This window comes from Cotesia typhae, unplaced genomic scaffold (genome assembly GCF_013202065.1).
Source record: "Cotesia typhae breed Kobodo isofemale line unplaced genomic scaffold, CoteBio_Ctyphae contig_50, whole genome shotgun sequence".
Taxonomy (NCBI): Eukaryota; Metazoa; Arthropoda; class Insecta; order Hymenoptera; family Braconidae; genus Cotesia; species Cotesia typhae.
In genome coordinates this window covers 1,870,406-2,114,198 of record NW_027423758.1, presented here as the reverse complement: position 1 = coordinate 2,114,198, position 243,793 = coordinate 1,870,406, and the positions used below count along the sequence as shown (strand labels likewise).

Below are 243,793 nucleotides of genomic sequence, written 5' to 3'. Positions count from 1 at the left end.
TACATTTCATCTCCATTTTAATATTAAGAATTTCAATGTTAGGACTAAAATTCAAATTTGCGCGCCTTTTCAGATTTACATATATTTTTATGCTTAAGATATATTTGACCAATCACGTTATGAATAGCTTGCTTACATGATATATTTTCATATTTTTCATCTAAATTATAAAAATGGATTCATTTCTATTTTAATATTGGGATTTGATTAAAATCTTGGCAAAATTGTTCAAGTGAAGAAATGAAGAAAAAAAGATGAAAATACACTTTATATTTTTAAATACGAATTCAAGTAATTTTTTCTATATATTTATTAAAATCTTCAAGAATAATCATTTGAATTGTACAATTTAATAAAAAAAACTTATTAATTAACCTAGAAATTCACTGCGCATGCGTCAGAAATTCTTTTATTAAAAGACTAACTTCAAGTGATTAAATAGCCAATACAGTCTTTCTAATTTTAAAGTTAACCAATGAGGAATCAGGATCTGTTTCTAGTGACTTTAGGCTAACTTTAATTGTGCCGTATATTCTTCACTAATAAAGGAACAAAATTTTTGTTTTGATAGGTAAATATAATCAAGTATTTACAGATTTATATTAAAATAATTTATTTTATCGTTAATGATATATAATATACTCATCAACATCGCTGTTATATAATTTTATCATGGAAAACAAATTTATATTATATCATGTTTACAATAATATTTAAACTAAAATTAATACATTTAATTATCAATAATTAATGGTTGAAAAGTTGAAAGCAAATCAATAATATTCTAAAAAAAAAAAACAATTAAATTATAACTTGGAATTTATTAATTTAAATAAACTTATCAATATAGTCTTAATTTAATTAACTAACACACATCTCTCATACACATTAATTATTTGTTATTAATAGACAAATATTAAATATAATTAGCTTAATATTTATATAAATGTATGTATTAATATATCTGTATCTGTTACGAGTTATTACTGTACATTTATATGCAATTAAAATAATAGATTAATTTAATTTTAGAATTTAAATCGACTTTGCTAGTATATTTATTTAACAAACAGTCAATAGTTTATCACGTAAAAAATTATTTATTCAATTAAAGCAAGAGACCCAATTATTGACACTTGCAATTTTTTTTTAATTAAAAATTACTGATGCCATAAGGGAACCATAAGGACGTATAATAAAAATTCTATTTTTTTTTCGAAGTCCAAAAAAAATTTTTAGTTTGAAAAAAAAATTTTTTTTTTGCATTTCTTCACGTTTTATAAGAAATTTTATTTTTTTTTTAATTCGAGGTGGGTCCCGGGAGCCATAAGGGCGTATAAAATTTTTTTTTGCATTATAAAATTTTAAAATAATTAGTTTTTTTTTAATATTTTATTTTTTTTAATTAGAATAAAATTGCAAGTCAATAACTGGGTCTTTTACCTTTCCTATTCAATAAAGTTATAATTTAAAATAAAATTAAAGTATGGCAACATGTTAGTGTTAATTAAATTTACATTAATTAATAATTACTCGTGCTTTTCTTTAATTTATTATTAAGCAGCCTGAGTAGATATCGATTGTTTTTGTAAAATCTAATAATTTTAAAAATAAATTAATTATCGATGATTCTTTACAAAATAATATTTCGTTTTTGCGTTAAAAATAGCACCTGCATTTTATAAAATTTACATTTATATTTCTTCAAGTTAATTAATAAAATGACTGCACAGAATTAAAATTCAATTTTAAAATAACTGGCCTCTATTTTTTTTAACTAAATTATTTCATTCATTTTTATAGATTTCTAATACTAGTAATTATCTATCAATACACAACTTATGAAGATAAACGTATACTCAAACAAACTATATCAGTTCAGGATCTTTTTAATAAGATCTGGAGATTGACCAAAAATATTAGATTAAAAAAGGCTTCTTAAGATTTATAAATCTCGTAGTCTTAATTCAGAAAATAATTTTTTTTTTAAATTCAATTATCGAATTAATTAAATATGAGTTTCAATATATATTATTTTAAACGCCTAACAAGAATTTTATTTGTCACGCATCGTTTGTCATTGTTGTAAAATCATCCTCGGGCGTAATCGATCCAGGAGTTTGTTGTTCCAAGGCGAATTGTTTTACTTTGGCCTCCCAAATGTCTTTTCTGACGAGTACTCTGTAATAAATAAACATTTTTAATTAATTAAAAAAATTAATATAAAAATAAATTCAAAAAATCTTGTTCTGTTATATTTATTTGAAGAAATAAATGAAAAAATCCCTTAACCAAAGAAGTAAGTTTTCACCAAAGCAGCGCTGCTGTCTTAGAATCTCTAGTCCGGTTCTGATTGGTCGGTAATAAAAGCGGGAATTTTTAAATTCTTAATTTTTTAATATCTAATATTTCAATTAAATAATTTTGAATTAGCGCAAATATTTTATGCAAATTTTTCAGTAAATTATTAATATTGACCAAGTAATTTTTCTGATTATACCGCCCCAGATTACACTGGTTATAATCCGAAAAAATATTCCGTATAATTTGAATTATACTTAGTAGAATCTTGGATTATATAATTTCTTCAAAAATTCTGATATTCAATTTTTTCTTTTTTAATTTATAAATATTTAAAAAAATTTTTTAAATATGTGAAAATTGTGGTAATCAATTTTTTTTTTGATTTTGCATTTATTTTTTAAATATATCAATAAAATCAAATAGAAATTTCGTTCAAAAAAATAATATATATTTTTTATCCATGCATTGCATTGTATTTTTTGAAAAATACACAAAAAAATGAACAATTTAAAAAAAAAATTAATCATCACAATTTTCTGAAATTTTAAAAAATAATTTACTAAAAAAGAAAAAAGTTGAATATCACAATTTTTGAAAAATTGAATTTAACCCTTAAACTTTACAAAAATTTAAATTATATATCGTTTAACAGAAATTCATTTTACAAGAAATTAAAATTGCTGAGAGATATAACTTTGTCTGTAAAAAGAATAAAATATATATATTATAAAAAAAAAAAAATTAATACGTATCGTACACGATACTTAAAAATAATATTGACATTAAATTACCGTGATAATTTTCTAGATTTACTTCACAGATTTATGTTGAATAAAAATTTATCGTAATAATTATAATAATATAAAGTAAGAATACCTTCTTGTATTATCGCTAACAACACTGTCGGGTGCTCCATAAACAGGAGGATTTTCATAAGGATTATAACCGAGCTTTGAAAGCATTGGAGCGATGTCTGGCATGTCCCTGACAACGTCGGTAGGAATTTGTCCAACCCACTTAGTCAAAGCCTCGAGATTCACGGGTTTTATAACTTGATCAGAAGAACGTTCAACTCTGTTACATAATAATAATAATAATAATAATATTAGTTAAAGATTCTTAGTGAATAAACAAGGAAATAATTAGATTAATTTTAAGGCGATTAAATTACTTAGATAGTGGAACGCCGCCGGGCTTGTTGATGAATTCCTCATGATGGAGGACGGACTCGTTCCAGGGCACATCGAGCCAATTAAGGATTTTCTTCATCCAATCACGTGGGTGGAGGACTAGTTGTTCATAAGGAACCATCAGGCATCGACTGGGACCCACTTCTTTGCATTGATCGTACATCAATGATATTGCGTGATTCCATCGCGTGAGACACTGTCTATACGACGATAAATCGAATCCAGTTATCGTTACCTATGGACAAAAATTTTCGGTTAAGCTAGTTCACTTGCGGCATGTATTATCTTATTTTTTATTTGCTAGGGTTACCATTTTCACGGACTATTTTTTATTTGCTTTTATTAATTGTTATTTTTGTTTATTTATTCTGGTAACAAATTAATTTGATTTTAAGGGTCATTCTGGTTTTTAGTTTAAAAAAAAAATTTTTTTTTTTACTTTCTTTGAAAGTATACAAAAAAAAATGTTCTTTAATTAAGTATATAATATTGAAAAGTTTAATATTTTTGATTTGAGTAGAAAAATTCTTGATTTAAGGACATTTTTCTTAATTTTTACTCGATTCAAGAATTTTTCGTCTTGATTCAAGACATTTATCCTCTTCAAAATTATATTCTTGGTTCAAGAATTATTTTCTTGAATCAAGTTAATTTTTTTTTCTGTGTATAATATCAAAGTATTTTATTAAATTTTCTAAGTAAAGAATTATTGTAACGGGTTCTTTTTCACGATTTCAAATTTTTGACCAAATAATTTCTTTTCCATATTAAATTTCACTCGGGACTTGGACAAATTTCCATTCTTTTAATTTCTTTTATGATTATTTTCTTTTGCTCGATAAACTCGCTTGGCTTCAAAATAATTTCTCACACTCATAAAAATTCTAAATTAATCAAACCTTCAATAACAATAATATTATAATATTATCTAAATAATACAATAGTGAAAATTAATAAATAATCGTCATAATAATTATTTCTATCAAATTTTAAGTGATTAATAAAAATAACAATAACTTATAATACCGCAATTAAACAGCCCACGTCACAATATCTATAAAAAATAATAAGTAGAAATACTTTCGTTATGCATCTTAAAATTAATTTTTAAATTAATCAATAACATTTTTGAGGAAATTTCTGAAAAATTTACTCATTAAATAATTATTAACATTTAATAGATTAATAAAAAATTTAACACTCTGAATTACCGGTATACACTTTACAACCGGTATATTTTTTACAAGTTTTAAAAATGTAACTTAAACATTAAGTTTTATGAGAAAATAGAGTTTTTATTTTATTTTACTTTACAAAAAGTGACGTTCAGATTTCAATAAAAATTTAGGTGATAAAAAAAAATAAAAAAATTGAACACTTTTCGTAATTAAAAGCACAGATTCAGAGCACATGACAGTAATAATTAATAAAAAAATCTTTCACAAATTATCTCTGTCTCTCTTTCTCTAATTGATTCAAAAATATTATTTTCAAAATTATTTTAAAAAATTTGTTCTTGGTTCAAGTGAATTTTACTTAATACAATGATTTTTCTACTTGAAACAAAATAATCAAATAATTTTTCTGCTAAAAAGTCATATAAATAATAAAATGCCTGTTAATTTCAGATTTATTAAATTAAAGTTTTTAAATGATCTAAAAGTATCAATTTGACCATTATTGACCGCCATCGCACGGTTGTTAATTTTAATTATTACAAATTACGCTTGATGGCGCTTTATTTGAAGAAATAAAAGAAGTGAAATTTATCCAAGTTTTTAATTAACTAACTTGGAAATAATTATTTCTGATCAAGGCTTGTAATTGCAACAAATAATAAATAATAAACAATAAAAAAACGAACCTTTCTGGAAATAATGGAATGAACGGTAGCACGGCCATCTCGAACCATAAATAAAAATTTAGCATTCGGAAATAATTCAAGTATATAAGAGCCCATTTTTAGCGTCAGGGGATCTTTATTGCACAGTCGGGGTGCTGGTTCACCGTGTCTTGCAATAACTTCTAAAGAAAATGCAGCAATAGCACTATCCAAAACCTGATGAAGAAAAAAATATTAATGAAAAAAAAAAAAAAAAAAAAAAAAAAAAAAAAAAAGATTTATTAATTAACAGGAGTAACCACGCGTTAATTATACGAATACACAAAGTTTTAACGAGTTTACTGAACTTATTGAAGTAATTAATTAATAAACTTGCCTCTTTAGATATACCGGCTTCTGATAAACGGACGTTTTCACGTTCTGATCTCAGCCAGTGAGACCGCATCTGGAGTATCCGGGGGATTACTCTTGTCTCCTGTCCACATCTGTAATAATTCATCAGTGTTATCATTTTAATTTATTGAGCGCTAAGTTTTAACGATAAACTGCTTATCACTCATTTCATAATGATCTAATTATTTTTTTCAAGAAAAATTATTTTTTATACCTCACGTCTGGATGAGCGTCTAACATTGCCCTCATTAAGGTCGTCCCTGATCGTGGAACACCACCGATAAATATTAATGGCATGTTGCGATCATAAGTATAAGTTTTTTTGTCTAATTCTCCTATGACGAATTTCTGTAACAAAAAGTTTATGATAAATTTCAGTGTAAAATTTATTCAAATAAAATTATCAAACAAGTTTACAATTTTATAGAGTTTTATTGAAGAAAGAAGAAAATTTACTCCAAGAAATACGGAAGTGTCTCGCACCAAGTTTACATTCATTCGCTTCGAAATAGATTTTTTTTTTTTTGCATTCATGACTGTATTGGTAATAAGCTGTTCTATATTTTATAACTATTTGTGGCTTACTGAAGAATATTTCTTCGTATTTAGCGATTTCTTTCTTAATAATATATAAGTAGAAAACGAAGGAAGAAATAAGCGCCACATGTTAAGTTTTAATTACGTAATTTCTTTATCACTAGAATTCAAATTTGAGCGCGTAAGGGCGCGCCTTGACTATAGAATTTGCATATATTTTTATGCTTATGATATATTCAACCAATCACATCACAAATAAATTGGTTTCACATACATTACATCTCTATTTTAATATTAGGTCTAAAATTCAAATTTGCGCGCGCAAGCGCGCGCTTGAATTTAGAGTTTGCATATATTTTCATGCTTATGATATGTTTGACCAATCGCATTATGAATAGTTTGCTTACATGATATATTTTCATATTTTTTATCTAAATTATAAGGTTGGAATTTGTGTTTGAATTCAGAGTTAGAATAAAAAAATGTGTTAAAATAAAAACATAGATGTTACTTTTCGAAAATAGCCATAGTGACGCTTTAGATGACGTCATAGAAGTCGTCAGTAAATTAACGTTGCAACAGATCAAAATAACAATGACTACTTGATCGTTCTCACAATTTTTAGTGCAGATTCACTTTGTCGTGGTACGAGATTAAGGGGGAACACCACTGTTTTCGGGAATTTTTTTGACAGGGAAAATAAAGGAATTTGGGGATCGGATTTTTTTTATTTTATTAAGGATACATTAAAGATTATTACCTTAAATTTTTATTAAAAAATATTTAATTATTACAAAGTTATTAACAATCTCGTAGAGCACTAGAAAAAATTTCCTCCTTTATAATCGGTTCGATAACTCAAAAACGGATCATCTGAAAATAAAAATCCAAATTGCTTTTCAATTAATAAGGATGTAGTTATCGTCGCACGTATGGAATTTTGAAAATTTTCATTTTAAAAAAAATGGCGACTGATTGAAAATTTTCTCACTATTTTTACTGTTTTTTATTTTTTTTCAAACCCGGCTAAAAAAATCTTTGAAATACAAATTTTTTAAATTCCGTATGTGCGACGATAACTACATCCTTACTAATTAAAAAGCAATTTAGGTTTTTATTTTCAGAGGATCCGTTTTTGAGTAATTGAATCGATTGTAGAGGAGGAAATTTTTTCTAGTGCTCTTACGAAATTATTAATAACTTTGTAATAATTAAATATTTTTTAATAAAAATTTAGGGTAATAATCTTTAATGTACCCTTAATAAAATAAAAAAAAATCCGATCCTCAAATTCCTTTATTTTCCCTGTAAAAAAATTCCTGAAAATCACCTCTTTTTTTCAATCTTCACAGAAGTGTTTCCCCTTAATTAAAAAGGTAAACATTTTTTTAAGGAGATTCAAGCGTAACTTATAAGTCAAAATAATGTTTACATTTTTTTTACTTTCAGTTTTTCCAATATTCGTCAAAATTCTTCATTTTAATTAAAAATAATTTGAACAATTTAATAATTGATAATTTTTACTTATTTAATAAAATAAAGTAAAAGAATGACAATGGTATTTATTACTTGCCGGATTAAATAAACAGATTTGGCAATAGCGCGTTTGATTATACCCATTACAGAGACGTACATGAGTGTATGAGTTAAATATTTCTCTCTCTGTAGCTGTATTTCTATCCTTTTCTTTTTTCTCAGCTATTGACACGACGTTGCCAAATCTTTATTCGAATAAATAGCTGACGATAAACGAGTTAAAAACATAAAATTAAACTTTAAATATTTCAAAAATTACATCGATAATGTATTATTATTAAATTTTTTTTATATTTTACAATAATCCAAGTTTTTTGTGTACAGTTTTTTATTCGTTAAAGTTGGGAGGTTAATATTTAAAAAAATAATTAAAGTATCGACTAAAGTTTGTCTGTTATAAGAGCCCGTGTATAAGGAGATAAAAACTGTGATTTTTGAAATTTAATATCTAAGTAACTAAATGATGAATCTTTTTAAAATTTTGGGATAAGATAAATGACGTATTTATTTATACGTCTACTTAATTTCAAAGCTCAAAATTGGAAATTATTTTTCACATTAGATTCGCTCGAATCTTGTTAAGTTTAATTAAGATAAAATCAGCCGAAAATAATTTAATTGAAATTTAACAAAATTAAATAAATAAAAATCTAATTACCGCTCGAAAAATTCAAGAAAGAAAGAATTAAGTGAATAGTTCGTTGACAAATGGAGACTGTATCTTATCAAGGATCAAATCAAGCTAATGACCCGCAAAGTACGTAATAACTGGTACTATTATAATATCAGTTTAATTACCGACACGTAGAGTTCTTGAGGCGGTAATTTACGGCGACTCAAGTCGATTTTATTACCGAATTACCCTGGTACGCGCTTTGTTCTCAAGTCGACGACGCAATTTGTACGTCATTTACCTTTCCCTTCTCGACGTCAATTTTATGCCAAATGCATATGTAGAGCACATAAGTGCTTGTAAATTTCCGTCAAGCATTTCCTCAATATGAGTAATATACACACTAACTACTGGCTTGTTATTGCGAACTACAGCGTGTCATGTGACTCTAACTAGAATGACATTTTGCATCTTTACGACTCTTCTCTTCTCGAATTATAGAGACGAGTTATTTTGCGCTAAGTATTAATTTATAATTCAAATCCACGATGAACATTTATGTCACTTTTGTAATATCTTTTAAATTTAAATTTTATTTTTTACATATAAATTGGTTACTTTAAATTCTTATTAGAGTATTTGTCATAAAATATTGCGGAAATTTTGTTTCTTATAATTTTTTTTAAGATAAAGGTCGCATTTTTATTAGTTCGATAAAAAAATAATAATGAAGTTGATATTGGGGTAGTTTGAGGGAAAAAATGTTAACTTTGCTTCAATTTGCCGATAGTAAGTTTAAAGTTCAGACGAATTCATTCATAAAAATTGTAATTAGTAAAATAAGTACGAAATAAGTTTGTAAAAAGTTTACATACAAATTATTAAAAAATCAAAATTCAATATTTATAAAAAAAATAGTAATAATTGATAAGAATAATGAATGAATTTTTATCATGTAACTTATACATGTAAAGGCCCTTATATAAACGGTCGCTAATCATATCAATTGCGCTAATTAAGCGCAATTTTTCTGATATATTTCTGATATATGTGTAAAAATATATACACAAAAAAAAATTCTTGACTTGAATTATTTTCTTAGTTCGAGAAATTTTTTTTTTCTGCACTGATAGAAAATTTATGTTGACTCAAGAGATATTTTCTTGATCTAAGAATTTATTTTGGAAGACAAATGATTATTTTGCTTTAAGAATTTCTTGTTTTGATTTAGATTTTCTTGGCTTGAGAGCTATATTATCTTCAATCGATATATTTAGTTTTTCAACCAAAATAACATTATCGTTTAAAAAACTTAAAATAATTCATCAAAGTATATTTCAAAAACTAAATAGTCTTTAATTGTTATAACGAAAAAAAATTATTCCTTGGAAATAAGTAAATTAATGACTCAAAAAAAAGCCATTCTTAACACAAGTCGGTAACATCTTGAATCAATGTTATCGCCTATCTTGAACCAAGAGACAAAAATTCTTGAAAGAAATATATCTATATCTAGTTTCAAGAATTCAAATTTTGAAGAAAAAAAGTTTCTTGAATCAAGATTGTTTTTCTATTAGTGTGTGTATGTACAACGAGATAAGAACTTAAAAAGTCAGACTATAAATCATTTAAAACACTTTTGTTTACATAAAAATGTCAATTGATTCAATATGATTAATGTTTTGCAGAGTTTAAGGAATCAATTTATTTTTAATATTTATTACTTTAAATATTACTTCTTGTTAGTTATAAAATTAGTTCTTGCATTAAAAAATTAGCATATATTCAGAATAAAAAATAAGAGTCGAGACAAAATGTACTTATATAGAGTAAAGTGAAATGAATTATGGATGTTTTGAAATGGCAAAAACGTAGTACTAGTTTTTTACTTCTAAAGTGGAGTACAAGACATCTGACGGAGGCTGAGGAGACAGAAAAAGATTCAACTGTGACCTGAGGTATGACAAATTTCAGTGCCGCGGGTATAAACGTGCAATATAATCCTAGACTTGTTACAACTCATACATCACTTAATTTTTTTATTTTATTTTACTCTCGCTCATCCTCCGCTTCTTTTCCTTTTAGTCACCCGCGTTTGGTTCCTTTTTTTCCAGTAACTATTTCTGTCTCGCTTTTCAATTCTTTTTTTTAAAATACCCGGCAACAAAGTTACGAGGAAATGAGTGCAAAATGCCAAAGTAGAAAACTTTTATTCGACAAATCAAATGTTCTAGTTTTTATATATTATTATTATTTTTCCGCTATAAAACTCTCCGTTTTAATGTTTGTTTTCTCAGCCGTAGTTTAATTAATTACTTTTTCTCGTATTGTTTCCCATTTTTCGTTTTTTAGAAAGAATTAATTATAGGTCGATTTTTTGGTATAATTCTACAAAATTCTAGAAAAATTCCATCGCTTAATCTATTGAAAGTAAGTTTTAAAGCAAATTCAGAACATAATCCATTAAAGGTTCATGCTATCGTAAAAAATAACTTTGAAAAAAATTATTGTTAAAATCATTTTCAATTTTTGTAACAAAAACTTTAAACTTAAAACTGAGGTTCAAACACTTCCGCACTGATAAAAGGATTTATTAACTATTAATAATTTAATTTATTCGAAGGCAATTATTTAATTTTTTAAAGTTTAACAAATATTTTTAACATTCAATAAATATTTATTTGGAAGGAAAATACATTTATTAACAGTTAATAAGAATTTTTTAATAGTTAACAAATATTTATTAACAGTTAATAAATATTTTGTTGAGTGAATTTGTTTCGCTTGCAATTTCATATGATATGAAGATTGTTTATAAATAAAAATCATCTTTATAAATTATTTGCATTAATTATATTACATTATAATAACGTTTATTGTAAAATATCAAATTCTATCACAGCTCATAATTATTTTTTATATTTTTAAATATTAAAAACGTTAATTGATTTAGTGAATAGAATTATTATCATGTATTTCAGCTATAGGGTTATAAAAAGTGTCAAAAGAAAATTGCTATTTTTGCTTTTTATTTTAAATAAATATTTGTTAACAGTTAACAAACATTCATTAACCATTAATAAATATTTGTTAACTGTTAACAAATATTTATTAACTTTTAATAAATCGTATTTAATAAATAATTTATTAACTGTTAATAAATATTTATTAACAGTTAATCCACTCTTATAATTTAGATGAAAAATATGAAAATATATCATGTAAGCAAACTATTCGTAACGTGATTGGTCAAATATATCAAAACATAAAAATATATGCAAATTCTAAATTTATGCGCGTGTTTGCGTGCGCAAATTTGAATTTTAGTTTAAAAAAAAAAAAGAAAAAATTTCACATGTAGAAAATTTTAAAAATTACACATCTAATTTTTTGTCATAATTTAGTTATTAAAAAATCCACTTTTATAATTAAGATGAAAAATATGAAAATATATCATGTAAGCAAACTATTCCTAACTTGATTGGTCAAATATATCAAAGCATAAAAATACATGCAAATCCTAAATTCATGCGCGTGTTTGCGCGCGCAAATTTGAATTCTAGTAAAGCTTATTAAATATAAACAAATCCTTCTATCAGTGCGCAGCCATTTTTTCTTTGTTTCATTGCAAAGACGCTCTGTCAGGCGTGCTACAGGTACTTTTTAAAAAGGCGGGAATCCCAAAAATTTGAAATGTTAAAAAATATAATTCCGATTAATAACAGCAAAATTTTCCGTTTATTTCGATTGACAATTCATTAAAATGACGCATAATTGAAAAAATTATTCAATTTGTCAATTAAAAGATAAAATCTCGGCATAATTCATATTCTTATCTTATCTCATACTTGATAAATTCCATTTTATCGTGTACGTGTCTGCTTATATATTCAAGCTTTATACATACAAACGATAAGATTACGGTTTGAACGTTAATCATCCGGGAAATCGATTCTGTAGCGAATAAAATTGGGAATTTCGACTTTATAAGTCCTTAGATTTGAGATAATTTCAAATATTTATCACCTATATTTTTTCTTCATCAGCTTACTTCCTCCTAAACATGAAATATAAAGAAAATTTCAAAACCTTTTTCGCTATTGTTGATTCTGAAGCTTAAAAAAATCCCGCATAACAATTTATAATTTTTTGGACGACTAAGCTGCTAATAATAATATTTCATCATTAACATTTGTCACTGTTACATTTTACTGTGTAATTTGTACCGTTAAATTATCACACACAGGCTCCTTTTTTTCTTGGTTAAAATTTTTTTCTCTCCACCTGTCTAAGGGTAAACCGCGTTGAAAATGAAATGAGCGATTTATCTCGTTGAGTAGAGAGATTTACTCTCAAGTTTGTTCCTCTCGTATTTTTCATTTTTTTTTCTTTTTTTCAATAAACCACAAGAATGTTTATATTATTTTTTCTCTTTTTTAACATTTACTAAATTTTGCCGACACGACAAATATTTACATTTTATTTTTCGACGATAATTAAATTAGTCTAGTGGAAAAAAATATTGATAAATGAAAATTGAAGTAATAGGAGACCGTTGCAGTCGCAGTAAAAGGTGTCAAAGCAACTGCGTTTGGAATTTCATCGTGTATAAAGCTTTCCTTTTAAACAGTATTACTTTGACAGTCTGATCGCGCATATATATGTATTTTCGCCTCTCCTGTTGCTCCTTTGTTAGCACTAAAAAATTGTTCACTGTTTTCCATTTACTTTTATTATCCCTTTTATACGTATATTCCCTTGGCTTTAAAAATTCACTGTTGCTAAATAAAAAACAAATTCCTTCTCATGTAACTTTTCTTTTGTGCAAACAAAATTTTTTTGTTTACTATAATTCATGTTTTTTATCCTTTTGCAATGATTAGACTACTTGTTTTACTTAAATGGGTTATTTTTGGTGGAGAATTGTAAAATTTAGTATTTTTTATAATTTTTACTTTCATTACGCATTTTAGTATGAGGATGTTTTGAGAAAAGGCAATGAAACAATGAATACGTCCACAAAAAAAAATAAAAAAAAAAATTTTAATGCAGCTTACTGCAAACATCGAATCAAATTCTTATTGGACAAATTTTTGTCAACCTTTTAAAATTAAAATTTTGAGTTCCGCTTTTAACAGCAGCTGTATTAAGGAATTTTCTGAGATATTTCGGGGTGAGAGGATTTATTTGATTTTCATAGAATTTTTAATAAGAAATTCAATTGGGCACTTCCGTACAAATTTTGAATTTTCAGCGAAAGTGCCCAAACTAAGCTTCTGTTAAAAAATTAATATTATAATCAATATTTTGTGATTGAACTTACACTTTATAATAATTCAATTAAAGCAGAATCGATTTTGTGATGGCAATAAATGTTATAATAGTGCATCAGACAATATAATGTAACTTTGTTTGAATTAATGAGTAGTCTCTGATCGATAATGTTAAATTATTTTATTGGAATAACTTTATACTTTATACAAGTTTAATTACTCTAGTCTCTATGAATTAAAAGCGCCCAGCTAAATTGAGGTGGCTAAAAAATTTTTGCTAAATTCGCCACTGAAACTGTAAACTTTGGAAATTAAGTTTTTTTTTTATCATTTTTGGGTAGAGAATTAAGTTCTGTAGCGAGTAATTGACGTGAAAATAACCGCTGATGTCAAAGTAACTTAGCGACAAAATCACCACAACAAAATCCGCCGACTGTTAGCCAGAATAGAAAAAAAGATAATTACGTTAAATAATATTCCTTTGAGAATTTTCAAGCTGATTCATATTCATGGTTTATTAATATAATTATAATTTGATAATAATACGCTGACGGTGCGAAATATCAACTGATTTAATTATTTAAAAATTATCAAATTTATCTGAAAAATATTTCTTCTCAAGTTTTATTTTAAATTATTTTTTTTTAATAGAATTCAGTAATAAAAAGTGATATTCGGCAGCCGAAATGGAAGTAGATTTCTTTCCTGTATACAAAATAGTAATGAAAATTCTAATGATCAATTAACAAATTATTAACTTACACTCAATTTTTTTCTATTCAATGATGAAAATTCACGACGTGAACAGTTATTTAATAAATTTAATTTTAGAAGGTCCTGGTTATGAATGTTCTTCTCGTTGTCGGTAATGGTTCAAATCATCCGTTAAATTTTTCAAAATTAGTGATATAAAACATTGTGATGTATAGTGAATACATTTAATTTGTAAAGTAATTATTAAATCTACAATAGGATTTCTTTACTCTAGTTGTGAAGGGGAAATTAAAAATAGAAAAATCCCATCTCTGTCTATGTAATGTCTACTAAAAATTTCATCAAACTATAACCTAAGATATATGATTTCTGGCTAAATTATAAAAGTGATCTATGCAAATCAAAGCTTATTAAAAAAGCTTTAAGATGAAGTTGACAGATTGTTTATAAATTTTTTTAATCAAAAATTTTATAAGAAATAATAAGTAAAAGTTTGAATTTTCATCATTTTCGCTTTATTCGCTTCGTATCATCAATACGTCAAGCTGAATTGAAAATCATGGCTTAGTTGTGTTTAGTTTAATCGTATTTGAAGAATCTTGATTAGTATTTTCATCAAATTTCTATCAATACGAAGTGGGTTTTTTTAAAGCAAAGAAATATAAAAAAAAAATGTGAAAATTGAATATTTTGATTTTTTTTAAAAGTTAATTTTTTTTTTCTTTTTAAATTGTTGACGGAAAACATTTCTAAGATTGACAAGAAACATTAAATTTTTTAGAAAATTTTTAATGAAAAATGTCAGTGATGAAAGTAGAGCCACCATTTTTCAGAAAAAGTTAATCTTATCAAAAAGTTCTCAACAGAAAACTAGTAAAGAAAAGCAGATTAAAGCAAAGAAAGTTGGTTATAATTGATCAGAACGATAATTGACGCCAGCGGGGGTTTATAAAACACCTGAGGGATTTTTCGTAGCTCAAAAAGTTTAAGGTGAGGCTAATTAAGTCTCATCCCGGTAATTTTATCGTGAAGTTTTTTTAGCACAGAGGATTCAAGTAGCCGGTATTTTTTTTCTTCAACGTGTAATAATTTTTTAGTGCTCTCTTTTTGCTATTAATATCGTCGCTCTCTTGACTTCACGTTTAACCCTCTCAGTGGGAATAGAGAACTTTACAGCAGGGTGAGCCGGTTAATAGTCTATCTTTCTTTCCCGACAAAGAGACGCGTACTAGTACCTACTTGTTCTAAGACTCAAAGTGCCACTCATATATGCTCCACCTCGAGTTTTTATTTTTTACTATTTTCATGTATAATTCAGCTCGGGTTACAATTCATTTAAAGCTTGGTAACTGCAAAATATTTTACACAAAAAAAAAAAAAATACATTTAGGCCAAAAAAAAATTTTACAAATTTTGACGCCGTTGGGACGCGAACCCTGTTCCTCCGATCATGTCTAATGTAAGTTTCACTCTTCGCCAACGTAATAAGAGTATTCTATAAAATTTGAAGAATTTAAGGAGGTTCGAGCGTAACTTATGAGTCAAAATAATGTTTACATTTTTTTACTTTCAGTTTTCTCAATATTCGTCAAAATTCTTTATTTAAACTTAAAATAATTTGAACAATTTAATAATTGATGATTTTTACTTATTTAATAAAATAAAGTAAAAGAATGACAATGGTATTTATTACTTGCCGGATTAAATAAACAGATTTGGCAACAGCGCGTTTGATTATACCCAATACAGAGACGTACATGAGTGTATGAGTTAAATATTTCTCTCTCTGTAACTGTATTTCTATCCTTTTCTTTTTTCTCAGCTATTGACACGACGTTGCCAAATCTTTATTCGAATAAATAGCTGACGATAAACGAGTTAAAAACATAAAATTAAACTTTAAATATTTCAAAAATTACATCGATAATGTATTATTATTAAATTTTTTGTATATTTTACAATAATCCAAGTTTTTTGTGTACAGTTTTTTATTCGTTAAAGTTGGGAAGTTAATATTAAAAAAAATAATTAAAGTATCGACTAAAGTTTGTCTGTTATAAGAGCCCGTGTATAAGGAGATAAAAACTGAGATTTTTGAAATTTAATATCTAAGTAACTAAATGGTGAATCTTTTTAAAATTTTGGGATAAGATAAATGACGTATTTATTTATACGTCTACTTAATTTCAAAGCTCAAAGTTGGAAATTATTTTTCACATAAGATTCGCTCGAACCTTCTTAAGTTTATTTAAGACAAAATCAGCCGAAAATAATTTAATTGAAATTTAACAAAATTAAATAAATAAAAATCTAATTACCACTCGAAAAATTCAAGAAAAATAGTGACATTTGAACAAGCTCCTGGTCCTTTTTTTGTCGGTATTCAAATCAGGCAAATATTGATTTTAATTTGAATAAAATGAAAACAAAAAGAGAATTACGCAGAACCGATGAGGTATTTTATATTTCAGAGTAGTAAAAATAGAGTTTAGGTCAGACCAACAGATAAACTGAGGGAAATATCGGAAATATGTATACCAGACGGTAGTAAAGTATACTTTATATTTAAATGGAAAGTCGATCGATTGGAATTACTGTTGACCTTACAAGGCTAAAAGGTAAGAGATGACAATTCTTCGGAAAACTACCCCATTTGGAAACCTTTGCAGGTCGATGGATAAAAATCTCGAGTACTATGCCAATGTTAAAAGTCTTGTATGTCATCGCCAATTTTATTGCAGACCTACTGTTGTTGTCAAGATTTGTTTATTGCCGCGTTTTCTTATCAAATCGTAGGACAAAAATTTTATAAATGCTTCTATTTCACGGTGGATTTACGATGTCTATTCTATGAGTCGTAAAAGTCAACAAATTGAATAAAAATTTCGGTATTATCAATTTTTTTTATTTTTCAACGTTTGTTTAATTTTTTTTTATCGGAAATTTGAGTTTTTTGAAAAATTTTTTTGCTTGAAAATAGTTGTGAATATTATTTATATAGATTAAAACATTGCAGAATCCATTTCTATTAATATCATTTTTTTTACTTAAAATTTATCAGTAAAAAAGGGGAAGGAACACAACCAGTGTGACAGCCTAAAAAAAAAAGGCGATTTTTGGGAATTAAAATAAAAAAACTCCTGTATGAATTGTTTTAAAATTTTAAGGTTATAATGATACATATTTTAAGAATATATAGTAAAATTTTTGAAGAAAAAAATTGAATATTTTCCGAGTTGCAATGACTCTCGGTCGATAAAAAATATCAAAAATTGACAAAACGGCGGCGTTTTAAAGAAAAAAAAAAGTTGAATTTTACCCAAAATTTTGGTCGTTTTTGGCTTGCCAAAATTCGATTTTTGATCAGATCAAAAAACTGGTGGGTCATTGAATGGAGAACTATATACAGAACATGCAGAAAAAAATTTGGTAGTGATCGGATCATTTGTCTCCGAGTAATCACTGTAGCAAATTAAAAAAAGGCTGTTTCGAGAAAAATAACATTAAAGTTAGCCGCCCCTTTTAATTTTTTAATTATTTTTCTTTTATTAAATTAGAACTAAAAAATATTTTTAAAAAATTGAATTTATAATTTTTAAAGTTTTTTACAAATGAAAATTTTTTTTTATTTTTTTGCAATAATTTTATCAATAAAAAAAATTTTTAGAGGTCAGCTAACTTAATTTTCATTCGAGAAAAACGCATTTAAGGATAAAATGATCCAATTCTAACTGCAGGCGGCTACTGTTTAAATGGCTGTAACTCAAAAACTATTTGAGATATCGATTTGAAATTTTAGTATGTTATTTTTAAAGCTAAAATCGATTTTTTGAAAATTTCACAGTTGTGCTCCTTAATAAAGATGAATAAAATTATAAATGTAAATAAAAAAAAAAAAAACTCACCTCTTTTGGTACCATCATAGAAGTAAGTTGATCTTTATTACTACCGCATATAATCCCAAGCTCGTAGAGCGCAAATAAAAATAAAAGAACACAAAAACAGAGAATAGAAGCCTTGCGGCCTCCTCGAGTTAGTAGTAGTGACATATCGGTCTATATTAATCTAACCACACCTTCAAATGGTTTTCATGCCACGAATTAATCCTGGATTGATTCAATCTATCGGTAACTCTGAGTCATCTCACCTGAAACAATTATTTTCATTACATTATTCATCGCTTTGTTTAATAATTATTCTATAATTTAACATTTATTATTCAATTGATTTTTAGTTATAAATTGCAACGGAAAAATATGAAGTTTTCTCAATTTAATACATATTCGGTTAGTTTTCATCAGCGAGGTAAAAGTTTGTTCGGATTTAAAGGGTGGCTTAGGATTTCCGCAGCGCAGAGTCGGAAAAAAACAAAAAGTCGATAATTATTGTTTATTCATCACAAAAAGGATACATCTTTTAACAGATCAGATATAAGCAACACGAAATCCCCACATGAGTTCTCTCAGTGATTCAAATCTCATGCAAATTTTAACTCCCGGGAACTCGTAGCTCGTTTGAAAATAACTGCCGGTGTACTATCAACCGTGACACGGTACATATATTCTCAGCAACGGTGTTATAATATCAACTGCGAGCATGAGCTTTACGGTTTTACGACTGCTAACACCATAAATTTAAGATTATTGTCACAGCAAAGTCGTTAAAGAAAAAGTATGCTTGTATGTACGGCAGTTTATAGAGAACATTTGTTCTTTGTAGATAAATTAAGAATTAAGAATGTAGAAGACTTTGTCTTGCCTAAAAAAAAAATTTTTTTAAAGATAGTATCTTGGTTTAGAAATTTATCGTTTAGAATTTGATATAAGGTACCGGCGGGTAGTAAGGCCTAGCTAAGGGAGATTTTGAAAAAAATCAAAAATATTGCATTTAATTATTGCAATGTATCATTAATTTTTAAATTAATACATTAGCCATAAAATATAATGGAGTAATGGTAATTTTCACCATAAACAAACACAAAATTAAATTTTTTCAAAAACCTTGCGAATAGGCCTTATTTTACTACGGTAGGGTAATAAGGCCCAAGGGTTATCCATACTGGAAATAGTTATACTATACTTGATAAAATTGGTATTAGAGATCAATCATCACTTAAATTGAGCAACAATACTTTTTAAGATGCTGATAAAAATTAGAACAATGATTTTAAATTATTAAATATAAAATTATAAAAAATGTTTACCATTTACTCAAATTGTTTTTTAGAAATTCTTCTGCGCTACTTTAGCATATTTAGGATGATGAAATATAGACGACAAGGAACGTTGTATCGGTACTCTATAAACTTGTAGCGACATTTCTATGCTAGACGCTTCTACTAGAGAAGTCTTTAGCGGAAACGGTTATTTTAAATAGCATTTCTATCACTTAGGCCTTATTATACGCGGGTACCTTATTAGTAAGATAGGAATCCTACACTAAAAAAAAAAAATGAACTTGAATTAAGAAAAAAATTCAAGACCAAAAATTCTCGAATCAAGTAAAATTTACTTAAACGAAGAAAAATTTCTTAATTTAACAATTTTTTAACTCAAACCGAAAAGATAAAATTATCCAATTGATTCACGTAAACTTTTATTTCTGTGTAATAAATTTTTGAAAAGCTCAAGAGAACCAGTAAAAAATATTGAGCTTCTACTAGAGAAATCTTTAGCGGATGCGGTTATTTTAAATAGTATTTCTATCACTTAGGCCTTATTATCCGCGGGTACCTTATTAGTAAGATAGGAATCCTACACTGAAAAAAAATGAACTTGAATTAAGAAAAAAATTCAAGACCAAAAATTCTCAAATCAAGTAAAATTTAGTTAAACGAAGAAAAATTTTTTTAATTACCAATTTTTTAACTCAAACCAAAAAGATAAAATTTTTTTAAATTATTTAATTGATTCATGTTCACTTTCATTTCTGTGTAATAAATTCTTAAAAAGCTCAAGAGAACCAGTAAAAAATATTGAGCTTTTAAAATTTTACGGGTATACATTAAGTTTTATGGGAAATTACAGTTTTTATTTTATTTTACCAAAAGTAACGTTCAGATTTCAATAAGAATTTAGGTGATAATAAGAAATGAAAAATTGAACACCTGGCATAATTAAAAGTACAGATTCAGAGCATGCGACAGTAATAACTAATAAAAAAACCTTCAAAAATTTGCTATAAAGAGCTATCGGTTATGAAGCTACAGTTCGATTTTCATATAGGAATCTTTATAATTCTCGAAGTAATTAATTTTTAAAATTTCAAAAAACTGCTTTTTCAAAATATGAAAAGATAATCTTTTGAAAATTAGCTTCTCAATTATAAGTACTACTTCAAAAATGAAGAAAAAAATTTTTTATTGAATTTTTTAATCTATTTTGAATCAAACTAAAATAAATTTACTGTAAAATCGATTTTGTTTTTTGCTGTGAGTATAAATCAAAAATAGTTATTTCCTATCGGTTAACTGAATTATATGACGGAAATATATATTATTAATTTTTTTGTATTTGCCGTTAGTCTGTGTGAGCTATTTATCATGTCACTGGTGCAATGGACGACAGATGAAACGGGAAGGGGTGGAGAGGCGTGAACCCTCGAGTTTTGTATCTATTTTCCAGTGTAAGCTTTCAGCGGCAGTTTTCATCCGGATTCTACAGTTACTCTTGGAACATCCTCTAGAGCAGCGAACCCACTCCTCATTTTCGTAACCCACGAGCGCCATACACGATGAAAGATGAGGACAATCACCACATATTGCCACTACCCCTCGAGGAACGTGTGTGTAGCCTTCTATGCTTTTGCTTTGGATTTTCATCATCTTTGTGTTGGCTTTGTTGGACCTCTTCACCATCCTCTTCCATCCACTTCCTATACTTTTCTGGTTTTCCATCTCTTCATATCTTGTTTTTCTTTTGTCTCTTCAAAGTATTTTGTTCGTTTCGTTAGCTCCCGTTTTGACGCCTTTTCAACTTTAGTATGTTTCTTTCAATCTTTTTACTTACCCGAGGATTTATACGTTTTATTTCATCATAAATGTGTACTTTGCTGATGATCATTTTTACTATTAAGACTGATGACAGAAAATCAATCGCAAGAGATAAATTCACAATGATTGTATCGATTTTTTTATTTTTACCAGTTAATGCTCTTCCAAACTAATAGAAAAATTTGTTAGGGAGAAATAAATTGATTTGTTAAAATTTTTTTAAGCGGCTTTTTTGAGAATTAAAAATATTTCTGATTGTGTAAAGTGAAATTATAATAATAGTATAAGTTATTGCTTTATGTTGAATAAATATTTCATATGCTTAAAAAGCTTTATTATAATTGAGAAAAATATCTGTTATCACCAAGGCAATTTAATTGGAAGTTAAATTTTACAGAATATCTCAATCTTTGAATTAAAAGAATTTTTCTCGCTGTTTTTTGAATTTTTTTTTGTTAAATTGTAATTTATGTGATATCAAAATGGAAAAATGAAAGCATTGCTGGTATGTATACACTAAAAAAAAATTAACTTGAATTAAGAGTAAAATTCTTGAATCAAAAAAATAATTTTGAAGAAGCTCATTGTCTTGAATCAAGAAAAAAAATTCTTAAATCAAATAAAATGTACTTAAATCAAGTGAAATTTCTTAGTCAGAATTTTTCAACTCAAATCGTGAAGATTAAATTCTTCAAAATTATTTACTATAATAAATTGCTATTAAATATTAACAAATGATTCATTAATTTCAAAAAAATAATTTCTCAAATAATAAAAAATACTTGTTTAATACAAAAAAATAATATTTAAAAAAGGTTTTTTAAATAATAATCATCAAAAAAATCATTTGTTAAAGATTAAAAAGTCGTCTTTAAATACTAAGAAATTTTTTTCTATTAGTGCAATCTCTAATAGTTTAGTTGACCATGTTAATCGTGTTTAAAACTTAAAAATTTGCTGTAAAGAAACTTTTTGATTCAATGAAAAATATTTCACTCTTTCTTCGAGATAATTCATTTTTTTTTTTAATTCGAGAAATTAATTTGCGAATCAATGAATTACTACTCTGGGATGAAGAGAAAATAATCTAGTTCATAATTTAACTGTAGATAAGCATTTTACTGTTTTCAAACAAGATTCACACATACTTTGTTCAAGAATTTATTTCTCCCGGATTGCGTTGTTTTAAGAGTGAAAATAGAACTAAAAATGTCCGTAATTCTGCGTTTTTTCTCCTTACAAAAAGTATCAAATATTGTTCAAAATATATCATAGTACAAATTTTTTTGGTGTTTCGATCGAGAAACTAGTTTAGAATTGAAAACAAAGTTTTTATGTGAAATTGAAATTATTGTTAGTTTTGGAGGGTTTCTCTTGGATGAAAAATTTTCTGTATCGACTGAAGATGATGTTGTTTTGAATCAAGTGTTAATTTTTTACCGACTGAAGATATTGGTTTTTAACCCAAAGATGATGAAATTCAAGGCAAGAACGAATTTTTGAAGCCTAACAACCGATTTTCTTCAAAACAATTGTCTTTACTTAAGATAGTTCAGCTGTCAGTATTGAAACGGACTAGTAATAAAAGCAAAGATGATGAATGATGAGTATGAAAGTATGAATACACTTGAAGAAAGTCCTAGACGCGTAATTTAGACCAGTTTCAGTTTTTCAGAACATCGATAAACCGACAAGAATCTTAATTACAAGAGTATGAGCTGTAAATTTACAAAAGTATGGAATATTGGAAGTGTCCTCGATAAATTGCGGACGATAGATCAGATTATAGGGAAAGGGCGGAGTGTTCTCTGCTCCTATAACACTTGACACCTAGAACACTTTGGCAGTGATAAACTGCTATTGCGATTGCTTTTAACTTTGATTTAGTACTCGCTAGTTTAATAACTTGCTTTACTCGTATTGAGATACTTTAGCTTATAAATCAAGTGAGTTTATAAAAACATAGGAAAGATAAGTAACGTAGCATTTTGAATGTTAAAAGTTTCATTTAAAAGCATTCCTGCGTTCAAAGCTACAATTAGCACGGAATTATTGAATATTTTGACAGTCAATATTTGATATTTGATAATATTACAAATACCAATAACGCGATTCCTGGAATAGTAATTGTAATTACCCAAATCTATTACATATTTTCATTTTGCATGCAACAGAACCAATGCAAATTGACCTTAATTATAATAATAATATTAATTTTCAGTCGGTATTTTCGACCCAGTGCGTGATTCTCTGTAAATTCGAGCTTTCTGTATTCCCCGGTGTATATTGCCTGTTATCCACAACATTCCGAGCTCGGGGATTGAAGAGCCTTTATAAAAGCTCACAGCGAGTTATACCGAAAAGTGAGTCACCAGAGTGTGATTTTGTGGCTATCGAAACCAATGGTGAGACAGTATACTCTAAATCAGAAACCTCATCCACGTTTATTTAACGTAATTAATTAATTCAACTAATTAAATTGAATAACAGTCATCTCTGTTATAAGTATTTACTTGGACAAAAAATAAACTATTCTATTTAACTCATCAGTGACAAAATACACGGTAAAAATTATTGTGGAAAATCAATACAAATTTTGTGTTAAGTACGGTTGAAACAAAATTTGTCCTGAAATTTGACGTCAAATTAATACACTTAATCTTATTTTAACACAAAAAATTTTCAAGTATTCAACACAAATGTTTTTTACTGTAAACAATATTTTTTACTGAGTAAAATACGATGAAAAAAGAGTATTTTGATAATAAAAATACAAAGTATAATAAAATGAGTATGTTTATTATCAAAATAAGTATTGTGATCAACAAAATATCAGGTAGTTTGATAATCAAAATGCTACGTATATCCATGGATTTATTTTTTGACACAGAAAAAAGAAAACTTGTAAAATTACATTAAAAATAGTAATAAATGTCCCGTCGTATTCAAAACTAGAAAAATTACAATTCGAAATAATATTTTTATAATTCAAACGTTGAATGTTAATTTTTAAGTTTTTAATGTAAATATTAGATTTTACAATGCAATTCTTATAAAATCTGTAATACTTACAATCTGAAACTGTAATTTTTCTATTTTTCTTTTTTCCGTGTACCAAGAACTTATTTTACTTATTTTATCCAAGTTAATTTAACATCAAAAGAGATAATTAACCTTTTTTTGATAGATACAAATTTATATAAAAAACTTATTAGTTATTAGTCAGTTTATTTGATTTATGCATTTGTGAAAATAAAATTTAACCATTATTTTTTATGTTAACTTGAAAAAAATTTATGTGTGTATGATGAAATGCAGTTGGTAGCGTTCGTAAGGGTTCTTTTTCTATTAAATTTCAGATCAATTTGAATCAATTTGGCTGGGTAGATTTTGAGAAACCTCAAAAATAAAATTTCAAAATAAGTGTTTTTTTGAGATAACTTTTAAACTAATATGTCGATCAATTCCAAAAACTGATCAGCTTTTAACTTCGGACAACGACATTGATTGCCGCAAACCATATCAAAATCAGTCGATTCGTTCGTTGAATTGGAAAAAATCGTTTTTCTTCCGTAACTTTAAAATTTATTCTCGGATCGTTTAGCGAGTGAAAAATAATTTTTTTGTGCTTGAAAAAATTCGTCAAAAGAAAAGAAATAGACCAAATTGGCTCCTAAACGTTTAAATGGCTATTAAAAATTGGCATGAAACAAATAACTTCTCAACTTAAAAAAAATTTTAATTTTCTTCACTGAAAATTAAAAAAAAACAAAACCTCTATAGAAACTGTATAAAAAGATTTTATTATATTAATAAATCCAAGATAAAACTTTCTGTATATTTACTCTATATATCAATCTTAAGTATTCAGTAGTTCTGAGAAGATAGAGTAAAGTGATGATCGTTCTTTTATGAAGTTAGAGATTAATTAAAAGTTCATTTTATTAGTAGTTTTAAAGACAGCTACTTGAAATTGATATTGACTCTTTTGCAAATTAAAATAGTCTAGTTTCATAAAATTTCTTTTATTGAGTTAAAAGCTCTCAAAAGTTCATCAATTCTTTGAAAGTTTAATGAAAGAAGTCGAGTTTGAGGATTCAGCTCGAACTACTTTTGATATAAGAATTCTTAATTGCTAATTATAATGACAATGATAGGGACAATGGTAAAAGAGAATAATGAATACTCATATTGATTACTATTCTTACAGATGTGAAATGTATTTCTGGAGTTTAATTAAAGATCAGTATCTGAAAATTATGAGAAAACACTTTCTTTTTTTTTTTTTTTTTCATATTTTTTAATGCACATGAAAAAGAATTTAAAATTGTAGACATTCATTATTGATAAGAAAAATAATAAACAAGTTTTTAACATCCAGCGATGTCAGTTGGAAAATGAAGGGTATCACTAGCAGGTTTTTGTGAACAAAGCACTGCACAAGGAACAAAAAAAGCTTAACAACACAAAACTTTTGCTCTGCTATAAAGAGCTGTTTATTTTGTTGGAGTTGATTGGGTCGCCTGAAGACTTTTAATCTCTACAAGTTGTACCGAAAATGAAATAAAAAAAAATCAAACAAACGAGACAGAAAAATGATTAACAAATAATAGAGTTTATTTTATTATCTCTTGACGTAAACTTTATTTCCGTTACAGAAATTGTTTTCCTTTGTTTATCGATAAAAAAAAAAAAAAAAAAAAATGAAGAAAACTTCAAAAGTAATCCATGCCAGAACAAATCTGGTAATCGAATTCGGATCTCTTCTGTATATTAGCAGACACTTTACACATGTATATTATACATAGATGATTGGTAAAAGCACGTTAACTATTTGACTCTAATGAACAATAATTATGGGTACCGAAAGCCAACAATTTGATTGCACAATATGACAAAGACACTTTTGCATTAATAGCCAAACACTAATGTAAGCAAATCCGAGGATTAATTGAATTGAGTACTAAACCCGTAGAACATAAAGGAACATCGTTTGACGATTAAATTCACCCTCATTCCTCATTCTGTATACAAGCATAAACCACCCGTTTCCTGCAGCTAGATGCCGGCTACGTAATTACCACTCGACAGATTTACCTCACTTTTTTTCGTTTTAATGGTCATATAATTAGATTACTATAAACAATGCTATTGTTATTATTATTAAGTGCATTCAAAAGATTCATTAAGCCAAATTTAGTATTATTGGAGCTGCGATTAATAATTAAGGTACCCGCGGGTAATAAGGCCTAAGTGATAGAAATGCTATTTAAAATAACCGCTTCCGCTAAAGATTTCTCTAGTAGAAGCGTCTAGCATAGAAATGTCGCTACAAGTTTATAGAGTCCCGATACAACGTTCCTTGTCGTCTATATTTCATCATCCTAAATATGCTAAAGTAGCGCAGAAGAATTCCTAAAAAACGATTTGAGTAAATGGTAAACATTTTTTATAATTTTATATTTAATAATTTAAAATCATTGTTCTAATTTTTATCAACATCTTAAAAAGTATTGTTGCTCAATTTAAGTGATGATTGATCTCTAATACCAATTTTATCAAGTATAGTATAACTATTTCCAATATGTGTAACCCGCAGACCTTATTACCCTACCGTAGTAAAATAAAGCCTATTCGCAAGGTTTTTGAAAAAATTTAATTTTGTGTTTGTTTATGGTGAAAATTACCATTACTCCATTATATTTTATGGCTAATGTATTAATTTAAAAATTAATGATACATTGCAATAATTAAATGCAATATTTTTTATTTTTTTCAAAATCTCCTTTAGCTAGCCCTTATTACCCGCCGGTGTCTTAGTTTGTATAGAGTCATACTTTTACTTAATTTTTTACTCTGTCAAAATCTTAAACATTGTGAAAATTAAGTAACTCTGTTATTGGCCTTTTGGGCTGTTGGGTTTATGTAACGGCAAACAAATAAATAAATAACTTAGCGAAGTTTCTGTTGAGAAAAGTTTAAGGTATTTCAGCACTCTTTTAAAAATTTTCAAATTTGCCGCCTTTTTTCATAAAAATAGTAGGGGCGCCAAGTGCATAATTGACAGAAATTAAGCATAAAAATGGCTGCTCAATCACTTGTTTTTGCTAATCGATTCGAAATTTTAAAGAGCTGTAATTAGAAAACAGAGAAAAATAAAAAATTTATTTAAGGCAAGAATTTACTTTGTAATGGTATAAAGTTGAAAAGACCATTGATTTTTATATTATTCGTCGAGTCTTGACAAAGATCATACGATGTTAATGTTACGGCCGATGTCATCTTTAGTTTTACTACTTTTAGAATCGAGATATTTTTTTTTTTCATCATGAACTATTTTCTAATACGAGTAGAGCGAAGGAAATCGATGGTCTCATTTGCAACCATAATAAGTCTATTTATAATTTTATGTAAAAATAATTTATTTGATTTTCTGTACTTGTGTGACAATCTTTTTTAACAACAGTTCAATGCTGAGATTAAATTTCGACCAAACATTTCGCTTGCTAAATAAATAATAAGTAGTTTTGACATAACGTCATAAATATTTATCTGAAGTAAATATTAACAATATTAATTAATAACACAAGCTTGCAATGTAAATTCGATAATTTAGAGAGAGCACAGCTCGATAATGGTTTAATTCAATTATAATTATACCAAGTGTTTCAGTGATGCATGCTGAAAGTTACTAGTACGTAACTGGTGCAAAAACAAACTCTTAATTAACCAAATATCCAACGGCTACTTACAATTGCTGTTCATTCATTCGAATATCAAGCAAAAAGTGCCGCAATTTTCATTATTACTATCAAATCATAGAAGAAAATTCATTGCAAGACTCAACAAGATACAAATTACGTGTCTGGATACTTTGTAAATTCTGTTTCACTGAGTGGAAATTGAATTGTCGAAGTGAAATAATGTTTTACAATAATTACATTGAATAACGATGACTTCCTGAGTAGTGCAAAAAATTGAGTATTTTTCGTTTTTTTACTCTTCTCTAGAAATATGTCAATTGATTATGTTTTTACACGCTTTTTATTAGCTTCACTAGTATATTTGTATGTTTGTAACCGACTTCTTTGGGCACGATTTTGACGCACTTTAAACGGCCAGATTTTGTTCAAACTTTGTAGATTTATCGAGGACCGATGACAATACACTAATTTGATAAAATTATTCCATTTTTCAATTTGCAAAATAAGATTTTTGTTAATTTATATAATTTTTATCTATATTCGATAAGGCAGAAATTTTATTTTTACAACCATTATCTTTAGACGATTTATCTAATATTAACAAAGTGCATGCTGGTAAGTTAATTGCCAAATAATAGTTTAAAATTAAAAAAACAAGCTATTATAAATAAACCAAACTAAAAAGTAGAAAATAAATAATAGTTTAAAAAAACTAAAAAACACACTTTTTATAAAAAACCGAACTGAAAAAATAGAAAATAAGTTTTAATAAATTTAAATTAAGAATAGTGTTGAAAATTTTAATAAATGTAATTAATAATAGTGTAAATAAAAAAAAATGTATTTTATTTAAAAAAAAGCGTGGGGTGCTTTTTAAGATATTCTAAAAATGATAATCACTCTACTCATATCTGTCGATAGAATATTTATATCTATTGACCCATGCACCCCACGCTTTTTTTAAAATAAAATACATTTTTCTTTATTTACACTATCATTAATTACATTTATTGAAATTTTTAACACTGTTCTTAATTTAAATTTATTAAAACTTATTTTATATTTTTTTAGTTCGGTTTTTTATAAAAAGCGTGTTTTTTAGTTTTTTAAAACTATTATTTATTGTCATATCAATCGCCAAAGTTAAATTTTCCAGTAACATGCAGAGAGCGCAAACAGTATAATTTCTGGTAATCTATAGTTTAGTTAACTTACTTTGCAGTAGTATCGAAATATAACTTTTCTCACTCTATCTGTCTTTACTTTCCTACACAATTACTAAAATACGCTATAGACGAGTTGAATTATCTTTTAAACTTGTGTTGACATTCAATTTATGCACAGAAAAAAAAATTAATTTGAATCAAGAGAAAAATTCTTAAACCAAGAAAATAATTTTGAAGAGTTTCATTGTCTTGAATCAAGTAAAATTTATTTAAACCAATAAAAATTTCTTAGTTTAAGAATTTTTCTACTCAAATGCAAGAAGATGAAATTCTTCAAAATTATTTACTTGATTCAAGTTCATTTTTTTTTTCTGTGTAGAGACTCGCTATAGACACGACCAATGAAGTGTTAATGGTTTGAAAAATAATAAAAAATTACATGAAATTAAAAAAAAAATTTTATTATTCGGATACCGAATGGCTTTTTTTTAATTCTTTTATTCCAAGATTCGAGTGACGGGAGTAAAAATTCATTTTAAATTAACTTTTAATTTTTACATTCTATAATTTATTTAATTTTTATTATTTTATTAAGTTTTGTATACATCGGTGTAAATTCAATTTAACATCGAGCAGTATAAAGTCGAGTACATTTTTAATACTGCTTTTTTTTTTGTATAAAAATCAGTTAAGTATTTAATATTCGTTGAATTATTTTGCACGAAAATAATTCTTCTGTATAATATGAATTTTTTCGAATAAAACATAAATTGTTCTACGCAAAAATGTGGAAAATACCTTTTTCTAACAGGATAATGCTCTCAATTAAATTACTCACCAAAAAAAAAAAAAAAAAAATTCTTCATTTCATAGATTTAAAAAGTTAAAAGCAAAGTAATTTGTTTCTATTACAAAAATTTAATTAACAAAATTCTACCTCTATAAATTGAATATTTGATGTTTGTGTAAAATAACGTACGCAGCGAAAATCCTAACTGAAAACTCGGCTATGATGTAGTCATGACATGGAACACTGAATTATCCGGGGAGAGTTAATTAAGATAAATGAATAAAATGAACTCATTTCTCTAATTATGCATTATACCTGCCATGACTTGTCATCTTTTAGCAGGGATGTGTCTCGGCTTAGATTAAACAATAGTGTTTCAAATCATTTAAATTTTTGCGTTAGGAAAGCATGTTGTATTTAATATTTAAGAGTTCGGATTTTAATCAACTCCAATTATGAAATATAACGAGGATAAAAGCGGCGTGAAATGGTTTTTTTCCGCAGTATTATAATTAAGTAACTGCGATGATCAGTTGATGAAAAAAAAATTTTTTTTTTTTACCATAAAAAAGAAAAAAGTGAGCGGGGATTTTAATGGATCGATTGTATGAGCATCTCAATGGGTTCATTACTTTTTTGCACTGCATACTCTATTTTGCAATCTGAAACTCCCTCGAGCGCGTGACTGACATACTTTTTGGTTTTGATCACTGGTGAACAACCAAGATAATAAAAGAGCGTCAAGAAAAATTATTACTTTTTTTGTTTGAGTTTTTGCTGTTTCTTGTCTATGTCATCAGGTAAATTAAAAGTTGTGCCACCTTGAGCACGTTATCAAGTTGAATGGAACCTTGATTATATTGAAGTATTTCTATTGAAATTTTTTCAGGGTTTTTTTTTTTTTTTTTTTCATTAAGATGCTGAATATAGACTGGACCAAAAAAATCAACTGATTTTTTTCTCTAGATTCACCGTCAATATTAGAGAAGATGACTAAATAAAAAAAGTTCTGTGAAAATTAGAGTGGTAAAGAACTGTTCGGAAGCTAATTTTTTTAAAAATAATTTTCACACATTTTTTCAACAGTTTTCTAACAAAAGCTTCCAACCTTTGTGATTTATGTTTCAATTAGCCTCTCAACAGCTTGTGGGTCAATTTTTTATGTATTTTTCCACATTTTTTCTCTAGAAAGTATTTCCAAAGATAAAATAATTTTTTTTTAATATTAAAAAATAAATAAAATCGAAAAATTAGATTTAAAAAAAAAAACTCGAATACCATTTGAAAAAAAGCTATGAAAATTTTGCAGAATTATTTTTATTTGATACTAAATTACTTAAATACCGGTTGTACTCGGAAAGAACAAAATTACACTGCATATCCTTCTATATTATACTCAGTATAATCTGTAGAGAAAAAAAAATTTCAAATATAATCCAGATTATACTAAATTATTTTTGTATTATACTCAGTGTAATCTCTGATTTGACCAAGTAATATTTTTGGTTATACCGCCCCCGATTACACTGGATGTAATCCGAAAAAATATCCTGTATAATTTGAATTATACTCAGTAGAATCTTCGATTATATCATATTTTCAAAAATCGTAATATTCAACTTTTTTTTTTAATTTCTAAATTTTTTTGAAAATTTGTTAAATTTGTGATGATTAATCTTTTTTTTAAATTGTTCATTTTTTTATGTATTTTTCAGAAATACAATGCAATGCATGGATAGAAAATATTTAAAGATCATTTAAGCACAATTTTTCCGAAAATTTGGGGTTGAAAAATTTTTGGTAAATATTTACTAGTGGGGTCACCATTTTAATTTTTATTTTTTTGAACGAAATTTCTATTTGATTTTATTAATATATTTAAAAAAAATGCACAATTGAAAAAAAAAATTGATTACCACAATTTTCACAAATTTTACAAATTTTCAAAAAAATTTGTAAATTAAAATAGAAAAAAGTTGAATATCACAATTTTTGAAAAAATTATATAATCCAAGATTCTACTGAGTATAATTCAAATTATACGGGATATTTTTTCGGATTATATCCAATGTAATTTGTGGGAGTATAACCAGAAAAATTACTTGATCAAATCGGAGATTACACTGAATATAATACAGAAATAATTTAGTATAATCTGGATTATATTTGATATTATCTGAAATTTTTTTTACTACAGATTACACTGAGTACAATATAGGAGGATATGCAGTGCAATGTTGTCCTTTCTTTCCGTGTAAGAAGAAATTGAAACCATTATTAGTTCCAAAAATTTTTTTTGACTGAAGAATTTTTGTATCGATTGTCGATAAAATCCTCTTGAATCAAGTGATAATAGTTACCGAGCGTAGATATTGTTTTTCTAACTCAAGATTCCGATGTTCAAGGTAAAAAATATTTCAATTGCGATAACCGACTGTCTTGAAAATAATTTTTTTATAAAGAATATTCCAGTTACTTTAAAATGTTTTCCTATAAATCTGATTAATATTTAATTCAAGCAGGTCAATCTTTACAAAACAAGCATAGTACAAGGATGATATTCCTATTGAAGCTTAAAAGCAAAGTAAATTGAGATTCCACTACAAAAGGATTTAAGAGAGACACATTACGGCGTAGTGAGTACTCAGGATTTGGCATTCGATAGTCCTATATGTAATTAATACTGCTCATATGTAGTTATATTATATGGTTCCACGTTTCGACTATCAAACCCTGATCCTTCTATATCCCTTTTGTATCCTCGAGCACATACGTGCTCATACTCGAGTGTGTGGTCAGTTTACAGAGATCGAGAGCTATCCACATCCCGGGTAGAGGACGAATCATGTGAGGCGAGGATTAGAATTAATAGACTACTAAACTTTCATAGCCACCTCACGATTCGCTAGGATTCGGTTTAATATTATTGCTGTTTCGCTTCGATTGTTTTTACTATTGTTCATACCGCCATCCATGCTAAAGTACTTTTAAATACAGATAAAAAACAGCTTGGCTTAAAAGCTAGAGCCTTTTATTTTTAATTCTATATGGAAATTCTATGAATAGGCACATAAAAATTTCAAAAATTTCTAAAATGTTTTTAAGACCATTTTTGGTCACTTGATATTTTAGTTAATTTGTAAAATATTTAACTATTCAAGTAGAATTTTTATACAATTTATGGATTAGTACATTTATACGAATTGAATTCTTCAAGTCTTGGGCTTATAGAAATATTGATAGAATAATTTGAAAATAAAGTGGCCAAAAACGGTACTTATACCCTACACGTTTATTCTCAGCTTGAATTTTTGCCTTTCACTTGTTAAGATTAGAATTTAAATCGTTGTGGTTTATTTAATCTGAAATTAAACTTTCAAAACCCCGCTATCGATACGGGATGAAAAATTTACTTTGTTGAGCCGTCAATCAATACGATACTATGTTAAGCGTTTAAAGTACAATGAAAAATAAAAATAGAAATTTTGCCTATTTTTGTACATAGTAATTGCTATTTATTATATTCAGATAAAGATCATTATATGAATAAAAAAACTGTACACAGAAAAAAAAAATTTCTTGAACCAAGAAAATTGTAAGGAAGACCGAAGTTATTTTAGAGCAAGAATAAATTTTCTTCGCTTAACAAAATTTAACTTCGTTCAAGAAATTTTAACTTCACAGTAAAAAATTTTGCGTCATTGCGTTAAAAATTTTTGTCAAATATTTAACACTTTTTTGTGTTGATTTAACAGAATAAGTGTTAAATTTACACATAAAAGTGTTAAATATTTAACACAAAAATTTTTAACACTAATTTCTTTGACGCAATGACGCAAAATTTTTTACTGTGTTCATTCAAGAAATTTTCAATCTTCCTTAAGATTTTCTTGATTTAAGAAAATTTACGCTTGACTCAAGACTTTCTTTCTTTCTGTGTATTGATTTAAAAAAACTATTCTTTCTAAGAAACTTATTTTTAAGACAACTGGTTGTAGCACTTGAAAAATTTGTTTTTATCTTGAATTTTGTAATTTTGGCTTAAGAGACCGATATTTAGAAATTCAATGAATTTAAAAATTCCAAAATTACAACAAAAAGAAACACTAAGAATATAAATTTTTAAAATTTCTAAATCGCTGTCGTTTCTCAACAAACCAATCGAGTTGGTTCATTCATAAACTTGACTTAGTTAATTATTCAGAGAGTATGTGAGTCTCGTATAAGTTTGCTCAAAAGTTTCGTAAGTAAGACAAATGTAATAGTTAAATTTTAATGAAATGTTCTATATTAAATAACTTCAATTTTTGTATTTTTGTAATGATTTAAATTCCAAACATTATAATTATTTCTGGGTGAATTAAAGAAAAAAAATTTTCAATCCGATAAAGCTTCTAACCATATCGTTTAGTTACAATGAACAATCCTAACAACATATGGTATGACAAGTAATGTGGTTCTCTCAACAAATGCGGACAATTTTAAACTAAAAATAAAGTTCATGTTCTTCTTCCGCTTATTAAATCCTTGTCCAAATCCTACGTACTCATTTATTTTCACTCAAGCAAACTTTTAGAACAATTGGAATAGAATCACAACTTTTTCTGTGTCAAGAATCATAATTATAGTTCCAATTGCGACATGAAAAATTTATGTTTCCTCCATTTCCCGAGCTCTTTACATACTTGAGAAAAATACTGAGAATCGGCCATGTTATTATTGTATATATAATCTTAGAACAGGTAGCGGCAGTAAAAACTGCTGTGACCGAGAAAAATTGCTAAGCTACACGAGTAAATTCAACGACAAAGAACCCCACGACCTTCGCATTTGCATCCCCTGACCTCTTTTACCAGCAAAAAAGAATTCCTTGGTAGCTACTTTTTGTTTGGCCTTTTTTTCTTTGTTTCTATTCCATCGGAACAATAGAGCTTTAAAAAAAAAAATTTTTACTCAACACTCAGCTCTTACAGTATTTCTTTTTACTCAATTTTTGTTATACTATTTTATCTAACATATAATAATAACAAAAAATGGATTTTTTTCGTATAGAAAAAAGTATACCTTATTCTTTATGCTGTGTTTTAGAGTAAGCATACTAAGCTATACTGAAAATAATAACAAAATAACGCGAATAATAATTGAGAATCAAGATCTCGTTAGCGATCTCATTAAAAATAAAAAATATTATGTACACAAGATCATCAATGAATAAAAATAAAATAGAAAATTGTGGGTTGTAAATTTGATGCTAAAGAACTTCAAATTAATTTTAGTAACTCGAGCTTTAAGATAATGAGTATTTAGTTCAATCAACAAGTCCTTAATCATAAGATTTTTTTTATTATGAAACACATTGTCTACTTTAACAGGTTTCATCATTCATTCACGATTACAATAATATTAATATAATTATATATTGTTCTATCACTCTATTATCTTCAAAAGGAATATTAATATATGGATTCGATATCTCTCGAGTTTGTAATCCGGTTTATCAATTTTAAGTAGGATTATAGAATTAAACGTATTTACTAACCCTTATTTGTTGCCGAACAAGTACTATTGCACCGAAATTGAGATCGATATTTATAATGATAACAATAACGTTTATAATCTGTGTGTTTCATTTTTTCATTTTTGTGACCCAAAGTAGCGCGTATTTAGAGACTTGAAAAATTACAATTAATAAAAAGTTTTTGAATTTCTGTTGAAATTCGAATTTTTTTAAATTTTATACAAATAAAAAAATTTTTTTCTGGAAGTTTTTTTTGTTTTTAATTGTAAATTTTAAAAAAATTTTGATTTTGTCCATTTTTTATTCTTTTTTATTTTATTTATTTCACGAATATATAAAAAAGTAATTTTATATATTTATTGCATGCCTCATAATCGAAGCGGATGAAATTGTGCTCTACACTCGCTTCACAAATCTGGAACTAAAATTGTCTGTATTTGTTTTCTATCGCACTTGTAGAACAATATTCACATATCAATATCATGGAAAAATACTAGTTTCAATACCTATGATATTTTTAAAAAATATTTTGTTTATTAAATAAATAAAAAAAATTTTTTAAATAATTTTGTGGACGTCCGGCTGTCAAATGTATGTATGAAAATTGGCGTGATCACGATAACTGCCGAAAAACTTAACTAATCAAGTCCATTTTTTTTTTTAATACGCTCCAGTATGATCTAAAACTAAGTCTTTTGGAAGATCACGGTCTAATTCAATGTAGTTTATTTATAATTAGCAATAAACTAAAAATCCACCAGTCGTTTGTATGTCTATATCTATGTAAATAAGGTTCGTTTATAATACATGCGCAGTTTGCAACACATATTTTTCATCTTAATTTTATTTTAGGATTTCAATAAAGTCAGGTTAATTTTTTTTTGTATAAAAAATAATTTTTATGTTAAAATTGAAATTAGATTATAACATCAGAATTTTTTTACATTGCAAATAGGGTAGAACTTGATATTTCGATATTTTAGTTAATTTGTAAAATATTTAACTATTCAAGTAGAATTTTTATAGAAAAATATGTGTAAATTTAACACAAAAATTTTTTACTGTGCATGTAGAAAAATATATCTACGGAAAAATTTAAACGAGTTTAGAAATTGAATTGTCAATAAAATTAATTTCATGTAATTTACTTATAATTAAAATTACAATAATCGATGTTTGATAAAAAATTGAAAATAGTATCAAGTTTATTTGCTTTGTGTTGTCTTTGAAAATTTGTCAATTTATTTCTTTAGGCTAGCCCAAATTTATATTTTAGTTTTTTCTACATCTAATCGAAAATTTCATCTTAAATTAAAATATTAATAAGTCTTAAGTTCGAGCTTTCCAGATTTAAAAAAAAATTCCTAAGATTTTTCATTGAAAATATAATAAAAGAACGATAAAAATCTTTATATATTATTTCAATGGATATTTTTATTATTCGATAGATTATTAGAAACGTGTTGCGTTTACATAAGACTTATAAAAGACCTTCAGAACTCGGTGATACAAGTTTAAATTCGGTATACCGAATCAAATTGACCATCTTGCGAGCTTCAAGATCGAAAGAAAATAGGGGAAAATAAATAAAATAAAAGGTAGTAACAGGTTTGAATAGTTTTTCATTCTAGCATTCTTGAGAACTCAAGTGGAAATCGAGAAAAAGTTTCTCATTTCAGCGTACGAGTTTTCCTGGTTTTATCAATATACTGCTATCACAACACTCAAATGTCTGTCTATTTCTATTTATAGATTGGTACGAGATCAAATTCGACCAATTCATGATTACTTCGTGTTGAAAATTGAAAAAGATATTAATTTTCTCTACATACCATTTTTTCCTTATTGAAATATTTACCCGAAATACACAACAGCTATTTAATTAAATAATTATAAATTTCAATTATCGAATAATATTTTTACTTTGTATTTTAGTCGCTAATTGGTTATTCAGAATATTTTAATTAATTAACAAACTTCGCCAACTGGAGACTGAATTTTAATGTACATAATGATCGATTGTAAATACTCATGGGTATCTAATTAAAGTTTGTTTAATTAACTTTGTAAGTAGAAAATAAATTAACAAATTTATGCTTGTGTCGGAAATTTCTCTCTAAAGTTAACAATCTTTTGTTATTTTTAAAATTTTCTATTACAATAAATTTACAAGAAAAACTTTAAAATTTTCGATCCTGCAAGAGATTCCTGAAACTATCCGCTTTTCTTTCACGATTCAAAGTAGTAGGTTGCGTTAATTTTTTTTTTATATTAAAATTTCGCAGTTTTCAAAGTAAGGTGAAAAAAGGTACCATTTGGCAATCGAAACGAAAGTAGACTTCCTACTCAAATAAAATCACAACACTAAGAATACAAATACTTCAATCACATTGATGGAATCCCTTTTCCCTAAGTTGAAACGAACGCGATAGTAAAATTTCATTAACTATCCCGACGAATAGGTTATTTTTATTCTGGGATAATAAAAAGACATGAAAATTGAAGCTCGTTTGATGGGCTTTAAAATGCAATTTACAAAAATTCGATAAGTTATTTTATTGAAAAGTTATCCGTAAAAGAAACTGATAAAACATGAATTTTTACGATTTTGAAAGTTTTAAAACTCTGTAATTTCTAAATTATTTGACCAATTAAGCTCATCTTTGAACTTGACCGTGATATTCGTCTAAAAATTAAGTATGTTAAGTTTGAAGAAGATCCATTATGAATTAGAGACGCTATCGTCGAGCTTGACGAAAGTTTGATGAACTGAGTCAAAAAATAGCAAAATTTTTTGAAAGTTTCGCCATGAGGACAAATGCAATAGTTAGATTTTCATGAAATCTACTAAAAATAGTAGAGTTTTGACGATTATTCAAAAACAAAATTTCAATCATGGAATGGAAAGTATGATAACTCGATTTTCTGAAATCGGATCCAAATTGATAATATATATATAAAATTCCCAAGTTCCCAAAACGGCAATAAAAATTTTAAATAAGGTACCGGCGGGTAATAAGGCCTAGCTAAGGTAGATTTTGAAAAAAATCAAAAATATTGCATTTAATTATTGCAATGTATCATTAATTTTTAAATTAATACATTAGCCATAAAATATAATGGAGTAATGGTAATTTTCACCATAAACAAACACAAAATTAAATTTTTTCAAAAACTTTGCGAATAGGCCTTGTTTTACTACGGTAGGGTAATAAGGCCTGCAGGTTAAACATACTGGAAATAGTTATACTATACTTGATAAAATTGGTATTAGAGATCAATCATCACTTAAATTGAGCAACAATACTTTTTAAGATGTTGATAAAAATTAGAACAATGATTTTAAATTATTAAATATAAAATTATAAAAAATGTTTACCATTTACTCAAATTGTTTTTTAGAAATTCTTCTGCGCTACTTTAGCATATTTAGGATGATGAAATATAGAAGACAAGGAACGTTGTATCGGGACTCTATAAACTTGTAGCGACATTTCTATGCTAGACGCTTCTATTAGAGAAGTCTTTAGCGGAAGCGGTTATTTTAAATAGCATTTCTATCACTTAGGCCTTATTATCCGCGGGTGCCTTATTAGTAAGATAGGAATCCTACACTGAAAAAAAATGAACTTGAATTAAGAAAAAAATTCAAGACCAAAAATTCTCAAATCAAGTAAAATTTACTTAAACGAAGAATAATTTCTTAATTTAACAATTTTTTAACTCAAACCAAAAAGATAAAATTATCCAATTGATTCAAGTTAACTTTTATTTCTGTGTCATAAATTTTTGAAAAGCTCAAGAGAACCAGTAAAAAATATTGAGCTTCTACTAGAGAAGTCTTTAGCGGAAGCGGTTATTTTAAATAGCATTTCTATTACTTAGGCCTTATTATCCACGGTTACCTTACATTTCCTACGGAAAAATAAAACTTTTGATTGAAACATAAGTGAAAGTCTTTAACGTAAACTTTTTGAATTATACGTGGTACTCTCGAAATTGTCAACATTCCCTTTTTGAAATACACAACTTGGCCGTTTGAAAAGTGAACTAAACTAAAAGGTATAGAATTTTTATATACTATTGTTAAGTTCACCTCTCTGGCGTGTTTTTTTCTCTATTCTTTTCTACCCTTTTTATTTTTTTTTTTTTGTATATAATTCTAAAGAATGTTGGAAAGATGGCATGAAGTACATACATATAAATATTGAGAAGAGAAAAATAACTTTTATTCTCTAAAGCTAGTCGGAAAGCGCATGCTGCAGCTACTTTACTTTTTTTTAAAAAAAGTGTGTTACTTCCATAATATATTCATGCATATATTCAATCATACGTATTTATAAATATAAACCTTGCATTTTAGCGGTTGAAATGTACTCCGAGGTATAATTTTATTTAATCTCCGTTTCTTACTTCCGACGTTGGTAGCTTTTAAATCACTTCGCGCCTCTTTTCAGCTTTTTCTACCAACATTTCAAACTTTTTTACAATTTTTATCCCTAAGTCTATTCATTGTCTAAATTAATCTTATTAATTGTGTTTTTAATCTATTACAAACTTTTAAGAATTTTATTTAAAATCAATTTATAAAATACTTTTCAATTTCTTAATAAACTTTTCCAATTACTTTATTCAATATTATTTTTTGTCTATTGGTAAAAAAGTTTTTATCTATAGGTTGAAATAAATAAAAAAAAAAAAAGTGATTTTTCCAACAACTTTCACAGATGGGATTTGTAACTCTCGGAAAATATTATTGGAAATGAAAACTGATGAGGGAACAAAGTTTTTGCGATTAACAGTGAAAAAGTACTTAAATATTTATTCAGCCTTAGATATAATAATTTATTTAACTTAAAACTTTATATTTGTGTACTTCATTTGAAACTATTTGTTTTTTTTTTTTTCGATTTTGTTATACGCTTCACCGCGTCAATGAAATTTTTTGCAGATTATTAATAGGTCATTTTCAAATCTTTAATTTACTCTATTAATTAAAAGTTAAATCACAATTTTTGCTATTGAAAAATATAATGATTTCCTTGATTGCTGAGGAATAATTTTTTTTCTTGGAAAAATAATCTCTTGGATAAAAATACTTGAACATAAAAAATATTTTTAAAGCAGGTAAAACATATATTATTTTTAATTTTCTTATTAATTAGATTTTAGTTTAGAGAAATCTTTAATCAGACTACCTGAGGATTAATTTTTAAGTTCTATACTAATTGAGACATTTTAATATCGTGAAAAATGATTTTTTCAAAAGTTATCGTATTTGCCTCTTTATAAAGACTTAAAAAATTCACACCATGAGCCATTGAAATGGTTTTTTTAATGTAAAAATAGAATTTGATCGATTTAAATAAAATGCTAATATTCAACGTTCATTATTGTTTCTAAAAGTATCCTTTTTGTATTATTTAAGTGTACACTGAAAAAAAAAAAAAAAAAAAAAAAAAAAAAAAGTATTTTTCTACTAAGAATGTTTTTTTTGATAATCAAAAAATTTGGTATTGTGTTACTCAGAAAACGTGATATTTTAATGATCATAATAAGTTTACTGCACTGAAAAAAAAAAATTCTTGACTGGAGAGTAAATTTTCTTGGCTCAAAAAAATATCAAGGAAGATTAAAAATTTCTTGAATGAATTCAAAGTTTCTTGAGACAAGATAAATTTCTTGAGCCAAGAAAATTTCTTCTTGCTCCAAAATAACTTTTGTTTTCCTGAAAATTTTTTTGACACAAGAAATTTGTTTTTTGTGTGTGATTATCACTAAACTTTAACTTACTATAGTCAGATGAATGAACAGAAAATTAATTGTTTATAACTTCACTTTACTGACGTGAATCAATTTACTTATAAAACTAACAGAACAAATAAAAATTAAAATTAAAAGTGTAACAATAAATTTTTTTCAAGCTAATGTCAAGAATAATAGTTGAATTTTATTTTTATCAATGTGTAAATCAAATGAACTGACTATTAAAATTATAATTACAAAAGACTAACAATATTAAAACCGCGACGGCCGTGATAACACTATACAAATTTTCAAATTTTTTTTTTTTTGATTCTGCTTGTTTTTACGGTGCACTTATGATAAAAAATGCCATGAAAGAAAAAATAAAGATTTCAATAGCTTTTTTTGCCTTCGAAAGGTGAAAAAAATGTTGGCTCTTATGTTTTTGAATAAACTTTATATTTTATCTTTTTTTGATGTTTTTGATATATTTTGTTTGAAAATTAAAAAAAAAACGAACAATTTAAAAAAAAAGTTGAATATCACAATTTTCTAAAAAATTTATAAATTTTTTTTGAAATTTGTTAAAATTGGGATAATCAATTTTTTTTATAGTTGTTCATTTTTTTTTGTATTTAATATATATATATATATATATATATATATATATATATATATATATATATATATATATATATATATATCAATAAAATCAAATAGAAATTTCGTTCAAAAAGATGAAAATTAAAATAGTGACCCCACTTTTAAATATTTACCTATTTTTTTTTTTTAGTGTACATTTTTACTGTCACGTATGATTCATGTGACAAAACATTAAAATCTTGATTATCAAACGATAATAGAGCATTCCCTGTAGGCATGCAATATCAAAAGAACTAACGGAAAAAAGAAAAAAATTTTTTATTTAAAAAAAGTAATAACCGTAAAATAAAACTAAAACTTTATTTAAATTATTATTCAGCTTCAAAAATTACGAGATTATCCGTGGCCTTTGTAAATTTAATGTTTTTCTCCAAACAAAGTCATAGTTATATTTAATAGTGAAAATGCTTTTACGATCAAAAGAGAGGTGATATACATTATAACCGAAACCGATGTGTTGAAGCCAAAGTATATAGAAGCACAGGCATGAGTTAACGTTAATGCACACTGATCGACGAATATTAAATTATGCTTGACCGAACAGAACCCAGTGGTTGGAAACAAGCCAGCCCGGCTAAAGTTTGTTTGCCTCAGCAGTTGAGTGTCGAACAAACTCCGAAGCCCCTCGTCTTCCGTCCTCCTTAATTTCGGATTGTATCGCACTTAGATATTAATTGATATTCCTCTCATCTACTTCACTAGCTCTCCATCGAAATTTCATCGAAAACGACAAATTTTCCCAGCGACCTTTTAAATGTTAATTTAATTCATAATAATAATCATAATTTATAATCATATCATTTAAATTATAATTTCCCCTTCATTAAACATTATTGATGAAAATGAAAACAAAGACAGCTCAATAAAATTCATCAATACCGCCTCTATTTTATAGAGTCTTTTATCTGATGTTTCAATCACGCTCAGTTTATTACGCTTCATTCTGTTATGTCTGACTACTCCGGATCTTTATCACTCGCTTTAGAATTTTTCATATCTCATTCATGAATAGAAATGGTTCGCCGTGTTTCAAATTTTTTAGATGTCAAATGAAATCTAACGATTTATTTCACTAAAGTCTGGTTAGTTTATTTGATGATAAAAAATAATATGTATGTTAAAATTGTAATCGGATTATAGAATCAGAAGTTTTTACCCTGCAAACACACATTTATTTTCAGCTTGAAATTTTGCCTTCCACTTGTCAAGATTAGGATTTAAATCGTTGAGGTAGATTTAATCTGAAATTAAACTTTCAAAACCTAGCTGTCGATACGGGATGAAAAATACTCTCTATTGCATCATCAATCAATGCGATACTACTTTCGGCGTTCAAACCACATTAAAAAAAAGAAAATGTAAATTTTTGCTATTTGTGGACACAGTAATTATTTTTTATTATTTTAAGATAGAGATTATTGTATTAATAAAAAAGAACTACATCGATTTATTTGTTAAATAAAGTATAGCATCATTTTTTGGTTCAATGTCGGCCGAGCATTGTCCACACAGAAAAAAAAGATTCACTTGAGCCAAGAAAATATTTTTCTTTCTAATTATTTTTTTGAGCGAAAAAAAAATTTTTTTTTGACACAAGAAATTTCACTTATTCCAACACTGATAAAAAAATTGACGATTCAAGAGCCAAAATCTTGAACCAAGAATCTCATTTTGAAGAAAATGATTTTCTTGAGTTAAGAAGTTAAATTCTTGAGCTAAGAAATTATTCTTGATCTAAGAAAATTTTCTTGTTTCAAGAATTTATTCTCTTGACTCAAGAAAATCATTTTCTTCAAAATGGAATTCTTGGTTCAAGAGTTTGACTGTTGAGTCAAGTCAATTTTTTCATCAGTGAACAAAATTAATTCTCTTGCTTTAAGAAATGCATATCTCGATCCAAGAAAATTTATTTAAGTCAAGAAAATCATCTTGTTTTGAGAAAATTTCTCTCTTGCTCGAAAAAATTAAATATTTCGATAGAAGTAAATTTTCATTAATATTTTTATTGATTAACATGTCAAATGGGAAGATCAAATAATATTGAATCATTTTTTTTCATTCAATATGTATAATTGCACGCTAAAATAATATAAAATGGGTATCAAATATTCAAGAGAAAAATTTTCTCAGGATAAGAAAATTTTTTTCTCAGCTGAAGTAGGTGGCGCTGCTTCCCTAAAGTATCTAAAAATCTTGATCGAATATAAAAATTTATTGTGTCAAGTATTTATGATAATTTGAATTAAGAAAAAATTATTTCTACCAAGAATAGAATTTCAAGAAAAATTTTTACTTCGACCGACACAACTTCGGTCTTCCTTCAGGCACTAGAAAATTTTCTTGAGCCAAGAATTTTGTTCTCTAATCAAGAAATTTTTCTTTTTATGTACATTTATTTTACAGTAGATAATTATTTTTTTTTTATTGACGTTTGACATAAAGTAGAAAAAATTTTTAAATAATATTAAGGTTATTAGAAAATACTTTTTTTACAGAAAAATATAAAAATTTTCATAAACAAAATATAATGATAAATATATAAAAATTTATTATATTAAGTATTTATAATAATTTGAATTAAGAAAAAATGACTTCCACGAAAATTTTCTTGAGCCAAGAATTTTGTTCTCCAGTCAAGAAATTTTTCTTTCTGTGCGTGTATACTATTGAAGTACGATAAATAAAATACAATAACCGCGAGAATATTAAATTGATATCAATATAACGTGAAAATATGAAAATTCAGTGCTATGATATCTCAGTTGCATTTGAGTCAGTTTATTCAAAGTAAAGGAACAGCTTGGAAATGGGCTATTAGTAACTGATGCTAGGGTTAGTCAAAAGTTTGTTTGTGTCCATGCAAATGACGGCTGTGAATAATTCATTAATTGTTAGCGGTTTGAAACCACTATTCAAATATATATACGTTTAGAATGAGTGGTAAAGTTTCGGTAGAAATTGTCGGTTTTTGTGAACGACCAACAGGCTTCAATTAATTTAACAATACCTGGCTCTCGATGATAATTGATACTACAGTTGACATGTAAAAAATATATTCAAGTATTTGCGAAGTATCGAATAAAAAATTCAATTACGATCGTCTAGACAATATATTTTTGTTTTTAATTATAATTCATATAATCCGAGTTAAATTTATTATTTTTCTACTTTTCGCCTGAGTGGCGAAGAAGTAGAGGAAAAATCGCTTTTATTTTTATCTTGTATTTATGAATATAGAAAAAGGCAGTATAAAAAAGAAGAAAATGTATATAAAGTTCTTTGATGAACAAAATTACATTTATGTTATAATGTATAGTCTCGACGTCAACTTTTCATTAAATCTTCAAAGTTTATAACTTATAGCTATAACAATGTAATAAAAATAAAAATTAGGTAGGTATAATTTTAGTACCGAATAAAAATTCTGTCTGGAATAAGAATCAAATATATAGCTCGTTTATTTTTAAGTAGATTTCATAGAAATCAAATCTCAACAGGAAACAGAGAACTATTAAAAATAATCTGGATAGTTAATGTTCTATAAAAAAATTATCAAATAAAAAAGAATTCAAAAAGTGAAATAAGAAATGTGGCTTCTCGATATTTTTAATGGTCTCGTAATAATTATTTCGAGAATTTATGATGGTAAAGAGTGAGTGCGAGCGAGACGGCGGAGCAGCAAAATTGATTTTCTATGTATTATTATTATCTTTATTATTATCATTATTATTACTATTATTATTATTATCATTATTAATACCGGAGTGTATTTAATATACTAAAGATGTTTTTGTTGTTTCTTTTGTATTTTGTTTAAAAATAATTATTATTTATTATACAAATTTAATTGTTGTGTGCATCAATTGGAGGTGAATCGATATCTCAATTGGTAGTTATTACACATCATTTACAGTGACGACTTAACTTTTGAGTAATATTTATATCAATCAAATATGCTTGCAGTTATTGTGTTTTATTTATCGTATTTAATTTGAGTTAATATTTTACACGCAGAGGAATAAACGAAATTATTTTTTAGTGTCTTGTAGATATTGATTGCTGCTCTAATTATTGTCTTGTATGGGCCTCTATGACTAGTGGACAATGCTCGGCCAACAGTGAACCAAAAAAAAATGTTATGCTTTACTTAACAGATAAACAACAAGTATATAAATATTTGATGAAATTAAAAAATTATTAAATAATTTCTTATTTTACAAATTCGCGTTTTCGTGCTGGGTCGTGCTAGGCTGTAGAGTAAGTGTCAATAAATTTATTTCTAATGATTGTTACATACCAATCGAATTGCTTTCGCATCCCCTACAAGGTTATTTAGGTTAAACAGTAGATTAGTTTATTATTTTTTTAGACATTTAGAATTTCTTATTTTACATATTCACGTTTTCGTTGATTAAAATTAATTATTCTAGTGTTTCAAAGATGAAAATTGCTATCCTGATAATTGTAGTAAAGATCCTGGAGCGGATTTTGGTACCTGCATTCCGCACCCGACGAAGGCTGCGTCTGTAAAAAACTCTTGTTTCAAATTCGGGGACATTGTAAGTTATTTAATAAATTAGGAACCTTTAAAAATTGTAATTTTGAGTTCCACTTTTAATAGGGGCTGCGTTTGGGCGTTTTCTGAGATATTTTGGGGTGAGACGATAAATTTGATTTTCATAGAATTTTTTAACAGAAACTTCTCTGTTTTCTATTTCGCATGTCCTCGTTTGATTGATTAATTGATAATAATTCTATGAAAATCAAATAAATTCTCTCACTCTGAAATATCTCAGGAAATGCCTAAACACAGCTGCTGTTAAAAGCGCAACTCAAAATTTTAATTTTAAAAGGTTCCTCACAGAAGTTATATTTTGACACACCCTAATAGAACAGGTTTGGCAAATAATAATAAAATTTTTGTTATTTTTAGTGCTATTCAACTGATGACTGCTGCTCTAGAAGTTGTCGAATTGCTCAATCATATTTTGCGACTGTAAAGTTTTATACTTGCCAAAAATGATGTCATTAAACCCTTTTTAAAGTCGTCTATTTTTCAATAATTTGTCATGTAATTTCAAAGTAAATAAATAAAGTATTTCTTTAAAGTGGAAAAATAGTTTGTTTAAAGATATTAAGGTCGTTATCATGGTACATTATTGTCAAAAAATTAAAGATATTACGCGCCGCAAAAGTACATGCGCTTGTGGCTAAGTAATCTATAATTTTTACGCATACAATTATTTCTGTCCGACTCCATAGATATATACTTTTTCACAAATTGTTGAAATTTAATCCTTCCCCTTTCCCTTCCCAAAGAATCTCAATTGACCGAATGACATCCCTACTATCTAATTACGCTTGCCCTAATGTTCACAAGTCTATCACCGCGATTCTACGTGATCACACTGCGTTATACAATTTCGTATTCTATATATATATGTAATGTTGGTTCCTGTTCACACTTTGTGAATGTTATCCACGTAGTCAGGAAAACCTCACCAATGAACTTTATAAAAGCTTGGTGTTTACGAAAAATCCAATTCCACAATCAGCGAACCGGAACAAAAATAAATACAAAGGTCAGAAATAAAATAAAACTTGAAACACGATTCATCCGAAAAGACATTTCTATAACTTATCACTGTTTTCGAGCGCTTGAAAAAATTAATTATCAAATTTAATATCTTCAATCGGTACACAGAAAGAAAGAAAGTCTTGAGTCAAGGGTAAATTTTCTTAAATCAAGAAAATTTTAAGGGAGATTGAAAATTTCTTGAATGAAGTTAAATTTTTTTAAGCCTAGAAAAATTTTTTCTTGCTCCAAAATAACTTCAGTCTTCCTTACAATTTTCTTGGTTCAAGAAATTTTTTTTCTGTGTAGATCTTCAAAAATGTAGTTTTTTAAAAAAAACTAATTTACTTAAATTGATAATTTATTGATCACATGATCAAATTATGATCATGTGAAGTATAATGTAAAAGTGCTTACAAGTATATGCTGAAGAGTAATTGTTAATTAATTCAGAACTTAGACAAACGATGCTCCCAAGATCAAGACAAGAGATAATTACATTATCCCTATTATGCTGGGATTGAGTAATTTAAGAGCAAATATTTAAACTGTAATTAAATTTTTTACAAAGAAACTCAATATAACTTAATATTAATTGTTTACTTTTAATCTTTATAATTAATAGAAAAAAAAAATTTGTCTACGGTGTATTTATACAACAAAATGAATTGTTTTAGTACATACACAGAAATAAAAGTATACACCATTAAAGAAAATTGCACAAATAGAAGGATTTATTAACTATCAATAATTTAATTTGTTTGAAGACAATTAATTTATTAAATTTTAATAAAGATTTTTTAGAATTCTATCAAATATCTTGATTCTAGTTTTGAGATCTTGAGATGAAATATTTTTTAAAGCAACGTTTATTGCTCACTCCTGATAAATACCGTGTGAACAAAGTGAATTTTAAGTCTGAAATATCAGTCTTAAAATAATAAAAAATCATTTCGTCTTTGACCATCGATGCCTCAGCAATCAATGATTACACAGAAAATTGAATGGAATTGCTACGACTTGATATAATCTAACAGTTAATTGGAATCAAAAAGACTAGGAATTCAAATTGTGTGCATACGCGCGCGCTCTAATCATCAATTTTAATTTATAGAATAAATCAAAAATTGGTGGGAAAAAAATAATTCTACAAACTCCAAAAATTAATTGTAAAAAATTATTTTAATCGTAATAAATTCATTTACAATTCAATTGTAAAGCGCGTTTAAATTTTTTTACTGGTAGTATATTTTTCATATGAATTAAACGTTTTTTATCGTCCCGATAAGTGAATCATAAAAAAAAACCAATCAAAGAATATATTATTAGCGGTCAGCCGACGAAACACTTGAATATAATACCAGCTGTCTCTAAAGTATATTTAAAAATAAATGTTTGTATATGCCTACTTAAAAAACACACTCAAAAAAAAAAAAATTAACTTGAATCAAGAGTAAAATTCTTGAACCAAGAAAATAATTTTGAAGAGTTGCAGTGTCTTGAATCAAGATAAAAAATTCTTGAATTAAGTAAAATTTACTTAAACCAAGAAAAATTTCTTAGCTTAAGAATTTTTTCTACTCAAATCAAGAAGATTAAATTCTTCAAAATTATTTATTTGATTCAAGTAAATTTTTTTTTCTGTGTGGCTTTTTGAAAAATCAAGTGCTTAATTTAAAATATCGATTAAACCGTAAACGTTTAGTGTGCCTTTTACAGTTCAATATACCCACAAAAACCCAATACACAGAGTATCAATTTAATCTATCGAGTCGTTTTTTTGTTTTATTCGATTGAGTTAAAAAAAAAAATTTGGTACTGTCAAAAAGTTTGTTAGCTGAATTTTTACTTTTTCACGATTTTATAAATTTTTTTTGGTGATAGTCAATTTTTAACGTTAAATTATAATTATTGAAGTAGTTTTTAATAGTTGGTTATTTCTACAAATTTATTTCGTGACATTTGTCCATTAAATTTTTAGAAATTGTTTTTTTGATAGAAAAATATTTTTGAAATTTATTTTGAAAGTACTCAAGGTCTGAATATTTTAATTGTCGATATCGAAAAATCACAAAGCCAAATTTTTTTAATTCACAAATTGTAATTCATGGTAATCACTTAATACTGAGTGCAGGTAGTTAGTTAGTTAGTTATTATTATAGCAATTACACTAATCATACATAAAAACTGAAAAAGATTTGAATAGAGAATAAATTATATTTTTCTATGTAGAGCCAAAATCAAGTGAGTTTAAAATTTTCATTACTCATCCGGAGGAAATGGAATGAAAAGAGATGTGGTGAAGAAATTTTACTCGAAAGGGAAAACCGAAAAAAGGTATGAGTAAAAAATAAAAAGTACACAAAGAAAGGGGCGCAAAGTATAAAACGTTAGCCGACCAGACTCGTAAAGTTTCGTTAATGGCAAATGTTGTAAAAGGTACTGGGGAATTTTCCAGCTATTTTACACTTCTGGTTTCGATCTGGAATGACGATACGCTCCACTGGATAATGAGAATATACTTAGCTATTTTGTGCTTTTTCAGTTTTAATTAAAGGTGAGAAAACAAGTATTCATGGCAGTTTGATAACTGTTTAGACTTTTGATGTTGGTTGAGTTACTTTTAAACTGTGGACGTGAAAAGTTGGAAGCGTGAATTGCTCATAAAAAGTTGGTTGGGATCGAGTTATTGTGAGGTTTAACAAAAATTTGCTTAAAAGGAATGAAAATATTGACTTTGACAAACGTTTAACAATAAAATATATCTGTAGTATTTGTTCGAATACTTTTGAAAAAGTTAGAGTGACATTTTAAACTTTTTGGTGTAAAAAACTTGGGGCCTGGTTAAAATTTAATAATGTTCAGGAATATAAATAATTTGAAAAACCTAAATTATTGTAATTGTTAAAATGTGATATTATATTGTACTTATTACTTGGTACTCAAATAATTTATTATATTTGATATACTGTAATTATGTTTAAATATGTATTCCTTCTGGTTCTATGTATAGGTGTATACCACCTTTATAGAATCGTTACCAGAAGTAAAATGATAAATAAATAAATAAATATTTTGTTTATGAAAATTTTTATATTTTTCTGTAAAAAAAAGTCTTTTTTAATAACCTTAATAATATTTGAAAATTTGTTTTACTTTGTGTCAAACGTCAATAAAAAAAAATAATTATCTACTGTAAAATAAATGTACATAAAAAGAAAAATTTCTTGACCAGAGAAGAAAATTCTTGGCTCAAGAAAATTTTCTAGTGCCTGAAAGAAGACCGAAGTTGTGTTGGCCGAAGTAAAAATTTCTCTTGAAATTCTATTCTTGGTAGAAATAATTTTTTCTTAATTCAAATTATAATAAAATACTTGACACAATAAATTTTTATATTTGATCAAGATTTTTAGATACTTTAGGGAAGCAGCGCCACCTACTTCAGCTGAGAAAAAAATTTTCTCACCCTGAGAAAATTTTTCTCTTGAATATTTGATACCCATTTTATATTATTTTAGCGTGCAATTATACATATTGAATAAAAAAAAATGATTCAATATTATTTGATCTTCCCATTTGACATGTTAATCAATAAAAATATTAATGAAAATTTACTTCTATCGAAATATTTAATTTTTTGGAGCAAGAGAGAAATTTTCTCAAGACAAGAAGATTTTCTTGACTTAAATAAATTTTCTTGGATTAATATACGTGCTTCTTAAAGCAAGAGAATTAATTTTGTTGGAATAAGTGAAATTTCTTGTGTCAAAAAAAATTTTTTTTTCGCTCAAAAAAATAATTAGGAAGAAAAATATTTTCTTGGCTCAAGTAAACCTTTTTTTCTGTGTAATATTATTTAAAATTTTTTATCTACTTTATGTCAAACGTCAAAAAAAAAAAAAATCATCTACTGTATACTACTAAAAAAATGGAGAAAATAATTTCAATAATAAGTTAAACGAATTACAATAAAATAATTTGATTCATAATTCAATTTTGAATATAATATATAATTTTAGGTTTTTTGTTCAAAAAATTTAAAGAGTTAGATTGCTGTTAAATTTGAGAAATTTTATTGTTCATCACAAATTCATAAGATCTTTAAAAAAAATCTTCACGAACCTGAACTGATAAATAAATTAACCTGATTCAAGAGAAAAAATTTTAAATTCAATAAAATTTTATTTGCACCAATGAATTTTCCTTTTTTCAAAAAATTTCAGTTCTTTTGAAGACAATAAAATGCTGCGAAATGATTTTCTTAGTTAAACTTTTTTTTTTTCTATAAAAAAGGATTGAATGACTTTATTCTTGGCAAGCGTAAACTGTTAAAGTCGTAAAATATGTTCGAGCAACTTTACAATTTCCAGAGCAGCAGTCATCACTTGATAAGCACTAAAAGTAACAAATATTTTATTATTATTTGCCAAATCTGTTCCATAAGCTATGAAAATGCCGTATCAATTTGTCGAATAACATAAAGAGTGCGTGAATTCCAAACAAAAGTATTTTTTTACAGACGCAGACTCTCTCGCGTTCGGAATGCAGGTACCAAACTCCTGTCCACTAATTTTATAACAATTATCAGAACAGCAATCTTTATCTTTGGAACACTAGAATAATTTATCATAATCAATAAATTGTTTATTAATTTTATCAATTTCATCAAATATTTACATACTTCATAAGTATTCATTAAGCAAGCTATGACATCATTTTTTGGTTCAATATCGGCCGAGCATCGTCCAGTAGTCATAGGAGCCCATACAAGACAATAATCAGAACAACAATCAGTATCTACAAGACACTAAAAATAATTTCGTTTATTTTTTGGTGTGTCAAATATTAACTCAAATTATGTACTTACAACAGAATTTTCTGACAAGCATTTTTGTTCAACATACATTCCGTCTATACTACCGAAATACGATAAATAAAACACAATAGCTGCAAGCATATTCGATTAATATCAATATAACTTAAAAGTTAAATTGTCACTGTAAACTTTGTAGTGTAATAACTAACAGTTGAGGTATCAATACACCTTCGAAATTAACGTAACGCAATTAAAGCCTCGTGATAATAGTATTTCGGGACTATCAAATATTGATAAGTCTTTATGACATTTTTAGTTTGGGATTTTTTTTCTTTTTGTTTTTTTGTTATGTAAAATATTAATTGCCCGGATCATTTTTCAAGTGGTAATTCTGGTTTAAAGAAAAAAGCGTATAGGGTATTAAGGCCTATCGGGTAATAAGGCCTAAGTGATAGAAATGCTATTTAAAATAACCGCTTCCGCTAAAGATTTCTCTAATAGAAGCGTCTAGCATAGAAATGTCGCTACAAGTTTATAGAGTCCCGATACAACGTTCCTTGTCTTCTATATTTCATCATCCTAAATATGCTAAAGTAGCGCAGAAGAATTTCTAAAAAACAATTTGAGTAAATGGTAAACATTTTTTATAATTTTATATTTAATAATTTAAAATCATTGTTCTAATTTTTATCAACATCTTAAAAAGTATTGTTGCTCAATTTAAGCGATGATTGATCTCTAATACCAATTTTATCAAGTATAGTATAACTATTTCCAGTATGTACAATCCGCAGGCCTTATTACCCTACCGTAGTAAAATAAGGCCTATTAGCAAGGTTTTTGAAAAAATTTAATTTTGTGTTTGTTTATGGTGAAAATTACCATTACTCCATTATATTTTATGGCTAATGTATTAATTTAAAAATTAATGATACATTGCAATAATTAAATGCAATATTTTCGATTTTTTTCAAAATCTCCCTTAGCTAGGCCTTATTACCCGCCGGTACCTTAATTGTAGTAAAAACATTTTTATTCTAATTTTTAACATTAAAAATATTAAAAATAATTATTTACTTTTTCATTTTTCATGTTTATTATTTTTTACTAATACATTGAAAATTCATCGTTCTTTTTTATATTTTCTTGCATCGTATTTATAAATAACGATTAAAATAATTGTGATTAGAATATTAGGAATTGCGGAATGTCCTACAATTATTATCATTTTTAATGGGAATTTTAAAAGATAAATTATTATCATGTGTTTTTGAACTGCAATACACTTTTAATTAAATAAATTTGATTAGATGTGGACGAGAATCTACAATTGATAATGACGTACCTGATAATTCAGCAGTTTAAGCTCTGAAAATGTCGCGTTCAAAAGATATTACAGTTTTTAAGTTTTAAACAAAAGATTTTTTGATAAAATTTCAAAAATTTTCAGCTCAATAAATCAATCGGTACATTTTTGAGTTCGAAAAAAACGAAAAATTCTATGGATGTTTTACAGGGTCAATTTTTTTTCTAGCGTAGATATTATCAAAAATTTTATAATTATATTTTAAAAATTAATAGCAAAATTTTTAAATTATTCTTCTGGAATTTTTCAATTCAAATTAATATTAAAATTTATCCATTCTTGCTCTATCTCATTTTCTAACTGTGGAATTATAATATGAAAAATGAATAAAAGATTCCGCGTACTTTTTATATTACGTAATATAAAAAGTAACACGACTTATTAATTTTAGTAGTGAAATAAAAGCAAAGTTAAAAAAAAAAAAAAAAAAAAAAAAAAACGTAAAAAGGGAGTCAAATTATAATTGCTAGTGTCTATTCGAGAGAAAATAATGAAGCTCTTAATTATATTATGCAAAATTAATTTGGCGCTTCAACGCTCTCTCGATGGATACTAAAAGAATAAAGATGATATTTTCTGGTAAAAATTCACAAGGCTATTATCAACCTTTTTTGCAATTATGATCCTCGTTAAGATTTTTTTGGCATGCATTCAAAATTAAATTTTAAAAAATCAATTTATTTTTAAAAATAATTAATGTTTTTAATTGTACATTTTATCTTTGAATTACTGGAAATTGAAAAGAATACTTCATTCGTGAAAAATTGAATTTATTAAACTCTCTCGTTCTATTCATCAGAATTAATTTTATTCCTTTTATGTATGTTATAATTCATAAAATAAAATGCACACATGGTTGAAAATAAAAAAAAAAAATAAAATCACAACGTTTTGACATTCGATTCAATACAGAAATTTTAAAATAAAAGCAACTATTTATAAATGATAAAAGGTACAAAAACTCGCGTTGAATTATGCAACGGATGGAGTAACGCGAATAGCGATTAAACAGACAAAAAATTGCTTAATCGTTTTATTATCGAACAAAAAATACGGAATTATCTATTTCATATGAAGCTCCAATATTAATTAACGATATTCATTAGTTCAATTGCTATGAAACAACTGCTATTATTTTTATTATTTTGTTAAAATATTGTGACTTACCATCATTAAATTACATTCAATTTTTGGTCAATCTGAAACAAAAAAAAAATTTTTTTATTAAAATTTTTATTTTATATATTTTTTTGTATATCAATAATAATCAGTTAAATAAATAAAAAACAAATAAAATTTGGTAAATTCAAATGTACCAGTTTTTAGCGTACATGTCATACGTAAATTAATGAAAGTTTAAAAATATTACAAGATCTAATGACCTTAAAAATATTTTCAATTTTTTTATAATTTAAGGTAGTTCTTTCTCAACCTATAGTTGATGCTATTGCTGTCTTATTACACGTTTTTTATTAGCTTCACTTGTATGTATTTTTGTATGTTTGTATGTTTGTAACCGACTTCTTTGGGCGCGATTTTGACCCACTTTAAACGGCCAGATTTCGTTCAAACTTTGTAGATTTATCGAGGACCAATGACAATACACTAATTTGATAAAATTATTCCATTTTTCAATTTGCAAAATAAGATTTTTGTTCATTTATATAATTTTTATCTATAGTCGATAAGGCAAGAATTTTAATTTTTTAATCATTTTTTTCTGTAGTCGATAAAGCAAAAATTTTTATTTCCAACCATTATTTTTAGTCGCTTTATCTAATGTTAACAAATTTTCGAACACTAAAGAGAATTTTTAATTGAACAAAACAAATAATAGTTTAAAAAGACTAAAAAATCACGCTTTTATAAATAAACCAAACTAAAAAATAGAAAATAAATTTAAATTAAGAATAGTGTTAAAAATTCCAATAAATATAAATTAAAAATAGTGTGAATAAAAAAAAATTATTTCATTTTAAAAAAAGGGTGGAGTGCTTTTTAAGATATTATCAAATTGATAATCATTTTACTCATATCTGTCAATAAAATATTTATAACTATTGACACCACGCACCCCACGCTTTTTTTTTAAAATGAAATAATTTTTTTTTATTCACACTATTTTTAATTTATATTTATTGAAATTTTTAACACTATTCTTAATTTAAATTTATTTTCTATTTTTTAGTTTGGTTTTTTATAAAAAGCGTGTTTTTTAGTTTTTTAAAACTATTATTTATTCATTCGCTAGTGTCGCTTCTCTTACGGATTATTGCTTACTTACTTCCACGTATGACTTTATTTGATTACTTTACTAGTTTATCAATGAGTTCTTAAAAAATATGCGGTAGGGAATTCCAGAATTTTTTTAAGTAATTATATATATAAAGTTTCTTTAATACAAAAATAATAAAACTTCGCGGTTTTCTCTCTCTTTTCCCATCTTCTATCAAGATATTTAATTTTTTGGAGCAAGAGAAAAATTTTCTTGACTTAAATAAATTTTCTTGGATCACGATACGTATTTCTTAAAGCAAAAGAATTAATTTTGTTGGAATAAGTGAAATTTTTTTTGCTCAAAAAAATAATTAGGAAGAAAAATATTTTCTTGGTTCTGTGCATGTATGTTCTTGCAAACGATTCTATAAATTATTTGTTAGTATAAATATTGGTTTTTTAATAACTTATCTCTTTAAAACCTCATAAAGCTCTGCGGCGCATAAAAATAAATAACTATCATGTATATACTTGTAACGACGTATTTATTCAGAGCGAATCTAAAATGTCAATATAAAGTTATACGGTAATTTTTTTCTGTTCCAGTGGAATGTTTTTAAAATAAAGATCCTTTCATTACTTTCGGTAGTTGATTGAGCTTTTTTCTCCAGATGATTTGTACTAAAACTTTTAATGATTAATTTATTAACCAAAAAAAATGATCGTAAACTTGAGAAGAATTTTGACGCCGCAGTTGGACGAATGGCTAAATAAAAATAAAATTTTTCCAATTTTCGTCTTGACAGTAAAATTTTATTGCGAATCGATACGCGGAGTTGAGCAGGTGCTAAAATAAAGTATGGGATAAAAAATAACCATCCAGCGGGGAAATCGTGTAATAAAATAAAATTAAGGTACGTGGCAATGTTACGGCTGAATGATCTTCATAAGACTTGCTACAACGTTTTTATATTCTTCCCTTTTCTCTTTTTTATTTCCGCATCCTACACTAGTGGTTGCTATAAAATTAATTATTATAAAAACTATTAGAAGTAAAACTGAAGTCACGGATTTTTTGATGTCTGATCAAAGAGATGTTTAACTTCTAAAGGAAATTGTTGTCTTGTTTTCTTATTTTTTTTTTTTAATTGTTTGTTGTGGTTTACTTGAATTTTTTTCGCACCCCCACAGTTGTACCCTGTTGGCAGTGAATATACAGAAAAAATGTTTGTACTTGTAACGTTCTTAGGTTTTATTCAGTGAATAGACAGACGGAGTTGAAGCACTCTCTGGACCTCGATGAATATGAAGAGTTGAAAGAGCAAACAGAAAGTCACGAGATTCTTGATGTGTGTTGAAGGAAACTCCACTTACTTTTACATAATTTATGTTCCCCATGTTACATATGTATGCATAATTTATTTGTATACCAACAGGAAAAAATAACAAGATTATTATTATTATTATATCTATTTTTATTTTTATGATATCACGTAACAGATGCTATAAGGGCGTATAATTATTGTACGTACTTATAGCTCTCGCAATAGTTACCAAGACTCATAAGAACATGTAAAAAAATTTTTTTTTCAAAATTAAAATTTTTATATATTTAGTGACAGCAAAATTTTGATTAAAATTTGAATTTTTTGTCAGTTTCATTCTTATTGTAAATAATAACATTATCAATTACAAAAAAAAAATTTTATACGCCCTCACAACTCCTGAGGTGGAAACTGGGTGCCATACGAGCGTATTATAAAAATAATAATAATAATATTTCAATTTGTGAAAAAAATTTTTTTCTTGTTACTATTATACTTTTAAAACATGATTACGTCAATTTTCAAATAAAAATTTTTGTGCACATCCATATGCCTTTTAATATTTTCTCGATATACGATTTTACAATATCTGCACTGATAGAAGGATTTGTTTATAGTTAAAAATATTTGTTAATATTTAATAAATCATTTATTAGAGACCACTTTTCAGTATTAAATAAATATTTCTTAATATTTAAAATGATTTATTTGTATTTAATAAATCTGATATTCATTTATTAACTAAAAATAGTTTAAGTAACTATAAGTCAGGGTTCAATATAGTAAATAATTTTAGATTAATAACTTTAGATAAGAAATTCAATTAAATAGTGGTAATAATATTTTACTAGATTTTCCTAGTTAAGAGAGCCAGATTTTTATCTCAGCGTATGATATGATTAATATTCTCTATTTACCTTGCAAATAACATAGACACACTAAAAAAAAAAAAAAATTAAATTGAATCAAGACGAAAAATTCTTGGCTTAAATAAAATTTACTAAAACTCATAAAAATTTCTTAGTTTAAGAATTTTTCTACCGGAATTAAGAAGATAAAGTTTTTTTAGAATCAATTTCTTGATTCAAATAAATTTTTTTTCTGTGTAGGTTGTATTCAATAACAACTACTACGCAAATTTTAAACTTTTTTAAAAATATTAAATAACACTGATAGGTGGCACTTGGATGCATACTTCTAAAAAAATAAAATTTACAGTGGGATAAATCTCAGGCACCAATTTTTTATTTAGACGAGATGCACTTGAGAAAAAAAAACTAACGCTGAAGGTGAGGATGCACAAGGTGAACGAACGAAATTGCATAGAAGCCGCAAATATTTCCCATGAGATGCGTGACTCGTTAGAAATTCAGCTCATGGGAAATATGCAATTGAATATTTAATACCGGACACGCGGCTATGCGCGGATGAGGCTACTTGTTATTGAAAACTAATAAACATAATTGACTAAATGAACTAGGGTAAAATAATCAAATAGCTTACAGTTGAGTTTTTTAAACTGTTTAAACTGTTTTTAAAATTTTCCAAAAGTTCTACCATGAGGACAAATGCAAAAGTTAGATTTATATGCAATCTACTAAAAATTATACTATAAATAGGATGAAAAATTTATCATCTTTTTTTTTAGAAACATACTTTTTTCTTTTGCTTTTCAAAAATTTTCTAAAAAATGAAATTAATCACAAGACTTTGATGTAAAAAAAAATGTGTGATCGCAAAGTATTGATTTTTTGCAATTACCAATAGAAAACTTACTAATTACCTTTAAAAACGTCTCATAAAACACATTAAGACACATGAGCGAGTGAATCTTAATAAAACATGTAATTAATTATCTATTTGACACTTGAGATTCAAGGGGAATTAATATGAACGTCGCAGCGAATTGAAAAGAACGATAATGAGCAAGACTCGGGCGTAACACTGTAGTGTAAATTACTTCGAAGTTGTAGTTCAGTGCCAGCGAAAGGACGTGATATCTACACATTATTGACGTTTTCTTGTTAATTAACATATCAACTGTACCAGAATATGACAGTCAGCTTATTATCGCACACGTATCGTATACATATGTGCGAAACAATACTTCATTAGTGTTATTCACTTTACTAATGTCAGTCGCCCGACTTGATTTCATTTTGTTGTTACATTAGATATATTTTGTGATCCAGTTGTTTGCAAAATAAATTCTTGTTTTTTCGGAAAATACCTTGGATAATAAGGGACTGGATATTTTGCGACAGCCGAGTGGTAATTAAATTCAACAAATCCACTTAAGCCGTTTGAACAATTGCTGCAAATACATTAGCGTCCATTCGTTCATTCTTTTGTTCTGTGATGTGCATCCGAGGGAAAACCACCAAGAGTATCTACTGCGTTTACTAAAACATTCCTTTGTTGAATTCCACGCGGTTTCATCGAAATTCTACGAGATTTATTGATTAACGTATATTCATACCGCGAATTTATTTGGTAAGAAAAGTTTATTATTATAATAATTATCATAATGCATACATGCTTTGGAAACTTGGGTTACCATTAATTAAATCTTTAGGTTATTAATTTTGGGCGCCATTTGAATAAGGCTTGTTATGGTTGACTGCCTCATTCTAAATTTCTCTTTCTAAATTAACATCTAATTTGTCGAAATAAAACAGCGGATTTAATTCTATTAGAAGGATATTAATCCTAAAAATAATATGTCGAACTTGCTATAAAAACATTTTTACGAGGAAAAAAGTAAGCTGTAATAAATAACAGTTGATTTATAATAAGTAATGATCAACTGCTAAAAATTACCACTTCAAACAGTAAAATCATGATTTTACTATTCACATTGTAATATTTACAATTTAAACCTTACAATTTAATCTTTACATGGAAAAAAATACTATTTCAAACAGTAATATTTGCCATGTAAATGTCTAAAATGTTAAAGTATAATAATTAAGAATTCAGACTTTAATATTTATCATTTCGTACCTAAAAAATGATGTTATGATATGTAAAAAGTATAGAATAAAGTTAATAAATTTCTAATACAAGCAACGTCAATATCTACAAAGTAAAATTATTGACTTGCTTAGACTGGTAAAATGTATATTTTAAAAGTATAATTTTTTACTATTTGAAATATTAAATTCTCCCAGAGTGAGACCCCCTTCTCTTTCATCTGAGTTTCCCTTCTCTTCATAATATGGACTATATATTGAAATGGCAATTTTTACTGTTTGAAACTGTAATTTTTAAAGATAAAAGAGTCGTTATTTACTATAGTGACAACTACTAATTACTTATTTTGGATATTAAATTATAAATTGTGGCTTTTATACTTTCTACATTAAGTTCTGTAATATTTACATTTTTGCCACCCCGATGTCCGCTTTACTGTTTGAAACTATAAAAACTAACCGGAATCCGAGTGAATATTACAGTTTACATTTTTCCGTGTACCTAACTTAATTTTTATTCATTAAATGTAAAAATTTGCAATTAGTATTTTCAAATTTTCAATATATTTATCCAAGAGGTTACTTTTGCTTTAAAGAAAATTCTTTCTCAAGAGTTGAGCAAGTAAAATACTTGATTCAAGTATTTTTTTTCTTTAATTAACTTGAATAACATTGTTTATTTTTCAGGATACAGAAAAAAAAATTAATGTATCTAAATTGAAAAAATATCTTAAGCTAAAATATGAAATAAAGATAAAGAAGACTTGTCAGTAGTGCGTCATTATTTTCGCATTTGCGTCACTCGGATGTAAATGTACGGAATAGAACGGGTTCGTCTATATTTCCACTTATATCACTACGTATATTACTGTGAGTGATATAGAGAGAATGTATAGAGATATACACCCACAAACGAGGCAGGGGCGGGAAAGCGAGTAAGGATTTAAAAACCGCCAACGGCGCCGGTGTTTCATTTCCGAGATGAGAATGACAGAGTCATGAAAAGCAAGACATAAGAAGGACAACATAGAGAAGAGATACATATATATATATTTAGAAACGCGTGATGTGAGAGGATGATGGAAACAATGCTGAGGATGTTGGTTGTCACTCAGTTGTTGGCTTCTTCCTTTATCTATCACTCTCTAATCCTCTCCTCTATATACTTGTTTCTATTTGCCTGGTTCTCTAGATCTCTGTGGGCTCATCACTGACTGTCATATGCAACAACCGAGAAGCTTTTACGTGAAATAATATTCCGGCAATTTTGGGTCAATACACTAGATTTGTCTTTTTATCATTATTTATGATATTAAAGACATATAATGCCATGTATTCAAAAGTGCTTTGATGGAAACATTTTTTTTGTCTGCTCCTTAACTATTTTTATTATTACATCCTTGTTTGTTTTCGAAACCGAGACAGTTTGCTTATTATTAAACAGATAATTTAATCAAGATTAAGTCTTTAATTTTCAAAAATTTATTTGATGTAATAGAAATTAACAAAAACACCGAAATAGTCTAGAAAACCGGAGGCTGCACGCAAAATTTGTTTATTAAGTCAATTTTTTTTTATTTAAGATCGTTTTTTTATTTTAAGATCGTTTTTTGAGAAAATTGGGATTGTAAATGGCGATCTAGCTGTTGCTTAATTATTTATATAACTAGAAAATCAAACGCGCTTTGCGCGCTTCGGTCAGAAAGTTTATTATTAACAATTTAACTAATCAATATTTTTAAAAATTTTATTTATTAATATTTAACAGTTGCCGTGGTAACCGTTGCTGTGGCAACTGTTGTCATGGTAACCTTTACCATTGTAACCATTTCCATAGTAACCGTTGCTACGGAAATCGTTGCTATGGTTACCGTTGTCATAGTAACCGTTGCTATGGTAAAAGTTTCCATAGTAACCGTTGCTATGGTAACCGCTGATATGGTAACCGTTGTAATACTGATCACCATAGCAACAAAAAGCGACAATAATGAAAACGTCACATCAAATTTTTAATAAAAAATTAAGAAAACGAAGAAAATTTAATCTTTCATGTATTTATATAATAAAATGGATTTTTTTTAGTTAAATTTAGTAACATTGAAACGGTCGATTGGAATTTGTGCCTTTTCAAAGTTTCATATGTTTTTCTGCGGTAAACTAAATATAGACAATTTATTTTGATAAGTATGTGAAGTACATCCAAAAAGATTAGAATTTAATAAAGAACATTTGTTTACAAAACAAAATTTTTTCATTTGTTTACTTTGTTTTGAATAAGCGAATGCCCTAATATAGGTCAAATATCCATATAATTAAACAGAGAATAAAGGAAATTTTATGACGGGCTAATGATTATCACAAATAAGTCCGAATGATGGGATTAAATGCGGAGTAAAATTTACTCCCGATTTTTTACAGGGTCATAATAAATTTTAAAGTAAAATTAGTGTTTTAAATTCTGACGTTACAACCATAAAATATTTACGACAATGAAAAATGTATTCATTAAAAAATGAATATTCCGACGGTTTAGGTGAAGTACTTTGTTCTTCTGTCATGTTATAAAATTATTGAAATATTATTTTGGTTATGTTGTGAATATTAAATATATTTGCACAGATGAAATTACCAGTGGAAGAGTTTATAAAAGCTCCATCGAGCTTACTGTATAAAACTTCCCTACCGGAGTCAAGTAGAAATAAAATGAATTCATATCGCATTGATTCCGCGATGCAATAACGCTTCGATGAGCATGGGTGATAATTATTCAAATGTATATTTGCATGTTACGATACAACTATATCAACTTCACATTTTTCGAGCTATAAACGATAAACAGACAAAAGAGCGCTCTTTTTTGAGGTGTAGTCAGCTTTGTTTAATTCGATGCTTTTTAGTAGATTTCATAGAAATCTAACTATTGCATTTGTCCTCATGACGCAACTTTTGCAAAATTTTGCTATTTTCTGACTCAGTTCGTCAAGCTGATTCAGAAAATGCTATTAGTTCAAAAGTTTATATATATATATATATATATATATATATATATATATATATATATATATATATATATATATATATATATATATATTGTAACAGTTTTACCTGCTCAGGTTGGCCCCTAATCAATTTTATAAATAAATAAACAAAACTAAACAATAATACAATTATTAGGGCGCCACCAGGATTTTTAATCACGGTTCCTGGAACCGGTCCAGAGCTGAGAAAACTTAATCTTAAGGTAGAGAGAGTGGAGGATGGTGCTGTTGAGTAATGAATAATTAATTAACAAGGTTGATCAACATTTATTAACAATAATAAAAAAACTTAACAAGGTTTGTCTTAAAACTAGTTAACAAAATACATTCACTCACACACTAACCACACTTAACAATATCTTATTCTCGACGAGCCCCTTTCGGCGGCTACCCGTCGATTACTAACTTATTCTCGACGAGCCCCTTTCGGCGTCTACCCGTCGATTTCTAATACGTGCCCCTTTCGGCGTCTACACGTGACGGGCCCCTTTCGGCGTCTACCCGATTTCTAAACCTACAACCACCCGCACAGAGACGAATCATATACCGGGGTCGTTAACTCGGCTCACAGGAGTAACAGCCCAGCGACGAAACATAGACCTAGATACTCCTGCAGCTTATACACACTTTACTACAGAACAACAGCCCAGCGACGAAACATAGACCTAATCACTCTGCAACTCACACATAACCCACACTTGTCTCACACTCACACTACTAACTTGACTCTAATTGATTTTTACTTTATAAATTTTAATAAATCGAACGTAATTAAATTTTAGTTAAAATATTTAAATTAAATTATTCAATCATTAGTAAATTAATAAAACGACAAACAATATTCAATTTACAACCAATTTCCAAATAACTATTACAATTATCTCTCAAACAAAGTTCTCAAATTCCAATTGTTAATTTCAATTCTATTAAAACATTAGACGGATTAAAATTCCTCAGTAACCTATGGTCATAGTCTTAACAATATAACAATAACCATTTAAAACAAAAGGTCTTAATATCCTGAATTAACTTTTGATAATTAAATCAATCACAATATAACTTTTTCAATCACATTCAAAATTATTAACATAAGTTAATTAATTAATTCTGACTAAATTTTTACTGTGACAATTTTTGACTCGATTAACTAATTCCTAGGACTTAATGTCCACGCCGATAATTATCAAGTTTCAGTAATTTTAATTTAACTACTTCACGGACTTAATCCCCAAAATTACTAAATTTACACTTGACGAAATAATTTTATAATATAATATTCTCAATAAAAATTCCTAATATAATATACTTAATAATTTTCCAATCTATATTATCCTCAATAATTAACTCTTAATATAAAATTCTTAATAATTTTCTTAATATAAAATATTCTTAATAATTAATTCTTAATAAAATATTATTAATAGTTTTCTTCTAGTTTTATCGATTATGAAAAATTTGACACAATTCGAAATATTCAAATTTCAATTGCTAGAACATTCGCTAGCTGTTTTTGCTTGACCTTGGGTATTGGAATTTACTGCGACACAAAACTGACGCTTGACCAAAATTCCACGAATAAAAATTTGTCGATTTTTTTTCCAATGACAAAAATTAATCAATTTTACTAAGTTAATTGTTATAAAAATTACAACAATAAAATTAACGAAATTTTCGGATGTTAATTTATTAATTGATTATTTCTAGTTATTAAAATTTCCCCGCAAGGTCGATTGAGTGATCCTCGGGTATAAACCCCCATGAAAATCACTAAATCCAAAACTAGCAAATGTTTCACTATTAATCTATTAATAATCGTCGATTAAACGATCCATAATAATTAAATAGGAGAAGTAACTGGGTATTCGGTAAACCGCGGTCCACTTCTTTCCCACAGAGTAATAATTGATACCTTGACGAACAAAACGATGATCTAACTCACTCGTCGAGGATGAAGTTCTAGTTGTAGTTGGCTTCCTTCATCTCGAATTCATTAAATAGTATTGATAAAATTGTATTTTTGTGACTTTCATAATTTTCTGTTACTACTAGCTATTATTCTGTACAAAATATCTCAGAAACCTCTTTGTCGAAGAACCCCCTGACATCAGAAGATCAGAGAGAATAGCAGCCAAATATAGCAATACTTTCAAAATTCCAAAATTCAACAGCATAATCTATGAACACTCTTTTGTGGTATCCAAAGACAGCAATTTCCTAAATTACATAAATTGATTGATTTCAATGCTACTTTATTTATCTACCGAGATTTCATTTACAAAGAATTGTTGATTAGCTTACTTATTTAATATTTTACTTTCTTATTCTATTTTATTTTCATTTTTCTTTTTAAATTTTTCCAATATAAATCCTCGCACAGAAAAATGTTCAAAAAATTTTTAAAATGAAAATACAAAATAACCTTTGAAACTTCTTTTACTGAATTGCGTGTACTCTAATGTAAATAAAATGTATAATTTTGCCATTTGGCTACTGCCTTGGCATTAAAATCAACAAATAAATAAAAATAAAGTAAACAAAAAAAATTAATTTAAAATGCAATCTTGTTAAGTTAAAATCTAATTTTTCCATAATATAAAACCAATGAAATTTGTTATAATAATGTTCTATCGATAACAATATTTCCACCAATAATTGTATTCCACGTGTGCGGTGAGCTGCATTAATTTTTTTTTTTTAATTTTCTTCTTTAAATTTCAAAAAGTACCGCTATTACTAATAAATGGTAAAGCAGCGCCTTGTCTCTCGATTACATTACAGTTCGGTAATTCTTTCATGAATTTTACAGTGAATTCAAATAAAAAAAGTGCTGGTTCTACACGGAAAAAAGTAAGCTGTAATAAATAACAGTTGATTTATAATAAGTAATGATCAACTGCTAAAAATTACCACTTCAAACAGTAAAATCATGATTTTACTATTCACATTGTAATATTTACAATTTAAACCTTACAATTTAATCTTTACATGGAAAAAAATACTATTTCAAACAGTAATATTTGCCATGTAAATGTCTAAAATGTTAAAGTATAATAATTAAGAATTCAGACTTTAATATTTATCATTTCGTACCTAAAAATGATGTTATGATATGTAAAAGTATAGAATAAAGTTAATAAATTTCTAATACAAGCAACGTCAATATCTACAAAGTAAAATTATTGACTTGCTTAGACTGGTAAAATGTATATTTTAAAAGTATAATTTTTTACTGTTTGAAATATTAAATTCTCCCAGAGTGAGACCCCTTCTCTTTCATCTGAGTTTCCCTTCTCTTCATAATATGGACTATATATTGAAATGGCAATTTTTACTGTTTGAAACTGTAATTTTTAAAGATAAAAGAGTCGTTATTTACTATAGTGACAACTACTAATTACTTATTTTGGATATTAAATTATAAATTGTGGCTTTTATACTTTCTACATTAAGTTCTGTAATATTTACATTTTTGCCACCCCGATGTCCGCTTTACTGTTTGAAACTATAAAAACTAACCGGAATCCGAGTGAATATTACAGTTTACTTTTTTCCGTATAAGGAATTAACTTTTTCTTTATTATTATTATTATCATCAATAGGATTTTAATGATATTGTGACGTCACGTAGTGACTAATATTCAATTTAATTTTAATATTAGTGTCACCATCTGATTTGCGCATTAAATAATAATGTTTTAAATATAAATTAAATAATTTAAAAATATACACCATCGATCGTGTATATGAGATAAAAATATTAAAAGTTCTTTTATTAAAAGAAAGAGGTTTTTAAATAAATAAATAAAAAAATATACAGAAATGAAATAATCAATATATTGAGTTGTAACTTAATATCAATGTTAATACGGACTATAGGCCGTAAGAAAAGAATTTATATATATAAATATAATTAAAGAAATAATTATTGATTGGTTATTGTCCAATCACAATTAAATAATTATTAATTGGAGGGGAAGTTACTTGGTAACAGTTTTACGATTTTAAAATAGTCAGTTTTTAAAAGGTACTTAATCAGTCTAGATCAATGAATAAAATATAATAAAAGATTAATAATACAAATTGAAAATAATTATAATTGAATTATTAAATTAATATAATCAAAGAATTAATTGAATTAAATAAATTATTATTGAGATTTAATAAAATTAATTACTAATTTTTAATCATGAATTATTATCATCATAACTTAATAAATTCATAACTTAATAAGAATTTTTATATTTACAATGAGTGAAAAATTAAAATAAATAATTATTATAATATATTAATATTCTTCGAGTTCAAATGAGAAATTAGAAATTCTTCTAAGAATTCAACTAAATTTAACAAAGTAATTTCTAAATTATTAATTATTTAAGTATTAATTTCAAATTAATAACTTGTAAAATTATGGAACTCGAATTCATAATTAGATGAGATTGTTAGTATTAAATTTATAAGGAAATGTTAAATTTGTAAATTATTTCTTTTCATTGTTAAATAAATTTGGCTTTACTTAAAATAGTTGTTTATACATATATTTCATAATCGAAAAATTTCATTAATTAACTTGAAATTAAATAAAATATTATATTTAACAGTCACTCTTATAGCTCCATCCCAGTTATTTCACTAGGTGAAGGTTAAAAGGGAGCAAGGTAATTATACAATTTAAGTACTATGTTTTGACGTAACAATATGTTGTAACAAAGACTTATTTCCGTAGAAATAATGGTGTGAAGCCTTGAATTCTTCTTATTTAAAATTTATTTTCTTCATTTACCATCTACTTAAATGAAGGTAAAGAGCACAAGAAAGGAAACTTGTTTGCTTTTTTCTTATAAGGATTTTGAAGCCTCATTGAAAATTCTTTGTGTATGTAAGTAGACTGAGTAGAAGCTTATCCGTCTGGTGCTTTAAGAGCACGTTGTGCTTCCGACGAAATTAGAAATTCTTCCCCGGATTAGGATACTTTAAATACTACAGAATTAAGACTGCTTCCTTACAATTTTTCATTTTTTATTATTCCGTACTTAATAAATTTGAAAATTTTAAATATTTGCGAAATAAAAAATTGAAAAATTTTTTTCCATGTAATTAAATTTTACGATCAATAAAAAAGTAATTTCCATCGAAATAACATTTTAAAAATAGAAGTGTAAAATACAATTTTCCAGTTATAGAATAATTGTATTTCGATAATTTATGGGAGAAAATAAAAAAAAAAACTAGCTGGCATAAATGAATACTTTAAAATTTTTTCGATATAATCTCCGATATGACGAATTTATTTTACAGTAGAATTTCGGATTGAAATAAAATAATTAAAATAAATTTAATACTCTACATTTCTGATACTGAATTCACAGATACGAGAACAAGATTAAAGTGGTTCGAAATGAAATAAAAAAAAATAAAAATAGAGCGAGGGAATGAAATGTAGAATAAAAAAGTGCTAGGAAAATCCACAAATACAAGTGTGGGTTTAATTAACGAACGACAGGGAATAGCACAAGCTCTAATAGAGAAACTAAAGTTCCGAGTCACATAGGAGCTAATACTGATAGTAAATTAGTTGGTAAATAAATTATTTTCAATTTTTTTATTAAATCTAATTAATTTTAAATTAACTTTTGAAAGCCAGTTGCTTTTTTCTGAGGATCCTTTTAATATTTCACGTCAAAAATTGAGTTCTGAATTTCAAGTCAAAATTTAGAATCAATTATTATTAAGCTTACAAATAAATTATATTATGCGCAGTATCAAAAGTTCAAAATTAAACAAAGAAATTATGTTATTTCCGACTATTTATGTAATTTTCATTTCAAATATTTCGCGGTAGCTTTACTCATTAAGCTGAGCGTCAGCTGGCATTATAACGCACATGTATGTGTAAAAAAACCCCATTTTGGGCCATAACTAAGTGAAAAATTAAGGTTTAAAATTTTTTTTTATTCGGCTTGTTTTTACGGCGCATTTATGATAAAATATGTCGTGAAAAAAAAATTAAGATTTCGATAGCTTTTTTGCCTTTAAAAATTGGAAAAATTTTTGACTCATATTTTTGGATAAAATTTCTATTTTATCTTTTTTTGAAACGTACATAGAAAAAAAAATTTTAAAAAAGGTTGAATATCACAATTTTTTAAAAAATCTATGAATTTTTTTGAAAATTTGTAAAATTTATTAAAATTGTGATAATCAATTTTTTTTTTAATTGTTCATTTTTTTTATGTATTTTTCAAAAAAAAAAAAAAATACATCAATAAAGTCAAATATTAATTTCGTTCAAAAAAATGAAAATTAAAATGGTTGACTCCACTTATAAATATTTATCCAAATTTTTCGTTAGTTTTCATTGCATCGAATAAATTTTTGAAGATTCAAAAATTTATCTTGATTAAAATACCTGTTGTACTGTTATATTATCTGATATCTATTCGACATTAATTAATGGATTGGTCCAATGAATTTTGAATTTAAAAACTCAACTAAGCCATGAAGTATTGAAAAAATTTCTTAAAGAAACGCGGAAAAAAGTATAATGATGAGAATCCGCGGTCTGGAGATCTGATAAAGGAAAAAGTTATAGTTTGAGTTGAAGTTAAAGTTAAGTAATATGAAGAAATAAAGTTGAGTTGTTTCCTTGATCGCAAAGGTATGGACAAAACTACCTACCTACCGAGTTTATTTTCTTTTCGTGACCTGAGATACTCATTCATATATAGATAAAGCCGCGGCAAAGAAAAAGCGAAGGATTTTAAGAGTTTTAAAAACAGTTCGCGAAGAGCTGCACAAGGTTTCAGATAGTCAAGAGTAAGCAAAGTTAACTAAAAGGGTAAAATAAAGTAAAAATATATATTAAAAAGGGCAGGAATTCCGACCAGACGAGACGAGAGACAGCCTTTATTTTTAGTGAATAAATACACAAAAATAAGAGTGAAATTATTGTAAGCAAAGGTAAAAACAAGTTGGCTTATTTGTTTGTGTATTTTAGAACTTATCCACTTGCCAGATTATTTAATAGTTCATTTTTAGATTTTTAGCTTTGATAGATTTTTAATTTCAATCTTTAAGTTTTTTTGTTGGATTCATTTTTATTTTTGAATAATTAAGAAAATTTAATTTTTTTTCAAGTATTCATCGACACTTTTTATTGCGCAAATTTTTACTCAACACAAAAAAAATTCGATTTTTTAATTTTTATTACAAAAATATTGGAAAAATAAAAAATTTTTTTGCAAATAAAAAAAAAATTTCTCAACATGAAAATCCAATTAATCTTTGAAAATTGAAAAAAAAAAATTTCCAACTATAACACTTGAAACTCACTATAATCTATCTATATAAATAAAAATAAAATGCCGCATGTATGTCCACGCATCACTTGAGAACGGCTGAACCAATTGAGCTAAATTTTTTTTGTTGTTTTTAGAATTTTTAGGAGAAGGTTTGTATATAAAAAAATTTTTTAAAAATCCTCCCTCAAAGTGGATTGCGGGGGCGTTAACAATGAATAATTCCCGTTTGTAAACTATAGCTCCTATAGCTCCCAAATTTGGTAGAAATCTTCCGTAAGAGATATATAAATAATCAATGAACGAATTTTACGATAGCTCGCTCTACAGGGGGGTAGCGGGGGTGGATATTAACAATGAAAATTTTTAACTTTCAAATTGTAGATCCTACAAACGGCAAATTTAGGTGGAGTCTTCTATATGTGATGCGGAAATGATCTAAGAGCGGATTTTACAACAATCCACCCCCAATAAGGATTGCGGGGATGGGTGTTAGAATATTAAATTTCCATTTCCACACTGTAACTTCTACTACAAATTTGAAATTTGGTAGGAATCTTTTATTTGACGATGAATAATGCAAAATTTATTACTTATGATTTTATTAATTTTAGTTATTGCTCTAGATTAATTATTATTGTATTGAACTTATTGTTTGAACTTAAAAATTAATTGATCATTATAATAAAATAAAAAATTATAAAAAAAACTTTAGTCATTTTGACTGAGGCTCAGCGAAGCGGACCGGGTCGCTAGTTAAAAAAAAAAAATTGTTTTTCGAAAATCTCCAGAGACAGGGAATAAAAACTAAAATAATAATCCGAAATGTTTGTTTCAACAAATTTAATCCTCCGATTTACTATCGCCGGCGTGGTAACATTTTCTGTTAATTGGATCCATAATTCATGTCGACTTCAGCACCGCTCGGTCGTGTTCTATAAATTAGAACGACAGTCTATTAAGTCGTACTTCCGGGATACCTACGGAAATTTCGCCAACACGAACTAATTTTCTATAAACTGCTCTTTTTTTTCTTATACGTTACCAAAAACAATTTCTGTAAAACCACCACCACTTATTAATTAGCACTTAATAAAAAAACATAATTTTTCATTTAAAAATCATTCATTTATTACAATTAAAAAAAAATCAAAATTTATCAATAAAACCTTTTGCTATCAAAGGTTGTCAAAAAATTTACACAAATATTTGTCAACCAACGTGAATGGTGCATCAACGATTGACCTCCTGTAAGCCCAGATGCGGTAGCTCTGCTTCATTACAGTTCATGTATCTATCCAACATCGGCGTGAAAAGCCAAGGTTGAAAATCTTCTCTATTAATGAAACTCAGCCAGTCTAGCGTCTTCGACGAAGGTAGGCGAAAGATTGGATTGATTATTAACATCTCGTCGATCATTGTAACGATCTTCTCATCATTAATTTCAGACTTGAGTCGTGTTGAGAGTTGTCTCCTGCAGTCCATAGGCAAAATGGTTTTGTCAAAAAACGGATAACTTTCCACATCCGGCCAAGATTCTAACTGTACAGATCCACATAGCTCAAAAATCTGGACCAATTGTTCAATTCTGTTGCTGCCCTTCATGATCGGCTTCTTCGTCCACATTTCGGGAATAATGCATCCCAGCCGCCATGTATCTGCTGCAATTCCGTGATATCCTCTTCCAAGAAGTTCCTCAGGAGGAGCGTACCACATAGCAGGCGAGGGTAAGTTCCAATTGTGGTCCACCGGAGGTATACTCAGTAAATACGGTAAATCTAGATAAGTAGCTAACCCAAAGTCAGAAAGCTTGACAGCCCCTGTTTTAGTCATCAAAATGTTAGACGGTCGAAGATCTCCGTGGACGAGTCCTTTTTCGTGAAGGTAATCCAGCCCCAATATTAACTGCCACACAATGCTTTTTATCTCCAGTTCTTCAAAATGGAATTCCGGGTTAACAATCAATTTTGAGAGGCTGAACGGACAGAATTCAGTGATTGATAAAGCAGATGACGATTCGCGATTTAGAAGTAATGATTTTTCAGGATAGCTACTGTAATCTATAAGCTTGATGACGTTCCAATGTTCCAATGTCCTCAGGATCTTCGCTTCTCTGACCACAATTGGGTCGTTTAATACTTCAATGTCACTTTGTATGGATATTTTCATAGTGAATAATTTGTTGGTAGTCCTGTTTTTGACGATGAAAACTTCAGCGAAGGCGCCTTGTCCAATTTTAACCAACCGTTCATACTTATCAATTTCGTCATCTGAAGACATTTTGGAAGAAAACTTTGCACAATGTTTTTGTGTGATTTTTAACGAACAAGTACTGGTTCACAAATGAGCACTGATTAATAGTCCAAACGTTTGGATACCGAACTAATGACAGAAAATGCTAACTATAGTGGGGAGAATTAGTCATCGTTTCGTTAATATTATATTTCGGTGTAGAATAATCAGATTATACTCAAGGTTGGAATGCTTAAAATTTCATGAAAGAGATTTTTTTTATATAGCTGAATTCTAACATACATTGAATATTGAAGATTTGGCATTCGAAGAAAATTCTAAAGAAACAAGACTCATTGTGTTTTGCTAGAACCAATTATACTTTTCACGACCTTGGTATTGATTGTAATAAGTGATGATTTAATTTATGGTATTATGATTTGTTGAAAATCCAAAGAAAATTCGATTGAAGAAATAAAATCAATAACTATCGACAATTTGGTCAGATTTTTAGACTTTATTTTGATTTTGTATTTTTGACTTTGATTTTTAGTATTTTATTACACGCCTCATAACGCAAATGTTTTTCAAATTAATATCATTTCCTCATGAAACTTATAAGATAAAATGAGGCGTACAGTAGCCTATTGGATCTGGCCCTTGCCTACCAAAGCATTGGACCAGGTTCGAGTCCGGCGTACACCAATGAATATTTTCAATATTTAAGTGTATTATTCTGCTCAGTCCAAAAATAAAACGAGTTCCAATCTCAAAAGTTTACTCCCTACCGTAGTCGCTCATGACCTTAGTAGTTTATGTGACTTTAAACAATTGAAGGAAAAAAAAAAAAAAAGACACATTATGAAAATACTTTAAATAATCAATTTTACATTTTATCAAAAATCATTTTATTTTGCTGCTTTGAAAAAAAAATTGATAAAAATTTATGTAGAGGTCAGAATGTATGTTGCTATTTTTTGTTTGTATGTAATCATGATAACTCTCGAAAAAAGTGACGTATCGAGATTAGGTTTTTTTTATTAGCTTCAGAATTCCAGCAACTGAGTTCGTATTGTTGGAGGCGGTTTAATTTGATGTCGTTTAATTGTAAATGACAAAAACTAAAATCGACTGGCCGTAAGTATCTTTTATCTTCTTAACGTAACTTAATGAGTTTAAGTATTGAAACATTTATGTTCATGGAAATTTTGACATTTTAACTAATTAAAATATTCCGCCAAACAATAAAAAATTGAATTCCAATTCGAGTTCTCCATGTTTAGTTTTCGGAAAATTTTCCAATATTTTACTCATCTTTCTATTGATTGTTCAAGAAAAAAACTTCCTAGTGAACTTAAGGTTTATTTACTCCATTTGAAATTTAATACAAAAAAAACTCAGTTATCAATAAACGAACCTCGTCTTTATTAATTTCCGTTAATGTTTTGCAAATAAAATATTCCATTTGAAATAACGGTAAAAACAATAAAAAATAATGGCTCGAATGTAAAGAATTTTCCCCAACAAAATTTTCACTCGATGGAAAATCAATGCACAAAAATAAAATTTTTCCACCAAGTACTGTCATGATTTTTTTATTCTCTCATTACTCTCAGGACCTTTTCGAGCAATTCGACTCTGCCGCTCTTTATTCTTCTATCTAATTTTTTCTTTATTCATTTGTTTTTCTCTAATTTTTTTATTTCTTTTATTTTATTCTGGCTCTGGCTCTTGAGGTCGACTTTGTTCGATTTACTCTGGCCTTGCCGTCTGTTTCTTTCAGTGGAGTTTTTATAGCTTTTTTTAACTTGGAATCGATGCATTCCTCAGTCTCGGAGGAAAAGAGGAAAAATAGACCCTCTTTCACTTGACCAGCCAATAGAATATCCTTCCGGCAAAACGGCTTTCTTTCCGTTAGAATTCAAACGACGTACTTGAAACAGATCTTATTATTGATTTCATTCCTTTTTTATGTTTCCGCATCACATTTTCTTTTTTGGATCCATCATAATTCGTATGAAGTTTCTTGTTTTATCAAAATTTTGTTCTTTCTTTTATTTACAACACTTAGTTCAACAAATTTTTACTTTTTTATCAAACAATTTGCGGAATTTCGTATTACCACTTCGAAGAATTTTTAAATCCAAACTATAGTTTTTTCTATTTTTTCAATCCCAAAAAGCAATGACAAAAGTGATCTACAATAATGTATCCTCCGACGGTACTTAACTGCTCCCTAATGATTACGGGCAATACTAAATCGATGTTTTTTAATAATAAAATTTTCGGTTCAATAATATTTCTCTGTTTTTTGATACAAGCTACAGACAGACAAATGGTTGTGCTTGCAACCAGGTGCGAAGAATCACGAGCCACGAGGGAAATCGCAAAGCTTACAACTAAAACTATTACGTTACATAAGCTGCGCTGCCTTTTTTATTAAACATAATAAAATTTTCACAGAAGATTAAACTATCAATCGTTTGAAAGCTTTAAGAATAACAATTCCTCTTGTACATACCTCAGGGGCTTTTTGAGATAGTAATAAATAATTACTTCAATCACTGACAATTTCAAAATTTCTTCGTCCAAAATTTTATACTTATTTAGACAGATTTCAGGAAAAAATTCAATTAAAAAATTCTTATCAATTTTTCCGTATTTTTAACTCTTTAGGCAGAATTTTAAGTCAAAGTTCAAAAATAACAACTACAATTGAAAATATAACTAGAACGGTTCTTTTCAAAAAAATTAAAACTCAAAACTTTTTACCACTATTGAAAATACGAAATAACCATATGAGACCTTTTTTGTAGAAAATATTCATAAAAATATAAAATTTTTTTTTACTTAGTAAATAATAAATAAAGTGTTCTTTCGTAAAACGTTAACATCAATATTTTGCATGTTAATTTGATACAACAAACTAAAAATCGAATAAGTAAATCATACAAAACGACATTATAGCTGCAAACTAAAAATGAAAGTGAACAAAATGAAACTTGAACTACTTAGTAACAACTATTGTAAAGCCAAGTCATTAAAGTTTGATAGCGATGAATACTATTTCATGCTGATTAACTCAAAGGATTTATGCAGAAGAACTTCTAAAGAAATTAATTAGCGGTAGACATTTTCATAACCATGATAATGCTAAAAATAATGATAATGATAGCCGCAGAAGTACTTATGAATAAATGTAGGTCTTGAAAGTTATAAGCGACAATGGTTGTCTGGTTATTCTCAATTCTTCATCTTCACTTTTGTTTTTTCAGCTTTCAAACGAACGAAAAAAGCTTTCCGCATATTCATCCCGCAGCGGAGCGTAATGCCCGATGAGATGGGGAGCTGTTACATTGTAGTTTGTTCGCACCGCGAAATATTCTGAAGGAACGATATCATCACTGTTTTGCTTCATATTTGTAACAGTTGGAAGTTTAATCTGGTAGGATTGTTGCTAATTTTTTGGTGCTATTGGCGGAATTATTAACCAGTGATTTATTTATTGTTTTTATTAATAAATTCCAGGATAATTTCCAGTAATGCAGTCACTTGGAATGCTCTGCCAAAAAAATAAGGAGCGCGTGGAATTTTAAGGAAATTGGCTCTGCTGCAGGACCGCAAAAGGAATTGTTAAAGATATGATGCACTAGTCTGAGGCGACAACATTATCCACGTTGGAAGCTTAAGTTTGCCAAGCTGATACCTTCTCCAATGGGACATGCTTGTGTGGGTAGATACCACCCGAGCCATTCCGTTGGTATACAGGGTGAGAGATTTCTGAGGCAAAATACAGGCGGGTCACTGTTCGTATTAAGTTAAGTGTATGACGTGACATGGAAGTTGGTTATGAAAAGCGTGATTTAAATATATTGTCAGGATTCTCAAGTATTTTCGTTTGTTATTTGGGTTGTTCTCCAAAAGATTGCAAGTATTTGAGATTATACTTCTGAATTATCAGGTACGTCATCATCAATTGTAGATTCTCGTCCACATCTAATTAAATTTGTTTAATTAAAAGGGTATTGCAGTTCAGAAACACACGGTAATAATTTATCTTTTAAAATTCCCATTGAAAATGATAATAATTGTAGGACATTCCGCAATTCCTAATATTCTAATCACAATTATTTTAATAGTTATTTATAAATACGATGCAAGAAAATATAAAAAAGAACAATGAATTTTCAATGTATTAGTAAAAAATAATAAACATGAAAAATGAAAAAGTAAATAATTATTTTTAATATTTTTAATGTTAAAAATTAGAATAAAAATGTTTTTACTACAATTAAGGTACCGGCGGGTAATAAGGCCTAGCTAAGGGAGATTTTGAAAAAAATCGAAAATATTGCATTTAATTATTGCAATTTATCATTAATTTTTAAATTAATACATTAGCCATAAAATATAATAGAGTAATGGTAATTTTCACCATAAACAAACACAAAATTAAATTTTTTCAAAAACCTTGCGAATAGGCCTTATTTTACTACGGTAGGGTAATAAGGCCTAAGGGTTATACATACTGGAAATAGTTATACTATACTTGATAAAATTGGTATTAGAGATCAATCATCACTTAAATTGAGCAACAATACTTTTTAAGATGTTGATAAAAATTAGAACAATGATTTTAAATTATTAAATATAAAATTATAAAAAATGTTTACCATTTACTGAAATCGTTTTTTAGGAATTCTTTTTAGGAATTCTGCGCTACTTTAGCATATTTAGGATAATGAAATATTGAAGATAAGGAACGTTGTATCGGGACTCTATAAACTTGTAACGACATTTCTATGCTAGACGCTTCTACTAGAGAAGTCTTTAGCGGAAACGGTTATTTTAAATAGCATTTCTATTACTTAGGTCTTATTACCCGCGGGTACCTTACTACAAAATTTATCGGAGTCTCCGGTAAAAATGAATTCAAGTATCGGTATAGCTCGCCGTCAGTTGTTGCTGACTTACAGTTAATTCTAACAAAGTTTTATACAATTATCATATTAATAAAATTTTAAGCAATTAGTTAAATATTATTCGAAATATTGTATTTTTATGACTGTCATAAAAATACGGTTTCTGTCACTAATAAATGGTAAATCAGAGCCCTATCGTTCCTCGATGACAATACAATCAAGTAATTATTCTCATTAATTTTATATTATAATTAAAATTAATTTTTTTTCGTATAAGGTAATTTTAAAGATTTAATAAGCTTTAGATCGGATTAGATTTTTAAATTAATCCATCAAGTCATTTCAAACTAATCGTATGATCACCAAAAAGAGAAGGAATTTTTTTTAAGTTTTTATGAGATTACTTTGAAACTTTTCAATTAATCAGATTAATAAAATTAATCCTAAAAAAACATTTTAGATAAACTACGTTGATTGCCGTCAAGATTAAGATTTAATTACATGTTTGAAAAATTTTACAGCGTAAGGATATTCAAAAATGAGCTTTTCAATGTTTGACATACAAATAGTGATTTTAATATCGTGATTTTAGTTCGGTTTAATATTCATAAAAATATTTCAATCAATAACTTTGCAACAAAAATTTTCAACAATGAAATCCAGTGATCTAGGATCTATCAGTCTTTAATCGGCTCGTTAAAATTCATGATTTTCAACAAATATTTAACCATTAATTATTCACACCACTTTTATTAAAATTTTCGAGCACTGTTGATCACTAAATTTTTTTGATTTACGAACCTGAATTGACATTTTCCGGTGAGAGGAATATAAATATTTATATCCAACTACAGTCAGAATAATTGATAATTATGTCTCGCAGAAAAAGAGAAAAGTCAAAAAATAATGGTGATAATTAAAATGAATTTAGCTTATGTATCAACCCTTCATCTGCAGTAATATTTGATGCATCGACAAACATATAGTTAAGCCCATATTTCATCAATGTTGAAGTAAATACCCAGAGAGAGTGTACCAGTGAATATAACGATTGTATGCAGATACAACATTTGCATTCCCATGTAACGACAAGAGCTCGCGGCGGTCGAACCATTCCCTTTATCCCAACATAAACTCATTTACTTTTGTTTCGACCCAACCTGCAAACATAACCTTCATTTACCTTGATATGCCTTTATAGAGATCAAATACTACCTAAACAATTCAATATTTCTATTCACTGCGCCCTCTTCCTGCCTCACGGTCAACATCAGAGCCAGAAATGGAAGACACTTATGTCAATAATGTGAAAATTTGAGAGAATTGAATTGGCGAAATCTCAATGATTAATTGCAAGAATATCTAAACATGATCTAATGGAAGATTGTTTGAAGAAAAATTAAGAATTTTGAACAATAAAATCATTTAGTGACTAGTTCATGATATTTGATACTCAAATGTAACAATTTAACGGCATAAAACTTTTACAAATGATAAAAATTGCAGGCGATTATAAAAAAAAATTAAAGTTTAATAATTCAAATACGAAACTTTAATATTAATTTCACAAGATATTTAATCAAAAATATAAAGACTGATAAATCAAATTTGTGATAAGAACTTTACTTTTTATTTTTGTTCCTTCAATAAATATTGACGGAAGTATTTATCACATTTTGTAAACAGGCAACGTTAAATATTAGTCATTGATATATAAGATAACAAAATCTTTAGGGTATTTAATGCTGAAAGTAATTGTTGAAAATCATCAACAAACGCAATCAAAATTTACGAAGCGAAATAGTAAATTCAGCACACTAAACTGAATCAATTTTATAATTATAATTTTTTTTCAAACCCAGAAACTAAATTTTAAACTCAGGAATTTTTACTATTTTACTTTGTGCAATTTAATATGTGATCGTGACCTTTTATCTTTTCTTTCTTGAAAATGTAATTTGCCGCTTCGTCATTTGTCGACAACCATTACAAGCCTTGCTTATAATTTCACTGAAGCGTGAGAAATTCTACTTGTCTTACAAATATGTCTTACTTGATTTTATTTTTATCCGTATTTAAAATAATTTCTAATTTATAGAATTTTTCAAGTCAGAATTAAAAATTGTTTTCAAAATACTTGAATTTTCAAAGTGAAAATTATTATTTTTCATAATTAGTGTCATTATCTAACTTAAATAAAAAAAAAATCATTTCCAAAGAGCTGATGACACGTACTTTCGAACTTTTATAATTTACCGCTCTTTGTAGAAGCGACTGGTCGCAATCCTATCGGCAAATTATTAGACATCCCTATCGAAAAAATCCACATGAGTTTATATGGAAATTCACATAGGAAAGTATGGATTCATATCATATAGTGAATTTACATGTGGAATAAACATAGAACTCGTAGAAACGTGACATAAGCCAGTGAGAAGCGTAGAAGACTGTCAACCATGAGGTACCGGGTTCAAGTCCATCACCGATAACTAATTAATAGCAATTACTTGATAATTATTTTTAATTTTTTTCGCCTGATTAATATGGAAATTTATTTAGGATCCTACCCTGGATTTCTATATAGGAAACCATATAGGAATCTATCCGAAAACACCGTATGGATTTTTTTGATAGGGTTGAACAAAATAATAATGGCTACGTGATTTCGTCATCAGTTTTAGTTTTCAAATCTGTACTACAAATTAAAAATAATAATCTAGATCCCTCAGAAAAAGCGGTAGATAATTGTTAGAAAGTAAAAAAATTAAAGGAATAGACTCGTGTTGTCGCTGAAAGCTAATATTTGTTGTAATCCATTGAATATGAGCTGTTTTATGAACTCTATTGTCAACAACAAACTACAGAGGGAGTTACTATAAACAATGTGGTAGGAGACAAATTACTGATGGGTCATGAGCTCCACCGCAAGGGAGTTTGAAACAGAATCGTCCATTTGTTCGAGTCTCTCTGCTGTTCTCGTACTTCTCCTGAGAGTCCTAAAGTAAAGTCGGATAACGCCCACAGTCTTTGCTCGACAATTCGCTCGAGACAATGCCGCAGACGAACTAGAATGAAACAGAAAGTACCGACGAGTGATGCTTAAAACCGTGCTAAAAAATATAACAAAAACATAATTTAAGGGAAACCTGAGGACTCTTGAGCAATTTAAATTGCTTTGTGAAAGGTCATAAATTATGAGAATACTGAGGAGAAGTTTTTCGTTTTTTAATTAAATGGAAAATTTTCATCTACACAACAATGCTTTTAAGTTTAATTTTGTCTCGATAATTTAATGACTTAGTTTTACTAAGAGTTATTTTTTTATGTACTTTCATTTACATTTTACTGAAATTTTAATGTAAAAGAAAAATATTTTTTTTTCTCACAGAAGTGCTTAGACTTCTGCATAGACCATCGACTTCTTCCAATTCTCGTAAATACGTCTTCTATCCAATAATTCATTTAATTATTAAAATAAGTAAGATTTTGTGATGAATATATTTCATTTCATGCCTTGAGCGCGAGATGAACTTATCAAAATATTTTTAATCGATTAATTGTTTTTTTTTTTTTTTTATTAATTGTTTTTTTTCTTTTGAAAAAATTGAACATAGTTTTGACAAGAAATAAATTTGTTGAAATTTTCAACAACTTGATTTCTTAACTGAAGAAATAAAAATTTTTCTCTGAATAACTTTCGGCTTAAAAAAAAATTTTTTTGATTTAAAGAAAATAATTTTTATAGAAAGCGAATTTTTATTCAAAATTGTTTTTTTGTCAAATTTAAAAAAATTTTTTCAACAAAAAAATTACTAGAAGAAAAATTTTGATTTACTCAGCTGAGAAATGAATAATTGAAAATTTTCAACGATTTAATTTCTTATCACAACAGCAAGAGAAATTTTTTCTTTTAATGTAGAGGAGTAACCACGATAAATTTTGTAAAAATTAATATTTCAATTCAATTTATATTTAAATTTCCTCATCTGTCTTGTGGTAAATTGTTGAGTGAAAATTGCCGCTTAATATTATTTAGTTTAATTATAATTAATTTCTTCCGGCTGGCAGTAGGAAAAAATTTTTCTATCCTTGGAACATTTATTTATCAACATTTACTTCTAAATGCAGCTTAAAGATAGTTGATTCTATGCTCAATTATTTCGTTGACTGACCGCCGATAATACAATTTTTAATTGGCTTTTTTTTATGATCATTCATCGCAATGAAAGAGATCGCTTAATTCGTATAAAAAAATGCTATCTGCGGCAAAATTAAAATGAATTTAAGATTAAGTAAGAAGCAAAATTAATTTCTTGTTGTAAATAATTATTAATAAATTAATAATGGTATTAAGATTAGTATTATCTTGTTGAGAATTATCTTTTCCAACTTTACTTTCATCAATTCACATATACACTGATAGAAAAACAATCTTGGTTCAAGAAACTTTTTTTCTTCAAAATTTGAACTCTTGAAACTAGATATAGATATATTTATTTCAAGAATTTTTGTCTCTTGGTTCAAGATAGGCGATAACATTGATTCAAGATGTTACCGACTTGTGTTAAGAATGGCTTTTTTTTGAGTCATTAATTTACTTATTTCCAAGGAATAATTTTTTTTCGTTATAACAATTAAAGACTATTTAGTTTTTGAAATATACTTTGATGAATTATTTTAAGTTTTTTAAACGATTATGTTATTTTGGTTGAAAAACTAAATGTATCGATTGAAGATAATGTAGCTCTTAAGCCAAGAAAATCTAAATCAAGACAAGAAATTCTTAAAGCAAAATAATCATTTGTCTTCCAAAATAAATTCTTAGATCAAGAAAATATTTCTTGAGTCAATATAAATTTTCTATCAGTGTACGATTAAGTTTTTGGGATTTAATTAAAAAGATTGTTACAAAAATAGCACTTAATTAATAGCTAAATATAACCTGATTAGGCTGATTTGTTAAAATCAGTTTCACGTACGACTTTTTGAAATTTAATTTTTTCTAATATTTAATCTATTAACTGCTGATGTGTTTCCAACTGATTCGTTAGATGATAAAAGAGCTTCCAGTTTACCAAAAACCAAAATTAATTACCTGAAAAGATAATGAAGACTATCTTGAACATAGAAATTTTAATGAAGAGATTAGAGTATGAAATATGTATCAAGGAAATGATTCAGTCAAAAATTTAATCAAGGAAGCCACAAAACCTCGCGATATTTTACTTTATGTATTTTCTGGGATCTCATCACAAGACTGCTTTATAATGCATAATCCTTGAGCCGTTTTCTCATCCAAGTTAGAGCTTTAATCATCAGTTTACCACTACGACCACCGAGGAACTAAACTTTACGTTTCTGCCTTTAGAATTTGAGAGGAACATAATCAAAGCTACTGAATCATTAAACCATTTTTATACACAGAATTTAACTTTAACGCTATGTAACTTTAATTTCCATCCACTCAATTTAATTAAACTCGCTCAACTGTTCCAGTTGTTTTACAATTATAATTATATAGATATGTATGTCAGCAGGATTGCGCCCACAGTTCTCAACCGATCGTCATGAAATTTTATGAACTTATTCTGTGGATCAATACAAAGATTAAGTTCGAAGATGAGCAAAATCGGCCGGTTAGTTTACGAGTTGTGGGTGTTTAAAAATTTTTTTTATTTTCAAAAAATTTTTTGAATTTCGTAGATTTTATGAAAATAATTTTACAGATGTAAAAAATAAATAAAATCTATCAAATTTATCTTAAACTTCATTTAATTATCTTCAATATAAACTATCATTTGTCTAGTTTTCATGATTTTTTCAATTAATTTTGTGATTTTGAAAATGTTCAAAAAATTTTCAATGAACATATTTCGGCTCTTTTTCGTCAAATAATTTTTAAGCCGTAAAAGATTGCTTGAATCTATCAAATTTATATGAAAATTTACATAATTATCTTTAATTTAAGCTATTATTCGTCGCCTTTTGATACTTTTTTCAATTTATTTCGTAGTTGGGAAAATTAAAAAAAAATTTACAATAAATAAATTTTTAACTTTTTTTATAATCAAATGACTTTCTTTTGTTACAAATCCTATTTTTTAGGTAGATGTGTTTGAATATTTATTTGTTTTAGTCGGTATCATATCATTATTTGCAAAAATATAATAAAAAATACATTTTAAGACATTATTGCCTTTTAATAACGTAGTTTTTTTAATATTCAAACGAGAAATCTACCTATTTATGTCGGGTATGGTCAAATGACGCTTTTTCTAAATTGAACACTGATAAAAGGATTTGTTTATATTTAATAAGCTTTATTAACTGTTAATAAATGATTTTTTAACTTCATAGGATTTAATAAATATTTATTAACAGTTAATAAATTATTTATTAAATACGATTTATTAAATGCTAATAAATATTTGTTAACAATTAACAAATATTTATTAATAGTTAATAAGTAATTTATTAAGTTCAATTTATTAACTGTTAATAAATATTTATTAATGGTTAATGAATGTTTGTTAACTGTTAACAAATATTTATTTAAAATAAAAAGTGAAAATAGCAATTTTCTTTTGACACTTTTTATAACCCTATAGCTGAAATACATGATAATAATTCTATTCACTAAATCAATTAACGTTTTTAATATTTAAAAATATAAAAGATAATTATGAGCTGTGATAGAATTTGATATTTTACAATAAACGTTATTATAATGTAATATAATTAATGCAAATAATTTATAAAGATGATTTTTATTTATAAACAATCTTCATGTCATATGACATTGCAAGCGAAACAAATTCACTCAACAAAATATTTATTAACTGTTAATAAATATTTGTTAACTATTAATAAATACTTATTAACTATTAATAAATATACTTTCCTTCCAAATAAATATTTATTGAATGTTAAAAAATATTTATTAAAATTTAACATATTAAATAATTGCCTTTAAATAAATTAAATTATTAATAGTTAATAAATCCTTCCATCAGTGAAATCAACGTAGTAAAAAGTTTAAAAAAAAATCGCAATTTTAAGAAATTACTAATGATTATATTGATTAAAAAAAAATTGTGATTTATCTTTCATTTTTTAAAAATCTTATTTTTATTTTTTTAATTAAAAATTAGTTTTTTTTCACGTAACTAATTTTTTTTTTGTAAGGAATTTTTTAATAGAAAGATTTAATTTTACTTTATTACTTAGATTATATTAAAAATTAACAAGACTGGTAACAAAGCCAATAAGAATGATTAGAATGAGGGTCCGTAAAAGTCCTTTTATAATAGAAGACATTTCCCCAGATGCTTGAGTTAGGTCTAAAGAAACGGAGGATAATATTGACGACAAGAACGTCGGATAATTGAAACCGTCAAAGTGGAACGGGCAGAAAACGTCAAGAGTATGAGTGGATGTAAAAGCTTCACTCTTACTTTCCGTTTTATTTTTCCGTCTTTGCAAAAGTGACGAAGAGGATAAGAGCCAGCTCCCAACAGCTGAGTCCTATTTTTTTTTTTTTTTTTTTCCATTTTTATCTCGTGCCTCCTTCTAACAATTGAATATTCAAACGGATAAATTAACATTCACAAGAGCTGAATCGATGCTACCCGTTGAAAAAAAAAACTTATCCATTCCCTTAGTTTTTTTATGTCACGCATTTCAAGAATTATTTTTATCGAACAAATTTTAGTTATCACTAACTCGGCTATAAATTTCAATAAATTATTTCTTTATTCGCTACTTGGCGAATATTATTATCGAAAATAATTGGAGGCTTTGATTTCAAGGAGAACTTCAAGAAAATTGTCTGTCTACCGTAGAAATAAAAAAAAAAAAGAAAGCAAACACTGGTATATTGGCAAACCTTAATTTATTTTTTCTTTTCAGCCATTTTTGAGCTTCTTTGATTAATTTTACGGTAAAATAGGAAATTTAATAAAATGTATTAATTTAGATACGCCAAAATGTTCAGATAAAATATCTACAGCATGTCGGAAATTTGCAGTTATTTCTTTCCAAACATAGAATTAGAAAAATTGACAAAATCAAAGAAATTTGTAAAAATAAAAATCAAAGTTAATTCTAGACAAGAAAGAATTAAAAGTGGATGTAGTGCTTCTGAAAGAATGCATTGAACGAGGTATTCTATAGCATTTTGTGCATTAACTAGCAGAACTTGAATGTAATGAGTGAATTTAATGAATTGTTAAGATTACTATCATCAGAATTAATTATTATTTAATCGATACACGGAAAAAAGAAGAAGAGAAAAATTACATTATACAATTCATATAAAAAATTGGAAAAAAAGTTTCAGATTGTAATTTTTAAAGATTTTGTAAGAATTACATTGTAAAATGTAATTATCACATTTAAAGCTGTAAAAATTAACATTCAAAGTTTGAATTTAAAAAATGTTATTTCGAACTGCAATTTTTCTATACAGAAAAAAAAATGTTCTTGAATCAAGTATATATTTTTGAAGAGCTTAATATCCTTGATTTGAGGAGAAAAATTCTTGATTTAAGAAAATTTTTCTTGATTTAAGAAAATTTTTCTTAATTCAAGAATTTGCCGTCTTGATTCAAGACAATTATCCTCTTCAAAATTATATTCTTGATTCAAGAATTTTTCTCTTGAATCAAGTTAATTTTTTTTTCTCTGTAAATTTATATTTGAAGCGACATTTAATAGTATTTATGATGTAATTTTTTTTTTCTTCATTTTCCGTAGAAAATTTTATTTTTAGTTTCTTGAAAAATTATCCAATCCTCAGGAATTGATATTTTAAAATTAGGAACGACATTTCTAAAAATTTTACGTATAGAGCCTAAATATCACACCGTATATCTCATTTCTCAAATTTGTTTTTCGTGTTGTGGCTGTGAACGAAAAATACGAAAAAAAAAAAAATAAATAAATTTTTTAATAAAATTTAATACTGTCTGTTGAAAATACATGAAACTATATTGAAAGCCCCAGAAGGTGCCATTTCTTATAAGTGTAATATAAACTGTTACTTACAATTTAATGTAACAATAAAACCAATTTTTGTGACCTTTAACCTTGAATGTCTAAAGACGATTACTGAAAAACTCATCAATTCTACGTTAAAAGAATTTTTTTTTTTTTTGGAAAACAAACTTATTATTATTATTATTATTTCAAAATCACAAAAAATTTTTCTTAATTTCATAAGAAAAATTGAACGATATTTTTAATATCAATATCCACAAAGTCAATCGTTAGTTTAAGAAGCTTATGAGGATTAAAGAGTTGACTTTTGTCGACTTTAGTAATGTCAGTTAAAACTTTAAGATTTAAGACGCAAACAAACAACGTGAAAGCTCAGTTAGATTTCTTTCCCAGGCAATTGTTGTTATATTCAACGTAAAGTAAGAAAATAGCTTTTTCAATTTACCAAGTGTTTTAGTTTATATATATATATGTATACTGATTGTTGTTTTTATTCTCCGCGATGATAAATTCGAAGGAAATTGCCATCGTGTCGAGAAAAACTTTCTTCTATTTTATCTTAACACTTGAGCTTTTTTTCAAGGATTACTTCTCAACTCAACTCGTTGAGACACTCGAGGAGGCAATCAATCGTCAAAACAAACATTTTTGTCGTCTTGAAATAAACTAGTACACTCTCATCAAGTTCAAGTAAACAAGAATTACTTTTAGCTCAACAAATATATGGTTTTTATTTATTTATTTATATCGCTGTTGCAAGAATGTAACATTTTTATTTGAAGTTAAGAAAAATTCAGATTTAAGAGGATTGAATACTAATCGTGTATTTTACTTGGAGTTAATGGAAAAATTTAATTATCGCTGAGCGCGTGGTTTGACAGAAAGAAAAAAATATTTTAAATTTACATCAAATATACGGATTATTTAATTGCGAAACCTTCAGTTGCAAGCTATCTTACTTTACACTCAATGAAATTGAAAAAAAAAAAATATTATTTTTACTATTTTTATAATTATTTTACTTTATTTCAAATGCAAGAACAGTTGCGTGGTTTTGAAAAATTAATTAACAAAATTATTAGTTTGTTAAAAAAATTTCTTTGAATTCCCGCCTTAATTTTGAATTCCAAAAAAAAATTATAATTATTACTATTTTTTATAAATTTCAATGTCTCGCATAATTAAAATGGACGTCTATCAAATACTCAATTCGTTATTTTTTTATTTTTCTAACATTATAATTTTTTTTGTTATACTCGCTCCAAAAGTTCAACTTTTGAGCGCTGGGTGGCGTCCGTAAAGAGACTCTTTTCTAGAGACTCTACCATACCGTCTATTTTTCTCGCCCTAGGCCGTGAAGTTTTACCCCTTCTTTTTTTTACTAACTTTTCGAGTACACCCAGACGAAATTGAGAGAGATTGTAAAAAAAAAAGTCACATTCTAGTGTACCGACCAATGATTGTGAGTAAATTTTAAACAGTTGCTATTGAGTGGAGCTAAGTATTTCTCTACTGGCAGTTTATTATGAAGCGGACCTAATGTTAATAAAATAATAACCACGCCATAAATAAATATTAATAAAAAGATAATTAATATAAAATTAAGTTTTGTTGCCTTTGTGAAGCTTCATAAAATTTAAATATGCCATTATTTGCCTCCTATCCCTCAAAAGTTAAACTTTTGGAGCGATAATAACAAAAAATATTGTATGTCATTCGGCCGTTTAATGGCGATTTTGACAATGACTTTTTTTCGATATTCGCTTTAATGATTGTGACGCGAATGTTCGAAAACGAGCGTAAATTTCCGTCATCGGCTACGCTTTGGAATTTAAAATTACGGTCGTTTTGAACCTTCCCGCCAAAAACCTTAAGCTCATATCGAAATATCGTCGCTGTCAGAAAACCGTCACTTCACGGCCTTATGACATAAATATCTATTTCTTTCCATGCTAACTTGTTTTATCCATTCGAAATAATCAGGTTATTTCTTTAAATCAATACTTTAAATAATTTATTGCGACTGCTGAATTATACAACTTCTACTTTTGAATATTCATCACTTCTCTCAAGAATTTTATTTTTTTTTTTTTTTTTTTTTTTTTGATCTAATTACTTATAATAAGCAACAGTTTCTTCTACTTAATAAAAGCATTCTCGAATTTATTGCAGTTTTAGCTTCAATCAAGAGACTACTTCATCGGAAATATGAAAAGAATTTGAGAAAAATTTTACTAGAATTAAGAAAGTAAATTTCTCGCTTCAAGCATTTATTATCAAAGAAAAGATTTTCTTGAAAGAAGTTTTACTTAAATTTTCATGAAAAAATTTCGTTAACAGTAAATAGTTTCGCTTTAGCAGCTCATACTTCACGGCCTTACGACATAAATATCTATTATACAATACTAATAAAAATAAAACGATGTCTTATATTGTTGATAAAAATAATTCAATATACAAACTATTCATTGAAAATGTAGACTGTAAATTTATTCTGGCTCCCACAAAAGAAAGAAGTCTGACTGAATGACGACCTTTTCACTGCATTATAAACTTGTACGAATTGGTCCATGGAGTGAATCCAGCGGTTACATATATTTGAAGCATAGACGATCTCGTATCCATTCAATGATTCGCAAACAATGATACGAGTTTACCGGAACTAACAAAGAAAACACACAGACGATGGGTAGACGGCAGACGGGTAACATACATATACATACATTATGTATGAGGAGTACACAGTTGAAAGCATACATGCATATATGTATTGATATCCATATTCTATATCTATATCTGCAGATAGATGATGCATAGTAAACCCACGAACTGTCGTATCAATATCGGTTACCGATGTATCCATCACGTCTCTCCCAACTTATCGGTTTGCTTTATTTTTGCCAAGTCTACTTCACTTATTTCGAGCACGTACTCGACAAAATCTCTGACCTATCCTTGTCAGTTACTTAATCCTGACAAAAATAATTTATCAACTTTCACCTCTGCTCATTTTTTTAGTCAACGTTCATAATTCATGATCTTAGTGTAAAAAATACTTTTTTTTTTTTTTCTTTAATTTTACTCGTGCTTCAGACTATCTAGTTGTCTTAATCGAACACGCAGAAAAAAATTTTGTTAAGATAACCTAAGATATGTTGTGGTAACAAATGAATTTGTAAACCTAGGGATAACAAATCATATGTTAAAATAACAAAATTTAGGTTATAACAACTAAACAGTTTTGTTACTATAACAAAATTTCTCAGTTGATTCGACAAAATACTTCAGTTGGTATAACAAATTTTTTTGTTGAAACAGCAAAATTATTCTATTAAAATAACAAAGAGAATTTGTTAAAGTAATAAAGAGAATTTTATAAGAATAACAATTATTTTATTATCTTATTATTTTATAAGAATAAGAGTAACAAAGTTATTTTGTGATAGAAACAAAATGATTTTGTTAGAGCAACAAATTGATTTTGTGATTTAACAAACTGGTTTGTTAGTACAACTTAAAATATTTTGTTAATGCAACTAATGGATTTGTTGCTATAACTATACTCATTTGTTATCACAACATATTTTTCAGTTATCCCATCATTTGTTATTTTAACAAAATCGTTTTTATGCGTGAAGAAACTAATTTGTGAATTAATGAATCAAAGTTAAATGCTTCTAAAGGTGCTTTTTCCAGATAGTTCCTCCTATGAAACGTACTTCTTTACCTGATCCCTACTATACGTATCAATTCTCCAATGCGTGTTTGAAATACGCAATAAAAAAAAATTTCAAAAAAGCTTTCACAAACAATAAAAGCGTGCGCTAAATCTCTTATTTTTGATGTCTTATATATTGTGTAACCATGGCAAAATTTTACTATAAAGTAGAATTTAACTGTTTTAAAACATCATGCATCACAAATTAACGTTGTCGATGAATTTTTAGAAAAAAAATTTTTTCATGGAAATTCGGAAAATTTTATGACGTTCAAAATTTTATCTTCAAGAAGCAAAGATATTCCTTTCATGAAGTTTTTCTCGAGAATTAAGATCGGTAACGTCGGTGCAAGATATTACCAACTTATTTAAAGAATTCCGTTGAAACTATACTCGGATTCTTGTTACTTTTTATTAAAAAAAAAAAAAAATTCGAATACTTTTCAGAATATTTTGAAGGAAATATTTAATTTTTTTGAAGATTTTTTGTTATTTTAAACAAAGAAACGGTAAATATTTACAAGTAGAGTAAACCATTATAATTTTTAATTTTTTGAACGAAATTTCTATTTGATTTTAAAAAAAAGTTAATTATCACAATTTTAACAAATTTTCAAAAAAATTTACAAACTTTTTAGAAAATTGTGATATTCAACTTTTTTTTTTTAAGTGTTCTTTTTTTATATACTTTAAAAAAAAATGTATCAAAAACATCAAAAAAAGATAAAATAAAAATTTTATTCAAAAACTTGAGCCAAAATTTTTTCCAACTTTTAAAGGTAAAAAAGAAGCTATCGAAATCTTTATTTTATTCTTTCACGACATTTTTTATCATAAATGAGCCGTAAAAACAAACAGAATCAAAAAAAATTTTGAAAACATTAATTTTTCACCTAGTTATGGCCCAAAATGAGATTAAACTTACCTGTAAATAATTATCAAAGAAACTAGAGATTGAAACAAAAAAATAAAATTCTAAGAAAAACATTAAATTATTCTTGAATGAGGAATTTTTGTATCGAAGGAAGATAATATCTTGAAGGATCAAGTAAGAATAATTACTGACCGGTTATCTTTAAAACAATGTTCTTACAGAGAATATTTTTCTTCAATCAAAATAATATTTTAATCAGTAAAACGTTATTTTGTTACCATTGCTATTGATTACGACTCGTCGCTAATGGATTTTAATGGATTGTAAAAAAATTGTATAGTTTATGGTGAGGGGTTTAATTTATTTATGCAGGGTTAATTTACCCGAAAAGGCAAATCGAGTAAATTTAAATATATATGATGCGGAATAATTGTGTAATTAAAGTAGTTAATAAATCTGATAAATTTAACGGGATTATTATTCTTGTTCTTGAATCTGATACTGTACGTGTATTTCGTTTTATAATGCTACCGCAGTGTGAATTTATAGTGGCCAGATGGCACCGCGGGATTCTAACTCGTGTTATCTTTCCTCGTTATAGATACCCTTGATAATTTCATAAGATCCCACATTTCATCGTGTATTGAATATCTAGTGTTTAACATTACAGTTTAATATATACAGAAGAGAAACAAGAAAAATTTACTCACCAAATCATAGACTCCTCTTTCTGAAACAAAAAAATTATTATTTTCAATTATTTTCTAGAAATTATGAGAAGTATATTTTATACAAGAAATTATTATCGATAATTTTTATAAACAATGGATAATGTGTAATAATTAACTCGTTGCGTTCAAAAAAATATTTTACTAGGTATTTTTCTTTCAAATTTTTATAACTCGTGGAATTGCTACGACTTGATATAATCTAACAGTTAATTATTGGAATCAAAAAGACTAGGAATTCAAATTGCGCGCATACGCGCGCACTCTAATCATCAATTTTAATTTATAGAATAAATCAAAAATTGGTGGAAAAAAAATAATTCTACAAACTCCAAAAATTAATTGTAAAAAATGATTTTAATCATAATAAATTCATTTACAATTCAATTGTAAAGCGCGTTTAAATTTTTTTACTGATAGTATATTTTTCATATGAATTAAACGCTTTTCATCGTCCCGATAAGTGAATCATAAAAAAAAAAAACCAATCAAAGAATATATTATTAGCGGTCAGCCGACGAAACAATTGAATATAATACCAGCTGTCTCTAAAGTATATTTAAAAATAAATGTTTGTATATGTCTGCTTAAAAAACACACTGAAAAAAAAAAATTAACTTGAATCAAGAGTAAAATTCTTGAACCAAGAAAATAATTTTGAAGAGTTGCAGTGTCTTGAATCAAGATAAAAAATTGTTGAATTAAGTAAAATTTACTTAAACCAAGAAAAATTTCTTAGTTTAGAAATTTTTCTACTCAAACCAAGAAGATGAAATTCTTCAAAATTGTTTACTTGATTCTAGTAAATTTTTTTTTCTGTGCAGAAAAATTTCGTCAGTCGAAAAAAAATCAATTATAATTGAACAAAATAATATCAAGCTAAAATTTTATTTTCAAAATTTACCATGAGGTAGATCAGGAGATTAAAAAATCAATTTTATCAAAAATTGTTGTGTTTACCCCTGTACAAATTAAAAAAAAAAAAAAAACTTCATAAGTTATAAAGCAGAATTAGAAAAATTTTGAAATTCAGCAATCATTTTTTTTTCTAAGAACAAGCTGTCTTGTTATATGCATCATCAGTTGGCATTTTATGACTGCCAGGTACAATTTAAAGTGAAAAAACGTTAAAATCTTGATTTTCAAGATATTAAAAATTTAATTTTTTTTTAGAAAATGATTCAATTTTAAAGCTCAAGGGAACATTCCTTAACTCTGCTCAAATCATTTTAAAAATTATTTGATCTACGTAAGTTTGCAAATAAAGTTTTTTTTTGCATGGGGTAAGTAACAAGTTTTCAAATTTTTTTCATCGAACAAAAAGTGAATAATAATTCATCAGTTTACTCAGTGTTTTATAACTTTTTAAAATTTAAAGTAGCCGGATAAATATTGTATTCAACATTGACGGTAAACTTGGAATGTTTTTAGTTGCGTTATCGATGGAAAAGTTTATATCAAAAGATGTAATATAAAATATAAATTCATCTTGAGTTTTAGCAAGTACAATAACACTAAGTACAAAGAAGTATAATCAGACAATTTTAAATTATTTTTCCTACGCGATAAATCAGATTTTTAAATTGAAAACTTTGGATACGTATTGACGGAATAAAAAAGAAGGTTATACATCATTTTCTATGGAGAGAAAATTTCCATTCTCTAGTGCTTAGAGGCGAATATTTTCTTCTCACAGTCGGTCTTTGAAATGTAATATTCCACAATGGTTGTCGATTGACATGCACTCACTGACTCAAGCATTCCGAAGTGACTTTACTCCGTCTGAGGTCCAGAAAATCCGGTAAGGAAATCCTAATCCGCCTATTCTTCGGATTGAGATTTTCTCGTTGAAGGATTTGGTTTTATTTTTAAAGCTAGTGAGGTTAAATTTAATTTTTGTGGAATTGGATAAATTTAGATTTTTATTTTTATTTTATGTTTGTGTATTTTTTTATAGTAAATTGGGCTTTAAAAATGGGAAATTAATAACAACAGATTTAAAAGTATGAAAAGAGATTGAAGGTAAATGAACATGCTGAATTATATGTTAGGCGGCGGAGCATGAAAAAGCGAATATTGTCGAGCGACAATGCGAACGCACTTTAAATTCGCATTAAATTTTACGCTGTTAGTACATGAATCGGAATATAATACGGATAATAAAATTAAATGGAACGACGTGTTAATTGCTCGATAACTCTATTCAGAAGCATATTCTGGAAAAATGTAGTTTTATTTTCGAAAATTCTTTTTTTCACGACACTGTTAAAAATTTTTCCAATAAACGTTGAATGGTTTTCCTGCGAATAAATTTTCTGCTATGGCCTGATATGCTTATGTCTTGTAACGCATGATTGCTAACTTGTATTTACGAGGTATTTGTACCCCCACGAAAAAAATTTATAATTAGAATATAAAAAAAATATATTTCATTTTATACACGAAATATATGTGAAATATATTTGAACTATATTTAAAATATACTTGCATATATTTCAAGTATATTTCAAACGTGAAAAATATAAGCTGCAAAATATATTGCAAATTATAATTTTTTTATGTAAAAAATATACAAAAATTATATTTTAATTATGTACAAAAATTTTAAATGTCTGAAATTTTTTTGATGCACCAGAAACTAACCAGAACCGATGTTTATTTAAATGAATAAGTTATCAAGTGCACGACTCATGACGCATATATTTTAAATATAATTTCTGTTTATTTTTATTATGCTTTTCACATAAATAAATAAATGATTCAGATTTATTTTGAATATATTTTGCAGGTTGTATTTTTTATACACAGTAACAATATTTTTCATATGTTCCTGTTATATTTCATAACTTATATTTATCATATAAAATAAATATATTTTATTTTTATTTGAAATATATATTTTGAGTATATTTTGAATATAGTTCAAATTATAAATTTTTTCTGTGGGGAGATACGCCCACACTTCAGAAAATTTATTTACGGGTCAATTTCAAAATCTCTGCTGTTTAAAGTCAGCAGAGAATTTGCTTGAAAAATTGACCACAAAGGAGTCAAGTTCAACCAAGGAATGACTGAAATTTAACTGAGTGAATAAGTCTTTATAATTTTCTAGTAATCTTCAGAAAAAGCTGCTTAAAAGATTTACGGTTGCTGTTTGCTCTGATTAATAAATTTTGAATGTACTTACGGAGCTCCGTTATTCATAAATCCATTATCAATGATTCAATTTTAAGCTTGATATCGTGAAGCTGCTGTACTGAGTAATTATTTATTAACACAAAGCAAATTTCACAACTGTACCTAGAGTAATCTGATTACTTTTATTTATTCAATTTAATTTTTTTAGAGAATTAATGGATGCCTATTGTAGTTTCGTTTCCAGACGCGATGGGATAAACGATCTGTCCGTAGCATATTCGCATTTCTATTAGTCTAGTTTATATCTATGAAGGTATAAAGAAGCAAATGTACTCGAGAGAACATGGCCTTGACATATGCTTTATACGTTCTTTGTAATTTTGCAATAGATTTTTTTTTGTAAAAAATTGATTTTTTGGTGTGCTTAAAATGGTCAATTTTTAAATTCTTTTTTCAAATTAGAGAGAAAATTTTTCTACTAATTTAACGTAATTGAATTTTTTTACTAAATATCATTGAGTTTAATTGTTCAATTAAAAGCAGTTCCACCCAGTAATTTTTAGAAGAACAGATCGCATTTTTACGGTTGAGTTCTCTTACTATAGTCTTGAAGCCACTGCGCATGCGTCGCGCGACTAGTGGACGGCAGTAGTGGGGAAAGCTAAGTTATCAGTATCCGTCGGGCTGCTTTCAACGAAACATTGAATTAAAATTTTTTCTTTAGATAAAATCAATTATTTCTTAAAAATTTTCTGATTATTTCAGAAAATTTTAATTAAAATCAGGTCAGATTAATTATAGAAGATGAAATTTTTCGACTTTAATAATTTAATCAATTAAAAAACCTTGGAAATAAATTTTTTTCCGTAAAAATTTAATTCTACGATCTTATAGATTATTTCACAATTTTGAAATAAATTCAAAAGCGCTTTATAAATTTTTCCTTTATGCTCACACGGAAAAAAGAAGAATTACATTTTATAATGTAAACGTGGCGCTTCGTATAGAAAACTGGAAAAATTACAGTTTTAGATTGTAATTATTACATAAAAATGTAAATATTACATTCTACAATGCAACTCTTATAAAATCTGTAATAATTAAAATCTGAAACAATAATTACTCCAGGTTTCTATACGGAGCACCATATTTACATTAATATAATGTAATTTTTTCTATTCTTCCGTGCAATTATTATGCCCAAATATTTAGTGCTGAAGGTATGTATACGAATAATAAGCTTAAGCTAAATAGCGCATGCTGTTAGCACAAAACGTAAAAAAACATATAATAGCCAAAAAATGTATTTCAATCTTATGATTCGCTGCACAAATCATGAAATATTAAAGTCTTTAAGCCGCGAAACAGAAGTGGAAAAAATGGACGAACGCACAATCCTTTTAAATCTCTAATTTATGACATCAGTGAATCATAAAATGTATAAAAAAAAAAAAAAAAAAAAGGTCGGCTCAAAATTTGATATTTTCCATACTCCGGATTGTTTTGAATAAAAAAAAGTGATGAAGTATCGTGTTTTTATATCGAAAGTTTGCATGCGAAGATAAATAAACGTAAAAAAACTCGGTCAACCAAAAACTTCATGGAGGTACGCGTAATGAATGAACTGGGGTAGATCTATCGGTCACGCAGTGAATTATTAAAGCCAGTTCTGTAGTTGTAAAAAAATTCTAGCAAACTTAATTTAGTGCTTTTTTAAAACATTGCGAGAAATGAAATATATGAAACTCTGTCATTTTTTATCTCGCGACTGCGATCTAAGTTACGAGCTCCCTTTGGACTAATTTATTATTATATCAGCAAAAAATATTAACAGATTAAGTAAAAAATAAATAGGATGATGCTTTATTTAATTCTAAAGTGGATTCTAGTCCTAATCCTTAAATCCCTCGTAAACTTTTCCGTAAAAAGCTGAGAAAAAGTGATGGAGCCAAATCCCTTGAGGTTCAAAAGTTAGTGTAGAAGCAAGGCGCTAGGAGTTCGACAGAGGAAAGGCCCCTTGGATATTGTTGCCTCGGGTAAATGAGAGATCCCTTTTGTTTATCCTGTAGAGTCGCCCATAAACTCATTAGCTTACGAATTAAGCGTTACTGAGTTGACGCTGAACGCGTACACGATGAGGGTAGTGTGATTTTGCCCTTACCTCGATTTTCCTCTCTCAGTTGTGTACTAAACACACACTGTTCTTCTCCTGTCGCTCAGAATACCATTAAAGGTCGACAATGTTGCTAGATACCTTTAATTAAGAACTTTAAGAGCCTTAAAAATCCATTTGCTTTGATAGATTTTTATTGAAAACGAAACTCATAAAAAAACAATACTGCGCTGGTAGCTATCCAGTGAATCATCAACGTAGTTTCGTGATGAGTACAGAACAGGTTCATTATAAATGCTAATTGCAATAATGATCATTGGATAAACTTAATTTAGGCTCAATATATATTTTTCTAATGAATTATTTTAATTAATCGCATCTACTCTAGCGAGGATTCGAACCCAAAACCCTGCGAACGGAAGATTGACGTTGAACTTCAACGCTGTAAGACCAATAAAATTTATCATACCTCAGTGAAATTATAAGCTAGGCGTGTAATGCTTGTCGATAAATGACGAAGCGGCAAATTGCATTTTCAAGGAAGGAAAGATAGAAGGTCACGATCACGTATAAGATTATACAAAGTAAAATAGTAAAGATTGCTAAGTGAAATAAGGTACCTGCGGGTAGTAAGGCCTAAGTGATAGAAATGCTATTTAAAATAACCGCTTCCGCTAAAGACTTCTCTAGTAGAAGCGTCTAGCATAGAAATGTCGCTACAAGTTTATAGAGTTCCGATACAACGTTCCTTGTCTTCTATATTTCATCATCCTAAATATGCTAAAGTAGCGCAGAAGAATTCCTAAAAAACGATTTAAGTAAATGGTAAACATTTTTTATAATTTTATATTTAATAATTTAAAATCATTGTTCTAATTTTTATCAACATCTTAAAAAGTATTGTTGCTCAATTTAAGTGATGATTGATCTCTAATACCAATTTTATCAAGTATAGTATAACTATTTCCAGTATGTATAACCCTTGGGCCTTATTACCCTACCGTAGTAAAATAAGGCCTATTCGCAAGGTTTTTGAAAAAATTAAATTTTGTGTTTGTTTATGGTGAAAATTACCATTACTCCATTATATTTTATGGCTAATATATTAATTTAAATTAATGATACATTGCAATAATTAAATGCAATATTTTCGATTTTTTTCAAAATCTCCCTTAGCTTGGCCTTATTACTCACCGGTACCTTATACTTTCTATGAGTTCAATAAAAGTTATAACTATAAAGTTGATTCAGTTTAGTGTGCTGAATTTACTATTTCGTTTTGAAAATTTTTATGGCGCTCGTCAATGATATTCAACATTTACTTTGACATTAAATACTCTAGAGACCTTGTTATTTTGTGTATTAATGACTATTATTCAACGTTATTTGTTTACAAAATGTTATAATTACTTTTGTCAATTTATACTGAAAAAATAACATCAAAAATTAAAACAGTTGTGATAAATTGGATTCATCAGTCCTCATACATCTGTCCTATCGTGGAAAATTTAACGTGTAAAATAAATATTAAAGGTTAAATTTTATATGATTAAACTGGAATTTTTTCCATAAATACCTTTAATTTCTACGAGTTAAAAGAATTTTTCTATGTACCTCATCTGGATATTTTTTCGATAAAATTAATTATTGATAAATCACCAAATAAAAAATAAAAGTCATTCTTAATGTAAAACCCGTTCAATATACAAGAGCATACTACATTCTGTTAAATTTACTTGCTACAAATCGGTCGGCTAGTCGAATAAAACAGCATCTACCATGCTGTCGTCACTGAGGCGAATATTTTTTTGTAGTATAAATATAAAACCACGTTCGATACACAATGTGACCATTAAAGTTGCGTAAAAATGAAGAAAAAAATGAATAAAATTTTTTAGTGTTGATGTTTGAATTGAATAACCATAGAATATCAATTTGAACAAACTAGTGTAAAATATATGATATAAAGTTAAATCAACATTTGAACTTTTGTTTTCTTTTTCAATCCGCGTCATTTAATTTAATGTGGATCGTGCCATGTAATAGGGCCAACAAACATATCATGGGTTTAATTTTGTTGAACATCAATATCATGTTTCATCGGTTAAAGTAATTATTTTTTTTAATTTAAAATTTGAATGCAAATTTTCCGGTAGAAATACCCGAATAAATTTAAAACAAAATAATTAATTATCGAGAAAATGAAATAACGTGGCTTGGATGCTTCTAGCATAATTGAAATTCATGCAACAAAACAACGGGTTAAAATTAAATGGTTCCGACGCATGTTACAGAAAAGCATCTATTATCCGTCTACACAAATTGTTATCCGCTTTCGAGTGATGGAAGATCATATGCATAGAAGTTACAAGGGCGAGCGGTAACATAATAATAATTTCTCCATTGATCTGTTAATTATTTCGCTAAATTATTATAGTTTGAATAACTAAACCAATCGCTGGATTTCATTGGCCACATTATTGAAGCGTTACCATTCCGTAAATATAATAGCGTAGATAAACAGATCACTTGTTTAAATCTTTCTCATAATGATGTAACTTAAGACTCTGTTTACATGAATGTACATTTCATGAAAGCTATGTATTAGGCAATTTACTTGCACTTAGAATGAAGAAGAACGATAAGAGTTTGACGGTTACAATTCAGACGAATAAAATTCACCACTTTTTTAATTTACATCGCTTTTTATCTTTTCTAATATTTACAAATTTCCGTTTTGCAATAGTTTCAAATTAAACAGGATCACAACTGACCGGTGGAGTAGGCCTACGGGGAAACTTTTAGGGATTATTTTATGATCTACAATTTTTCTCTGATATATTTTTATGATAAAACACCGTTTCGCTTAAAATCGTGAAAAACTCATTTTTTTGACCTTTGACTTTGAATAAAATTTTTTTCCATACAGGGGAAAGATGGGGAACTTTCAAATTTTATTTTTAATCATATTTTTAACAACCTTACTGATTTTCAGCTTGATGGGAATTTATGTAGCTTCGAATGTTTAAATTGACCGGACTAGTATATATTCAATTGCACAAGCTCTTTCTAAATGAAAAGTTTCTAACTGAAGCGCCACTACCGGCAGCTTTCTGTAACTAAAAGCAAAATAAAGTTTGATAAGTCTAAATCCAGATGCGCTAATAAGCGCAAGGATTTAAGGTATACCTTAAGGATTAATTTATATCAAAGGTAATCAGTTAAATGAATAAAAGGTAAGAAAATATTTTAAAAAATCTGGAAAAATTTTGACTGCATAGGTCAACCCTAGAACTTCTTGCTAAGTTTGAATTCGAAGCGCCTCAAAATGTGTTTTTTGGTTATTATTTGAGCTTTTCAAGCTCACAGTTTTTCACATTTTAAGCTCAAAGAGCTCAAAATCTATTTAATAAACAATTACACAGAAAAAAAAATTTATTTGAATCAAGTAAATAATTTTGAAGAATTTTATCTTTTTGATTTGAGTAAAAAATTTCTTAAACTAAGAAATGTTTCTTGGTTTAAGTAAATTTTACTTAATTCAAGAATTTTTTGCCTTGATTCAAAACAATGAAACTCTTCAAAATTATTTTCTTGGTTCAAGAATTTTTCTCTTGAATCAAGTTAATTTTTTTTTTAATTTTTAGCGGGAAGTTAAAAAAGATTAATATGATTGATCTAAAAACAGAAAAGTTAGTCAACTGACGGTCAAAATAAATCAATTATCATCGTATAAAGTAGTATTGAGTTAAGATTTGTAATACAGTTCTTTTCAAAAACCTATATATAAAATTGAAAAAAAATAAATGGTAATAAAATTTAATTTTTCAAAAATCACAATGTTTATGAGAAGATAGAAACTTAAAAATTCTATACCACAAACCATTCAAAACACTTTTTTCTGTGTTTTTAAATTGATTTAGAATTCATATCTCTTTCCAACAGTGTGCTTCTAACACACACAATGACTGCAAGAGTATCTACATGTCACCGTTTGTTATTGCACGCTTGTCGGAAATATCTGAAGTTAATACAAAAATAACGATCTCGATAGATTAAACCTTTCGGCAGATACATGAATTTATCCATTCAATCAGACCAATGAACATCAATAAAATTTTTTAATGATTGCTTTAATCAAATGATTTCGTTCATTGTTTGCTTTCGATATGAGTTTATTGTTTATACCATATCGCATTTCTGATAACGACAAGCGAATGCATGTTTTGCATTAGAATCACAATATGTGAATTTTTTCATAACTTTTTGGAACATTCACCAGTACTTTGCTTAAAACTACAATAATGCTCTTCTCATCATTTTTTTTTTTTTGGCAGTTTGACAAAATGGCGAAAATACCTCAAGATAAAATAGAATTTTTTTTTCTGCTCATGATAACAAAATATTTACGAGTATGCGGCCAAAAATTTTCATTAAAATTTTATCGGCGTACTTAACAATTAAATATTGTTAGAATAAGGTAAATTCTTCGTTTGTAAACGGTTAGTTACATTCTTGTGCAATTCAAAGCATAACTTTTTGTCAACCACAATAATTCAGGTCAACTGTTACACAAAATTACAACAGTTTCGCATTCCAATACTCTTCTTCATTAGTTCCCGCGTTCATTAGCTTAACTTAAGTAATGAGAACTGTATATACATTTTTGCTCGCTGAAAGCCACCTAAAGCATCACATTGTAAATTTGAAAATAAAAAAATTCCATTACCGCGTTATCTCTTTTAATCGGTGTATTATAACCAAAAGAAAAAAACTCTTTGAAGCACGTAATTAAATTGTAACCCGGCTATAACAACTGCGTATTTTATGATTCTCTCATTACTACCCAATATTAATTAGCATAATAAAATCAAATAGGCTTCAGGGATAAAGCTTAATCCGTTTGCAAGACTATAATTGCGCCTTTAATAGTAATGATCACTATTAATTATAAGTAATTAATTGTTCATTACTAATTTTTAATGTTATGCAATATGATCAAATGTAATTGTTTGCGTAAAATTATTCAGCGAAAATTATTAGCAATATCAATGTACATAAACGCATTCATACTCTATGTAAAAGAAGCAAATTATAAGATTGTTTGCACAAGTAACATTTGAATAATTCATAGACAAAATTACACACATTTAAAAAAAAAAAAAACAGTTTGAAAAATATACGTAATGTGTTAATGAATGTAAAAATCATACGAATTGAAAAATCTTGTTTGTAGTTTATGCGAATTCAATTTTACACTACGTAGTTTAAATTGTCCAGGCTATTATTGAAGTTTTTTTCGTAAAAAATGAAGTCCAAAAATTTTGCAGTGATTGTGTTTTGAAATAAGAAAGAATTACTTTTCATGTCCAAAAATTATAAGTTTATGGCATTTAAAAAATTTTTTTCAACTGATAGATTTTCAATTTAAATTCAGTTTACGGTGTTTGACGTAATATTTAACTATTCTTGGTCAAATGGTCAAGAAATTTGAAAATAATTAAAAAAAATCTCACTTTTTACACGCCTCATAACACTAACGTGTTTGAAGTAGTGATTTACTCGTAAAACGTCAAGGTCGTGCGATGTCATGATTTTAAAAAGCCTCTATCACATCCATATTGCATTTATTAGATAAAGTGAGTAGACTTCAACAAACAAAAAAAAAAACACTAAATAATTCATCCCATATTTTCTAAAAAAAAAAAATCATTTTTTGTTGCTACTTTCAAAAAAACGGCTTGAAAAAATTTTCACGTGAAATTTTCTTATTAGAACATTTTTTCACAAACTATTGAACATAAATTAAATTTTCATGAATAATTAGGAATTAAATGTATTGATCACATATCAATATAAAGTTTATAAGAAAAAAATACCCTGTAATAAATCGTTCAATCATTGTATCTATAAAAAAACAATCCGAAAAATAAAGAACATAATTTAACAATTAACTGCAACAAACAATAAAACGATTACTTGCAAGAATGAAATACCCAGCGACTATAAAGCCATTTCATTATTAAATTTTTTACAAAACGGTGGAAGGAGAGTGCTAACAACACGACCAAACACACGGAAGGTCAAAACGAGGATATGAAAGCTATGTACAGAGACTTGTTTCCTTTTTTTGATTATTTACTTTTTTCCTCAACGTCATAAGCTTCCTGTGTGATACTCAACTACTGTACAGTAGCACACCAGATTACTACTAGTAGTTGTATAGTACTGTATAGAAGAGACTTTATCGTTGTTAGACCAAATGAACTCTATGTTTTTATCCGTGAGCATAGAGCAACATTAACTTGGATTTTACGGTCTTGTTACGGCCTGAAGCATCAATAAGGGAATTTTTATTGAATAAACCCGACATTAAGTTGGGTAATATCGATTTCAATGAAAAAAATAACATAAATTCGTTAAAGAAAAAGAGCAAGAGAATAGATATAGATTTTTTTTTCTACTGGGTGTTAGTAATTTGGGTGGATGGTGATTATTGATCCAAGACTTAAATAGACATCTCGATTATCTAGGGGAAAAATGCGCGAGGTGAGAGATATTCAAATGGTAAAACTAAAAAATAAAAAGGAATAATCTTTCAAGGCAGAGTGTGCGATTTACTATAGAAGAATACTGATGTGAGAGAATCATAAATCACGAGGAGATAAAAGCCGGTTCTCTTTACCTTTTCCAACAACGTAATTCTAAACGCATTGTGCTTGCTCGTATTCGAGATATACACACTCAACTGCACGGTACTCTTTTTAAAAGTAGATCAACTTGTGGTTTTCAAATCGCAGAAATGCGTGAACTGAATACAGCTTGCTGATAAAATAAGAAATACAATCATTATTGATGGACTCAAATTTAATGATTCAATTTTTCATGTAGAGAATATACTCCTCGTGCAAAAAAAAATTCTGATTCAGAATGAATTTAAGATTGAAATTCATATATTGACACAAAAATGAATTAGTTTTGAGATTAATCCAATTTTGTAGAACTTTCGATCCTGCTTCAGAATTTTAATAAAGATTTAATAATATTTAGGGTAATCTTTTTACGTAATGTATTTTTAAGTCTTAATTAAAATTCTGAACCAGGATTGGAAGTTCCACAGACGTGCTAATTTATATCTACAAATCAATTTCAAATTTAGATTGATATCAAAATTTATTCATATTTGTGTCTAAATATGAATTTAAATATTAAATTCATGTTGAATAAGAATTTTTTTTCGTACGGGTCAGAAAAGAATAGATTACGTTTTAGAAATATTGATCATAAATAAATAAAAAAATTCAATGGATTAAAGATTAAAATTTTTTAACCAAGATAATCATTTTGAAGAATTTTATTGTCTTGAATCAAAATGGAAAATTCATGAATCAAGTGAAATTTTCTTTGAAACAAGTGAAATACACTAAGAAAAATTTCTTTATTAAAAAAAAATTGTTTTCCCTTACTGAGGATGATCAAACTTTTCAAAATGATTTTCTTCGTTTAAAAACAATGCCCTTGAAAGATTTGTTTTCAACTGATCAATATAATATCGAGTTATAGACGAATTCCTAGTGAATATAGTTTAGTGGAGGGTGGGGCAAGATGGTCCACCTAAGCCAGTTTTTATTTTTTGTGACTTTTTACAATCAAAAAGTTCAAAAAAATATTTTTTTTTTGGGGCAAGATATGCCAACTCCAAAATATGATGAAAAAATATTAGAAAAATAAATTTTTGGTGAATTTTTGAGGTAGGCCTTCTTGCCCCAGGTGGGCCGTCTTGCCCCACCCACCCCTATTAAAAAAAAATTTCATAAGATTATATTAATTTTAACTTTGAAACATCAATTTTAATTAATTGATTGTAATGGTTTAAGAATTTTTTACCGTTATTAAAAATAACTAATCAAATTATACAAAACTAATAAAAAATCGATTTTAAAAATTTAATTTAAAGGTTAATCTGGACAGTGTACTTTCTAGTGTTCAAGGGCGTATTGATGAAAATAATTTCCAATTCCCCGAGCACTGAATTTCATTGTCACCCGTTCTATTTTTCAAAAACAAATAGACCCATAGGGCGAAGGAATGTTTTCAAATAGAGCTTGGAAATTCAATTGAATGCTTCCTATATCAAACATATAATCTGATTTTTCGAATAATCACTTCAGTTTTTCGCTTTTTATTTGCACTTTTAATTGAAAGTTTTAACTGAAGTGTCACATTTTTTTCACTTTTTAAAATCTTTCAATTCTGATTCATGATATTTTATAAATTATATGAATAAATTCCTTCAGGTACAGAAGATAAAAATAAAATTAATTAATAATCTCTTAATCATCTCAAAACTATTATATTTCTTATTTGAGTTTGATTTTAACTTTTTTTGGGCATCGTTTTTTTAAAAACTTTTAACATTCGAAAGAAAATCATTGAGAAAAAACATCAATTGATCAATTGAAAATCGGATTTGTCCTAACGAGGATTCGAACCCAAGACCCTACACACGGAAGATTGACGTTGAACCTCAGCGCTGTTAAAAATGAACCATAATAAATAATAATCGATAGATAGTAAATACCATTTTAAACAGTAAAATCGCGACCTTAATCATTAATTTTCTAATATTACAATTTTAAAAAGTATTTTTTTTATGCAAACTTTAAATTTTGCATTTGAATATTAAATCCCATAAATTTTACTGATCAAAATATGATCAACTCCCGGTAAAATAATTCCTTTATCAACAAAATAAGTGAAACCTAAAGCCTTCACTTTTATATTTACTCGATCCCATAACATATTGCCCTAGTTCCGCGTTTCAATACCTAAGATATAAAAAATAAACCAGAATACATAGGGAGAGTGTCAATCACTGAAATCCTTCAGGTAAATCTAATATGCCCATTAAATGTAAAGTATCTTAGAGTAAAACTCCCCAATCAGTTTCGCCAGTTGCGCTAAATCTAAATTACTTATTTAATTAAAGCCTTCGTGTTTAATTACTTCTTATCATACTTAGAAATCTTCCGGTAATAGAGTAGTATCAGAGCCTCTCATAAGAAACTTCAGACAGTTCAGCGCGACATTGAATAAGTCAATTTATAAGCCGAGTAAACTAGGTTCATCAATTATGTAGTCGTGGATTTAAATTCCGTATCTATATGTGAATGTCGAGAGTTACGAATTGTGAATAAAAGAAATTTGGCTTAATGATTTTTCGATATTTTTAATCACAATATACATCGTTTAGGTACTTTTGAAGTAATTTTCAGAAATAATATTGTTATCAAATCGGTTTCCAATATATTTAATGGACAAATGTCAAAGGATTTAAAACCGTTCCAAAAAATTGGCTATCACCAAAAAAAAATGTAAAATCGTAAAAAGACGCAAATTCAGCTTACGATCTTTCTTATAGTACCAAATTCAAATAGAAACCCATTTCATAATAAATATACGTCCGTCTCAAAATTCTCTTTATTCTCTTAATTATATATATGCATTTATACTTGACACATAACCACATTTACATGCACAAAACAAAATAAATTAATAAACAACTGTCATTTAGCGCGAAATCATAATCTACTTAAAACTACTTTGAAAATCTATTTTAATAAATTATCTATGGCTGAAAATCGTATAAAACGTTAAAATAGCGCAAATGTAGATCTGGAGCTTTCGAATGAAACTAAATTTAACTACACAGAAAAAAAAGTTCACTTGAACCAAGAAAATATTTTTCTTCCTAATTATTTTTTTGAGCGAAAAAAAAATTTTTTTTGACACAAGAAATTTCACTTATTGCAACAAAATTAATTTTCTTGCTTTAAGAAATACGTATCTTGATCCAAAAAAATTTATTTAAGTCACGAAAATCTTCTTGTTTTGAGAAAATTTAGCCTCTTGCTCCAAAAAAATAAATATCTCGATAGAACTTTTCATTAATATTTTTATTAATTAACATGTCAAATGGGAAGATCAAATAATATTGAATAATTTTTTTTCATTCAATATGTATAATTGCACGCTAAAATAATATAAAATGGGTATCAAATATTCAAGAGAAAAATTTTCTCAAGGTGAGAAAATTTTTCTCTTAGCTAAAGTAGGTGGCGCTGCTTCCCTAAAGTATCTAAAAATCTTGATCATATATAAAAATTTATTGTATCAAGTATTTATGATAATTTGAATTAAGAAAAAATTACTTCCACCAAGAATAGAATTTCAAGAAAAATTTTTACTTCGACCAACACAACTTCGGTCTTCCTTCAGGCACCCGAAAATTTTCTTGAGCCAAGAATTTTATTCTCCAGTCAAAAAATTTTTCTTTCTGTGTAGAAAACCTCAATTTATCGTATCTCTATGCCGGTAATAAAAATTTACTTATTCTTTTAATTATACTAGAATTATATTGCGCCTGACTATAGACTTTGCACATATTTTCACACTGATAGAAAAACAATCTTGATTCAAGAAACTTTTTTTTCTTCAAAATTTAAACTCTTGAAACTAGATATAGATATATTTCTTTCAAGAATTTTTGTCTGTTGGTTCAATATAGGCGATAACATTGATTCAAGATGTTACCGACTTGTATTAAGAATGGCTTTTTTTTGAGTCATTAATTTACTTAATTCCAAGAAATAATTTTTTTTCGGTATAACAATTAAAGACTATTTAGTTTTTGAAACATACTTTGATGAATTATTTTAAGTTTTTTAAACGATAATGTTATTTTGGTTGGAAAACAAAATGTATCGATTGAAGATAATATAGCTCTTAAGCCAAGAAAATCTAAATCAAGACAAGAAATTCTTAAAGCAAAATAATCATTTGTCTTCCAAAATAAATTCTTAAATTCTTAGATAAAGAAAATATCTCTTGAGTCAACATAAATTCAACAAACATATCAGTACATGCTTATAATATATTCGACTTATCACATTACGAATAAATTGGTTTCACATACATTTCATCTCTATTTTAATATAGGACACAAATTAACTAACTAACATTGAAGTAAACACAGACAGCAAGATGGGAATTGAAGAATGAAACTCGTAATCTAACTCTGGATCTGGATCAAGTTGCTAGTGAGATTCAAGATTCACTAGCAAATAGTTCATTGTTCCTATAACAGTAGGTCAGGATGAATGCCGAGTTTGCGGTCGCAAAAGTTCCATCTTGTAGTTGTTTTGGTGAACTATTGTTGTTATGTACACTAATGCTCTAGAGCATACACGCCTAGATAAGAGTGCATTGGAGGTGAGGCGGCTTGAAGGTTCAATTCTAAGTTTCAGTATTTGATCGTAGGTAATGTTACAATGTTACCGGAGTTTCATCGGATTCAAACTCGTTTCAAGTAAAGAGCCGACTTATCATTTATAGTCTCATAGTCTAGAGTCAACACAATGAGAAAGCTGCAGAGATTCGAATGGATGGAAAGAAAATACAGACGATACAGAAGCGTGTCATATTCTCACGGTCTCTCTTCTTCTTCGGATCAATCTCTCATCCAGTCCTTTCTCTTTTCTTCTTAAAGAAAAATACTTGTATGCTGTGTTGGTGTCATCGCGAGCTATCCTGAGCATTGATTTTATTTCTTTACTTAAAAGACGCATTACTCTTATGAGTGCTTCTCGCATTTGGGGATAGAGGAAAAAATTTTGAAACATCAAAAGTGCATCATGTTCTCAAGTTTCATACATCTTGCTTGACAGTTCCGGTTTTTTAGACTATTTTGATGTTTTTATCAGTTTTTATTACATCAAATAATTTTATAAAATTTATCTTGCTTAAAATATCAGTCTGGTAGGATTCAAACTCTCTTAGTTCAGAGAACTAATAAAAGTATGACAATAAGAATGACCAAAAAGCACACGAAATGAATTTTTCTAGTAAACTTTAGATTTCCTGATAATTTGAAATGATCAATTATTTTTGCGAAACGATTTTTCTGTTTTCGACCAGTAAATTAATTATCTCGTTAAAAAAAAAAAAAAAAAATAATTAATTTGATTTTAAAACTAAATGATATTTCCTCATAGCAAAAAATATTTTCCACGTATCTAAAAATTCAATTATTTTTCTTCAAACAAAACTAAAAAAAAATAAAACGGCGTAGTTGAGATTACAAAAGTCTATTTCATTTCTCAGTGTCAACATTTGACCTCATCTACCTCCCTCATATAATTTACTTTGAGTAAAGTGGTAATAAAATATTTTTAATGAGCAATTTCTTTAACAGGAAAAGCTTATTATTTTTTTGTAACAATTGATGCCAATGATGTTAAGCCAGTCTACTGCAATAGCATCCAATATAAGAAATACGCCCCAGGAAATAGCGAGCAAATAAGGAAGACATGAATTCTCTGAAAGAAGATATCAAGAATATAATAATATAATAACAAAATCAAAAAATACAATAAAATAAACTGACGGAGTATATGAAAGTATAATAGAATGCAGAAGAAGATAATTGAAACATGAAATTGATAGAATATTTGTTTTTTTTTTTTTTTTTTTTTTTTTTTTTTTTTTTATGTTGAAACAAAATGTTAAAGTTATTCGATATTTCCCTTAATTGGGCTTTGTAACAATGATATTAAAAGCCCACTATGTTCGAGTAGTTATAAAAGAATATGTACACCAAATTTTTGAACAGCGTGGTATTTTATTTTTAATGGGAGGAAAAAAAGCTGTTTTTATATCAAGTTGGAAATGAAATTCATCTCGATAAATAACAAGTACCCTATTCATTAATCAATAAGATGAATCGTGCATACTATGTTAAAGCTCGAGGCGAGGAACTGAAATTTCAAAAATATCAAGTTTATGTAGAATCGAGTTGGTTGTATTGTCATGGGAGTTATTGTTCTAAAGTAGGATTGTTTGCACAGAAAATAAATAACGGAGAAAAAAAATTAAAGGCATTGTAAGGACTTTCAGTCAGAAAAATATGAATAATACAAAACCTGGTCGGTGCAACTAAATATTCAAATATATGGGTCAAGAAGACGGAATAACGTTACATTGGAAAAATTTTATATAGTAATCGTGATTTTGATTTTGTATCTAATAAAAATAACTGTTTTATTTCGAGTGCTTCTTATATTTACATTTCATTATATCTCACAGTGGATGAATTTTACGCCTTCAGGGGAGTTCATGTATAAAAAAAAGCAGAGCAAAATGTACGACATTTTATCATACCCAAAATGGGTTGAAGTATAAAATTTATTATTTCATGAGTCGAGAATTTTACACGCGAATGCCTTCTGTAGTTAATTTTAATTGAATCGGATGTTAAAATTGTCCTTACAAAAAAACTGAAAAATATAGCCATGAAGAAACTTTAGTTTTTTTTTAAAAAAGGAAAAATAAACGATATAAAAAGGTGTCAATAATTTTTTTACATTTTTTGGGGAAAAGTACTGTTGGAAACGAAAATTTTCGAAAAAATATCCCGGTAGGTCAATTCTTGAAAAATTTGTGGACATTTGAAAACAAAAAAAAATTTTGCACGCCTCATAGCGCGCGAACGCTTTTATATCTCAAGCAAAAAAGAGATGTTTTTACAACTAGAAATAAAAAAACACAATGTTACTGTATATCTTAAAATCTTGCTCACGTCCAGAAAATATAAATAACTAAAAATTGGTCACAGGAATTCAGGACAATAATTTCAAACTAAGTGTTGATTCTAGTTGAACGTTTTGTTCTTTTATTAAGACTTCCTCAACAACTATTTGCTCAGCTGAGATAGTGGCGGGATTTTTGAAAAAAAAAATCAATTTCAGTTTTGAGAAAACTACTTTTTTAAAAATGTCGAGAGTAGAGCACTAACGCTTCACTTATCAGGCGTGCAAAAATCTTAGAAAAAAAATCATGAAGCAAGAACATCATTTTGAACGTAAATTTTATGTAAATCAAGAATTTCTTTTATTCAAATCATTAAAATGCCTTTTTTCTTCATTTTTTATCAGAATAAATTATCACCCAAATTATTGACGACAAAAAAAAATATTAAAGTATTTTATTCATTGGACTAACACCTAAATTTTCAAACAAGGATTAATTAATTGTCAATTCTGAATTTTCTACTTGACATAGTTACTTTGTGACAAACAACCTATGTCCGTGTGTTTACTTTCCTAGAAGAACACGAGAAGCGATTCAGTACCTACGAAATTTAATAGAAGCCCTCGAAAGCACGGACTGTGGCAATATTGGGACAGTGGTGGTTCCTCACCACTCCTTCACTTATATATCAGAAGTAGTACACAAAGTGCACTTTACTTGAGTGCCCACATATAGATATCCAACACATAATATATAAGATTTACCCCAGTCAATACTATTTTCAGTAATTCAGATTTTGATTTACACTTTTATGTTCCTCGTTCTTTTAGATTCAATTTATTTTGTATTGCTATAAATATATATTCAACTACTTAAGATCGGCAACATTGCTGGTAAATTACATGAACTTGAGTCTCAACTGTTGCGCTTGAATTACTCTCGGGTATACGTGGTTACGCTCTTGTCTTTGTCGCTTGTGGTTACAGTGCAAGGCCGCTGAAAGATCAATTAAACTACAAACTGCTCTACTCCCTGGAATATTAACTTTTTAAGAACAAATAAAGACAACTAACGACATTCGGTCAGTAGGTATCAACATCATAAGTTAAAATTTTGAATAGAATATTAAAAAAATTTTTTAGCATTCAAAAAAATTTTCTTATTCAACAATAAATGATTTTTTTACCAACAATTTAATTTAGTGTAAAGAATGTAAATTTTGAAGATTACTGTCAGAGTAAATCTTTGACTTAGGAAAATATAAATCAGAATTTTGATGTTATCTTAAGAACATTGCATCGTTTCGGCTTCGCTCGAACTAGTAAAAGAACTACTGTAATACTGTAATATAAGCCAGGCGTCAGTGTAAGCTTCACTCCGAAGTTTGCTATCAGAAATAAGTCCTATTTATGGGACTTTATACACTTTATGCATCTTGGCAGACCAAAACTTTGAACAATGAAGAATGATAAAAAAACATCTATGGAACAGTATAAATATAAATAATTCCCATGAATTTATATCGCCTGTTATATGAATACGAAGACAATAACGATGAAATATGGCGGTAAATTCACTGCCTCAGGCTTGCCAATATCAATAGATCACGGCAATTCACATAAAATTGAATAGTTATTATATCATTTCAAAAATCGAGTGCTTATAAATTCCTCAATTTTTTTTTTTTTTATATTTTTTTGTAAGAATAATAATTAATAATTTAAAATAAAAAAATGATATCTCTACACTGATAAAAAAAATTAACTTGACTGAAGAGCCGAAATCTTGAACCAAGAATACCATTTTGAAGAAAATGATTTTCTTGAGTCAAGAGAATAAATTTTTGAAACAAGAAAATTTTCTTAGATCAAGAATAATTTCTTAACTCAAGAATTTATTCTCTATTTTCTTCAAAATGGTATTCTTGGTTCAAGATTTGGGCTCTTGAGTCAAGTCAATTTTTTTATCAGTGTATATGATCAATAACCAACAGTTTAAAGAGTAAATGTTACCAAACAAACTTACAAAACCAAAAAACTGTTTTAAAAAATTGACAATAAATTGATTATTACCAAAAAATATAAAAAATCATAAATTTATATATTATATAATTTTGATATAAAAATCATTTTAGTATTTACATAAGCCAGAGCCAAAATTTTTTTTTTCTCTACTAAAATTATATAAATTACTATTTCTTTTTTAGAGATACTGAAAAGCTGGAGAGGGTTAAAGAGCAAGATAGTAGAATACGAAGTAATAAAAGTATTGAAAGGGAAAATTGGGGTGAGCTTATGCACGATCTTCAGAAAAATTGAGGAGATCCTGAAAAAAGAATCAGGATTACGATGCACGGAGCAAGCGGGCCTACCAGACACTGACGTGCAATAGGAATAAGAGAAATTAGTGAAAAAGATGAAAAAAATATAATCTAAAACTTTGTAAAAAACGGAAGTCATACAAATAAAATTCCGATAAATGCTATTTCTTTTTTTGCACTGGAAAACAAATTAACTTGATTCAAGAAAAAAATTTTTGAACCAAAAAAATCATTCTGAAAAATTGATATCCAAATAGTGATAACCAAAAAAATAAAAGGAACATTAAGTACAACAATAAGAGCACTTACTGAATTTAAATTCACAGTAGCACTAAATTATGCATTTGATATCTCAATGCAATTACTCACAGGAATGAGCAAGGATAGATACGGTTAGACAAACACGTTCTCAATCCAATATCACGATTCAAAGGCTATATGTATCGGTCGATCTCATTCCTATACCTATCTAGGTATCTGCCTGTCAGTGTAGATGTAGATATACATGTGCATATAATATATATGTAATATCGAGTAATCTACTTAGCGAACACTTTATCGACAAATTCGTAGTCCAGTATATAATAGTATCGCATAGATACATATACATATAAGATATATCCAGCTAACAATGAATAATTTCTCAATGTCTCAGAGGCAGAGAAACGTGTCGAAAGCAATTGAGCCATGACCATGATAACTTGACGCGAAATACCAGTGATTATCAGAATAAATTACGTTCCCAGAGGACTAAAATTACTTGGAAGTTGAGAAGACAAAATTTAGCTAAGTGAGAAGGGAAAAAAAAAGAAGTAGGAGCAATTCCGTTCAAGCTTCACTGACTCCTTATTATCTTTCTTTAGAACTCTCTTTTTGCTTTACTTTTTTCCTGCTCCTGGTTAAGTTTTTTTGCACTGCATTACATTAGTGGTATTCAATGGAAACCACAAGACCAAGAACCTCAGACAAAGTGACGAGACAACTAATTAAGACAATAAAATTATCCTGCGGTCATGATATTATCATGTGAAAAAAATCCACTAACTGTTTATAATAATAATTGTAGTTATTATTTATCTAGTTAGGTTGAATTAATGACCGAGCTATTGGATGTTATCCAACGTAGAAGCATCGAGCATCATTATTTTTAACAAGGAACTTTAATAACTCTCCTTTAAAAGTAAAACAAACGTTTAATAATTTAAGAGAACAGAATTTTTGCGCGACTCATATTGTAGAGCATTTGAAGAGTGCTTTACTAGAAAAAATTTTTCTTCTGCTTCTTGACTGTTTTTATTGCTATACTCTTGTTAGTTCTCGAGTCCAAGACAGTTTGCTAAATATCAAACAAATAATTTAGTCAAGTTCGAACTCGAAGTCGTCTGATTATAATCAACAGAAAAAAAGTTTTCCAGTTTTTTATGCATCTATACCAACTGGTAATTTTTTTTTCTACGCGCATGCGTGTTATATTGCTAGCTGATGCATAGTTTAGTGAGCGAAAGAAGTACCGCGAAATATTTGAATTAAAAATTACGTAAATTATCGATAGTAATAAATTTCTTCTGTCTTCTTTACTTTATAAATCAGGAATTTTATTTTGGGTTATTACTCGATCTCGTTTAATTTTTTACCAAACTTAAAAATTCAAATACTATGTTAAAGTTTATACTGCCCGCTAATGACGAAAAATATTCAAAAAAATTAGTTTTGTTGTGAAAATTAATTTTTATAAGAAAATTTCTTATAAAAAATGAAGCAATAGTTTGGAGCTTGATTATATTAATATTGACAAAATAATTAAAAAAAAAAGTTATTCTAGTTTTTAAATATTGAAGACTCATTAAATTATCGAAATATATAATTTTTCCTTACCAGCAGATGAAAATTTTACGAACAATAAATATTAATTTAAATTTGTACTACACAGAAAAAAAAATTTACTTAAATCAAGTAAGTAATTTTAGAGAATTCAATTTTCTTGATTTGAGTAGAAAAATTCTTAAGCTAAGAAATTTTTATTGGTTTAAATAAATTTTACTTGATTCAAGACAATGAAACTCTTCAAAATTATTTTCTTGATTCAGGAATTTTTCTCTTGATGCAATTTAATTTTTTTTTTCTGTGTACAGATGGCATTTTTTAAACTGCCCCTATTAAAGATTTTACGAAAAGCTTATTTTTTTCCTTTCATGGCTACTTAACAATGGAGTGAGTTGACGCAACGAGCAGAGAATGTGCGTCGACACACGAGTATGACAAGTCTTAGCCACTAAATTTAATTAAATGTAATTTCGCATAATATCGTGATAACAACACAAATGGTCATATTGCAAAATAAAAATGAATAATAGCAAATCTTTTTTTTTTTTCCAACAATAGTAATAAATATGTCTTATTTCCACCGTAAAAACTTAATATTTCTTATTTGATTAAAAAATTGTGCAAAATAGTAGAATATATTTTTATTAAAAATTAAATGAACGTTATGAGTAATGCGCTTTTAGATCTTCCAAACCTTTTTTGCATACCGTGGAAGCGCTGTTGACGTTATAATTATAATTAAATTATTTAAAAAAAATTATGAGAAATATAATACCTGTTACATGAATAATAAAATAATAACGGGGCACGACTGCAACGACAATGACGGGAATAATTACGGTCCGGAATTTATTATAAAAGCAATGTAGAACGCTTGCGTGTCTCTCGACACACGATACCAATCTCCGCGTTCTAATTTTTATTTATTATCTGCTAATTGAACGTTATGCTGGTTAAATGTCAAATTTTAATATACTTTTCACGCGTACGGAGAAAAATTAGTAATTAAATGACCAGCTGCTCAATTTAAATTCTAAATGAATGTTCTTTGTGATGTTTAACAACTAATAAACGAAGCATATTTGCTATTCAATTTTGAACCATGAATAAAAAGTGATTTTTGTTCGCAACAATTTTCATAAAGTTACTCCACCAAAGCCTTAGAAAATTATTTAAGCTATTTCGAGAACAATGCCTTGGTATGTAAATAATTCAAGTGTATCTCCTAGATAGTTCAACTATAACTTTTCGTAAATATATTCTAAATTTCAAAAGTTTGGATCGATAAATCGACATAACTTGAATGATATTATTCCAAAGTTACAGTAAATTCTATTAGAAATTAACTGAGAAAAAAATTGTCTTTCTTTAGTTAACAAATCGATTTCAAAGTGATTTAAGTTTATTAATTATTCATTTGTATTGGTAACAGACTGCTTATAATCCCATTTGAGTATGTAAAATCAATTTTACGGCATCTCAAAGCGACGTCGCTGTTAGATTATCTCAACCCAAATAACATCATGAACTTGAGTCAAGTTTTTTCATTCTGAAGTTGGTAAAATATATTTCTCGCACAGAGAAATTTAATTCTTTAGTCCAAAATATTTTATGTTTGAATGTATAGATTATATCATTTTTTTTCAAAAATTGTGATATTCAACTTTTTTCTTTTTTAATTTATAAATTTTTTTAAAAATTTGTGAAAATTGTGGTAATCAATTTATTTTTTTATTTGTGCATTTTTTTTTTTAATATATAAATAAAATCGAATAGAAATTTCATTCAAAAAAATAAAAATTAAAATGGTGACCCCACTTGAAAATATTTACTAAAAATTTTTCAACCCCAAATTATCGGAAAAATTGTGTTCAAATGATCCTTAAATATTTTCTGTCCATGCAACGCATTGCATTTTTGAAAAATACAGAAGAAAATGAACAATTTAAAAAAAAAATTAATCATAATAAATTTTACAAATTAAAAAAAAAAATGTTATGGCGTCCAAAATATTTAATCAAAATGTTCAACATCGAAAAAAAAAATTCCCTTGAAACCGGCGACATTAGCCGAGGGTCAAAGGCGCATGGCATATAGAGCACTCGAACTAACTCTCACCGGCCAGGCGTCGGTTCGAATCCCAAGCTGGTCTTAAAAACCTGCTTGGTTGAGATTTGACCCTTGCGACGTAGGTTAAGATTCTCACAGCCCAAAAAAACGTCTATGTACTGTTTCCAACCGTCAAAGACGGCGATATGACCACAGTAGTTAAAACGGACTCTAAATAAAAATTAATTATAAAAAAAAAAATTCCCCTAAATCAAAATATATATTTTTATGTGAATGTATGCATAGACGTTGACACATTCAACCGTAAAATAATTAACTGACCTGGTATTTAAAAATTTCCAATTTTTCCGACGAAACAGAAAATGGCAGTAACGAATAAATTAATCATTTCATGGATAACCGATGAACAGAACAATTGTCAGTCATTTTAAAGCGTTATAAAATGATAGATGGATTTAAAATTTCATCAGAGAGAATTTTATTTTTTAGTCCTAACAGACTGACCGATGGCTATTCAATTACTACGGTGACATTCGTTTTCGTTGGCCAGTTGGTAGATCCGTAGTAGAACTATACTATGGGTAGACGGTGGGTTTGTTCGCTCATTCTAAATCCTTCCATTAGATTTCGGGGACACGTAACGAGCATTGGATTACGAATTGAGGCGACATCCGAGGACATACGAACGTGATAACGAGGTTAATTGGACCCCAGAGGATCAGCTCGGGGTCTCAGTATGACCCAAAAGACCAAAATCCTATCATTAAATAGTCATGAGAAATATATTATTCTAACGATACTTTTACTCCTCTATATTATGATAACCGCGTATTAACTTACACAAAAGTTTCGTAATAAATTTATTCACGTTACTTATTCATGTATTCAATAATTTTTTTCTGTTTTGTTTCATAAAAGTGCCACTGTTTAAAAACGATATATTAAACAAAGAAAGGTTTTTTTTTCCAGTGAAGATCTCGATCAAAATAATTGTATAAAAAAGTCTCTTAATTTAATAATAAATTTCATAAATGTAAGTATTCTTTCTGAACCTCATGGAAAATTGTCTTGACACTTTTCTTTAAATTACACTATCATTTGTTCATTATATGAGATTACATAAAATCAAAAATTAATCTTTGAATTATGCAGATTTCATTTTTTTGCCATAAAATATATCATTTACAATTAAATTTATTGGGTATAAATTTTGAAAAATTGTATAAAATTTTAGTTTCACTTACATTAAAATAGTCAAAACATTCGCAACGTTATATAAGCGCGTATTTAAAATCATTGAATACCTTCAATATAAACTTGTCTTGTATGTAATAAATATAAAAATATGAATAGAAGAAACGCAACATTTTCAAATCACACCCGAATTAAAATTAGCTGATTTAATTTAATCGAAATAACTTTTGTATTTTATTATTAAATGCCTTTAAACGCGAGCGCAATAGTCATAATGTACATAAAATTGATGCAAAAAGCACACTGTTTGAGAGAAAAATTATCACTGAACTTATCAAAATTTTTTAAGTGTTTTATGGAAGTAAAAACACGATAATTTTTAAAAAAATTCATTTTTCAACTTAATTTTTTTTTAAATCTCCGGATCTGTTTTTTGGGAAATGGAATGAAAATTGTATGTAATATTTTTTTGTTCAATTGTAATTTTTTCGGCTAGCAGTTGAAAAAATTTTCTTTCCATTAAGCAGTCATATATAAAAACTTATTTTTAAATAATTTTAATTTATTTTTTATTAATTAATTAGTAAAATATACTTTAATTAGTTCGTTTTTTATAATTCATGGATCGTAACGAAAGAGGGCGTTCAATTCGTATGAAAAAAGACTATCTGCGGAAAAATTTAATCAAGCTTTCAAATTAAGTTGTAAATAAAGTCACTTTCTAGTAATTTATTGGTATTTAACTTCTTAAAATTATTTTTTCAATTTATTTTTGTAGTCTAGGTAAAGTAAATAATTTTTTTTTCTACTTGCGTTTGATAGAAAAATTATTAAAAAATTTTAAATATTATTAAAGTTAAATTACTAAAAACTTGTACATACTGAAACTTTATTTTAATTAATGTACCTATAACTCAAGCATTAACAAATGCACATTTGAATTTAGCAAACTTTTTTATTGTTTTTTGACTACTTTTTTGAAATTAAATTTTAGTCAATATTTTCTTTCATTTCGATGCAAAAATTCTCGGAGTATAAAATTCTAGCATTGTATGCCTTAAAACTTTTAAAACAACATGTGTATAATAAATTTTTAGTTACTAACTTGCTGCTGCAATTGAACCGAAAGCAATAAGTTTGAAAAGACATCGAAATTTTTTCATGCACTTTCAATCCGAGTTGCACAGGATAGTAATAAAAGTATAAAACGAATCTTTAGCGTCTTGTTAGATCCCGTATCCTCGTAACTCGAGCGTTAAATTGGAGCGCGAAACACAGTTAAACATTAACAAAAACAAATAACTAAAATAAAGGTTATTCTTAAATGACAATACTAAAATGCTTCGAGTTACTGAATTGGCACGCGCCGAGAACATAATAGTAAAGCAAGTGAGAATTCGCCCGAGGCGACAGTAACAAGATGGAAACTAAATCCAGAAATTTCTCTCAATCCTCAGGTTTCAGCACATTCAAAACTAATATCTATTCTTAGAAATGTCTGAGTTGAATCCGACTTTCAATAACTGTTAAGTGCAAACAAACATTGTGCACAATGAAAAATTTATTCTTAAAAGATTTCAATTAAGGGACTAAAAAGTTTAATAGATTTAAAAACAATAAAAGATCGTTCAACCTGGAATTATTATCTCAAGTATCTTTCCAAAAAGGCTGAGCTAATTTCCATAAAGTTATAAAGCATAACGAGCAAATTGTCAAGAGATATATGGATATATATTTACATGTTATGAGTTTGGCGTACTACTGCATTCGTCCAATTTCTCCAAGTACTTTCCACCCAGTGAATTTATCTCACCATTTTCCCGAGTGTATAGAACCGGTCTGTGTTACAGTTAGTGCTCTATATACTATTCTAACAATTTGTCGACTGCTGATGTGAAAAAAAAGTTAGGAAATTCTGTAAATGTGTTGAAGAAAACCAAAAGGTGAAGGATGAAAAGGAGGAAAGGAAGAAGAAGTGATGCTAACGAGTAAAATAGATACGAATAGAAAAGGAAATAGATGGTGACAAATGTTCCAGTGAAGATGACCACAAGTAGATGTCTACAAGTGGACATACCCAGCTTGTTTCCGGTCAACGAGCAATTTAGTTGCTCGAGAGTGCCCATTCGAACGGAAACATCTATTACTAGTTGAGCTTGTATTTAAATGTTCACTGCTATTTATTCCGATTGATCTATTTTGGTATTTTATAAAAAAAAAAATGAAAAAATTTCTTTAAAAAATGTAAATTGTTTCATTATGGAATTTAAAAAATTGCAATTTGGCGCCTTTTAGGAAATAACCATTAGCGCCATTCGCGGTAATTTATAGAAACAAAAAAGTTTTGAATTTTATTTGTTAGAAAAATAGAAATTTTTTGAGTTTTAAATAAAATTTAATAGTTACGTTTGATTTCATGATGGTACAAAGCGAAAGAAATAATTGTGATCCATTACGTTGCGGTCGATTGGATCAAATCAAACCAATTTAATTTTTTTTCTCGGGTAATAAATCAGAAAAATACATCCCCGGAGATTTAGATCTTTTAGCTTTGTAAAGCCTTTGAATTAAATTGCAATACCATCGGATTCACATTTACGATGTCAATCTTCTTACTTAGAGAAATATATACATCAATAGGATTCTATCTCGTCAAACGAGTTTAAAAGCCACTTTTTTTTACATTACGCTAAAGTTAAACTAAATAAAATCAGTTATACCTTACACATAAAAATTTAATTTGCTTTTAGTTTTTAAACTACTAAAAGAAAGTACCTGCTTACGTGTTCACATTCTCATTAAAATCGCTCTGGACTGTACTTTTATCTGCATATTTTTAAATACATACACCGCTTTAATGTATGAAGCCAGTAGTCAAAGGAAAATTCAATCCTAACGCTTGTCAATCTACTTAAGCAACTTTTGATGTTAAATTAAAATGTATTTATCAGTACAGTTTTGAATTTTTAATTAAATAACTTGTAAATTATAGGTGTTGATTTATTATTGTTTCGGTATATGTTATTTTTTCCCTGTAAATGTTCACATTAGACCATTAAATGACATCCAAATCACGAGTATTAATGAATAACTTCACTTATTAGTAGTTAACGAAACTCGCGAGTGAATAACTAATCGCCATTATGCTTTGACGAGATTATTCATAGTACTCGAGAGAAAATGTAATCAAAATTAATGGTTAAATTAAGGTGGAAGCCATTGTTCATTTGATTATTATTAAATAATCTTGATCATAATTTGAATAGTAAGAACCTATTACTAATTATGTAACTTGTTAGAATTTAAAAATCGAAAATGAATAACTATCCGACATTTTTTTTCTAAAAACTTTATAGACAGACAATTTATTTAATATATTGATAACAGTGTCTTTAAACAGTGGTACTTTTTTAAAATATAGCAGATAAAGGTTTTGGATCTATATATATATATATATATATATATATATATATATATATATATATATATATATATATATATATATATATATATATATATATATATAGGAGACTTTCTATAGATATAGTCACTCATTACCATATCTGTGGAACTATAAGACCTAGACACTTGAAATTTGGCAGAAATATTCCTTTCGTCGAGTAGAGGTCAGCTAAGAACGGATTTTACAAAATTCCACCTACAAGGGGGTTTGCGGGGGCGTTAACAATGAAAAATTCCCATTTTTAAACTATAGCTCCTATCAACTCCAAATTTAGTAGGAATCTTCTGTAAGAGATGTAGAAATAATCTATAAACGAATTTTACGATATCTCACCTCACAGAGGGTTGCGGGGGTGGGTATTAATAATCAAAATTTTTAATTTTCAAGCTATAACTCCTACAGACCCCAAATTTTGTAGGAATTTTCTGTAAGTGATGAAAAAATAATTTATCAACGAATTTGACGATATTCTACCCCAAAGAGGATTGCGGGGGCGTTAATAATGAAAAATTCCCGTTTTTAAACTATAGCTCCTATCGACTCCAAATTTGGTAGGAATCTTCTGTAAGAGATGTAGAAAAAGTCTATGGGAAAATTTTACGATAGCTCATCTCACAGGGGTTTGCGAAGGTGGGTGTTAACATTAAAAATTTTTAATTTCCAAGCTATAGCTCCTATAGACTCCAAATTCTCATTTCAAATTTTTTTCTTCGTGTCAATTATTATTCATTTTTGAAAAAAAACCACGCAAACATTATAGTGATTGCACATTGAAAGTTACAATGAATATTAGCTGGAATAATTACATGGATAAGAGGTATATGCTAATTCGATGAAATTTGAAATTTGTAAAAGTCAAAACAATACTCTAATTAAAGTTCAAGTTTAGATCTAAAAATACAATTCTATAAAATGCCCAGCGAAGCGTCAATGAAAGACTTGATAAGAATTTACGCATGTAAAATTTATCAAAATTAACAAATTATCAGAAAATTTGATTTAAAATTTAGTTATCACCTGAATATATCTTCATATACAATGATTCGTTCCGTGAATAATTGAAATGTTTGTTTAGATAAACGAAACTTCAAGGTATAAAAATATTTATCACCGAGATGTGTTGTTAAATTTTTATCGTCATTTTTACGATAAAACATTAAATAAAATCTAAAAATATATCAGTTGATCGTTAAAAATATAGATTGAAATAAATTAGAGAAAAAAAAGAAATCCTGTATAAATAAATAGGCTCAGCGGTCGGTTAGTATATAACAATCAATCATCGATACGAGCATTTGGTATGGACATAAACGTCCAAGTCCAACACCTTGGGGTGTTTAATTAATAACGTACTATGTATATTCTGATGTAAATGTCATCGATAAATCGCATTCGCTGGAAACCCAGTCGTCGAGACGGTTTGGTATTTGAACAGATCGACTATGGACATAGATTACAACACGAGACTGTTCCCAGTGGAGTTTCCGTATCCGGTGTTCGCACCCGACAACCCGTAACGTAACATCCCCATACCCACAAACTAAAACTACCCGTGCTACTGCCATTCTATTCCGACTACTATTCTCATTCTCTTTATAACCATCAACCATCACATGCACTCACACCCTCTTTCACACTAGACGACATCTACACACCCTTTTGCGTCGTCCCACCCACTTTTTCAAATCTCCAATACTCATTTACTCTACACTTTACTGTTTTCCACAAAGTACTTTCTGTCCGCTAACAAAAAACTACATTCTACTAGCTGCACTGATACACATATATATATATATATAGCAAATTACATTCAATTCCAAACTTACCACTCCATTTAATCATAAAATAACAATAAAAAGACAAATCTAACTATTTTTTCATTTACTTTAGCATACTTAACTTCTCTTACTTATTTATTACACAGTAAAAGATTTTTTGTCTTTGTATAAAATTTTAAAGTTTTGGTATAAAATTGTAACATTTTAGTGTGTTGATTTAACAAAATCTTTCGTGTTTTTCGATCGATCTGTTTTTCAACCCACACAGATTGAATTAAAACTAAGTTTGTATAAAAAAAGTCGTTAACATACTTTTTAGTAGGTTTCATAAAAATCTAACTATTGTGTTTGTCCTCATGACGTAACTTTTTAAAAATTTTGCTACAGAGAAAGAAAAATTTCTTGACTAGAGAACAAAATTCTTGGCTCAAGAAAATTTTCGGGTGTCTGAAGCAAGACCGAAGTTGTGTTGGCCAAAGTAAAAATTTTTCTTGAAATTCTATTCTTGGTGGAAGTAATTTTTTCTTAATTCAAATTATCATAAATACTTGATACAATAAATTTTTATATTTGATCAAGATTTTTAGATACTTTAAGGAAGCAGCGCCACCTACTTCAGCAGAAAAAAAATTTTCTCCCCTTGAGACAATTTTTCTCTTGAATACTTGATGCCAATTTTATATTATTTTAGCGTGCAATCGTACATATTGAATGAAAAAAAAATGATTCAATATTATTTGATCTTCCCCTTTTCTTTATTTTCTTTATTTTCTTATGATCAACTACCTTAACAATTAATTCACGATTAGCCGACCCATAATACAATTTCGTACAATATCATGATAAAATAACAAATATTACAACTTACAAAAGCTATATCTTTCATAAATAAGTATTTACCATCACTCATTTTCACATTATAGTATGACTAATTGTTTTTTCATCATGATATTGTGCAAAATTTTAAGTTGATTACGTTGATTTATGTACGAAAAGGCGGATAAAGCTTTTCGGCACTCATGTATTGACACACACACTTCATTCGTTGCGCCAACATCACCCATAGTTAAAAGCCCCATCTACTCAGTAACATAGTATTTTCGTCATACTCGCTCAGTAACTTCAATAGTCGAACGGTAGATGGTGGCTGACAAACAAATTTACATAGAAAAATTGGATAGTTACACTGACAATATCCGAAAAAAAACTCCATTTTTTTATTTCCAATTCATTGACCATAACTGGCAGTTTGCATTTAAAATTAATAAAAGTTTCTTACATTTTATTTCGAAAAATAATATAATATGCAAAGTGAACATATCCTGTTAGTTTACTTAGAAACTGTAACTTGTTAATATTTAACAGTTCATCGAGAAATCGAATCTAAAGTCTGTTAGGCAAACTTTAAGTCAAAGATAGATTCCAAGGCAGTTAACATCCAGTCTACTCATCAAATAACTTTCCTAAGACGATCATTGAGCAGCTAAACGTCGGCAGGGAATACTGGATAATATGTACGAAAATGATACCCGTCATAAGGAAACTTGATACCATAAGCACGGCAATCGATTTCAACTCCGGCAGGCAGTAGGCAAACGGATGCGGTAACGAGGCCACTCCCTTGGTCATGTCTAAACACCTTGTCGTACTACTTGAACCAATCGTGCTTGCTGACTGATTCAGACTCCAACTCGGCCCAGGCTCAAACTTCCCTCTGTATATGTACCTCAACATATATGATTGTATGCATAGCATGTATATGCCGGCCGAATGAAGATGTAGATCCTGACAGATCGTGTAAGTCCACTATAAACTGCGTAGAACATTTCCAACATCAAACGTTCAACGTCAACGTGCTCTAAAACCCCCGTTCTGAATAACCTCTCTCATCTCCTTGTCTATCTTGACAATACTGCTGACCAACCAACCATTTCAATCACATCCCCTCAGCTGCCAGTTATTCCAAGATATGTAATATGTATACCGTATTCCAGGCATTCCAAGTCCGTCTTGCTTGACGGAATACCGTAAATATCTTTACCTCAATATTCTTTGCCTAAGTAAATAGTTTCATTAATTTCTACTTCTGCTGCAATTAAATCATTCTTCGCGTATAAATTCGCTTATAACAAAATCGGCTTTGAAAATGTTTGTTACAAAGCCCAATTAGGGGAATTATCCCATCACTTTAACATTTTGTTTCATTTTGCCAAAAAAAAATATTCTATCAATTTCACATTTCAATTATCTTATCCTGCATTCGATTACACTTTCATCTATATATGTATAGGAGACTTTCTATAGATATAGTCACTCATCACGATATCTGTCGAACTATAAGACCTAGAGACTTAAAATTTGACAGGAATACTCCTTTCGCCGAGTAGAGGTCAGCTAAGAACGGATTTAACAAAATTCCACCCACAAGGGGGGTTGCGGGGGCGTTAACAATGAAAAATTCCCGTTTTGAAACTATAGCTCCTATCGACTCTAAATTTGGTAGGAATATTCTGTAGGAGATGTAGAAATAATCTATAAACGAATTTTACGATATCTCACCTCACAGAGGGTTGCGGGGGTGGGTATTAACATTAAAAATTTTTAATTTTCAAGCTTTAACTCCTACAGACTCCAAATTTTGTAGGAATTTTCTGTAAGTGATGAAAAAATAATTTATCAACGAATTTTACGATATTTTACCTCAAAGAGGATTGCGGGGGCGTTAATAATGAAAAATTCCCGTTTTTAAACTATAGCTCCTATCGACTCCAAATTTAGTAGGAATCTTCTGTAAGAGATGTAGAAAAAGTCTATGGGCAAATTTTACGATAGCTCATCTCACAGGGGTTTGCGAAGGTGGGTGTTAACATTAAAAATTTTTAATTTCCAAGCTATAGCTCCTATAGACTCCAAATTCTCATTTCAAATTTTTTTCTTCGTGTCAATTATTATTCATTTTTGAAAAAAAGGCCACGCAAACATTATAATGATTACACATTGAAAGTTACAATTAATATTAGCTGGAATAATTACATGAATAAAAGGTATATGCTAATTCGATGAAATTTGAGATTTATGAAAGCCAAATCAATTCTCTAATTAAATTTCAAATTTAGATCTAAAAACACAATTCTATAAAATGCCCAGCAAAGCGGGCGGGTAACAGCTAGTAGTCTATATATCGGTTGATTTTAGTGTATTTTTTATTTTTGTTATTATATTCTTGATATCTTCTTCCGGAGGCTTCATGCCTTCCTTATTTGCTCGCTATTTCCTGAGGCGTCTTTCTTATATTAGGTGCTATTGCAGTTGAGTGACAATATCATTGACATCAATTGTTACAAAAAATAATAAGCTTATTCTGTTAAAGAAATTGCTCATTAAAAATATTTTATTACCACTCTACTTAAAGTAAATTACACGAGAGGTGGGTGAGACCAAACGTTGACACTGAGAAATGAAAAAGACTTTTGTAATCTCAAATACACCGTTTTGTTTTTATGTAGTTTTATTTGAAGAAAGAAAAACTGAATTTTAAAGCACATGGAAAATATTTTAGATGCGAGGAAACATAATTTAGTTTTAGAATTAAATTAACTATTTTTTTTTTAACAAGATAGTTAATTTATTGGTCGAAAACCGAGAAATCAATTCGCAAAAAAAAATTAATCATTTCAGATTATCAGAAAATCTAAGGTTAGTGGAATCCTGCAGATTCTCCAAGCTTTAATTTTAAATTCTACTCCGTTACAATCGATAATTAGTACCTCTATTTGTTGTAAAAGCAGAAGTAAATAAAAAAACAAAATAAATGCTCAAGGTAGCGATAAATGAAATAAATAGAAAGGATAAAATTAAAGTCTTGAATTTCAAATTGAATAGTTACGAACAAAGTTAAATTGATCTCATCTTATCTAATTAATTGTAGACTCGATCGGCGGATAATCATCGTCTATTATTGCTGATTATAGGTTCAATCTAATACTGTAATAAATTTTCTTGATAGAGTAATAATAATACTGATAAATTATCGTAATAGATACGATGGGTAGTACGTAATTAATATTTATTTTAGCGCGAAAATATTTTCATGATTGTCTCTGTTCAGTTTTCCATCGAGAAATTAATGGATTATATCCCAACGGTTCGTGAAATTATACATATTAAGCAGAAAACAGACATATGTAATTTGAGGAAACAATTAAATTGATTAAGGCACTTTAGACGAGAGGGATGATTAATATTTGATGACAATGTGTCGTGGTCTACTGAATAATTTATCGTAGACAGTTAATATGTATATTCTCGTACATATGTCTGTATCTCATCATCTACATTTCCTTCTACTCCTCCTATATATAACATGTAATACTGATGCCTCTAATTAAGTTTAAGGTTCAATTATTGCATTTCTCCAGTATTTATCTGTAAGTAACTCGATAAATTCTTTGATTTAATTGCTTTTGTACTTAGATTTGATTAAAGCATTTTATGATTCAACATCCGAATATTTTCAGCTTGAAATAAAAGTCAAAAAATTTACTAAAATTCGATCTAATGGAATTTCGAAGAAAATAAGGAAAAGCTAAATTGAAAGAAGGATTTTATTTTTTATAAATATTATTGCCACAAAGAAACATTTATCCGAAATCCCAACACAAAATTGAGATGAAATATATGTGAAGCCAATTAATTTGTAATGTGATTGGTCAAACATATCATAAGCATGAAAATATATCCCAAATCTATAGTCAGGCTTGCGCGCGCAAATTTAAATTCTAGTGTTATAAAAATAACGATTATTTTTTTCCGTATATGATAATTTCAATAAATATGCATTGTAATGATGACTTATGACTTGTGACGATGACTCAGTTTCTTAACAATACATACATTCAAATAATATGCATTTATAGATAAAAATAGATGTTTGTAAAGAAAAATTAATTAGCTATGAATGTACTTTACGACTTTGAGTAATTATTTATTTATATAATTACTTAATAATGCTGAGCAATTATTTTTCATTTGCAAATAACTTTTTCTTAAGTATTATTTTAAATTTACTTTTTTTTTAACACATAAAATTATTATCATTTTAAGATTTTTAACAGACGGCGGTAGAAGTATTGTCTAATTATATGAGTGTAATTACAACTGGCGTTTTTTATGTTAAAAAAGCGAATTTAAAAAAAAAAAAAAAGACATTAAAAAGTATGAAGAAACATACAATAGATTAAAAATTTTTGTTTTTGTAAGGCTCGTATTTCTACAATACTTGAATATCAAATAAAAGGTCAATTGTTAAAAAGAACTCCTTTTATTTCAAATTACTAGCATAAAAATTTTAAAATTGAAAATGTTTAATGATAAATTAGTGTAAAAAAAATTTTGGATTGTAATTAATATTTTAATGCACAGAAAAAAAAATTTATTTGAATCAAGTAAATAATTTTTAAGAATTTTATCTTCTTGATTTGAGTAGAAAAATTCTTAAACTGAGAAATTTTTATTGGTTTAAATAAATTTCACTTGATTCATGAATTTTTCGTCTTGATCCAAGACAATAAAACTCTTCAAAATTATTTTCTTGGTTAAAGAATTTTTCTCTTGATTCAAATTAATTTTTTTTCTTTGTGTTTATACAAATAATATTAATGCTTTGAAATTTTGAATAAAATTTAAGTTTTTGAGTTTTTGATTTCCAAAAATGATGTAATAATTTATTTAAATATAAAATCAGTGATCAACAAACAAAAATTACAAAACTTTTAATAAACATTAACAAAATTAAAGTTTTAAATCGTCAAATAGTCAGGATTAATTAGTTTGCGTTTCCCATTACTGCTTTATAAAGTTTGTGAACTTAAGAATATCCTCGTTTACAAATAAAAAGTCAAAGACTTGTTTAATAACTTAATAGTTTTCATGAATTTACATGAAAACTGTATCCACTTTGACTCATTATTTTTAATACTCAGGTGCAGCCAACATGCTTACATAATTTATACTTAAATAATGTTATTAATTAAACAGAATAATAAATAATAATGTAAGAAAAATTTTTAGAAAAAAATTTTTACACATCAAAAGTCGTAATATAATTACTCTTGAAGTGATCTGCGGGCGTTGAACCCATAAAGTTTCACGCAATATTACGGCATATCCGTTCGCACAAACGGGCACATTCTTCGGCATAAATGAAGAATAACTTTCGCTTAGAAAACAACAAACATATTAATTTTAATGTCTTAATGCATTTTTTTATTGTTTCTTTGCTCAGGGAAGCAATTCTACGTAGTTTTTACAAAACTCGCTGTAACTTCGAGTTCTACGAGCTGGAGTAAGGCAAAATAAAAGCATTATTTTATTTTATAAGTCATGGAATCAGATGATACGATGGTGTATGTTTGAAAGGCAATTCGATTTATAATATTGCTAGTAAGGAACGGAAGGAAGTTTAAATTTTGGTGGAAATACCCATAAATATGAAAATAGTAGGTAGATCTGGCGAGAAAAAGATATGAAATCTCTAACCTAGATAGCTATGCTTGGTCATGAATTCAATATCATTGACGTTTCTCATGCGAATAAAAACCACCAGAAAATATACTCAGCTATAGAGTTGACCAGATGCTTTCAAACTGGAGCTACACATGCAAATTTTTTGTATTACATCTTTTATTAAATTTTTTTGGGTGTAATACCTAAAATTCCAATACTGACCTTATAACATTTTTTTTATTTATATTATGACCCTTTTTTAACCTTCATTTCATGCTCAATTGCGCTAAAGTTACATAAAAATTGAATCACAATCTACTAAATAATTAATTTATTTAAAGCTAAAATTCTCAAGTGTGTGCACTGATAGAAATACAATCTTGATTCAAGAAACTTTTTTTTCTTCAAAATTTGAACTCTTGAAACTAGATATAGATATATTTCTTTCAAGAATTTTTGTCTCTTGGTTCAAGATAGGCGATAACATTGATTCAAGATGTTACTGACTTGTGTTAAGAATGGCTTTTTTTTGAGTCATTAATTTACTTATTTCCAAGAAATAATTTTTTTTCGATACAACAATTAAAGACTATTTAGTTTTTGAAATATACTTTGATGAATTATTTTAAGTTTTTTAAACGATTATGTTATTTTGGTTGAAAAACTAAATGTATCGATTGAAGATAATGTAGCTCTTAAGCCAAGAAAATCTAAATCAAGACAAGAAATTCTTAAAGCAAAATAATCATTTGTCTTCCAAAATAAATTCTTAGATCAAGAAAATATCTCTTGAGTCAACATAAATTTTCTATCAGTGTAAGAGTCACTTTTGACCAGCTTGAGCACAGTTGTATTATTTCTACACTATTTTGTAACGAAGAACTATGCGAATTTTAGGGAGAAAAATACTGAAAGTGCCTCTCAATTTTCCGACACGTTTTCACGCTGTAGATAACAGGTAATTAATGTTAACTTCTAATAAAGTTCCCTGTAAACATATAAAATGTGTGTAGTTTTCGAGTCTGTTTACCTATAAATTAATGCCGCAGGAAGAGATAAATATTGTGAGGAACGTGAACATTTGTTCTAAAAACAAATGCCTTCTTCTGATGTTTTATAGCAACGCGAACAAATATACTACTTTCTGATCCGACATCACTTACAAGCTTGTTTTCAATATTCATTTATTATTCTCTACAATTGCTGTTTTCTTAATTTTTGGGAATTAAAATAAAAAAAACTCTCGTATGAATTATTTTGAAATTTTAAGGGTATATTAATGCATATTTTGAGAATACACAGTAAAATTTTTGAAGAAAAAAAATCAAATATTTTTCGAGTTACACGCGATCTCCAACGACGATAAAAAAAAAAAAAAAAGGTCCTCCACTGCTGGAGTGATTCTGATCTTCTCCGTGGATAAAACCAATAGAAAAAAAATTTTCGTTAAACTAGAAGATATTGTCCGTACGATGACCCACGGTCGAAAAAAATATCAAAAATTGACAAATTGGCGGCGTTTTTAAAAAAAAAAAAGTTGAATTTTACCCAAAATTCGATTTTTGATCAATTAAAAAAACTGGAAGGTCATCGTATGGAGAACTATTTAAAGGTATAATCCATCGAAATATGAAAATAAAAAAAAATCGATTTTTTCAAAATTTCACACTGGTTGTGCCCCTTAAAACATTTTACTAATAAATTCAAATTTTTAAATATCTTAAAAATTATTATCTAACTTGTCTTCATTCAATCAACTGAGTGTTATTTTGTACAGACACAAAAACCGTTTTGCCGTAGTTATGACTAATTATATAATGTGCAATAGCCAGCATAGTTAAGCATGATTTATCTGTTGCTTAATTATCGATTTTCTTAAGCTACTGATATTGATAATGTTGAAGAAGAGAAGCCATATGGTATTCTAAACGAAGATATCTAATTTATTAGCGTATATTAAAAAAAAAAAAAATAGTAAAAAAACTCGTATTTAAAATTAATGCCTACGATAAATATAAATATGTTTGATTCACATCAATTATATCCAATTTATGAAATTTGCTATTAAAAATATTTAAAAAAATGACTCTATATCTTAAAGTTTTTGCATTTCTTAGCTTTTCCGATTTTACTATTCATTAAAAATGAAAATGGACTGAAAAAATAAAAATTTACAAATATTTATTATGTTTTTCATAATTTTTTCACAATTGTATTTTTTTAAATGCAATAAAATATTAAAAAAATTAATTACGTTGTTCCAACGATTATTATGAACATAATAATCATTTAAAGCTTTGAAAGTAATAAAAAACATTAACTTATTCTTTTTTTTTTAAATAATTATTAGCTTTACTAAAAATTTATCAATTTTCAAGTAAATAAATCTACACGGAAAAAAGTAAACTGTAAAATTCACTCGGATTCCGGTTACTTTTTACAGTTTCAAACTGTACAGTGGATATCGGGGTGGCAAAAATGTAAATATTACAAATCTAAATGTAGAAAGTATAAAAGCCACAATTTATAATTTAATATCCAAAATAAGTGATTAGTAGCGGTCACTATAGTAAATAACGACTCTTTCATCTTTAAAAATTACAGTTTCAAACAGTAAAAATTGCCATTTCAATGTGTAGTCTATACTATCGTACCGAGTAAATTGTGACTATGACTATAGTAAATAACAACAGTGGTTTTATAAATTTTACAGTTTCAAACAGTAAAAATCGCCATTTTAATATGTATTTTATAATATCACGCCAAGTAATTTTTAAAAATAATAATAGTAAATAACAACCCTGACTATTTAAATTTTATAGTTTTTAAATATTATTTTCGGATATAATTTATTAAATTTGCTATCGGGATTAACAAAAAAATTAACAATAAAAAAAAACTATAAATAAAAAAATTTTTTTTTATTTTGTCTTTTTTTTGTTTTTTTTTGTTTAATTAACATTTCTTTTTTTTACATTTTTTATTTTCGAAGTTTTTTAGAGGAGCTGGATGGAGGAAGGGATAAAGATTTCAATCACATTTGCATTCATTCATTGTGAATGAAGTCTTACGCTTGCCTTAAAAATAAATTCAGAAAAATATTGCCCTAACCGAGTTTCGAATAGTAACCTTAACGCACGCGATACTATCACTTAACCGCAACGCTATAAGAACGTTGGAGGGTCATTGTTGTCAGGAGTTTTATTAACCACGTATTTCTGGCTATCTTGGCAGTGTTGAAATCGGTGCTGTCCAACACGTGTTAAAAAAGTCATGCGCATTGGCAAAAAAAATACAGTCGAGTCGCATTATGAGCCCTCCTTATGTCTCTCTCTTATTAACGCGAGTCTGGTTCAAAAACTAAGAAAACAAGCCGGACTCATAACGCGATTCAACTGTAGTACATGCTAATGCTCTGCAAGAGCACTAACGTTACAAATAAGGAGAAGGGGTAGGTCCTACACTCTGGGAGAATTTAACGTTTGAAACAGTAAAAATTCTACTTTTAAAATGTATATTTTACCCGTCGAAGCACATCAATAATTACAGTTCCATCTTTAGCGTTGCGTTTAAAATTTACCATTTTACTTTGTAAATATTGACGTTGCTTATATAAAAATTTACTAACTGTAGTTTATATTTTTTAAATATCATACGATCATTTTTTACATACGAAATTATAAATATCAAAGTCAAAGTTCTTAATTATTATACTTTAACATTTTCGACTTTCACATAGCGATTATTACTGTTTGAAATAGTATTTTTTAGCGTGTAAACAATAAATTGTAGCATTTAAATAATAAATATTACATAGTGACTAGTAAAATCACGATTTTACTGTTTGAAATGGTAATTTTTATCAGTTGATCATTATTTATTACAACTCGACTATCATTTATTACAGTTTACTTTTTTCCGTGTAATAGAATCCCAAGTTGATTGAATGTATCGACTGCTAATCTCAAACTCAAATAGATAACCCCATTCGGCAAGTATCACAAATCAATATTCAAATGCATAGATACATTTGAAACATACTCCACAATTATTATTATTACAAAACAAAAATCAAACTTGTAAGGTCAAAAATTAGCCATTAGTCATTGTCATTTGATAATATCAACTAATATTAGTTAAAAAACAAAATAAATCTACGAAATCCAGCAATAATTATTTCCGCTTGCTATTTGCCAACGGAAGTCTAAAAATATAAATAATATCGGTAATAAAACTAGCTTAAACCGGTAAATTCAAAAAGTTTCCTGGGCAAATAGTGACACACACAAATTGACAACCAGTATTCTTGATTGGTATTTTTTTTCTGTCAAGAGTCAGATGTATAAGTAAAGTAGAAGCAGAAGCGTTGGGTCTAAAAATCATCGAGTTCCCACTCGAATGGTATTCAATCTATCAACTACTAGCAGACTAGCATCACCTACTGTATGTCTGGCAAATCTATCCATCTACCTCCTCTGGTATTCATCCACCCAACCATCTATCTATTTATCTATCTATCTGCATATAAACCCATCTCACTCAGTCTCCTCGCTTGCACTCGATATTGAAATTTCCGTGGACGTGTCTACGTCGATGGCTATAGGAAGTCGAGTGTCGATTGCCGTCCGACGGATATTTGACGCTGTTACACACAAAGAAATCATTTGCACAGACTAAATTTAATTAAAAAAAATCCATCCATCCGCAAGCTTGTTCAAATCTGTGATTTAAAAAAACTTTCATCGAACTAATTTAATTAAAAAAAAAATTAGTTTAACTATCGACAAACTCTTGGTTTTATTATTTTTAGTTTTACTTAAAACATTCAATTCATCTACGGAAGCATGACTGTTGAATAATGGATTTATTTGTTTAATAAGCGAAAACGCTGCCGTAGATACCAATAATAACAATAATATTCTAAATAATTAATTAACCTCATACATTATCTTCACTGATAATGAAACGTATGAGTTTGCGCTCTGTTTACTAAATCTATCATATTTGGTGAACTTTGCAGAATAGCTTATCTGCTGCATTAATATCAGTTTTCCTTTTAATTCTCAACTTTATTCACGTTTTACTTTATCCTGTACTCTTTACTATTAATATTCATCATTTGAATTTCAGAGATATTTGCTGTTAAAATTCCGTAACTTAAATGTAGATGCCTTAAACTCATATTTTGTGTTAACTTAAATCAGTTCGTTCCATAAAAATTAATTGCAAGGAAATTTTTTATTAAAAACGTCAAATTTCAACATTTTACTTTAAAAATTACTTCAAAAACAAAAACTTGTTAATTAATAAATTTTTTTTTATTCAATTTATAAATTATATCCAAAAAAGAACTAAAATAATCAATAAATTGTGAGCTTTCCACAATTTTCTTTTAACCCGCTTCTTTAACATAAAAAACGCCATTTTCAAGTATAGTTGTGAAAGTTACGTCGTCCCCCTTCCATCGCGCTAAGGGTAACCAGAGGAGCCACTCTCTAGTCTCTAGGAGCGATAGAAAGGGATGAAATGTACAAGCGGGCCTTGTACTTACTCCCCACCCTTGAGGTTCCTCTAAGACCCGAGCAACAAGGAAGGACGACTCCACTTCTGAGCAAATCCTCATTTATACAATTAGAACTATCTTAATCTCTATTGTCCCATATATTTATATTATTGTAAGCCTTTAACTTTTACATATATGAAGCTCTCATTATTCTTAATAAACGTTTAGTAGAACAAACGCGTTTCTAACAGTTTTTATATAAGATACTACTAACGCCATCTTTCAGAACTTATAAGAAACACGATAATGTTTTTTAGCAACACTACTCTACATTTTAACATAAAAATTTATTATAACCAGAATTTAAATTTGCGCGCGCTCGCGCGCGCATGAATTTAGGATTTGCATATATTTTTATGCTTTGATATATTTGACCAATCACGTTACGAATAGTTTGCTTACATGATATATTTTCATATTTTTTATCTAAACTAGACTTAACACGCTCGCTTCGCTCGCCTTCATTCTTTTAAAAATCCCGCCACTATCTCAGTCGACAAATCAACAACCGAATAAAATAGTCACAGAAGTGACGTAAAACGATACGACATCCGGCCATAAACTTTTTAGAAGAGGATTATAAGAGTTGATCGGAATGTTCTATGACGATATGGTTCATGGCCTTTCTTCTTCAATTACTAATATTTGTTTGAAACTTTCCTTCAACTATTTTTCTACCGAGTGACAGTTGATTTCTTGGAAAGAATGTTAGAAATACTGTCATTTCACGATTCCGTTTTTTTTTTCTTTTATGTATACATTATTATTCGCTATAGTATACTTAAAAGTAAAAATTCAATGCGGTTAAAACACCATTTTTAAGTATACTTCTCATTTCGGAAAATACTACTGCCGCCATCTTTCAGACCCTTTGAAAAGTTGAGAAACTAAATTAAAAAGAAGTGAGATAACTGTTGAAAAAGATTAAAATTGTAGTAAAATTACTATTTCGGAAAAATTAATTGCAAAAAAAGCAAAACTCAATAATGTTTTTCAAAATTGGGTTCAAATAAATTTTTTTTTAATTTTCGTATTAAGATCTCCATAACTTATAACGTTGGAAAAATTTGATTTGATAATAACATCGATTAATCTACATTCAATAGTTTGACGAATATCTTCCTAAATTCTTTTTCTGCATAAAAGGCTATCAAAAAATAAATGTGTAATTTGATAAAAACTAAGGTATTTTTTTAAATCGGAAAAAATTTCTCGATGAAATATTCGAATTAAAGTTTCCGAATAACGTTCAAAATTTTATAATAACGCACGACAGCAATAGAATTTTTTATAAAAAAATTCTCGTCATACCTTCACGATCTTCCAAACGGTTTAATTTAGTTAAAGAATTTCTATTGCGAGAAGAATTTATCAAGATTCAGGACAGATGCGGAAATTCATTCAATTTATTTAATCTTGTTCTCTATTTATTCAAACTTTTCGAAAGAAATGTGATTCACGTAAAAATTTAATATCAATTAACTCTTCAGAATTGAAAGTGTGAGTAGTATTTAACAAAGAATGTTAAAAGAATAAGCTTTTTTATCGAATTAATTCTTAATGGCTATTAAATTACTTTGAGACTAAATGTTTCTAAATTGATGTTTAATAATTGTATAATTTTTTTTATTGTTTAGCAATCAATAGCTAAAGAATTCTAACAATTGTAAAAATATAAAATATTTATTTATTTATTTATTTATTTATTTATTAGATTTAAATGCCAAAGCACAAAGCCGGATGGCAAAAATGATATACATAAAATTATAATTCACATAAGTACAGCTAATATATACATAAGGAAAATATGAAATTTGCATGATAATTTAAAGTGTATTTAAAAATACATTTTGTACATCAAAAAATATCTATTAAAAAATATCGCATATAAATTAAAAACAAAAATTACTATTTTTTTTTATTTATCTTCATTATTTCTTCAAATTTTTAGCATTTTTTTTTGTTGCATAAAATTTAACACAAAAAGAGGAATTTTATCAATATAGACCCGGATCAAAATAATACTTAAGAAGGGTTTACAATTTTTTCTCTCTCGCCCTTCATTGAAAAAAGGGATGTATCTCTGTAATACTTGTACAAAAAATGGAATCATGAAATACCTTTTATGCATAAATAAATAAAAATTTTCAAAAAAAAAACGCTTCGCTCTTCGATAGATAATTTAATTATCTATCGAAGAGCGAAGCATTTTTTTTTTTTTTTTTTGAAAATTTTATCTTATTCATAAGCAAAACACGTTTAAAAATTAAATATCAACCGCTCTTAATTTTGTCTTTATTACTCTCACTTTCTTTTAAAGTTTTCCATTTTACTTCAGATCTTGACTTTTTTCACTTAAATTTCTTTATTTAAAAAAAAAAAAATTTTTTTTATAAAATAGAATAAGTTCAAATCTTTCAATCTCTTCAATATTTAGGGTTTCCTGTGTTCGAGTTCTACGGAAGCCACGAATATTGAATAAATAATTTGTGATTCTTCCGCTATACAGAATTTGTATATCTTTTTCCTCTCAGCTTATAAGATAATCAATCAATACTACAATTTAAAAAAAAATCCTTAAAAATCACCAAATCGTTTAATGATTAAATGTTCGGGTGAAAAATCTTCGATTTTATATTTATTTATTTAATTATTCCTTTTTATACGCCGGCAAGTCATAATTGATGCTGTCAAATTTTATTCTTCTTACTTTCAACTTCTTTAACTTTATAATTCGCAAAACTATGAAAATTAATTTTATTTTAACTCAATTATGAATTTTTTGATTTAGAAAAAAAAAACCAAACTATAAGTGATATCGACGTTTTTATCAAATCGATTTTAATTAATCCGAAAAAATTTAATGTAATAGAAATTCAATATTTCTAGAAAAGAAAAAAGTAAGTTAAAACTGACAAAAATTTTAAATCAAAAGTAAGTTTTATTTTTAACCCGGAAAAATATACTTTTCTTGTCTAATGAATGGACTCCTGAATTAAGCATGAAATATTGAAATTAACATGAGCTCGTGGATAAATATTTACATTTTTATAATCTTCTGTCAAACATAAAAAACGATGGTAATATATTTTTTCATTTTATCTTGAATCAACATTACAATATAGTATTTCAAACTCGTAAATTAAATAATAATCTAACTCCAATAACTTACAAAAGACTATAAAATAAATATTATCAAAAATGTTCTTATTAACATAATAAAAAAATAAAAAACGATTAAAGTTACCTGACAGATAACAAAGTTGGTATTGGAGCTATTGTTCCAATTACCAGTTGGAATTTTTGATGGTTCACTGTACATTATACGTAATAGATTAGATGTCAAAAATCCAAACTGCTTTCGATTACTTTATCAATAAAAAGTCATTAAGTATACTACACGGAGAAAATTAAATGATAAGAGTTATACTAAATTTGTAGCTCCAATCATCTAGGATGATTAAAACATTTTTCAACGCAAAGATGGTTAGTGCTATTATTTTTTTGTGATAGCAGTTACCATTTTTTTTAGTAACAGTTACAATCAGGATGACAACAATTACTATCAGGATGGTTATATTTACTATCAAAGATAGTAATTAATATTATTGAATTCTATGAAAAAATTGATCAAAAATTCAATAATTTTCAAGTACACGGAAAGAAAATTAAAGAAAATATATTTCATATATTATATACATGTATATATGAAAAATATATAAAAAATGCATGTGGGTACTCAAACGAAAGCTCTTGATGAGTGTAACATCAGTATGAGCTTATATCTTTAAAAATGTCAATAGTTAAAAAAAGTACAGGGCAATTTAACAAAAGTCATTGTCTAATGAAGCAAAATTTTATTTTTTTATAGTTCACAAGTTACGGCTCCTATAAATTATAGAAACAATTCCTGTAAATATAGGAACCACTCCATTAATTCGTGTCGTAACTATTTCCATAATTATTGGAAATGATCTTATAAATTCTAGGAATACTTCCTAATATTATGGCCGTCATTCCCATAATCATAGTAATCGTTTCTACAATCAGTATAGGAAATAATCCCATAAATTTATAGGAATAATACCTATATTTTTCTCTCAGTATATATTTACGTCTTTGACCGTAGTTTTTAAACCCTGATGTTTAAATTCTACTTACTACCTTAGATAGTAGCTGCTATAATTCCTGATGGTAACTGTTACCATCAGAAATTATAAATATAACCATTTAGGATGATAATAGTAATTAACTCTTATTAACATACAGAATTGTAACAATTATTATAAATATGGTAAATGCTACCACCTAGATGATTTCTACAACCATCTAAATAGTATTCACTACGATCAGGTTGATGGTAAAATTTTTTACCACATCTAGATAGTAACTGCTATTATTTAATTTTCTCCGTATATACGAAAGTAAGGCCACATGTGTGGGTATTATTATCGATTACTGCCACCTAACAAAAGAAACAATTTTCTTTTGTTACAAAATTTTTAATTGTTCCTAGAAACCTTTTTTATTTTGACCTTTAGGTTTCTTTCAAAAACTACATGTCAAAGACTAATTAATATTCAGATTATTGAGATAAATAACACATTGGATCAAAAGTTGACCAATTGAAAATAACTTTATATCCATATTCTCCTATAAGTATTTTTATTATCTATAATCAATAAAAAAAAATCTAGGTCAGAAGGTTCAGAAGATATCTACTGAAAATATCTTCTTAGAAACCGACATAGGTCTCCATAGACTTGTACGAATCCATTTATAGTTTGTTTTCAGACAGTGAAGTTATAAATTATTCTTATGCACAGAGTGGCATCAGATACCTTTATTTTGTAAATGTAACTTTGAAAGCTTTGAAAGTACTTTGTTTTCAAGGAAAAAAATTTACTTTGAATTTGGGGACAATTTTCCTAGTTATAGAAAATGAAATTATCAAATTTTAAATAAATATTTTTACAATTTTTTTTAAATTTCAAGTTTCAAATTTAAAATATTGCAGATCTTTATAAAAAAACCCTATCTTAAATTTTTTCACAAAAAATTTTCTTGCTATTAAAAATTTGTACACGTATTTATTAAAAAAAAAAATTATGAGTGCTAACGTGTATAAATATTCTATCCGGTATAAATTTTTATGAAAAAAAGTCTCAAAATTAAAAAGTGCCTGCTAAATAAATTTTTTTAATTTTTAATGAAATTTATTTCCCATTTCAAGTATTTTAATCCCAGATTTCCGATAAAATAACACGGTACCAAAATTAATAAAGATTTGATAATTTTTAGAATTATTTTTAACAAATACATTGTTGTAAAAAAAGTTTCTCAAAATAAAATTATTTACAATATTAAAGACAAATTTTTTTTTTAACATGATACTACGATCAGTAGACACAACAATATTTTTATCAATTTAAAAATAAAATATTTTTAAAAATTACATTCATATATATATATATATATATATATATATATATATATATATATATATATATATATATATATATATTTTTTTTCAATTTTTAAAGTTGATTTAAAAAAAATTTTTTTTTCAACAATTTATTTGTCAAAATTTAAAAAATTATTAGATGCGTAATTTAAAGCCTAAATCTCAATAATTTAACCATTTAAAATAATGTATGTGATCAGATGTCAGTTGACTCCCCTAACATTAAATTCCTCTGTAATTTTCCTACAAGAAAAATAAAAAAGTGATTGACTATAAAATTACCGATAAGTAGATAAACGAATTGACAGATGACAGATCTCGTATCAATGAAAACGATCTATAATTGCAAGGTCAAGTGGAGTAAAACCACATGCGTGGTCATTGACGCATCAGGTGTCAGTCACCTCTTCTAATCTAGTCTGCACTAGTACTCTCTACATCCTATAACTGCAACGGCAGCGGCTGAGAGTGCATCCACTACATACTACATGTGTAGTCTAGAGTAACAAGTTAGAGTAACTGGTCTACTCACATTACTTTCGCACACGTGTGTTTTTCCTGAATCTAGTACATCATCATCCCGATCTAATCCTTGTTATTACTCGATGAGCATCACGATTAAGATCGGATGCGACGGTGACAGCGATAGCAGAACAAAAACTCGAGAGTTCACTTCAAACTACAAAAACGAAAGACGAATTATTAAATAAATTACACAGCACTTATATCATTTATGTTGGATAACTGTAAGTTATTTAAAAGGCCATACATGTCTAAACTTACCGGTCACGACGTGAACTCCAGCACACGGTTAGACTCCTTTCACTTCCGTAGAACAAATTTATCGGTTTACACTTGTCAGTGTTTAGATTTTCATAGAAAATTAAAAACAAACTTTAGTTTTTTTTTTTTTTTTATTTATTCTTCTTCCGAGAAGAAATTATCAGCCGGTTATTTTTAACAGTGTCAAGTTAAATGTCAACATCACTCACTCCGTTTTTCAAATAAACAAACTTCCACGCATTTACTTTTACTACGAACGTTAGCTACACGCTTATTAAACCACTCGGCTTCGCGGATCAGCTGCGACTATTACAGCGCGGCCAAACATCACGCGGATACCGCCCGAAACTAATGCCATCTACTACTTTGATCAAAACTAAATTTTGTTCTTTTTTTTATGAAATAATTATTATATTGATTTTTGACATTGGAAATTTTTTAGTTTCACTTGAATTAATATTTTTATTACTGATAATTAAAATTTTTTTGGTTTCAAAAAAAATTTTTTTTCTAAGTGTCGGCAGGTAGGATGAAACTCTGTTTGACTATCATTGATTTTAAAATTTATGACATTAAATTTAGCTGTCACAATTTTTTAAATTTTTTTTAACAAATAAATAATAAAAAAAATTTTTAAAAAAATGAACTTGTAGAAATTTTTATAAATTAAAAATCCAATTTTTTTTAAATGATTTTTTAGATCAAATTTTTTTGTTGAAGAAAATTAAAAAATTGTCAAGTGACAAAATTAAATACAATTAAAAATTTAATCAAAATTTATTTAGCAGATATTTGATAATTTTTTTAATTTTTGTTGCAAATAAATTATGACTAGAAAAACATTAAAAAAAAAATTGACATCTAGAAATTTAAAAAAATAAAAAATGCAATTTTTTTTGCTAAATAAAATTAAAAAAATTGTCAAGTGACAGCTAACTTTAATGTCAAAAAATTTATTATAAACAGTTGAAGTAAACAAATTATTACTTAACACGCTTGGAATTTAATTATTAAAAAAACAAGAATTCTCAAGGTGAATATCTTTGCCAAGGCGAATATACTCATCAAAATGAAAATCTTTAGCAAAAAAACAATTTATTTTTTGATAAACAAAATTGATCATGACACTGAAGTTGACAGATATTTAAAATTTTTTTAGAATTTTATAGCAATTAAATTATTATAAAAAAAAATTTAATTAAAAAGTTTCACATGTGAAAATTAATAAAAATTACAAGTGAAAATTTTTAGAAGTATTTTTTTAATTGTAATTGATTTGTTAAAAAAATTTTTAAAATTGACAGCTGACAACTAACTTCAGTATTATAACTGATACTAAAGTTTTTCTAGACAATTTTTTGAAGTGACAATTTACAGAGGAAAATTTTGTGATAAAATTAGTTTTTTTTTTTTTTTTAATATTTTTAAATCGAATTTTCTCAAATAAAAAAAAAAATAAAAGCAAATGGCCATATTGAATTTTCTTCGAAAATTTTTAAATATATTGAAAAAAATTCAAATTTGAATTGATCATTTGACAATTTTCTAGGATTAAAAAAATAAATTTATAAAGACAGTAAAAAAAAACTATAATTGCAATTTTTTTTAATGTTTTTTTAGGACAATCTTATTTAATTGTTATAAAAAAACTAAACTGCAATATGTTTGTTAATTTATCATTAATGTCAATTTGTCATAATGGCCAGTGTCATTAACGGCCATTTGTCATAATTTTTTATTTCAATGCTTTCTATCAATATAATTTATAAACTTAATGAGATACTTACTTATATAGATTAAAATGATATTAAATTACGTTTTTTTTGTCTTCATTATCTATTTTTTTATAATACTGAAGTTAGCAGTCAGCTGTTAATTTTAAAAATTTTTTTCATAAATTAATTACAATAAAAAAATACTTCTAAAAATTTTCACATGTGAAACTTTTTAATTAATTTTTTTTTTAATAATTTAATTGCAACAAAATTCTAAAAAAATTTTTAATGTCTGTAAACTTCAGTGTTGTAAAAACTATAGATGAGTTTTTTTGTAACATTATCTCAGTAATAATTTATTAATTAAATAAAACTAAAAAATAGTTCAGTGCGTCTGCTGATTTCAACATCTTCCTCTAATACAAAATGAATTATCGAATTGAAGTTAGACAGTGTAGAAATATATCGATTATCGAAATAAATGTCCTCCGGTCTCTTATTGGTTAAAATTTAGGCGCGCAATTTAAATTTCTAACAATACTTTTTAAAATCAATGCCGATAAGCTCAATTTCTACTTACCATTGTTATGTCAGTCTCAATGCAGTGTAACGTGAAAACACGTGTAATTTCATCAGCATAAAAAATAAAATTAAAAAAATTACTCAAGTAATTAAAAAAATAATTAAAACATGTAAGCAAAGTATTAAAACTTCAAATGATTAAAAAAAAAAATTATACTTGATTTAATTTCATTAATTTCTGTTTCTAACCTCATTGCTTAATTTACTGTGAAAAATAAAACATTAATTTTAATTACTTTCATTGATTTAAATTACTTAGTGATAAAAAAAAATATTAAATAATTTTTTTATAAAATAATAAATAAAAATTTGATTTAAAATAAATAATGGACTATGACATTTTATGCTTCAAACACTGTAACTCGCAATCAATATTCTGCAAAGCAATCCCCGAAAAATGTCCCATCTGTCAGGTGAAAATAAAAAATTTATTAACAGAACCATTTGTCTTGCCGTACTGTTGCACAAAGGCGACAAATAACCCGGCTTCGATAGTACTGAAGCCTTCTGTTGGAACATTTTGCAACGACTACACCATCACGAAGGACATGCACATTGGTGTGGTTGATTCGCAATGCCAGTTATATGAATACGACCACCGCGGAATAATTCATAACAATTTTAACGACTGGACGGATTGCATTGTCATTAACAATTTAATTCCCGAGTCTTGGTACTCCCACTGGGACAAAATTCTGTCAAATATTGTCATAAATCCTGTCTGGAGTGCATCAAACTACAACTCTGAAAATTTTAATTGTTACAATTTCATCATTGAGTTTCTTAAATTATTAAATTATGGAAATTTAAAATTTATTGATAAAGAGCATGTGTTTAATGAATTTTTCTTACCTAAATTGCGTTATACATTAAAGTATATTTATATTTATAGAAAATTGAAGAATACTTGTTGTTACGTTGCTTGAAGGATAAGGAAAGAAGAAAATAAGCTGATGATGTCACTGAGGAAGATCATCAGGTCTCCGTTGTTTGTCACGAAGATTGAAAGGATTAAAATTGGCTGTCGTGATATCCAGACGGCTAGTAGTTGTCATGAAAATAATCCTGATGGTAACAAGTATGATGTTATTGTAATCGGTGGTGGACATGCTGGCACTGAAGCTTATGCAGCTGCTGCGAGAATGGGTGCTAAGACCTTACTTGTTACTCATAAGAAAAGTACAATAGGTATCTTATTTATTTTTATATATTTTAGCTTAATTTTATCAACTTTTTAATTATTTATGTTTGAAAAATTTAATTCACCAAAATTAATTAAAAATGTAAAGTTTATGTTAAGGGATCATTCTGATTCCGACGCTAGAAAAAAAACTAATATTCATTATTTTTTTACACAGAAACTATTATAGATATTGATATAAAACTTATTTAGCTCAACTCTTGGATACCGCAGAGAATTTCTAACTTTATTTTTTTTAATTTCTTTTATATTAATAAATAACGGGTGAGTGGAGCTCCTTCAAAAGTTGGTAAATTTAATAACAGCTCATCTAAAACACTAAAACCAAAGTTATTTACCTTCAATATATGAGTAGCTATTGCATCAGTTACGGAGATTAATATTTATTGATAAATAACAAAATCGCAGACATGAAAAAAGAAACTGAAAAATAGGGTTTTTTTTTTTTTACAGTTTTTAGTCTTAAAAAAATTGTAAAAATCAAAATTTTGATTTGGTTGTAATTAATGCAATAGCTAGTACTACATGGAATATGTGGTTTGAATTTCATTAAAATTGGGTCTGTACCCGTGTAAAAAAAAATTGTCCTAAAAGAAAAATAAGATTAGGATCCTAAATTACTCGGAGAAAAAATATTGTAATAATTACTTTTATAACAATTTTAGAATACTGTTATAACAACTTTAGGGCATTTTTATGACAATTTTACGATACTGTTATGACAATTTTAGGACATTTTTAAAACACTTTTATGACAATCTTTCCTAAGAAAATTTCTTAATTTTCATGACAATTTTAGGACATTTTTATGACAATTTATAACGTTTTTATGACAATTTTCGGATACTTTTATGGCACTATATTACAACATTGAGTATATGAATACACTTATGACTATTTAATTTATTTCTTCTAAGATAATTAGAATTATATCAATAACGCTTAAAGTTAGAAGCGTGTATAGAGTCATTGTATACTAAAAATATCCCAAAATTATCTTACTAGAAATTTCACAATACCTCGAATTTTCTAAAATTGTCATCAACATCATAAAATGGATGTTTAGATTGTTGTAAGAGTGTTCTAAAATTGTCATTAAAAAATTCTAAAGTTGTTATAAAATAATCATTAAAGTATACTAAAATTGTCATAAAAGTGTTCTAAAATTGACATAAAAACATTTTATGTTGACTTCTTCATCTTTTTCATAGGTCTGTTCTCTTCAGCTTTTTAATTTCCTTCTCTCAATTTTTCTATATATACTTTTGAAAAATCTAAAAAAAAAAAATAATTTTTCAAAAGTTATAAATCACAATGATCTCTCAAATTTTTTTTATCTGATGAACTCTTAGAAAAAAAAATCATTAAACTTATTAACAAATAAAATTACTTGATTTTATTTAATTGGTGTTTTTAAACATAATTTTTATGAATTTTTTCAGGTGAAATGTCCTGTAATCCATCATTCGGTGGGATAGGCAAAGGAAATTTAGTAAGAGAAGTCGACGCACTTGATGGTATCTGCAGCCGAATTTGCGATGTTTCTGGAGTGCATTATAGAATATTAAACAAACGTAAAGGACCAGCTGTATGGGGCCTTCGAGCCCAAATTGATCGTGATCTCTACAGAACAAATCTCCAGGCGGAATTATTTAACACTCAAGGGTTGGAGATACGTGAGTCCTCAGTCGAGGATCTTATTCTACAGCGCGATTCCAACAAATGTTGCGGTATTACTTTAAGTAAGTTTTAGTCACGAAATACCTGAAAAAAAAATTCGCCAGTAAATTTTTACGACGAAAATTATTCAGCTCTTTTTTTCTTTTCTAAATTTATTGACTGCACGACTTGCAGCTAAAAGTAGTATGCTGTGTTAGAAATATAAAATTTTTATTAATAATAAAAGAATTACTTTCAAGTAGTAAGAATTTTGTGGCAAAGAATGTAAATGCATTTTTTTACAATTGTAGTTTTACTTTTTTCGAGAAAAAATTTTAGCTTTAAAATTAAATAAAATAAAAAAAAAAAAATTAATTATTATTATCAACTTAGGTACCCTTAGTAACCCGCGAGTAATATAGTATTGTTAAGAGATATTTGTAATGATAAAAAATTATCGATAAATTTTTTAGTTAGTCATTATTTAAGGATTTTTTTGTAAGATATATAAAGAATATTGTGATTATTCATTTTTTAAATACTAAAAATGTTTAAACTATATTCTAATTATTTAAAATATAAACCCTAATTTTAAAGTTTTTTTTTTTAATTTAATTCTATTATTTTTTATGATAAAAGTTAGCATTTCATATTTATATTTCAAAGAAAATGTACTTAAGTGATAATTAAGATCAAAATTTGTTGATGTAATTGAATATTTTTTATTTTATCACAAATATCTATTAACTAGATTTTATAACTGGTTATTACTTTATTTTAAATAAATTAAACGAATTTTATAATTAATCTTATGGTAAATATTTACAAGGGTCAACAATTTTTATTTTCATTTTTTTGAACGAAATTTCTATTTGATTTTATTGATATATTTTTTTTTTTTTTTGAAAAATATATAAAATTAAAAATTAAAAAAAAAAGTTGATTATCACAATTTTAACAAATTTTACAAATTTATAAATTTTTTAGAAAATTGTGATATTCTAATTTTTTTTTTAATTGTTCGTTTTTTTATGTACTTTTTAAAAATATATATCAAAAAAAGATAAAATAGAAATTTTATTCAAAAAACATGAGAGCCAAAATTTTTTCCAACTCTTGATGGCAAAAAAACTATCGAAATCTTTATTTTTTTCTTTCACATTTTTTATCATAAATTCACCGTAAAAACAAGCAGAATAAAAAAAAAGACCTCACTTGTAAATAATTACCATCAAAAATAAATATAAAAAAAAAATGAACATTTTTATTCTTCTAATTTTTAGAAGAAAGATTAGCTATAATATAATTTTTTAAATTTTTTAATAAAAACTTTTTAATATATTTCAGAAGACGGTACAAAAATATTCAGTGAAACAGTCGTAATAACAACGGGAACTTTTCTAAAAGGACAAATAAACATTGGCTTAGAAAAGCGTCCAGCTGGAAGAATAGGCGACGAGCCAAGTATAGGATTAGCCAATACTTTGGAAGACTTGGGCTTTCGAATGAGCCGATTGAAAACAGGAACCCCGCCGCGATTAAAGAAGTCAACGATAGACTTTTCAAAGTGTGAAATTCAAGTTCCAGACGAGATACCAGAGCCATTTTCATTTATGAGTGAGCGTGTGTTGATAAATCCCAGCGAGCAGCTGCCCTGCTACTTAACTTATACAAACGAGCGAGTCGCTCAAATAATTAGAGACAATATGCACTGCAATAGCCATGTCACAGAAGAAGTAATTGGTCCGCGTTATTGCCCGAGTATCGAAAGTAAAGTGTTGAAATTTAAGACGTCAGGCCACCAGATCTGGCTGGAACCAGAAGGATTGACGTCAGATGTTATTTATCCTGGAGGATTGTCATGCACATTGCCAGCAGACAAGCAGCAGCAACTGGTTAATTGTATACCAGGGTTGGAAAAAGCTGAAATAGTGCGTCCTGGTTACGGAGTCGAGTATGACTTCATCGACCCCCTGGAGTTGACCTACGAGTTGGAAACTCGAAGGATTCGCGGGCTCTTTTTGGCTGGACAGATAAATGGCACGACTGGCTACGAAGAAGCTGCTGCGCAAGGAATAATCGCTGGTGCTAATGCTGCGGCTAAAGTTCTTAATAAACCAGCTCTCATTGTCGATCGAACAGAAGGCTACATAGGAGTTTTAATTGACGACTTGACGTCTCGGGGAACAACAGAACCCTATCGCATGTTTACAAGTCGCGCCGAGTTCCGTGTAAGTCTCAGGCCGGATAACGCTGACTTGAGACTAACGGGAAAGGGGTTCAAAACCGGCTGTGTCTTGCCGGAACGCATGGAGAAGACCTCCAAGCTAGATGATAGGTTGCAAGAAAGCATGCATCTGCTTAGATCGATTTCTAAGACTAGCAAAGAGTGGTCCGATTTATTTGGACTCAAAAGAGTTAAAAATCACAAGGCTAAGAGTGGATTTGCTCTTTTATCAAGTAGTTTTTTTGATCTTAAATTTGATGATTTTGTTGAAAAAATTCCAGAGATGTTTGGAAAATTTCAGGGAGACAAAATATTGGCACGTCGTGTTAAGGTACTTAGAGTTTTGATGTTTTTTATTAAATTTAAGTTCTTAATAATTATAAAATTTTTTTATAATTTTTTTTTTTTTTTTAGTTAATTTTCAATAGAATTGTAGAATTCTAGAATTTTATTAACAAATTGACATTTAAAAAAAATTTTTTTATTAATTCTATTTTTTAGAGAACTTAAAAAAAAAATTTATCATTGTTAGAAAAAAATTCGGTAATTATTTACAAGTGAGCTTATCACCTACCAAAGTTTTATTTTGTTTAAGAAATTCTTTTTCATTTAATTAATTGTTTTTTTTTTTTTATTAAAATAATTTTTTTTTTTTTTTATTAAATTAATTTTTTTTTTAATTTTTTTGAATAAAATTTTTTTGAAAATTTTTATAAATTTTTTTGAAAAATACATAAAAAAAATTAACAATTAAAAAAACGTTGATTTCCACAATTTTAACTAATTTTACAAATTAAAAAAAAAATTATAAATTTTTTAGAAAATTGTGATATTCAACTTTTTTTTTTTTTTTTAATTTTTCATTTTTTTAATGTACCTTTTAAAAAAAAAACCTATCAAAAAAAGATAAAATATAAATTTTATCCAAAAATATAAGAGCCATAATTTTTTCCAACTTTTAAACGCAAAAAGCTATCAAAATCTTTATTTTTTTTCTTTCACGAAATTTTTTATCATAAATTCGCCGTAAAAACAAGCAGAATAAAAAAATGTTAATTTTTCACTTAGATATGGCCAAAAATAGGCTCGACCATGCTTGTAAATAATTACCAAAAATTCTTGATACTATTTGTATTATTTAAATTATTGTGACCCACGAAACTAAATAATTATAAACATCATGTACTTAATTTACAAATTTTTAATACTAATTTTACTAATAATATTTCAGATCGAAGTCACCTATGATTTTTGTATTAAAGAGCAGTTACGAGAAGTTGAAGAAGTACGCAAACACGAAAAAATGCAGATACCCTTAGACTTTAATTATGAAAAGTACGTTAAGTAATTAATTAAAAATTTTAACACTATGAGAATGTAATTAATTGAAACTATTTTTATTATGTTCAGGATCAACCTTTCGACGGAAGATAGAGAAAAACTCACAGCTATGCAGCCGCAAACGGTAAATATTATCGTTAAATCAGGTTGTTAATTAAAAGAATGGTCTTATAATTGATAAATAAATTGCAGGTTGCTGCGGCGACGAGAATACCCGGAGTTACACCCGCAGCGACGCTGAGAATTGTTAAACATCTTCAACAGATTAAACGCAATGTATATAATAGAAATTAATTATTACAAAAATTAAATATTCATGATAATTGTAAATAATTATTTTTAATAATATTAATAATAAAATATCCGGTAATAAAAAAAGTAATATAAGAAAATTTTTTATTTTTCAAAATGAAGTTAGTTGAGATTTCAAAATTTTTAGAAATTTTTTTGGAAAAAATTTCAATTAAATAATTAAGAAAAAAAAATTTCACTTGTAAAAAAATCAAAAAACTATAAATGTAATTTTTTAGAAATATTTTTTTGGTTACAATTTAATTAATATTTTTTTTAAACAAGTTTTTTTTTTTTTTTATTTAATTAAAAAAAAAAATCAAAAATTTTCATTTATATTTAAATTTTTAATAAATGCAAAATTTTTCAAGATTTGGTCGTTTGGTGGCGCTGCTAGTAAAATTTAAATAAAACAATGTTTCGCGGGTAAAAATGGCGACAGTCAACTCAGCTGTTGGGTAAGCGATAAGGGAGCGTCAGTGAGTTGTTGTTTATAAACAGATTGTAAAATAAATAAATAAATAAATATATATATATATATATATATATATATATATATATATATATATATATATATATTTTTACATAAACATATTATTGACACAACTGAGATTAATCGGTGATATAGTTTGTAAAATTTTTGTATAAAAAAAATATTATTAATCATGACCAGTCAAAACAGTCAACTGGATTCTTTAAACATTTATTTTGTTGTATTTTCCAAATATGAGAATGAACAATCTTGCTCTGAGGATATGTGGGATGCATTTAATGTAAGTTTTTATTTTATTTATCAATACATCTTTTTTTTTTTTTTTTATTTTTGCAAAATACTAACTTTAATATTTTAATGGTTAGAAATGTGAGGACAATAACCTGCAACCACGCTGGGTCACAGAGGAGGAGTGCAAGAAAATGCATCCGACCAAAACTGACATTTTTGTCCTGGAAGAATTTTCTGGAGAAATTTTTAAGCATTTAGAGAGTTTCAGGTGCTTGTAAGTTTTACTTTGACCCTTGGGAGGTAGCGTTTTCCAACACTTGACTGGTACACTGGCTGTATCGTACTAGATCTATATGAGTTTATTACACAAAACTGAAATCAGTTGACATTTGAATATTTTTTCGATTTGATTAAAAGAAAATAATTATTAATAATTATATATTAAATGATCAAAAGAAAAAACAATATTTAATGCAATTAAATTATTTATTAATCAACATACGCTTATCGGCTATATGGGTGATTCTCTGTAAGGACGTCTTAAATCTGTACAAAATTATCCGATCAAATTACTTTTAATTTTATTAAAAAAAAAAATTAACAAGGGCTACAAAACTATCAGCTTAATGATAATAAATAAATAAACAACTAATTTTATTTTTATTTTTTCGATATTTGTGTATTTTTTGCCAATTAACATGACAGGGGACTGTTTGCCAGGCGACTGTTTTTTTTTTTATCAAATTGAGAAAAATCAAGCAAACTATTTCAATGCATTCAACTTTTCAAGTTCTCAATAAATATTTACATTAATTAGAATAATATTAAGACTTATGGATCCAATTTTATAAATAAATTATAAATAAAAATAATTGCCAGGGGACTGAGTTTCTCGTGGCCCAGACACATGTTTCCAGCACAAACGGTGTTTTTGACACTAAATAAAATGGCGATAAAGCGCTAACAGCCCTATGGTTATTAACTTAAGGCTAGTTAGATCCTTATAAACTTTACAAAAGGTAAAATAACACGCTGAATTTTTTTTTGGCTTTGAACTTCTGGCAGGGGTCTGTTCTTAAAACGCCTGGGACAAACTTTGGTTTAATGAATTTAATGAAACAAATTAATTTTCGGTACTTTTTATTGAAGAAGATTGTTAATTAACTAATTAAGTTTATAAACATTATGGACCAAATTATATATTATGGACGAATAATTTAAAATTTAATTTTAAAGTTTCAATTTTGGGAATGGGACAGCCCAAGGGACTGTTTCGGTGGTTTACGAATTTATAGCAAAAAAACCAAAATTTATTTCATTTTAGTTTTCAATGCTCCAAATAGAAATGTTTTTTTAATTTTGTAATAAATTTTTTTTAGTTACAAAATAACAATTTTTCTAATAAAAATATGCCTGGGGCAGCAAAAAAAAACATCCTTACAGAGAATCACCCATATACATCAATAGAAAGTATTTAAAATTAAATCACATTAATTAAAAAAGAAAAATTAATTAGAATTTATTTAATGAAAAAACGAGAAAAAAGCTTTTGTTTTTTATTTTGTTCTTTTGTTCTTTTTTTGCAAATCAAAAAAAAAAAATTATGAATATAATTTTTTTAAAAGAATTTTATAAACTTTAAAAAAAAAAATGATCAAATGTCAGCTAATTTTATTGTCATTAATTTTACTAATTTATTAACATCACATTTTTAAAAAATAAATCCAACAGCTGTTTCCTTCGAACCAAGATCAAAATGAAATGTTTTAAAATGATCAGTGTACCTCTCAAGGGTTAAATTAATATTAAAAAATTAATATTAAAAATTCTTTCTAAAAAAAAAATATTTAATTTACTTTTAGTAGAATTGTCGGGCCACCGTGCTTGCTCCGCTGTTTCTTGACCTGCGATCCGATTCCCGAGGGGCAGAGCCCAATATACACAACTTCAATGCAAGGCCTGGTGATAACCGCGTCCGGATTCACCGTCGAGGAAAAAGAAGAAATCCAGAAACTTGTCGAATACATGGGAGGAATTTACTGTAGAGATTTGCGCGGATGTATCACTCACCTGGTGGCAAACTCGGCAACGTCTACGAAATACGAAATGGCCTGCACCAAAAACATCCCAGTTTATAAGCGCAATTGGATAACAAAAGTCTGGGAAGAGAACCTCAAGACTTTTGTGAAAGCTACGGAGCCTTGTTTTGACAGATACAAATGTCCAGTATTTTTTGATATTGTCGTTACAGCGTCGAATGTCGGAAAAAAGGACAAGGAAAAAATAAGAGAGCTGATCACTAAACATGGAGGTGAGTTTATGGGACCTCTTGACGGCTCGAAAGTCACCACAGTTATTACTAATGAATTTTCTACCAAAAGCGAGAAGATAAAATATGCTATGACACACAATTTGCCTTGTATAAAACAAGAATGGGTCTTTAAGAGTGTTGAGGTTGGATACGCGCTTCCGTATCACGATTACTTGATCACTCCTAATAATAATAGTATGAAGTGCTCGACACCCGAGCCAGGATCCACTCAGCGTGTGCTGGAGCCTTTGGACTGCTCAGGCATGAGCATAATTCCGCATTCTTCCCGCAATTTTATCGACGACACCATGCAGTCGACAATGAGCTCTGCGCCGGAATCCGCAACGTTGACACCGAGTTACGTCGGTATTCTGGAGATTCTTGACGCGAAAAAAGCCAAAAAAGCGGGGCCGTTTCTCGACGGCTGTAACATCTACCTCGCGGGATTCGCCACCCAGCACCGAGACAAAATAAACAAGATTTTAAACGCTGGCAGCGCTACGAGGTTCGATGACTTGGCAGACGCTCTGTCTCACGTGATTGTTGGTGACATGAGCAAAGCTGCCAGTGAATTGAAGGTCATTAAATCCAAAGGCTTGAGTCCGCACATAGTGACAATCAGTTGGCTGCAGGAGAGCATAAATCTCAAGAAACCTGCGCCAGAAGGCGCGCATAGCTTTGAAAAGCAAGTGACTGGCCGCAAGACCACGGAGCCTGCCTCGCCGCTGAGTAAAAAAAGCCTCCAGATGCTGCAGAAACCCCGCAGGCCACCGGTACCAATCTTTAGCTTCAACAAGCCTCAGGATGAGGAGCCGGATATTGTCCAGCAGTATCTCAATAAGATGAGCGACAATCCTCCAGAGCCGGTTTTTAATGACAGGCGCAGCGAGGCGAAAATTAGTTCAAGTCGGAATCATGTCTCGAGAACTGCTTCAGAGTCCAGCAGACTTCCAGCTGGATTTCGGAATTTACCTTCCGTGTCACAGGACAGCGAGAGCAATGTTACTCAGTCGACAGTTCACGAGCAAATATTTGACGGATTGGTTTTTTTGGTACTCGGGTATGACGACGAAGAGTACCATCAGATGAATGCAACTCTCCAGGCTGTTGGCGGTAAAGCTGTTCCCAGCTCCTACAAAGGTATTCCTAACTTTGCAATTGTACCTGTCACTGGCGCGACAGTTAAGCACACAGTAGGTGAAATTGTGACGCCTCTGTTCATCGAAGAGTGCATAGAATCTGAAAAAATGGTTGATATAATGTACTACCACAGGCCGCTGTCAATTCCTGCAGATGCAAAACCGCTTTCAGAATGCGTAATTGCCATCAGTTCTTACGGTAGTTCCGAAAGATACTATCTCCAGGAGTTGACAATAGCTCTGGGTGCTAATTACCAAGACACTTTCGCCCGGAAAACTAATGTCGAGAAGAACCAGTTCGCAGCAACTCATTTAATTTGTGTGGAACCAACTGGGAACAAATACAACGCTGCTGTCAAGTGGAATCTTCCAGCAGTGACAGCTGAGTGGCTGATTGCTTGTGGCGAGAGACTTACTCTCGTTGATGAAACTCCGTTTTTAGTCGGCGTAACAGTAGCTCCAGTTCGCAACCCTCCAGAGCAAATAATGGGCCCACCTTCCACTCCAGTTGCAAGGCAAATTCTCACGCCGAAGCGTCGCTTGTCTCAGACTCCAGGCTTGGACACTCCTTTGATCAACAAGAGGCTGAATCTAAGTGGTCACCAGAACACTCCGAACTCGCCTTTCCATGTAAATACTCCACGAACGCCCTATGGAGCTACTGTGGAGCCAAATCCTTCGGCAAGCTTGAAGAAGACTATCTCCAAGTGGATCAGCGATTGTCCGAAAAATAAAACAGAGCCACCACGGCAACGCGCGCCCAGCACTCCGTTGTCGGAGTTGAAGAGACAGATTTGGTCGGCGGCCAAGAAGTCAACGGGTGTTCTCCAGCAGTCCGTAGACCTGGGTCAGGATCCTGAAGAACAGTCTCTGCTTAGAGTGAATTCTCAGTCGATAATTGAGCACATTGAGCAAATAGAGTCTTCACGGCTTAATTCTACTCATTTGAGTGGGAATGATGACAGTGCTCATATGAGCTACGAGGAAGAACCTGGTGAACCTGTTCCCAAGCAGTTGTTCGCAAATGAACTGGAGACTGAAAATAATCCCATCAACGAGCAGCTGGAACACATGAACAAGCTGCTGAACTCTGCTCGAGGGAGCTCCACGGAATCCAGGTACTCGCTCAATGAAAACAGACCTTACGATGAACCGAAAGAACACACGAACTATTTGGTCCCGGACACTCAGCCGGAAAGTGTTGGATGGGAGGATCCAAATCCACCGAAGATGACGTCCACGAAATTGATGAGCAGTAGCTTGCAGACACCCGAGAGCTCGCTTGTGTCCTCCAGACTGGAAATTAGCATCCGGGACACACCAAGGAGGAAGTTTATGCTGTCGGGTGTGAAGAACAAGTCCAGCTACGAAGAAGCTATCCGGCAGCTGGGCGGTGAAATATCTTCCGATGCAAACTTTGATCCCACTGCGACGCATCTGCTGAGCATGAAACCGTCGAGGAATGAGAAAATGCTGGGAAGTATCGCTTCTGGTAAGTGGATATTACATTGCTCGTATATTCGCGTCTGCGAAAACGCTGGGGAGTTTGTTAACGAGGAAGAGCATGAGTGGGGCAATCCCAAGTGTATTCATAATAAGGAATTGGCTGCTCAGCAGGAAATTGACTTGGCCAAGGCTGCTTACCGATGGAGGATCAAGCTCAGTAACAAAAACAGCGGTGCTTATGAAAATATGGTCGCCATTCTGATGGTGCCTAAGGAAAAATACCAGCAGTTTGAGAGACTGATCAATGCTGGTGGTGGTATCGTTGTACCCGCTAAACATCCTTATGACAGTCCTAAGGGTAAAAAAATTACCCATTGCCTTATTCAGGTCAACAAGGTTGATCAGCCTATTGACTGGGCCATGCTTGCCAGCAAAGGGATTTTGTGTTTCTTACCGACTTATTTGAACTTGTTCTTAACTGAAGAGAAAAATTTGAACCCTCGTGACCATGTCATTCCGGACTTTAAAAAATATTTGTCTCTTGTTCCTAAGTGAAGATTTTGATTTGTTTTTGTACTAAATATTTAATGTTTTTGTAAGATATTTGTATTTTTATTGATTTTTTTTTTTTTCGAATAATTATTGTTTATCAGAAAATTCATTTTCATTTATTTTATAACCAGCGACAATTAATATTTTTTGTGATAAAAATAAATTAGTTTTAAGGAATTAAATTTATTTGTCAAATCTATTTTATTTAATTATTAAAAATAAAAAATTGTGCCAACAACACGTGGTGTTCCCAAGCGGTCACCCATCCAAGTACTAACCACGCTCAATGCTGCTTAACTTCAGTGATCGGACGAGAACTGGTGTTTGAACTCAGCATGATATGGTCGTTGACATTTAGTATTAAAATATCTCAGTACTTAAATTGGTTGTCTGTAAAGTCAATTTACGGTCGATAATTTTACGTGATAACGTCATAAAGAAACATTGATGAAAAATTGTATACTTCTATGAATTAAATTTAATTATCATTATTTTGTATTTAAAAATTTATAAATTTTAAATGTTAAAAAATTATTTTAACAAAGAAATAGTTCTTATTGATACATTGTTAATTAAAAATTGATAAAATGATTTGATAATTGATTTAAAAAAATTTTCAGTTTGAAGAAAATTATTTTTTGCATTTCTTCACGTTTCACAGAAAAATATGTTGATTCCTGAAAAAAAATTTTTTATATGCCCTTATGGCTTTTCACTGGCACCTTTCGCCGGTATATGCCCTTATGGCGCTGACACGCTCAGGCTCAGTCGGAACGTGACACTTTTTCGTGCGTGCAGCCGGTGTTCATCAATTTATAAGACGTTATCACGTCAAAAAATCATTAAACCAAAGTTTTTTCATTCATAATTCGTAAATCTCGGCCGTCGCAGTTGTACTTAAACATGAAGTTTCTTGAAGTATAAGTGAATACCATTCGCAGGAGTTGTAAATATGTTACGTGTACTTATTTCGATTTTGTAATTTGGGTTCACAGAAACTTCATAGCCTTGGAGAATTCTTATTAGACCAACTGCTGTTTGCAGCATTCCCACGCGAAATGCTTCAATAAATAATCATTATTTAGTAAATTCATAATAGTAATAATAAATATAAATATACATTGTAGTAAAATTATAGAGTTACCGATACAAATCCTTGGACCTTCACCAAACGGTAGGAACGTACAAGACTCCATGTCATTTTTTCTTTCTTCACTGAACCGATCTGGATCAAATTTTTCTGGTTCTGAGTGATACTTTGGATTCTTATGAACGCCTGGCAATGGAATGTAAACCGCTGTTCCTTTTTCAATAATTATATCAGTGTCGGGAATCTACAAATTTATTCCATTAATCGTTTACTTATCAAGTATAATTATCAAGCCATCAATTGAAAAATAAAATTAGTGTGTACTTTATAATCTTCGGTGGCTACACGATCTATAATCGGAGCAGGCGGATATAATCTTAGAGTTTCATTTATTACTTGCATAAGATACTTCATATTCTGTATCGAATCGTATGTTAATCCACCAAACTTGTTCAAGTTATCAATTATTTCCGTGCGCACGCGATCTTGCAGATCTGGACGTCGGGCTAGTTCATACAATGCGAATGAAATTGTCACTGAACTTGACTCCAAACCGGCTATAAAAAATATTGCTGATTGCGCTACAAGGCTGTCACCTTCAAATCCTAGTGATAAATATTTTTAATTCTTTAGATAAAATCATTAATAATTAATAAGTATTTCTATCTCCAGAATTTGGTAATTTTTTAATATCACAACAAGAAAAAATTTTTTTGGAAAAAAAATGAGCAATTTTGTACTAAGAAATTAATTTGTTCAAAATTTTAAACAATTTTATTTCTTTGTTCAAAAAATCAAAAATTTTTCTTACAATAATTTTCTTGATGAAAAAAAGTTTTCTAGATTTTGGAAAAAAAAACTAAAGTTATCTATCTAAAATTGTTTTTTTTTCAAAATCAAAAATACTTTTTTTCAACCAGAAAATAACTGTGACAGAAATTTTTATTTCTTCATCTAAAAAACAAAATTGTTAAAAATTTTCAACAAATTAATTTCTTGTCACAACTATTCGCATTTTTTTCAAAAGACATTTTTTTTCTTTTTGCGTATGATTTTTGTTAGAATTAAAAGCTTTGAAATTATGCAAATTCTCCGTAAAGAGTAAAATAAAAAAAAAAAGTGACCATAAAACTCTAAAAAAATTCGTAAATATTTATAATTGGGGTCAACCACTTTAATTGGCATTTTTTTTAACAAAACTTCAATTTGATTTTACTGATATATATTTTTTTTTGGGAAAAAAAAAAAAAAAAAATTTGAAAAAAAAAAAAATTGATTATCACAATTTCAAAAAATTTTCAAAAAAATTAAAAAATTTTTCAAATTTTTTTACACTTACTCTATAACTTATCAACTACACGAAAATGAAAATCAAAACAAAAAAAAAAATTAATGGTCCCCTTAACGTAAAACCCATCTCAAAATAACTAAAAACAACTCACGAAATTGTGCATCTTGTTTTTCATTCTTCAATTTAAGTAACGAATCAATAATATCGCCCCTTTCAGTTTTAGATTTTTCACGTGCATTCATTGAAGTCCAAAAAACTTCACGGAAGTAATCAGTATTTTCACCAAAAAATGAGTTATTGAATAATCTTGACAATGATGGGAAGAAAAATGCACTAAACATTCTTATAGCGAATCCGATATTGAAATTGTGTTGTTCCCGACCTGCAGAAAAATTTACAAAGTAAATTTACAGAGTAATACAAAAAAAATTTATCATTTTATTTATTTCATAGCAGTAAAATATTTTTAAAAATTTGTGAAAATTGTGATGATTAATTTTTTTTTTAATTGTTCATTTTTTTATGTATTTTTCAAAAAATACAATGCAATGCATGGATAGAAAATATATTTTATTTTTTTGAATGAAATTTCTATTTGATTTTATTGATATATTTAAAAAAAAAATTGATTACCACAATTTTTACATATTTAAAAAATTTTTTTTAAAATTTGTAAATTAAAAAAGAAAAAATTGAATATCAGAATTTTTGAAGAAATTATATAATCCAAGATTCTACTAAATATAATTCAAATTATACGGAATATTTTTTCGGATTATAACCAGTGTAATCTGGGACGGTATAACCAGAAAAATTACTTGGTCAAATCGGAGATTACAAAAATAATTTAGTATTATCTGGATTATATTTGATATTATCTGAAATTTTTTTTCATCACAGATTACACTGAGTATAATATGGAACGAGATATGCAGTGTAATTTTGGTCTTTCCGTATACTATATAATCATAAAATACTAACTTCGTTTGTAAAATTCTGGTGTAGGTTGATCAAATGAATTGGTACTGATACCAAAAGCCAGTGACGCAACGATATCAGTAGTATACATAGTGCTAGTGTCTTTAACTTCAATGCTTTGAATTTTATTTTCATCACCGGCAAACTTTTTATCCAAAAAATTCTTCATGTTGTCAGAAGTCTCGACCATCAGATAAAACAACTGCTTGAGTTTTCCGCTGGTAAAAGTCGGCGACAATTTGGTCCTAATGTATTTCCACTCGGGATTGTCTATCGAGAAGAGATTGTCAGTGCCCAGCTTGTCATTGCGGTTTCGGGAAGAAAAGTACCGATTTTGGAAGAAATTAAAGTCCTTGATAATCATCTGTTTTATTATTTTAGGATGCCGCAGTATCAAAAAGGGCTTGTGCATGATGTAAATCCCCAAAAAAGGAGGATCGCCTCTGGCTTCATTATATAGTCTTCCCAGAAGATATCCCGGTGAGACGCGAAGCAGCATTGCATCTTTGAAGTTTCCAAAGATTAAATTTGTCGGCAAAGTCGGAACACCACGTTTTTGCCAATAAGTTAGCTTGTACTTTGCCCAAACATAAAAAATACTTGCTAAAATAGCAATTGCAGTTACTAACGTCAACAACGGACTCTCCATTGCAACTTCACAAGCACTGACTGCAGACTCGAGTAAGATAAACTTTTTATAAGAACCGAAACAACAATACTAAACTGATAACTGCCCGCAGATATCTGTTATCTTGAATGTAAATATTTTTAATGCTTTGATAATGCATATCATCATCGCGCTCAATGTTCAATTAATTTATGAATTGCAACTTCGAGTTATTATTAATTATCAATCATTACATTAGTCATACTTTAGCATAAAATATTTCTATCAGTCGCAATTCACTGTCATCTTTCATTGTTTTATAAATTATAGAGTACAAAATTATTAGCGTGCAGTTTATATATTCAATTGAATAATTGAGAAGTAGCAGTTTACTGGTCAACTTAGATGATAATCACTATAATTACAAAATAGTTTTGTTAATATATTTTAAATTTTTTTTCTAATGATAATACTTACTAGCAACCTTACAGTTACTTTATTAAATAATGACTTTTGTTAAATTGCACTGTACTTTCTTAAATATTGACATTTTTAAAGATATAAGCTCATCCCGATGTTACACTCATCAAGAGCTTTCATTTGAGTACCCACATGCATTATTGATATATTTTTCATATATACATATATATAAATATATAAAATATATGAAAAATTGATGTGGGTACTCAAATGAAAGCTCTTGATGAGTGTAACTTCGGGATGATCTTATATCTTTAAAAATGTCAATGGTTCACAAGATACAAGGTCATTTCTTAACTATACATATATATGGGGCATCCCATGCTAAATCGAGCACTTTTGACTCCGACCCTTTTCGATTTTTCTGAAATTTTGCTATCTTTCTCTATTCTATTGAAAACAATTTTCAGAATTTTTTCAAATTTTTTTACCCAACCAAAAAAAAGTTACGAGTTATTTGCAAAAAACAGCTTTTTTGTTAAATAACCATAACTTTTTTCAAAATTAACTTATTAGGATGTTTTTTTTTTTAATTTTTGTTTTTATACGCCTACTTTGGACACTTAATTAATAAAAATTATTTTAACATATTAAATATAAAAATTATGAAATGAAAAAATTTAGGGGCTTACTGGATAGATAAATGTACAATAATCCGCCTAAAAAAATTTTTTCTCACAATTTTTCAATTAGTTATGCGGTAGTTAATTAATAATTTTTTTTTTTGCTATTACAGATAAAACTTATAAAAAAAATCATAATTTACACTAAAAAAAATTTAACTTGATTAAAAAAATATATATTTTTATCAAGAAAATTATTTTTAAAAGCTTCATTGTTTTAATTTAGAAAAATTCTTTTTTTTCTTTTCATAGAAATTAAACAAGCGTAAAATTTATTTTTTCATGACTCTGTGTAATTAAATAATTAATAATACTATAAATCTGTCATTTGATGAATTTTTTAAACTCAATATTAATGCCATTTGCAGCTGCAGTAAAAGTTGACCGTGAGTCTAACTTATAAATTTCTTCTGGATTCTGATGGACATCGTACTCGGACAAAATCATTGAGAGCACAACTTTGACATGTAATTGTCCGACTTTCATACCTGCGGTTAATAAAATTAATTTTTTCTCATCTATGTTAATAGAATATTATTTCTAGTTTTCATACATCATTTACTTACCAACACACATTCTAGGTCCCGCGCCAAAAGGAATGTATGCATCAGAAATTTTTTGGTCTTCACTGAACCGATCAGGATTAAATACTTCTGGTTCGTCAAAAAATTTCGGATCACCATGCAAGCCGTACAAGGAAATATAAATTGGAGTACCTTTTTCAATAATAATGTTCGTGTCAGGTATCTAAAATACAATAATTATTTATTAGTAATTATTTTTGAATTATCTTTAATATTTTTTTAGATAGAAAATTTTTAATTAATTTTTAAATTTTAATTTTTTTAATTAATTAACTTAGAGCCAAAAAAATACTTACAAAAAATTACATTTACAGTTTTGTAAATCTTATAAATATAAAATTTATATTTTTAATTTTTTGTAATAATTTTTTTAATAAGAAAAATTATAAAAATTTTCAAATTTCTGTAAATTTTATATTCATATAAATATTATTCAGAAATCAGCAGATATTAAAATAATTTTTTGATTTTTTTTAATTAATTAAATTAGAAAAAAAAAAATAATTACAAAAAAATTGCACTTAAAGTTTTTAAAATTTAAAATTTTTCTTTTTATTTTTTGTAATATTTTTTTTTAATAAGAAAAATCATAAAAATTTTCAAATTTTTTTTTCATAAATATATTATCTAGAAATTAGCAGACATTAAAAAAAATTTTTTGATTATTTTTAATTAATTAAATTAGAACCACAAAAATACTTAAAAAAAATTGCACTTATAGTTTTTAAAATCTTCTAAATGTGAAATTTTTATTTTTTGTAATAATTTTTTTAATAAGAAAAATCATAAAAATTTTCAGATTTCTGTAAAATGAATATTTATTTTTATTTAATAACGTACTTTATAATCCTGGAGAGTATAACGATCGATTGTAGAAACGGACGGATGCAATCTCACGCCTTCAGCGATACATTGATCCAAATACTTCATATCATTGAAAGCCTCAAAAGTCCATCCATGTTTGTCAATAGCTTTTTTGATGTCTTCTCGGGCTCGGTCTTGATACTCTTTCTTCTTTGCTAACTCCATAAGAGTAAAAGACGCTGTAGTTGAACTTGATTCAAAGCCAGAAAAAAATGTTCCGGATTGGAACAAAAGGTTGTCACCCTCCAACCCTGTAACATTTTTTTCTCATTAATCTTATTGGAAGAGATAAATAAAGAAAATTATCGGATAAGATCATGAGATACTGATAGATCAATTTGATTATCACTGATAAATATCGGACTGAGTTATTAATTGAAAATTAATTTTTAAACGGAAGAATTCAATTTCAAAAACAAATTCTAAAAATCTATATGAAAAAATTTTATTAGTTCTAATCATCATTTTTTAATAATTTTTTATGACAATGTAAAATTACTCCAAATTTATATTTAATAAATATATTGATAACATTCAAATATTTTGAAATTTCCCGCTTTTTTTTAAACATTGTAATATTTTAAAATTATAACATTTGAATATTTAAAAATTTCCCGCTTTTTTTACAACATTGTAATATTTTAAAATTATAACATTTGAATATTTAAAAATTTCCCATTTTTCTTCAAACATTATAATTTCATGATAATTGTTCACGTTTTTAAATTTTATAATAACTATTTCTTAAAATAAAAAGCGAGAAAAATAATCACGCGTTCTTTATTGTTTTTTGGATATATTTTCTTTTGTAACTTTAAAAAATTGTACAGTTGAAGTTTTACGCCGCTATTCCCACAGAAAGTTTTTTTTTCACATTTTTAAACTACGAATATGTTCCTTTGTAAATTGGTTGAAAAAAATTATACGCCCTTTCACCTTTAGATCACCAAAATTTCGAATTATTAAAAGTAAAGGGGCGTATAATTAAAGACATACGCCTTTTTACTTTTAAAAAATTTTTTTTTTCCAATTTTACGTGTAGAATGTGCCTTGATTGGCAATAAAAAAAAAGTATGCGCTCTTTTACCTTTGCAAAGGTAAAAGGGCGCATAAATTGTTATAAGCCCTTTTATTACCTTTAGGCACCCGAATTAAAAATTAATGTAATATTTTGATAATTTATAAATCTATTATTATTAATAATTAATATTTATTTTATTTTATTTATTGTCTGTAATTATTATTAATTTATTTATTTATAATTAATATTAACTGTTAATAATTGTTAATGTTAATAATAATAATTTGATATAAATATTTGTAAAACTGGTTGAAAATTTAACAAAAAAAAAAATTTTTTTTTAAATTAAAAAAAAATCGTTTTTAAAAAAATTAAAAAAAAAATTTTTTTTTTTAAATTAAAAAAAAAATTGTTTTTAAAAAAAATAAAAAAAAATTTTTTTTTTTTTTTTTTTCATAATTTAAGCACTTTTACCTTTCGGCACGTGATATGATATCAGAAGAAATAACTTACTATAAGTTGAATTTTTCTCTCCATTTTTTAACTGAATGATTGAATCAATGTAATCTCCTCTTTTAAACCCGTTTTTTTCTCTCGATTCAACTGCGCTCCAAAAAACTTTTCTAATAAACGTCGAATCAAATAACATAGGAGATCCGATCATTTCTACAAGTTCAGGCATAAAAAACACAGTAACCAAGGCTACCATGCGTTTGAACCCATGGAAGAATTCCATAACTAAAAATTAATTTAAAAAAATTCATTTAACTGACCTAGTTAACAATAATTAATAAAAAAAAACCAAACTTACGAGATTTGCTGTAGTCAGAATCGGGATATTTAAAAGAGTCAGTCTTAGTACCAAGAGCGACATTGGCAATAAGGTCAGCAGTATACTTGTAATTAATCTCCTGAGCATCAAAAACTTTAATGTTATCATTAACACATTCATTTTTCAGATATTCCATCATCGGCTGCGTAGTTTCCATCATCAGCGGAAGCATTTGCTTCAATTTTCCGCGCGTAAGCGTCGGAGTTATTTTGCTCCTCAAATATTTCCAGGCAGGATTTTTCAAGCCAAATAAATTCCTCATCCCAATACTGTCTTTTTGCTGGGGCCCAGCGAAATGTCTGTCGGAAAAATTATCAAAATCACGGATCAAAATCTGCTTGATTATCTCCGGGTCCCGCAGCAACAGACACGGCTTGTGAAAAATGTAGAAGCCGACATAAGGCGCGTCCTGAGGCGCCGTGCGGTAAATTTCTCCCAAGTGGAATCCTGGAGCTGTGCGGAACAAAATTCCATTTTTAAAATCACCAAAAACTATGTCTGTTCTCTGCAACTGTTGCACGCCGCATCTTTTCCAGTAGCTTATTCTGTGAAGACAATAAAAATAACAAGTAAGTATAAATGATACTGGTAATACAAAAATGTATAAAAATAAAAGACTCTGAGAGTCTGATCTGTCATAAAATACTTTCATTGATGCAACTACTTAATAACACTAGCGTAAGTAAGTAAGTTGCAATCCTTTTTATACATAAAATTATGTTTCGTTACGCAGAAGATTGTCTCGGTGTCATTATTTGGAAGAATTTGATTGGATGGTTAGTTTCCTTGCGGTTAGTTAATGTTTTTTTGGTTTTTTTTTTTTTTTTAATCACACTATTATGATGTATTTAGACGCAACTTTGAAATTTAATAATATAAACTAAATCATTGAGTTTCAATTATCGTACAAACAAATTTTTTTTTGCATCTTAAAAATAATAAAATAATAACTTCAATTATTTTAATTGAGTATTATTCTTTACGAGAAGTAATCACACTTATGTTATTGACGTATATGGAATTTATATAAGGAAAAAATAATTTAATTTTTAGTAGGTTCTATAGAAATCTAATTATTCCATTTGTCCTCATAACGTAAAGTTTCAGAAATTTTGCTACTTCCTGACTTAGCTCGTCGAGCCGAATAAGAAAATATTGAATTAAATTGAATTTATTGATTTATGCCAAAGCCTTCACTGGCCAGATGGCAAAAGAAAAATATCCATTTTGTGAATACAATACATTTTTAAACTTTTAATTTAAACGTAATAATTAGAACTTATATATAATTATAGATAATAAAATATTGGTACACGGAAAAAAGTAAACTGTAATAAATAACAGTCGATTTATAATAAGTAATGATTAACTGCTAAAAATTACCACTTCAAACAGTAATATTCGCCATGTAAATGTCTAAAATGTTAAAGTATAATAATTAAGAATTCAGACTTTAATATTTATCATTTCGTACCTAAAAAATGATGTTATGATATGTAAAAAGTATAGAATAAAGTTAATAAATTTCTAATACAAGCAACGTCAATATCTACAAAGTAAAATTATTGACTTGCTTAGACTGGTAAAATGTATATTTTAAAAGTATAATTTTTTACTGTTTGAAATATTAAATTCTCCCAGAGTGAGACCCCCTTCTCTTTCATCTGAGTTTCCCTTCTCTTCATAATATGGACTATTTATTGAAATGGCAATTTTTACTGTTTGAAACTGTAATTTTTAAAGATAAAAGAGTCGTTATTTACTATAGTGACAACTACTAATTACTTATTTTGGATATTAAATTATAAATTGTGGCTTTTATACTTTCTACATTAAGTTCTGTAATATTTATATTTTTGCCACCCCGATGTCCGCTTTACTGTTTGAAACTATAAAAACTAACCGGAATCTGAGTGAATATTACAGTTTACTTTTTTCCGTGTAAAGGTAATATCGCTTATATGCTAATTTTGAAGAAACTGTTTAAGTGAAAATTAGAACTAATAGATTACAATATATATGATTATGATTTTAAGGATTTTGATTTTAATTTTGCTAGTGATTTAATAAATTTTACTGATTTTGATAATTTTAGAGATTTAACTGAAAATTTAAAGAAAATACTATCAATAATCCGATCAAGAAGAACAAGAAGTACTGAAAGGTCAAGATCTCCACGTAAAATTATGGTTGAGGTCTCATTAAATAAGAAATTTTATGTGGCTATATTTTACAGTTTACCTCACGTCGCGAAAACAATTAGTTTTAAAGTTATAACTAAATGCAAGTTCGAAAGAGGGGTCGGTTTTTCTAGCAAAAAATAATAGTTTAAAAAATCTAAAAAACACGCTTTTTATAGAAAACCGAACTAAAAAAATAGAAAATAAGTTTTAATAAATTTAAATTAAGAATAGTGTAAATAAAAAAAAATGTATTTTATTTTAAAAAAAGCGTGGGGTGCTTTTTAAGATATTCTAAAAATGATAATCACTCTACTCATATCTGTCGATATGAATTTGAATTTTAAAAATTTGTTAGTCGAGTTAAAATAAAAAAAAAAAAAAAAAAAAAAAACAGTAAGAATAGTGAGAAAATTTTCAGTCGTGCGACGATAACTACATCCTTACTGATTAAAAAGCAGTTTGAATTTTTATTTTCAGATGATCCGTTTTTTAATTATTGAACCGATTATAGAAGGGGTAATTTTTTCTAGTGCTCTACGAGATTGTTAATAACTTTGTAATAATTAAATATTTTTCAATAAAAATTTAGGGTAATAATCTTTAATGTACCCTCAATAAAATAAAAAAAATCCGATCTCCAAATTCCTTTATTTTCCCTGTCAAAAAAATTTTCAAAAATTATCTCTTTTTTTTTATCGTCACAGTGGTGTTTCCTTTAAACTGCACATGAATTAGTGGAGGAAGGAATTTAGAAGTAATAGCAGTATTAATATTAATGATAAAATACTTGAAAAGTATCAAAGATTTCAAAATTTTACAATACTATGTACACATCCAATACATTCTATAAATAAATTCAATTGTTTTAATTGTGACAAAAGATTAAAATATTTCTAAACGGTAAACAATTTCTTACACCGTACCATCGTTTTCACATCGAATTTTCCATCATTGGTTTTCAAATTTCTGCAAACCGTTTCAGCAAGTAGTGAAGAAAAATTAAATCAGTACAAGTTTAATTACTGCTCAAATATAATCTCAAATTTTTGATTTGTGATAATAACTGTGAAAAAAGTGAAAGAATTTTTTCTGTGAAAATATAATTTGAAGTTTATAAAAAATATTTAAAAAAAAAAATAGAAATAAATTACCGGCCACGCTTTTTTGGGAAGAAAAGTGAAATAATAGTACCAAACTATCACTACTTATAATTTAGATGAAAAATATGAAAATATATGTTGTTGCACAAACTATTCGTAACGTGATTGGTTAAATAAATATATATTAAGCATGAAAATATATCTAATTCGTGACTACATGCACGCGCGCGCTTGCACGCGTACTTAACTCTAGTCCCATAATAAAATTGAGATGAAATGTATGTGGCATCAAACTATGTCGTAACGTGATTGGTCGAATATATCATAAGCATGAAAATATATACAAGTCCTAAACTCATGCGCGCGCTTTTTGAATTTTGGCGCGCAAATTTGAATTCTAGTTATATTAAATATTATCTTGGATAAAATGACTATTGACGATTTAACTTTTGGATGTTCTGAGCGGGCGCTTCATCCGAGATATAATGTGACACCATCAGAATTGCAAGAGTATATGTTGAGAGTTAGTCTTCGACTAGGATATGAAAATAGACTTCCATACGGTCTTCTCCTCGCTACTGTGACTGCTTTCAGCATGGGAAATTTGACAAGAGATCAAGCCGTGAATCATGTAGAAATACTTCTCCAAGATGAAGCGGACCTGCGAGATGAATTTAAGAGTAGAGTAATTCATTAATTGATCCACGATGTTTTTTCTTCACTCTATAATTCTTTTTGTGAAGAAAAAAATAATAATGACAATGTTCTGATTTTTGTAATTAAGTCCAATTGTGGTGTCAATAATTTTAATACATGTTTGCTCAACTTTGCATAAATGGTTTTAAATAAAAATATTAAAAATTTGTGATAAAAAAAAAAGTCTTGTTTTTTGTAAATCAGTAATTTAATGATTTTCTATTGAAAATAAATGTAAAAAATAAACTTGTGCTTAAATGATCCTTAAATATTTTATATCCATGCATTGCATTGCATTTTTTAAAAATACATAAAAAAATATACAATTTAAAAAAAAATTAATCATCACAAATTTAACAAATTTTCAAAAAAATTTATAAATTAAAAAAAAAAAAAAGTTGAATATAACAATTTTTGAAAAAATTATATAATTCAAGATTCTACTGAGTATAATTCGAATTATACGGGATATTTTTTCGGATTATATCTAGTGTAATCTGGGGCAGTATAACCAGAAAAATTACTCGGTCAAATCAGAGATTACACTGAGTAAAAAAAAATTGCATTTTTAATTTATTAAAATTTCTAATGTCTACTTTTTTTTTTTTTGTTTTTTTAATGCAGTCTTCATTTATTTATTTATTTTAAGTATTTTTATAAGATTTATCTTTAATACACTGACTATTCTCGGTCGCAAGAGTTTTAAAATAGTTTGTATGTAGTTCACTGACATTTGCCATTACAATCATAACTGAGATTACAAATTTAGTTGTGAGAATTAACATTTAGTTTAAATTTGAGTTTAATTGGAACAATTAGATTACACTTAGATTATACTTAGATTACCCTGAGTATAATACAAAAATAATTTAGTATAATCTGGATTATATTTGACATTATCTAAAATTTTTTTCACCACAGATTACACTGAGTATAATATAGGATAAGTGTAATTTTGTTCTTTCCGTGTATACAGTAAATATATCCTACTTATTAAATTATCAAATTACGGATTTGGAATTAATAAATATAATATTAGTTAATTATCATTAAAGTTAATTGTATAGATTTAAATTACATATTTTACTCGCTAATTAATTAATTATTCAATAAATTTGAATTGAAACTTTATTTTATTTTTTTTTTTAGGATCATCATACATTAATATAGTACATACATAGATATTATAAATATCATTAAACATGATGATTTCAACGCACTTATAATAATCAAATATTTCAGTCTACGATATTTATTATTTATTTATTTTTTATTTTATATTATATTTATCTTTTAGATTTACAGAACATTAAATATCTAATTATTCTATCCACTCAATCATCACTTGACCTTACTCGTTAATTACTTTAAATCTCACACATCCAGTCGAGATCAACACAATCCCGGACACCATTTGTACGAATAAATTTTCGGATTTATAAGATTAAAATTCATCGATCAACACGTTAAACAGCACGCGTTAAACTTGTGCAAACTAAACATTCATCTGTCAGTTGTTCGTGTGATTAAACACATTTCTTCACTATAAAGCCATACGTCAATTACAGCCTCGTATATTCTAAATAACAGTCGCTCAATAAATTTAATTACAACTTATAATTATTTTCTTATAGAACTAACTACTAATTTATTTAAACTAATAAGCGTTTCAATGAAAAAAAAAAAATAAAAAAAAAAAAAGTCCCACGATTGAACATAAAATAAATTTAAAAAAAAAATACCTTGACTTTTAGTTTTAAACGTATCAGTAAATTACAAAAATTTTTTCCTTTTAATTTGATTTAATAATTACAATGTTTGTTAAAAATTTTACCAATTTAACTTTAAAACTTAAAAGATAAAAACTCATTTAACTTAGTATTAACAATATTGCAATTTAATGTACATTATAATCATTATGATGACCGTGACTGGAATGTTGACGTAAATGACATGAAAGATTGAATCTCAAGTCAATTAATAAAAAAAAAATTATTTATTTAGCTAACGGATCTTGTTGACTATTAGATGGCTGAGGCTGTGGTTGTTGTGGTTGCTGTTGTTGTGGTTGCTGTTGTTGTGGTTGCTGCTGCTGCTGCTGCTGTTGTTGTTGTTGTTGTTGTTGTTGTTGTTGTTGTTGCTGGAGAGCTTGTTGTTGGAGCATAGAATGTGCGACATTCTGCAGTCTGACTTGACTGGGGCCTGGGCTACCTCTCGCAGTGGTAACAATCGGTTTACCTTGCGGTAACGATTGTCTTAATTGTGCACTGCTTGCAGCAACAACCTGGATTGTTTGTTTCAATGCATTTGATGCCGCAACAGTCACTGGAATTACGCGAGTTTGCATTGGTGGCTTTGTTAAAACGACTTGTCCTGAAGGAGTCACACCAGTTCCTGCTGATACCTGAAGAAATGATTTTTAATTATCAATTATTTATAATTTAAATTATCAGCACAATTTTTAAAATTTTTTAAATTTAGTTTTATTTGGTAATTATAGATAATCTTTTTATTAGATTAATTAAGTCGAATTATTAGAATGTTTAAATAATATTCAATTACTTGCAATCAAAAATAAAAAAATTGAAATTTTGAAAAATTTTTTTTTTTAAATTAGTCATAAAAATTTTTTAAAATTAACTTTGCAGTTAATTTTGAAGTAAATGAAAATTTTTATAGCAGCCGAAAATCGTTAATGAAATGTGTCCACATAATTTTAGTGGTTCTAGTATTTCTTCCGTATTTTATGTGTAGAAAAATATTTTAAAAATTTTTTTCATCAAAAAATTTTAATTTTTTTTTTTTATTAAATGAATTAACAATAACAAAATATTTTTAAAAAATTGCAAGAATAGTTTTTTAAATTTTTTCAATGTGGAATTTTAAAAAAAAATTTTTTTTTTTTAATAATTTAAAAATATTTAAAAAAAAATAAAAAATACTCGGTAAGAAATTACTTAATTATAATTTTTTTTTTTTTTTTAAATCAATTACACAATTTATTTTTTTCTTAAAATAGGAATGAGCATTATGAGGCATGCACTTTTGGATTTTCCAAACTTTTTTTATTTTCTTGAACGAAATTTTTTTTTTTAAATTTTAGTATATTTTTTTTTTTAAATACATAAAAAATGAACAATTAAAAAAAAAATTAATAGTCACAATTTTAACAAATTTCCAAAAAAACTCTAAATTTTACAAAAAAAAAGCTATCGAAATTTTAATTTTTTTCTTTCACGATATTTTTTATCATGATTGCGCCATAAAAATAAGGAGAATAAAAAAAATAAAAAAATGTTAATTTTCCACCTAGATATGACCAAAAATAGGATGGACTCCATTTGTAAAAAATTACCAAAAGTCTAAAGATTATTTTTAATGCTTGAAGTCCTGTGGACCGTAAAACTAAGCAATAACAAAAATTTTGGACAGAGCTTAGATAAATTAAAATTATTTATAATTTACAATTCTGATTCGACAAAATTGAAATATGATCAACATATTTTTGAAATAAAAATAAAACTAAATTTATGAATAAATTCTAAAAAAAAAAAAAAAAAAATTACCTGAGCAAATTGTTGCATCGCAGACGGCTGTACATTCTTGAAAACTTGTTGAACCGTGACAGTATTCTTAGGCGGAACAATAAACTGAGCCTGTACTCCAACTTTTCCGGCTATTTGCGTGAGCTGAGTAACCTTTTGCCCAGTCAATCTTTTAGGATTGATCATAGGATGCATACCAATTTGCCTCAGATGCTGAGAGGTCGGAGCCCCGCGAACCATGCTGGCTTTAACAAGAGCCGCAGTAACTGGAGTCCCACCAGCAACTGCATTAGCAACACCAGTAGCACTGGAGGAGGTTCCAGACTGTTGTGCATGCAGACCAGCTTGTGTGAGTATTTGATGCGGAGTCAGTCCGGAGGGCGAGGACATCTGCACGACAGCTTTTCCCTGCTGCAACGCAACTTGCCGCTTGATCATGGCTGCCATATCTGCCTCCGGTACTCGTGAGATAGATTTTCCAACGGCTACTTGAGCGACAGTGCTCCCGACGACGCTCTGTTTCATCAGAGTAGCTCGCTGCTGAGGAGTTCCTGAGACCGAGACAGAAACCTTCTGCCCACTGGCTGCTGCTTGCAGAGCTTTGAGTTGTTGCTGATTAGCGACACTGTAAGGCTGACGAACCAACAATTGCTGCTGCCGAGCGTAATACTGCAACTGGCTGGGAGTCAGCGGCTTAGCGCCCGGTGGTGCAGCCATCGTGACACTCACGATCCCCTTCTGAGAACCCGACTGGGCTACAGACACAAGACTAGCCGTAGGAATCCGCTGGCCAGGTTGGAGATTCGCCACACTAACAACAGCCGTGTTAGATCTTACATCTTGAATCGGCAGAGTGCCTTGACGGACTTTTAAAGCTGTCACCACTGAAGTCCCGCTGGTCACTGCACTGGTCACACTCGTCGTTTTAACAGTAGGCCCCGCAGTAGTCACAGAGACTATTTGCGACTGCAATTGTGGCGTTGTTGTGTTTATCGTCGCCACTTTCTGGACGATTTGTTGTTGCTGTTGCGGATTTATGTGGATCTGTTGGGTCTGGACTTGCGGTTGAGCTTGAGATTGCTGGACTTGTTGCTGTAGCTGCACTTGCTGCAATTGAGCTTGGGCTTGGGCTTGAGCTTGGGCTTGAGCTTGTTGCTGTTGAGCTAATCGCGCTGCCGTCTGCTGGTCAGGTGTTAATATCTAAAATGAAAAATTTTTTTATTAAATAAAATACTTGTAGAAAAATTAATTATTATTTTTTTCTTAAATATTTGCAATAAATATTTTTGAAAGTTGATTTTTTTTTTTTTTATATTTTTAAATAAAAATAATAATGATCATTTAAATTTAAACTGTTTTACGTTTAATAATTAACTTAGTGAGATAAAAATTTTTTTAATGTTAATTTTTGCTCTATTACTATTTTATGATAATAATAATTTAAATGTAATAATTTTTGAGATTTTTTTCCTTTCATTCTTAAATTATTCAATGATACAGTAATTGATTCCTTAAGTTTTTTCAATTATAAATCAAAACAATTATATTTTTGTTAACTTAAAAGTTTTTATGTCAAGAATCGCAAATAGATGCTATTTTTTTTTATGAAAAAGGTACTAAATCGCAAACCGAACATTCAGTAAAAAAAAAAAAACGGTATATTATCATTTCAAGTTAAAAAAATTGTACCACCCAATGAAATAGTCTTTTTTAAATAATACATATTTTTTGCAGACATAAACTATTGTTATTTTTAATGATCATTTTTTATTGGTATACCGACACAAAAATTCAACCTAAAAATTATATAGTTTTTTTTTTAATTTAAAAATTTGTGATTTTACTAAAATAATAATAATAATAATAATAATACTTACATTAGTGTTTTTATTTTTTTCTTTGCTAATCCTGTCAGCTCGGCGTATCGCAACATCAAGCGGTGACATAGGATTATCATACTGAACACCATGATCAGCTAATACGGCTGCGTGCTTTGGATTTGTCGCTGAAGGATTACTAACCAGTAGGGATTTTGTAGTCCCCGGGCCTTTTTTCCCCATCAACATTTTAATAGTATCGAGACGCTGAATACACATCAATGTAAATGAGTTATTTTTATCGTAATCATAAAGCTGGCTTGTACGCATCGGGCGATTCGTTTTGCTGTGCTGCTGTATTTGTAAAAATCATTCAATAAATTAGATACAATGTTTTATTTATTGACAAGAGACCTATCACTTTGGGATTTAATGGTTGGTAAAGACCAAGCCAATAGATAAATTTTTTTTTTTTTTTTTTTTTTTAAGTTTAGTGTTACTCCAGACAGGATTCGCATAACGTAAAAAATTCCACTTATCCGTTACACGAGTTTTAATGGAGCTAATTAATATTTCGCTGAGTTATTATTTGTGACCAATCGAGATATTTAATCAAGCAGGTTGTCGGCAGCGAATGATTTAAAAGTCTTCAATTCAGTAAATTTGTTTCATAAAATTATTCATTTTGATAAATATCAATTTTTATATATTTGACATTAATTCATCATTTTTAATTCAACTTTATAAAAATATTGAAGTAATTTTGAACAAATGGTTTGATAAATTTTTTGGTAATTATTTAAAGGTGAAAAATTTACATTTTTTTATTTCTTTTTATTCTGCTTGTTTTTACGGCGGATTTATGATAAAAAATGTCGCGAGAAAAAAAAATAAAGATTTCGATAGGTTTTTTACTTTTCAAAAGTTGGAAAAAATTTTGGCTCATGTTTTTTGATAAAATTTATATTTTATCTTTTTTTAATATTTTTTTATAAGGTACATAAAAAAAAGAACAATTAAAAAAAAAAAATTGAATATCACAATTTTCTAAAAATTTTATAAATTTTTTTGAAAATTTGTAAAATTGTGAAATTTAACTTTTTTTTCAATTGTTCATTTTTTTTTGTGTATTTTTCAAAAAAAAAAAATATATCAACATTTTCAAAAAAAAAAAAAAATATATATCAAAATTTTCAAAAAAAAAATTTCGTTTAAAAAAAAAATGAAAATGAAAATTGTTGACCGCACTTGTAAATATTTACCAATTTTTTTTCTGTTGTAAAATTATTTTTATGGCTTGTAAAAATAAAAATTATTATTAAAAAAAAAAATAATAATTTTTTTACAAAAGTAGTGTTAGGTCTCTTTTCTTAAAATAAAAATAAAAAAAAATTACCTCAACAACATGTGGCAATTTCATAACTCCTTTCTGTTTCTTTTGTTTCTTAGGAGTAGTGTCATACATGATTTTGCCTTCTTCCCTCGGAACAATAACAGACTCATATCGATACCGACACTGTTTGGGTGACCTGTAGATCCTCGAAATATTGTTAACAATGTCAGCAACCAGATCCCAATTAGGCGTGTGAGCCGGCGAAATGACCATCAGATTGAGCGCCAAGCCCTGATAGACCTGAAGCGCCTGAAGCAGGGCCCAATCTTCATGGACCAACCAGTCTAGCATCGGCTCGGGTTCAATTGACTTGAGAACCGTGGGCTTGACCCCTGGGATCGTTATCGGCGGACGAATTCCTCTGTGTTTGTGGAGCTTCATGTCACGGCGTGCTTTGAGCAACGCAGGAGTCGGACGGTCAAATAGCGACCTCGGAGCAAATGAAGAGTCGTCTTTATGACGTATTTTAGCCGGACGTCGCCCATCTCTTTCTGTCGGCGTCGACTCGGTCCGACTTCGCTTCAGCTCTTTCTTCACATACACTGGCGGCAATTGTGCTTCAGTCATCGGTGTGTTCTCGTATAAAAATCCTAAGGAGTAGTCCACGTACACATCGTTGTCCGAAGTTGGAGGTGTTGGAGGACACCACATCTGTTAAATTTATTTATCAATTATTAATCAAATTTTTTTTTTTTAATTTAATTTAATTTACTTACCGGCATTTGTTCCATCGTATTGTCAGATAACCACACCTATAATTATTCAAAATAAAAATTAAGTAAAATAAAAAAAATATAAAAAATAAAAATCCCGAATCCGTCGATTCAATATTGATTGCAGCGAAGATAACCAGAACTGTAATAACTTACCCTTTAATTAAAATCTTAAGATTAAAGTTAAAAAAAAAAAAAAAAAAAAAAAGCGGGAAATTGAAGGATTGTTTAATTCAAAAGCTTCAAAACCGTTCTGGTATTCGCCACACTCATATACATCATCGAGGAATATATAAATATTCCTCACGCTCAAAAATGTGCCTGCTTATATTCTGGCAGTCTCCAAGATAAGTTTGGAATGGCAAAGGCAGTGTTTTGGTGCCATTTAATGGACATGTAATTAAAATACTGAATTTTTTTTTTTTTTTTTTTTCCATAAAAAAAATTGAATTTATTTATATTTTGTTTAAATAATTGTGCGGTCCAGACGGCCTTGCCACACCAAACAAGAGATCAGTGACCTCCAAACATAAACAAGCACACTGAGCTATTTTTTTTTTTTTTTCAATTTTATCTAATAAATAAATAATTGAATTTTTTTGACACCAAAACGGAACTGAACCTTTGAACCTTGGAAACACACCAAGAAATAAGAAAACACATTGTTTGTAGTAAGGAATATTTTTCGTTTATTTCCTTCTTAGTCTCACGCTCGATCATACAAAAAATACAGGCACACGACTTAGTAATTATTTATCGCGTTACATTTAATAAATACATATACATAAAAACATATATATATATATATATATATATATATATATATATATATATATATATATATATATATATATATATATGTGGATAAATATTTATGTATGTGTGTATGTATATATACATATGTAATATAATATACTTATAATTTAAAATCTTAACACTCGACAAATTACACGTTATTTTTCTAATCGTTAATAATCTTAATCACTAAAACGTTTATATATATTTATATATCCATATTTATAATGTTATTTCACATTGAACGACTTAAGTCGTGCACAGAGGAGTGATAGAGAGACAGAAGCACATGAACTCACTCGAGTTTCTTTTTTTAAATTTTAACTTTAATAACAAATTAAAAAACACTTCTCATTGTAAGTCAAACTTAAATGAAAACAAAAAAAAAAAAAAAAAAAAAAAACGTCTTTCGAAGTTGATTAAAAATATTAACAATTATAAACAATATTTTGATAATTACGTATAATAACAGAGTGTAGCGTCTTGATTATATTGAAAAAATATTTTTTTTTAACCCTAACTTTTATCATTATATAATACAGTCATGAGTCTCGCGTTATCACGAAAATATAAATTATATTTATCATTTTTCTTTTTCCTCACTGCCGTATTTTCATCGGTCAGTAATTTTTTTTTTTTTTTTTTTTTTTTTTTGTTATTACTACTCCGCTCTTTTTACACAACTTATTTAAAAACCAGTACAAATTTATCACTTAATAATTAAATTAAGTACGGAATTTATTTCCGTCTCTATTATTAATTATTACAACTTTAACTGTTAATTTAATATATTTACATAATTCACAATTATTAGGCAAGATTAAATGAAGTAGTTAATAAAAAGAAAAATGTTAAAAAAAATTTTAAACAATATGAATGACATAAATAAAAATGATAATTTTTTTAAATCAATAAATTAAACTCAAGAAACCTGACGGTTAAGCTTAGTATCAACAGAACTAAGTTTAATTATTTTTTTATTAGGCCCTAATTCGTCATCATTATCCGCGTCGTCTGAAATTTGTATGTCATTAAATTTATTTTTTAACCCTGATTTAATGAGTCTCTGTGATCTTTTTATACTTTTGCTACGCAATCTTTTATCTCTTAACTCAGTGTCGCTTTCCGACTCACTTTCGTCGTTGAGTGGGACAGTTTCAACAGGTGATGACGACGACGGTGATGCCAAGGAAGTTAATTTACTGCTTCTTGATCTGACTTTAATGCCCACGGGATCTTCCATACAGATCACCTCGCAGTCCCGTTTTTCCTCGGTTTTTTTGCTTGACGAGTTATGGGGACTCGTTTTGTTGTGATTAATCCGCGAATGAGTGTCCAGAGTTATCATGGCAACAACTTTGGCAGTTCTCTGCGGGCGCTCATTGTCCACGGGAGCCGCAGCATCTTTATCTTTATCTTTATCTTTAAGAATAAAAGAATCATTATTAACATTACCATTTGAATCTGTATCCAGCGAGTCCTTCCTCGTAGAAACGTTCTCCGGCGACGGTGTGCGCGCATGCACATCTTCATTTTTTTCCAGACAAGTGGAAGTGCGACGCGTCTTGTTATTTTTGCTAGACAAATTAGCGTTCAAGTTGTAGTTAGTAAATAAAATAGAATCTGCTGATCTGGTGATGCGTGATGATTTTTTAGGAACTGGTGTATCGGGTCTCCGCTTCGGAGTAGCGGGAAGCGTATTAACACTGTCATTTGATTTTGATTTAGACTCTGGAGTTGTCGCTATTACTTTTGGCTGTGAATTACCCCGAGATTTGCGATTTATCTGAGTCGGCAATAAAAATCCATTGTCCATGTTGCCCTGAGACCGTGTGGCAGGTCTATCTGCAGACGAGCGCTCTTTGATAACCACAATAGGAGAATCAAGAACCATTGATGAGCGCGTCACTCGCGACGACGATGAAGTAGAGCTTTCTGGCTGTATTTGTGGCTGAGGTTGCGGAGATTTAGGAATTGATAATTTTAATTTAATATCCGATAAAATTAATATCGGACTCTTGCGTCCTTCGGGTTTTTTCTCTTCTTCAGGCGCTGCTGACTCAGACTCGGAAAATTTTTTGACTATTTTTTTTTCTAAACTTTTCCGAGCTTTTCTCGACTCGTCGGACACAGGAGCCAGTGGCTCTGCAAACGGCGAATTAGCTTTAGTCCGGCGTCTTAAAATACGCGGATATGGAGTATCTGGACGAGTTATTTTTAATCGCAGAGTAAGATTAGGATTCGGCGACGACTCAGAGCTTTTATCGTCAGAGTTTTGCGGCTTTAACGCCGTCGGTTCAACGGGAGGCAAAATAGTTGCCTCAATTGGCACGGATTCATCCAACAAAATATTCTCAACGCAAACTTTCGGCCAAGTGGTTTTCTCAAGCTGACTTTTTTCTTCCTCAACGCCGTCTATCGACTCTTGCTTTATCTCTTTAGCTTCAACGTCAATAATGTCCTCTGACTTGTTGATCTTCGAAGCACGACGAGTTCGACTGCTCAAAGGCACATTGCTCAACGAAGATCTTGTTCGCGTTTTTCTCAAAATAATCGTCTCGATCTTCGGTTCAGCATTCACGTCCGTGCACGAAGAATCCGCTGAAGAATCATCTCCTGATTTTTCTTTGTTGCTTATAATACAGTACTCTTCATCCACCACGTCGTTGACGGTAATCGGTGACGTATTGATTCTGTTATTCGGCGAACCGACATTAACATCCAAATTCTCGGTGTCTTCATGTAAGTCCTTAAATTCAGGTTTATTGGACCGCGTCACATGATTTACCTCTTCTGAAATTTCAAATTTAGCAATAGAATCATCTGATAATTTTTTGACGTTATTACGACTGGAGCGAGTGCGTTTACTTTCGTCGTTTGGAACTTTACATTCTTCTGTTGTATCACTGGTTAATTTTGGCGACTCGGGACACGAAGATTCACACGGAGTTGTTTTATTCGACAACTCAGATGATTTTTCCTCATGTTTGTTGTCACTTTCTTCATTAGACTCAGACATGTCCATGATCATGGAGCCCGTAACATCGGATATTTTTTCATCAACATCCGATTTAATGACTTCTTCAACAGAACTCACTTCGCTCTTTTCCTCCTCGTTAATTTCATTTTCCGCATCATTAACACTAGGACTAGTCATTAACACAACAAACTTGCTTTGATCATCTACAACTGAAGATTTATCATCAATATTATTAGCATCATTGTCATTATCATTATCTATTACTGAATTATTATCATTATCCATTGCTGAATTATTATCATCATTATTTTCATTGTCAGTACTTTTGTCAAGATTATTATCACGCTTATTGCGTTTCCGCCAATGAATTTCTTTGTAACTACGTTTAACAACCGGTAAGATCGGGCTTACATCTAGGGTCCATAAATTTATTTTAACATTACCGCGAGATCTTGTCCGAGGACTATTGAGATCGAGGTGATTTTTCCGTAATTTAATTTTTTTAGGACGACCTGGTCCCCGTTTAGGATTTTCAAATTTATTCATCTGTGAATCATCATCCTCGTTATCACCGTCGACATCATCGTCGTTATCACCCTCCTCACCCATCTCGTCATCATCAACCTGACTATCCTGACTTGACTCTTCAACATCAGAATTATTATCCTCAGCGAGATCTTCAGCGAGATCCTCCTGAGACCCCGATTCACTTTCAGTCGAAGACTCAGACTCACTCGCCGAAGACTCACATGTCCTACTACGTCTACGTGAACTACGTCTACTCGGCGCGACCTGACGTTTTTTATTACTATTATTACCTACTCTCTTAGAATTATTATTACTATTAACCTGATTCTGAGCATCCTCGCGGCTGAATGTCAATGGCTTGTCGTCGTCATCAGCCATCCTCATTCGTCGTTCTTCTTCCTCACGTAGAGCACGTAGTCGGTCCAACTCCCATTCTTTTTTCTGTTCCTCCAGTTCGCGTTCTGCTGCTGCTAATTGCGCTGCTGAAAATGTACCTTCTGTTTCTTCCACGAATTTCATCGCGTATCGTTCCACTGGTGTTAGCTAAATTAACAAACAATGGTAAATTAATAATTTAATACAAGAGCAAATAATTAATACATATATATTTCAAGCGTGAAAATTTAGAAAATAAATTCATTCGTCATAAAAATAATAAATTTTATATTCAATTTTAAATCAAAAATTAATTGACACTTAAAACAAAATTATGTACGGAAAAAATTAAACTGTAAAATTCACTTGGATTCCGGATAATTTTTAATGTTTTAAACAGTACAGCAGACATCGGGGTGGCAAAAATATAATTACAGAATTTAAGGGGAATAGTCACTGTGAAATTTCAAAAAAAAAAAAAAAAAAAAAAAAAAAAAAAAAAAAAAAAAAATTATTAAATCAAAGTTTATATGTTCAAAAATATGTATCTGGAGTTTTATATGAAAATTCCGAATTTTTTTCGAGTTATAGTCATTTTTGTATCAACGTGTCTATTCAGTAGCTATCGTTGCACGTAGGGAATTTTTAAGATTTTTTTAGGGCTGTTTGAATCCAAAAAAATGAAAAAATTTTTAATATGTCGCTATTTTTTTTAAAAACCAAATTTTCAAAATCTCCTACGTGTAACGATAATTACATGAATAGAATAAAAATTCTACTTTTAAAATATATATTTTACCAGTTCAAGCAAGTCAATAATTATAGTTTCATTTTTAGCGTTGGGTTTAAAATTTACCATTTTACTTCGTAAATATTAACGTTTCTTGTATTAAAAATTTAGTAATTGCATTTTAAATTTTTTTACATACCATACGATCATTTTTTAGATACGAAATGATAAATATCAAAGTCAAAATTCGTAATTATTATCCTTGAACATTTTCGGGATTCACATAGCGAATATTACTGTTTGAAATAGTATTTTCTTCCATGTAAAAAATAAATTGTAGCATTTAAATGATAAATATTATATAATGATTATTAAAATCACGATTTTACTGTTTGAAATGATAATTTTTAGCAGTTGATCATTAATTATAATAAATTGAATATTATTTATTACAGTTTACTTTTTCCCGCGTGGTTTAAAAAAAAAAAAAAAAAAAGTACCTGTGAAATCAAATTCTGAACTTCTTGTTCAGCTTTACTGATTTGCGTGTCCTCCCGATCAGCATCGTCCAACGGAATATTTTCATCAAACTCAGCAAGATCGGCAACAGCCTCAGCCTTGGCAGTTTTCGCAGCCAACACATCGAGATCTTCCTCAGCAGCGGCAAGTGCACTCTCCAAAGCCCCCATCGCAACCTTTTCTTCGACAACGGGTGTTACAGCATTACTATTATTAGCACTATTACTACTCGAACAAGACGAGACTTCTTTTAGCAGTGACTTGTCACGTTCTCTTTTTTGTTCAACGATATCAGCCATACGTGCCGACGCATCATTTTCAGTCTGATCAATATTAAAGAGGTCCTGGATCGTCGAGCTCTTGAAGTACGCAGTAGTGAAATTACCACCTTCAATAGCAAGATCACCGAGTAATCTCTTTTGATTGGCCTTTTTGAGAATATTTTCTTCAACAGTCTTTTCGCTAACGAGCCGGTAAATGTGAACATCTCGAGTCTGTCCGATCCTATGACAACGATCTTGCGCTTGAGCGTCCATTGTAGGATTCCAATCGCTGTCGTAGAATATAACTGTGTCAGCTCCAGTAAGATTGACACCAACACCACCGGATCTCGTGGATAGTATGAAACAAAATATACGTTTATCACCGTTGAATCTTTCCATGAGAAATTGACGCTGATCAACGCGTGTTGTACCATCTAATCTTAAATAAATATGACCGTGATAATTAAGAAATGCCTCGAGTACATCCAACATTCTTGTCATTTGTGTAAATATCAGCACACGATGACTTCCACTCTTTAATTTTCTCAATAAACGATCCAATGATTGCAATTTACCACAATCATACTGTATAAGTCGTGGATCGGGAAATTGTGTCATCATCGCGCTGCTTATTGGATGGAGTACTGCACATTTGGGTGTTAATCGCCGCTGAAGGACCATCTGCATGCGCTGGTGTTGCCATAATTTACTCGGCGCTGGATGAGAAACGTGGAAACGCGGCATAGGAGCTCTTACTGCTGGTACATAACAGACAAAACGCTCAAAAACTTCCTTAAGCTCTTCGACTATTTGTTCTGTTGATTTTATCGCTTGAGCAAGAGCTTCTGTGCGGGAGAAAAATTGACGACGTGTCCGTGCTGGTTGCTTGGCATTCGAACAATTCAACCAGCCGTTGTGCCACTGACAACCCGAGGCTGGTTTGTCAATTCTCAACGCTGTGAAAAGGTCTTCACCGTACAAAGGACACGCTGCACATTTACGCTCGTTAATGTTCGCTATGGTACGCAACTTAGCTTGCCGCCTTTGTCGTCGGTCTTCTTCCAGTTGCACCATGTAAAAGTCAGATTTTGGACTTTCTTTTCGTTTTTTAATCACTTCTTTTTGTTGTGCAGTCCCATTGGCATTGCTGCTGTTGTTTGCGCTAGTCACACCACCAGTTGTTACGATGCTAGCACCTCGAGTTACTATGCTGCGTATTTGTGGTTGCGGCGGCGATGCCATTGCCGAAGCTACTGTCGTCGAAACATTCAATGGTGGCACTCGCATTACAGGCCGACCTCCGACTGTATTCGCTGATGTTGTTACCACACCACCAACTACTTTTGTCACTGGGGTGAATTTTGGTGAAAGGACTGTTAGTCTTTGACCACTCGATGTCATTACAGGAAAAGAAACTAAACATAAAAAAAATAAAGTAAAATAAATAAATAATTCTTAAATAATTGTTTGATTTATAAATATATTTGTGAAAAATATTTAACTAATGTAAAGTACCCAGTACTTGAACTTCATTTGAATTATTTTTTTTGTCTTAAATATTTGCAACTTTTTTTTTAAATCTTTCAAATAAAAATAATAACGATTATTTAAATTTGACTTGTTTTACGTTTGGTAATTAACTACAAATTAAATAAATTTTGTAACTAAAAATTATTGGACGTTTTGAATTGAATTTTTTTTATTTATAATTGAAAATTTGCTTTGTCATTCATAAAAAATGTAATTTAAAAATTAAATCCAAATATTTCTCATTTTTAAATGAACATATTGAACATTCACTTAACTTATATCCAGAGAATTAATAATTGGAAAAATAATAGATAATTGAATTATATTTCTCTATGACAACAAAGTTAATATGTAGATATATTTACCGGTTACTTAAAATTTAAAAAGCATTGATTAAAAAAACTTTGTTAAAATTTATAAAACAGCTTGCGTAGTGAAAAAAATTGTCTCTCTAGTGTATACACAATAACTTAAAATAAATTTTGTGTAAAAAATTGAATTATAAAGCAAATAGAATAAATTTCCATTAAAAGTTAATAGATATTCCATCATCTATCGGTAATTAAATTTCTCTCTGACTTTTATCATCGAAAAAATAACAAAGTAAATTGAATTTTGATAAAAATATTTACCGGTGTTAGTAGTTTGTTGACTGGAATGAAGGATAATATGCCTTCCGGTTGACGTTTGAACCAATTGAGCAAAACTGGACATAGGTATCCTCTGTACCGAGTCACCCTGTTTGAATGTGACAGTTTGCGTTAATCTCTGTAAGCCATCACGAATATTCGGACTGCTCACAGCTATTTTCTGAGCGTTAATTGTTGCAGGAGTACCCGTGCTAGTTGATGTAGTTTGAGAATTGTGCGGAATTGCAGCCATGGGTATTGCTGTGACAAAAGAAAATTTATTAAAATCAAAGCATTAGCTAAATTCTCAATAAAATAAAATTTTAATGAATTAAAAATGTTTTCCTGGTTCTAGAGTGTCCATAATATGAATTAAAAATGAACAGGCTGGCCAAGGAATTTATTCTAGCATCACTGCAAAGGCAGTTGCACATGAGGTACAACCACCGATCGATGATGCCTTAATCAATCTAAAAACTACAGCAATTATTCCGTACCTTTGACGTTGCCTTGGTGCTGGACAAGCTGGACGTAACCCTGAAGTTGCTGACCACCGGCAACACGTAATGTTACGCCTTGCCCAGTGGTTTGGTTATTAAGAGTTTTAATCAACGGCGACGTACCCACTCGTGGTGTAGGTAAAATACCAGTCAAACTTTTAATTTTAGCTTGCGTTATTTGCTGTGGGGTCACCGGTGGCGGTTTAACTTGATTCGACAGTCTTACAGTTATTTTTATTTTTCCAGCTGGACAACGCGGTGGTGGCGGCGGTTGGCTATCTATTTTTTCAATTAATTTACGTGGTGTTTGAAAGCGACGCACTCTGTGTGACACAAACGCGGTGATTGTCCGCTCTAATTTTAATAGATTCAAATTTAAAATCGACAAATCTATGTGCTGTAATTAGAATTAATAATTAGTTACGTACTTTAATAGATAGAACGTAATAATAATTTTTTTTTTTTTTTTTAAATAAAATTCTAGTGGCTAATACCTTAAAAGGATCGTAATCAAGTACATTCCACACCAAAGAAGCTGTGACATAGTCAATAGCTTCCATTTGGAAAGGCGATACCGTCGGTCTTACTTCAAATAAATTCGGATGGTTACACACTTTACGTAATTGCATCAACACATTGATAACGCTCAACAAATTACCGCTGGCCAAAGTTTCTCTTGTTTTAGCACGTGACATAAAATCATCGTACAAAAATCTTTGACGTTTTGATAAACGGCACATTATTACGTGCTCATATTTCTTTGGTAATTGTTTTTCTACTTCGATTTTCAATCTTCGAAGTAAAAATGGACGTAAAACCTACAAAAAAAAAAAAAAAAAAAAAAAAAAAAAAAAAAAAATTAGATCATTGATTTCAAGTACAAAAAAAAATATTAAAAGTGATAAAAATTTTATTGTAACTCCAGACAGGATTCGCATAACGTAAATAATTCCACTTATCCGTTACACGAGTTTTAATGGAGCTAATTAATATTTCGCTGATTATTAAATAAAGACCAATCGCGATATAATTAAATCACGTAGGTTGTCGGCAGCGAAAATAAATTTAAAAGAAAATAAAAAAACTTAAAATTTAATATTATTTAGTACGTACAAACCTTATGAAGTCGACGAATAATATTTTCGTTGTATTCACTATTTCCTTCGATCATACCGGTAACAGGATTACTGAACCATTCTTTGAATTCACGGTGAGATTGAAATACATTGGGCATAAGAAAATGCATGAGCGACCAGAGTTCCATGAGATTGTTTTGTAAGGGTGTACCCGTTAACAATAAACGTCTTTGAGTTTGAAAATTCAACAGAAGCTGCCATCGTTGTGATTTGAAATTTTTAATATTTTGAGCTTCATCTAAAATTAAGTATTTCCATTTCTTTCGACGGAAACTCTGATGGTCCTGGATAACCAGCTTATAAGACGTTATACAGATGTGAAATGCATTTGGCTTTGTCCAACCGGTTCGCTTTTGTTTACGTTCTTTTTGAGTTCCATAGTAAGTGAGAATTTTAAAACCCGGACACCATTTTTTGCATTCCATTTCCCAATTTAGCATCACAGATGTAGGTACAATTATCAAATGAGGACCCCAATTGCCCTTTTCACATGCAAGATGGGCCAACAATGCTATTGTTTGGATTGTTTTACCAAGACCCATTTCATCGGCTAATATTCCATTTAATTTACGCTCATACATTGTTACCAGCCAATCAAGACCTATGTGTTGGTATTCACGGAGCGAATGCTTCAAGAGGAACGGAATTTTAGTTACAACCTACAAAAAGACAAAACCATTTACCATTAATTTATAATTCAATAAAATAATAAGTCTTAATATAAATTTAAACAAATGTTTGACTCTTTTGCGCAATAAATTATTTCATTTATTGCATGGGAAAGCATTCATATTTAATCTACCTTCGGTGAAATAATGATAAGCCATTATATATGCTAATCATTTTGGAGTGAAGGTTAAGGAATAAAGACGCTAAAATCTATTGAATTACTCACACTTGTAGTCAGAAGTGTGTTTCCTTTAGGTTGAATACTTTCAGCCAAAGCGGCAGCGTCGTCCATTTCATTGTGTGCTTCAGACTGTGACTCATTCGAATTTTTATTTGACGATTTATCATCCAGATCTTCTAACAATGATTTTAAACCAACATCAGTTTCATCATCACTCTGACTTTGTGAATCCTCATCATCTTCTTTAGTTTCATCCTCGCTATCATTTTCACTTTCAGATTTATCTTCAGCTTCTGCCTCAGCTTCGGCTTCGGCTTCAGCTTCAGCTTCTTCTTCATCGTCTTCTTTATCATCATCCTTGTCAGACTCTTTACCAGACTCTACAACAATAAAAAAAATTTATTTAATTTAATAAACTAAAACAATAAACAATAAAATAGAAAAATCAATCAAACTTTCAGACAAATGCCTCGGTAGTTTCATTATGGATTGAGTTTGAATGGTTTCTCGCCCCATCAAGTTCGGTAAAGATATCATCATTTGAATAATACATAATTTAACATAAAATAAAAAATTACATAACATACCATGCTCACTGTCTTCGTCGACTTCCATAGTTCCCGACATATTTCCGTACTTGGCCATCAACTCATCGATAGACATTTCATTTTCGGCTTTAAGATCGTCCAGCTCTTGCCGATGATCAACGGAATTGCCTTCAGCTTCCTCTTGCTCCATAATAGTGTTCTCATCGTCCGAAGACTCATCTGAAGCGACGGTAAATTCAGCATCGCCATCCGTATTATTTTCTTCCTCTTCTTGAACATTAATCGAATCTTCTGGAGATGGAGATAAACTTTTATCCCTCTCTTCAAGATAATTTGGCGGTAATTCTTTAAGTAAATCTTCCAAAGGTATTTCTGATTCTTTTTTAAGTAACTCAACTTCCTCCTTGTGATTTGATTTCATTTCTTCTTCGGCTTTAGCTATCGTTTCTTCATCGTCTTCAGAACTTTGATTAGGCTCAAACTCATCTAAAGAATTTAATAATCCAGTTTTCGTCTTTATTATGATTGTTATTAATTATCAATTTACGGGAATAATATTAATAAAGTTTGTTAATTTACCATCTGAGTGTTGTTTTTGCATGGGTAAAGGTGACGATATCCTCGAACTATTTTTGGAAGCTGAAATACTCATAGTGCCTTCAGTTTTATTGAGGCCTTCTGTAAGCCACGTCGAAAATTTTTCAGTTTGCCCGACCATAAAGTTCAACCGCTGATCGAGTACTTTTTTTCTTTTCTCGTCCAGTCTCGTCTGCTGTTTGAACTCCACAAGCTATTGTAAAAATAAAAGTAAAGAATTTAATTTAATAAAGAAAAAAAAAATAGAAGTGAAACTCGATAAAAAATAAATAAAAAAAAAATTATAACTTTCAAAATAATTGTATCTAAAAAATTTTAAACTGAATCATGAGATACAGTTGTAGTTGTCTTATTTAGAAAGTTTATGTTCCCACAATGAGCACACAAATCAAGTAATTGAGTACGTTAATTGCCGGCTTAAACATGTGGGGTAAATAATAAAATAGTAATAGGTAGGACATACTTTTTCAACATTAGCCCAAAAGGTTTTTACTTCCTTGGCGATAACACCGGCCATTTTTTTGAGCTTGTGTTCTTGCATTTTTTCCGCCTTTTGAGCTTGGGCTTCTTTCTCCAAAAAGTGTTTTTGTACCATTCTCGCACACTTTTTAGCCGCAGCTTTTTTCCATTTACGCTCTTGCGCAAAATCAGTAGACAGCCAGACCATTTCTTCTAACAGATAATCCCAGTGTGCTTTTGTTCTCGGAGGTTCTTGTACCTTTGGTAGTCGCTTTTCCGACCAAAGACCCTCACGCTGTAGTTCATTTATTCTTTGCATTACATAAGCTTCCTATTTTTATAAGAAAAACCCGATATTAATAATTATATCGTTTCATTACATATTTTTTTAATGAATTTTACAATTATACAAATCACGGTGGTCACAAATTTATTATTATTATTATTTTTTTTAATTTAATTTGATTTTTATTATTTTATTTTTTTTTTATTTTAAAAAAAAATTTTTTTCTTTATTTTATTTTATTTTATTTATTTATTTTTTTTTTTTTTTCCAAATAGGTGATTGTACTTTTAGAAAATGTTTGATTCTTTTGCGCAATAAACTACTAAATTTATTGCATGGGAAAGAATTCACGTTTAGTCTACCTTCGGTGAAATAATGATAAGCCATTGTATATGCTAATCATTTTGGAGTGAAGGTGAAGAAAACAATAAAAACACTGAAAGCTTTTCAATTACTGGCACATATATGCTTTTTTTCTAATCGCAAAAAATGTACGTAACATTTTTCGGACATTGGAAAAACTATTTAACGTGATTTTTATAACAAATTTTATTTAATAAATTTCAAGGCTATTTATTTTGGATAAATATTTTCAAAAAATAAAATTTAACATTTTTTTAATATTTATAGAATTTTTAGTATTGTAACCATTCCACGATTGTATTAATCGCTAGAAAATATAAACAGTAAATAAATTAATTACTTGTTTAGCTTTCTCTGCAATTTGTTCATTATTTTGACTATCACATGAAGAAGGAGAATTTGCAGGCATTTTAACAAGTTTAACAACAGGTTGACCCGATGAGGTAGGAGGTGACGTTGAAGTCACAGTATTAGCTACCGTAGTGATTGCTACTGTTGTCGTAGGTGGTATTGTTTTGATGGAAGTTGAGGCCGCAGGCTGTTTATTCGCCATATTTGCAGAAGGATTTGTAGTCATCACCGCTGGTTTTGATGAATCTGGAACTATATTTCAGTTTGGTTATTAAAACATACAGAAGTCAAATTACTCTCTACTATACTTAACATAAAATAAACATTTATTCATTAAAAAAAAAAAAATAATAATAATAATGATAAAAATCTATTTAATGAAAGTAAATAAATGTAACGAGATTTTCCCTTAGATCTTGCGAGTTGAATTCTCTCAAGATCTTACACATGTTCGGTATTAATATCCCCACGATCATATTGACTAATCCAGTATCGATGTACTGAACCAGTGGTTTTCACGTGGGTTATTTGCTTTGTTTTATTTTCCTTATTCAAACACAAAATCTTACTGATAACAAACAGAACATAAATTTATACGTCTACATTATGGATACATGATAAGCATAAAAAAATGTGACCATGTTTTATTAAATATTGAATAAATTTAAATATATCATGCTAAGATGCGTTGGTGCTAAAAAAAAATTAAAATTAAAATAAGTCGAGATGTTTAAAGTCTTCTTCTTCTTAATCAGCACATAAATCATAAGGAAATAAAATTATTTAAAAGAAATCTACGCACATATTTAAATATCAGGGTTTGTGAATAAAAAAAAAAAAAATTTTTTTTTTTTTTAAACACCTTAATAAAAATATATGAAAGTAAAGAATCAATGTACAAGTAGAGTCTAAGGAAAAGTCGTCTAGTAACATCGAATGACTGGGCTAATGTTAATCACCTATAATGAATGTGGGTGCTAGAGTAGACGTGGGTGAAGGGTGAACGTTCACTGTTGGAGATTGAATAGCCGCTCGGATGGCAAATACCATTCCATGTCGGCCCCCTTGAGTCCTACCTGGTATCTGTCCTACTACGCAAATCAATTTTATTTGTGCATAGATTGATTTTTAATTATTGTTTTACAGAGAAGGGTCTACTAAAATTACAGACTGTGCTCAAATTACAGTAGAGATTACTGGGGTGAGGATTAGAGTAACAGACTGAATAAAGATCCGATACTAAAAAATAAATACACAATTATGTAAATATATACCTTGTTGACTAAGCTGTGCAACGGTTGCAGGTAAGGTCGTGGAAACTGCTACAGGAGTAACCCCAACTCCCGCGAGCTTAACTTCGACCCCTTGACTCGAAGTCGCGTTTGACGTGCTCAGAGTCGTCACCGTCGATACCGCGGTGTTTGTAAATACAGGTAGTGGGGTGGTGAGGTCTTCGTTCTCGTCGTCAGGATCTAGATGGTGCTGTCGCAAGAACTGGAGATACGAGGCCGTCGGTAGCTTTTTCTTCCACGCCTGGAAGTCCATAATGTTACCACCGGCGTGGAGAAAATAAAGCTCAGACACATTATCTGCGTATTTCTCGCGAATCACGCGCATTCTTTTGATCCTATGTTCCATTATTCGACGACGGTAACCGTTGGTGTCATCAAGCAGCGTCGGCTTCTCCGAGGTGTCTGATAATTTAAGCTTCTTGGCCGGCGGCGATGATGTTATTTGAGAAGTCGGCGTCAGAAACATATTTCCGAGGGAGGTTCTCACGAGTTTCGGTGATGTCGCGAGTACAACTTTCGTCGTGTTCTGCCGATTGGGAGATCCCAAAGGCGAACCACTCGACATGTTGCTGATGTTGACAATACGCGTGACTTGTTGTAATCCAGCCGTCGTTGTCGCGCCACTTTGTATGACCTGTAATTATATTAATAATTTATTGGCATTTAATTGTGACTTGAAATTAAATAAATAAATTATAAAAAAAAAAAATAAAATAAAATAATTCGTCAGCCAAATGCCTCGGTAACATCACAAAAAAAAAAAAAAATGATTTGAATGGATTCATTTCTTCAGGTTCGGTAGATTGCCATCATAAAATTATTTTAAATAAAAATTTAAAAGCTATGAAGTAAATAAATAAATTTAAAAAAAAAAATTTTACCTGAGAAAGACCAGGAACTGAGGATGCGATGACAAATTGTTGTCCAGCTCCGGTAGTGAGAACATTGAGACCTTGGCTTGCCAATACTTGCTGCAAGTTAACTGTTTGCTGCTGAGTTCCGCTGCTAGAACTGCTTCCCCCATTGTTATTTCCACCCCCAGTTAGGGGCGGCAAAGTTGGCACGCCCTGCTTATCACTCATTACACATGACACTGATAAACAAAATAAAACAAAAATAATTGATAAACTATTTCATTAACCACTAACAATAATAAAAAAATTTATTGTATCTAAATTTACAATTAAGCTATTAAATCAAATTTAATCAAAAGTTTTATTAATTGTTTAATTATTTAATTTAATTTAATTTAAATATTTATTTTATAAACATTGATAATTAACACGTTTTTTTATAACCTAGTATTGGCGTATACAATTATAATAATAATAATAAAAAAAAATGTAACATGTCCGTAAAGTCTCGGAATACTTCGTTCAATTGATTAACCGAAATAGCGCCGAAATCAAAATCCGTATAACAATCATGAGAATCAAATTAACTTATCTATTATAAAACATTGAAGTCATTAATTAAAATATAATTATTTAATAAAATAAGAAACAATGCGTAGATTAATATTAACATTGCTAATAATCATGTCAGTATTTAAATAAGCTATAAAAAAAAAAAAAAAAAAAAAAAAATTTATAATACAACGAGCTCTTACCGCTAGATCAAATCTAAAAATTTTATTATTAATTTAGATTAAAAAAAAAAAAAAAATTATTAATCGTCAATAAAAATTAATTAGGATAATAAATATAATTAAATGTTTGCTTATAAAAATTGTTGGTGATAATTTAAAAAAATAAAATTGGTTTGAAGCCTCGCCTCGACTCGTCGCGATACAAAGGAAATTATAAGGTCCGCCATATTGGCGTTGACTGAATTTAAGGGCGGACTTACCATTATTTAATCACAAAATTACGGTACGTAAACACGGCATCCAGATAAATAAACCGCACAATTATTTAAAGCAGTTTTAATTAATTAATTAGGTACTTCACGTAATGTTCAGTACATTAGATATATCTAATATTTTACGATACATTTTAGTTGGACTTTATCAAGGACGTACGGTACACTTCTAAACATGGCGACGGTCCCGACAATATTTCACGAGCTAACAAACGACCAGGCTCACGGTCCTCGCTCGGGCAAGCTTGACTACTACGAGCTGAGCTGGTTACACAAGCCATTCCTAGATGGAACCCGCGTTCCGCTTCGCACCCATCCCGGAGTCTGATTCGTCAGAATTTTTACCAAGTTTGGCAACGTGGCTGGAATACTACCACCTCATTGGATCTTTTTTTTTATGTATATTTCAATTTATTGTTAATATCATTTCCGGTATCAATGGTCAAATCAGCGTCTTTTTATGTCGACTACTTTTTCCGTCATTGTACACTTTTTTTTTAAACCGCAATCAATATCTGTGTTTACTATTTGGTTATTAATTTTTGTTTTTTTTTTTTTTTGCACTATATTTTATTCTAATTAATTTAATTTAATAAGTTTAAGAATTTTTTTTATCAATTAAATTATGGCAGAAAAAAATTATAAAAAAAAATTGACATGTAGAAATTAAAAAAAATAAAATATACAATTTTTTTTTAAATAATTTTTTATAATAAATTTTATTGGCAAATAAAATTAAAAATTGGTCAGGTGACAGATAACTTTAATGTCTTTTATTATTTTTTTATAATACTGAAGTTAGCCGTCAGCTGTCAATTAAAAAAAAATGCTTCTAAAAATTTTCACTTGTAATTTTTAGTAATTTTCACATGTGGAATTTTTTAATTAGTTGTTTTTTTTTTTTAATAATTTAATTGCTGTAAAATTCTAAAAAAATATTTAATGTCTGTCAACTTCAGTGTTATAATTTATGAAAATTAATTTAGCAGAAATTTTATAATTTTTGTTAAAAAATAAATTATGGAAAAAAAAATAAGAAAAAAAAATTGACATCTAGAAATTTAGAAAAAATAAAAAATGCAATTTTTTTTAATAAATTCAATTGTTAAATAAAATTTAAAATTGGTCAGGTGACAGCTAACTAATTTCATCTCTATTTTATGTAATTCAATTATGCATTTTTATGAATCAAGTAATCCTTGTGATGAATAATTATCAACAAACTATTTTATAATGATTGAGAGGTTGATTAAAAAATTTTTTTTCATTAATTTTTTTAAACTATTTCACAAAAAACTGTTTATACATTCAGATCATATTGAAGGACTTTTCTTATACTTGAAATAAATTTATTATAATACTGAAGTTAGCGATCAGCTGTCAATTAAAAAAATTTTTTTAACAAATTAATTAGATTGACATTAAAGTTAGTAGTCATTAGATAATTTTTTAATTTTATTTATCAAAAAAATGATTTTTAATTTTTTTTAATTTCTAAATGTCAATTTTTTTGCCATAATTTACTTGTTAAAAAAAATTGTAAAAATGATTAAATATCTGCTAAATTTATTTTCATTAATTAGAATAAAAAAACGCTTCTAAAATGTTCACTTGTAATTTATATTAATTTTCACATATGAAACTTTTTAATTAATTTTTTTTTAATAATTTAATTGCTACAAAATTCCAAAAAAATTATTTTTAATATCTATCAACTTCAGTGTTATAAAAAATTGTAATTTTAATTTTTTTAAATTTCTAAATATCAATTTTTTTTCCTAATTTTTTTTTTAAATTTCACATGTAGAAAATTTTAAAAATTACACATACAATTTAAAAAAAATTTTTTTTTGTTATAATTGAATAAAAGAAAATTAATTAAAAAATTGAAAACGGCGGCTAACTTTAGTATTAAGTAAAAACTCTCAAAATATTTTTTTTATTTAAATTATTGAAAAATTAATTGTTAAAGATAAAACATAAAATTAAATTTAAATGATTAAAAATAAAAATCTTTGATTTTTAATTTTGTAATTAACTTTTGAATAAAATGTTGTTAAGAAATATTATAGAAAAAAATTATAAATTTCCCATAAAACATGTGACTAGTTGTTCAAAATTTTATTTTATTTTTTACATTTTAATTCTGCATGCTTCGCATTAATTTTTTAATTTTTTAATTTCAACAATTAAAAAATTATTTAATTTTACAATTATTATAGAAAATAAATAAATCCTTGAGTTAAAAAAATTAATCCCAATTTAAAACAAAATTTTTTTTCAAAGCTTTTAATCAAATCCATAAATTTTACAACAATCAAAAAAAATTACCATTAAATAATTATATAAAAATAATTATCTTATAAAGATTAACAAAAAACTGTTAATATTTTTATAAATTAAAATAAAATCAATGAACAATAAAACGGGCTTACTCGCGCGCAAAAAATCTTAGAAAACAACATGGCGACCACGTGGAGATCATGCGTTGGGAATACTAATTAAAAGACGACTAATTTCCAGCAGAGTTACTCGTAAAAAGTGTTAATAAAAAAAAAAGCACTTACCTCATGAATAAATTCTATTTATCGAGTCGTGGTGCATTGAATAATTAAATTATTTATCAACCACGTTACATTAAAGTACAATCAAACGAAATAATTATTTTATTATCTATCCGTTATCAATCAGCCCGAGATTTTCTATACTCGAGGTCGATTTACTAAAATTCGGCATCAAATTGCGTTTTACTTTCATATTATTCGGAAATAAAATTCGCGATTCAAAATTAGAGTTATAATTTTAATAAAGTTTACTTAAATAAACTCTTACGATGTTGAGGATCTAAAAACTACTGATAGTGTGTACTCAATATTATTTGACTGTTCATCAGCAACGTTCTATTAACTATGAAATAATTATTGTTACCGTAACGACAGATATACTTGTTAAGTCGTTACCACGTATAAATTTTGATACTAGTGAAAGTTTAGTGTGTACTGTATATTCACTGTATACATGTATTCACACACAATATATATATATACATATATATCTTCACCTTCCTTCATAAATGTAAGTAAATGACGGAAATCATTTTAACGGCGCATCATCTGAGTACTTAATATTTCTATTGATTAGAGTAGTTGTTAAAAATTTTAAATTTCATTTTTTGCTAATAAAATTACTGAACTTATTTTTTATTTTTTATTAATTAAATAATTATTTATTTAATGTTATTCATTTTTTTCAGAATTAAAATGGCGAGAATTACTCCGAATATGTTTACGTTATTAAATGAACAGCGTGTTAATAAATTACACGGCTCAAGAATATTTAATGTTCTTGATTTTGTATCAGAGGACTCGGAAAAGTTGACTAAAATTACTGGATTGTCATTGTTGGTGAGTTTTATTAATTAATTAATTTATTTATTTATTTTTTTAATATTATAATGTTGAAATCAGCAATCTGACAATTTTTAGTTTTGTATTAAATTAATTATTACTGAAAAAATATTAATGACATTTATATTATTTTGAAATTTTTTTAGGTGAATTTTTGTTGTTAAAGAAGAAACAAAAATTTTCATGACACGGAAGTTAGCAGACATCTAAAAATTTTTGATTTTTTTTTTTTTTTATTCAATTACAACTAAAAAGATATTTCTAAAAAATCGCACTTACAGTTTTTCAAGTTTTTTACGGGTGAAATTTTTTTTTTTAATTGTTTAATTGAAATTTTTACAATAAAAAATTTCTAAAAAATTTGAAATGTCGGCTAACTTCATTTTTATAAATTTTCGGTAATTATTTTTTAAATGATAACTTCAATAAAAATTTACCTCAAGTCATAAAAATAAATTTTATTTCCAAAAATAACAAATTACTTACATATTAAATTTTATTCTATTAAAAATTAGTTTTTAATTATTTGGTAATTATTTACATGTGAGGTCAAACCTATTTTTGGCCATATCTAAGTCAAAAATTAACATTTTTTTATTTTGCTTGTTTTTACATGTCTTTAAAGTTAGCCGACGTTCTAAATTTTTTGATTTTTTTTTAATAATTTAATTAAAACAAAAAAATATTGAAAAAAAATTGCACTTGCGGTTTTTGAAATTTTTTACACGTGCAAATTTTTTTTTTATTTTTTTGTGATAATTTTTTCAATAAAAAAAAATTCTAAAAATTTTTAGATGTCGGCTAACTTTATTTTTATTGTTTTTACAGCGCATTTTTGATAAAAAATATCGTGAAAGAAAAAAAATAAAGATTTCGATAGCCTTTTTGCCTTCAAAAGTTGGAAAAAATTTTAGCTCTCATGTTTTTGGATCAAATTTATATTTTATCTTTTTTTTGATAAATATTTTTTTTTAAAGGTACATAAAAAAATGAGCAATTAAAAAACAAATTTTAATATCACAATTTTCTAAAAAATTTATAAAATTTGTTAAAATTGTGATAATTAAATTTTTTTTTTTTTAATGTTTATTTTTTTATGTATTTTAAAAAAAAAATATATCAAAATTTTTAAAACAAAATTTCGTTCAAAAAAATGAAAATTAAAATTTTTGATCCCACTTATAAATATTTACTAATTTTTTTTTTCTATTGTAAAATTATTTTTTTATGGCTTATCAAAATAAAAATTATCAAAAAAAATTGAAATTTTTCAAACGACCTGCTGTTATTTAATTTTTCAAGGATTTAATTAAAAATAACAATTTAATTATAATACGGTAAATTTAATTTATGTTCCAGGAAATTGAAGTTATAAGAAAAGAAATAGCTCTACGATTCGCCGGAATTGTTAAAGATCCAGTAAAATTATTCCAACAGCAAAAACAATATATTTCAACTGGAATTGAAAAGTAAGTTTAAGACTACAATTATTTAACTATCCAAAAATATTTTTACTTATTTTATTTTATTACAGCTTGGATAAATTGCTGGGTGGCGGTTTGTACGCATGTAGATTTTATGAAATTTGTGGTAACTCATCTGCAGGAAAAACGCAACTCTGTATCACACTAGCTGCGAATATTGCACTCAACTCATCCGCAGAGATTCATTACATCGACACCAAGAAAGATTTCTCAGCAACGAGACTCCAAAGTATCTTGGAAGCTAAAAATACATCTGATGAGGTATTTAGTGGCAATGACTTAAACTTTCCGCTTCAATTATTATAATTAAAATTATCGATTATATTTCTTAAAATTCCGTAGATCACAGCGAAGATAATGAGTCAGATAAAAGTAACAACACTAAAAAGCATCACCGAGCTATTTACACTTTTGCATAATTTTTCATCGTCATTTAAAGCAAGAAATGATAGCGACAGACCCAAGTTAATAATAATTGATTCTCTGCCGGCTATATTCCCCATGTCGGAAGAAAACACCGAGTATTTCAGCTCTTTAAATCATTTATCAAATGTGTGCAAATATTTAGCTCACGAATATTGCTTGACAATTGTTACGGTTAATCTAATACGTGTATGGCGAGAAAATGAACTGAGAGAGTTAAAATCTAATGAAGATGTAGAATTAATTCCTCATCTTGGTAAATATTGGATGAATGTTCCTAATACAAGATTATTTATCGATAAACAGGACAATGAGATCAGAGAAATTAAAGTTCTCCAAAGTACTGAGTTAGAAATTAATTTTAATGTGCAAGTAAATATTACTAATGCTGGAGTTATTTAAATTAGATTATTAAAGATTAATTTAGAATTTTAATACTCAGGGTAAAATTATAAGATATAAGTTACTTACATATTTACATCCATGTATATAAATTTAAAAAATAATTGGTAATTATTTACAAGTGAAGTCTATCATTTTAGTTTTCATTTTTTTTAACGAAATTTTTTTTTTGAAAATTTTGATTTTTTTTTTTTTTTTTTTTTTATTACATAAAAAAATTATCAATTCAAAAAAGAAAAAGTTGATTACCACACAGCAAAAAATTTTGTGTTAAATATTTAACACTTTTATGTGTAAATTTAATATTTATTGTGTTAAATTAACACCAAGTGTTAAATATTTAACACAAAATTTTTTATTGTGCAAAATTTTTAAAAATTTTTAGAGAATTTTTAGAAAATTGTGATATTCAACTTTTCTTTTTTTTTTTTTTTTTTTTAATTGTTCGTTTAATTAGGTACTCTTCAAAAAAAATGTATCAAAAAAAGATGAAAATTTTTATTTTGAAAATTTTTATTTTGATAAGCCATAAAAAAATAATTTTACAATAGAAAAAAAATTGGTAAATATTTATAAGTATGATCAAACATTTTAATTTTCATTTTTTTGAACTAAATTTTGTTTTAAAAATTTTGATATATTTTTTTTTTAAATACATAAAAAAAAAAAATTTAATTATCACAATTTTAACAAATTTTTAAAAAATTTTATAAATTTTTTAGAAAATTATGATATTAAAAATATCAAAAAAAAGATAAAATATAAATTTGATCCAAAAAAATGAGAACCAAAATTTTTTCCAACTTTTAAAGGCAAAAAGGCTATCGAAATCTTTATTTTTTTACTTTCACGATATTTTTTATCAAAAATGCGCTGTAAAAACAATAAAAATAAAGTTAGCCGACATCTAAAAATTTTTAGAATTTTTTTTTATTGAAAAAATTATCACAAAAAAATAAATAAAAAATTTACACGTGTAAAAAACTTCAAAAACTGCAAGTGCAATTTTTTTTCAATATTTTTTTGTTTTAATTAAATTATTTAAAAAAAAATCAAAAAATTTAGAACGTCGGCTAACTTTAATGACATGTAAAAACAAGCAAAATAAAAAAATGTTAATTTTTGACTTAGATATGGCCAAAAATCGGTTTGACCTCACTTGTAAATAATTACCAAATAATTAAAAACTAATTTTTAATAGAATAAAATTTAATATAAAAGTAATTTGTTATTTTTGGAAATAAAATTTATTTTTATGACTTGAGGTAAATTTTTATTGAACCCATCATTAAAAAATGTAAAATTTTTATTATCTTTGCTAAAAAATCAGTTATATATTTAATTATTAATTTTTTTAATTATTTAAAATTACCAACAACAGAATAATTTTCAAAACTCGTGAAAAAAAAATAGTTCAAAAAAAAAAGCGCGAACGAATGTCAACTTCCGGAATTTTTATCGTGTACTATAAAAAGCGACGTTGCCAAATGCATAATTATAAATCTGAAAGGTATATAAAATGTATATACGTATACATTACAATGATAATAATAATAATAATAATAGAAAAAAAATATATAAAAACGCACAAACAAAATAGTTTGTCGTTTAGTTGTAGTAGATTTGTATTTAATTAAGCTTTTATAAATAATAAATTAATAACCAAAAAAAAAAAAAACGTAAAATAACAATGACTTCCTTAGTAGCTGATTACGGAACATCTTCGGGTTCGGAGAGTGATTCAGAAGGTGTTAAAATTATGTAAGTATTAAAAAAAAAAGTGTTTATTGATAAAAATTAATAAAAATAAAACTTAACCTATGTCACTAACCTCAACATTATTTTTAAAATTAAAAATTAAAAATTAGCAGAAGATTATTTTTAGTAATTAAATTAAACACTTTATTTATTATTATTTATTAGTTTAAAGATAATATTTATTCTGTGTAATCTGATCTGGTCAAATTTTAAGTCCAAAGGTGGCGAATGATGACGAGGATGATGATGACGATGACGAAGATGAAGATGAGGATGATATTACGGAAAATAATCAGCAAGATGATGATAGCAATGGTAAAAATTCATACAATAATAATAAGCTTCCATTACCGACTCCAGATTTTAACGCTACGCCCACCTTGAAGACTTCCGTATTTACAAACCCGTTCGTCGAAGCTGAAAAAGCCAAAAGCGCTATCCTAGAGAAGCATGTCAAGATGACACCGACGTTAGATGACACCAAGATGATTAATGGCCGTAAAATTTGCTGGAATTACCGGAAAGGTCGGTGTCGCTTTGGACACAACTGCACTTTTGCTCATGACTCGGATCTCCATCGCAGTGCTGCTGAACTAGAAGCCATTCGGACGCCTCAGGAGACTGTTATTTGTCAAACTCACTTCAATAATCAAAAAATTTATTATCTTAATGGTGATCATGATGATAATAGCAAAGATAATGATAATGATGATGATGAAATAGACCAGGAGAATAATCAAATGGTTAAACGCAAAAAGAGACCTGGATTGAGCCAGAGTCTTATTCCCGGGAAAAAGGTTTTGAAAATGTATAAAGTCCAACAAACTAAAGCTGTTGGTAGATAAAATATTTTAATATTTTTTTTGTTTTGTTACGAGAAAGTTCGCTTAATTAATTTCTAGATCAAAATTATTTTTTTGACGGCGTTTTTGAAAATACTCTAGTTCTCATGACTGAGCGAGAGATCCTTTGGTAAATAATTTTTACTAATATTAGAAGTCATTTTATTTTTTTATTTTTACTAAAATATTTTAGGGGCAACACCACTGTGACGATCGAAAAAAAGGGGTGATTTTTTTTTTTTTTTTTTTTTATTTAAAAAATATTTTAATGCCAAAGCATTAGTCGAATGGCAAATATACACATTTATGGTTTATTTAAAGTACACGTAAGAAAATTAACAATATAATTACATATAAATCATATAAATTGAATATGTATAAATCAGGTAAATCAACTCGTTTTACAATTTTCAAATTTAATATAATTTTATAATTTATATAAATCATACAAATCAAAAAAAATCATATAAATTAAATAAATCAACTAATTTTCGGGAATTTTTTTTACAGGGAAAATGAAGGAATTTCGGGATCGGATTTTTTTTATTTTATTAAGGGTACATTAAAGATTATAACCCTAAATTTTTATTAAAAAATATTTAATTGTTACAAAGTTATTAACAATCTCGTAGAGCACTAGAAAAAATTTCCCCTTCTATAATCGGTTCAATAATTAAAAAACGGATCATCTGAAAATAAAAATTCAAATTGCTTTTTAATCAGTAAGGATGTAGTTATCGTCGCACGTATGGAATTTTTAAAATTTTTATTTAAAAAAAATGGCGACTGATTGAAAATTTTTTCACTATTCTTACTGTTTTTTTTTTTTTTAACCCGGCTAAAAAAATCTTTAAAATAAAAATTTTATAAATCTTTTTTTTTTATCGTCACAGTGGTGTTCCTCCTTAATTAGCGATCCAATAATTTTTTTTCCAAATATCTGTCTGATATTTTTAGAATTTTATAAATATTTAGAGTAAAGTGTCTTCAACAAAATCATGTGTTAATTTATAAACTTGACTAAAAAATTATTCATTTTAATATTTAAAAGAATAATCGTGCATTTAAAAAAATTTTTTACACAGAATATTAATTTTTTTTTTTTTAATAATAATCGAATTTGTAAAATTTTTTACATGAATTCTATAGTGAAGGACATTTTTTTTCGAGATCTTTCTATGACTAAAAAATTAATTTTTCTGGTTTTAATTTAATTAAAAATTTCACTTACTGATTTCGTGATTCATAAAGATGTGTAAAAAATTTTCAATTTAAAAATTAGCATAAATTTTTATTCTATTTTTTACCTAAAAATTTACAATTAAAAAAATAGTAATTAACGTCAGTCCGGTCTAAAATAATTAAATTATTATAAAAAATAGAATAAAAAATGAATTTTTTTTGTAAGTTTTAGATTTTACAATTTTTTGTGCCAAAGAATTTGACGCTAGAAAATTTTTAAACGCACCAAAAATTTTTTTGATTTAATTGGAATAAAAGATTAAATTTAAGATTTTAATTAACAAACTTTCTCACTCAAACAATAATTATTAATTAACTTATTGATGAAGATTTGATGCATCGAACAATAGAAAAACTTAGTCCGTCAAAAGTTTTCCATTTTAAAAACCCTAAGATTTTTTAATTAACATTTATCTTGTTCTTTTTAAAAGTTTATTCAAGAAAGATTTATCTATACATTTATTACTTATAAAATATTTAAACAGCAGAAGCTTCCAAGATTATACGTTAAAGAGGAAAAAAATAGCTGCGTAAATTAAAATCATGTAATAAAAATGAAATTTCATATAATTAATTTTTTGATTAAAAAAAATTTAATTTTTGATTGAAATTTTTTATCAAACATTAAACTACAAAATAATTAAGACTTGAAATTTTTAAAACTATAAAGCCATATTTGCACTAACCAAATACGTAGGCGTAGAAAAAAAACATTTTTATTAAAAATTTCCATTTTAATTATTATATTATAGAATTAATATATAATCTTCCTCTGGTAATTAATAATATTAATAATAACAATTTTATTAAAATTATAAACATAAATAGATGCCTATGAAACTGATATTTATTCAGTAAAATATGCTAATAATTAATGATATTCATATCAACTAAAAACTTCCATAGTACGTACCTTTTTACGATTAAAAAACATCTCCATCATACAAAGATTAAGTTTTTTAATCATTGATTATCATTAATTATTGTTGATTATTTAACGAATCACGTCATAGCTAACCAGTACGCATTCACTTTAAATCTGTGTTCCAATATTTCGTTTTCCGTTATTACATCTTAACAATTTAAATGTGGAGAAATTAATACATATATAAATATATATTTATAAATTTATTAACGAAATATTAAATTAAATATTTTTTAAGAAAGTATTATTAGTTAATATTTAAATATTAATGAAATTGTTTTTGTGTTAATTCCATTGTAGAAAAGTTTTTTTATGTATATTAAAATATATTTAAATAACTGAAATTATTGAGAGAAAGTATATACTGAGTAATAGTTAATTATAATGAATTTTATGTATATAAATATAAGTCAATTTGTAGTAATTTATCTTTGAAATTTATTTGAAATATAACTACGTATTAGAAAAAATTATGTTTATAATTTTATATTTTCTATCATATCTCACATATGTGTAATTTATGTTATCTATATTCTTAAGAGAATAAAAAAAGTTTTGTTTTCTGGATAGTCATGTGATAAAATAAATGACCTTGTATTTCGTGAAATATTGACATTTTCAAAGATTTAAGCTCATCCCGATGTTACACTCATCGAGACCTTTCATTTGAGTACCCACATCAATTTTTCATATATTTATATATATTAAATATATGTATATATGAAAAATATATAAAAAATGCATGTGGGTACTCAAATGAAAGCTCTTGATGAGTGTAACATCGAGATGAGCTTATATCTTTAAAAATATCAATAGTTAAAGAAGTAAAGAGCAATTTAATAAAAGTCATTATTTAATAAAACAAAATTTTAATTTTTTTTTTAGTTCACAAGTCACGGCAGTTACATAGTGACTGCAAAGTTGCTAGGTTTTATTATTATTATTATTGTTATTGTTATTATTTTTTTGGTTTTTTTTTTAATAGGTAATTTCACAACTTTTGACAATTACTTCAATCTAATATACTAGATAAATAATAATAATAAATTAATTGAATTTTTTTTTATTTATAAATTTCAATTATTTAAATTGAAAATATTGTGTTCATTTGATGAGAAAAATTTCACTTTACAAAAAAAAATTATTCTATGTAGTTCAAAAAATTAAATTGAACTTAATTGATAAATTTTTTATTTACATTAATTTAATAGCTTAATAAAAATTAACTTTTTTTTTTATTTATACTTAAATTCTTTATTTTTTTTTATTAATTAAATTTCAATTAAAAATATATTTTAAAAAAATTGCACTTATAATTTTTCAAGTTTTTTACATCTGAAATTTTTTTTTAAATTATTTAAGTGAAATTTTTTCAAAAAAAAATTTCTAAAAATTTTGAAATGTCGGCTAACTTAATTTTTATAAATTTTTATAAAATAATTTTTTTAATAAAAAAAATTATAACTATTTTCAGATTTCTTCTAAATTAATCTTAATTTCAATCTAACAATCTTCTTTTTATAAAAATTTGAATTTATAATAATATATAATTCTGCGAAATTTTTATTCCTACTTTTTTTTTTTTAACAATTAACACTGCTCTTCACTTTAAAATACTTACTCAATGAGTTTCTTATTTTTCTTCATTTTTTCTTTTAAAAAATTACAAAAATTATTGCCCATCCTTTATTAGATTTTGAAACTAAATATATTTTTAACTGTCGTCGGTTCTGCAACATCCCTATAAAAAAATACATGAGAGTGTGAAGTTAGTCAATAGTCGAAACTCGCAAAAAAATGGGACCTGATTTCTTATTGGTCAAAATTAAGGCGCGCAATTCAAATTTCTAGTAAACTATAATAGAAGACAAACTAGAATTCAAATTTGCGCGTCTCGACTATCAAATTTGCATATATTTTCATGCTTATAATATATTTGACCAATCACGTTACGAATAGTTTGCAACACATATTTTTCATCTTAATTTCATTATAGGATTTTTTTTTATGTATATTAATTAAAAAATAACAAACAAAACTGACAGATAAAGATTTTATTTTAAGAATTATATAGTTTTAAATACATCAAAATCATACGAAATTTCATTAGACACAATAGATATAGTGCAATAAAGTTTACAATATGTTAATTATTATTAATTAGATATTATTTAAAATATATATATATATATATATATATATATATATATATATATATATATATTTATGTATTTGCTTAAAACTTTTCTTTATTACTTTTAGCTTTATAATTTAAGTTTCAACATTTCTTCGCTTAACTTTTACTTAAAATTTTTTTGTTTTTCCATTCAATTATCTCACAGGCACTTTGTCTCTATTAAAAAACTAATATATATTGTTAACACATAACATTAGTCAATTAATAAACTAAAATAATTATAATATCATACATTCATTAATGCGAGACAAAAATTTTATACAATTGTGTCTTTAAATTTCAAGATAAATCAATTTTTATAATATTATACATAATAATTAATTAATTAAATAAATTAAGTAAATCAATACCAGCCTTAGACTATTTACATATTCTTGGTACCCATTTATATAATTAACAATATTTTTATGTATTTTTTTTCTTAAGTACTAATGAAATACAATAATTTTATTACTTATTCATTTCTTCTTTTGAACTACAGTAATAAAAATTAAATTTAAAATGAGGGTGAATTCAGCAGACAGCTAATTTTTGAAAATTTTTAGATTAATTTTAATTTAATGGTTTCAAAAAAAAAATCTAAAAAATTGCATAGAAAAAATTTGTGAAAATTTCTATATGCAATTTTTTTATACTATTTTTTTTTGTAACAAAAAAATTGTTTATAAATTATTAAAAAATTATCAGATGTCTGCTAAATTCACACTCATGATTTAAAAACGTGTGTCAACTACTTTACTATTACTATTACGTCAATAGAAATAAAAAATTACATAATCACTAAATCGTGCATTCGTGAAAAAAAATTATTATAATTAGAAAATCAATAATCAGCAATATCAAAATTTTTTTTTTTAAATATCAGTTTATCAATTTAATCAATATTTTAGTAGCAAAAATAATCATTTGATAGTTTAGACACATCAGAAATATGTAGTAATTAATATTAATAATATTTGTATCCACGGTGTAAAAAGCACAAGATAAAAATTTATAAATTTGTATGTTAACTGATACGCATCAGAGTCTTATTGTATTTTGATGGTGTTAAGTCTTATTAGTTTTTTTTTTTTTTTTTATAAATTATTTTTACTTTACCACGCCGATGATCCATTCGAGTCCCACCGTGCGTTTTTTATTTAAATTATTTCATCAATTTATTCGTGTAATTATTTCTGAATAAAAATGAGCCGGGATCTTTTTTTTTGACAACTTTGTCCTGTCCGATAGCCGCACAGCACTCGAATCAGTCGTAGAGAGCTGAAACGCATATTTCTCTTAATTTAAGTTCAAAATTAATTTTTTTTTACTTATATTTTTTATTGTAAATGACAACGGAGCTTATTTAATTTACATAAGCATGAATTATTTTATCTTGGGTATATTTTTCACAAATACACGATTTTTAAAGCGTTGAGGCAAGAATTTAATAAAAATTATTGCATGAGCACTCTTATCAATATCGATATCAATTTAAGCACAATAATTACATTTAAGTTTTATTATAAATTATTGGTATTTAAATGAGTATTCTTAAATTGATTTTACAATTTTCTTTGTCTGAATTTTTAATTATTTTTTTGGTTTAATTTTTTTTTTTTTTTTTTTTTGGTGGATAATTTTATCCGGTATATGTTTATGTGTTATCACATTTATACTTTTTAAGTTTGACTCAAACTGAGTCGCACCAATACTTCCGGTAGAATTCAGTAGGTCAGTTTTAATTATTTCAATTTAAAAAAAAAAAAAAAAAAAAAAAATACTTTTTTATGATTAATTATTATCTCTATTAAACATTTTTTTTATTATTAAATTAAGTACTACAAATTTTTAAACATATTAATAAATTTTGGAATTTTTCAATTAAAAAAAAAATTTTTTTAATTGATTATTTTTGCAAAAAAAAAAAAAAATCAAAAAATTATTTTTACAATTTCAATAAATAAAAATTCCAAAAAATATTTTTTTTTACAATTAAAAATTATCAACTATTTTAAAACTACATATTGTCTAAAAAAAAAAAAAAATTTTAATATTTATGTATAATAATATTAAAGTGTATATAAATCAAAATGAAAATGAGTGATAATTTAAGTGACAATGATTATTTAATTTTAATTGCATTATCGTGCGTATTATTTTTACAGTTATCAATTCCAGGAGATGCGGAGGAAGAAGTAGAAATAGCATCAACGGAGCTGATATCAAATTTATCATTAAAACTATCGCAAACAGAATACTCATTAACTTTATGACTACCCTTGTCATTAATAATATTATAAATCGTATCTAAATTATCACCAATACTTTTGTCAATACCATTCGTACCGTTGACACCGTTTCGCGCGTAGCCTAATCCGTTTTCGTGACCGTTTACATCATTACCGTTAGCCCTACAACCAATCACTCCGTTAATATGATTTTTAGGAGAGTCGGCCACTGCCTCGCAGGTATCTCGTTTTATTTCTTGTGTTGAAGCACCTTTCACCATGCCTGCAAGAGCGTAATCTGTACAATTCAAAAGCCATTGACGTACACCAGCACAACACACACTAAGCGGGCTTTCATCTCCCTTTCCGCTTCATTTTACTTAGTTTATTATTTATAATTACAATTATTTATTTATTTAATATATTAATAATTAAAAACTAAATTTACAATTTAATTATACTTACTGTGTAAATTGTGACAGTATTTACTTCCAGTTGTGTTCCACTCTTCCCGCAAGCTCAGGTTGAACATACTGTAGTCGGGATTACCAGTCACATCTTGCTCAATGGCCAAAAAGTTTGGTAGTATATTTTTTAGTCCATCTCCTGTTAAAGCTGTGTATGTTTCCAGTAACATCAATCCACGGCATCTGCATTTAAATTTATAAAATTATCAATTCTGTCAATATTTATTCAATTTAATTAAACTCAGTTTTATCATTGACTTTTTATTAATTACTGACCTTTGTTTTTATTTTTTAATTTATAGAAAGTAAAGTTTAAAAATTTTTTTAACAGAAAATTTTAAGGGGGAATTAAAGAGGTGATTTTTGGGAATTTTTTTGACAGGGAAAATAAAGGAATTTTGGAATCGGATTTTTTTTATTTTATTAAGGGCACATTAAAGATTATTACCCTAAATTTTTATTAAAGAATATTTAATTTTTTATAAAATTAAAAAATATTAAATTTTTTAAAAAATTAAAAAATATTTAAAGCAATTTGGGTTTTTATTTTCAGATGATCCGTTTTTGAATTATCGAACCGATTATAGAGGGAGAAATTTTTTCTAGTGCTCTTACGAAATTGTTAATAACTTTGTAATAATTATTTTTTTTTTAAATAAAAATTTAGAGTAATAATCTTTAATATACCCTTAATAAAATAAAAAAAATCCGATCCCCAAATTCTTTTATTTTCCCTGTCAAAAAAATTCCCGAAAATCACCTCTTTTCTTCGATCGTTAAACTCAGTTTTATTATTGACTTTACATTAACTACTGACCTTTGTTTTTATTTAAAAATTTATAAAAAGTAAAGTTTAAAAATTTTTTTAACAGACAATTTAAAATTTTTATGGCCATAATTTAAAGTCACTAATTAAAACATTAGTTAAATAAAAAAAAAAAAATTGTACCGTGGATGTCCAGGTTCTCTGTAGATGTCCAATTGAAAATACTGATTATTTATTAAAAAACACCGTCTGCGCTTGAAGATTATAAAATGCGCATCATCACGTTGAGCTAGCATGTTTAAATAATCACGATGTGTTAGAGGTGTTTTGACTTCAACAACTTGTCCGCACATTTTTGGTCGTCTTATTGTATGTATATACGACCAGTGACCTTTATAAGAAGAAAAGTAAAAAAACGAATGGATATTAATAATAAATCTATTTATTATAAAATTATGTTGTGGACAATTTAAATGAATAAATAATAAAATTAATTAATTGAAATTAAGAAATTTATATGAATTTTAAATGTATGTATAATAATAATAACAATAATAATATCAATAATAATAATAATTAAGCACCTTTTTGTCCACGTTTTCTCAAACGCGCCTGCATGCTAGGCATTCTACTCTGGAGGTAGTTATGTACGACGTCAAAGTCTTGAAAGGGTGGAAATTCAGCTTCTGATGGCAATGGTCCTTTGACAAGAAACTTAACTTTCCGACTACTAGCACGTAATCTATCACCAGTATCGATACAAAGTTTCTGGCAAATACACTCAATCATCCGGCATATTTTAGACTCGAAATCCTGTGAATTGTCAATCACGTCAAAGTATGGGTGTCCGACCCAAGCTGCTGCTGCTTTGTAGTCCAACTCGCGAGCCAGCTCGACTCCTTCTGAACGACAAGCATGATCTTCAGTTGAGTAAAAATCTTCAGCGCCGTTTGCCGCTGATACCATGTGGATTATCTGGTTATAACGATTGTCTCGAAGCTCAACGTTATTCCACCCGTTTGTGGCTAGCATCAGGTCCCATTTTTCCTTTGAGATAACTAAAAAAATTAAATTAAATTAATTAGTTGTTTTTATTTTTAATAATTAATTTAAAGAAAAAATTTTTGTTTTCGAAATTTGTAAAAAATTTTTAAGATTTACACGGAAAGAACAAGATGACACTGGATATCATCCCGGACTATACTCAGTGATATCTGTGGTGAAAAAAAATTTCAGATAGTAACTAAAAAAAAAAAATCCCAGATTATACTCAGTGATATCTGGATTATAATCATTATAATCTGGATTATACTAGCTACTATCTAAAAAATTTTTTCACTCAGTATAATCTAGGATAATATCCAGTGTCATCTTGTTTTTTCCGTGTACTTAAAAAGAAAATTAAATTTATTATTCTTATAAAATTTGGCTTATTCTCTCAATAATTTAGATTAAAAAATGTTAAATTAATAAATAATAATAAAATTAAATTCAAACAAAATGATTAATAAATTGAACTATTTTAAATAATATTGAAATGAAGCAATCTCAAAAATAAACAATTACCAATAATTTATATTTATAAATCTACATATTGATGAAGAAAATACTAAAATCTATTCCATTAATAACAAACCAAATTTATCGACTAAAAATAGATAACATTAATATATAAACACAAACAAATACGTTATTTATAAAATTTAATTTTTTTCTATTTAAATAACCACAAATGTAGTTTATAAAAAATTGACCTTTAAAAAATTATCAAAAACAAAATTTTTAAAATAGCCAACGGCAAAAAATAAACAACTTTTTTTTTTCTTCTCCAAAATAAAAAAAAAAAAAAAAATAGGTCGGTTAATTCAAAGCCAATTTATCTTGAGTGCAAAAAAAAAAGTGTATTGCTTACATGCTGAAGCATCCATGGCTCCACGATCACAGATAATAAGGCAATTTCTATTGCAGCTTTCACCTAATGAGAAAAATGTATTCTCAATTTGGATCATCGTCTTCAAAAGATTTTCTTGAAACTTCAAGCCTAAAAAAAAAAAAAAAATTTATTAGTTTTTGAAATATAATTTTTATTATTTTATTTTAAATAAATTTAATAAAATATTTTTCAACCTTGTAATTATTTAATAAAATAAAATAAATGATAACAGTGCCAGTGAAAAAAAAAAAAAAATCTAACAAGTACATGATAAAAATGAAATGACGTCAAGCTTTACGTTTGTTTATTTTTTAGATAAAGAGATATTTAATAAGCTACTTAAGATTTTTAGCAGGCCAACATCCAACATTGTTGAACTTTATAATTATTACTGCGGTAATTAACTATAAGTATAATTATTATAGTTTATATTTGAGCGAGAATATGACGATCTACGAGTGGTTACACTTGCAACTCACTCACCCTTGTAAAACCCGACCTTGAGAATCTCTGACCACTTAAGTTTTCTTTTATCCTCATCATAACTCGTGCTCAAATTTTTTGTGAGTTTGTTATCTAGCTGGGCTACGAATGGACGCTCAATCACCGTTTGGCTTTTTTGTTTTCTCCAATTCCACTTGTCTCTCTTTCCACTCAAATCTCGGTAGAAAAATAAATTAATAAATATTAAATATTCAATCTAGTTTAAATTTAATTAAAATTTAATAACTAGAAGCTGTAAGTTGGAAATTAAATAAAAATATAATGGAGGGATGATAGACGGTGACCTTGAACGGGTTTTAAGGTGTTACGTGAGCTTGCAAGCTGACGTGGTCCAGAAATACTGCTATCGATTCTACACCCCAGGATTCCTCTCGCTTCTTTCTACGGTATACAGTTCTAGTCCCTTAATAACAACTTGCGTACTATACACGTGTCTACGCAACGCAACTCACGTCCCAGATTGACCTTATTATTCATCCAACTGCGTAATTTTACTTTTTTCATTAGAAATTTTTTTGTTAATTAAATATAAAATTTTTTTTTTTAATATACTTAAAATTGCTTTAAATCATCGGTAATTATTTACAAATAGAGTTCACTCTATTTTTGGCTATATTTAGGTGAAAAATTAACATTTTTTAATTTTTTTTATTCTTGACTGCGCATTAATGATAAAAAATATCGTCAAAGGAAAAAAAAAAAGATTTTGATATTTTTTTTTTGGGTAAATATTTACAAATGGAGTCAATTTTTATTTTTTTGAACGAAATTTCTATTTAATTTTATTGAGATATTTTTTTTTTTTTAAATACAAAAAAAATGAACTTAAAAAAAAATTATCATAATTTTAACAAATTTAAAAAATTTTTTTTAAATTTATAATTTTTTAAAAAAATTGGAATATTTATGACATTAAACTCAGAAGTCACTAAAGAATTTTTAAATTTTATTTAACAAAAAAAAATTACATTTTTAATTTTTTAAAATTTCTAAAAGTAAATTTTTTTTCCTAATTTTTTTTGTTAAAAAAAATTCTAAAAATTAGTAAATAGTTTTTTTGGATAAATATTTACATATGGGGTAAACCATTTCAATTTTCAATTTTTTTGAACGAAATTTCTATTTAATTTTATTGATATATATATATATATTTTTTTTAAATACACCAAAAATGAAGTGAAAAAAAAAACTATCACAATTTTAAAAATTTTTTTTAAATTTATAATTTTTTTTTTTAAATTAGAATATTTACGACATTTTTAATGCAATTTTAAATTAATATGATGAATTTTGAAGATGAAATTTTTCAATAAATTTTTCTATAAAAATAAACTAAGTCCAAAAAATTATTTAAAAAAAATTGCATTTATAATTTTTTAAAGCTTCTGAAGATGAAATTTTTCACTAAAATTTTTTTTGGATTTTTCTATAAAAATAAACTGTCTAAAAAATTATTTTAAAAAAATTGCATTTATAATTTTTTAAAAGCTTCTTAAGATGAAATTTTTAAAATAAATTCTTCTTGACATAAATCAATTGTTAAAAAATTCTAAAAATTATCAGACGTCTTTAAATTTCAGTATCATAAATTAATGACACTGAATTTAGCAAACACTTGACAAATTTTTTATTTTTCTTTAAAAATAAACTAAGTCTAAAAATTATTTAAAAAAAAAATTGCATTTATAATTTTTTAGAGCTTCTGAGAGTGAAATTTTTAAAATAAATTTTTCTTGATATAAATCAATTCTAAAAATTATCAGATGTTTAAATTTCAGTATCATTAAAAATAAAAAACTACTTTTGATATTTTCGAAATGATTTATACCAAAGAAAAACAGATGCAGGATAATTTAACAGTCGATTAATAATCCAGGCATTATCTGTTCATGTAAATAGAATAACATCTGTTTTAATTACTATATATCAGCAGGTACGATAACTACTAGGTGCAATGTTACTTGAGAACCTATACAAAATCGCTAGGAGCTGGGTGTCACCCAAATTAAAAACTTGGGTAACAATTGGTGTCATTGAAATCTGGCACACTTCTGCGACATTTTATTCATCAAATACCGGTATTAGTCACAAGTCATTTACTTGACTAATATTCGCTGCTATAATATTAAAGTTTTTTTAAATAATGACCGCCAGAAAGCTGAGTAAAGTCAAGTAAACAATTGAAAAATTTAGTTATATATATATATATATATATATATATATATATATATATATTTTTTTTTTTTTTTTTTAAAGAAGCCACTAATGTTCATTAATTGTATGAAGCCTCAGTGCAAGGGCGAGGATTTGTAACAGCATTAGTTACTAATATAAAAAACACGTGTTTTTTTATTAATGTTGTTAAGTATACTCGTAAATAACTCCAGGAAATTTTTAATTGCATTTGAACCTAAAATACTTCCGGTAATAAATTAATCCATTGACGTAAGAGAATTATTTATCTAAGAAAATGCAATCTCATAGTTGATAGTGTTGTTAAACTGTTAAACTTGCTGGTAAGTATATTTAACAAACCAATGCAATGAATTATTAGTCTCAAGTGTCCGTCGTGGAAGATCTTGAGACCAGTCTCCTCGTCATAGTTTATAACTTAAAACTTTGGCTACTTGCCATTATAAACTTTTGCATAATCCATTCTAGATTACATTGTCTGTTTTCATTTTTATTTTATTATTTTCTTTATTCAATTTTTATATTTCATCAATATTTCATTAATTATCAGTTGATATTTTATCTAATCTAAATAATAAACTTGTTAATACCTTTAACAATTGTTTATTTTCGTAAGATGAATAAATTTAAATATTTACAATAAATACTTGCTCATTTTTTGTGATTATTTGTTGCAATAAAGAATATATTGTGATTGTGATCAATGATAGCCTGTTTGTATCGGATTTAAATGTGTTAATATTGATGTCAAAATATGTGTATATATATTTATAGAAATATCTTTTTAAGGAGACATTTATTTCTGGCAACGACTCAATGACTTTTATATACAACCATTATTGACGTAAATTTTCTTTTTTCTCTTTTATCATTCTTGTGTCTGTTATAAATTTGTCTTTTTTTTTTTTTATACGGTTTTGGTGACTAATCATTTTATTTCAGGATAATAATCTTAGAACGACTTTCAACTTATTTTTAGGCAGAGTTCAGTTTTTTCTAGGACTTTTCTTTTAATAGCTTGACTAGAAATATAATTTTTTTAAAAATTTATCAAAAATTCTCTACAGAAATAATTGAAGAATTTTGAAAATTTTCAGAATTTTTGTTATAAATTCGTTAAAAGAAGAAAAATTCGTTAAAAAAATTTTATTATTGAAAGCTCTAAAAAATAACAAATGTAATTTTTTAAAAATAATTTTTTAGAGCTAGTTTATATTTTGAGACAAATAAAAAATTTTCAAGCATCTACTAATTTCAGTGTTAGAAAAATTTACCAGCCATGTAATTTTTTGAAAAATTTTTATCTAGGAATTGTAAAAAAATTAATGTAAAAAATTATACAGTAACATTTTTTTTTTTTTTTTAATAGCAAAATTATTTATAAATTTATTATTTTGCCAAAAAAAAAAAAATTTATACTAATAATTTTTAAAAAATTCTAGAAAATCAAATAATTTTAAGCGGTGACAATTAAAAAATAAAAATATATTAACAATAGTTGTAAATATTTACAACTATTTTAATTTTCATTTCTTTGAACGAAATTTCTATTTGATTTTATTGATATATTTTTTTTTGAAAAATCTATAAAAAAATAAATAATTAAAAAAATTGATTATTACAATTTTAACAAATTTTACAAATTTCTAAAAAAATTTATAAATTTTTTAGAAAATTGTGATTTTCTAATTTTTTTAAATTGTTCATTTTTTTATGTACTTAAAAAAAAATATATCAAAAAAAAAATAAAATAAAAATTTTATCCAAAAATATGAGAGCCAAAAATTTTTCAACTTTTGAAGGCAAAAAAAAAAGCTGTCGAAATTTTTATTTTTTTCTTTCATAATATTTTTTATCATAAATGCGTCGTAAAAAAAAATGCAGAATCAAAAAAAAAAAATTTGAAAATGTTTATTTTACACTTTGTTATGGCCCAAAAATAGGGTTGACTTCACTTGTAAATAATTACCATAATTTTTAGCAAAAAACCGAAAAATTTATGAAAATGAAGTTAGCCGACATTTCAAAATTTTTAGGAATTTTTTATTGAAAAAATTTTAATTAAACAATTTAAAAAAATTGTCACATGTAAAAAATTTGAAAAACTATAAGTGCAATTTTTAGAAATATCTTTTCAGTTTTAATTTAATTAATAAAAAAATCAAAAATTTTTAGAGGTCTGCTAATTTCAGTGTCATAAAAATTTTACTTCGAAAAATTTTTTACTTAAGATGTCAATGCTTATTAAAATCCAAAAAAATTTTTCGATAGATCTAATAATATTAATTTTCCTATTATTAATTTGTTTACACAAATAAAATTGAAGTGACGTAGAAGAATTAGCAACGCAGAGGTTCTCTTGAAAGTCATACGGCTATTTATTGTAAGTTAGGGTCGTACGTACTTAAAAAGATAATTTTGAGTGCATGACCTGCATTAATGCATTACATCACGTGGCTCAATAAAAATATATTTATTCATATATCATGTGTCATTTATATTAGTGACTTTTATTGTCAATGCTTTTATTAATCATCATAATCATTATTAAGTCTAGATTTTGCCGGTTTAATTTGTGCTCTTCAGCCTTGTGTCATTTTTAAAATCTCATATTTTCTACACCGTTAATATTTTACGCAGTGTTTCAAGTAAAACATTGTCAAACATAGTCTCAAGTAGCTTCCAGATATTCTAGACAGCATGAAAAAAGATCAAATCGAGGTATTCACAGTTGTGAAAAGCCTGAGGCCAGCAATTTTGCGTCAAGTTAAATATCCATACCGGCTTTTCATCCTTCTTGCTTTACCTCTTCAGCTATTTTTCTTTACTTTGTATCTCGTGTTTCTTTATCTTTGTTCATAATTCATGATTCTTCAAATTGAAATGTCTCGATAGCACATTGTAACATCCCATACAGTTTTAATATCCCTGATAAGATTTGTGAGTTTATTATTATTTTTTTTTTTTAACTAGAATTGTTTTTACTTAAGTAGCTTTCGCAAAAAATTTTAATTTTATACTAGAAAAACCTACATTAAAACTCACACGTAACTGCCCGAAACTAGATTTATTTGCATATTTCTTGACATAAATTTCTTCACGGGAATTCATACGGCAGAATTTATTTTTTTTTTCTTTAATATCACATTAAGAAATTAAAAAGTTTTTCATTAAGAAAAAATTAAGAACTCAGAATTTTTTATATTTTTAATTTAGAAGTTTCTCGCAATAAAAAAAATCATTTACGAGAAAATCTTCTTAATAATAATTATTCTTACTTAAGTAGATTTGTGCGGGAATCGAACCCGAGTTTTCAGCGTCAATTTTGCAATCTCAATTTTTTTTTTTTTTTTTTTTTAATTTGTTATACAAAAAAAAAAATTGTTTCAAAGTTGTAATTTTTCGGTAATTATTTACAAGTAAGGTCAATTCCATTTTTGGGCCATAATAAAATGTAAAATTAACATTTTCAAATTTTTATTGATTCTGCAATTTTTTTACCGCGCATTTATAATAAAAATGTCGTGAAAGAAAAAAATAAAAATTTCGATTGCTTTTTTGTCTTCAAAAGTTGGAAAAAATTTTGACTCGCATATTTTTGGGTAAAATTTTTATTTTTATTATTATTATTATTTTTTTTTTTGAAAAGTACATAAAAAAAATGAAAAATTAAAAAAAAAAGTTGAATATCACATGACAATAAATTTAGCAGATATTTAATAATAATAATAATAATTTTTAGAATTTTTTTAACAAATAAATTATGGCAAAAAAAATTAAGAAAAAAAATTGACTTTTAGAAATTTAAAAAAATTAAAAATGCAATTTTTTTAAAATAATTTTTTAAATTTGGATAAAATTTCTTTTATCTTTTTTTGATGTTTTTAAAGTATTTTTATTTGAAAAGTACATAAAAAAAACGAACCATTAAAAAAAAATTTGATTACAATTTTCTGAAAAAATTTATAAATTTTTTTTTAAATTGTGATCAACTTTTTTTTTTAATTTTCATTTTTTTAAGTACTTAAAAAAAAATACATGTCAATAAAATCAAATAAAAATTTCGTTCAAAAAAATGAAAATTGAAATGGTTGACCCTACTTGTAAATATTTACGAATTTTTCTTTTGATAATTTCAAGTAAAATATTTAATTATAAAAATCAGCAACAAAAAAACAACCTTTTGCCTGCGACCTCGAGTTATTGTGAGTAATTTGATAAATTTCTCAGTTTAATTTTTACTGTTTGTCTTATACATTGTTTCATAATAAATAATGTGCCAACTCATTATGATTTTTTTTCTATGCTGAATAGCAAAAAAAAAAAAAAAATACGACCTAATACCTAAATATTTAAATCTTTTCAAGTAACAGATTCCGAATAAATGAATTTAATGATAAAATCAGTAACAAAACTTATTAATTTTTTACTATTGGATGTAATGAAATAAAAAACAAACGGAAACATTTTCCGGAACAATTTTTACGTTAATTTTGTTAAAATTCTAGTAATTTAAATAAATAGGTCGTAAAAATATTATGACATTGCTTAGGAAAAAAATATTCATAAAAAATAACCTTAGAACGTTAATAGTAAATATTAGTCGGCTTAATGTTGTGACATTGACCTTCTAAATTCAACGACACGTTATTGATTCCTTTCTATAGTACAGATACTAAAAATTAATCAATAAAATAATATCGGAATTAGATAATTTCCTACAGTGACTTTTTCAAGCAATAGTTCCAATTTTTAGTCAAAAACTTTTAAATAATTTTATAATTTTAAATTTGCGCGCGAAAAATTTCTATAAAAATATCCAGCTAAAATTTTTAAAGATTTATGGAGATTTTATAAAAATCACGGAAGTCTTTAAGAATAAATAAAATATAAATTTAAATGAACAAATTGAAAAAATAATAATAAATTTCAATAACAATTCAATGTCAGCTGATTAAAATTCAACTGTATATCTAAATAAAAAAAAACGTATCTTATCATGACCTTAAAAATACTCCCGTGTAAAATTTTAAACAATTTAAAATAAAATCAAGTTTCTAAAAAAATAATTATCCACTTTACATAGCAATAAACTCGACTTAGATTTATGTTAACATTACTGTAGATAGTGCCGAATAAAAATTACCACTTTTTAAATCATTGCGTAACGGGTAGATAAATAAAATCGTAAACTAGATTTATAGCCTTGGAATGGATAAAAAAATATTTTTATAACTAATAAACTTCCTTATTGTCAATCACGTAGCACTTGATACGTGAATCATATAATTCAATATTATATTATATTATATGTATATGATTGTACATATATTAGCTAAATTAGTTTAGCACAAAATAACTAAATTAGCTGGAATGTTATTGCGTCATTGTGCTCTCAATCACTCAATCAATTTAATAATTTAAGTAGAAAATAATTCTTTTCCTTTTCATTTTTATAAATTAAGTGACACGCAATCGTTTTACTACTCTACAGCCAGCGGATTAATAAAATTTAATTTAACAAAGATTTAATGTAACAAAGTAAATATTTATGTATTCATTGATTTTATCATAAAAAAATAAATCGATTGTAATATCTTGTTAGTTTTGATAAAATGTATTAATTATATGTTTACTTATGTCTCACTATTACTTGTATTGGATTATGCCACAATTATTTGTCTGACTATTTTTTTCTTTCAGGGAAATAATGTCCAGCTGCAGCGTCAAACTGTCTGATCGCTTGGTTAATCTCGTACATAGATATTTAAAATATCTAGAGAGCAGAGACCTTCATTTACACTTGGTAGTTTAATTTAATGAAATAATCATGTAAATTATTATTATTTTTATCAAATTACGTAAGTTATTATTTTTTCACTGGCTCTGTGATCAAAGTGTTAATTAATTTTTTTATAGGCTATTTATTTTTCTTAAAAATAATTGATTAATTATGTAATAAAAAAATTTAACTCACTGTCTTCTTCTGTCAAGTCGGAGAACTTGACGCCGCCACTGAAATTCAAAAGATCAAATTATCACAATTTATGTTGTTGTATATTTAATTTTTAAAAAATCGTTTTTTTTTTTTTCTTCAATAAAAATGAAATTTATATCTTGAATATTTTTTGAACATGCTTAAAAATTTATAACTTGATTGAATTTTCAAAATTAAGTTTTAAATTTATCAAAAATGTAAAAATTTAAACACCTGAATTATGTAAAACTTTCAGATGTAATTATTAATTGTAATTTGTCTGCATTGATATTGTAGATACAATTATTTGTTAGTTTTAGCATACCTGAGCAGCACGGTCGCTGTCTCTGGGACACGGAACACCTGAAAAATAAGACAACCACCAACTCTATCGAATCCAGAACGAAGGAGAAAAAAACAACTCCAAAACAACTCGTCATTTTTATAAATTTTAACTCTCCTCCATCAAATTTTTAAAAATTTGCAAATAAATATTCCTCAAGCTCGTTTTCAATTTACTGGTAATTACTTGACAATCATTGAAAAAAAAAAATAAAAAAATATTCGGTACTTGATTGTAATAATTAATAATCAATAAACTTATTAATTAATCTGAGGAATAAAATAAAAAGAAAACGAGCTTGGAATTTTTTTTTTTTTGGAGTGTCAGGAAATTGAAATTTACTTTTAATATTGATAAATAATAGAAAAAATACTCTTTTTAATTAATATAATGTGTTTTTAATACACACCTTCCATCCCATGTTTTCAAAAAATGTACAAAGTCTTGCTTGTCCAGTGGTTTTGCCTCCGCATGGGCCTGAAAAATTAAAATTTATTTTTTTTTTTAATTATTTTGTTTTATCAATAAACAATAAATAAAAATAAACAGAGTATTAAATTTTTTAAATATGGTAATAAATTAGTTGAATTTTTTTTTCATATTTAATAATAATAATATAAATTGTAAGAGTTTTATAAAACTTTCAATAAAAAAACTTCTTGAGTATTTTACAACCAAAATTTTTAGGCAATTAAAAAAATTATCAAATTGATAAATAAATGGAAAATTTGTAATCTCAACGTCATTTTTCTATCGCGTGTACAACGAAAATCACATAATGACACATAATTGATATTTCTATTTGCTGTCGATCTATATAGTTAAAAATGATAAAAATTTTTTTAAAGCTAAAAAAATTACTTTATACATTAAATTACCAGTAAAACCATATTCTCCGGTGTATTAACTTTTAAAAATATGTATCTTTCAATTTGCGTCATATTCTTAACTAGATAAACTTATTAATTTATTTAACAATTACAATAGATTATTTAAATAACGATAACGAACAACTGTTAACAAAATCCACGGACATTAAATACATCTGTTTTATCAGTAAGACTAATTACTTGAAAAATATTGAATCCGACATTTTAATTAACATTTTTTTTTACTTAACAGTCTATAGCTGTAAATATAACTGTAATTACATAGAATTATTAAGTAATTTGGTAATAAAAATGAATCAATGGGTGAGAATTTTCTAATGGAAAGTTTGAAAACATTATCAAGCACACGTCTTTGATACTGAAATTTTCTAACGAGTAGGTATGTACTATCACGTTTTTTTCCTTTCATTATATAGATGATTTTTTTTTTTTTTTTTTTTTTTTTTTTTTTCCGTTCTTTAACTTTATTTAGCATGCTAATGTAAAAGTATTGTCTGTTACTATTAATAGGATATAAAATGCGAGTTTACGAAACTACAATATCGTGCCAGGCAATTAGACTATAACTAACAATAAATCAATCGTCTTGTTGATAATTATTTATGAAATCTATATTAATTAACATGAAAATCAATAACAAATATATGTTAAATTTATGAATAGCTTGCCTGAAAAAAAAATTTATTAAATTAGTAAAAATAAAAAAATAATTGATGATGCAATAATTTATTTTTAACACGTGATAGTAAAATTAATAATTGTGAATTTCTCTAAATAAATTTGAGTATGCACGAATATTAAAAATTAAATCAATATAAAATTCTTGTCACCATTAGAGAATAAACACAATTGATTGAACAGGGTAGTAACGATAAATATAATAAAGGGTAGAAAAAAAAGTAAATAAAAACTTACCTCCAGTTAAAACGACCTTGTAGACTCTTTTTTGCTCCATTTTTATTTTTGAAATAAACAAATATTTGTTAGTTAAAAATTTAAATAAATAATAGTCACGATGTCACGTTATCTGGTTCTGGTTAAAGTCAGGCTGATGATGGGATTTATAAAAATAATTTTATTATTTTTTTTCCTACAAGTCCCACGTTGTGATGGGCCAAGTTAAATTAGCACGATATCCGGTGGTGAGTAGTAGTAGTCTTATGAAAAAAAAAATAATAAAATTCGGCAACGGTCTACGGTGTCTACGGTTTGAAATTATTACTACATCAACACCATGCCGAGCATGCCGATACTCGATTTTATTTTATACGTCCAAGACATCTGGGAGTTTATACACACGTATCAGACGAACGTTCGTCAGATAATGAGGTTCCTTGTGGCAATGACAATTAACTTGGGTTGGAGTCGCTTCTAAGTGAAACTGAATCTTTTTTCGTTTACTAGAGGGCTAGAGGGAAACGTTGCTGTGGTTAATAAATGTGAAGTTAGCTGTTTAAACATTTTTTGGTGGTGGGGGGACGGATTTAAACGAACTACTTTCGCGCGTTACGGAGATTTACGAAGGGTTTGAAAACGCTACGATTATTCCCGATGATATTAAAATTTTTTAGCAGTCATTTGAGAATTTTTTAATTTTATTCAACAAAAAAATTAATTTCGAAAATTTATTTTAAAAAAAATTATAATACTGAAATTAGCGATCAGCTGTCAATTTTAAAAATTTTTTTAACAAATTAATTACAATAAAAAAAATGACACTGAAGTTAGCAGACGTCTAAAAATTTTTGATTATTTTTATTAATTAAATTAAAACTCAAAAGATATTTATAAAAAATTGCACTTATATTTTTTCAAGTTTTGTTACACGAAGATTAAATTAGAGGACATCTAAAAATTTTTGGAAATTTTTTAGCTCTAATTTAATGAATAAAAAACATAAAATTAAAAATGTCAGCTAACTTAATTTTCATGTTTTTTACATGTAACAATTTTTTTTTTTATTTTTTAAGTGAAATTTTTTCAAAAAAAAATTTCTAAAAATTTTGAAATGTCGGCTAACTTCACTTTCATTAAAAAAAATGCTTTTAAAATTTTTCAAATTGCTACAAAATTCCAAAAACATTATTTTTAATATCTAATCAACTTCAGTGTTATAAAAAGTTAAATTTTTAATTTTTTTAAATTTCTAAATGTCAATTTTTTTTTCCTATTTTTTTTGCCATCATTTATTTGTTAGAAAAAATTCTAAAAATTATTATCATTATAAATGCTAAATTTATTTTCATTTATTCCCGAGGTAATAAGTACAATTGAAAATTTATTTGGATAAAAAAATTATTGTTTAAAGAAAATTATGGTTATAAATAATAAATTATTATTATTTTTAATTATTAATAATAAATAAGCAAATGGTATAAATTTAAATATCACTTGTTAATTGATATGTTATTGGTAAAAGATTGTAATTGTAATGATTATTTATTGTCGAGGAAATGACGCTTAAGAAGATGAGATAAATATTATTCTTATTGTAATTGTTAGCAATATTTGAAGATATGTCGAGCATGTGTTAATTTTCCGTATCACATTGATGATGTGTGGTTAATCAACAAGTCGATCGATTAATTTTGATGGTAAACCCAGATCAACTAATTCTGTCTGGGACTTTTCTTTCAAATCTTTGTTGTAGAATAATACAGCTTCCCAAGCTATTTCTGTTAACTTTGGAATTGTTACCCAGGTGGAGAATATTGTTGAATTTTCAACCTAGAACAGAATTAAATATTAATTTTCTTATTTTATTTTTTTTTTATTATTTTATTTTTTTTTTTTTTTTTTTTTTGTAATAATTTATTTTTCTTTATTATTTTTCTTCAAAATACTCTTTTGTTATTTCATTTTTCTTTATCTTGGGTTTTTCCCTTTTTCTCAAGCCGGACGTTCATAACAATAACCCAAAAGCAGCCTTCGGGTTACTTAAATTTAATATAGTAAGTGTCCTTCAAATTTTGTAAAGAAGATAATGAGACTATTAGATACAAAAGTAATCCCTGTAATGTAATTTTAATGACAATGCAGTCTAACCCCTTCCAATAGGGGGCCATTTGTAAAAAAAAAGATAAAAGAAATGAAATAATAGAATAGTTTTAAAACCTATCTTAGAAAATAAGTTAAGTGAAATTTAAATGAACAAATCAACCAATATTTTAAAGAAAACTAAATATTCAAGAAATAACAAGTAAAATTATTATTTTTTAAGTTCCGGGTCTATTTGTTGAAACATACCAGGATCAAAATAAATTTAATCCGTTTTTTTCTAATTTGGACGTAACACAAAATTTAATATTTTGCAAAATATTTACTTGATTTTTAATTTTTTGCAACCTTATTAAATTATTAAATATTGCTATCATAAAAAAAAAAACAAAGTCTAAATAATTTTTAATTTTCAGATTAAAAGTTTTCATTATCATTTAATAGTCAATCGACAATTTGACCTTCTTGATAATTGTAATGACTAAAGATTAATAAAAATCCATAACTAATATCAGGTTTAATTTTCTTGAATGATAAAATTTAGAATTTAAAGATCAAAACAATCGTATGTTTTTATTTTTCATTAAACAATGCTTAATGTATTATTTTTACTATAAAAAAAAGGTCATAGACCATTAAATACACATAAAAAATTCATCAATTAAAATATATACACAAAAAAATACATTAAATATAATGAAAATCCAAAGTCCTATTGTATCTGTATTATTACCGCTAATTTTCGCTCAAAAAGTTTGTTATTGAATAAGAAGTAAAAACATATGACTGTGTTTTGGTCTTTATATCCTGAATTTTATCATAAAAAATAATAAATTACCTCGCCTCTTTTTTCAACCACCCAACCATCAACTAAATACATTTTCCCAGCAGGTGTGATAGCCGCGACATGATTTCTCATACGATACGGTAGCACTCCAGCGAATTTGCTTACACAAGTCCATTGTAATGTTTTTAGATTAAGCCTCCATATATCGTTGCATAGAAATTTATCAGTCTCACCGCCAGCTAAGATAACATTCATGTCACCTTTTTCATCTTTGTACTGAATGATACTATAATCGCCCCGGTCGAAAGGGATGCCTGGCTTACTTTCCAAGTCTCTTTGAACCTCCATTTCGTCCCACTGCTTGGTTTCCAAGTCGAATGACAGAATTCTCTAAAAATAATTCAAAGCAGCCATAATTTATTTTTAATTCACAACAATCATAATTGAATTTAAACAAAAATAATAATAATAATAATAATAATAATAATAATAATAATAATAATAATAACAACGTACAGTTGGTTTCAGCGGCTCTCGTGACGACTCGTCATTATCAAGCACATAAATAATCTTTCCATCGAAAGCAAATATGTGACCGAATTCATCAGAGTCCCAATCATTCGGATCGCTGTCAGGGCACAAGTAAAGATTCTTCCATTTTCCGCTTTTTATTTTCATCCTATGGACATTAAAGCTGTCTAAATAAACAGGCTTCCCTTTTTTCTTCTTATTTTTAACGATGCCTCTGCTACCCAGTCCGTATAAATACGTATCATCGTTAACAAATTTTTGATCATGATCCATCGCCGGCAATGAACGATTTATTCGTTCTATTTCAAGCTCATTTATTTTTAAATCCCAGTGCAATAAATAAAAATATGTTGGAGGTGTATCAACTTCACAACATATCAATATTTTGCCGTCCTCAAATACCGTTCCGATTTCAAATGAGTTATCTAGAAGCTGGCTTCGCGAGTCCCTTATTTGCTTCCATTTGTGAGTTAGCAAATTAAATTTCCATAGTTCGACGTACCAGTCACCGAGACCTTTATCATCTGGATCAACATTGTACGTTGCATAACTATAGAGATACTTATCGTCGCAACATACTTTAGGATCTGTTTTTTTCCTTAATAATTCTCTTCTCGTTACTTTGTGTTGATCAAATACAAACGGCTTGAATGAGTACATGGCCTGCAAAAAATATTATATTAATGAGGCTGAAGTTAGCAAACACTTGAAAATTTTTTAATTTTTCTTTAAAAATAAACCAGGCATAGAAAATTATATGTTAAATTTTTAATGAAAAATTATTTTTAAAAAATTGCATTTTTAATTTACTAAAATTTCTAAATGTCCTTTTTTTTTTTCATTTTTGTAATGCAGTAATTTATTTTTTAGAAAAATGATTAAATATCTGCTAAATTAATTTTCAAAAATTATTTATAAAAATCTTATTTATAATTTTTCAAAGCTTCTAAAAATTAAATTTTTAAATAAAATTTTCTTGCTATAATTTTTTTGTTAAAAAAATACTAAAAATTATCAGATCTCTCAATTTCAGTATCATTTATATTAGTAATTAATAAATTAAATAATTCATATGCTTACAGTACATATGAATTTTTATGAAATTTAATTTAAATGAAAATTAATTTAGCAGATAGTTCTTAATTTTAAGAATTTTTGTGACAAATAAAATTATGGCAAAAAAAATTTATAAAAAAAAATTGACATTGAGAAATTTTTAAAAACTGCAAATGCAATTTTTTTAAAATAATTTTTTGGAAGAAATTAATTTTTTAATTGTCTTTAAAAAAAAAATTATTTTAAAAAAATTGCATTTTTAATTTATTAAAATTCCTGCAAGTCCATTTTTTAATCATAATTTATTTATTAAAGAAAATTAAAAAATTGTCAAGTGACAGCTAAATTTAATGTCGTGATTTTTTTATACCAGAATTTAAAGACATTTATCAATTTTTTAGATTTTTATAACCTCTAAATTATTATAAAAAAATTCCACATCTAAGAATTTAAAAAAATTTTTTTTTATAATTAATTTTTAATAAAAATAATTGAAATTGTCTAAATTTAATGTCATTATTTTTTTATACCGAAATTTAAAGAGATTTATCAATTTTTTGGATTTTTATAACCTCTAAATTATTAAAAAAAAAATTTAATATAAAAATTCCAAATCTAAAAATTAATAAAATTTTTTTTATAATTAATTTTTAACAAAAACCATTGAAATTGTCAGATGTTGGCTGATTTCAATATCATTAAATTCTGAACTTGAAATAATTTCAATTTTATAAATCAGAAAATATTTTTGACAATAATTTCTCTAAAACAACAATAAAATCTCTTTCTTAATTAGTTTATTTGTTCAAACAAAATTTTGCTAATGTTGAGGTTATAATACATATACCAGAAAACAACTTATTTACTTATTTTCTTAGAGTTTTATCTATTGAAGATTAACCCAGATACGTAATAGTTGCATTGAAATTATAAAATTTTATTTAATATTTATTTAGTTTGTTAATTATCAACTTACCGGTGTATGTGCGTCAAACGACATGTCTACTGCTTATTCTTTTCAGAATAACAACAAAGGAAATCATTTTTGTAACAGCCAATAAAAATCAATAAAATTTAAATTTACGCTGTGAAACGTCTCTTATATTACTTTGTTTGAGTTTTAAAATAAATCAGGTGATATATTTATTTTTGAAAAATCAATAATGTAAATGAGAATTAATTTAGAAGATATTTGTTAATTTTTAGAATTTTTTAACAAATAAATTATGGCAAAAATAAATGAGAAAAAAAATTAACATTTAGAAATTTTAAAAAATTATAAATGCAATTTTTTAAAAATTGTTTTTCAGAAAAGATTTGTTTGTTAAATAAAATTTAAAAATTATCAAGTGACTGCTAACTTTAATGTCATTTAATTTAAATATTAGACTGTTAATAATTTATTAAATAATTAGTTATAGAAAAATATATTTTTTTTTAATTTATAACTTTTAACTAAAAAAAAAGTATTTTTATAAATTTTTTTATTTCAAGATAAAAATAATTGAAGTAAAATTATCTTATTAAAAAATGTTATGATTTTAAATTTAGCTGTCACTTGAAAATTTTTTTAATTTTCTTCAATAAATAAATTATAGCAAAAAAAATAATTATTAAAAAAATAGACTTGTAAAAGTTTTAATTAAAAAAAAAAAAAAAAAAAAAAAAAAAAAAAAACTTTTTAAAAATAGTTTTTTAGAACTAATTTTTTTTTTTTAAAGAAAACTTTTTTTGGAAATTTTGATATATTTTTTTTTAAAAATACATTAAAAAATAAACAATTAAAAAAAAAAGTTGATTATCACAATTTTAACAAATTTTATGACATTAAAGTTAGCTGTCACTATTATAATTATTTTGTTTTTTTTATTAAATAAATTTGCTCCGAAAAATTGCATTTTTTACTTTTTTAATTTTTTAGATATCAATTTTTTGGTCTTATTTTTTTTTTTGCCATAATTTATGTGTTAAAAAAATTTTTTAAATGAATTATTATCTGCTAAATTGATTTTCATACAAATTTTACAAATTTTCAAAAAAATTAATTTAATAAAATAAAATTTTTTTGTAAATAATTTCCAAATTTTTATAAATAAAAATATGAACCATTAAATTTTAATAGATGTTAAAAAAATTTACGAATCTCGAGAAAAATTTTATTTTCAATTTTTTATTATATAAGCCATCAATTTCAAAATACATTCGTTGTAATCACAATATCTTTGGCGAGGAAAATTCAGTATTTCACATTACATTTGCTAAAATTTATTAAAAAAAGTATATCACTACAGTATAAATATATGTATCATAAATTGCACAAAGTGTCTTGGTTCTGGCATGTGATCCATAGATAAAAATAATCGTGAAAAAAAAATTAACATTTTGAATAAAATATTTTTTTTTTTATTGAAAAATAACTTTTTACTTTATAAACAAAATTTTCGGGAAAATTTAAATGAGGTGATATCAAAATAAATAATTTTGATCATTAAAGTAAATGGACTCGGATAAATTTTTATAAAAACTCGTAAATATTATTATAATTAATTATCAATTATTTTATCACGATTATTTTGTATCTAGGTCACTATTCTTGGCACCATAAAGTATAGATTATAAAAAATAAATAAATAAATATAATACTGATATAGTTTTGTAAAAAATATAAGTTGGAAAATTTTTAATTCGTAAGACGTTCGACAAATTTCTCCGGGTACCCGCGAATTATCAATTCAGTTTTTGGCCGTTCTTTTATTTCTTTGAAATAAAATAGTACTGCTTCCCAAGCTATTTCTTCGAGTTTTGGAATTGAGACCCATGCAGAAAATATTGAGGTATTTTCTACCTGAAAAATAAAATTTCACTATTAGTTCTGAAATAAATTATCAATGTTAAATATTCCTATTGGAAAGAATTAGATTTTTAGTATTTAAATAAATCACATCTTATCAAATTCAAAAATATTGTTTTTTTTTTTTTTTTTTTTTTTAACACTAAAAATATTTAGAATTCTTTTTCAACAATCACATATATTTTTTTTTAGTTTATTAAAAAAAAAGAATTTTTTTAAAATTTGTTTAAATGTCAATTTTTCAATAAGAATTTTTTTTTTAATTGTTGGTTTCTATATGTGTAATATGAAAAAACAAAATTACTAAAAATTGTTAGATTTAAAACTTGAAAAGCTCTAAAACTAATTGAAAAATTAAATTTAACAAATTTTTATAATCACAATCATAAATTCGCTTTGAAATGAAATAATTTGGAAAAAATTTCAAATCATTAAGCTTTCCATTTTTTATGCCAAAAAAAAGTAAGTGACCGTAAAAATAAACAATTACTAAAATAAATTTATGAGTTTGATCGTGTTTGCTATATATTTAAAAAAAAATAATTTTTTTAAAATATACAAAAACATGACACTGAAATTAGCAGACACTTGACAATTTTTGATTTTCCTTGAAAATAAACTAGGTCTAGAAAATAATTTTTAAAAAATTACATGTATAATTTGGTAAATATTTATAAGTAGGACCAACCGTTATAATTTAAATTTTCTTGAACGAAATTTTCATTTGATTTTATTGATATATATATTTTTTTTTTAAATCTATCAAAAATATAAAATATAAATTTTATCCAAAAACATAAGAGCCAAAATTTTTTTAACTTTTGAATGCAAAAAAGCTATTAAAATTTTTATTTTTTTCAAGCAGAATAAAAAAAATTTGAAAATATTAATTTTTCACTTAGTTATGGCCCAAAAAGGGATTGACCCGACTTGTAAATAATTACCTATAATTTTTTTGAACTTTCATAGATGGAATTTCTTAAATAAATTTATCTTGCTATGATTTGTTTATTTAAAAAATTCTAAAAATTATCAGGTGTCTCTCAATTGCACTGTAGTAAAAAATGATTACCTCTCCTACTTCGTCTTCAACTAAACCATCAAACAAGTACATTTTTCCAAAAGGAGTGACAGCTGCGACGTGATTTCTTATCCGATAAGGCAGTGCTTCAAACTTGCTAAGACAAGTCCACTGCAATTTCGTAAAATTAAGTCTCCACATTTCATTGCAAGAGTATTCATCAATTTCACCGCCAGTTAGAATAACATTGACATCACCTTTGTCGTCTCTGTACTGGGTGATACTAAAACCACCATGCATTCTAGGAATTCTTGGATCATTTTCCAAGTCTCCTTTAACTTGCAGCTCATCCCACTGCTTCAAATCCAAGTCAAATGCAAAAATTCTCTAAACATAAAAAACAGTCTTAAAAATTTTCTGAGTTTAAAATAAAATGATGTAAGCTTACATGAGATATCAAAGATTCATCTGAGGATTCATCGCTGTCAAGCACATAAATTTTTTTTCCATCAAACGCAAATATGTCGCCGTAGTGATTGTCTTTGTCCCAATCAAAGGGATCGCTATCAGGACACAAATAAACAAACTCCCATTTTTTAGTTATCAAATCCATTTTTAAGACATCGTAGATATTTAAATATTTATGAGGCCCATCATCAGTCCGCTGGATCAATACTTTACTCTGACTCCCGATGGCGTAGAAATGAAAACTGTGGCACACAAATTTCGGGTCGAAGCCCATCTTTGGAAGCGGTCTGTTTATCTTACGGATATTGAGTTCATTTATTCTCAAATCCCAGTGCAGCAAATAAAAAAACTGCGGCCAAATTTCTGCTCTCAAGAGCAAGATCAGCTTACCATCGTCGAAAATAGATCCAGCTTCGAAAGAATTGTCTACTAATTGAGTTTCTACATTTTGCAGCGGAGACCACCGGTGCGTTAGTAAATGGAACTTCCATGCCTCCACGGCAATATCTTCAAGACCCTCGGGTGTCTCAACGCTGTATGTTGAATAACTGTATAAATACTTGTCATCGCAATTTATTTTAGTGTCCGATTTGCTTCTTAATATTTCTGATCTTTTTATGTCATATTGATCAAATACAAAGGGTTTAAATTTGTACATCTCCTGTAAAAAAAATTAATTGATTAAAATAATGTCTTATAATTTTCGTTTCTTTAAAAACAAAATAAAATTAAAATAATTAGAATATATGATATTAAAGTTAGCTAACTTTAATTTTTTTTTTTGCTATAATTTATTTGTTAAAAAAAATTTTTTAAATTGTAAAATGACAGCTAAATTTAATGTCATCAAGTTGACAGGCATTAAAATTTTTTTTAGAATTTTATAGTAATTAAATTATTATTTTAAAAAATTAATTAAAAACTTCCACTTGTAGAAATTAATAAAAATTGCAAGTGAAAATTTTTAAAAGCTTTTTTTTTTTATGACATTAAAGTTAGCTTTCACTTGACAATTTTTTAATTTTTTTTAACAAAAAAATTTGTTCTAAAAAATTATTTCAAAAAAATTGCATTTTTAATTTATTAAAATTTCTACAAGTCAAATTTTTTGCTATAATTTATTTGTTAAAAAAATAATTAATTAAAATAATGTCATAATTAGAACATGTGACATTAAAGTTAACTAACTTTAATTTTTTTTTTGCTATAATTTATTTGTTAAAAAAAATTTTTAAAATTGTAAAATGACAACTAAATTTAATGTCATGAAATTGACAGCCTTTAAAATTTTTTTTAGAATTTTATAACAGTTAAATTATTATTTAAAAAAATTAATTAAAAAGTTTTACATGTGCAAAACTATTAAAAATTACAAGTGAAAATTTTTAGAAGCTTTTTTTGGTTATGACATTGAAGTAAGCTCTCACTTGAATTAATTTTTTAATTTTTTTAACAAAAAAATTTGTTCTAAAAAATTGCAGTTTTAATTTATTAAAATTTCTACAAGTCAAATTTTTTGATAATTTTTGTTGCTATAATTTATTTGTTAAAAAAAATTAACACAATTGTGAAGTGACAGCTAAAATTAATGTAATTTAGAACATTTTTATTTATTATCTTTGTGATTATAAACATTGAAAACTTTACCTGTTATTTTGTTATAACTATAATCGTTTTTTTTTAATTATTCTTCTCCCTGCTGATCTGCAAAATAGATATAAAAATTATTTACAATTATATTTTCTATAATTTATCAACCACACAATTTTTTTATGACAGCAGCAGGGATCTGATACTTTTTTTTTTAATTTTTCTAAAAGTTTGCAATTTTTAAAATTTTTAGATGTGGAATTTTTTTATTAAAACTTTTTCACAACTCAGTTATGATAAAAATCCAAAAAATTGGCAGATTTTAATTTTAACGTAATTTTTTTTTTAGTTTTACACAATTTTTTAACTTAAAGTTTAAAAATTTACGAATTTATAAAATTGTATCAAAATTTATATTTTAATTTAATTTTATTTCATGAAAAAATTTAATTAAAATTATTATTAAGGTTATAAAAGTAAATAATTATTTTAATATAATATTATTACGATATATAGTATATATGTTTATTGTTGAGGCTTTGTCATTTCAGTTTGCTATATATAAAAAATAATGTCAGCTTATTGACGTTTGCGCGTAGAGTCTCGAAGGAACTGACATTTTTTACAAGACATATTTTATGGACAATATTTTTTATTAATATATTTACATGACATAATTATTGAATTACATATAATAACATTTTAAATATTTAATTAATTAATTAAAATGTGATGATTCAAAATGATACAATGATTAAATTTTACAATTATTTACTTGTGAAAATAAAATATTATTTACAGACCTTTTTTTATTTTATAAAAAAGAGTTATTTAAAAAAAAATTTTCACAAAAAGCGTAAACTGATTTTTTGGTAGATTTTACAAAAATTCATTAACGACAAAAAAAATATTTTTTACAATTTACTTGCCGAATTAAATAAAATTTTTTTTAGACTTTCAATGACTCATCCTGAATGTAGCAGGAAATTCATTAGTGTTAAGGTGGATCTTCTAGTCTAGAGGCCCGAATTTCGAGCGTTTTTTGGCGGGAAATAAAAAAAAAGCATTTGATATTTTTTTACCATTTTTTTTATATGACATTAAAGTTAGCTGTCACTTGACAGTTTTTTAATTTTTTTTAACAAATAAATTTCCTCCAAAAAATAATTTTTAAAATTGTAGATTTTTTAAATTTCTAAATGTCAATTTTTTTTTGACATCATTTATTTGTTACAAAAATTCTTAAAATTATCAACTATCTGCTAAGTTAATTTTCATTTTGTTTATTTATATTCAGAGAGTACACAAAATTAATTAAAAAAAAAAAATTTTTTTTATCGAGTTATGCGTCCTTGAAGTAAAAGGAGGAAAAAAAAGTCGTGTCCTCAACGCCATGATTTTTGCCTTTGTGGTTATCTGAAAAATAAAATCATGATTGATTCTTGATTAGTATAAATGTCATTATCTCATGAACCAACCAAAACGAGAAAAAAATTTTTTTTCATAAAATGCGGCTACTAAAAAAAAAGGTCAATTTTTTTCACTAATTTTTTAACTTTGACGAATTTTTTAAAATGATTAAAAATTTCAAATTTTCATTTTTTGTTAGTTCATGAGATAGCGACATTTGTACAAATTAAGAATCCATCATTGTTTTATTTTTCCCTCTACTTCAAGGACGTATAACTCGATAAAAAAAATTTTTTTTTTTTTAAATTAATTTTAAATAAACAAATGATAAAAAAATGAACAGTAAAAATATCAAATACTTTTTTTTATCGACTGCTAAAAAACGCTCGAAATTCGGGCCTCTATACTAGAAGACCGCCTTAAAGAAATTAAATTATATCTATAAAAAAAAAAAAAAAAAAAAAAAAAAAAATATGTAAATTTTTAATGCGGTGTGACGTAATAATTTTTTGTAACTATTGCTGTTATCGATGCATGAAAAATAAGTCAATAATTTAGAAGATCACATCTTGACAAGCAATAACTCAGCATTAAATACTGAATTTATCAAGTAAAATTATTTTAAAAATTAAAAAAAAAAAAAATTATGGCTAATCAATAATATCTAAGCGTTGTATGAATTTCAAGGGGATCCCGAGATTCGTCAGTTCATCTTTGGATTTAGTTCTCAAATTTTTGAAATAATAATTAACTGCTTCCCAGCATATTTCTGTGAGTTTTGGAACAACCAGCCACACTGATCTCACATGCTGAGTTCTCAACCCCTGAAATAATTATAAATAAAAAATTAACAATTAATAATAAAACTCAATAAATGAAATGAATAATTTAAAAGTAAAATAAAGTACCCGTGATCCATTTTGTACAATTCCTCCAAAAATATACATTTGTCCCGCAGGAGTAAGAGCTGCCGAATGGAAGTAAACCGGTCGCGGTAATTCAGTCCCAAATCTCTTCAGACAAGTCCATTGTAATCGTCTTAAATTAAGTCTCCAGACATCATTGAACACTTGAGGGCCTGTATAACCTCCGGAGATAACAACATTTATGTCACCAGTTATTTGATCGACATATTGGACACAGCCATGGCAACGTCGAGCATGTGGAATCCATGGATTGTTATTTAAATCGCCATAAGTTTGTAGTCTTAGCCAACAATTTTTTTCTAAATCAAATGCAGGAATTTCCTGTTATAAAATAAATATATTTGATTAATAATAAATTCTAGTTCCTACAATTATTTGTTTATAATTTAAAATTTATTTTAAAAAATTAAAAAATTTTTAAAACTTTAGGTGCAATTTAAAAAAAAAATTTTTTTTACTCCATTTGATAAATGAAAAAAATTAAAAAAGTCAGAAACGTCGGCTAACTTTAGATAATAATAAAGTTAGCCGACGTTTTTAATTTTTTAATTTTTTTTAATTTATTAAATTAGAACAAAAAAATATTTTAAAAAAATTGCACTTATAATTTTTCAAGTTTTTTACAAATAAAAATTCTTAAAATTTTTAGATGTCGGCTAACTTAATTTTCATTAACTTTAGATATTTCAAAATTTTTAGAAATTTTTTATTCAAAAAATTTCAATTAAACAATAAAAAAAAAAAATTTCATATGTAAGAAACTTGAAAAACTATAAGTGCAATTTTTTATAAATATCTTTTTAAATGTAATTTAATTAAAAAAAAAAAAAAAAAATCAAAAATTTTTTAGACGTCTACTAACTTCAGTGTCATATTTTATATTCATAAAAATAAAAATAAATTTAGGAGCTATTTAATAATTTTTTTAACAAATAAATTATGGCAAAAAAAATTGACATTCAAAAATTAAAAATCATTTTTGGAACTAATTTTTTTGTTAAATAAAATTAAAAAATTCTCTAGAAACTGCTAATTTTTATGAAATAATGTAATTTCATAAAATCAATGGACAGAATAATAAACACACCGTAAATCCAAAGCATTCAGAAGATGTACCACCGCCAAGAACATAAATTAATTTTCCATCATAAGCTAGCTCATGACGATACCGTCCACCAGGCTCAACAGGATCTCTACCCGTACAAATATAAACACTTTCCCATAAACCTGTTCTCAGATCAATTCTATGAATATCACAGGTGTAATCATAACCAGTGGTACCGCCGATGGTGTATAAATACGAGTTGTGACAAATCAGAGCTTGTCCATACTGTGGATCTGGCAATGTCCCCGTGACATGAGGTTCAATTATGCTACCGTCATTTAAATCACATACATACAACCGATTATTGCAGCTTTCACCAAAAGGCTCAGCAGTTCCACCGTAAATAATTAATTTATTAGATCTAAGTATGACAGCTGTTGATGCCAGTTCTTTGGGTAGACTCTTGCGGCCTGGCAGTAACTTCCACCTACGTGTAGTCAAGTTGAATCGCCATAACTCTTTGAACAGCGGCTTGCTCTCTCGCCATATCTCGTCGTTGGATAATTCTGGATCGTCGTCGCGTATGCACGGGTTATAACCTCCGTAAGAATACAAATATTTATCATCACAAACAATTCGATGTCCACTCCTCGCTCGTGGTTTTTCTTTTGATGCTGGTTCGTTTTGTGAAAACACGAACGGCTTGAATTTATACGTCGATTTATTTATTTTAGACATCTTTATTTATCTGCAATTATTAAAAATTAATTATTTATATATTTTGTGATAAGTTAATCTTTTTTATAAAATTTTTATACTTTTAATTTTTTATTTATAAGGTTATGTTCACTGATTTTTAAAAATAAATAAAATAACTGGGATATTTATCTTTCTTTATACATTTTCATACTAATTATTTTATTATTTTTGAACTAATACATTTTAAATTGTCTATTTATTTTTTTAAGTTAAATTAATGTTTATTTCTTTCTAGAGACTTGTAACGAGACAAAAATAAAAATATTAGCACACGATACCAACCTTGAAATAACTAAAAAAATTTATTTATTTTTAATTTTTGAACTATTGCCAATAATTTGCGCGCTAATTTTAAATTTATTTCGCTAATTAATCTTAGGCCTTTATTAAAATTAATTATACCCACCTTAAATATTTTTTAATAAAGTATTTGTCGAATGTCATTTTTTTGCACTCTACAGAGATTTTATGACATTGAAGTCAGCTGTTAATTAATAGTTTCTTAATTTTTAATAAATAAATTTGCTCCAAAAAATTATTTTAAAAAAATTACATTTTTAGTTAAAAAAATGAATTGGATAAAATTGATTGTATAAGTTTCTAATTTAAAAGTTTAAATTATACCGAAATCTAATGCCATATAAAATTTTCTTTAATAAATAAATCAGTTTTTACATTTATTTTTAAAAATTCATACTCATAGATTTTTATGTTTTTTGCATAGGGAATTTTTTTGTCACATTTTATTAAAAAAAAATCCTATAAATTATTAAATGTCTGTCAATTTTAGTATCATAAATTTAATATAATAAACATTGTACTTTCTTTAGAAAAAAAAGTTTTCTAGATTTATAATACACTTTTTTTTTTTTAATTAAAATTGGATTAATCAATCAAAATCCCTTGAAATAAAGTAAATTTAAAAGGTCAGGAAATAAAAACTGAAAGTTTATTGTTTTCAAGTGTATTTATTTTTAAATAATGATTTTTTTTTATTATAAAAGCACATAGGTGTTGACAATACGCATCTCTCTCCGTCCCTATAGGAGTCAAATCATTTATTTCAAGCAATATGCACAAAATTGAGAATTACACACAGCTAAGCATTCATCAAACAATTGTATCTAAACAAAAAAAAAATTATCCCCACTCACCTACATTCACTCTATTTACAATAGTCAATATTAATTAACAAATCAGTAATTTGTATAATCTAATATACAATTAATTAATTAATATACAAAATAAATGTACGCTAATTGGTTTTGGAATAATTGAAACACTGAAGATTAGATAATTTTTTTTTATTTAAATTCTAGATACAATTGTTGGATTTAATCGGTTAATAAATAAAATTTTTGCGATAACCGATAAATTTTAATTATTTTTTTTATTTATTTTATTCAATTACTTATTACCTATTATTATTATTATTATTATTATTATTATTATTATTCTTATGATTATTATTACATTACTATTAGTCACTCGTTCACATTGTCAAGTCAATTTTCTTTACATTTGATTTTATTTAGTAATTTAATTATTATTAATATTATCATTATTAAATGTTAATTATTAATTGTTTGATGAACAATTTTTATATAACTATAGTCTTCAGTATTTTATTAATCGTATTAAAGATAAAAATTGATATATTAAATGAGTATTTAATTTTTAAATTTACAAACCAAGTAACTTGACAAAATGATAACGATCAAAACAATCGCCTGTCTTTTTAAAAAAAAAAAAAAAAAAAGACAAGGGACCAAAACTTATTAAAAAAATTGGTCCAACAGCGATGTAAGCTGTGATTGCTTTAAACAGTAGGAGACTATTGCCTGCTCGTTTCAGGAAATATGTCAATATAAAAATAATACATGTTAATAATTAACCAATTTGAATAATCAAAAACAAAAAACAAATTAATTCATTAAAAAACCCTAATACAAACATTTATAGATAATAAATTAATTACATGTGTAATATTTTACAAGCATATTACAATTTGTTAATTTAACTACTTCTTAAGATATTTAAAATGTTTTATTATTTTTATTTATATTTTAATTATATATCTAATTAATTTGAGTTTTCCTAAAACGTCAGGCTGTACTTAAACCTATCAAAACTTTCCACAGATTTATTATTTTTAAAAAATTAAAAAAAAGATAAATATTGTCGGCAACACTCACTGAATTTTCATAATTTTTTTTTTATAATTCAGATTTGCTGAATTGATTGTTATTTAATTTAAAAAAAAAAAAAGATAAATTAAAAATTGTAATTTTTTGTTATTCAAAAAGACAATTTGTAAAATGAAATAATTTTAACAATGTGTTGATTTTTGTACGTACACTTTTTTACAGCATATAAATTTTAATTATTAGATTTGAATATTAACAGAATTTATTTAATAAATTAATTGATTTTTTATCAAAAAAAAAATGTAAAAAAAAATATTTCCATACCGATAAATATAAATTTTGCAATACTAATAAAAAAAAAAAAAAAAAAAAAAAAAAAAAAAAAAAAAAAAAACGTGTGTTCGTACTTTTGTCAATTATTTAATTTATCATTTAATAACTTTTAGTGAGCACTTTCCGTACTTACCACTCACTCATGCGTCGTCGACACGTTTAGTAGCTTGAATGGAAAATGAAGAACCAATTTTCTAAATTTATTTTATTAACAACGCCACTCAAATAATCTTTTTTTTTTTTTTTTTATTTTTATTTTATTTATTTAGCGTCGCTCAAACCGAAAGGTCCTTGGCGACGGAAACAGAGAATTTACAAAATTCAAATAATCTATTAATTAAAACAAAAATTTATACGTCAAAATAATAGCGAAAATGTTGTTAATAAATAAATAAAGAATTATAAATGATTCTTAACAAAATAAAAATATTTACGACAGACTAACCTGAGGCAACCGAAACCTCCACACTGCAGCTAACATTTTACTTTATTTATCGAAACGTTATTCCGTCGATTAAATGCCAAAACTACAATTTAATTAAAAATATTAAAAATTAACTTAAAAAAATTTTAATTGTTCAATTAAATTAATTTTGTCAATAAATAATCAGAAAATTTTTAGCGGCAGCGTGAAGCGCCACCCGTATCCACACTAGGACATCCTGTGGATGATAAACAGTACCTGGAATTACTTTTTACGCTCATTAATGCCAGATTGTTCCTTCCAGATGCTGTTTAGTGTAACAATATTTAATTTGATAATTAATTAATTAATTAATTAATTAAAAAAAAAAAAAACAAAGGCTTTTGCTAACTTCGTGTTAACTGAGGATCAGTAGCGTTGATATCTTGACTTTGCACATGACAGTCCTCTTGAAAATTTAAACCAACGGCTCTTGCATAATAATTATATTACATCAATGGATTTGAGTCAGTAAATTTTTCACTTGAGAGACAAAGTCAGGGCTGGGCCCAAAGCACAAAATGCAGTGATGGATTAGGCCCGTTAGTTTGAGGTGATCATCTGAAGCGTGGATGCATCATCGGCGTTAACATTGGTCCACCAGGGAATCCCATTGGAGTCGCGAATGCTGGATGCATCGCACCTGGGGGCAATGCCCCGAGCATACCTGCAATACCACAAAAAATAATCAATTATGATATTCCGTGAAATGATATTTTTTTTATTTTATTTATTTGCAATTTTTTTTGGTTTTTATTTCATTAAAATATCCATTTTTTAATTTCCCATATTACAAGTGTATAAATTAGCGCTTTGTGTAGATTTTATTCAAAAATACTTACGTTTGCTTTTTTTTTATTTCATAATTATTAATAATATTAAATTATAGATCAATTATTAAGTTTAATTGACTAAGTACACGCACTCGCATTCTTTGTTTCATCCAGTCTCACAATCGTACATTACTATTTTTTTATATTATTTTATTTTATTTTTATTTTAGATTAATTACGAAATGGAGTATGGCTTCGTGTTGTGGCAGATTATCAGGTGACAGCTGTGGATTATATGGAAAAAAATTTTATGTTATTTATTCATTTAATTTCTAAAATTTTTAGTATTTTTTTTATATTGAAAATAAACCCAGTAGGGTAACAATTATTATTTTTCTAAATAAAAAATTAATGATAGTTGAAAATTTGAATCTGATTTTATTAATTAAGACAACAAGTTCGTTTAGTAAATTAAAATTGAAAAAAAAATTTTTTTTTTATATTTTTACTTGTAATATTTTGATTATCAACTTAATTATTAATTTTTCAGTTTATAAAAAAAGAAAAAAAAAATTTTTTTGTTTTAAAAATTTTTAAAATTTGTAATTTGGTTTAATGATATAAAAATAATTTTTATTATTAATCTATTAATTTTTAAAGATTTTAATTTTTGTTTTACAATTTTTAAATAGACCCCGGAAATAGTATTTTTTTTCAATAGAAAATTTATGAAAAAGTTAGCCAAAAAAAAAAAAAAATGTGAATTGGTAAATAAAAAAAAATTTATTGAATTTAAATTAAAAATAAAAAAAATTAATTTTTTAATTAAAGATATTTTTATAATTTAAAAAATTTTGTGATTGGATCTATACCGAGAAAAAAATTTTTTTCCATACATGGAATGGATGTAAATTAATTGGATTAGTAATTAAATTAAGGATACATGGATAATTGTAATTAACGTTAATTAATAAAAATATTTCTACCTTTCCCACCTACTTCTACCCAACGATTCCATCAGAGGAATCCAAAAAATGTACGTATATATCTTATAAAAAAAATAATAAACAAAAAAACAAAGCTTAAGACGTTCAGCATGCAGTTTTGGTGCCGCATACATTACAATTCACATAATCAAACCGAGATTGCTACCACACCAACAAATTAAACGTCTGTTTAAAAATAAAATTCGTGTAATTAAAAAATAAAAAAAAAAAAAAAACTAAATAAATAAATAAAAAAAAAAAAGCTGCCACCCGAGAATGTATAACTCAACAAACAAAAAAATTAAAAATGACTGCCCGCCACACACGAAGTTCGATGTAATGGTATTTAAACGTATAATATTAATTATATTATTATTATTATTTATTATAAATTAAATATACTTTGATATTGTGAATAATTTACTTACTGTCGGTCGGAGCGACTTATCTAAATTGTTTGTGTGACACAAAAGCTAAGGCTATGTGATAAACATACGTTACGTTACGTTTTGTTATTTAAATTTAATTTAAAACAGTAAATAAATAAATTTAACAAAAACAAATAATAAAATTAAATAAAAAAAATTAAATAAACGTACCATTGTCCTCAACTGTTTATAAATTATATATTAATAATAATTAAATTCATTCTTACGGCTGTCATTCTCGCAATCAAACGAGTCCATTTACTCTTTTTTTTTTTTTTTTTTTTTTTTTTTTTTTTTTCCACAAACGAGTACCTGACAATTTTTTTTAGAAAGAAATTAAGACTCTTCCGTATTGTCCTCTTCGGCGTTCTGCTCCTTTTTCTTCCTCAGATATTTTTATTTATTTATCCATTAATTATTTAATTGTTAAATATTAAATAAATAATTAATACCAATTAAAGCGTAACTTCTAATAGTCATTCTAATAATAATTATAATAAAAATAATAACAATAATAATGTTAATAATAATTATAATAGTAATAATAATAATAATAATAATAATAATAATAATAATAATAATAATAATAATAATAATAATAATAATAATAACAATATTAATAATTAATCTATCTAGTACAATTTAGAAACAAGGAGAAAACATTGAAGCAGGACGCGTGCAGATTATTATAATCAAAGCCTTTTTTGATGATTAATCACGTACACGTTTTGTGTAAAGAATTTTAAATTAATTAATTAAAAAAAAAAAAAAAAAATTAAACAAATAAAATAGAATTACTGAAATGAAAATTTTTTGACGTTAGAGATCCGAAGACTCCGATATACCCGTGCTCAAAAAATAAAATTAAAATTAATTTATAAATTATTAATAATTATTATAATAAATATTTAAATAAATAAAAGCGTTCATCAACTACTTTAATCACAACACCAGGATTCCAAGCTATAAAATTGTTCAAAGTCAAAATATAAGGAATTGTGGCAATAAACACGGTTGGCAGATAGGAAAGAAGTTGTGAATTTTATTTGTTTATAGATGTGATTAAATAATAATGATAATAATTTTAGTTAATCATAAAAAAATTATTAAAAAAAAATTTAACTTTCATTAATAAATAAAGAGCTAATGATATGAGCGAATAAAAAGCTAGTAAATAAATTATAATCAAAATTCAATTAAGCAATTTTTAAATTTTTTACGGCAAGAAAGTGTTTTTTATTGGTGTGTTTTAATTTTAAAAAATTGATATTTTTAAATAGGATTTATTTGAGTAATAATTTTTGTAATTAATTTTAATTGATAAAATAGATTTTTTTTAGAGTAAATAATTATTTTATTCCTCTTAATTTAGTTAAAATTAAATAAATAAATTTAAGCGACGAAATTAAAAATTTTATAACTCAAAATTTTAATTAATAAAGCGCTATTAAATATAATTGATATAATTTTTAAATACTTTGATAAAATAAACGATATTTTTTTTTAAATAATTAAAAATTTTTTTTTAATTTTTAATAATTGTGCTGAAGTTTAAAATTGCTTAATTGCAAAATAAAAAAAAAAAATAAAAAAATTAAAAGAAAAGAAAATGCAGATAGAATGTGAATTTTATGATTATAATGACGTATGTATGTAATAATAGTAATAATAAGTAACAATATATATGAGATATATTTATATATGTATAGATATAATAGGCCATGTCACCGCATGCTATTTGCTAAGGACCAACCTTGTTGTACTTGAATAAAACACGTATTTAGTAACCAGACGAGGGTTGTTC

General features: G+C 27.1%; 14 protein-coding genes and 1 non-coding gene across 24 annotated transcripts in view; 5 read left to right on the top strand and 10 right to left on the bottom strand.

Moving 5' to 3' along the window:
• Nucleotides 1-369: 369 nt before the first annotated feature.
• On the bottom strand, nt 370-142,195 carry Tpst (tyrosylprotein sulfotransferase). Its single transcript, XM_074249626.1, has 11 exons — nt 141,860-142,195; nt 141,609-141,755; nt 92,041-92,060; nt 54,905-54,936; nt 18,309-18,550; nt 5,945-6,078; nt 5,714-5,822; nt 5,359-5,553; nt 3,476-3,729; nt 3,181-3,378; nt 370-2,181 (listed from the first exon to the last, which is right to left on the bottom strand). Exons 5-11 carry the CDS (start codon nt 18,450-18,452, stop codon nt 2,064-2,066), a joined length of 1,152 nt encoding a protein of 383 aa, XP_074105727.1. The 5' UTR covers nt 18,453-18,550; nt 54,905-54,936; nt 92,041-92,060; nt 141,609-141,755; nt 141,860-142,195; the 3' UTR covers nt 370-2,063.
• Nucleotides 71,694-72,942, bottom strand: LOC141531693 (cyclin-dependent kinase 9-A-like). The gene has a single exon (XM_074249628.1). It carries the CDS (start codon nt 72,865-72,867, stop codon nt 71,821-71,823), a length of 1,047 nt encoding a protein of 348 aa, XP_074105729.1. The 5' UTR covers nt 72,868-72,942; the 3' UTR covers nt 71,694-71,820.
• Nucleotides 142,196-144,285: 2,090 nt separating the features above from the next.
• LOC141531695 (MKRN2 opposite strand protein-like) lies at nt 144,286-145,082 on the top strand. Its single transcript, XM_074249630.1, has one exon. It carries the CDS (start codon nt 144,483-144,485, stop codon nt 145,080-145,082), a length of 600 nt encoding a protein of 199 aa, XP_074105731.1. The 5' UTR covers nt 144,286-144,482.
• Nucleotides 145,083-145,109: 27 nt separating this feature from the next.
• On the top strand, nt 145,110-150,976 carry LOC141531687 (5-taurinomethyluridine-[tRNA] synthase subunit MTO1, mitochondrial). The gene is made up of 6 exons (XM_074249622.1): nt 145,110-145,344; nt 146,800-147,099; nt 148,364-149,574; nt 150,475-150,578; nt 150,654-150,708; nt 150,777-150,976. Exons 1-6 carry the CDS (start codon nt 145,110-145,112, stop codon nt 150,876-150,878), a joined length of 2,007 nt encoding a protein of 668 aa, XP_074105723.1. The 3' UTR covers nt 150,879-150,976.
• A 510-nt stretch (nt 150,977-151,486) lies between these two features.
• On the top strand, nt 151,487-157,152 carry Mus101 (mutagen-sensitive 101). 4 transcript variants are annotated; one of them, XM_074249721.1, is made up of 3 exons: nt 151,487-151,648; nt 151,734-151,867; nt 153,462-157,152. In XM_074249721.1, the coding sequence occupies exons 1-3, from the start codon at nt 151,541-151,543 to the stop codon at nt 157,048-157,050; spliced, it is 3,831 nt and encodes a 1,276-aa protein (XP_074105822.1). In that variant the 5' UTR covers nt 151,487-151,540; the 3' UTR covers nt 157,051-157,152. The 4 variants fall into 4 exon arrangements, with proteins under 4 accessions (XP_074105822.1, XP_074105821.1, XP_074105820.1 ...); XM_074249720.1 differs by having other exon boundaries at nt 151,734-151,873; nt 153,465-157,152; XM_074249719.1 differs by having other exon boundaries at nt 151,734-151,873.
• A 124-nt stretch (nt 157,153-157,276) lies between these two features.
• On the bottom strand, nt 157,277-157,399 carry LOC141532023 (5S ribosomal RNA). Its single transcript, XR_012480012.1, has one exon. It is a non-coding gene; the product is annotated as a 5S ribosomal RNA (ribosomal RNA).
• Nucleotides 157,400-157,502: 103 nt separating this feature from the next.
• Nucleotides 157,503-166,084, bottom strand: LOC141531942 (uncharacterized). The gene is made up of 10 exons (XM_074250051.1): nt 165,397-166,084; nt 165,099-165,323; nt 163,541-163,815; nt 162,683-162,863; nt 162,444-162,634; nt 160,410-161,124; nt 159,580-159,810; nt 158,462-158,742; nt 158,192-158,381; nt 157,503-158,108 (listed from the first exon to the last, which is right to left on the bottom strand). Exons 1-10 carry the CDS (start codon nt 166,067-166,069, stop codon nt 157,945-157,947), a joined length of 3,126 nt encoding a protein of 1,041 aa, XP_074106152.1. The 5' UTR covers nt 166,070-166,084; the 3' UTR covers nt 157,503-157,944.
• Nucleotides 166,085-169,582: 3,498 nt separating this feature from the next.
• Nucleotides 169,583-196,376, bottom strand: Dom (domino helicase). 4 transcript variants are annotated; one of them, XM_074249717.1, is made up of 19 exons: nt 193,444-193,940; nt 192,477-192,688; nt 191,578-192,229; nt 190,293-190,555; nt 189,308-189,634; nt 188,827-189,037; nt 188,287-188,733; nt 187,745-188,079; nt 186,831-187,508; nt 186,208-186,531; nt 185,711-186,110; nt 185,217-185,474; nt 182,773-184,469; nt 181,489-181,710; nt 176,868-176,903; nt 176,155-176,802; nt 174,819-175,109; nt 172,963-174,141; nt 169,583-171,800 (listed from the first exon to the last, which is right to left on the bottom strand). In XM_074249717.1, the coding sequence occupies exons 2-19, from the start codon at nt 192,675-192,677 to the stop codon at nt 171,393-171,395; spliced, it is 8,577 nt and encodes a 2,858-aa protein (XP_074105818.1). In that variant the 5' UTR covers nt 192,678-192,688; nt 193,444-193,940; the 3' UTR covers nt 169,583-171,392. The 4 variants fall into 4 exon arrangements, with proteins under 4 accessions (XP_074105818.1, XP_074105817.1, XP_074105816.1 ...); XM_074249716.1 differs by having other exon boundaries at nt 174,819-175,112; nt 193,444-193,939; XM_074249715.1 differs by lacking the exons at nt 169,583-171,800; nt 172,963-174,141; nt 174,819-175,109; ... (1 more) ...; nt 176,868-176,903; nt 193,444-193,940 and adding an exon at nt 196,023-196,376 and having other exon boundaries at nt 177,527-181,710.
• Nucleotides 196,377-196,480: 104 nt separating this feature from the next.
• On the top strand, nt 196,481-199,216 carry Rad51d (Rad51 recombinase D). The gene is made up of 5 exons (XM_074249723.1): nt 196,481-196,530; nt 196,709-196,859; nt 198,222-198,331; nt 198,397-198,607; nt 198,689-199,216. The coding sequence occupies exons 2-5, from the start codon at nt 196,716-196,718 to the stop codon at nt 199,169-199,171; spliced, it is 948 nt and encodes a 315-aa protein (XP_074105824.1). The 5' UTR covers nt 196,481-196,530; nt 196,709-196,715; the 3' UTR covers nt 199,172-199,216.
• Nucleotides 199,217-200,737: 1,521 nt separating this feature from the next.
• Nucleotides 200,738-202,129, top strand: LOC141531617 (uncharacterized). Its single transcript, XM_074249519.1, has 2 exons — nt 200,738-200,932; nt 201,144-202,129. Exons 1-2 carry the CDS (start codon nt 200,862-200,864, stop codon nt 201,772-201,774), a joined length of 702 nt encoding a protein of 233 aa, XP_074105620.1. The 5' UTR covers nt 200,738-200,861; the 3' UTR covers nt 201,775-202,129.
• Nucleotides 202,130-207,196: 5,067 nt separating this feature from the next.
• On the bottom strand, nt 207,197-222,796 carry Ttd14 (TRPL translocation defect 14). 4 transcript variants are annotated; one of them, XM_074250165.1, is made up of 9 exons: nt 222,334-222,796; nt 220,938-221,005; nt 220,511-220,548; nt 220,186-220,223; nt 211,491-211,619; nt 210,163-210,636; nt 209,762-209,969; nt 208,811-208,995; nt 207,197-208,643 (listed from the first exon to the last, which is right to left on the bottom strand). In XM_074250165.1, the coding sequence occupies exons 1-9, from the start codon at nt 222,371-222,373 to the stop codon at nt 208,240-208,242; spliced, it is 1,584 nt and encodes a 527-aa protein (XP_074106266.1). In that variant the 5' UTR covers nt 222,374-222,796; the 3' UTR covers nt 207,197-208,239. The 4 variants fall into 4 exon arrangements, with proteins under 4 accessions (XP_074106266.1, XP_074106267.1, XP_074106268.1 ...); XM_074250166.1 differs by having other exon boundaries at nt 207,197-208,628; nt 222,334-222,795; XM_074250167.1 differs by having other exon boundaries at nt 207,197-207,395; nt 222,334-222,795.
• Nucleotides 222,797-223,730: 934 nt separating this feature from the next.
• Nucleotides 223,731-227,873, bottom strand: LOC141532018 (kelch domain-containing protein 10-like). Its single transcript, XM_074250170.1, has 4 exons — nt 227,766-227,873; nt 225,719-226,396; nt 225,254-225,592; nt 223,731-224,145 (listed from the first exon to the last, which is right to left on the bottom strand). The coding sequence occupies exons 1-4, from the start codon at nt 227,787-227,789 to the stop codon at nt 223,981-223,983; spliced, it is 1,206 nt and encodes a 401-aa protein (XP_074106271.1). The 5' UTR covers nt 227,790-227,873; the 3' UTR covers nt 223,731-223,980.
• A 1,105-nt stretch (nt 227,874-228,978) lies between these two features.
• On the bottom strand, nt 228,979-233,320 carry LOC141532020 (kelch domain-containing protein 10 homolog). Its single transcript, XM_074250171.1, has 5 exons — nt 233,227-233,320; nt 232,777-232,833; nt 231,110-231,790; nt 230,713-231,048; nt 228,979-229,634 (listed from the first exon to the last, which is right to left on the bottom strand). Exons 3-5 carry the CDS (start codon nt 231,785-231,787, stop codon nt 229,470-229,472), a joined length of 1,179 nt encoding a protein of 392 aa, XP_074106272.1. The 5' UTR covers nt 231,788-231,790; nt 232,777-232,833; nt 233,227-233,320; the 3' UTR covers nt 228,979-229,469.
• A 145-nt stretch (nt 233,321-233,465) lies between these two features.
• LOC141532017 (kelch domain-containing protein 10 homolog) lies at nt 233,466-237,108 on the bottom strand. Its single transcript, XM_074250169.1, has 4 exons — nt 236,919-237,108; nt 236,143-236,848; nt 235,038-235,376; nt 233,466-234,953 (listed from the first exon to the last, which is right to left on the bottom strand). The coding sequence occupies exons 2-4, from the start codon at nt 236,836-236,838 to the stop codon at nt 234,780-234,782; spliced, it is 1,209 nt and encodes a 402-aa protein (XP_074106270.1). The 5' UTR covers nt 236,839-236,848; nt 236,919-237,108; the 3' UTR covers nt 233,466-234,779.
• A 1,494-nt stretch (nt 237,109-238,602) lies between these two features.
• Nucleotides 238,603-243,793, bottom strand: part of Bugz (Bub3 interacting GLEBS and Zinc finger domain protein) — a 9,144-nt gene continuing 3,953 nt past the window's right edge. Inside the window, exon 6 of the mRNA XM_074249767.1 lies at nt 238,603-240,469. Within this exon, the coding sequence (XP_074105868.1) occupies nt 240,360-240,469 (110 nt within the window). The 3' untranslated portion in view covers nt 238,603-240,359. The remainder of the gene's footprint in view (nt 240,470-243,793) is intronic.

Coding starts and splice junctions, on each gene's coding strand:
- Mus101 (XM_074249719.1), top strand. CDS start 151,541: ATGACCAGTCAAAACAGTCAACTGGATTCTTTAAACATTTATTTTGTT. Junction 151,649..151,733: donor ATATGTGGGATGCATTTAAT/GTAAGTTTTTAT, acceptor TTTAATGGTTAG/AAATGTGAGGACAATAACCT. Junction 151,874..153,461: donor TTAGAGAGTTTCAGGTGCTT/GTAAGTTTTACT, acceptor ATTTACTTTTAG/TAGAATTGTCGGGCCACCGT.
- Rad51d (XM_074249723.1), top strand. CDS start 196,716: ATGGCGAGAATTACTCCGAATATGTTTACGTTATTAAATGAACAGCGT. Junction 196,860..198,221: donor TTACTGGATTGTCATTGTTG/GTGAGTTTTATT, acceptor TTTATGTTCCAG/GAAATTGAAGTTATAAGAAA. Junction 198,608..198,688: donor CTAAAAATACATCTGATGAG/GTATTTAGTGGC, acceptor AAAATTCCGTAG/ATCACAGCGAAGATAATGAG.
- LOC141531693 (XM_074249628.1), bottom strand. CDS start 72,867: ATGTCTTCAGATGACGAAATTGATAAGTATGAACGGTTGGTTAAAATT.
- LOC141531695 (XM_074249630.1), top strand. CDS start 144,483: ATGGACTATGACATTTTATGCTTCAAACACTGTAACTCGCAATCAATA.
- LOC141531687 (XM_074249622.1), top strand. CDS start 145,110: ATGATGTCACTGAGGAAGATCATCAGGTCTCCGTTGTTTGTCACGAAG. Junction 147,100..148,363: donor ATGTTGCGGTATTACTTTAA/GTAAGTTTTAGT, acceptor AATATATTTCAG/AAGACGGTACAAAAATATTC. Junction 149,575..150,474: donor TATTGGCACGTCGTGTTAAG/GTACTTAGAGTT, acceptor ATAATATTTCAG/ATCGAAGTCACCTATGATTT.
- LOC141531617 (XM_074249519.1), top strand. CDS start 200,862: ATGACTTCCTTAGTAGCTGATTACGGAACATCTTCGGGTTCGGAGAGT. Junction 200,933..201,143: donor TCAGAAGGTGTTAAAATTAT/GTAAGTATTAAA, acceptor TCAAATTTTAAG/TCCAAAGGTGGCGAATGATG.
- LOC141531942 (XM_074250051.1), bottom strand. CDS start 166,069: ATGAAAGTATTTTATGACAGATCAGACTCTCAGAGTCTTTTATTTTTA. Junction 162,864..163,540: donor ATACTCTCCAGGATTATAAA/GTACGTTATTAA, acceptor ATTGTATTTTAG/ATACCTGACACGAACATTAT. Junction 158,382..158,461: donor TAGCCACCGAAGATTATAAA/GTACACACTAAT, acceptor ATAAATTTGTAG/ATTCCCGACACTGATATAAT.
- LOC141532017 (XM_074250169.1), bottom strand. CDS start 236,838: ATGTCTAAAATAAATAAATCGACGTATAAATTCAAGCCGTTCGTGTTT. Junction 235,377..236,142: donor CTGAATGCTTTGGATTTACG/GTGTGTTTATTA, acceptor ATTTTATAACAG/GAAATTCCTGCATTTGATTT. Junction 234,954..235,037: donor TTGTACAAAATGGATCACGG/GTACTTTATTTT, acceptor TAATTATTTCAG/GGGTTGAGAACTCAGCATGT.
- LOC141532020 (XM_074250171.1), bottom strand. CDS start 231,787: ATGTACAAATTTAAACCCTTTGTATTTGATCAATATGACATAAAAAGA. Junction 231,049..231,109: donor ATGAATCTTTGATATCTCAT/GTAAGCTTACAT, acceptor TTTTATGTTTAG/AGAATTTTTGCATTTGACTT. Junction 229,635..230,712: donor TTGAAGACGAAGTAGGAGAG/GTAATCATTTTT, acceptor TTTATTTTTCAG/GTAGAAAATACCTCAATATT.
- LOC141532018 (XM_074250170.1), bottom strand. CDS start 227,789: ATGTCGTTTGACGCACATACACCG. Junction 226,397..227,765: donor CGTTTGACGCACATACACCG/GTAAGTTGATAA, acceptor TATTTTTTGCAG/GCCATGTACTCATTCAAGCC. Junction 225,593..225,718: donor GAGAGCCGCTGAAACCAACT/GTACGTTGTTAT, acceptor AATTATTTTTAG/AGAATTCTGTCATTCGACTT.
- Ttd14 (XM_074250165.1), bottom strand. CDS start 222,373: ATGGAGCAAAAAAGAGTCTACAAGGTCGTTTTAACTGGAG. Junction 220,549..220,937: donor TTGAAAACATGGGATGGAAG/GTGTGTATTAAA, acceptor CTTATTTTTCAG/GTGTTCCGTGTCCCAGAGAC. Junction 209,970..210,162: donor GAGAAAACGTGGACAAAAAG/GTGCTTAATTAT, acceptor CTTCTTATAAAG/GTCACTGGTCGTATATACAT.
- Tpst (XM_074249626.1), bottom strand. CDS start 18,452: ATGTCACTACTACTAACTCGAGGAGGCCGCAAGGCTTCTATTCTCTGT. Junction 3,730..5,358: donor ATTCCATTATTTCCAGAAAG/GTTCGTTTTTTT, acceptor TTTTGTCCATAG/GTAACGATAACTGGATTCGA. Junction 3,379..3,475: donor GGCGGCGTTCCACTATCTAA/GTAATTTAATCG, acceptor ATTATGTAACAG/AGTTGAACGTTCTTCTGATC.
- Dom (XM_074249715.1), bottom strand. CDS start 192,677: ATGAGTGATAAGCAGGGCGTGCCAACTTTGCCGCCCCTAACTGGGGGT. Junction 189,635..190,292: donor TTGCAGAGAAAGCTAAACAA/GTAATTAATTTA, acceptor TTATAAAAATAG/GAAGCTTATGTAATGCAAAG. Junction 184,470..185,216: donor TCAACAAACTACTAACACCG/GTAAATATTTTT, acceptor TTTTATGTTTAG/TTTCTTTTCCTGTAATGACA.